Source organism: Larus michahellis, chromosome 4 (genome assembly GCF_964199755.1).
Source record: "Larus michahellis chromosome 4, bLarMic1.1, whole genome shotgun sequence".
NCBI classification, from domain to species: domain Eukaryota; kingdom Metazoa; phylum Chordata; class Aves; order Charadriiformes; family Laridae; genus Larus; species Larus michahellis.
In genome coordinates this window covers 91,716,254-92,004,611 of record NC_133899.1, presented here as the reverse complement: position 1 = coordinate 92,004,611, position 288,358 = coordinate 91,716,254, and the positions used below count along the sequence as shown (strand labels likewise).

The window sequence follows — 288,358 nt, the reverse complement described above, 5'->3', positions numbered from 1 at the left end:
CAGCAAGTTTTCCAAACACCACCCGGGAGGCAGCCGAGTTATTAGCCACTATGCTGGCCAAGACGCTACGGTAAGATGGAGGAGGGCAGTGGAGGAAGGTGGTTCCATTGTGAGGGCAGGATGGCTTGGTGGGACTCCAGTGGAGAGTGCTGGTGGTAGTCGGCACCGTGCTTGATCAGATAACGTGGTGGACATGTCTGTGCCATCTGTAACCCTTCTGGTTGCCTTCAGGGTCAGTTACCTGCTATGCAAAATGTAAAGCCGTGTTTTGGTTCCTCACACCCTGCTGTAAACAAAGCAATGCCCATGCAGGTTGTCTTGCCACCGGGCATGATCAGGCAAGCTGTCTTCCAGATGCCTGGAAAGTGTCTTTCTTGCCGCAGCGTGGAAGGGAAGAGGGTAGGAAGCAAAGTGCTCGGTGCGTGTTTTTACTTTAAAGGCTGCTCTTTCAGCGTAACGTGGATGTGATCCGTGATAAGCAATTGATAATGAAAGATAGAGCAAGGGTAGAGAGAGATGATAAAAAAGGAGGAGGTAATATTCAAGCATAAAGTGATTTTGTGAGCAGTGAAGCAAGAGAAAGGGGTACTTAAGGAAGTGACGCTATTTTGTACAGGCAAGTGGAGGAGAAGAGAGTCTTGAGCAAAAAGGCTGTTTCAAAGGAATGGGGAAAAGAAAAAAAATATAGGAAAAGATGGCTGAGAAAGCAGCAGAATGACATTTGGCTGCAGAAGAGGAGGAAAAAATCTGCAAATAATGACGATTTGAAAATAGATTTTCCAAAGGTTCCTGCAGAATTCTTTGGGTTAGGTGATTTCTCTGAAAGATATTCTTGCTCGTTGACAGAAATACTAATTCCACGCAGATCTTGCAGGCTATTTGCTGAAAGTAGATCCTGTGTTTCTGAATAGTCAGAAATATGCACATTAGAAACACGACCAGGATTAGGGCATTAGCTTGTGACGCGGTAGACCCAGATTTAATTCTTGTCACGACAAGGCTTTTTGACTTCAAGGAAGTTGCTTAGCCTAATTCCTCAGGTTTCGGTTTGTAAAATGGGATAGCGCTTCCAGACTGATAGTCCTCTGTCCTCTTCCAGGGATTTAATCCTGACCAGAGGTGCACAGAATTTTTTTGTGTCATAATCACCCACATTGATTTCCAGAGCCAAAACCAGCAAGTCCCTGGCTGCTCGGACACTGAGGATTTTGTTGTATCTGCCCTTTCTGGAAGACAAAAGAGTATGGTCAGCCTCTGTACTTTTTTTTCCCCCCCCCCCGGAAAATTCACCGAGGACATGAGCTAAAGGAAAGTTTTAGTTTATCTGGAATTTCATCCTTTATTCCGTAGTTTATAGTTGATTTCAAAAACTGGTATTTCAAATGGTTCTTGGACAGACCCATTTGTGTCACTAGTGTTACCCAATGCCCCAAAACATCAATATCAGTCTCAAAACTTACAGGGAATTGTAAGAGATACCCAGTTAGTCCTGCTGTGTATGGAGCTTCGGTTTATATTTCCTATAGCCCTGGTGTAATAAAGACAGGATTTTAAAAACATCGTCTAAGCATGGCAAAGACACACCTCATCCATTGACGTGTTTTCCTGCTCCTGGGTCCCATCCATAGGGCAGGGCTGCTGGCTGGAGCCTTCTAGGGAAGGACTGTGCTGAAACAAGCAGATGAAAGAGCATGTTTCCCTCTGCAAAGAGTTTTTCATCAAACACTTTCATGTTTATTACCAGCCTCGCCCAGGCACCTTTATGAAATCTACTTTCTTGAAACTCCTCCAGCTTCCTTGGGCCAAGCTCCAGCTGATGGCGAAGGACTACAGGAGCAACTGAATGGACAAAAATCCAAAAATCTCTGGACAAAGGAAACTGGATTATGTATTATATCAAAGACCTGGAAAAAGTAGAGGCTCAGCGCTTGGTGTTCACTCACATACCCTTTTCTTGTGTGTTTCTCAGGATGCCTTCGTAGCATTTCACAATGATAAGTCCCTGGTGAAAAAATACTTGAAATCTCTGCTGATTGGGGAGTTGGCACCGGATCAACCCAGCTTTGAGTCTAATAAAAAAGTGAGTGTCCTAGAATCCAGCTGTGGGAATGGCTTGGGGTTCTAGCACGGGAGGAGAAGGAAAGTAAAAGCAGGAATACTTTCTGAAGCAGCACGCCTGACACGGTGCCGTAGGCTGGGTGGTGGGGAGGCAGCTGACAGTAGTCACGCATGGAAACATGCGCTGTCCCAGAATCACTAAATCCACACCTGGGTGTAAGGAATGAGCCCCAGAGCCCCAAATTCTGCTCGGTTCTTCCCACTGTGATGTCTCAGTTAACAGGGCCTGTCAGCAATTTGTTTTCCCCTGTCAAAGCAAAGCCAAGATCTGTTGATCTCGTGCGCATTTTCGCACAGAGATCCCTCTGATAGAACATCTCCACCAACTTCCATGGCTGCTTTGGGATTCCTGGGTCTGCTATGTTACATTTTCCAAGTAGACAGTGCATTAATACTCGCTTTACCCACAGAAATCACTTTTAGAGGATTTTCGTGAGCTGCGCTGCACTATTGAGAAGATGGGACTTCTGAGGCCAAATTACACCTTTTTCTTCCTGATTTTCCTTCACCTCCTGGTACTGGATGCTGCATCCTGGCTCGTGGTCTGGTACTTTGGGATATCCTTAGTGCCTTTCCTGGTTGGCATGGCGTTCTTCACCATTGCTCAGGTAAGCCCCTGGCAGCTCTTCAACGCTGCGGATATGTTTGGTTCTTCCAGATGGAGAGGACTGATGAAATGTTCATATTCCAGTCGTTGCTTTACTGCCTCTTCTTAGGTGCTGTAATCTGGCTGAAGACAACAAGGACGTTCCACGTCACAATTTGTGTTGCCTCCAGCAGATCTCGTTCTGCTGATAAGCTGCTCACTGGGGTTGGTGGGGTGTTCTGGAACAGGCAGTTTCACAAGATGGGCTGAGCCGATCTAATCACTTACCCCAGCAAAAGAGGGAACATTTCATTCTCTCCCCCACTTTTGGCTCCTTGTTCCTTCTCTGTGCTGCCTGACGGCTCTGGTGTTTGTTGGGTCCTCTGTGAGCCAATTACACTCACTGGCCCCTCTGCTGGATTAGTAAACTGAACCATAGAAGGGCACAACACATGTCAGGGTTGGTGTAGGGAAGGAGGGAATAGGACTTTGTGGCCCTTAGATGGGAGAAACTGGAGGGTGAGTGGAGGAAAAAAAGCAAGATTTTCTTAGTAGCGCTGAAACCTTAGGTTTGCTCAGACAGCTGTGGAACAAGTGCAGAGTAACTCATTTTTTAAAATAATCCGTTCTATTTGCCTAATATCTGCCAAGGCAGATATTCCTCAAAGAGCGTTCTTGTATTTCCATGGGAATATGAAATGCAACAAAGCCGTGGATTTGGAAATTCCTACACTTTCTAGCTGGTTACTTGGAAGTTGTATATTTGCGATGGGAGCGGAAGACTCCCATGCTGTAACAGTCAAATTAATCGTAATGATGCTTCTCTGCTTTCGCTTTAGCTGCTACAATAAAATCAATATCTGGTATTGAGCAGCTTTAACGGACAGTAGCCTGGAAGGAAGTTCTCAGCACTGAGCGTGTAAGGCAGCAGGTAGAGTTTCTTCCCCAAACCAGAAGGACAATGCACTCACATCATGAAGTGACAGTCTCCCAAGGCAAATTAATGCAATGCCACCGTCGTTCTGTTTCCTCAGTTACCCTTTTGTCTTCCAGATCCAGATGGGCTGGTTCCAACACGATCTGGGGCACTGCTCTGTCTTCAGGAAGCCAAAATGGAATCGACTTCTGCAGATCGTTGTGATAAATGTTCTGAAGGTAATTGCCTTATTGTGGGAATATTCTCTGGGGCAAACCTGGACTGAGCGACGAATGGGAGTGTCCCTACATGCAGGCAATATCGCCTTTGAGAGAAGTGTAGTGCAGACGCCAATAATAGATCAATAAATAGGGATATAATTGTTGATTTGGTTCAAGTTTGAATCCCCAGTCTTTAACTTTTCCGGCAGGGGTTACCTGCCAGCTGGTGGAATCACCTGCACAACCAGCACCATGCCAAACCCAACTGCTTCCGCAAAGACCCCGACCTCAACATGCACCCTCTCCTGTTCAGCTTGGGAAAGACACTCTCCGTGGAGGTGAGCGTGGGGACGGCTGGAGAAGCAAAGATTTCAAAGACAGGAAGCTGTAGAGTGAGGTATAACCATAACCCAGGTTGTGCATTCCTCCAGAAACTCGTGATCATTTCCAAAGTGTTCCAAGGTTTGAGAGTCTTGTACCGACTGGTTATTATGATGCTCAGGCACCAGCTCCTGAGAAGCAAAGTCTTAAAATCAGTGTTTAAATTCGCTGTGTTGCTAGAAGAGCAGGGTAAGCACCTTGAAGGCAGGCCAAAGAATGAGTCAATCCGCTTGCATGAGTGTCAGATGCTCTTAGTGATCCTGTAGATACTGACTCAGATGTTCCCTCTGGGAACATCCCTCTCCTTTTGGCTGTGGGAGCTGTTTGGCAGCTAAATCCTTCGGGACCAGTATAGCTGCTATGCACAACACACAGGCACAGCAAATTATTTCTTAATCACAAATGTTATGGCTTTCATAAAAATAAAAAAAAAAGCCAACACCATGAACTGACCCTCCCTGCATTCTCATGATTTCTGATATCATCAGGATAGGCAAGGTCTATTTTGCTTTTTCTTTCCCTGGCAATTCTGTTTACTCGTGGGGTGATGAAACAGCCTCTTTGGTAGATAACCGGCCTCTTGAAATAACGTCTTGCTCTCCTTTAGCTCGTAATAAGCAAAGAAATTACAGCTTTCCAAGGCACATGGAAAATTCCAGCTCTGCTATCTCGGAAAGACTCCTGTAAAGAGCGTTTATGCAAAATACTTATTCATAGGAAACTGTTAGCTGCGCCCAGGAAGGATTTTGTCAGTGGTCTTCTGAAAGATCTCTCATGGCTATATATTAGCATGAGCATCTAGAGCGGGTTGGCTGCGCGAGATTGGGTTTGATGGAAGTAAAAAATGTAGAAAAAGAGCTCTCATGTCTTCCTGCTTTTTAACAGAAAATGTCAGGCACACTGTGGATGGGGAAAACGGATTTCAGAGATTTCATTTAGTCCAGTTCATTTGTTTTCTTTCAGTTTTGATCCAATGAAGAACTCTTTGAGGAATTAAATTTGTTTTTTCCTCTATAATAGGGGAGCTCTGGAAATAGTTTGCTTTTACTCCTTATCATTTTATACTTTGAAGAATCATAAGCACAAAATTTGCAGATGATGTTAAGAATCCTTTTGTGCCAATAGTGAAAAAATACACTGAGAAGCAATAAGCTTATGGTGCTTTTTGTAAGTATTTCGTCCCTTTGCTGTTTCATGTCCTTGAAGGCAAAGTATTTGACAAAACAAAAAGGCAGATGTCTTTATAGGGTATTTACGACTTTGATCTTGCAGAAATTATTTTACAGTCATTTTAGGATAGTATCCAAATGCTTATGTCATTTCTGACCACTGGCTCAGCTATTAATCAAAAATCTGGGATGTCTGCACCCTATCTCACCTGATACAGAAATTCAGATGTAGTTTTCACATCAAAGACATCCCGTATTCATCACCCCGCAAGTTTCCTGTCTTAGTTTTCACGTTAATGACCTGTTCCTCCCTGAGCACTGATGGTGGAATTGGTTAGATCAGACTTTCATTACCACCACTAGAAACTTTTCCTACAAAATTCAAATGACTTGTGAGCATTTTCGTGATTTTTGAGCATTTCTGCATGAGTTTTGGAACTCTCTTTAAAAAAGTCTCTGTTTCTGACACTGGCATAGCGTTGATATCCACATACAGAGGCTCAAGTGAAGTCTGTCTCTCTCCATTGCTTTGGAACTTCAGCACCTGCTTTTCAAGAAGCGGAGTCGAATTAGAGAGATTAAGAGGTAGTTCTCGATTTGTTCATTAGCCAGGAATAAGAACGACCTTATGAAGGGTCTCGTGTCTCCAACTGGCCCATTACAATGTCTTTTCATTTTTCAGCTCGGAAAAAAGAAGAAAAAGTTCATGCCTTACAATTACCAGCATAAGTATTTCATCTGTGAGTATCCCGGCTTCCTTGCAGTGCTGTAGGAACTTCACTTAAAAATCATGACCGCGCCTCCTCCCCAGAACAAAGGTTTTTAAAGGTACTCCCATTGAAGTCGCAGCGTCAGGAAGCTTCCGTCACATTAAAGAAGGTTCACCTGAGGAGCGATTGCCCCTTATGTCTCTGTGAGGATTATGTGATGTTAGGTACTAACTAGGGGTGCATCAAGTGTGAGGAAGAAAGGGATGGGGAAAGAAATGAAGAAGCGGTGGGATGAAAAGAGGAAGAGATTATGTGGACACATAGAAGTGTAAATGGAAGACGGCAATTTTTCTTCCACTGGAAAGAAGAGTCTTTCTTCTTACGGAGGAATATTCTCTAAGATTTATGACGCAGTTATGTTATAAATGTCTCTCTGTTTTCATTCTTCTCTTCAGTATTGGCCCCGCTTGCACTTGTACCCTTCTTCCAGCTGTCTATATTCTACTTTGCGATCAAGAGGAAAAAGTGGTTGGTAAGCACTCCTTGCACTGTCTAGAAGACTTTCAAAAAATGCCGCCACTCTGTGGCTGTGCTAACCCTCACCTCAGGTCATCGCGGGGTTTAACATAGAAAAGGCTGATTCTAGGCTTGCTGCGGTAGGAATGCAGTCAACGGGTTCAGGGAAAATTGTTTAGAAGAGGCTTTTAAGCCTCTTAGCAGCTGAGTAAAAGTTAACAGGAAACTGCCAGAGGTAGACAGAGTGTGATTACAGGGCTGTTTGCTGGTCTTTAGTTACTGGGTAAAGTAAGTGCCGTGGGAATATTCCAGGGATACACTCAACTTGGGGCAGAATGATGGTGTGGCGCTTACTCTCGGTAAATAAGAGATAAATAAGATCAATAAGCAACAACATCTTTTTACGCTGCAGTTCAAGTAAAGGGGAGAGGAGGGAGCGGAGGCAGTTCATCAACAAAGGCTTATTTACATCTTTTTTGTTGTTGTTCTGTTTTGTTTTGTTTACAGGACCTGTTACTGGTTGTGTCTTTCAACATCCGAGTCTGTCTCATGTATATTCCTTTAATGGGATTTAACAATTTCATGGTGTACTACTGGCTGTCCAGGTAACACACAGCACACCCAGAGTCCCCAGGACTAATATTTGTAAACAACATTGAGCTTCAATGGAAAGAAATTAAAACTAGTCATACTCACTACAATTTTCTCAGAAATAAATAATCAGACAAGAAGAAACAACATAACTTCAGGAGGGTGGTGGTGGCTGCTCAGGGACATCCGCAACTGCAAATTGAGTCGTTCTCAAAAGAAACTCCAGAAATTAGGAGGCAAAGGGATGGCATAGGAAATCCTGAACTACGTAAAAGTGCTCTTTTACTTAAAATGAGACTCAGGAAAGTGTCTCGGTGAGTTCGGATGGGATTAGAGATATGATAAGTGTTCCTGTGTTTATCTGCCCAGGTACCTGGAGAGCACCTGGTTCATTTGGGTGTCGCAGATGAATCACATTCCAATGGACATTGATTATGATAGGAACAAAGACTGGGTATCCACTCAGGTGAGAATCTCCTTTCTTCTGGAAGAGTGGGTCTGCAGTTCTGAATGACAATGACAACATTGTTCTTCTCTCAGCTTTATTTATTAATGTAAATAACTTATTTATTAATGCAAATAATTTGTTTATTAATGCTAATGAGGTTCGCCCTTGCTGTTTGTTTGTTAAATAGGCATGCATTTCTGTAGTAGTCAAAATATTTAAAACTTTAGTTGGAAAACAGGATATCTAAATTAAAAAAAAACCAAACAACTATTCTTTTACTGAAAGGTTTTAACACATTTTTTCACAACAATTTCCCTTCATATTATGAAAAAGTACTGATGGAATAACAGTTAGTCTCCTTTTTAGGCCAACTAAAGAGAAGCAAAGTGGGACTGGATACTTCTATTTTTTACCCTACAGGATTACTGCAGATAAGATAAAGCTGACAAAATTTAGGTCTGATAAAAATGAATATGTAAATACAACTTTACTCACATCTATACTGCCTCCAGCAATATAATCCCACCTACTGCGTTCTAAGCATTTTTCCTTATATTAAGGGGAAAAAAAAACCAGCCTGGTATTCACCTGACCAAATCTGGATGTCTACATCTGAACACCTGCTACATTCATTGGGGAGAAAGAGCCGTTTCTAGAGTGTGATTCACCTTACTCTAAAGTAGACATCTAAATCAGGTCAGATGAATGGCACCGTAAAAAATTCTGACTTTCTCCATTGTTTCTAAAGCGATGAGCTCAGATGCAGATTTCAAACTAAAGGTGTCAAAATTAGGTGAGACGAAGCACGTGTACACAAATGTTTGCTCTCCTACTTTTGCATCTGACGCCACTTGGACTAGTTGGAGCAAGCCAGAAGAATGTCTTTTTTTTCTTTATTGGGCATCTTTTCCTTCCATCCAAGTGCAAGATGTGACGAGAACCTCTTAAAAGAATCGCAGCTGGGGTTGTGTGCATGCCTGTGAAGAAGCTTTTCTTCCTGAGCGAAGAGGTAGCTAAATTAACCTATTTCAACAACCTATTTCAATCTAGACTTTGTTTAATTCTTCAGGGCAATGATGGCTATAATCCCTGACACTAACTTGCCTTTCATGCTAGATTAGTGTGGGTAATGACTGCTGGAGTTCAATTACCAGACTTGCAGAAAAATAAAAGCTAAATCATGTATTTCTTTGGTCTTTTTTCCTCCCAGCTCCACGCAACATGCAATGTGAACCAATCTCTGTTCAACGACTGGTTCACTGGGCACTTGAACTTCCAAATCGAGCACCAGTGAGTATGACTTTGGGGAGAAGAGTGGGAATCATATGGGTCACTGAGAGAAAGGCCATGTAGTCTCACATGAAACCATCTCAGGAGACCCTTTGCTCTCCTTTTGGGGAAGGGCAAGGAAATCTTTTGAATGGAGGGAAGAGAGAGTGGTGCAAGCGAAATCTTACAATAACTCTCTCTCGTTCAATCCTGCAGCCTTTTCCCCACCATGCCTCGACACAACTACTGGAAGGCAGCTCCTCTGGTGAAAGCCCTGTGTGATAAGCACGGCATTGAGTATAAAAGCAAGACTTTGCTGACAGCCTTTGTAGATATTTTGCAGTAAGTATCAATTAACAAGATAGCTTTGCATTGCAGTAGCATGCAAGGGAGGGGTACAGGCAACCATTTCAAATCAATATCCATGAAGAGATCAAACCTACAGTTTATTTAGGTTTTTCTAAAGGCACTGTCATTTTCAAAAATTTTCAAAGTTTCAAAGATTTTTTTTTCTCTTCCTTAAATCTTCTTAGTTCATTCCCAGTAGCCAGACTTTGCTATGATATGTCCATGCAGTTTTTAAATCATTTTTTTCCATTTACTTCTTTTTACAGCTGAACTACAGTTTGCTTCCCATGAAGTTGATTATTGTCTCCCCAATAAGCAATTTTTTACTTTCTGTTCCTGCAGTTCACTGAAGGATTCTGGGGAGCACTGGCTTGAAGCATATCTGCATGGATAGCAACTCTCAAAGGGAACCTCTTCACCAGAAAATGGCTGCAAAGAGTCAGCACAGACCATCAGTGTGTGTGTGTGTCTTCTGGTATAGAAACTTGGGAGCTGGTCAAAGCTAATTTCAGTAAGAAAGTGTGGGAAAGTGGGTTAAAGATACATTTTTTTCTTGTTCCCAGCCACGAACCTCTATTTTTCCTGCTCTCAAACTCAGCATTTAGAGCCATGAGGAACTGGGCCTTCAAACTTGGGAGAAGCAGCTCTTGAATCAGCTTGGTCAGATTACTTCATTGGAGGTGCCAGCTCATTGCTTATGGAAAAAGTTTGAAAGGAAATTCTTCATAGAGTCATAGAATCATAGAATTGTTTGGGTTGGAAGGGACCTTTGTGGATCATCTCATCCACCCCGCCCTGCCCCGGACAGGGACACCTCCCACCAGCCCAGGTTGCTCCAAGCCCCATCCAACCTGGCCTTGAACCCCTCCAGGGATGGGGCAGCCACAGCTTCTCTGGGCAACCTGGGCCAGGGGCTCACCACCCTCACAGCAAACAATTTCTTCCGAATATCTAATCTAAATCTGCTTTATTTCAGTTTAAAACTGTTACCCCTCATCCTATCGCTACAAGCCATTGTAAAAAGTCTCTCTCCATCTTTCTTACAAGCCCTCTTTCAGTATTGAAAGGCCACAATAAGGTCTCCTTCTTGTGGAGTGGTTTTTGGCGCAGTGGATCAGTGAAAATGGGATAGGACAGAGCAAACTGCAGGAAATCTGGACACATTAGGTCAAGGGATATCTTTAAGGGATTTTCTAGATAGTTTGTAATGGGAAATAAGTTGAAAATGTACGTGTAAGAGCGAAGACCATGTGGAAGAAAAGTGGTTCTTCTCCTCTGCTGCTTGCATCCAGAACTCCACGCCCCAGCTTTCAGTGGAAAAAACACCCAAAGAAGGAAAACATGAAAAATCTTAAAATGAGATACCACCAGGAACAACATGACCCATCCGCAACCCACTGACGAGCAACTTACATGTATTACAAGCTACAGACAACAGCCGCCTTCTAGGTAACAAATGACATCAAGCCCAACACACAAAAGCAGGAGGAGTTTGGACTATTCATTTTTTTGCCTTTGTTTTTAAGAACATCTCCACCTATCTTTTTATTTATATTTTTTGTGTGTATGTGCAGGTACTAATAACACTGTTCTGCTTATTTCCTAATAATAGCTGACAGACGTCATTGAAAAGGATTGTGATTAAAAAAGCAGTTATTCAAAAACTGCTTTGAATGTAATTTGAAAATCCCGTCTAACTAGTACCCAGACCAATTCTGTGTTCCCAAATCCAAGGTCGGTTAGAATGGTGAGATCCACAATTATATGTCACAGTAGTAACATTTTATAAGTGTTTAAGTGATAGTACTGTCATAAAATGAATGCAGGGATTTCACTCCATGCTCTATTTTTTAATACACGAAGACATTTTTAAATTGATGTCTTGGTGAAGGTAATATAAGTATTAAGGATTCCTATATTTTTTTACCGGTGAGACTTGAAAGCTGTGCTGACTGCATCCTGAGTCCCATGGAAATCCTTTAAATACAAGACTGACACAAAACGGTACTTTCTGGTATCAGTATCATGAACCAAACTGATTATTTGTTGCGCTTAGTTAGCCTTCTACTCATTTGAGCGTAGTAATTTATTGAGTCTGTCTTTTTGAAACCTCATTTTAATTAAAACGTTTCCGTCTCTTTAATCGATTCAACAGTCTGCTCTGTGTGAATATTAATTTGTTTCTTTATGTGTTTCATGAAGGTTATTAACAATTAAGCTGATTTACCTTTGTCAAACTTCAAGGGGTCAGGGTAACACCTGGGGAGAAGTTGGCACGCCACTTCGTTTCGCACTTGCACTAATGCTGAGGTCTCTAATAGTCTGATCTTAATGAGTATTAAGTGGAAATTGCCCCATCTGTAACACTGGTGGAGGAGGAGAATAAAATGTGCTCAGCGAAAGCTTGTCCAAAAGAAAGTGTACATGGTAGAGACTAAGACTGAAATACAGGTTTTGTGCTTCAACAGGCTTCTGGAGACTGTCATCGTATTCGTCGTGTTTTCCTGTAATGTTTCCTGAAAGACGGTATATGCAATCTGGAATATCTGGCAGAAACAAGGAAATTAGGGAGAATCCTTCTTGCTTCAGGACTTTATACTGAGATTCTGCTAGAAGAGTGTTTTCTCATACAGGTAGACCAAAAGAGCAAAAGCAACGTGGCGCAGCCACCGGCAGCGCTTAGGGATCGAATTCTGCTCCTGTAGATATAGTGTGTCCTGCAGGGTAACGTAGCATGTTTGTTATTATGCAGCAATCCTATGCCCAGCTTCTTGCAGTAATTCGGTGTTTAATTCTAATTGAAATAATGAGAACTAAACCCCTCGATGTTGTCCAGCTTGTACACCCAACCGTAGTTGCATCCTCAAAGTTCCTTTGCCTTAATTCAGGGATTTAATGTAACTTTAAGTTCGTGATTAGTCAGCCTGTCGAACAAAAATGATTGTGTCGAGGCATTGCCTTTCTGAATGGTCAAAAATTTCAAAGAAACCAGAGACTTTTGAGAAAAAATATAATCAAAAGCCCGACCTCTACTAAAATCCAGTTTTGAAGAGAAATCAAACCAAAACCAGTCTCCTGCGTCCGACATTTCAGTAACATCACAGATAAGAGGGAACGTAAGAATGTGCAAATAAGGTTGAAGATCTAGGTCATATGTCTGGAATTCTTTCTGGTTTTAAGTGACCGGAGTGAAATGCAATATTCCAGAGGATTCTTAGAACTGGTATGTAAAGAGAACTAAACCACTTATACTCCTTCTTTTCCTATTCCAAATGCCAAGTCACTTCCTCAAGCCACTGTTCCCTTCACCTCTTCTTCTAGCTGACTGCTTCTTCTTCTTCCGACTGCTCAGGGTCACTTCTCACAATAAGCTGCTCTCTCAAATTGGTAATGGACACTCTGAGTCCCTCCCTCTCCCTCCACCACCAATCACTTCACATTCTTGATGATGTTAAGGCTTTTTTAATAAGAAATATAGACCATCTTTTATAGTAAAAGGAGGAAGAATGTCATAAATCTGTTATTTCTTCTTCCACATACTTTCTTGTTCTCATATTACACAACTCTAGTATTTTCCTTTCACTTCTCAGCTCTTATAGAATCGTAGAATCACAGGGTTGGCAGGGCCCTCTGGAGATCATCCTCTCCAGCCCCCTGCCAGAGCAGGGTCACCCAGAGCAGGTGGCACAGGAACGCGTCCAAACGGGTTTGAATGTCTCCAGAGTTGGAGACTCCACCACCTCTCTGGGCAGCCTGTGCCAGGGCTCTGCCACCCTCAAAGGAGAGAAGTTCCTCCTCATGTTTAGGTGGAACTTCCTATGGTCAAGTTTGTGCCCATTACCTCTTCTCTCGCCCTCCTCTTGGATAATTTTATTCAATGCCTCTTTTAACTCATTTCCAAATGGGTTTCTATCAACCTTTTTCCCACCTTCAACCTGTGGATATTTCCTGTTCCCTCATGATTAGACAGACTCAAGGCTTTCTACCCTGTAGGTTCTCTGAACGATTGGAAGGACGCTGACTTGGTGGCAGTTTGTATGGATAAGTAATATCAATGAACCTGCAGCAAATATACTCACACAGATCAAAATAGAGTAGGAAGCTTTGGGGACAAGGATAAGCTTAGCTTAACAAAGCTTCTTTCATGATGAAGGGAGACATATGCGGTTACATCCCCCCTCCTAAATTTGTGTCTTTGCTTTTGTTCTTCACTCAGGCTCTAGATTTAGGGATGCAATTGGCTAAGATGGTTCGGGTGGAAGCTGACTGGAAGAATTTAGAAATGGAAAGAACAACTCCCTTTTCTACTGATGTCTTGCTCTGTGTGGCAGGACCTGGGCTTAGCCCCTGCCCCCTCTCCTCCCACCAAAGGATAAAATGATTCCCCTGTAAGACTTGCTCCCTGATTCCTCTTGCCACTCACCCCTGCAAAAAAGTTGCTAGAGCTCTTCAGCGTTATTGCATACGCTCTTAAATAAGCGATTGGCGGCCAACTCGTTTGTTGCTTGACGTGAAGGAATTTACAATGTGTGTATATGTATATAATGTATATCAATTAAGAGACGGTCAATCAAAAATAGAGACGATACCTACAATGAAGTCTGATGACATAGGTGACTATATTTCACCTAAAATGCCTTTTCTTCAGGTGTTGCCTACAGCTGGCTCAGTAGGTGTGTTCTGCTCTTGCTCTAAAGCTCTTTAAATGCTGAGCTGTGCTCCTGTGCATGTACAGAACTGCCTCGGTCTGAGCAATTTTCATCTTATCACCCACCTAAGGGTGGGGCATATTCGATTTTCCTGTCTGCCATATCCCCTGAAGGGTCCGATCCCATAGGCATGCTCGGAACACGCTTGACATATTGGCAGGACTGTGCTTTTCAGAGAACGTTTATGTTTGTTTTCTTTCTAAAATGGGGCTGGAAGAGGTGATCCTCCACTTTTTCATAGGAGGGTGGTTATGCAGTTGTTATGGCAGTGTAATCGCCTAGGTTCCGTTCTCTCCCTAGCAAAAGTGTTTCAAAGCCATAACACCCACCTCTCGCCCACGTACGGACCGGGTGGTGACACGTTCTCCTCTCCTTGGAAGGTGTACCAGAGTGCAATGAATAATTCAAGACTGGCAGAGCTGGCCTCTCACTTATGGCATTTCTTGTCTGGTTCCCAGAATATTTCTTGGGCAGGAACTCGAGCCCCATTTTAGATGCTTTCTACGCCCTCGATTCAATGGCTACTGCTACTTGCAAGAGCAATTTCCATCCTTTGTAACTGCATTGATAAGAGCAATAAGGTATCTTAGCCAGCCTGGGCCCTTAAGTTGTAGTACCAGGCCTATCCTTGCTCAAACTCCACAAGGGACTAGAAAATGCTGTGCCAGGACTGAGTCGGTTGTGCAAATGTTGTTTTTCGGTATCCTTTTTGACGAAATTGCTATCAAGGGACACGGCCCGTGCACACACCGCCGTCTGAGGAGCACCCTGATGGGTCTCTGGTAGCAGGAAGTAGTAATTTAAAATCAAGATAGTGCTTCTCCTGTCCCCCCTTCCGCACTCATTACTGCCACCTAGAATAAAAGAGCAACGTGCTTTGAACACTAGAGGATGAATAGTTGTGTGCAGAAGTCCAGGACAAACTCGGAGTGAGAACTGCAGAGATTACTGGAGAGCCTACAGAAGCTTGTGCAATATGAAGTGGTAACTTTTATAATGCTGTTGTAAGAGCTAGTTGGGAACATCTGTTATGGTATGTGATGTCTTCTGTTACACAAGTTAGACTTTGCAAGTACAAGTTGGAATCTGAATGGAGCCAACGTGCTAATTCCTTGGTTCTCAACGACGTGTTTAGTGTTGAACTTGCCAACTTTGCCTTGCAGCATCTTCAAGAGCCAGTAACAGGCCCTTTAATGAACTGTTGAGTTCAAGTGGCCACCTGGACATGGGGAAATAAAGTGGGGAAGAGGCCAGCGTGGTGAGTCTACATTAACATGATATGTCATGCGACGTAGGCATTGCTTTAGGACTGGCAGTGCTGCTGTATTGAAAATATATATTGGGGTGTTGCCAAATGCGTTTCCATGAGAATAGTGTAATCTCTGAGCTTAATGTATGTAACTACAATAAGAACTAAAGATAAAGTCAGATATGCTTTCTTTAAGAGCTGTAAGTGTGGGTAGCTTTTATTTCCTCAACACTTTAATGTGAACTTAGGAAATTATCTAAACAGCGATAAAATGTAAATAGCTTTTACAAATGAAAACCTACTTTCACCACTGGGATTTTGCACGTTGAAGAAAGCAAGAAATATTGCCAAAACGAAGGCAAAAAAAGAGGCATTACTTGCTTTTCAGAAGGTGCCAGTATGCTTGAATTCTCTATTTTTCATACCAAGAAACACTCAGCTTGCAAAACCCTGTTCGGGAGGGAGAAATAATCAGAGATGATCTTCCCTCATGACTGAACGGAAAAGGCTACTGACTTACAGCAGCATTTGGCTCTTTATAAAGTCCAACCCCAGCCGCCTCTGCTCCAGAGTGGTTTTATTTGAGAAACCAAGGAGTATTATTAAGAGGATAAGGTGATGGAAAGACACATTCTTTCATAATTCAGTCAGTAATCCTGTAATAACTACACTATAATAGAGTAATAACTACAACACAGGTAAAGGCGGGCAGCTTGATAAGAAATCATCAAGCAATTCCTAACAAGTAAGAGTTTGTTTTTAGCTTCAGGTTGATTAGCAGAACATCTCTAACTGGTAGCGAGCCTAATGAACTTCTGCTGCTTCTAGTTAGACACAGATCAATGTTTCTCAGTGTAATTATCTTCTCCTCCACGGACGGGAGGTTTCCATTGTGGCAGTTTTATATGAGAATCTGAATTATGTCACTATGCTTCAAGTATTCTTTATTGACGAGCTGTGAAGATGTTCCCCATTTGGACCCTTGGTCACTTAAGGGTACTTATAGCTTATCAGAAAGATGGTATGCTGGTTATGGCTGAGGATACATCAGGAAAAACAAGAATCAAGTGAAATAATCTTCACTGATTTTACTGGCCACTAAACTGGATCTGGTACATATGCTCTGAAAAAAGCATTCTCCCCTGAAGGACCCACATTGCTTCTTGGAAGTAACAATTAACACTTGAAACTACATATACGTGTATGCAAAAATACATATTTTTGGGATCATTTATGTTCCTAGGGGATAGAATCATAGAATCGCCTAGGTTGGAAGGGACCTTTCAGATCATCTAGTCCAACCATCACCCTAACTCTGACAAACCAACACTAAACCATATCTCTGAGCCCTGTGCCCACCCGATCTAGACATCTCCCTGTTGACTGCCCTATTCTTAAATATATTTACCACCGAAGTAATACTTACCCTATCTGTATATTTTATCGGGGGGGGGGGGTGGTTATACTTAGCATAAGCAAATATGCTTACATTTGAGGTTTTGTTTTTGTGATATGTTGAAACATTGGAAAATGTTTCCGATATGTTCGAAAAATTCTAGTGGAAACTAGCACGGTGATCCATACTATCTTTTTGTGCCAATTAATCAAGTTTGTTGATTCAAGGGTGTTGAAACAAGGGTGTCCACTAGAGCTCTTATTCTGGTCTAGGATGGGTTAGAAGCGATTCAGTCTATATGTATTATGGAAATCAAAATAAGGGCTATTTTTTAGAGCACTATTCCTTTCCTTTTTTTTAGGTTTTGGGGGGTTTTTTTGTGTGTGTTTTTTTATTGCATATAATACCTCTAGAGTCCACAGCATCAGACTGCAGTGGGAATTAATCTGAGATTTGCTTTATAAGCCTGGTTTCCTGTGGCGGCCATCCCTGTATGGTGACTGCTGGTCATTGGGTTCTCTCACACGTAGGGTCGTGTTTGCTGGTCTGTATCAAACTTGACAGGAGAACAGCAGCATCAGCAATTGCTGCCTTAAAAAACGTGCGAGAAGTGTCAATTGAGCACAAAAGAGATGTGTAAATCCTTGCGTAAGGAAGAGCAGCAATAGGAACTTTGTTTCGTACATCTTGTAGTATCAGAGAGTCGCTCAGATTGATTCCCTAAGTGCCCATCTGCAACAGCAACTTCACTCTGCTTTGGTTTAAGTGTCATCTCATGCAAAAAATGTTCTATATTTTAGAATTGCCTATTTATCACTGAACAATTCTTGTGCCAAAAAATATAGTGTGCTGATACAGTTTTATATCAGCATAGTATGGAGGACATTGAGTAAGAGCAAGCTAATTATGCAAATAAAGCCTATATGCTCTGCAAGAATTGCCGCATACAGAAATCTGCAGGACCTTAATTTTCACTCTGACTCATAATTCTGTTTTTGTGAGCGGACCTGTGCATGGCAGTTGCAAACCATTCGGTATGTAACTGGGGTTTGCTTACATGGGCATTTCTACCCCTTTGCAACCTCTTACATTCCCGTGTCACACAGACTGGTTAAAGCTTCAATTACCTGTGTCTCTGGGGCTACCTGGAACAACAAATAGGTGTGAGGTGCCATAAAAGAGACCATGTTAGATCAGAGCAATATTCCAGACAGCCCAGTGTCCAAAAGGGGGATGCCTGAAGAAGGATATAAAACCAGATTCAACAGGGATTAATTGCAATGTCTATTTTATTATCATATATGCACTGAATATGCAGTGACTTATCGAGGGTGGGAAGGAGAATAATAGCAGCTCTGGCCACTGAGACTGTTGCTGGCAGGGATTTAAAGGGCAGCTCTTCTCTGGAATTACTCATTCGATTCCCACTGACCTACTAGGAACCTTTGAGATCCCACCCTCGTGCTAGATGTCCCAAGTATTCGTCTAACCTCCTTCTGTCCCTCTTGAATTACGAAATCGCCTAAGAGACTTTGGCCTGTTGCAATAGAAGTGGATTTACCAGGCTGCGGCTCCTCGTGAAGCTGAAAAAGGATTCGACTTAATTTTTTTAATATTTGTTGAAGTGGGCAGTAGAGCTACACACCTTGAGAAACAAATGCACACTAATAATATATATGAAAAAATCATCACCGTTTTGTTTCCATGGGATTTTTCCTTCCCTTGTATTCGGAGAATGCACACTCTTAGCTATAACTCGCTGCAGGAGCTTATCTAGAACAGGTAGGAGCTTACCTACTAGGAGCTTTCCTAAAAATAGAGCGCTATGCCATTAAAAAAGTGATTTCGGACTAAGATTCCCTGTATTATTCCTGTTATGTCAGGGTGATCAGAGTCAACCCCTTTTGGAATGTTGTATCTTGCTTTCTATCAGGGCCTGCCGGGATTTCTGATGCACTGTTTCGACACACCATGATGAAGCTCCAATTTGCTGAATCAGAAACGCTTTTATACGTCGGCCATGTACATGAGCGAGCAAAGCAAAGCAGGCAAGTACTGCCTGTAAAAATACTCATTATATTAGCTTTAAATGTCAGCTGTGGGACATGAGCTAGAAGTTTGATATTGCAGCATACCAAATTTGCTCAATGTATGGGATGATGTTGTAAGCTGCTTAACCCTATGAATAAAGTTGCAAGTTGTGGGCGTGTGAAAATGAAAGAGAGGTTCTCAGGGTACTTTTTAATCCTATTTTATTAACTCACTTCTTCTTTAGACTGCCCTTACCAACATTTAAATAAAAAAATACCTCCGCTAAGAAGCTGTGATGTGCTGACAGCCAGTGAGATAAAACTCAGCCTTCCATCACCATGTATAATTGTGTAAAGAGTGTAAAACGTCGGCGTCAATCACACCACCCAGCTTGGTGTCATCTGCAAATTTGCCGAGAGCGCACTCGATCCCGCTGTCCACGTTGTTGGTGAAGATTTTGAACAGTGCCGGTCGCAGTACGGACCCCTGAGGGACACCACTCGTCGCTGATCTCCATCCAGACGTCGAGCTGTTGGCCACTACTCTCTGGATACGACCATCCAACCAATTCCTCATCCACTGAATAGTCCATCCATCAAATCCATCTCTCCCTGATTTAGGGAGAAGGACGTTGTGGGGAGCCATGTCAAAGGCCTTACAGAAGTCCAGAGAGATGACATCCGTCGCCCTTCCCTTGCTCACTGATATAGTCACTCCATCATGATTTACTCATTCCTCACTCGCCAGCCTTCTACATTACAAATTGTTTAATATTTTTTGTTTACCACTTAAGGCAAAAAGCTACTAGTGACACAGGCAAGACAAAAAACTTCAAACTGGCAGCCTGCATTGTTGTAAAAAAAAAATAAATTCACACGCATAACTTCTTTTCCAGCTTTCTTAACACCGGCTTGTTTTGGTGGTTTTGCAACAGCATGGGTTGTCCCCACTATTTGCCTGCTGGCAGGTTTAAACTCGCAGAAGTCATGTTCATTCTGCTTAATTAATTGTGCCCTACATTTTATTTAGATTTATAAAACGAAACACCTACATTTTATTTAGATTTACAAAATAAAATGAAACATCAAAAGCTTCCAACTGAAATTTGGTTTATGCCCCTGCTTTTTAATCCTTCGGAGCACGCGGCAAGCCTCCGCTCTCATTTCGTGGTCTCTAACACCCGTTGCGTGAAGGATGAAAGAGGAGGGGTAGGCATGTGGACCCAAAGCAAGTGCAGTGTTGAGCCTCACAGGCGCTGCATGAAGTTTGCATTTTACAGCAATATCTATAAGTTGTTAACCTAAGCCATGTACGTGAATTTTATTTACCATGCAGGAAGACTTGTAAGCAAGGCTTTATGCAAGTTAGTAGTCAGCAGGAACAATTTACTGTCTAATGCACACAGCAAATGGCTGGGATCAGCATGGCATTGGAAAAGGGATCTTCCATTGCCTCTCCTCGGTTGTAGCTAAAACTCCGCCGTATTTCCTGCCCAAGTTGTCCTTCTTCGCTAGATTTCACCTGCAACAAACCGCTTATGTCGAGAGGAAGGTCCAGCTGCTGTTTTCGGTTTGGGACAGACTTTGTGAGCAGGGAAGAAGGAGCGGTTGGAGTTTGAAGGTAGGCCACTTCTGATTAGAAGCAGTACGAGCTTTTTATCCAGAGGATGTGAAGGCAGACGGCTGGTAGCGCACCCCGACTTCTGTGCACTCTGGCATGAGGTGAAATTTAGCAGCGCGTAACAGCATAGTAGAAAAACTACTGAGGAAAATTCCCTCACTCAAGTAATATGTTCTTTGGACTGTGATTTACAGTTTGACCATCCCTCTAAAATGTGTCCTCTCCAATGAACCAAGGGACCTGTGTTTTGTGAAAAATCTTAACTCCTTTTTTCTTCCTTTAATCCTTTTAATTCCCTGCGCCATGGGCATGAGTTCCTCATTGTAAGTATTTACATTTAAAAATATTTGGTGACTAAAGGCACTGTGTTTTATTTTTAACTAATGTCCCCTTTTTTCCTGTATGGACTGTTAATTTGCACCGTTGCTACCTTTACCAGTTCAAAATCTGAATATCCCTAGATAGTTTCAGAGCTGTAAATCTGTGTAAGTTATCTTGCCACCTTCATCTCTTGCTAATAACAACTTGTGAAGGGATTTACCTCTGGGCTACTACCTGCAGTTTTGTTACTCCTGGTATTTTGCCAGTCTTTCTTCCCGCTGTAAGTTGATTTGATATAAATACTGGTGGGGTATCAAGTATGGTGCCTGGATTGAGGCAGTTGGACCGTTTCCGTGTGAGCCGTCTTTCTCTACAAAAGTCTGTTGTCGTTTCTTACCACGAGTATGCCCAGCGTCTTATGTGCAGCAGAGGAGAAGAGATCCCAGCTAATTTAGTGCAAATTTATTGAAAGTAAGCCAAAAGTAACAGAGATAAAGGCAACACATCTAAGTAGTTGGCTCTTCCAGGGGGCTGTACAAGAGCCCCGTTCCCTACCCTTGTATTATGATGCCTTTCAGGCCTTGACCAGCATCAATTGCAGCCCTTTTGTGCTGTCCTCTCCATTCTAGTGGTTCTTCTCCATTCGCCTGCTTGCTGCAGCAGGAGAGAGACACCCAGGGTTGGTTCTACATGCCAGGGTGGCTTCCTCCTGTCTCACCAGCATTCTCCTTGAGTGATTGTTTCCCTCAGTCATGCTCCCTAAATCTGTATTGTCATAACCTTTCTGTGTCCACCTCAGCAATCCCCTTGCCTCCTTTTCTCTCTGCACCTCTCCAACACCATTCTACCTGGTTCCCTCCAGCTCCAGTCCTCCTTCTACTCCTGCTAACAGGGCATGACCAGAGTGCACTTGACCCTGGCATGGCCTGGTTGCCCAGTGTCAGTGTGGCTGGGGTTGGGCATGGAAATAAAAGCTTGCCTTCCATTTTTTTCTTAGCGAAAGTGTGACTTCCGAAAAATCTGTGGAATATAATTTCCTTCCCTGCTGCTTCTTCAGAACGGCAGTTCTTGTGGAGCAGAAGATTCCAGGAAAAGGAATAAGCAAGTTTTGAAATACAACCTCAGATATTAAAAGGATGGTTGAGGCATTGGTGCCTTGCTTATACGGACTATTTTATTGTCTTCCATGAGTGTGTCGTCACTGTTTAGTTGCATGAACCAGGGTGTGGCTTGCGTTCTTCTTGCTGTGGTGTCTGAATCTGCTGACAGCAATACAATTCCTCGTCTCTACAAAAAAAACTCTTAACATGTTTCCCACTGGCAGAGCTACTCTGGAGACAGGGTAAGGTTGCATGGCTTTTAAATAAAATCTATGGGAAGGCAACCAGGGATTGTCTGTGATCATAGAATGGTTTGGGTTGGAAAGGACCTTAAAGATCATCTAGTTCAACCCCCCTGCCATGAGCAGCGACATCTTCCACTAGATCGGGTTGCTCAAAGCCCCGTCCAGCCTGACCTTGAACACTTCCAATGGTGGGGCATCCACAAGACTGTTACTCGTTTTTGTTCCCAGACTACAGGCTTTGGTTTGTTAATATGACGATTTGTTAATATGAGGGTGTTAATATGAGAGCTCTACAGATGCAAAGAAAAATTAATCAGTGATCAGAAGCTTCTGTAACTCCACAACAGCAGTATCTGATCATCCCACACGTCTTTTTCATGCATTGATCTTCATAATCCTTTTGGGAGCTGGGAAAATGCCATATCCATGATAGGGAGAGAAGCGTCAACATCTGCCTCTACATGGTTTGAGTGTGTGATGAGTAATCTATTTTTATAAGAAGACTGTGGTGGAGAAGGTAACTAAGTCCAAATTTCTTGCATCACTGGACCCTTAGTGAAAGCAAATGGCCAAATAGATGTGTCTATTAATACAAAGGGGAAAGATTCAGATGTACAAAAGATGAGAAAGAAATGCAAAATGACAAGCTTAAAAACAGGTTGGCGGCCTTTGAAGATGAATGTTTGCATTAGAAAGAGAAGTGGGCTCAATCTTTTCTTGGCTCTGTCTTTGTCACTCTGTTTTGTGTCTCAAGTTTACCATGCGGTACTTCTATCATCTGTTTTCTCTGTATTTCACCATCCTTTGACAAAATTTGATTGTGATATTAATGTTGATGAAAGAGTACACGAACTTTGTGCTAACTGGTGAGCTGGCACCTGATATGCCCAGTGCTGAGCCCGCAGAAATTCTACATTTGTATTAATGAGAGCTTGCATGGTGGGACCGCCAGGAGAGGCCGAGACGACCCCCTTCTATTTACTGGCAATTGGGACTTCCCATTTACATTGCCCTGTAGCTTGGGCTCACTCTCCACTGAACTCATCTCCAAGCTGAACTTGTCCTTGGGGTCATTGCATGGTAGTTTTAGCGTCATCCCCATCTGGAACTGGGAGCAAAACCTACCTGTTCCGGTTGCCGTCTCGCTCGTGTGCTCACCAAAGCCAAATAGCAGCCGTGGCAATGTGCTCCCCCCAGTGGCAAATACATCAAAATGAAAATGAAATGCATGCCAGGCTTCCACCTTACATTTTCTTAACCCAAAAAGACAACCCTTAGTTATAGAAAAAAGAGGTCAGGGTGCTTAATAATTTCAACACAGCTGTCCACGTGATCTCATTTTCTTTGTAGAGATAAGCGTTTAATGCGTGCCTGGGAGAACGACTGCACCTCTTACAGATTTTCAGGTGTAAATTCTCAGGCCCTTCTTTGAGGAGACTATTTCTAGACAATATGGAGACACAGTTTTCAATGTGAAATTACCTTATTTTGGAGTGCACTCCTCTGCTACTGAGTGCATTTTGCCTCAATTCCAGAGTCAGTTTATAATGGATTGATATTGGGACAAATAATGAAAGGAAAGCTGGAGCAGGGACATCTTCAACTAGATCAGGTTGCTCAGAGCCCCATCCAACCTGACCTTGAGTGTTTCCAGGGATGAGGCATCTACCACCTCATAACCTCGTAATTATAAATGTCATCTCTTTCTCTTTTCTTTTTCTAAGAAAATGTCAACTATGTCAGGGCCTTGAATACACTAACAGGTCTTAATGGCCCTGACCAGCCTCACCTGGGACCCACACCCTGACCAGGGTCCCCATGTAAGCTCAGCTCTGGGTCTTCTGTCCCTCCCTGAGCTCAGTTAGGCCTGGCGATGGACCCCATTGACCCCGACCCGTGGACCCGCTTCATCCCCACAAGCTTTTTCCTGGATTTTGGGACTTGGTTGAGCCTGGCTGCCATCCCAGCCCTGCCCTGCTCAACTCCCAGGTACTGCGAGACAGGCCCCGGCTGACACGGCCCTGCTGTCTGTGGCTGTCCCGCTCTCCATCTTGTGAGGAGCCGCCCGCCTTGGCTTCATCCTGACAGACTACTCCTGGTCTGCAGCTGTAGCTTGCACCTCAAGTGCCGTCTAGATCTTTCTGTGACTAGCCAAAGAAGCTTCCCAGAGCATTTGCAGACTTCTGAACAGACTTATGTCCGGCTCATTTCACCTAGAATAATAGAATATCTTGAGTTGGAAGGGTCCCATAAGGCTCATTGAGTCCCACTCCCTGCTCCTCACAGGACTACCTAAAACTAAAATACACAACTGTGTAGTTTGAGGAAGAGGAGGCTGAGGAGAGACCTCATCGCTCTCTACAACTACTTGAAAGGCCATTGTAGAGAGATTGGTGATGGTCTCTTCTCACAGGTAATTAGTGATAGAACAAGAGGGAATGGGCTCAAGCTGCAACAGGGGAGGTTTAGGCTGGACATGAGGAAAAAATTCTTCCCAGAAAGAGTGGTCAGACACTGGAATAGGCTGCCCAGGGAGGTGGTGGAGTCACCATCCCTGGAGGTGTTTAAGACTCGTTTAGATGTGGTGTTGGGGGATATGGTGTAGGGGAGAACTTTGTAGAGTGGGGTTGATGGTTGGACTTGATGATCCCAAGGGTCTTTTCTAACCTAAATGATTCTATGATTCTAACTAAGACCATCGTCCAGATGCTCCTTGAACTCTGATGGGCTTGGTGCCGTGCCCTTTTTACTTGTTGAAGTGTTAGAAGAGGTGGAAGATCCTGGCATGATTTCCACAGGAGGAAATTTATTTGCAATTCGAATAGTTCAGAGGTATAGCCTCTCTCAAGGAGAAAAATAAGAAAGGATTAGGAAAAATAATCCAAGTTTGCCTCCCTGTGGTACTGTCTCGCTGCTACACCTAGAAATGGACTGCTTTTTCCTTTTCTTTGTATGAATTTCTCCCTGTTTGCTGCTGAGAGGGGGACAGGTGCGTTCGTAAGAGATTGCTTAGAGCATCCCTAGCATTTCTGGACTTCAGTTGTGATTTTGGAGACCCTTAATGCCAGACGGAATTGTTCAGCCGGGACAAGGACAGAATGCAGTTTTGCCTGATAGTATCCAATGGTGCAATGCAGTGCTCCTGCATTGAAGTCCTGTGTGCATAACACAGAAATGTTATCCGAAGAAGTGTAACGGTAATATGAAAAACTTAATGTCTTTCTCCTGGATGGCTACTATTATCATTTTTATTAGGTGCGTTTGAAAATGAAAAGGTGATGTGACTGTAGCAGTTAATTTCTAGGACACAGTTAGGCAGCTGGACCTATCCAATCAAAGCACGGTTCTGTGGGTAAAAGAACCCAAATTGCCTTAGCAAGAGGGTCTGGTACTGTTTGAGAAAGAGCAGGAAGCCAAAAAAAAATTTAAAAATATAGCTGAAATATAAGGACTTGCATGGAATTATAAGGAATTAGAGGGAAAAGTTTAGGAAACAGTTAATGGCTTTTCTCCTTAAGCAGCCCCCTCCCGTGGACGGAAGGGAACCTCGTCCTCTGGCAGTTTTATGAAAAATCTTATGCTCAGAGAGGACTGAAACAACATTCTCGGAGGCTGGTGGACTTATTCACCAGCAAAGCTTCAGCTTGCTTAGCAGGCACCACTGATCTTTCGTATCCTTTCAGCAATAAGCAAAACTGTGCACAACCAAAAGTAAAAGCCACACCAGGCTACAGACTTTTAAAAATTATTTTTGAATTACACATTGTTATCACTCTTAGGAAGTGAGAAACTTTCCAGTCAATGGTTGTAATAAACTCTAGTAAATGAACAACAGAAAAATCTTGGACAGCCTCTGATTCCCAGACTAAGAAAGCGCACGTTACAGAAAGACAAATTCTCTATTTTTTGTTTAGGAAGCATGATTTTCTGAAAGCAATAAAAAAAACCCATTCTTTCAGAATTTTGCAAAAAGTCTTCAATTAAAAACACTGACAGATGTCTGTCCCCAGGGCGATGGAGACGTTACAAACCCCTCCGTGGTGAGTGGGCAGACCCCAGGCTGGGTACGGTGCCAGCTGTGGCCACTGGGAAATACCAGTTTGTAAGCAGCTCGTAGAAGGGAGAAAAGATGAAAGAAGAAAACACTAACATTGTTTGTGGCTTAGTTGGTAACAGCGGCATATTTGGGAGCCAGGACTACATGGGACTTAAAATTCGCAACTTTAAGCCAAAAACTTTATATTTAGAGCAGCCGTTCCAGCACCCGTACAAGAGCAATTGTTCACATGGAAATTCATGGTGTGAAGTTCATAATAGTTCCTTGCTGTGTTTTTTTGCCCCTCTCTGTGTTGTGACTGCTCTGCATCTTGTGCTTTGAATGAGTTTGACTCACATGTTTTTCCAACAAATTGCGAGGGCTTGTTCATAAACACTTGCCTGCATACCTTAGTTGCCTGCAAGCCCAAACAAGGCGGTTCAGGATTCTCACCTCACATGTAATTAGTGTTGCTCTTCAACATGGTGTGGAGAATGGGGGAAAGAAACAGACATGTTTCCCCAGCACCTTCTTTTTGACATAGCTTTGGATACTGTAAGGAGTTTGCCAGTGTCCTGGAGGACACACGTCAATTTTGGGGAAACTATTTTTGTAACCACAGAAGGTGTTCTTTGCGACCAGCTTATGGTGTCTCATCTTCTGAGTGGGAGAAACTCAGGGTCTGGATGACAGCTCAGAGTCCTTGAGCCGCCCTCTGCACGAGAGTCCCCCAAACACTCTTCTCCAAGAAATGGAGTATGGCAATAGCTACATGGCCTCTTATAGAGGTAGCCTCTTCTTTCAATCCACCTTGCAAAAACCGGAAGGGGATTTAGTCTGACGGTAAAATCTTGATCTAAAGCTGCAGTAGCTAGCAAGACACAGACAAAGAATCAGCCTAGCTAAGGTGGATATTTAGTTATTCTGCCCGTTTTCAAATTCAAATAAATCTACAATCAAGGATATTACTCCACTCCAACGTGTGAAGTAAGTTAACAGAAGTCTAAAGAGAGAGCATAGCGTTTGAGTCTAAATAACAGAGCCTAGTTTCTCATAACTTTATTTTCCTTAACTGCAATTTCCAGTTGAAAGGGTTCTCTCCTTTTAATTTTTTTTAACCATTGTTAGTTTCTCTCTGTCCAAAAATAGCTGAACCCTCAGTGGAGACACCTGAACAAGCTTTCAGAACCAGCTGTCAGTTTATATGAACTTGTAGGAACTTATTCTTGGCAAGTTTTAATCAAATTTGAAATGGCATGGAGGTCCCACTGAGTTTAAAAGTTGTTGGCTGGGAGGAAAAGTGGGCTGAGAAACAGGTAGGCACCCCATAAATCTAATTTTCTTGGAAAACCAAGATGTTTGTGACTTACAAACTGTGATTTATTTTTCAAATGAAACAGGAGAGAAAAGCACAAAGAAACCAGTCCTTTCCTTTCATGTCCAGCCAAGGCAGTGAGATCTGCTCCTTTTGGCCTGTTGTTTCCTCAGGACACTCCCCACTTGCTCTGTTTTAATGTCCCTTGGCAAAATTGCATTACCTTAATATCGGTGTCACAGCCTCCCTGAAGGCTCTGTCTGGATAATGAGTTAGTGCAGCAAATACAGAAGAAGCTCAGGGCATGAGCAAATAGCGTGAATTCTTGGGGGTCCATGATCATTTTCTAACCATTTTCCACAGCCGGTCGCTATGTGTAAGCTCTGCTCCTCCAGTGGAAAAAAAGAGGTGAATAGAAATAGAAATACAGAATAGAATCATAGAATCACAGAATGTGTTGGGTTGGAAGGGACCGCTAAAGGCCATCTAGTCCAACCCCCCTGCAGTGAGCAGGGACATCTTCAACTAGATCAGGTTGCTCAGAGCCTCATCCAGCCTGGCTTTGAATGTCTCCAGGGATGGGGCCTCCACCCCTTCTCTGGGCAGAACAGACTAGACTAGATTAGACAAGACGAGACTAGACTTAAATATAGAAATTCTGCACTTGGGTACTTAGATGAAGGTCCTGATTGAGGCAAGGAGAAAGGGGAATTAAAGGGTGAGGTGACATGGGGCTGGGTCATGTTTGGGTCCATAGATTCCCTAAGGTGTGACACTGGCAGGGCATCAAAGCCTGGTCCACTGCGGAAAACTATTGACAACATCTCGGTGACTGCAGTAGGTGTTTGCTTTCAGGGCTGGTGTGGTAAAACTGTAATTTCTTAACCTGTTTCAAGATGGCTTAAGACTGATTTGTAAACCCGGAGATGTTCTTGTCAAAAGTGACTCCCACTTCCTTATGCAGGATGAATGAACCTTTTCTAGAATACATCTAAAACCAGATTGTCAAACCCCAAAATTCAAGTTACAGACTTAAACTAAGAGTATAGGGCTTCTTAAAGCCTACAAATACCAACAGTATTTTAAAAATTAAAAGAACATTTTAAGAACTTAAAAGGAAATGCATTCTTTTACCCTCTCCTACCCCTGCCCCAGTAAAACCTTCTCCCAGCACTCACCAATTTCTGAGTTGCTCTTATGCACAGAGGTCAAAGTTTCAAGCTTTTCTGAGAAAGGATAAGGCACTTTTTTCCCCTCCACTCCATGAATATAGGATTTTTATTTTTTTTTTACTTTTGTAACTGGTGGGAACAGAACAGTTAAGAAAAACACCCAGAACTGTGGGGTTTATGATAGACTAGCAAGTGCTGATACCACCACTGAAAATGCTTCCCAAAAGCAAACACCGTAAGTCAGCATCTTGGGATAAATACCAAGGCATTAGAAAGAGCAGAAGTTTTTCAGCCCTCTCCTGGTTAGGTTATGTCTAGGGGCAGTTGATGGGGAGAAGGGATGTGGTGCCACGGCCTCGGATTAGTCTTGCATCTCTTTTGCTTGCTCCATGCAGTATCCCGTGACACACTAGCAGTGGTTGGGACCGACTCCAGCAGCCTAGGCTAATGAAGCTCGTTCCTTTGCCTCAATCTGCAGCTCACAAAGCCCTTGTATCCCTCCTACAGAAGGAAATGAAATTGCATTATGTCCCTGATATAATCCCTTTGGTTTCAAATTCATTTAACGACGTTGTTCATAGCCTTTTTGTCCCAGGAGATCCTGCTCTATAGAAGGTCGTATTTCAAGATCCGGATCTCCCAGGCATAATCCCAGCTGCTGTCAAGCTTTATGTTCTGTGCCCAAAAGACAACACTTGCAGCACTGGGCCAGCCAATATATTGTGGAACGGTTTGTTCCACCTATCCGCCTCCTTAGGTTTATAATCTGTGAGCAATTAATACATAAACAACTAGTAGCTACCCGGCGCTAAGATTAAACAATTAGTACTCCGCTTGGATTTTCAGAAGTATCCCACAGGCATAGTCCAAGGCCTCTGGTTGTCTAATGGAGGATTAGGAGCAATTAAGAGAAGTAAAATGCAAGACATGCATGGTATCCACTAATATCCATCATGCCGGGCTGGAGTAAAACACTTAGGAAATATGTTTTTAAAATGCAATCTATTTCCTCCCAAGGAAATCCTCCAGGCAGAACTCGGTACATCTAAAGAAAATACCATATAAGAACCTGGTGTTTATATTCCATTGAGTTAAGCTACGTAACGGTAATCCACAAATCCAGATAAAGATCTAGGGTCTGTGCCTCCATGAGCCAGTTTCAGCTGGGAGAGGAGAGCTCTGGATCCATCAATTCAAGGATGTAGAACTGAAAAGAAACAGGCTGCGGTGCCGTACCTGGAATGCACGGAGCTATTTGAGGTGTGATTGAAGGAGCTGGGACTGTTTAGTTTGAGGAAGAGGAGGCTGAGGGGAGACCTCATCGCTCTCTACAACTACTTGAAAGGCCATTGTAGAGAGGTTGGTGCTGGTCTCTTCTGACAGGTAATTAGCGGTAGAACAAGAGGGAATGGGCTCAAGCTGCAGCAGGGGAGGTTTAGGCTGGACATGAGGAAAAAATTCTTCCCAGAAAGAGTGGTCAGACACTGGAATAGGCTGCCCAGGGAGGTGGTGGAGTCACCATCCCTGGAGGTGTTTAAGACTCGTTTAGATGTGGTGTTGGGGGATGTGGTGTAAGGGGGAACTTTGTAGAGTGGGGTTGATGGTTGGACTTGATGATCCCAAGGGTCTTTTCCAACCTAAATGATTCTATGATTCTATGCAGTGAAGGACTCGCTGTAAACTCTGATTCACGTTACGTGGGACGTAACATCAGGTAGTCTGTGAGCCTCTGCTGACAACAGAGAAGGGACAGGCAGCAAGGGAATTTGTGAGGACAAACTGGATTCTTTTATGTATAAGTTGTTTCTCCACAAATATTTACAAAGTTCAGGGTGTCCCTTCTCTCTGTATGGCAGCTGTCCGGGGAATCTCGGGAACTGGGAAACGGGATACTTCAGATGCGTGTGAAAATTCACCTCAAGCCCACATTATTTACCTCTTCTTTGTGCTTATGGGGCATTATCATTTTCCCGGTTCCTTTGTTGAGCCTGGGCAATACTTTCGCTTATCTCAGTAGCTGCTTTGCCTGCTTCAGTTGTAACATCTTTATCTTTTAAGGATGCCTTTTTTGGCTTTTTACCAAAACCTTTTTCCCTTCTGTTTCGCTTAGATATTTTTAAATTATGCGTACTCTGAATTAAACTCCCATGAATGGTTTCTCTTTGTTACCCTTTGCTGACCATTAATTTGTAAAAGCTGAAGTAAAAATCAGCTGGGAATAGTTAATAGTTTTGGCAATAGTTTTGCCAATTTGTCTTTCAACAATACAGGTCAGCTTTAACAAAGAGGGTGCAATAGTCTCCTAACAAAAATGAGCGGGCATGAAATAATCTAGTAGGCATAAGTAATCATAAATGAGGTTCTTGGACTCGGAGCAACTGAGTATCTACATCAAATAATTAGATTCTTGAGCTAACTGATCTGACGACATAAGAAAAGAAAAGTGAAATACTGTGCAGTTGATCCACGGAAGCTATGCAGGGATTATGCAAACAAATACAAAAGTAATTGTCATAATTTATGAATATTTTTTCTATTGACTGTTCGAGACCTGCCCTAATATGAAGATGTTTCTAATATAATAACCCTCTTAAAGGAGGTACTGCAATGCAACATTCACTTAGCTATGCTAAACAACTTAACGCCGGTTATATTGATTTATTGACTCGTATTATCTGTTCTTTGTATGTTGGACAACTACACTTCTACTATAAAGGAATTATAATTATTTTTATGGTTCCTTATCAACCTGTAAGAAGCTTTCAACAGATCCTGTTTATTGTTATACATATTCAAAGGCACAGACGAGGGTCACTTGCCTGTGATTTACACGGCATTGATTGCTTGAATTGTAGCCTTGTTTTACAACACTCAATTTGTAGTTAATAAATCCATGTAATTCCAGAGCTAGCTGCGCATCTGGGCCTGGGGACGTGAAGTATGTTGGCGTGTATCCTGTACCTATGCCATCTATGCAAATTTACGTTTCCAAATGCAATTGCAAGCCAATGTCTCTGTTAACATGGCAAATTCTGTTTGGCAAGCAAGAATGATTTGCGCGGTTTGGCAAACATCGCATTAACTTCCCCATTCTGCTTCTTTCACCTTCGCGGGGAAGCAGAAGGAAGAAGATCTGAAAAGCCAGGATGAATTGTGATGAAATGTGGATCCAGCCACCTGAGGTGAAAGTAGACACCTGGGTAACCTCGTAGGTGCTAGGCACAGGTTGTGCAAGGAACCAGTCCAGCCACAAAATATAGATCCTCCCTTCTCATCTTGATAATGGTTCCTACCTGACAGAATGAATTATATGCTCTGCTCCCCCTCGTTTCCCTCAAATAAAAGGGACTAAATTGTTCTCACAGAGTGAGTGGGTGCCTAGGATTTTGTAAGACAATTCTAAGCGTGCAAGGTGCCAATTCTCGGTTGAGATTAGCTGAATAACTTGACTGTGATTTTAATATTCTCTCTCTCCCCTGGGGAGAATAAAGAAGAATCACGTCGACTTGCTACTAAAGGTGAGGGACGGTGACTGCGCCTTGGTAATTGTAAGAGATGATTGTAGAGAGTAATTCTGCAAAAGTTTATTTTAGTTGTTTGATTTTCTATTTATTTCAATTGTTTCTGAAGGCTTTTTCTGAAATTCGTTTCAATCGTTCAAAAAAAAAAAACCAACGAGAAAAGGTGGCGATAAGAGCTGAAAGTACAATTCCTTAAAGGACTCTGTTATTTCACTTAGGAAAGAGAAGATGGAGAGGTAAGTTCTTCACTGTCCATAACAAATGGAAGGAATACAAAGAAAATCTGAGTAGATCTCAAGTTTCTTCGGTTTTCTTTAAATCTTAAGCTTGTGCCGCCTCCAGCAGTGACTGTTTAGAAAAAGAACCTTATCAACCCTAACACTGAAGGGCTCATTAAATAGGATTCATCTTGCCTAGCTTTACAAAGTTAAGCATCTAGTCTAAGCTAGTGTCTAGGTTCTCTTGTCAAAGAAGCGAGATAGCTATCTCTAGATGTAAATTATGCTGTCCACTTTTCTCAAATTATTATAGAGCAAGAAAAAATAAATCATTTAGATGATGCCTTTTTAGACAGCTGAAGCAAAGCCAATGGATTAATTCGTTTTATCTGAACTATACTGACGCACACATCATCCTTTTTTGAGACAGAGAGATGGCATGGAGCACTTTCTATATCTGTACCACCATACAGCACAATCCTTTAAGCCGGTGATGACAAAAGAGGTTAGTTAGTTAAAGGAAATAATCTACTTGCAATATAGTGAAATAAAGAGGAGTTAAAAATACTTGTTTACCTACTACTACGTTTACGTCTTCCTTTTTTATTTATGATTTTGTAGTCACTTTTTCCATCCTTCATTTTCAGGTCATTCTATTTCTTTATTAGTCGGTCACAAACAGAGCAAAGGAAGCTGCTCAAATTAAAAGTACAGATTTATACAGTCTGCACATTCAGTATCCTGTATATATCGCCTGAGCACCCTTTAGTGTAAGCAAATATTAATATGACTTTTAAAAAAATATGTATTTGTAGTGTTGCCATATTGGGTATATTAGCCCAGGAAAATGTCACGTGGCTATACCGTTTCCAGTGCCTGAATTACCTGAAAGAGTTAAGTCTAGAGCAGTATGAGCTCAGCCTCACTCAATATAAGTCATTCTTGTTCATTTAGAGTGTCTAGAGTATGTATACATGGGCACTGAGTTTTCCTCTGTCAACACAGAGGAGCTGGACTCGATGGTCCTTATGGGTCCCTTCCAACTTGAGATACTCTATGATCTGGCTGGGATTACATGGGAACTCAAAGGCTGAGAAAGAATAAAATAAATTTCAAAATCCTGGAATAAAACCCTAAATGCTGTTTTCATTAATGATGTCTCGAGAGGGACAGTGCTACTGTCTGCTAGTCACCTACAAGCAACAAGGGGGGGGGAAAGCCGTGGGAGAGCAACGATGGCTACAAGCCAATGCTGTGGTGCACCTCTGAAAAAGAAAAAAACAAACTTGTATTAGTCAAGAAATTATCAATAGCGAGAGAAAAAAATTAGTGGGCTTTACAAGACTGGGAAAATCTCTTCTAGATGATTGTGCAAACTGTTGGTTGCCCATTCCACAGAAAGACTCATTCAAAACTAAAGAGGGAGGGCTACTTGGTAGATCAGAGGAATGCTGTGTTACCATATGATCATATCATATGATCGGAAGCTAAAAGAACCTAGCAAATTTTCAGGTGATGTTTCCAGTATTTTTCTCTAAATTAAAAGTCAAGAACCAACACAACTGTAATTCATATATATATGCATGTAAATTTTGTAGAACAGTATGATTTTTGGCTGTTCTTTGTGGGAGCCCAATAGGTGCAAAGAAATATTACATTTCCTCTCACTGATGTAATGCTTAAGGAAAGGAAGTACCTTTCATGAGATCTAGCGAAAGAAGCATGTTAAGCCCATATTGTTATAGAAACGACTCCTCAGGAAGATAATTTGTCATGTTGTGCAATGTGTTTTCACCTACTATTGGATGTGTCCGTACCTGTTGACATACCTCAGATGGGTGGATCTTTGTCTTATGAGGCAAGTTGTAATAACCAGTTTTCTCCAAATACGAACGCAGAGAAAGCTTTCTACAAATGGTACGTGTGAGCCCATGCTGAGTGTGGACACAGTCTATAAGCTCTATGTGCAGGAAATCATTGCTGGCTGCTTCATCTCTTGAAACGCACAGTTCATAGAATCATAGAATCATAGAAACATTTAGGTTGGAAAAGACCCTTGGGATCATCGAGTCCAACCATCAACTCGACTCTACAAAGTTCTCCCCTACACCATATCCCCCAACACCACATCTAAACAAGTCTTAAACACCTCCAGGGATGGTGACTCCACCACCTCCCTGGGCAGCCTATTCCAGTGTCTGACCACTCTTTCTGGGAAGAATTTTTTCCTAACGTCCATCCTAAACCTCCCCTGTTGCAGCTTGAACCCATTCCCTCTTGTTCTATCGCTAATTACCTGTCAGAAGAGACCAGCACCAACCTGTCCTTTGTAGGAAAAAGAGAGGGTGCAGTGGCATATACATAAAGAACACCCCTCTCTCTGTCTTCCTTTCCAGGAGAACATGTGCGGTTACTGTGGACACTGTCACAAGTTTCTCTCAAGATTTGCTTTAAGGATATGAAGGTGATTGCAAGTTTTCCTGCACTTCTCCATCCTTGCCACTGGTGTGATGGCAACATAATCACTACCCTTACAAAGTCTCTCTACTGACTTTCCATCACCAGTGTGTCATGGTTTCAGCTGGGATGGAGTTAACTTTCTTGACAGCAGCTGGTGTAGAGCTATGTTTTGGATTTGGGATGAGAAACAGTAATGAAAAAAAAAAAAAACCCTGACGTTTTTGGTTGTTGCTTGGCAGTCAAGGCCTTTTCTGCTCCTCACACCACCCCGCCAGCGAGCGTCCTGTCTTGTGCAGGCTGGGAGCGCACAAGAATTTGGGAGGGGACACGGCCAGGACAGCTGACCCCGACTGACCAAAGGGATATTCCATGCCATATGACATCATGCTTGGTATATAAAGCTGGGGGAAGAAGAAGGAAAGGGGGGACATTGGAGCTGTGGTGTTTGTCTTCCCAAGTGACCGTTACACGTGATGGAGCCCTCCTTCCCTGGAGATGGCTGAACACCTGCCTGCGATGGCAAGCAGTGAATGAATTCCTTGTTTGCTTTGCTTGTGTGTGCAGCTTTTGCTTTACTTATTAAACTGTCCTTATCTCAACCCACAAGTTTTTCCTCACTTTTATTCTGATTCTCTCCCCCATCCCGGGCAGGGGGAGTGAGTGAGCGAGCGGCTGTGTGGTCCTGGTTGCTGTCTGGGGTTAAACCAAGACACAATGAGAACCGTGTTTCACCTTCTATACTAGATCATTTGAAATTGGTTTTATTCCTTTCCTTTCATAATTCCAAAGTCTTTTGTTGCTTTTGCTAAAATATATTTAGAGTTGCTAAGCTGTTTCTCTGGCCCTCTCCAAATACTATCATCCTCAGAACATCACTCTGAAGATTAGGAAAGGAAGTAATTGTGGTTGTGGCGTATTTCTGAAAACCAAGGACTAAGAAATTAAGAAGTATGCAATATTAATCTCTCTCTCCCTCACAGATTGGCAAAGTAAAGCAGAAATCAGCCGAGAACATTCCAGATACACCTAATGTATGAGCAGTTAATGAACTGGATGGCGAGAGGTCAGTTCAGCAATGCTGTGATACAGGATTATCTGGAAGAGCCACGAATTTCGGAGGGATTTCTGCCTCTCTCTGACCCTTTTGGGCACAGAGGACAGTGTTACATGTATTCTTTCAAATACTTAGACGTAACTCATATCTGTGCTGGTTTGCATAGATTATATCAAGTAGCAGGAAATAGGGATTCTCTTGTTGTGGAGGTTACCCCGAGTAAAGCAGTCGTCGTTTGATCTGTGTGTTCGACGGTAGGGAGGTGAAAGTGTAGTGCCAGGATCCTGGCAAAGAGACTAAAAGGATCCAAATTTTGAGACAGCGTAATATAATCTGTATGAGGTAAGCTATGGCCACATAAAATTGAGTCATCCACTCGAAGTATATATGTCATTGCTCTGGCCGGGGAGACTCTAACTGGCCTTTTAATGTAGGCAATTAGCTGAAGTTAGACACTTAAAGGTAGGTATGATGAGTCTAGACCAAAATATTTGGGGCCTTGTAGGGAAAATGTAGGCAAATTCTGTTCACTGCAATTCTAAAACAAAGCAAGAGTGTCCGTGCATGCAGGGGGAGAGGGCAGAAGAGAGACTGGCAGATTAGGACGTCATTCAAATAACGTAGAGTTTGAAATAGTTTAGCTGGTTCCTGATTTTCAGGTGTTTGTGTTTGTAGAAGAGCTTCGCTCCTAAATGGAACGGGATAGCACAAAGGAAAGTTATGTAGGCTACTAAAGCTTTCATTTGCTGAATTTCCTACTTGGTGTTCTAATAAGAGAATAACATTTCCTGTGGGAGTAAGTGATCGTGCGCCTAATTTTATGTGTAGGTTTTATATAGAGGTGGTATGTGATTCCTTATTATGTCTTCCCTTTTGCAGCAAGGTAATTGCTGTCGTTGTAAAGACTGAGGTGTGAGAAACAAGGCTGATGAGAGAAATCACTTCCCCATTAACGTTACAAAATCTCTTCTATTATGCAGCAACTTTAAGCGTTGAGTACAGACATCGCTGTAACTTCTGTACCCAGCACCTTTCTCAAATTATCTTCCATTTATCCCGTTAACAGTACTAGAAGTCATTCCATGCTAACATACCCCAGGAAGCAGAGTGTTAGGTGAATGCCTTTTTCCTTTCCTTTGTTCCAGAGCTGTAGAGAAACTTGAAAAATTAAGTCAGACCATTTGGGCACTGAATGAGCTATCCTTCCCCACTTCCAACATGTAGTAATAGTTCCCACAAACTACCACGCCACCAAGAACATACATTCTTTGTCTATCCTGTTCCTGTTCTCTTCCCTGTTCTTGTGACATCGTATTCATAGCTTGGCTCAAATGACTTTCAAATATGTTTTGAGATTCCATGGCTCTCAGAAGCTTCTCCTTCATCTTGACATTCTTACCTGCCTTGTTCAGACCTGCAGAGCCACATATTTAGTGCCTCTTCAGCACTGGACTTGTGACAGGGAACGCTCTGCTCTCCCTTAGACAGAAGTACAGTCATCTGGTGCTTTGCAAAGCAAGTTGGAATGAGGTAAATGGGAATAATGCAAGGTCTTCTTAAGAGTTTAAGTTGTTAAAAGTTGGTGGGAGAACGCTTCCGTATGTTTCCATAATCTCTTCAAGGGGTTAAGGCATCCACCCCATGGCTGTGGGTGCAGCTATCACCAAAACAGGGCATAATAAGCTGTACTAGCCAAAAAGGGTGTAACGTGGTATGACAGAGAAGAGATTATATCACTCTTTCTATTCAGCAAGTCTGTGCTGCAAATCTTGAGTCATACCCTGGTGCTTTTTGGGGGGCAGAAGATAAGATCTGCTATTAAGAAAAAACACATTACATCATACGAAGACGCAAGGATACAGTTCTGTCAATGCCACCCTTCCATTCATACTGTAAAACCTTGCATCTGTGCTTCAGCATAGGTACCTCATGCAAACAGGGCAGCCGTAGCACAACTGTTTCTGTGACCGTCTTGAGTGGTGTGCAGCAGCATGTTACTAGACGTGAGCATAAGAAAACTTTTAGTCAGAAGACAGTGGGTTTTTCCCTCAGAACTTCCAGCTTTTTCACACATTCTTTGTCTCTTTACTGACCTCCGCTGGGCTACGTTATTTAACCTTTCTGAAATTTCTGCAAAGTAGCACAAAACAGAAACCAGCTTTGCTGTGTCGTTATCAAGAGGACCTCTCAACACAGGGCTAGTCAACTAGTGGAGCACGCCCAGATAATGGGGAACGTCTGGAAAGAATATGGTTAGCAGCAGCTCGGTGCCACATCAGTGGTTCCAATAAAACACTATTTATCAGAGCCTTGCTCACCTGAGTCTTTTCTAGACCAGTGTTCAGGACGATGAAGAAAGGGCAATGAAGAATTTATGAAGATTTACTACAGGTAATTGTTATTGCTCCAACAATGCAACTCTGGTGTGTGGCTCTAGTGGAAGTGTTCAGATTAAGCTACGTGCCACTGGTGATCTCTTCCCTAAAACACGATCTTCAGTTCATAGCAGAAAAGGGGGAGTCCCAGGAATCAACGACAGTTGCAATTTTTTGAACAACTGGAGGGGAATATTCAATTTTTTGAAGTGGGGAATATTCAGGCTGAAAGAGTTGGGGTCATTCAGCCTGGAGAAGAAAAGGCTCCGAGGAGACCTTATAGCGTCCTTCCAGTCCCTAAAGGGGGCCTACAGGAAGGATGGGGAGGGACTCTTTATCAGGGAGTGTTATGATGGGACACAGGGTAACAGCCTCAAACTGAAAGAGGGTAGATTTAGATTGGATATCAGGAAGAAATTCTTTACTGTAAGGGTGGTGAGGCGCTGGAACAAGTTGCCCAGGGAGGTTGTGGATGCCCCATCCCCGGAGGGGTTTAAGGCCAGGCTGGATGAGGCTTTGAGCAGCCTGGTCTGGTTGGAGGTGTCTCTGCCCAGGGCAGGGGGGTGGAACTGGATGATCTTTAAGGTCCCTTCCAACCCAAACCAGTCTGTGATTCTGTGATTCTGTAATATGGGTGAGCGTGCTTGGGATTCATTTTTTATGCACGTGGTGTGCCACCTCTAAGGATTTTTGCTGTGTTCTTCTAATTGACTTTCATGAAAGCTATAAAGAATTTAAGAGGTGTTCTATTTTACTTTTGCATGAGTCCATTCCTATTTACATTTGTCAACTTGATCCAACTAAGGAAAATCATAGAACCATAGGATCATAGAATTGTTAGGATTGGAAGGGACCTTAAAGATCCCTGGCTGAACAGTCCCACGTCAGAAGTCCACAGAGAAACATTAGGACCTTTCCAAGTCCCTACTATGGCAGTCTTTCCTGCTTGTTGCCATAAATTCCAAGAAGTAGCACCAATCCTACTTCTAGTTCCTCTAACATGTTGCACCACATGAGCAAGAAGAATCAGAAAAGAAAAAGGAACAGCAGTTATAGGTCGCAAATAATTACTTATGGATACAACTTGCATTCTCCTCCTATATATTGCATTTTTATAAATCATGATTTACAGAATCACAGAATCACAGAATCTTCAGAGTTGGAAGGGACCTCTAGAGATCATCTAGTCCAACTCCCCCGCTAGAGCAGGATTGCCTAAAGCACATCCCTCAGGGCTGCATCCAGGCGGGTCTTGAAAATCTCCAGAGAAGGGGACTCCACACCCACCCTGGGCAGCCTGTTCCAGTGCTCTGTCACCCTCACTGTAAAGAAGTTTTTCCATGTATTTGAACGGAACTTCCTATGTTCTAACCTGTGCCCATTGCCCCTCGTCCTGTCACTGGGAACCATTGAAAAGAGCCTGGCACCATCCTCCTTCAACCCACCCTTTAGATACTTGTATGCCATAATAAGGTCTCCCCTCAGCCTTCTCTTCTCCAGGCTAAAGAGTCCCAGCTCTTTCAGCCTTTCCTCATAAGGGAGATGCTCCAGTCCCTCAGTCATCTTAGTTGCCCTTCGCTGGACTCGCTCCAGCAGTTCCCTGTCCCTCTTGAACTGGGAAGCCCAAAACTGGATGCAGTATTCCAGGTGTGGCCTCACCAGTGCAGAGTAGAGGGGGAGAATGACCTCCCTCTACCTACTGGCCACAGTCTTCCCTATGCAGCCCAGGATTCCATTGGCCTTTTTGGCAACAAGGGCGCATTGTTGGCTCATGGATAATTTACTGTCTACCAGGACCCCCAGACCCTTCTCCTCAGAACTACTTCCCAGCAGGTCCACCCCTAACCTATACTGGTGCTTGGCATTCTTCCTCCCCAGGTGCAGGACCTTGCACTTGCTTTTGTTGAACCTCATTAGGTTCTTCTCTGCCCAGCTCTCCAGCCTGTCCAGGTCACGCTGGATGGCAGCACGGCCCTCCGGAGTGTCAGCCACCCCTCCCAGTTTGGTATCATCAGCGAACTTGCTGAGCATACACTCTGTCCCATCATCCAAGTCGTTAATGAATATACTGAACAAAATTGGACCGAGTATTGACCCCTGGGGGACACCACTGGTTACAGGCCTCCAACTGGACTCTGTGCCGCTGATCACAACCCTCTGGGTTCTGTCACTCAGCCAGCTCTCGATCCACCTCACTGTCACCTCGTCTAGCCCATACTTCCTCAGCTTCCTAATGAGGATGTTATGGGAGACAGTGTCAAAAGCCTTGCTAAGGTCAAGGTAGACGACATCTACGGCTCTCCCCTCATCCAGCCAACCAGCTATAACATCATAGAAAGCTATCAGATTGATCAGGCATGATTTGCCTTTGGTAAATCCATGCTGACCACTTCCAATAACTTCCTGTTCCTCTACGTGTTTGGAGATGACATCCAGAATGAGTCGCTCCATTACCTTCCCAGGGACGGAGGTGAGACTAACCGGTCTGTAGTTCCCTGGCTCCTCCTTCTTGCCTTTTTTGAAGATTGGAGTGATGTCAGCCTTCCTCCAGTCCTCAGGCACCTCTCCTGTTCCCCATGACCTTTCAAAGACGATGGAGAGTGGTCTAGCGATAACATCTGCCAGCTCTCTCAGCACTCGCGGGTGCATCTCGTCAGGGCCCATGGACTTATGAATGTCCAGATTGGCCAAGTGGTCTCTGACCCGGTCCTCCTCAACTGAGGGAAAATCTTCTTCTCTCCAGACCTGCCCCCTTGCCTCCAGGGTATGGGATTCGTGAGAGACAGCTTTAGTAGTGAAGACCGAAGAAAAGAAGGCATTCGATAACTCTGCCTTCTCTGTGTCTTCCACCACTAGGGCACCTGTCTCATTCATCAGTGGGCCTACATTTTCCCTAGTCTTCCTTTTTCTGTTGATATACTGAAAGAATCTCTTCTTATTGTCTTTAACTGCAGTGGCCAAGCTGAGTTCTGATTGAGCCTTGGCCCTTCTAATTTTCCCCCTACCCAGCTTCGTTATATCTTGATAATCCTCATCAGTTGCCAACCCCCTTTTCCAGAGAATGTAAGCTTTCCGTTTTTTCCTGAGGTCCAGCCAAAGCTCTCTATTTAGCCAGGCTGGTCTTCTTCCCCGTCGGCTCATTTTTCGAGACATGGGGATGGCCCTCTCCAGTGCATCTAAGAGCACCTGCTTGAAGTATGACCAGCTTTCCTGGACACCTTTGCTCTTCAAAACTGCCTCCCAAGGGACACTCTCGACCATGCTCCTAAACAGGCTAAAGTCTGCCCTTCGGAAATCCAAGGTGGCAGTTCTGCTGGCTCCCCGCCTTGCTTCACCAAGAATTGAAAATTCTACCATTTCATGGTCACTCTGCCCAAGACGACCTCCAACCTTTACATCCCCCACAAGACCTTCTCTGTTAACAAACAGTAGGTCCAGTAGGGCACTTCCCCTAGTTGGTTCCTTCACCAGCTGTGTTAGGAAGTTGTCTTCCACACACTCCAGGAACCTCCGGGACTGTTCCCTCTCTGCTGTGTTATATTTCCAGCAGACATCTGGGAAGTTGAAGTCCCCCACAAGAACAAGGGCAAATGCTCGTGAGACCTCTGCCAGCTGCTTATAGAATACTTCATCAGATGCTACATCCTGATTAGGGGGTCTATAACAAACTCCCATCACGATGTCTGCCTTGTTGGCCTTCCCCTTAATTCTTATCCATACGCACTCAACACTGTCATTCACACTGCTAAATTCTACACATTCAAAACTGCCCCTAACATAGAGGGCCACCCCGCCACCTCTCCTTCCTTGCCTATCCCTTCTGAAAAGTTGGTAGCCATCGATTACAGCACTCCACTTGTGTGTGTCTTCCCACCACGTTTCTGTGATGGCAACTATATCATAGTTTCCTTGCCGAACGATGGCCTCCAGCTCCTCCTGTTCATTCCCCATGCTGCGTGCATTAGTGTAGATGCACTTCAGCTGGGCTAACTGTCCTGCTACTTCCTTGGGGGGACAAGCCCTAATTCGCACCTGATCATGCTCGGACACTTCTGTAGTTCCCAAATTATCACTACCCCTCATGTCTTTGCTACCACACAAATCACCATCCCCCACCATCACTGAGACAGATTGCAAGACCTTGCTAACACTTTTACCCAGAAGCACTGGTATGCTGCTCCCAGGCACCACTTTTGTAATCCTGGTTTCATCCCCATCCCCTTTCAAACCTAGTTTAAAGCCCTATTTGTTTTGTTCATTTATATTTCGTTCTGGCTTACTCATCTTAATTAGCACTTTTTCTTTTTTTGTGTGTGCGCTGTTTTCAGAGGCCCCAGTTTATGGAGATCTGGGGGTATGTTTTGTGTCTGGCTGCTCTGATAATATCCTTTGGTGCTGTTGAAATTCATAGCGTCATCTATCACTGAAATTGTTGCTGCTGCCCACACAACTGTAATGAAAGAGGAACCCATTAAAAAGATTTTCTTGAGTTACAGTAACAAAGGAAGCAGCCTGTGCAAGCCACTGAATTGATTTTCTACCACTCCAAAATAGCAAACGGAGGAAGGCACATGGAGTCTGACACGCTGCTTATCGGCAAATCAATACCCTGCTTCCTTCCTTGCTATTCACCACAATTCAAAATATTTTTCAGAGGCAAAGTGTTGCAAATGTATTGGCAGCTGCCCCTTCTGCCAGGATAAAAGGACAAGCCTATGCCACAAAATAGTGTGTTAGCAGATAGGGACACACTGAGTCTAAAGCACGGCAGGAATGCAAGCACTAAACAACCCAAATCCCCTTGGATTACCTACTTGGACATTTCCCAAATGTGGGAACTGGTTATGGAGTCCATCAGTATTCAGGTTGTACTCCGTGTGGAAATATGAAACTCTAACTTTGCAGCAGTTGTGCAGGCTAAGGGAGGCGACAGTAAGACTACCTCATACGTTGGCACACCTAAGACTTTCTGAAACAAATTTGATCCTGCATTCTCTCTTCCAAATGCACATGGCACCCGTAATTGCATGTGGCCCCATCCCATCAAGTTTCCTAAATCATGGAAGATGGGGATAGGTAGCAATCCTTAAAACACAAAGGGTTCCTACGATTGGTTGATGATTCTACATCAATAAGGTCCCATCAACTGGAGCTACATCTGGGTGGTGACTGGTTGCCAGCGATGTTCCTCAGGACTCGATTCTAGGGCCGGTTCAGTTCAATATTTTTATCGATGATCTGGATGCAGAAGTTGAATGCACCATTAGAAAGTTTGCTGATGATACCAAACTGGGAGGTGCTGATGACTCTTTTGAGGGACAAGAGGCCTTGCAGAGGGACCTAGATAGGTTGGAACATTGGGCAACAATCAATGGCATGAAGTTTAACTTGAGTGCATTCAGAGGAGGGCAACAAAGCTGGTGAAAGGGCTGGAAGGCATGTCCTGTGAGGAGTGGCTGAGGACTTTGGGTTTGTCTAGTTTGGAGAAAAGGAGGCTGAGGGGCGACCTCATTGCTCTCCGCAGCTTCCTGAGGAGGGGACGTGGAGAGGTAGGTGCTGATCTCTTCTCCCTGGGATCCAGTGATAGGACGTGTGGGAATGGTTCAAAGCTGCATCAGGGGAGGTTTAGGCTGGACATTAGGAAACATTTCTTTACCAAGAGGGTGGTCAAACACTGGAACAGGCTTTCTATTGAGGTGGTCAACACCCCAAGCCTGTCAGTGTTTAAGAGGCATTCGGGCAATCACGGAATCACGGAATCTTCAGAGTTGGAAGGGACCTCTAGAGATCATCTAGTCCAACTCCCCTGCTAGAGCAGGATTGCCTAAAGCACATCCCTCAGGGCTGCATCCAGGCAGGTCTTGAAAATCTCCAGAGAAGGGGACTCCACAACCTCCCTGGGCAGCCTGTTCCAATGCTCTGTCACCCTCACCGTAAAGAAGTTTTTCCGTGTATTTGAACGGAACTTCCTGTGTTCTAGCTTGTGCCCATTGCCCAATGCTTTTAATAAAGTGATTTAACTTTTGGTCAGCCCTGAGGTGGTCAGGCAGTTGGACTAAGTGATAGTTGTAGGTCCCTTCCAGCTCAACTCAACTCAACTCAACTCAACTCATCTCTTCCAGTCTAGTCTAGTCCAGTCTAGTCTACCCTATCCTATCCTATCCTATCCTATCCTATCCTATCCTATCCTATCCTATCCTATCCTATCCTATCCTATCCTATCCTATCCTATCCTATCCTATCCTATCCTATCCTGTCCCGTCCCGTCCCGTCCTGTCCTGCCACCAGGGGAAAGTTCCTGCTTGTACAAATATCAAGGTGTTTGACCTCCCCATGTCTTTTGTGTCATTCATCTAGATAATGTTTCTCTGGTGTTCAAGAATCTGCCATGTCCACGATGTGCAGAAAGGGAACTAATAGAGTTCCTTTGAGAGTCAGCAAAAATCTTAATGTTCGGATTTTAACCTGCACACAAGATGCATTTAGCCCCACCCCAAGTCTTGTTGTTGTTGTTGTTGTTGTTTCTGTTAAGCTTGATGATGTATGTATTGACACAAGAGTTCCAGGAAGGACCATAATGCAGGTTTGCTCCAATTCACCCTGATGCAAGGAAAGGAAGAATGGATTACAGCACATAAAAATGTGGGATACGGGAGAGAACAAGTGGATATCAGGTAGCTACCAAGTCATAATTTGATGTTTATCTTTTTAGCAGCTGAGATCTTTTCTTGTGAAAAGAGACATTGCAAAACATCAAAGCAGAGAGCTGCAATACTGGAAAGGCCTAAGTTTAGCTTAATGTGGGGTTCCAGTAAAAAATTGAGTAGCTGGCAACTTGATGCAATAGCTGGGGTTTGGATTAATGAAGTGTTTGTTACCAAATGTATCGTTCCATTGTTAACACTGGCTGATACAATAGCAATTATTATTCCTATCAGCATTTCTATCAGAGTAATGTCTACAGGCTGATACAACCCCTGTGACAGACAGGTCCTTCTCTCAGCGGGTTATGTGGCTCCTTCTTGGGTAATTAAAGCTTCAGTTATCCAAGGGTTTGACATACATCCATGGAAGGACTTAAAATCCTGGCTACCATTTGAGGTGCTTGAGGGCAGTTGTTAAAATCGGAAGCTCCAGCTAAGCTGTTGCCTGTCTCCTGGAATAGCCAGGCTCTCAGTAATGTTCTCAAACACCAGTTTCTGAACCATGCAAAGAAGTCGTTTCTTGGTTTGGCTGTGGGCTTTTTCGGGTTTTTTTGTTTGGTTGTTGGTGGTTTTTTTAGTGTTTGTTTTGGGGTTTTTTGTGACCTCACCAGTGGCTGTCTAAGGGCACACACACCCTTCACCCGGTCAAGAAGCTTACCAGGGGCAGCTGAGCAGCCGGATGCTCAGTACACTGAAAACCACAGGGTGAAAAAGCTTCTCCCCACGTGGTTTACTGGTCCAGCAGTAGCTGCAGCTTTACCTCAAAGACAACAGGAAAAGAAGGTACTTTTCCATTTCATTCCGCAACCTGTGATTCACTGAAAAGGTAAAATATCAAGGGGATTCCAACTCATTTCTCCTGCGTGCTGCTAGATTGCCCTGGCCATCTGAACATCCTCGGAAAGGTGGGGAAAAAGATGAAACAGGAAACATCTCAGTCATATTGTTGAAGCTTTTTAACTTTGTGCAGGATTTTAGGGGCAGAAAAAGCAGCTGAGGAGGCGTGAACATAGGACAAGGGGGCTGAATTCTTCCTCCTTTTCTGCTGAATATTCAGTGTAAGAGGGAAGCTAAAAGGAACAAGACCTGCTGTACTGCCAAAGGTGTGTACTGGCGCACTAGAGATGGCTTATCTCAAATGTTATAAAAATATGACATTAAAAAGTAGCAGATTTGAACCTAAGGGATGGCAAAGCCCAGGAACATGAAGGAAAAGTTGCTTTCTGACTGCCTACTATGACAGGAGAGAAGCAAAGAAACAGAACGGTGACTTTGACAATTAAACTTCTTTTTAAGGCATCTTATTTCGTTGGCTGTCATTGGGAGCGGGGCTGAGAAATCAACTTTAGCCTTTTCACACCTTCTTATAAAGGGGAAGAGTCATAAACACTATTTAAATAACTTAACTGTGATAACTAGATGAGATTTCTCCTGGTTCTTTAGATCAGCATTTCTCACTGGAAGTACAGACTGCAGAATTATTATCAGGGTGAGAACTTTACCAGCCCAAGCAGCCTCAAAAGCAAATGAGCCCGGAGGAAAAAAAATGCAAGTAGGTGTGCGATTAAATGTTACAGATGTATAGTAATCCATACAAATTAAATACTGCAAACCATCAAAAGTTAGTAACTCAGAGAAATTCATTTCAGCTTTGACCGCACGCTTTGAAAACTAATTGTGAGCTTCTCCGCCTGGGTTGATGCTGATGTGGGCTTTAACATACGTTTTTCTATGGAATAAAGAAACCATTGCTGACATCCCGGAAGGCTGTGCCGCCATCCAGAGAGACCTGGCCAGGCTGGAGACTTGGCCAGAGAGGAACCTTATCAAATTCAACAGGGGCAAGTGCAGGGTGCTGCACCTGGGGAGGAATAACCCCCCGCACCAGGACAGGTTGGGGGTGACCTGCTGGGGAGCAGCTCGGTGGGAAGAGACCTGGGAGTCCTGGGGGACAACAGGATGACCATGAGCCAGCAATGGGCCCTTGCGGCCAAGAAGGCCAATGGCATCCTCGGGGGCATCAAGAAGAGTGTGGCCAGCAGGTGGAGGGAGGTCATCCTCCCACTCTGCTCTGCCCTGGGGAGGGCACAGCTGGAGTACTGTGTCCAGTTCTGGGCTCCCCGGTTCAAGAGGGACAGGGAACTGCTGGAGAGGGGACAGCAAAAGGCTACCAAGATGCTGAGGGGACGGGAACATCTCTCTGATGAAGAAAGGCTGAGGGATTTGGGTCTCCTCAGTCTGGAAAAAAGATGGCTGAGGGGGAACCTTATCAACACTTAGAATCATAGAATCTTCATGGTTGGAAAGGACCTTTGAGATCATCGAGTCCAACCATACACACACCAAAACAAACAAAGAAACAAAAAAAACAACAAAAAAACACCACCCCACAAACAAACAACCTACAATCTCTGCCACTAGAGCATGCCCTGAAGTGCCACATCTAGACGTTCCTTAAAAACCTCTAGGGATGGTGACTCAACCCCCTCCCTGGGCAGGCTGTCCCAGTGCCTGACCACTCTTTCAGTACAGTAATTCTTCCTAATATCTAACCTAAACCTCCCCTGCCGCAGCTTCAGACCATTTCCTCTGGTCCTGTCATTACTTACTTGGGAGAAGAGGCCAACACCCACCTCTCTCCAGCCTCCTTTCAGGTGGTTGTAGAGGGCAATGAGGTCTCCCCTCAGCCTCCTCTTCTCCAGGCTAAACATGCCCAGCTCCCTCAGCCTCTCCTCATATGCCCTGGTCTCCAGAGCCCTCACCAGCCTGGTAGCTCTCCTCTGGACATGCTCCAGCACTTCCATGTCCCTCTTGTACAGAGGGGCCCAGAACTGGACACAGCACTCGAGGTGAGGCCTCACCAGTGCCGAGTACAGAGGCACCATCACTCCCCTGCTCCTGCTGGCCACGCTATTCCTGATACAAGCCAGAATGCTGCTGGCCTTCTTGGCCACCTGGGCACACTGCTGGCTCATGTGAAGCTGGCCGTCCACCAGCACCCCCAGGTCCTTTTCTGCCGGGCAGCTTTCCAGCCACTCTTCCTCAAGCCTGTAGCGTTGCTGGGGGTTGTTGTGACTGAAATGCAGGACCCGGCACTTGGCCTTATTAAACCTCATACAGTTGGCCTTGGCCCATCGATCCGGCCTGTCCAGGTCCCTCTATAGTGCCTTCCTACCCTCAAGGAGACCAACGCTCCCACCGAGCTTGGTGTCATCTGCAAACTTACTGAGGGTGCACTCAATCCCCTCATCCAGCTCATTGATAAAGATATTAAACAAAACTGGCCCCAAAACTGAGCCCTGAGGGACACCACTGGTGACCGGCCGCCAAGAGGATTTCACCCCCTTGATCACAACTCTCTGGGCACGGCCATCCAGCCAGTTTTTAACCCAGCGAAGAGTACACTTGTCTATGCCATGAATCGCCAGCTTCTCCAGGAGGATGCTGTGGGGGACAGTGTCAAAGGCCTTACCAAAGTCCAGACAGACAACGTCCACAGCCTTCCCCGCATCCAGAAGGCGGGTGACATGGTCATAGAAAGAGATCAGGTTGGTTAAGCAGGACCTCCCCTTCCTAAACCCATGCTGGCTGGCCCTGATCCCTTGGCTGCCCTGCACTTGCCGTGAGAGCTCACTCAAGATGATCCTCTCCATGATCTTTCCTGGTACTGAGGTCAGGCTGACAGGCCTGTAGTTCCCTGGATCCTCCTTCCGACCCTTCTTGTAGATGGGCGTCACATTAGCCACCCTCCAGTCATCTGGCACCTGCCCCATTGACCAGGATTGTTGATCAATGATGGAGAGAGGCTTGGTGAGCTCTCCCACCACCAGCTCTCCCACCAGCTCCCTGAGTACTCTACTTGTAAATACTGAAAGGGGGGGTGTCAGGAGGATGGGGCCAGGCTCTTTTCAGTGGTGCCCAGAGACAGGACAAGAAGTGTAATGGGCACAAACTTGACCATAGGAAGTTCCATCTCAACATGAGGAGGAACTTCTTTGCTGTGAGGGTGGCAGAGCCCTGGCACAGGCTGCCCAGAGAGGTGGGGGAGTCTCCGTCTCTGGAGACATTCAAACCCGCCTGGACGCGTTCCTGTGCCACCTGCTCTGGGTGACCCTGCTCTGGCAGGGGGTTGGACTAGGTGATCTCCAGAGGGCCCTGCCAACCCTATGGTTCTATGATTCTATGATTGCCTTGGTTTTATAATGTTTTGAAATTTTTATGGTCTGTTTTGAAAAGAGAAAATGATGTGAATGCTACGACTGCTTTAGAAAGATAGGAAAAGCTGAACCAAGCGTTGTTTTGCAATTAACACTAATTTCCTGGAATCCACGAGTCGATAGTTTGCTTAGCAATTTTACAAACAAGAAGGGGGCAGGAGGGGGGCAAGAAAAAGCTGTTTCACAACCTGCCACCAGAACCTGGTATAACATTTTGTGTTGCCACCCCTGGCTCATCCCAGGGAACAGCAGCATCAAGCGCAGAGCTCTGAGGAGAGGACTATGGCTGTAAAGGGCACTGGGAAGCCTCCTCCACCCTGTCCCGTTCTTGCTGTGAGTGCTGGAGAACTGGAAATACAGAAATATGGAGTTTCATCAGGTTCTAAATATAATACTGATTTCTTAAGAGATTGGCTTGGTTTTGGTTGGGTGGGGTTTTTTTGTTTGGTTGGGTTTTTTGTTTGTTTTTTCTTTTTTTTTTTAACTGGGCATAAGAATGTGCATAACTTGTGTTTCTTCCAAAGGGTTTTGTGGACTGTAACATCTAAACCAAGCTGCAGAGTGATATTATTTTTCTGGTTAGCAGCAGGTTAATCAGGGGTGTATTTTCAATGTGATTTTCCCTGCGTGTCAGAGCCCAGTAAGTCCCTCTTGGGAACAGAATGAGCTACCCAAGGAAAAAAAACCCGAAGCGGCGAGATACTCCTTACCCGGAGTTACTTACAATGAGCACCTAAACAGGTAGACAACAACAAATCTGGACACGGACTTATTTTCTCGTGTCTTCTGTTTGTCCGTCAAGGGGAATTGTTACACCTTTTGGTGGCTGGAGGATTTTATCTCCCAGTGAGCAAAGTTTCTGTGTTGTACAATATCTGCGGCGTTCAGCCGGGAAGGAGGAGATGCTTCCATTCTAAAAAAAAATTAAATTGTTTTTATTTTGGAATGCACAGTGAGTATTGCCCTCATGTTTTAATGAGTGCTGGGCTGGCACTGCGGGGGACGGAGCGGGTTTTGGGGTGGAAACGCGGAGCGGCAGGAGCGATGCCGACGTGCCGGGGATGGGGAGAGGAGGAGAAGGGCGTGGTCTGGGCGTGGCCGGGGCGTGTCCCACCCGTATATCCCGGGGCGGGAGCGGGGCGCTGGGGCTGGCGAGGAAAGAAAGAAAGAGGGAAGGAAGGAAGAAAGAAAGAGGGAAGGAAGAAAGAAAGAAAGAAAGAAAGAAAGAGGGAAGGAGGGAGATGGCACCGCTGCGGGGGGCCGGGGAGGTGCGTGAAGAGCGGGCCGGGGCCCCCGCGGCCAGCCCGGGGCTGCGGCGCTTCACCTGGGAGGAGATCCGGGAGCGGAGCGGGCGGGGGTCGCCGCCGCAGGAGCGCTGGCTGGTGATCGAGAGGAAGGTGTACGACATCAGCCACTTCTACCGCCGGCATCCCGGGGGGGCCCGGCTCATCGGCAGCCACGCCGGGCAGGACGCCACGGTGAGCGGCGGGGAGGAGTTTGGTACCTGCTGGCTTGGAGATGCGGGGAGGAGGAGGCTGGTACCCGGCAAGCATCCTGCAGCGACAGCTCGGGAGGTGGCTTTGCTGGGCACTGGTGGGGCCGGGGGATATATAGTGTGGCAGGAGGTATATAGCACGGTGAGGAGCAGGACGTGGACCTGTTGGAGCGGTGCTAGAGGAGGCCGTGGAGATGCTCAGATGGCTGGAGCCCCTCTGCTGTGAGGACAGGAGAGAGACAACTGAGAGTTGGGGGTTTTCAGCCTGGAGAAGAGAAGGCTCTAGGGAGACCTTAGAGCCCCTTCCACTACCCAAAGGGGCTACAGGAAAGCTGGGGAGGGTCTTTTCACATGTAGTGATAGGACAAGGGGTAATGGCTTCAAGCTGAAAGAGGAGAGATTTAGATGAGATCTGAGGAAGAAATTTTTCACTCTGAGGGTGGTGAGCCCCTGGCCCAGGTCGCCCAGAGAAGCTGTGGCTGCCCCATCCCTGGAGGGGTTCAAGGCCAGGTTGGACGGGGCTTGGAGCAACCTGGGCTGGTGGGAGGTGTCCCTGCCCAGGGCAGGGGGTGGCACTGGGTGGGCTTTAATGTCCCTTCCAACCCAAACCATTCTATGTAGCCTGGTTGGGGATATGTGATGTCACTGCTACATGCAAGCTTTCCAACATCATGCAATGGAAACAGGCAAATACAGAGGCTTACTCAGTGGGGAACCACGTTGTCCCAAATCTGGGTTCTTCATCCAGCATGCAAAAACCAATTGATGCATAGAGTCAGGATATTTGCTCTATTCCGGTCCTGTGTGGGTAAAGGTGCTAGGTGATAATTCGCAAAGCTAGCGCACCTTTTGAGAAATACCAAAGGAGAAACTACAGTAAATGATTGGTCAGTCATTCTTCACTCCTAACTTTACATATAAAAGCAGAAATTTACCATTCTCTTATCTCGAGACTCCTGCCGTCTTCGGTTGAGGTCAGCTTGGTGCCACCAAGGTCTGATGCCCTGGGGCTGTCCCTTGCTGTCCCCCGCTCACCAGCTACACAAGCCGACCTGGATTTTTTGTGACTGATAACCCTTTTGACAACCACCAGACTGTAACCGTTTATCCAGCTAAAGTCTTTAGGAGTAGTCTTATCTCCTGATCTCGCTTCTGCAGCTACTGTGGACTGCAGTGATTTATTGCAGCCAGGGCAAGGTGGGGAAGCTGCCCCAAGCCCTGTGACAATGACAGCACCTGCTTCCAGAAATGTACCTTTAGGAAAGTTATCCCCCTGGTCATAACTTGGAAGGAGAGCAAAGACGGCTTTCCCAAGCAGTCTTCCAGAAGAGTTTCTGTAGTTACTGCATATGGTCCTTCTGACCCTTGAGATGAACACAATTGAAAGCATCAGCCATTAACAAGGGCCCAGTTGTGGGCAAAAAGACTTCTGCTCATCACGTTTCCTTGTCTGACTGCTATTTTAATGCCACAGAAAACTGTGGTAACGCACACCGGAACGTTCAGCAAATTCCCTGGAGTTCTTGCCTTCTGGTACATGCAGGAAGGGTGGAAAAGCGTGGTGAAGTAACACCTATGTGAAGATGTGGTAAATGTGATTGCTTCCTTGCTGTGTATTTTGGAAGAAAAAAACCCGAGGCGAGCATTTCCCTCATCTTCCATATATAAGGGATGCTTGAGGCTCATGGAAATAAAAACAAATGTCAATCCACAAAGTTTAAATTTCAAATTCTGTATTAGCTGCACTTTGCATTCTATATTTTCCATCATTAATTTCTCCAGTTAGTACTGTCCGTCTTCTTTCATTTTAGTATGCTGGAATACCCCAGACAATGGATGAACTTGGAAAATGCAGCTATTTTGTTTCTGGGATCTGAGCTGGTTCTTCTAGGTTGGTTCTGTGTCTGAGTCATTAAATTCTGCAAAACTTCAGCCGCTTTTGCGTGACACCAGCTCAACTGTCTTCACACGCAAGTGCGAAGCACGTCAAATAAGCTGTTCACTATAATGGAAAAATGCCAGGTTATTTCCCCCTCTCTCTTTTTAAGTATATATGATAACACTCCAGGTCAGGGGCTGTAAGTGAAATTAATAGGAAGGGGTTTTATTTTACTCCAGAGATGCTGAAGGAACACATAAATCTTCATCAACTCGGCGATTTTGGATAACAACAGCATCACCACTTCTGACGAGGCACGATACTCAGAATATATATTTATTCCAAGGCAAACTGATACACGTGATACTGGAGCATCTTGTCCTGTTTGAACTCTGCGCTCCTGCAAGCTGTGTATCCTGGCTTCGGCAAAACTTGTGGAAGGGAGTAAAAGGTGGAATATTTGCCGTAGGTTCGTGTAATCCAGCCCAGAGAAAGCCACGCTGGCACTGGTCGGCCTCTAACAGAAGCTGGCTAAAATAGCGTGTGTCGACTTCTGCGCTCTCCTGCGTAGCCTGGTTATGTGCGAACTGTCTGTTTTAGAGCAAACTTGGTTATATCCACATTGAGTTGCAGTGGGAATAGATCCAGGACGTTGTGGGTGAAGTAAGAAACTCCTCTTCGTTATTAAGAGTGGTTTCACTCTTAAGTCGCTGAATTCCCTGTGTGAATTCAACAGACTCTTCAGTTAGTCTGGGAGGCAGAGACAAAAACAAATCAAAGAAGCTTTTATTAAGAAAATCCATAAGACCTTAGTGAGGTCTTCGCATCTTGGAATAGGTCAATTGCCTAATCTTTTGAACATGTGTTATGAAAAATTTAGAAACGACCTTTGTTTGACTGGAAGATTTTACCAAGAGCATATAGCCAGCCTTGCAAGGTGCTAACATAGGAGAGGATGAAAAACACAGAAGGGTCTCAGTAAGAAAAGAAACCCGAGGAATGGAAAACTGAGTATAATTAATGCCACAATATTAGTAAGGGTGACACTGAAGAGGAGTCCTTTTATTGACGCTTTTTATTGCGGCGTTTTCTCACGAAAGGTGGAAGAGCAGGGTTAAGGAATGGGGTGACTTGGGAGACGGGAGCAACAATCTGGAACTTTTGGCTGAATTTGGCAAAACCTGATTGAATTTTGGAGACTGCAGAAACATCTGGTGTTGCAACAGCATGAAATAACCAGGTACTTGCAGTAGGTTATTTTGCAGAGAAACTGCTGATTTTTAGGTGCATCGGTGACAGTGATTATGTGCATGGCAATTAAACCCGCTGTATGTTACGTATGTGCCTCAGTGTTATGCAGTGGCCTGAACCTATGTCACTTTGGAGTAGAGGACAGGAATTCTGTAGCAATTTGCTCAAAGAGTTTAACTAAACAACTTCACTTCTTCGCACAACCATTCTTAATAAACATTTGCCCATTTGCTGGAATGTAGTAAAGTGCGGATTCTGGTCAGTTTAGGATGACTAAATTGAATTGGATGAAAGACGGCGCAAAAGCAGGCGTGCAAGCAGATCAATAAGTTGAAGACATGGATGTACAAAGGCAATTTTCCATGGCTGGAGAATCCTTTCTTTCCCCAGCCCTGCCTCGAGGCTGTCACACCATTGTTTTTCCATGCTCGTTATCTAGGAGATATCAATAACACCGGGCCTGTGCTTGTGAATCGTGTCCTTACATTCATTTCCTTCTGAATACTTCCAAGTACTAGAGAAAACCAGAAAGTTCTCTGGTATCACTTGGTCCTTGATGAAACGCTTCCTGTCTTAGTTAATTTGGGAGTGGAGTTCTCTACCCGGTGAATAATATGAACCACATTTTTCTTATAAGCGGTCGGATTTAAAGGGCGATTTTCTCTTTTGACAAATTGCACAACAAAAAAAGATTCTGGTCTGCTGATAAGAAAGGTTTTTTGGGCACCTGGGTGTCCAGGAATATGGAAAAGTCACTCATACTGGAGTTGAGAAGAAGGGGAAGAAGAAAGACAGGGGAACTAGCCTCTGCTTCAGGCATACGATGGAGATTCATTCAATTTTGTGTTATGGAGCTTGCACACCTGTAGTCATTGCAGTAGTGGAAGTCAGACCTCTTGTGTTTGCCACCTGAAATAAGATCTCGTTTAAGAGCATAGGACAAACACGAGAAGAAAGAGGTCAACAAAAGCTTGTGGAGATAGAAAGGTAAGCCAGGCAGCTTTGCTGTTGTGGATCCTCCACAGCGAATGTCTTGCTGTGCAGAGCAGATTGAGGTTACTAACATAGAATTTGTTTTTCTTACCTCTTCCTTTACTCTTGTGCATTTGCAGGACGCCTTTGTAGCATTCCATGTTGACAAGGTGCTGGTGAGCAAATACTTGAAGTCGCTGCAGATTGGGGAGCTGGCACCAGATCAACCCAGTATTGAGCCCACTAAAAATGTAAGTTTATCCTCATAAATCAGATCAAAGATAGAATAAAGGGAAGGATTCTGAGATTAGATTATGTTCTTGTATGAGCATAGCTCCTGGAACAATGGGATCCAGGTTCTTCATAATTTTTTATGCTACTATTTAGAAACAATACATGAATATTAGTCTAAATCCACATTACGTGGTTGAGAGATTCCTGGAGATGAATTTTTCTTATCACAGCAACTCCACATAAATAGCAGAGCCTTGTTTTGCTCTCATGAATATCACAGATCTCACCTTTTCTTCTTTCCCTTGCTTTGAGAAAGAGCTAACCAAAAATTAAGTAATTTTTTCCAGCTGATAGTAAATTTTCAGACTGTACTCCCTTCCGTGGTAGGTATCTGTAGGGAGAGGCTGCAGGTAGAGCGTTTTAGCCCTGAATTAAGTTTCACAGGGTGTATTGGCATTGCCCTTTTGGACAGCCTTCTTCTAGCAGTCTCAAGGTCCAATTGCATGATCATTCACAGAAGAGCTGTTGATGGCCCTGTTGCGAGTAGAGAGTCTGGTGTGTCAAAGAAAACCTCGTGGGAGAAACACAAAGAACAGAACAGGAATAGTCTTAGAGTACAAATATTCCCTGGGCTGTTTGGTCCTCATTGCTTCCCACTATCCCAGACTATCTGTTTTCCCCATTCCTCCCAGCCTGTCCCGACTTTTCCTTTGTGTAGTCCCACACTGCATGCTGAAGGGGGGAAAAATGATATATGGCCCATGTAACTCGGGCATTAGAAACACAATTCAGAGCAGTCTGGCTCTCCCAGAGTGGCATGGCCATGCTTCCTATGTAAGTGGGAACCCCATGAACCCTCTTACCCATCTGTGGCCATGCCTTGCCTTTTTCTCGATCCTGTGGTTGACCTGCACCAGAGCCTGCATGTGCCTTGCTCCATGCAAACTCCATTTCACCCCAAATGATTGGGAAAGTAGGCTGGCAAGCTCCTTTGTGGGTTGGGTTGCATGGAGACAGGAATCAGGCTTGGGAGGCACCTGCAGAGCTGGCAAAGCCAAAGGTGGTTGGTCTAGCTGTGATCGCTTCTTCCATCCTCCTTCCTCAGTGCCTGAGGCCAGCAGAGCTGTAGGTGCCATTTTCAGATAGGTATTTAACCCTCTCCTGTCAATCTTGGGAAGGGTAAAGTGAAAACACGTATTGGTCTATTGGAACCGGTCGCAGAAGAGGAATAAGTTCATTCCAAAGGCCTACCACAAGATGGCATGCTATGTTCATGTACCTACGGCACACCTGCTGCTGCACACAACTTCCACCTGAGCCCTGTGCTACCTGCCATAGAAGATGATGGAAGAAGCACCAAAGATACAGTCTTAGGGGTTGGGGGGTACAGGCATTGTGCTCTGCGGTGGCTGCTGCTTGCTCCTCTGCTCTACGTACCTTATCTGGGAAAGACACAAAGAAGCTGTAGGAGAGCGATGATGAAGTTTACCAGGGTACAAAGCCATCTCTTGCCTGTTTGGCCAGATCCTTTGCTCTTTCTTTCCTCCACTAAAGTGGTCCTTGGCTTTAGAGGCTGCCGCGCTACACTCTAGAAACAGGGAACATGTAACGCTGGTGATTCCCACAGAAAATGCTGGTGAAAGACTTCCGTGAATTGCGTGCTACTGTTGAGAAAATGGGACTTCTGGAGCCAAATCAACTCTTCTTCTTCCTGCACCTCGCTCACATCCTCCTGTTGGATACTGCCGCTTGGCTCATTCTCTTCTACTTTGGGACATCCTTAATGCCCTTTATTGTCTCTCTGGTGGTGCTGACCATTTCCCAGGTAAGCAACTAAGTCCACAGCACGTATGCATGGACTTGAATCAATTTTCATACACATAAATTGCAGTTTTCTGGTCCTCTGTTTCCTTACTTGGCATAGTTCTCCTTTGTCATAAGAAGACATCACTGTATGGCATGTGGTTACAGAAGATCTAGTAGATCTAGAAGATCTGATCTGGTTAAAGATGTCCCTGCTCACTTCAGGGGGGTTGGACTAGATGGCCTTTAAAGGTCCCTTCCAACCCAACACATTCTATGATTGGAAGATGTAAAGAAGGAATTCTGCATGTGGGGAGCTCCCACTAAACCCAGTCTGGGATTCTTTCAGTAAGATTTATTCTGGGGGAAACCTTAAGGGTATCAGGATTTCATAGTTCCTTTCTGAGAAGTCCCGTCTGAGAAATAAATCTTAATATTTCAAAGGAAAGGACAGGTGTGGCACCATCCTGATCTCAGTTCCTGCTTTTCTCCCCTCCTAATGTCTTTTTGCACTTCCAGGTCCAGGCTTCATGGTTACAACACGATTTAGGACATCTTTCAGTATTCAGGAAGACCAAATGGAACCACTTGCTGCATAAGTTTGTGATGTGCCATTTGATTGTAAGTACCCGATACTGGAAAAACTTCTTAGATTCGATGGCTTTCCTGTAAAAGTCTGTGTTCTGAAGGCTCTGTGGAGGATAGTGTGTTCAGCATTGGGCGAAGGAGGGGAATTATAGACAATCTATCTCTGGAAGCATTGTACTTTTCATACTTTGCTCTTCACTAAAACAGGGGGCATCAGCCAAATGGTGGACTCTCCTGCACTCCCGGCACCATGCCAAACCCAACTGCTTCCGGAAAGATCCTGACATTGATATGCACCCTTTCTTGTTTACTTTGGGGAAGAAATTCTCTGTGGAGGTGCGTGTGTGTGAATGCGTGCGCGGTCAGGTGCCAGGAACTGGGAAGAACACCCTAGTCAACAAAGAGCATGCTGTACCGTAAAGATCTAAAACTAAGACGTGATGGCAGTTTCTAAAAAAAGAAGGCTTTCACCTGTGTCTGCTTTCTTCAGCCTTTGTAAGCAGGTCACAGGGCACATTAAGTTCCTTTAAAAATTTCTAGAACCGTTGACAAGTAGTTCTAAATAAATTAGACATGATGTACGTGCACTGTATATAAGGTGGAAAAATCCATCAGGAAAAAGACTATTCATGGTTATAGCGACTTAGTGGCCTAGTAGGACAACTTGGTAATTAATGATTATTAGATAACTTGTAAACATTACTATAAAGCATGTCTGCAGTTGGCCTGGGATTACTACTTTGATATTCATGTCTGAGGCTCAGAGATACAGGTGGCTTTGGCATAGAATCGTAGAATTGCCTAGGCGGGAAGGGACCTTTCAGACCATCTAGTCCAACCATCAACCTAACTCTGACAAAAACCATCACTAAACCATATCTCTAAGCACTGTGTCTACCCAGCTTTTAAATACCTCCAGGCGTGGTGCCCCAACCACTTCCCTGGGGCAGGTCGATGCCTTCGAGGAGAAGGCAGAAGCCTTGCTGTGACAGGCAGCCAGCACGGCAGGACTGAATAACCAAGTCCTGTAGCTGTGTAGGACTGGCTGTCAGCAGACCCCTCCAGTGGGCAGAAGTCGCTTGACCACGCAGGATGTTCTCAGCTTGTGCTGCCAGGCCTCTTCCAGGAGCAACACCCTAAGGAAATGCTGAACCCCCTTTTGTTGTCCAGCTTCATCGGTTCTTGAGACCCTGTCAGAGTAGATACAGCAGGCAATTATTTTTCTCCTTGGAAGACCTTTGCTACCATGAAACTGTCACTTAAATGTACAGAATCAGAGAAGATAGTAGTCAGGGGAGAAAAAAAAAAAGAGAAAATACATATGACTATTTTTGACTGATAACTTAGCCTTGAAATACTAATATTTCACCAAATGAATTATGAATGTGGTAAGAACACAAACCCGAGGAAATTCACCAGTTAAAATTCAGCCCTATCCACCCTCAAAATAATTTTAATCATAACTTACAGATAACTTACACCATCTTTTAATGGATGAAATGTTCTGGCGTAGTTTCTACTACATCACTCCGTTTCAACCCAGACAGTGGTGGTATCTGGGACGGCGGTTTCCTTCCTACCAGATATCAACGTAGGTTTTTCTTGTGGGCTGTTACCTCTGTTTTGGCTTGTCATAAGCATATCTAGAACTGCTTTTCAGCAATCACTTATTTATTTTCCCCTGCCGGAGAAAAATCTCAAGCTTGCTTAACAGCTTATCTCTGAAGGACTTTACAAAGCTGTAAGTCATTTAAGCCTTATATTAATGGAATGAGTGTTTAGAGAAAAGGTGTATTATATATGTAAACTAACAGGATGCATACAAAAGAGGGAGACAGAAGGAAAACGGGTTGTGGGAAGAATGGAAGGAGAGTGTCTCTGGGGAAGAAAGAGGAAAACAGCAAGTTACCTGTGCGGGTTGCTTAGTTCCCACTCAGTGCTTTTTTTCTGCTGCCTCTGTTCACAGCTCGGGATCAAAAAGAAAAAATACATGCCATACAATCACCAACACAAATACTTCTTCATCAGTGAGTATCTCCATTCTCCTGCCATGAGGGACACCATGAGGGGTACTAATAGGGCTTGTAGGTCCTACTTTTTGACCTGTAGGACTTGAGCAGAACTAAGGTGCCTGCATCAAAGAACATAATAATCAGTTTGCATCAAATTTTTGGAAGAGCTGAAAAGCAGACTGGATAAAACCACAAGTAACCCGGTCTATCCTCATAGCTGCTACTGCTCTGAGATCCTGAGGTCCTTTCCGGCCTGAATTATCATACAGATCAGGTTTCTGTGCCCTTCTCGACTTGAAACACATTGATTTGCTTTGAGAATTTCTAGCCAAATGGGTTAAGTTTGTTCCAGGGTAGAAAAAGTAGGAGGGTATACATATCCCAGGTCATCTGAAAACCGTACAGCTTCGCAAAAACAAGTCTACATCTATTTGGGCAGAGAAAAGGAGAAAGACTCTTAACTTACTAATTAAGGAAGTTACTTGGGAGAGCGTGATGAGGGCTCTGGGAACTCTTTATGTGAGCTGTATAATGTATGGCTAATAGAGCGCGTAAACTGAGCGGATGAAAAAAAAATAATCAGAATTTCTCCACTGTCAGTGCCCTGATCTCTAGGCTCACTCCTGCCTCCGTCTTCCCACCATAGTACAGCTTTATTCCTTTTGTAAAGCAGCACAATTTCAACACGGGACAAGGAGATACCGCTTCTTGCGTCTCTCCGGAACAGTCTGTTCTGCTGCTCAGGACGCTTGCCTGAAAAAAGGACAGTATGAATTTGAACCCTAAAACCCAGCAGAAATGGGCACCTTCAAGGTGCGATTCATTTGACCTGTTTTTAACCCTGACCTCCGGAGATGGCAGGAACTGCAGTCCAGCAGCGGCCGTTCTCTCGGGTGGCTAGACACAGCCGGCAGGGTTGGTTCAGATGTGCCTATCCCAGGTACGCAACTCGGAGATGCCCAGCTAAGGAAGGTGATCCCATCTCCCAGGTCTTCCACATCCTCCACAGTGGCTCTGAGTTACAAGGTCATACCACATCTTTCAGTAGTATCCAAATTTAAAGAATAGTTTGTGGGGTATTTTTGTTTTGTTTAAGTACAAGTGAGGTGTCCATTTGGAAGGTTGAGCTCTTGCAACACAAAATTCCTGGTAGGCAAGAGATTTCGGATGTATTCCCGCTGTTCTCCTCCTTTGAGCAACTGAACGGGGAGGTACATAAGCTTTGGGGCCGTGGAAGCCGCTTCTGAAAATACTCCTCTGTGGCTCTTCCTCAGTTAAAAGCCTAAAATGAAATCTCGTGTTTGTAAGGACTATCAGATTAATGGGCAGACCTAAAAATGTTTAGAGGCAGCACTAGGAGAGCATCCTGACCAGTATCAGTCATCGGTTTCTTGCAAAGTGGTTACGGTGATGCTCAAAAGGATTATCAAGTTGCTGGGGTCTTGTCCTCCTTATTTTTCAGGATTCGACGCACCTCTTTTTGTTTTCACTCTTTTCTAAAAGAAGCTCTCCGTGAGGAAATGGTGGGCGATGCTACCTGTGTTGGCAGGTGCCGTAAGCAGTAGCAGGCTGTCGTGCTGAAGAGCAGGACCTGTCCTCAATCAAGCTCCAGAGAGCTTCTTGTCATACCTTCGTTTTGCCTCTTGAGGTCAGCAGGCTCCCAGATTGCTCACTGCTTGTCTGCGTTGATGCATACTGATATCATCCCGAAAATTCTGCACCCCTAAAGCTTCCCAGAATATTCTTCATGCTGAGCAGCTGTGCAGGGATCCTTTGCTTGAAGTTTGATTCCCTGTCATTCAGGCCATGACGTTACCGGTGATAATGAATTCTCCCTTACAGCTCTTCCTCCGCTCCTGTTTCCCACCTACTTCCACTGCCACACGTTTTATATTGCATACACCAAAAGGTACTGGGCGGTAAGTATTGCTACTTGTGCGGCCAAGAGGGGGGTCAGTTGTGGGCCTTCAAACTTTCTCCTGAATGTGAAGCCACCTTCTTTCCAGAGCTCAGTCCCTGCTGTGTGACACTGAATGCCATTCAGTTAGGTCTAACATGACGGTCGGTTTGTTGCAGTATTTGCAGTGGCTCTGCACGCTTTCTGCTAAACCCATTATGTTCTTTAGCTCGATGATAAAGGCCTGAAAACAAGCAACAGGCTGTTTGGCTTCTCCTTGCTCTGCCTCCTTTGCAGAACCACAAAGTGTACTGTCTTCTTTGGTTTGGGAAGCAAATTGGAAGGTCCGTAGTGGCCAGGAACAAGAGGATGTGGACTTATAGGAACTGCTGTTGGTTTGTTAGCAGTACACATGTACTTGGCATTACTTTCTATGCCAGGCGGCCGGAATTAATGCTTCATCCTTCCTCCGTTCGCGTGTGTTAAGCATACAGGAGGACAGAGCAACTTCCAGCCAAAACGCAATCGTTGGTCTAGCACTTAATTCACTGTGGGGTCCTGGGCAGTGACTTGATACAAGCCTCCAACTCATGTTTCTGAATGCGTAGTTATTTGCTAATATATTAGTCTACTTACAAGGTGTGAATGCTCAGATTCATCTCTATTGTAACAAGCCGTGAAAAGAAAGCGTTACTAGCTTATGTTAACTTGGATTGCTCCAGATGATTCAATTTGGCAAAAAAGCTACAGAAGTTGGAAGTAGATTGTTTTCTTGTACATATAACGTGAAGTTTAGAGAAAGATTTCTACAAATGTAATTTATAATTATTTTCTTTTCTTGTTGTCTCTGGCTTTGGTAGGACTTGGCCTGGATGCTGACCTTCTATATCAGATTCTTTTTTACTTATGGATCATTACTAGAAGTAAAGAGTCTCCTCGCGTATTACTTTATATTCAGGTGATACCTCTTTAGAAGGTTCTTCAGCCTTCCTCTACACATACTTTCCATCTATGCCTGCCTGCCTTTCTCTACCTTTGCTTATCTTTCCACGTTCTCCTTTATCATCTCATTTTTTTTGCTTAGATTTTTAATTCCATAAAGTTAAACTAAGACTCTTCTGCTCAATTGCTCAACTTGTTCAAGTTTTATGTTGCCTCATTGGCTCTGCCAGCAAAGAGACTTCACCGAGTGCTGGCCAAACTGAGGAATTGTCACCTTACACAACATTTAGGGCTTTGGGTGTTGGTTCTCTACTGGTTAGAGAAAGAGAACACTTAACAGAAACAGCTGAGCCTGGGCTTGCAAATGCGCAGGTGTTATCCAGCAGCATTGACTTGAATGGACAATAAACTCTCCGTTTGGATCATTTTACTGATTCTAATCAGTTTGGTCCTTGGATACAGATAAAACAAGATGAATATCAGGCTGCATCAGTTTCATCACAGAATCTATTAAATAATCATGAGTTTCATAAGGAAGTATGAAACTTCCAGGTGCCGGATCAGCAAGGCTGGTGTTCAGCCGTGTGTTTGTAAGTCTGGCTGTGCGGTTATTCCAATGGCTCAGCATCGATTTCCTTATTTGTTACTGAATTCTGGCCTCTTGTCTGATTGCACAGGATGCTCGAGAGCAGCTGGTTTGTCTGGGTTTCACAGATGAACCATATCCCTATGGATATTTACTACGACAACAATTTGGACTGGGTGTCTACTCAGGTAAAATGTTTTCCATTCTTAAGACTTGTGGCCATACAGGTTCAAATTCCAACCATAAGACAAGCAAGACCTCTATTGTGTTAAGGGTGAAAACCTGTTGGTAACTGGGAAATGAAGGTTAATAGGATAACAGGATTCAGTTACGGTTACAGTTGAGGACAGCAATGACAAGTTCATGAGCAATCTAAAATCAAAGCTAGGTCCCAGCTCTATTTCTGAAACATACCCACCTCCCCACTTAGAATCATAGAACGTGTTGGGTTGGAAAGGACCGCTAAAGGCCATCTAGTCCAACCCCCCTGCAGTAGCAGGGACATCTTCAACTAGACCAGGTTGCTCAGAGCCTCATCCAGCCTGGCCTTGAATGTCTCCAGGGATGGGGCCTCCACCCCCTCTCTGGGCAACCTGGGCCAGTGTCTCACCACCCTCAGTGTAAAGAACTTCTTCTAAATGTCTAATCTAAACCCGCCCTGCTCTAGTTTAAACCATTGCCCCTCGTCCTATCGCTACGTGCCCTTGCAAACAGCCCCTCCCCAGCTTCCTTGTAGGCTCCCTTTAGGGACTGGAAGGCTGCTATAAGGTCTCCCCGGAGCCTTCTCTTCTCCAGGCTGAACAACCCCAACTCTCTCAGCGGGTCACTTACTGCATTGTTCTGTCTTGGACCTTTTCCACTTAAGCGGAGACAGAAATTTGTGTCCTGCTCTTACTGAGCAATTTTGCACTAGTAGAACACCAGCGTGGTGTCCCCTCTTTGCAGAGAAACTTACTGGAGTCCAGCAGTAAAGTCTGACCACCACAGAAGTACCCTGCCATCTCTGCTTTTTCTGCAGACGTAGGTTTGAGAAGACCCAGGAGGAACTTTTGCCTGTCTGTTCGCACGCATTCACAGGAGCACAGATCCATGTTAGCCACTCTACGCACAGCTGCTGGTCCACAAAGCTGAAGGAGGGTTATGATCCCTGCCTTGAGGTAGCTCAGCTTAGGCTAACAGAAAACAATAGACCAGAGCAGCACGGCGTACTGTGCTTTTTAGACAAACGAGAAAGGCTGTAGTCACCACTCTGTACTGACTTTGCTTTCCTCTCGCCTCCTCTAGCTCCAGGCAACATGCAATGTTGAGCAGTCTCCGTTCAATGACTGGTTTACTGGGCATCTGAACTTCCAGATAGAACATCAGTGAGTACGCACCCTGAGAGAGAATTTTCATCCCTCTTTTTTTTTTTTAAAAAAAATATTTTTTCATGGCTCTTTTTTTCTTTTCCCTGTTCTTTGCTCTGAATTCTACAAATAGTTGTGAGGCACCAAAGGGTTTGTCTTTAAAAAGACTGAAAACCCTAGAGAATCATAATCAAAAACCTTCACCAGACACAGGAAGGTGAGAAGGACTAGTGAAAACTGAACGTGGGCAGGACCTATGAAACCAGGCAGACAGGAACAGGGTCTATCCAAAGTAGTAGCTTGTAAGCATTAGTGAAAATGTACGTGCTGAGGCATCCTGTTTATAGTCCGATACAGTATTTTAAGCCTGCCTGTACTAAGTACTTATGCTATTCCTGTAGAGACTGAGAGATGCAATGGCAGGATGGGCTCATCGCCTTTTCCCTGCTATGGAGATGGCTACTTCTGGAGAAAAGGGAGTGGGGGAAGTAGTTTCCTCCAGCTTACGGCATCACTTAATTTGGAGAAATGTCACTTCAGAGATGCTAGAGACAACAGTGGAAAATAACGGAGGGGGAAAGCAGGAAAGTCTTAAGAATTACCTGTGCTAAAAGCACACCAAAGGGAAGGCAGAGCCAGGAGCAGCTGGAGACGCTCCTTAATGTGAGCTGGGTGGTTCCTGGGAAGTAATAATGAATGTGAACATGTGAAAAGTGATATTCCTTATAGAGCACTGGAAGAGAATTTGTCTGTCTCCTGTTCACAGCCTATTCCCCACCATGCCAAGACACAACTACTGGAAGGTGGCTCCTCTGGTGAAGTCCTTGTGTGCCAAACACGGCCTGGAGTACCAGTGTAAGCCGTTGCTCACGGCTTTTGCAGACATTGTGCAGTAAGTAACAACGCACTGGCAAAAAATTGCAGAAGGACGTAGGGGAGACCGGAATCCTAAGAACAAGAGCTGGCTTTTTCTCCTCTTACAAATCACACACAAAACTCTCATTTCCCTTGTCCCCACCTACACTCCCTTAAGCAATCCTACATAACGTGGCCTCTTGCATTCTTTTTCTCTCTCTCAGCTCTCTGAAGAATTCAGGAGAGCTCTGGCTTGATGCCTACCTGCACAAATAAGAAGACAAGGCATTCCCAGCAAGCTGAGGAGCAGGGACCACAAGGGACTCCATGGCAGAAGAAAATGAATAAGAACTGAAGGATATGATTCCAATCGATATGAAGTAACCTGAGTTTTACTTCTGGTCTTTCCTGGTGTTTTGGTTCAGATATGTTAAGGGTGGATAAGGCAAGCAGGACATGACTGGTTGGAACAGAAGAAACTCTCTGAGAAAAGATGGCCAAGAGCATTTCTGAGCCTGAGTATGTGTTCAAGTCAGACTATGGGCTGCTGCAGCTGCACACACTTCATGTCAGAGTCCTCTGACGAGTTGTTTGGGGTTTTGTTGGTGTGTTTTTTTTTTTTTTGTACTCTTCATGTCAGGGGTTTAATGCTTGAAACAATGTTTACTTATTTGAAGTCATTCAAAATCGTACAGGATTTTGAATTAACAGGGTGTTCCAGCAATGTGCTGAAATCATAATAAATTATAATAAAGTACATATCACACTTAAGAGTAGAGCAATTGCAATCTGCAGTTGAATACCACTGCATTACTGTTCTCTACAGCATCCTCATCGTCACAGGGCCAGGCATCCCCTGTTGTCAGGAAGAAATACAGGGGCTGAAACCAGCTCAAGCCTGCTGCTCTCTTCTACGTTTCGCTATTTCTTGTTGGGTTTTTTTGCTGGTCTGGCTGAGTTATTTATAACCATGAGGTCTCCACTGTCACATCTGTAAAGCGCAGAGTATGCTGTCCTGTAACTTTGGGAGATCCAAATGGACCGTGACAGGCACTAACTCCAACCTGAAACTTAATAGGCCCAAAACCTAATGGCCCTGAACCTGGCCCTAACTTTAATGCTGATCATAACACTAATTCTAATAGGCCTTAACCCTAAAAACTCAAACTCTAATAGGCCCTAACCATAACACTAACCCTAAACCTAACCCTTACCTTAAGGGCCCAAACCCTAATATTAATAGGCCCCAACCAAAACACCAACAGGCCCCAACCAAAACACCAACAGGCCCCAAACCTTACCTTAACCCTAACTCTAATGTCCCTAACCATTATGCTAATAGGCTGTAACACTAAGCATAACTCTAACCCCAATGACCCTAACCTTCACCCTAATCCTAACGCTTATTAGCCTGAACCCTAATAGTCCCTAACCCTAATGGCTCTAGCACTAAACCTAACCCTAGGCCATTCAAAAGACAGATTCAAGGATTTTTTGACTGAAGTAACACACATGTTTAACTTCCTATGCCTTGATACATGGCGGGGGGGAGTTTATTTTACAATTTACAGAATCACAGAATCTTCATGGATGGAAAGGACCCTTAAGATCATCGAGTCCAACCAAACAACCTACAATTTCTGCCACTAGAGCATGCCCTGAAGTGCCACATCTAGACGTTTCTTAAACACCTCTAGGCATGGTGACTCAACCCCCTCCCTGGGCAGGCTGTTCCAGTGCCTGACCACTCTTTCAGTAAAGTAATTCTTCCTAATATCTAATCTAAACCTCCCCTCATTTTTTTGGAGCTCATTCTTATTGTGTAGTTACAGAAAGTCACATCATGTTTCCAAGCACCCTAGGAAGTTTTGGGGGGCAGTAAGCTTCCTTGCTTCCCAGTGAGGTTTACAGCTCTGGAAAGGAACCAGAGAGTTTGGACAACAAATAAAATCCAGTGAGGAAGGTGGGACAAGAAAGCAGGGAAAAGGGTAGAGTTGGGCAGTTGCTTGTGCAATTTTGGCTTGCAGGAACAGCAGCCACGTGAACCCATCATGATGCAAAGCTTCTCTTGCTCCAGAATAGATCCTGGCTACTTTTTAAATCCTCACCACACAAGGTTGAGTGCCAGCCATTTGGACTCAAGCCCTGGCTCTATACTGTAAGGGAACAAGAGTACAGGATCCAGCAAGGCTAATTATTAAGCTCAAGCTTATTAAGGCAGTTTTGAGAGTTCAAGAGTAAACTGAGTTACCTGAGTGGACGCAGATTTTGGCTCAATCAGGCACAAGGTGAGTGAGAGAAAGAAGCCAACCTAGGTATCTTGATTCATCCTTGAGAGGTGGCAAAATCTTGCCATTAGTCAGTAAGAGAGCACTTACTTTGTCTGGAGTGGGTACCATCACGAGTGCATACACAGACCCTGAAATAAGAGACTAACTTCAGGAAAGGGGACTTTGGCAACAAAAAAATTCATTTGACTCCATTTGATAAAATCAGCAGGTAAGAACGCTTTCTTACAATAATGAAAGCGATGAGGCTAATAAATCACCTGGTAAAAAGAAAGATATAAAAAAAGTCTCTGATTAGATAATGAATGGACTTTGTATTGTTTGTGCAATGATTGTCTGAATTATACATGCCATGCTTGGCACTGACTTTTACTTAAAAACCTTTAACCTGGTACAGCCATGCAGAAGATTTGTTATTAAGCCATTTTTGGCTTTGGAAAACATGCAATAATATTTAGAGGTTAACAGCACAAAGTACCATTCCCAAACCATGGGATTAAAAGAAGCGATTCCTGAAAAACTCTGTGGGAGAGGTAAGGAACAAAGCAGGACTCGGAACGCTCTCAGTTATTCACAAACACATTTCCACTATTTTAAAAAGCCTTTTAAAATTACCGTTAGTAGCCTTTGAAAATAATTTCCTTGGGTAGAAGAGAGGCCCGATTTTGAAGACCAGCATTTGATTTTTGGACCTTCGACATCATTGGGCTTCTAGTGTAATTTGCATTCAGGACCCCTGTGAGTAAAAATGGAATTAAAAAAAAAAAAAGCTGCAAATATTTTCATTAGTTGAGGACCCACCAGTGTGCAAATGAGGAAGGGTGCGCAAGAAGGTTGAGCAAGACTGAGACGAAGGGCTGCGCATAAACGTGGAATAAAGCCTAAGCGATATGGATGAACGCCAGAGCAAACAGGAGGAGTCACCAATTTTTCACCAGGTATCTTCGATCAATCTTAAGAGTATGGTAGGCAGTATTGGTTTAGATGAAAGGCTGCCTGTATTACCCCAGGAAAACGTTTAATAGCTTGGTGAGATTTTACAAAGAAGGTATCACTGAGAGGGCCAAAGAAGGAAACATTTACAAATTAGTTACACAACCCAACAGAAAGGCATAAAAAATAAGACTCTTATATAAAGAAGTTACGGTAGATGAAAACAGAGTGGAAATAAAACCAGCATCACCAACAGAGTATCTTCTCTAAATGTGAGGAATGATGGAAATAATACAAAATATTAACTGACTTATCCTAAAATACAGCCTTTATGCCTGCAACTCTGAAATGCAAATTCTATTCTTTTCCGATGATCGTATCTTGAAATCGGAGGTCCAGGGCAGACAGTTTCCACTGGAAATAACATTGGAAGTTTGAATTTAAAATGAAGTGGGCTTTTTTCTGATAAATTTGCTTTGGAGAAGGGTATGTTTTAAGAAATATCAGTGTGCGTGAAAAAGTTTTGGTTTATATACGGCACCTCATATTAATAGCTAGATATCAAGTAAACAAAATAAGCACATTCATTGTCTTCTGTTTTATAAAGCTGAATAGTAAATAATTTACAAAAAACCTTTAAACAAAAAGCTGTATCTGTTAAAAGGTTGACAGATCATAGACAAACTTTTTATAGTATAATCACACTGTTTATTTCATAGAAAACGGTTGAAACTATTCCTCATCCCGCAGTCTTCACAAACTCGTACATAGACATGTATCAGATGCACAACTTCACTGAATAAAGCTTGTAGCTTATTTGTTTGAAATCTAAAGAGCGAGCAGCCTTTAGGAAAAGTAATGAGCATCAAAAGCACCTCGGACTCTGCACGTACGCAATAAGTAAAGCAGGGAAAACGAGCAGAGGTTTCTTTACCTTTGCTTTTCCAACTTCCCCCCACAAAGCCAAGAGCACTGTCAAGACCCTACAGACAATCGGAGAGCTACAATTATGCAGAGCTACGTGCTTTCATCTCCTTCCTATATATTTTGATTTTCACCCTCATCTCAAGCTACACAAAGAGGAACCCCAGACTTCTTGCCTTATTTAACCAGGTTCAAGAGAAAGCTAGAGGAAAAAATGCAAACGAGGCAAAAGTATGTTGGAATTCTGTTAAAGATTGCACCTTTGGGCAGAGAAACCATTGCATAACGTAAAGCAGCACTGGCTTGGGCAGCTCGTGGCTTCAGCAGAGCCGGCTGGGAACAGGTTGCGCAGACCTCTGCTCGGTCACACGAAAGTGTTCAACGGAAGACGATGGTTGATCAAACAGGCAATTTACTCCGCGTGTTTTCCTTTGATCTATTATGTCAAGACAACGCTAATGTGAAGAAACAACTTGTTTAATTACACTGTTTTCTAAAAGTGAGGAGGAACCAAAAAGAAGGCTGGATGCCATCTATGAGGGTGAAGTAACTGCAGTGGACTAAATAAAGCAAGCTGAAGGGGAAGTGGGAGATGGGTGTTTGGACTCAGGTCTCCCTAGGGTCTCTGCCTCCTCGACACCCTCACCGTTTCACAGTCTTACAGACCAACACAGTCCAAGTAGACAAAAAGAGACTCCACCTTGCATAAGAACTCAGTTCCCTGCTTATTCACACATTTCCAAGGGCAACCCCGGCAGCACCCGTGAGTGAAAGCCAGACTTCAAGCTGAAAACCGGCCCGGCTGTCGCCCCAAGCACAGAGGCAGGGAAGGCTGCCTTAAGGCATTTTGTATTTTCATCCTGTTTGGGGAGTGTTGCAACTGCAGCTTAGTCTGTAAACTGTATCTCCCATCATCCTTATTCCTCAATAATTCTTACAACATATATGCACAAGGTCAAAGATAAATTCCTGAGACTTAAGCATAGAAAATAGGAAAAAGATGATTCTTCCTCAGCTATCTGTTCGTAAGAGAGTGTAGCCATTTGTATGTCAATGCTCTTGCTGTCAATCTTGAATCAACAATCACTGTGAGACAAGGATTTATTGCACTGGGGGGGGGGGGAATCAATAAAAAAAATAACAAAGTTCTCAATATGGGTCAAAGTTTTTAAATGGTGAAATCTGAGAGGAAGGAGCAAAAAATAAACACTGAAGTTAACAGACACAGCAAATCTATATAAAGCATTTTTGTGATTTATCACATGCTCTGAAACAGGGAATGAAGTTTTTCTTCTGACTTGTTCCCTTACAGCTTTCCACTATTTGAATGGGATCGTTGGTCCAACTCTGATTACAGCAACCAAGCGAAACGCCTTTTATAATCTTGTAACGATTTGAATGAGATGGATTAAGATCCAGGTGAACATTTCTGAGGTTTTCAAGAAGCTATCAAGACGTTGTCCGCAAGTTCTTCTGGAAAACAAAAGAAAAAAAAAAGGCAAAGCAACGGGTGTCTACTGTTTTGTTTTTTTCAAGGTAAAGAGCAATGTATCATCATTTAATGAAACAGGTCAGGTTGCAACTTATAGGCTGAAAAATGTCACAATTGATCATGTAACAGTACTAGACCTACTTGATCCAGCTACTTTGCTCTGGTAAACAGTAAAATTTTTTTTTTTTTTTTTACTTAAAAAAGTACAACTATCAGTTTACCAAGCTTTAGTGTGTGACCTGAAAATAAATTTCAGCACAGCTCCCGAGGGCCTGTTTACTCTCGGACGGCAATGCAGTGAGATTTCCAGCTGCACTGGGGTTGAAGTTTGACTTTGGGTGGAACCCCACCACGACAAAGTTCGAGCTTTTATCACGCAACTAAATCATACAGGCTCTACACAGCAATCCAGCCTGGAGAAGTGTCATCGTTAGCAGTGAACTGAGTATTAAGCTACTGCACTTATTATTTTTACACTGCTGCCTCGTTTTTTAGCCTTGATGAACTTTCCTAGACTACGGAAATACGCAACCCTTTACAACCTTTTGCAAACGTCGGGCTTTGTCAGGAATCTTTCTCATGATCCATCCCCACAACTGAAACCATCCTGAACTAGAGAAGTACCTCAGAACCTCTCACATGGAAGAAGTTTTCACAAGAACTGTACGTTGATATTTGCTTAATGGGACAGGAGAGAACGGGAACATGACAGATGCTTTGCAGGTATCTTAATCAGCTACTTGCGAGACGATGGCACAGCACAGAATCCCAGACTGGCAGGGGTTGGAAGGGCCCTCTGGAGACCATCCAAGTCCAACCCCCTGCCAGAGCAGGGTCACCCAGAGCAGGTGGCACAGGAACACGTCCAGGTGGGTTTGGAATGTCTCAAGAGATTATAAAGGTCTTTTAACTCTTTGTCTGGAATTCAAGAGCTAAGCAGGAATCTAGCAACTACTGACAGACAAATGACGAATCGGCAAAATTGCCTTTATTTCATTTACAATCAAACTAGAGCCTTAGTTCTTTCCCCAGTTCTGTCCAAAACAGCCTTATGCAACTGCTTAAGCTACATCCTCAGCGCCAGCTGAGTCAAGGCTATGCTCAAGTCCAGCTCTGCATGTCACGACCCACATGTCATGGTCCCACAGTTGTAAACCCAAACATCAGCTCAGATTAAGCTCTGCAATATTGCCCGGGAGGAAAGGTCAAGCTTTACCACGCACCGCATATCTTCATGTAATCTACTGTCAACGAGAGATAAGAACATACACCCTATCACTGCATCGATCCGCTTCTGCGGCACTGGTTTGAGGCCCTAAACCTCACAGCAAACAAAACTCAAAGCGCAGAAAGGATCATAGACTTGTTTGGGTTGGAAGGGACCTTTAAAGGCCGTCTGGTCCAATTTATTTAATGGATGCTAAAGTCATAGACACCAACACACTGCTTAGTAGACAATTTCCCTCAAAGCCTTTCACCAGGTAATGCACTTCAAGAGAGGAATTCAGGGATAACTTCTTCCAACATACTTAAAGCAGTAGCTATCTGATCCAAACCTACCTCACCCTTTTTCCCCTGGAGAAGATTTAGCAACTCCGTATACTCACTCATCTCCCGGCACAGCCCACTTCAACAAACATCCACTGAGATTCTGGAATCTGCTGCTGCTTTTGGCTACTCCAGTCCAAACATTTTGGAAAAGGGAAAGCAGCCAAGGAATAAAAGGGAAGGACCCATGAGAAGGAGAGGTGCTCCAGGAGAAGCTGTTGTTCCCGGAACATAAGTCTCAAATTCACCCCCAATTCCACAGTAACAGATGTGCATCTAAAATAAAACAGTAATAGGAAGATGTTGAGCAATTCTTTACGTATAACTGAAAATTGTATTGCAACAACCCGCCAAAGGAACATTTGATTTTACTTGAGCAGAACACAAAGTCAAAACACAAGTGAGGTCATGTCATGTCAACGGTCTTTTTATTCTCATGGTAAGTAGCCGTTAATGGATTTATCATCTTGTTTATTTGAAGAAACAGCATTATTGTTCTTCCGGCATTGCCTAACCCTCTCAGTGCCTTTTGAAAAAGCCAAGTTTTACTGTACAATACTTGTCATGGTCAGTTTAGCAGCACAGAACACGGGTCAGCCTTTTAAGCACTGAAATTGTGAGCTTTCAAAACAAAGGTAGCTGTAGAAAGTATGTACGACCTACCTAGCCCATTCTAGGTCTTCTCAACGTTATTGCACAAGTTTCCTCTCTCTTCTCCATTCCTTAGTGCTTGATTTTCTTCTCTGACTTGACACCAACCAAATTTCAGCCTAACATTTACTCTAAACTAGCGTAACTTACAGTAGAATTTCTTAGTGATAATCATGTATGGCTGCAGTCAGATAAAGGCCACCTGGACAAAGTTCAGAAAATAGCTGCTCCTGTTAAAGCTCTACTAAAGCCTCCACGAGTCCATGTCACAGTGCCCTTCCCAGCACACGCTCAGTTGCTGCACTTGGCCACTTCTGTAAAGGTTACCTTACACCGTACAATGGGGCACACGGTTCCTTACCTGTGAAACAAAGAGTAGGGATTTAGGAACAAAGTAACTGCAATAAGAAAAGCAGAACCCAACCCTTGGGTAATGCCGCATTTCAACTTCACAGCCTCTGGTAAACTATTAAGAACCACCCCCTTCACTAAAATTTGAATGAACCATGATGAAAAACTAGATACGCTTGTGACAATTCTCTAAATCGCCACCAAAGTTTTTGGATCAAAAATAACAAAAGGTTCTTCAGCAGAGGCTTAAGTACGGCATCATCAACAAAAGCCCTAGTAAAGCAGGACCGCAATTTTTCCCTGTTCATACGGTGCACATGACTGTAGGCAATGCTATACCACAGACGTGAGCAGCATTCCCTTCTCCGAAGGCTTAGGAAATTAAACAGAAGGTTCCTAACAAGTAATTTCACATACCAGACCTGAGCAGAATTTAGTGTTTGGCCCCTACACAGCAATTCCAAGCATCAGCCTTGAGTCCGAGTCTATTGTTGGCAGTCAGGGCCTGTGAAGGACACGTAACTAATTTCTGAAATAGATACCAGTTACCCAGAACTTCAACAGCTTCTGCACAATTTTAAAAAAAAAAAATCAGATGAAGGTATGAACTTCCTAGACTAAAATAAACTATTTGAAAGCATTTACACAGAGAACAGACAACACGTTGCCAGGAGATCTTTAATTTCAGTTTTATTTCAGAAATCAGAGAAAGACAATATAATTCATTTAGCAGACACAACCAAAATTAAAGATTAAGCCTTGGTTACTCTTTTTCCAAACTCTTTAGGATTCTGTGTTCCAGCAAGAAATATTCCCACCCATTCGTGTAGTTCCTTCAGCTCCCATCTGCCTGATCAGGTAAAAATCCAAACCGAATCCCAGAATAGAGCAGGCTATCGGTTCATATTATTTTATTGCATCTGTATCACAGCTGATTTTTCACAATAGGTTAGTAGATAAGTGAGTGGGAGAAGCAGTAGCTTTCTACAATTTAATGGAACAGCACTTAGCATCTACTCTTCTTTACCATTCCACTTCTTGGAATGCTAATTCACATTTAAATGCCAAATCAGAAAGTACTCCTATTCAAAATACAACTCAGGACAGACTGAGAAATGCTCTGAATATTAAAAACTGCTATGATTTGAAGTTTGCAAAACATTTGCTTGAGTTTAGAGATAGTGGTTGGGCTCTGAAATCCTTTATACCATAATCCATGCTTTTTCCAAATGCAAATGAGGCAGTATCATCAGGCAAACAAGGAAAGCAAATAATTCAAACAAGGGGCAACGCAGCACAACTAGGATCTGGACTAATTACACATATACACCGATCTTTCTCTTTGGCAAGAGAAGAGGAAGAAGTAACAGGCAGAGCAGTTATTAAAACTTGCCAGGACTTCAGACGCATGGGGAATTGCCTGATCCTACTGAGTGCACTTCTGAAACTCTTTTGGTCTGTTAGGACTAACTTCAATGTCCAACAGACAGGACAGATTTCTATTCTAAACTCCAACAGTCACCTTGGACGCTAATTACTCCATAACCGGGTAACACTTTCCAAATTAAGAAAAATTCCTAAGTGAGATTTTGGCCTTTATAAAACAATAATCTAAGTTTTGTATAGTAAAGTATTCAGATGCTGACAAGGTGCTTTCTTAGGTGATCACTACTCATAGTCAACCAAGGTAAGTTTTATACGTATATCTAGCTACAGATACCCACATTCATTCAAACTTGCCACTTGAATTCAAGTCGAACTCTGAGAACTAGCTCTGGCGTGATCAATATAGAGCATTATTAGATTATGGCAGTAAACCAGCAGAATTTCAGGAACCACTGAGAATAGTTCTGAAAGTGCTGGAGATAGAATTTGGCCAAGATAAGAATATTCACGCATTTGGAGGTTAATTTCTCAGACACTCAGAAAATTAATATTTTTCATTTTAAATTCTTACAGATTAGAAAGAACAATTTCCTCCCCACTAAAGACCTGTAAGATGTAATCAATTTAGTTGTAAAGTGTATGTAATAAGAAAATATCCTTTCTTATCTCCCTTAGGTCAGCTATATCCCAACCTAGCATTAGTAAGCAAAGATTATCTTAAAATATATATTGGGAATAAAATTTACATATGTTGAGATTAAACTTTCTAGTTAGCTTCATTTCAGTCATAATGAATACGACATAACCAACACTTTACTCAAACTACTACGTATCATTTTACCTTTTTATCATTTACCACATTTGGATAGCCAAAAGTGAAATTCAAAAGGAAGCGTCTACAAATGCATACAGATAACTATTTTATCAGAAATATCAAGCAACTTCAACTTCTTAACATGAACACATTTATCTGTAAGGATAATCACAGTGTCATTACAGAAGTTTTACTGCATGATTAGGCAGGGAAGTTTTACAATGAAAAAAAAAGTGAAAGGATTTTGATTAAACTTATGTTTACTTCTAGAAACAGAGACAATTTTTAATCATGAATTTCCTGAAAAACATCATGTGTTGTTAATAAGCAGCAAAGCACTAGTGTTGAAAGGCACTAGGATTGTTAGTTTGTGTTACCTAGTTTCCAATACAGATACAGGCACTTGAAAGCTTAATAAATCAAGCCTGTAAAACACTTCTATACTTGTGCGGAAGTCTGCTACACTCAACAGGTTGTCCTGCAGTTGTAAGGACGGAAAATTCATAGAGTAAATCTCTGCAGCACACTTTACAAGTTGGATCTTTCTTTGGCAGACACACGAGATGTGGACTGTGAATATGTCCTAATTACATCCTATAAATAACAAAAAAAGAAATAGTCAGAGCAAGTCCCATTGAAAGCAGAGAGGAAAGTTTCAGAAAAAAACCTAACAAACAAGTACTTGAAGCAACACTGTTATTCTACATAGCAAGCAGGGAGCCCAGGGAAGGCTTGTGGAAATGTTTCATTACTATTACAAAGAGCGGGTAATCATTTGGTCTGAAGAACCAGCCTGAACACACTGCATGTCATGTACACTTACCTTCCAGAAGCCTCACAAAAACCCAACTGAAACAACTGTACATCGTTGGCATGACTGGATGGATAGATGAGGGGAGGGCAGTGGATGTTGTCTACCTTGACTTAAGCAAGGCGTTTGACACGGTCTCCTACAGCATCCTCATAGGGAAGCTTAGGAAGAGTGGGTTTGACGAATGGACAGTGGGGTGGATTGAGAACTGGCTGAAAGACAGAGCTCAGAGTGTCGTGATTAGGGGCACAGAGTCTAGTTGGAGGTCAGTGACGAGTGGTGTTCCCCAGGGGTCTATGCTGGGTCCAGTCCCAGTCAATATACTCATCAATGACCTGGACGAGGGGATAGAGTGCACCCTCAGCAAGTTTGCTGATGACACAAAGTTGGGAAGGGTGGCTGACACACCGGAAGGCTGTGCTGCCATCCAGAGAGACCTGGCCAGGCTGGAGAGTTGGGCAGAGAGGAACCTTATCAAATTCAACAGGGGCAAGTGCAGGGTGCTGCACCTGGGGAGGAATAACCCCCCGCACCAGGACAGGTTGGGGGTAACCTGCTGGAGAGCAGCTCGGTGGGAAGAGACCTGGGAGTCCTGGGGGACAACAGGATGACCATGAGACGGCAGTGTGCCCTTGTGGCCAAGAAGGCCAACGGCATCCTGGGGGGCATCAAGAAGAGTGTGGCCAGCAGGTGGAGGGAGGTCATCCTCCCCCTCTGCTCTGCCCTGGGGAGGGCACAGCTGGAGCGCTGTGTCCAATTCTGGGCTCCCCGGGTCAAGAGGGACAGGGAACTGCTGGAGAGGGGACAGCAAAGGGCTACCAAGATGCTGAGGGGACTGGAACATCTCTCTGATGAAGAAAGGCTGAGGGATTTGGGTCTCTTCAGTCTGGAAAAAAAGACAGCTGAGGGGGGAATCTTATCAACACTTATAAATACTGAAAGGGTGGGTGTCAGGAGGATGGGGCCAGGCTCTTCTCAGTGGTGCCTGGCAACAGGACAAGGGGTAATGGGCACAAACTTGACCATGGGAAGTTCCATCTCAACATGAGGAGGAACTTCTTTGCTGTGAGGGTGGCAGAGCCCTGGCACAGGCTGCCCAGAGAGGTGGGGGAGTCTCCGTCTCTGGAGACATTCAAACCCGCCTGGACGCGTTCCTGTGCCACCTGCTCTGGGTGACCCTGCTCTGGCAGGGGGTTGGAGGGGATGATCTCCAGAGGGCCCTGCCAACCCTATGGTTCTATGATTGGTTAATCAACATTTAATCAAATGTAATTAGAGAGCTGTTTCCTCGTTTTGTGTTTTTACATGCACTGACTTCTGCCATTGCAGACGACACCAAGCTGAGTGGTACAGCTGACACGCTTGAGGGACGGCATGCCATCCAGAGGGACCTGGACAAGCTCAAAAACTGGGCCCATGTGAACCTCATGAGATTCAACAAGGCCAAGTGCAGGGTCCTGCACCTGGTTTGGGGCAACCCCCAGTATGAACACAGGCTGGGGGATGAAGGGATGGAGAGCCAAGAAGGACTTGGGGATACTGGTGGATGAGAAGCTCAAGAAAACCCAGCAAATGTGCACTGGCAGCCCAGCAGGCCAACCATATCCTGGGCTGCATCCCCAGCAGCGTGTCCAGCAGGGCAAGGGGGGGATTCTGCCCCTCTGCTCCCCTCTGGGGAGACCCGCCCCCTGCAGTGCTGCCCCCAGCACCAACAGCAGAAGGACACGGAGCTGTTGGAGCGGGGCAGAGGAGGCCCTGGAGATGCTGGGAGGGCTGGAGCCCCTCTGCTGGGAGGACAAGGCTGAGAGAGCTGGGGGGGTTCAGCCTGGAGAAGAGAAGGCTCCACGGAGACCTTCCAGCCCCTTCCAGTCCCTCAAGGGGCTCCAGGAAAGCTGGGGAGGGACTCTGGATCAGGGAGGGGAGCCATGGGACGAGGGGGAAGGGTTTTACACTGCAAGAGGGGAGATTTGGATGAGATATTGGGAAGAAATTCTTTGCTGTGAGGGTGGTGAGAGGTTGCCCAGAGAGGTGGTAGATACCTCATCCCTGGAAGCATTCAAGATGCAGTTGGATGGGGCTGTGAGCATTCTGATCTAGTTAAAGATGTCCCTGCTTACCTCAGGGCAGGTTGGACTAGATGACCTTTAAAGGTCCCTTCCCACCCAAACTATTCTATGGTTCTATGATTTAAATCAAATGGGAATCCAGACCAGTTTCCCATTTTTTGGGGGGTTTACAAAAGAAGCTAAGACAATTCACAGCCAGTCAAATTTCAAATACAGAAATCATTAGCTTACTTTTTTCCCACTGTCAGCATTGTATTTGTCCAGCAAAGCCTGAATACGGGCACCATAGTCAGGATGAACATCAGTGAAGTTTTTCACCTAAACAGGAAGACAGAACAGAAGAGTCAACAAATTTTTTTCCCTCCACTTGAAACATATTCCTTAACACATTTTCAGCTCTGTGGTCTACAAGCAGTACATACCATAAGAAAGAAAAGAAGGATGAAAACTCTTTTCTAAAAGTTTAATTCTGACCAACCAGAAAGGAGCTATGAACACCACCAAACACTATGCCTGTTGTCTCACACAGACCTCTTTCTTGATGTAAGCAAAGTTCCACTGTGAAGGATAAAGATCCAATCCCTCCCCAGCCCTCACTGTTTTTTCCTGGTTTAAAGCAAAACATTACACTGGCAGTCACCTGACTTTGAAACACCAAGCTAAACACATAGTGACATCCTTGACGTGTTACTTTAACATGTTATACATTATTTATGTTATATTATGTAAATACAAAAATATTTAAGTGTTCTGTACTGATAACTCCTGTGTAAGAAAAATCTAGAAGTTGCCTGCTCAAGAAGAATTTCTCATATTCCTTTCCACAAGCATATGGTCATTTTGACAAAGTCAGTAGACTGCAAGAAAATCTGGAATAAAGAGCAAAAGCTAAAAACCAAAACAGGCCACTTACAGCTCTCTTCTGAATGAAGAGTTGCGCATCTTTAAGATGATCAGCAATATTTTTACACAGCCTTTGACGTTCATCCTCCTTCAGCACTTTGGTATAGAATTCTCGTACCTTATGATTAGAGACCAAGTTTTATTTTGACATTTCCAAGAGCAAGTCATTCTACCCGTAGCAGCCAATAATACTTACTAGACTAAGAGGATTCATTATTACTAAAAAAAAAAAAAATAGTTTTCACTCTTAATAGTAAGGCAACACTTAATAAAATATTTAAGCTCAAAAGGCAACCAATTTGTGGGGGTCTTTTTGGCAAACATGCTAACAATTCTTTCTATGTCTAGCTTTAAAAAAACCCTGTTGCTTATTGAATTAAAGAAAATAAATATTGCTGTTGGGGTCCAGTTCAGGAGCTGATGATTATGACGTTACATGAATACTCTAGCCTGGTTATCTGCAGACAGCAATTGCAAGAAGACAGAAGTCACAGCCTCTAGATATCCGGGCCCAGAATATGGATGGCAAAAGTCTGTGAGAATTCATTAACTATCCTGTCAGCAAAAATTCAGTTATTCATGAAGTTAAGCTGTATGGAGATTTTCCAAGCTGAACTTCGTGTTAGCCCAGATGCTTCAGAGAGAAGTCACGCTTGACTGATTCTTATTAATATTCTCTAAACTCATCCTATAAACTCATCTTACGTAATAAGCAATATAATGCCTTTTCATACATCATACCTGAGTCACATTATCTTCATTTGCACTATTGAAGCGCTGCACATCTCCCGAAACAGACACGCGGCATTCCTTTACCATGGGCTGATCTTCCGGACCAGTAAAACTATTTGGATAATAGTTTGGGGCACCACCTGAAAACGAACAAAAAAGCCCCACAAAACCAAACCAGTCAGACTCCAGCTCTCTCAGATTAAGTCGTAAGACAGAAAGTGTTCTTTGCCTAAAAGAACCTAAAACAATTACCCAGTTATGATTCACTCTAATAAAAACAGTTGTCAGTATTTTTCTGTCAACATACAGCTCAACATCAGGAGCTGTGTCTTCAAGCCAGTACTTCACAGCACTTACTGCAAACAGAATTTCAATAGCTTTTTTGGGGAAAAATTGATCTGTTTCAGATATAAGGAGGTCTAGCCGCTCTCGCAGAAACATTGCTCAGAATTTTAATAGACAAAGTTATGAAAGTTATTAAAAGTTTTAGTCCAAGGCAGCATAAAAATACACTTTCATCTGCACATTTGAAGTATTACTAATCTTAATTATGGAGGGGCTTTATTTTAAACACATAATGTACTTACAGAACTGCATAAAAATAAACTTATTATCTCTTCTTGGACAGAAGCAGCTGTTTTCAAGTTCCCATTTTACAAATATTTCCCTCTCCTCCCTTCAAGTAAGTATTAGAATTCATAGCCCAGAGGAATACAGTGTTTTTGGCACGAGGCATAGCTTAAGCATATCCTTGTTCACTCCCAGGTGTAAAACAGTCACTATTGGGCAAACGTTGACAGAACGGAGACTGCTGAATAGAGGTGAAGTTAAAGCTTGGCATTCATACTCTTGCCTTGCACAATCTCTTGGAAATCAGACAGCAAAGCAGTTTAACAAAGTGGACCGAGTATAAGAAAGCCAGTCTTTAAATTTAGAAAAACGCGAATACAGATTTCTCAAAGACATTTACGCCATCTCTACTATTTTTAGATTACATTTTTGCATAGAAGTAGAAACACAGTAGTGGTAATTAACTCCTGTGAAATAATTTCTCTAGCATATTTCATTTTAAATAATTAACAATTTAGAACTTTTTCAATTAAATCCCTTTAACGAGCATGTTTCTAGAAGTCTTTAAAGGAACGTAAACTAGGGACATTACTGAATTCTTTGACCGTTGTCCTGCAAACCCCCTTTCTTTTAAAGGCCTATTTGTAAGTTATTAAACACACCTTAAGCTTCACTTGTTTTTTACACTTTTAAACAGAGTCCACATCCCCTGTCCAAACATCCAAACAAAGTTACACAGTGATGTACGAGCTGGGGGGAGGAGTCACAAGAGACACTGAACGGTAGGAAAGAGGAAAAAGTAGCATTTCTTACAGTATAATTGTTAGTAATAGCAAGACACCCACATCTGTTTAGCAAGTATCTTACACCTCCTCTGAACAGAGGAGAGTTTTGCAGTGCATGCATAGGTATCATTATATTTAAAGGTATTTCCATTACTACCTTGGTTGTCAGAAACACACATCGGCCCATCCCTCTGGTAATTGGCCACACGAGTTCTGAAGGGGCAGTTCACAGGAATTTGGAGATAGTTAGGTCCCAGCCGGTGTCTGTGAGTGTCAGGATACGAAAAGAGACGACCCTAAAACATTTAATCACAAACGTTAACTACTACTTGCTGAAAGAGATCACTTAAGTGGTATATACCAATTCAAAGCACTATACATTAGTTGTAAAAGGGAGAAGACCGTTTCCTTTCCATATAATTTAAAGCACATCAGGAACATATGTCCAGAGCAACACTCAAAACACAAACTCGCTTTGCTGGAATACCAGTGAAGAATGGCAGGCTGAGTTGCATTTATGCAGCTTGGGTATTTCCTACCAATTCCAGAATGCTAAACCTATTCTCAAGCAGGAAAATGGTCACACATGTAGAGATAAAAGTGACTATCACTGTGCTAAACGTTCTTAAGGAATAATATAGTGTTTTCCTACTTATTTCCAAACTTAGATTTAAAAGTTTATTACATCTGAAATACGGTAGTCCCTTATTTATGTGACAAACCGTATCTGAAGCAGTTCTAGTGACATCTGGGTGCCAAGAAGACAGGCTGATTCTGACCATGAAGTTTGTGGGAGCAAAGAGAGGCAAAACAGAACCACCACATGATGGTTCAAAAGTTTATCCAGTTAAAACTGTCAAAATACCTTCTTGTTTACATGGATATAATTTGAAACAACAACCTGGTTTTAATCTGAAAAAGCTTAATATGCCAACACCCATGACTCTGCAGACAGTATAGTCTGCTGCAGCCAGTCTTATTACGTATTTTGACCTGTAAGAAATCCAATACTGCTTCGAAAGAATAGTCTTGCAGTTTGTATCAGGGATTAGTTATACCTGTATTTTAGAGCATTTGAAGTCCACCTTATACTCATAAGAGTTTGTAATTTTAAGATATACTGTAAAAGCACAAGTAAATACGCATTGATGCTATGGTTTTATCCCATACCTTTTGCCAGACTGACAGAATTCCTCATCAGCTTTTATAGCTACTGCAGATGTCCTCTAAATTCTATGTTTTCTATTCCTTTAGTTCTTTCCCATTCTTTTTATATTTAATTTTTTAATGAGCACATCAAATGGTGATGATTAAGAAAACCAAACGCTAAAATAATTCAAAAAAACCCCAACACTAAAATTAAAAAAAAACAAACAAAAAATTAGTTGCTTTCCATTTGTCAGGTTTACTGTTTCTACACAAACAGGGACAGGAATGCTTTCATAAACAGCAAAGCAAACATAATGCTCTTCAGGTAAAACCTTCTGTGTGCTGTGGCTTACCTGCAGCATTTTATCAGGGCTAGGTTCAATACCAGGCGGCATGTTGCTGGGATCATAGGCCATCTGTTCTACCTCTGCAAAGTAATTGACAGGATTCCTGTTCAAGACAAGCTTTCCCACAGGGATGAGAGGGTAGTCACCGTGCGGCCAAATCTACAAGACATAACACATACATTAAAAGTCAACATTATTATAGGTTTGTGCAGCTTAAGTAATTACGAGGCAACATTTGCCTGATTTAAGTTTTGATTGAGAAAATACGTTACTGAAGAAATTTATTTTTTTTTGCTAACAAACATTTTGAGAAATGTCTTATTTTACACAGTCTTTTGCAATCAATACAGAGTACTAATGCAATTTATTTCATCATCCCAGCATAATCTCAGCACTTGGCTACTTAAATGAAATACCCACTGGCGCTTGAAAAACTGCTTAGGAATGCAATATTGTAGGCGGAACTGGTAGCATGATTGTTTTCAGCTACTTCAAAATGCAACCAGCTTAACTAGCCTTTTCTTTGTCATCTTAGCGTGTATGTTCAAGTTCAAGAGTCTTCAGCAATATGGGGAGAGCAATATTAGAGGAAAAAAAAGCAACACAAGTTTACATTAGTATCTTTCAACAAGCCATTGCTTGGAACAGCAATTGGAAGCCTGACAAAAATCAGATTAACAGTCAGAAGCCACATTATCAACAATACTTAAAACTAGCAAGCTCAGGGTGTGACTGTATGATCCGGGATCACACTTTGGAAATGCTGTTCAGTTGTAATCTTAAGGCCTGGAATCAAGCCCTATCCATATTTCACCGAGGAAGAGTAACATCAGATCTAACATCAGTGTAATTTTATTACCAGAATTTCTGACTCATCATGACCATATAATAAAAAGCACACTTAAAATATAGAAGGGAAGAATAACAGGACATTGACACGGACTAGTAACTACTAGTTACTAGCTGCTCCATGGAAATTGTTACACTTTATTGTGTAAAAAAAACCAACAACTCAGTTATGGCATTTGCTACATTCTGATGTCATGGCCTTTCTTAAACTAGCTGAAATTGAGTTTCACAACAGCATCAGAGATACCTTAGTTAAATCAAAAGGATTGAATGGAAATTGCTCTGCTTCTTCAAACGTCATAACTTGAATGTAGAAAGACCACGATGGATAGTCCCCTTTGGCAATGGCATTGTAAAGATCGCGTATTCCATAGTCAGGATCAGTAGAAGCCAATCTTTCTGCTTCTTCAACAGAAAGATTTTTGATGCCCTGGTCAGTCTAAAAGCAATAAAAGCAATTACGACACACAGAAAGTATTACAGAAACCATTAATAAGAATGTACTTTAACAAGACTTAGAATCAAAGAATATGACTGTCCATCTTCCAATCCCCAATAACTTGAGTTCAGAATAACAGTACATTCAATAACAGCCATCCAGATAAAAATTACTTCTCTGATAAAAGTGAAATAAATATGTAATGCTATACCACAAAACGCAAGGTATCAACCATGAATTATGATCCCTGCAGCACGTCAAGTAAAGCAGTTTGCCCTCTCCCCTTTGAGGATGCAGTGCTCCTTTACCAACCCATCATCCCACCTTTTCCTACAGACCACGTGCCAACACAAAGTGCTAAAATGGTTGCAGCCCTCTGGGCTGAAAGTTCTGGATTCTATATGAATCTCAGTCTCCCACCGCTATTTGTGACATCTTTAGCCCTAACTAAAAATCTCATTTTAACAAGCTTTTGACAACTCAAAGGCTAAAACCTGCTATACAGTCCCTCCTAGTTTAACATAATGGTTTACAAAGTCTTGCTTCAGAGGTAGATGTCCAAATAGGTAAGAAGTTGTATTGTCTTTAAAACCTTGAAAGGAAGCTGGTTTCACGTGAGATATGCTAGAGACTGCTTTCTCACAGAAGTGTGGAAGTTCTGTGAGCTTTAGCTGCAGAGCTCTTGTAAGCAGAGTTTTTATATTTTGACAAACAGTTGAGTCTTAAAAATACTAGATCAATGCAGCTCATATCCAGAAGATAAACAGAAACAAAAACCAGATCCAGACAGAGAACTTTTACCTGTAGAAGCACCTGCTGAATCTGAACTACTGCGTAGCCATGAACATGAAACAAGATACACGCTGAATAAAACACATTTCCAAAGGGCTACAGATTCTTGCATCTGCACTAAATGACAGCAAGGGAGTCTGAAATGCAATAAACTGACCAAGGTGCTCGGAGCTCGCCATACAAGTAGACCAAGTTCTCCACTAACAAGAGACAACTCCTCAAAGAAGAGTTTTTTATAGCATAGTAAATACCTACTGTGTCATAGCAGGAAAACTGATGTTCATCATGCTTGTTAAAGGCACGGAAATGATATAGGAAAAACCCACACATCTTTTTGATTGAGTCTATGCACTAACAAGTCTTTTCTGAATGAAACTTGAGAAGTGACAGACCTTTTTTACTCAATTTAATCTGGTTTTTATCCAATATGATATATGCTTCTAATTGAGAACTGTAAAAGGAATATCAATACCTTCACATGGAATTTGCAGTAAACTGCTCTTCCACTAGCATTAACTAGTTTAAAAGTATGTGATCCATATCCATTCATATGGCGATAGCCGTCAGGAATACCACGATCACTGAACAAGAAAGACACCTAAGAGAAGAATCAAACAATATTAATGGACTCACCAGTCCATAGATAAAGTGACCATTCAAGACAAAGTTCATTTACTGCAGTAATCTGCATCACTGGAAGTTATCTTAATGTTATGAATTCCTTGAGGAATTCCTAGTTTAAGAGTGTTAAAGACATAAGACTGCTTTGGTTTTGCATGAAGAACAACTGTGAATTAGACCTATGTGAAGTTCTACACCCACATGAAATATATGTTGAAATACAAGACATTAACCTAATGATAACGTTATGATTGTCGCTATAAGCACGGAGTAGTTATGCATGGATAATTGAAGTTACAAATATAAATCAGATTTTTTTTCCCCTCAAGTTAAAGACAAAAATCTGAAAACCAAAGTCCTTAACAACTAGTTCTTCAAAGTCTTCAAGCAGTAACATATAACATACCACCATGCATACACATTCAAAATGCTGCTTTTCTTAAGGCTTATGATCACAAACAATGCTTGTGATACTTCTTTTTCCAATTAGTCATTACTGGAAGGCTTCTGTATGAACCCCTTTTTTTAAAAAAAAAGTACAACTGCATTTTTAATTTTATATTAGCTTTTTTGCATAACATTCTTGGACACAAATACATTTCAGAATATTCAGAATGCACTGTGAATTCTAGTGATTTTTGGAGTTGTTCTAATGCGCTACACAATACACAGTTTTAAATAAACTTATATGCAATAGCATTACTTTCCCAGTATTTTACTGTTCTCTAACATTGTTTGCTGCTCACCAGTACCTCCAGTGCTTCAGCATTAGAAAACTTAGCAACTTCCCCTTCATCCCTATATAAAACATGATTGTGAAAACAGAAGAACCCCACCCATTTCACAGAGTCATTAAAAGAAAAAGCACTAGATACACATACTAATGGCCTTAAAAGTTATTGTAGGCCTTTCACCTTTACTGTTCCTAAAAGACGATGTAGGCTTGTAGACAAAACATGGAAGAGAGACAGTTAAAAATACATGCTGTCATAACATGATTTTCTTAATAATATAAAATAAAGTCAAAGGAGAACCTTACTTGATGCAAGGACTCAGGGCGAAGACTCCAGAAGTCCCACATCATGTCAGGATCCCTCAAATGAGTCTGAGGGTTCCTCTTTTGGCTATGGATGAAGGACGGAAACTAATTTGTCCAGAAGTGGAGGAGAGAAGAAGGAGGGGGAGAAAAAAAAAGTTCTGTAACATCTCCAAATTATTTGGGCTACATGGCATATACTAAGCAACTCCTGGTACAAAACAAAGACAAACAGTTTTTTCATTACCTTCAACTATGAAAGGAACAGCACACTGAAAAATGAGACAAAGATTTAACATCACTGAAAAAAAAATCTTCTATTGTCATACACCTCCTGCAACCAATTTCATTACCCCAATTTTATTGGTCTCTGAAAGTGAAACATTTACAATTAGGATAAACGGGCTGTTCAAAGCTAAAGAATGCTTTCCTTTTGTGATTGATAAAGTGAGGGAAAAATCTTTTCAAATTTCTATATCTGAACTTTACTGAATATCTGACTCCTAAATGAATACAGAGATACTATGAAGTACCTTTGCAGAACTCCTCCACTCAAGGAAAGCCTCTCCACTTACAAAGCACTGTTAAACTTAAATTTAAAGTAAAAAAAATTAAAAAAATCAGATTTAATAAAAAGAATTTACAAGAAGTTTTTAAGGTGAAAAGTCTTCCCCCCTCTCCCCCCAGTGGCCTCAAAATGAAAAAGCCATCTACAGAGTAAACCAGCAAATTTGAACACAACTAAGTGCGTGTGCTATTTGTGGCATGAAACCACATAAGTAATCAAGCATTAGTTCTTAATTTTCTTTCAAATAACACCTTTTCAAGTCAAAAATGTCTGGACCATCTAACAGACAAAAGGTGCACCAGAAGAACAGCTTTTGCTTCTCAGTGAAGCATGAACAAGACGTGAACAAGCTTCTGGACTCTTTCACAAAGTACCCTCACCTTTTGTGCTTACTCACCAACATCGCATCCCGAATGAAGAAGATAGGAGTATTATTTCCCACAAGATCCCAGTTACCCTCTTCTGTATAGAATTTCATTGCAAATCCTCGAGGATCACGAACTGTATCAGCTGACCCAGATTCTCCAGCTTGAAGAAACACATGAACATACAGAAGTGTTACGATAGGAAATGGATACAATCTATAAGCTTAAAAACAGAACTTAAGAATATGCCATAAAATCCTAAAAGGGTGGGGTTGATTAATTTAAGTCTTTTCTACACCAAGGAATTTTTGGCATATTTTCAACTATACTTCAGGCACTGAAAGTTTCCAAAGTGTGAACAGACACCCTCCCAAGCATTTAGGCCACAGTTATAAGAAAGAAAAAACAAGTATATCCACTTGAACCAATTAAGAGTGGAATTTGCATTACCACTAACAGAGACAACATCAGATTATAAGGCAGAATCGGGTGAAAAACACATTAATTCCTCTGCATCAAACGCCAGCGTGAAAGCTCTCATTTGGAAGGTAGCAATCTAAATAGCACGCCTAATAAAAAGGTAACTTATAGAAGAGTTGTAACCCTTTTAATTCCCCTTGTGCTTTATCCAAAACAGTCCTTTCAATGGGTAACTTTATAACAGAGCAGAAGTGCTCCAGAAGTATTCAGGAACAGCCAACACTGAACATCATGATGAAACAACAAGGACACTCTTTCTCTCATTGAAAAAGATGTGTACTACAGAACAGCTAGGAAGAAACATGTTCAAACAGAGCAGGGGAAAAAAAAGGCACCGTTGCAATAACCCACTTCAGCACACAATCTACAGATCACACTCAGCTGCACATCTTTCCCCCGTAAAACATTCCAGGACTCCTTAAGGTTTGGTGACAGGGAAAAGGCAGTAGGCCAAAACCAGCAGCTCTCCGAGCCCTGTTGGACTACTTTCTCTCCAATATTAACTTCTAGAACTGAATCCTCATTAGCACTTCTTTTCTTTTAAATACAGATAGAGTAGCAACACAAGTTTTGAAAGATCATTTTTCTATCAGACAAGATATTGATGCTAATGCATGTTTTAACTAACACCACTTAAGATTTTGCTAGTTTTATGCATTCAGCTCTTTAAGAAATAAGAGTTTATTTATGGAAGATTGTTTATTCTTCTTTGCCTAGCACATACTTTGCAGCATTGATCCCCAAAACATTCCTACAGCATAAAAGGTTATAGGTATTTAACTTTCAAGCGTTAAACCACAGCATGCAAGTGTTGATACAATCCACCCAGAAACAAAGCAAACTTTCTGTCAGAAAAAAAATAGCTCAGGCTATCCTTTCTCTCACATTCCAGAGGGAAAAGGGTCTACAGAGAGCTCTGGCAGAAAGATGCAGAAGCTGCTTAAGGTCTTGCAATTTAAATTAAATTCACAAAAGAGGAACTGGTTGGCAGAAAGCACTTCAAACTACCTTAAGCACATTTAAGTGTTCCACAACGCAAATGTTGCTATCAGTGTAACTATGGTACACATGTAAGAAGACACACAATAACTTTAAAGCCTTACCAACAGTGGAGAATCGTATAGCAATCGGAGTTCTTTTTCCAATGTGTTCAAACACTTTGGCCTTACAATACTGGGTAATATCATGCGTGACTTCAAAATAGCCAAAAGCTCCTGAAAAAGTCATTTCAAAATATCAGATCTAGATAACTTCCTTCCACTCACAGCGTATCTGTTATTCCACTATGGTCCAAACAGCTTTAAGTCAAAAGGAAACATGGAAATACACCAGTCTAAACAGAGTTTATATCTATGCACTAAAACACTCTATTTATTTTCACAGAATGAAATTTACTTAACAAAAACTACTATTTGCTTGGTGCTCCCTCTCCCCTCCTTAACACATTGCTAACAGTTCCCAGCAGCAATACAGACCTCATTTGTACTGTGCGGAATAACAAACAGAAGCTTTTTGGATGCTCTTCTGCCAAGATTTGCATATTTACCTCAGAGCAAGACAAGTGTTTCTTTAATCCTGATAAGCGTTGCAGAATTTTTGGTCCATCTGTAAGCTGGATGAAGCAACAAAGTTCTTCCCACCCCCACAGAGGATTTTTCCCATGTACATTCACATTATAATAGAATTCAGTCCCCTATTTTCTTCTTCTAGGGCAATAGGCAACAACAAAAAAGTCAGACCTGACAGTTCTACCCTACTAAGATCAATAACAAATTTTAAAATGAGTTGTTTTTTTCATTTTTAATTTAAATATTAGACCATTATCTTGCTTTGGCAGACAGATACATCAGATGACAAAGACAAGAATCTCTATCAAATAACATGCAAACAGACATTAAAATAGAGACAGGTAAGTCTTCCCTTCCAGAGGAACAGGGTGCTATGGTGTAACAGACAGAGGAAGCAGAAATTACAGCAAATACAATAAAGATTTAAGGGCTGTAACTACATTTTGTCTCAGTTCTTTTTTTTTTCCCCTTAAGAGTTTTTCAGTGCTTCAAATTTTGACATTGAGTTCTTTTAAACCAGGCCAGGCCACACCACTACTGTTGATACACAATCTACAATGCCAAATTATGGCTAACATGATGCAATTTATCTGTCACAATCTATGCATTAACTCAAAAGCTTTTTAAAATCTAATTCTACACAGAGAAAAAAAACACGTGTTTTTAAACATACCTGCCCCTTTTGCATGCACAACTCTTTCAGGAATCCTCTCTCTGTCAAAATGAGCCATCTCATCAGTGAAAACAACATCTTGAACAAGAAGAGGTCCACGCGGCCCCGCTGTCAGAACATTAAGCTTATCCCCTACTGGGTTCCCAGCACCAGTGGTCAAGACATCTGGTTTCTGAAAGCAATAGATAGATAATATCACACCACCAGAAATTAAAACCCTTCTATATTTAAGCCACATAATGTGCATGCCAGTTCAACCATTATGTGTCACAGAATGTATCAACAAGTATATAGCACAACAGCATGAGATTCTGAACTACTTACAGAAAATATAGATGTCTAACTACATCACAGTACCAGATTTGTGGCTATTTAAGAAGGGCAATTTAAGTCATGTATAATCCAAGAATGTTTTCCATGGTTCAGAAATTTTATTTGTTAAGCCTGTATATCTTGCTTCAAGAAAAATAGGGAGTGTCAGCCTTAAAACATGAGTTAAGGTTCAGTTTGCCCCCCACCTCAACAGGAGAAGATGCAAAGAGAGCACGCTACAAAAGGAGTAGCTGCTGGAAAGTAACAAGGGAGAAAGGAGAGGAGGAAGGTAAGGTCAGTACAGGGATGGAGGCATTAAGAAAGAGCTATAGTCACACAGCATAAAGACTAGCGGGAGGTACCCATGATTACCATTGGTCTGGAAGAGCTAGATGGAAAATATAATAAGTAAGAATACCTGAGGAATCATCATTCTAGACTCTTGAACCACGGAAGGGCTAAGATTAACAAAAGGCCTAAAGAATTCCTACTGTCAATACATGTTCTATCAAAAGGACAGCAAACCAGAACATTTTGTTTGTATATATATTTTTTTTTTTAATAACATCATTATTGTCTTTAAAGAAACTGCCCAGACAGCCCTACTCATCCTTTTCCCCTTCCTTTCATACTAAGTTAACCGTTTTCATAGGCTACTTAGAGCCGCAGCATCTTGTACAGTCGGAGTGACCCCGTACCTGAAAAAAAACAGCCACTCCAAGATAACTTCAAGAAACATCTGGGGGAACTCTGTAGCACTATAATTGAGTGTACTCCCACCTTCTTAAGAAAACACCCAGTAAAAAAGGCTTTATCTGCATCAGATATGGGGTCATATATTCTCTAAGGCAACAGTCCTATTTTACTGGGTATTGCAGAAAACAGCAAGAAAGGTACATCAGCTCCAGAGACCTGATGGCTGCAGGTGCCAGTTTTTCCTGGAGCACATTTATTAATTGTTACAAGCCAGGGCAATGTTTGTAAAGGACTCAGAAGAACAAAGGAAGAAACAAGAGAAAAAGAGTTTGCAACAGGGTCACAGATTATGACCAGTTAACACTAAATCCACAGTTACATGTTGCACTAAACTGACATACACCCAATATGGGCTCTCCGTCCATACCATCCTACCCTCTTCTGCCAGCAGCATCCACGCACCTGAACCACGGGAAATGCACCAGAATAAACTCACTCATCCCCTCCCAACTAGTTCTCCTTCTTTTAAAGTTCTATAAACGAAAAGAGATGGTGAAGAGAAGGAAAGAGTAACTCTCGATGAGAAGGCCTTCATTATTTTATCAGCAACTTTATGGTGTTCCAACTCCCATACTGACAATCTAAGTTTTGCTTTAAGTGCTTTAATTACTGTAAACAGGCAAAATTCCCAACTGTATCTCATGGATTAGTGTACTGAACTGGACTAGCCCCCAGGTTGTTGTTCCCCCCCCCCCCCCCCAAAAGGCAACCCACAAAGGCAGGGGAAATAGCAATTATTCAACATCTACACCCAGAGTTCTGGATGAGGGAGAGTTATATACACTCAGGCACATGAATAACCACATGAAAGACATCTGACAGGATAACTGCATCTCCAATGTGTTCTTACTAATATGCAACACACTACTCTAGCTGGCTTGAATTCCCAAAATATCTAGGTTCTTTATTCTTCATTCGCCACTTCATTAGCATAAAGCTATAAGCATAAATTCAACTCCTTAAGTATGATGAAATCCTAACCTATACTGAAATCTGTACAAACATTTAAAAAAAGACAATATATATCCTGTTACACACAGGAACACGATGTTCAGAAACTTAGAGGAAAGTTACCACTTTAGCTTTATTTAAAGTATTTTTAAGTCAAAGGAACATCTGTTTAAATCAAAACATTATCTATACTTTGTCAACCGAAATACACAAGAGCAGAAACTGTTCTCAGTATTCTTTCCACTGCTTACATAGCACATGCTTCCTACCTTATATTTCGCTCAGTTTTAAATAAGCCAAAGAAAATTATTTCGCTGCTCACCTTGAGAAATCGCCCAGTCAGACCGCACGGGAACCTCTCCCATCCTGAGTCAGTCTAAGAGTTCAACTTCTTAAAATTACATCCTAACATCCCATATAATTTAGCACCCTTAAATATGTATGCGGTATTATGTTTTTAGCTATCGTCTTAAACTAGAAGTTGTTTAAATTGCCATTACAAATGAACTTTTTGAATTAGGATTTAATTTCATACCTTAAAGTAGGTAGAAGGGCACTACCATATTCAAGGGACATTAAGAGAAAGCTCATTCATCCATTCCATGATTCAGCCTAGTAAGCGCAAAATATTCTACTTCAAGATATTCACCTAGCGTAAATTAATGCAATTATATTATCAGCTCATTATCCTGACATATTTTCTGTACTGAGGTATGAAAGCTACAAACCCATCTTGAAACCCATTCTAAGCCTCTGCTTTGAAGAGCCCTTTCTTAGAACACAGTAGAGTCTGCAGATGATGAGAATATAAAATGCTCACACATCACATTTTTGACTGAACATTTTGATCAATAATTTTTTTTCAGAGTTTGCTTAGGGAGATCTACTTCATTTTTTTTTTTTTCAATCCAGCTTCTAGCACTGCCAGTATTTTTATCTTCATTAGTTTTGCTGATTAAAAGTTTCAAGTTTCTCACAGCTAAACCCCAATGTACTGGTTTTCCTAATGATAAATTCATTGGGTTTTTTTGTATTGATCTGTCATATTCATTTAAGACAGGCAAGCTCACTGTAATGAAGAAAAAGAACAGATCCTACCAATGGAATCCTAAGCTTCTGCATTTTCCTCTCCAACCTTCTTGTATTATCATTTGTTACAGACATTTCCGTCCTTCTCACATGTTCTACGTATACACAGAGACTTCCACTTCATCCCCATTCTAAGGCAGCCTGTGACACTGTTATACAAAAATCCTGTGTATAACTTCAGCATCGTTTATCAATCTGACTACTGTAATTCTAAGAAGAGCAAACCTGGGGACTGTATCCTGGTAACTTTTTTTTTTTTTTTTTTAAAATGAGACATAGCTCTTAAGACCCCTCTAGTCTATATAGTGACCTTTTAAAGTCACTAATACTTATGTCATCTTGAAGAAGTGACCAAGTTTCACTCAGCCCATTGAGAAAAACAAAAGTTATGTTGAGTTAGAGCCCTGTTAATTCTGGAGTTCTTCATAAATTCTGAGAATCCCAGTAGGTTTAAGCATGCAGTGGTAGGACTATAATACATACACCTATACCTATGACCTTCTCCTCTACAAAGTCCTTGAGAACACTTGGTAAAAGACAGAAGAAAAAAAAACAGAGGAAAAAGAAAAAAGTGAAAGCTTAGTCTGAAGAAGACTTTTTGAGTCGTTTTGATTCACCTATGCATTTATAATACCTTCCATGTAATTACCTCAAGGGTAGAAGAAAACCTTGCATATTATTTGTAAACTATGCACACAACAAAGAATAAAGGTTTCTAGAGGTAATACAGCCCTTCTCAAACCAACAAGTTATTCTGTTGTCTGAAAACCACTTTTATAATGTTAATATTTAAGACTACTAGTAGTAGTAGATAAAACCGCATGTTTTTGAAACTAAACCTATAAAAAAAATTTTAAGACTTTGTGGTTGTACAGTCCCTTTTGTGTAGGCAGACTTTCTGAAAGGTTTTTTTTTTTGTAATGTTCACATTAGAAGTACAAACATTTATTTTAATTTTTTTTTAAATGGTAGAATATATTCACTTTAATTTCAAGATATTATGCAGGGCACACAAAACAAGTTCCATCAGTGTGAAGGGACAGAAAAACCCCACAGTTTTAAGAAGAAATATCACACTACTTTTGGACTTGAGTTTGTTTGATGCCTCTATTTTCATATGGTTGAGAGCTGCATACAGTCAAAACCTTAAAAGATAAGAACTTTCCAATCTGTATGCGTATTTCATTACAGCACTAACCCGCCATGACAGAAAGAAGGGAAACAAAGCCAGGAGAATTTTAGTCACAGCTGTTGTAAACACCATACATCAAAGCACATACTTGCAGGCATTACCGATACTTTGCACCTTATACAAGCCACTTTAAAATTCTAATAAGTCCTCCCTACTTTCTATCTTAAGGTCTCATGACTCCTTATGCAACACAGACTTTGCATTGCCTCCCAATCTTCAAATTAACCTTGGCTTGGATCAAGTACTGCTTTGTTTCAGAAAAGCCAAGATCCATACAAGAATTATTACTCACAGTACAAAAAGAAATTATTATGAAACACTCTAGGATATGATGAAGTCACAATTCATCACTGGAAGGTAGCTTTCATACAACACCTTTTAAAGCCAAGGGGAAAAAAAAAATAAAGTCAAGATGATTTAACATCTACAAACAGTGGGAACTGAGGCATCCACTCGTGTCTCATAAGGTGTCTGCTTCATATAACCAGCTGAAAAAGTATTTAATGTCAAATACACATTTCTGTCAAAAAATACACAGTAGAGACTGCCACAGGGATTTGAAGAAGGATGGAAATCAACTCTTGGAGCATTTATGTGTTTACCCAACTATTCTGGGGTATATCCTACACCTTCAGAAGATGGAGTGATTACACATTCTTACGATTTCAGTCAACCGCTTGCCCCAAACCACTTCAACCTGGTAAAGAAGCCTCCACACATTGCCGAATGTGCCTTAGCTTCTGTTTTATTCCTTCATTACATTTTCACTGGGCTCTACCCATGGGGTTGCAGAATTGAAAATGTAAGCATCCGATTTGAGATGAGGGGAAAAAAATAAATAAAATAATATCTCTGCCCAAGGAGCTGCCTGTTAGGGCGCAGAGAGGCCCCAGTCCTGCCTAACAGGGGAGGCTGTGACCAGGCCGTGCCCTTGTCCCTTGTCCCTCGGGCCCAGCTGGCAGCCACCGGCCCCTTCGTGCTCCAGTTTGCCCGGGCACGGCCCCAAGCCGAGCTCCGCAGTACGGGTCGGGGGCGCCCGGCCCTTCGGACAACGCGGGCACCCTCCGGCACCGGGGCTCACCCGCTCCCCTCAGGCCCCTAATGTGGGGACGACAACGACAAACAACCGTGCGCCGTCCGTCCCCCCCCGCAGCGGCGCGGACCGTTACCGGCCCAGCAGCGAGCTGGGTGCCGAGGGTCGCAGCCCCTCAGGCCTCACCGTCCGCCCCGCGAAGCCCCGGCGGGTACCTGCGAGCCCCGCTGGCTCCGCCAGTGCTTCAGCTGGTCCGAGGCGTCGTCCCGGCTGTCAGCCATTTTGCAAGCTCAAGCGACCCCCCCCCGCCTTCCCTCCTTTAAGGCAGGAAGGGCGGTGCGAAGAGAAACAAGCGCTGGGGCTACCCGGTGGGGCTGTGCTCGCTACCAGCGAGGAGGCAGCACCAGAGAGGTCACCCCGCGGGGACCCACCGCCACCGGAGCCGCAGCCGCCGCCGCACCCTGCAGCACCAGCAGGTAGCGGGAGCTCCCGCACCTACAGCTTCTACCCCAGCGCTGCGCCCGCCCACCGCTACCTCTTCGGCCAATCGCGCTGCGCCCAGCGGGCAGCGCGAGCTGTGAATGGCTGAGGGGAACGTCAATCAGTCACTGTAAAGGGGGGTGGCGGCGGCAGCCTCCCGCCGCCTCAGCCTGTGGGGCGGCGGCAGCAGGGTTGCATTGTTACTCGAGTTTGAGTAATTAGCTGAGTTGGAGGTGTGTAAGTAGCTTAATTTTTTGGTGTGCATTTTCAGATTTGAGACCTCGGAACTTTCTAAAGCTGCTGGTTGGGGGAGAAGTTATTCAGTGGCATAGGAAATGACATGACAAGGGCAGGGTGAAAACTGCAATTGTTTAGGGAGTTCCAGAGGCAGGGTTTGTTTCATCAGGGGGGACAAATGTTTTAAATTACGCAATCAAAGTGATGAAGGGTATGGCTAAAAGTTCGCTCTTGTATCTGTACCTCAAATGAGGCACAGGTGATGCATTAACTGGTCATGGTTCATGTGCCCCCATTTGTAAACAGTTTTTCTTTGGAGGCCCGAATTTGTTACCTTAAAAAAAACCCCAGTTCTGAATTAACAAGGGTTATACTTACAAATGATGAGGTAGATACAGCTGTCCCTTTGGGGAACTGTAGTTCAGCTCCTGAAAGTGCTGTCTTTGTGTGCTGAGTTTGCTGCACCACAGCCCTTAGGCCTATCCCTTGTCGGGGGACAGTCACAACACTGAGGGAGGTCCCCTGGCTTTGTGCCTAAAGAATGCACTGCAGGCGATAAAAGTGGTTAACGGGTGGTTATTTTTCCTATTTCTGAGGCAAAACCTTTCGGCAACACGAATAATCTGTCTTAAACTGTAAGGTTACGTGACATTGGGCACTTCGAAGATAGCTGAATATCTCTAGCTTACATTCTGTGGATGTGCGCTTCATGGCGTGTACTTCTGTATGGGGCTTCTGGACCCAGACAGGTGGATAAGAGTACCTGTACATGCTAGAAAACTGAAATATATATACCTTTCCCCTTATTAGCTCTTCCCTAATGGCAATGATTTGGGGTAATCATAGCAGACAGGAGACCTGTCTAAACAAACAGAAATTACCCAAATGTGTTTCGCAGGAGTACTGGTTTATAAAAGCAACTAAGCCAGCAAGTTTTGTGTGTGTGTGTTGGTACATTCCCTCCCATCGTGCTTGATAAGAATGCCAGTATGGTTCTTCACAGAATTCATATTACAACAATGAAGCAGAGCATCTCTGTTTACCCATAGCCTGTCAGAAAGAAAGGAAATGGGGAAAATGCTTATCTGCAAGATTACGTCTACATTTTATTCTCTTGACAGATACAAAGAATAGTCTAGCTCATTATTTCAATCGGAGAATTGCTTTATCTAGTATGTGTTATTACGTATTATAGGGCTAAGACTCCCAAATTCAGGTCTGTGCTACATAGGGAATATCACCAATGGTACTCTTTTTCCTCAGTGGTAAGAACAGCAAACTCCCTTCTCTCTGCTTCCGCCTTATTTGGGACATTTCTTTTATGTCTCCAGGTCTCATAATATTTTCTTTCTCAACATGATAGCCAACATGATAACCATAAAATGGATCAGCTGTGTTTCTAATACTTTTATACAAAAGATCTTAACCCAAAGAAAACTTGGTTTTCAGATGCTAGCTCCCATTCTGCAAACTAAATTTGTGGGCCTCACCATCAGCTGTTTCTGAGAACATTTAATGATCTTTTCAGATACTCATTCAGACTTATGTGGTGTTCTTCTGTACCGATTTTATTTTTTAAGGTGACTGTTTTGTAAAAAAATGGTCTTTTCATAAGAAAAGACTGATTGACAAGTCCTATAGACTTAATATTAGGAGTGCATACACATATTTTTTTCAAATCAAGTAATTGATATTTCAGTTTTCTTAACCAGCAAAATCAGGGAAATGTAGACATGTTCATGAAGAGTTATTGTTTGCTTTTCCTTTAAAGTTTAACACTTCCTGTCAACAAATGTGTGCAGATAAACTTGCTCGTCGCAAATCTGTTTCAAAGTAAGAGTAACTTGCAGAAACTGCTTCTCTTTCACTTCCCATAAACCCTTCTTATTATAACTGTAATGCTAGAGGAAAGGATGTATGTGTATATATGCGTGTATATATGCATGTATATGTGCATAAAAAAATCCAGAAGAGATTAAATATTGGTTAAGAAAATATGCAAAAAAAAACAACCAAGGGAGAGCAGGTGGCAACATGAATGGCATGTATTTTTCAAAATGCTTGCACTTTAGCTTTACTGAAACAAAGCAACTGTGTTTGATAAGAAAGGTCATATGCAAAGCTAAGTGTGAAAAAAATACAAAATTTTTCTCTCATCTCGCCTTACTCTTCTGTCTTTTCAGTGAAGAAAGCATTCACGCTGGTTTAAATTCCACAGGTAGCTTGCTGTGGGTATCTTTTTTTCCCTTTTTCCCCCTTCTGTTTTGATATTTGACTCCTGCGGCATCTTATTTACTTGCATAAGCCTCCTGTTATATATGCATTAAGCAAACAAACTTCAAACAATTCCAAATTAATCATCTTCATTTAGCTGGGGAGACTGGTTCTATGTTGCTGCGTGTCTTTCTGAGGCATAATCCAAACCACACTTCACCCTTAATTAAGATTTAGTGAGATTAAAAGTCATGATACTTAGCATTTGTATTTTGTTTTCTGTATTTAAAGTAAGTTTAAACACAAACTACAAGGTCAATTTTACTCACGCACACAATGGTGCTGTATATGAAGTTTACACATAGATTCGTGAATTACACCCACAGGAATGATCTAGAATTAGTAGAGTAGAAGGTCAATAGTGTCTGTTGCTTTGATAATTAAGTTACATAGGCACCTAAATCTTCATGATACATATGTCAGCCACTTCACCTGGCTGACTTGGTACCTACTTCCTGCTTATGATTAAATCCGATTCATAAATATTCCCATGTTCCCTACAACCTCTGTTGAGTTGGTATATTCAGAGTACACCTACTACATAGCCAAAGCATTTAACTTCAGCACAGAGCACGGGGCCCACAATGACTGTCATTCTAAAAGATCAGAAGACAGAAGCAAAAGACAGAGTGCTCATTTTTAATTAAACTAATTATTGGTGAGAACGCTTATCACAGGATTGGGACACTTAATTTTTTTCCCCTTCTACTAAAGATGTTCAAACTTGTATCTTTCAGAGTATCCAAATTATGTATCTAGACATGAGGCTTAGATATGTTTTCTACCTGTGCCACAAGGAATAAGATCAGAAAGAACAAAATAAAGGCTCTGTTTTAGGCTCACGTAATAAAAGTATGATTGATATTACTGAATGTATTTTCGGTCATGAAACAAATTCATCTACTGCATGTACTGCAACTATGAAGTAATATAATGAAACCATTCTCGAGACTTGAAACAATAATTGGCCTGGTTACAAATATCCAAACTTGGGATATTTACAGTACCTCAGGAACCACTACAAATGACTTTTCCACTGATCCATTTGCTGTCCCTTCTGGTGTAAGAACCAGGGCACAGAAAAAGCACTGAAAGAGGAACATATACTACTACTTAACTGTTCACATACATGACAGCGGATTGAGGGGTAGGTATGGCAAGTACAGTCAGAAAGTTGCTATTATATTTTAGAAAACAGAGAAATATCAATAAAACCAACAGATTAATGTCCATTGCAATACAGTAGACGGAACATATTGTCTGTCTTAATTCCAAAGTGGTAATACACTCCCAAAGCAATTTAATATGTCAAACTTGCAATCAGATAGACATGAAGTCCATGCTATTAAAGGCCAGCCAGCATCTGGGTGACAGGTGCTAGGATGTTAGACATAATATATGGTGAGAAGAAGAGATGGAATATGAGATAGGTAATAATTAACTGGAGATCTTGGTGTATGCTCTGTAAATTATGTCTGAAAACAGTTTACTGGTTAAGCTATCATGATAATAAATTTATCCTTCAGTAACTTGCATTACATGTAGTCTTTTTAATTTTGTATTGTCAGTCATCAGATCTAATGGAAAGCACTGAAAACACTGAAATATAACATCTTCAGAAACGGTGGACTTTAAGGGAGGACTGAGAGAATGATACTAGTGGAAAAGGTAAGCAGGCAGGAAGTAAAAACTGGCTTTTATGGGAAATAGCACATGTATATTGAGCTGTGAGTTGACAGAGTGAGAAACTGAGAGGCATAGCAGAGAGAAAACTTCAAAGAAAACACATGTAGAAGAAAACCAGGAAAAGGCAGATAGGAAACCTCTTTTTGTGTTTGTAATTTTCCACCATCCTCTGCTGTAGGTATGAGGGCAAGGTCTTAATTTAAACCACTAGAGAAAAAGACTAACCCCATAGATAGAAAACTGTTAGATCAAACTGCATGTTTTTCTTTTCCTCTGCTTCTTTCATTCTCCATAGACTTCAGTGGTTCTGGAGCAGACATCTTCAAACTTTAATAGTGTATGTCGTTAGTAAATGTCAACGGATACACCAGTCCTAGAGTCAAATATATTTTGCAATATTTTTATCAAAAAGGGAATTTCATTCATCTATATTCATGTTTTGCAATAATTTATTAATTTTCATAAACAGTAGTCCTGATCATCATAATCAAGACCTTGTGTTTCATATTTACTGCTGGAAAGGCAGCTGCAATATACTTCTTGAGATAACTGAAAGAAGAAGAATAGAATAAGAAATGCAACACTTTTCAGGTGGTAAGGTATTCAAACATGTACTTAGCATCCTCGATATCTCAAGTTTCCTAGAAACTACATTATTACAATTATTTCACATCATATAAATACAATTTTCTTTTGTTAATGCATTTTCTTTTATTTTATTTCGTCTTAGAGCACCAATAAGTAAGCTTATGAATGTTGTTCTGCATTCGTTCTCGGTATTATTAGCAGCATTGTCTGAAGCATTTACCTAACAGCAGTTAATAAAGCCTGTATTTTGAAACATGATTTTGCCCATTGATGCTTCATTCTGCATAAGAAAAGATTTAAAGCTAGGCACAGCAATATTTTTTTTTCTGTTGTTAGAATCAGAAGCTCTTAAGCTTTTAAATGGGTCGTCCATCCAGTATGACTTAGTCACATGTGCTTTAAATTAGTCAAGTGCTTAATTGGCTTGCTGGATGTTTGCATGTATAAATATAGATGCTTGATCCAAGAGATAGCTTGATACAATAGAGGTAATTTTATATGTTCTGATTTTGTAGAAAGAAGAGAATCCTAAATGAACTGGTTTTTCAAAGCAATTGAATTTTCAGAAACTTAAAGGCAATTAAAAACGTTGGCTGCCCAGCAGGACTTTCATTGCCAGTAAAAATTAGAGATATGCTTTTGAAAATTGTGGATATATGTCTGTAGCTAAATGCATCAGTATGGCTCTAGACTGATATAGAGATTATTCATAAAATTCATTAATATGCCAATAAAATGAACTAAAATGAAGCTGCTACTTGGCTGTATGAACAGAATTTGCCTGTTATATGTTTTCTATGATATGTAAGCAAAGAAAGGTTTGATGCTGTGCTGAAAAGTATCAGTGAAATATTTCAGATTAAAACGTAGAATTCCATGCTGCAAGTGAGAAGGTGTACCAGACACATGCTTTGTTAGAGGTCTACAGACTGTGAACAAAAGAGATCGCATATATGCCTGACATTTAGGTTGTGAGGTGAGTAACACCAGTAATGATGAATTTAGGCATGGTTCATACCTCGACTTTCAGTTAGTTTTGGTACTAAAACAATGTTAAAATTTGTGATCTGATCACACGTTGTTCTTTACAGTGATGATTTCTGAATTTTCCTATGAATATAGTATCACGCTTACGACTGGAAGAGACAATAATGTGATCATAGGAAACTTATGGGGGACAAAACCAAGCAAACCAGCCAGTGAAATGGCAACAAACAAGATGGATTTGCTGTAACCACAGCAAATGTGGATGCTGGGAAACAAGGAAAGTCAAAGAAGGTATGTTGCATTTGTAAGGTATGAAAAGAGAAAATGTCACTATCTTTGAATCCAAGAGGCACGTAGCTAGAAATTCTCCATACGTGATCTAGTCACTAAGTCAAAACTCCTTAACCTCAGGCATTTAAATTAGGCATCTAAGTAATGTTGAGGTATCTAAAGAAAGGCTGTATTGATTTTTTTCTATTTAATTAAGTTGTGAAAGATCTGACGCTCTTTAAGCAGAGATACATCAAAGACTATTACAATGCATGTGACAATCGTAATAGGTACACGTGATATTTGTATGCTAGAGTATCAGTAAGCATTTTACATATATAATAATCTAGTGTGCTGACTTGATGGGTCAGTTTCCCATGGAATCACCTGGAGGTAATTGTTGCAAATTCCCAGTGCAGAAATTGCCTGCCAGGATCCCATTAAGATAATAATATTTTCTAAGTTCAACATGCTTATAATCTACATGTAGTTTAATATGTTTTCTCTTTCACTTTTTTTTTGTCCTGAAAATACAAATACGCTTTAAAATATTTAATGGAAGCTAGCTCATCACTGATTCATTTTCATTGTCTTTAAACTAGCTGATTAATAGATGCTGAACATAACTCAGATTTTTAAAGATAATTTCAATGAATTGTGAAATAAATGCAGTTTAAAAAATCTGCTTTACTGTAGAAGAAATGTGTCTGTCTCTTTAGTTGCCCTGTTTAAGAGGGATAACAGCCAAAGACGTAAGACACAAGGTTTGTCCCTTGAGATGGTCACAAATAGAACCAAGGGAATAATTAATCCTAGGGTACTAGCACACTAATTAGTATTGTTTGAATTGAGATGAGTTGTAGGTTCTCAGTACCTTTGAAAATCTGTTTTTATTCTGGGGTGACTGTTTTAGCCTTTTTTTCCACTTTAAGTAGCTGTCATTCTCAGTATATTTTACATCATAATAGGAGGCATCTAAGGATGGAATACTGGCAAAAAGTCTGTATACCATCTGCTTACATATCTTAATTTTGACAATAAGAAAGAAAGACTACAAAAAATGCTGGGGTCTTAGGAGATTCAAAGAAGCCAGGGGCGCAGTCAGAGTGAAATACAGCACTGTTAGTAGCATATTAGATAAATATAAAAGAGCTTTTCTAGCCCAGAATAATTGGTCCACCACAGTGCCTGCCATATGGCTAGCAGCTTGCTGATGCCCTTTGCCCCAGCTGTCTTGTGTAATGGCAGCATTTGAGTTGCTGTTCCAGTCATTCTGATAAAAGCAGTTCTTCATACTGACTAGTTATATGTCATTATACGTTGCAAAGATGGCCGTTATTTTGTTTAAGACTTACACAATTGCCAGGGGCTACTTCTGATTTCTGCTGAAGTAGAATAAAAGGCCTGGATAAGCCCTTGACTGTTTTGACCACAGGTAGATGAGTGGAAAATGAACAGAGCAGATTTTTTTCTGTGTGTTTAGGTATGGCTATTCTTAAAGCCAAAGTTCTCTTCTGTGCATTTGACCTCATTTTTCTAAGGTTTTCTGTTCATAGAAAATTCATTGCGTCAAGTTGAAATTATGGAAGCATCTAATATACTAAAAAAAGCAAAATAATTCCACAACTACATTAGTCTTTACAGCATTTAGTTAGACATTTGGATCGGTTTTAGACATCCTGAAAATTCTGTTTTTTACACGTATGGAGAGCTATGTTTTTAAAATGTGCTCCTACTTTATAAAAGGTGCTAGGAGAAATAGTTGTTTTGATGTATCAGGACAGAACTTGGCTGTTTCCTGATAACCAAGAAGGGGTGAAACTTATCTGGAAACTGTAACAAATTATTAGTTTGTTGTTTGGTTGTTTTGTTTTGGGTTTTTTTTTTCTGGAGGTTGATAGTAAGTCACCAGGTTAATTATACTGCTACATGTCTTTCTAGCTACTAATTCTCCCTTGCACCCTGCCCGGCCATTTACAGGATATTTGCAAGAGGTTTACAAGCCATTTATTGGCAAGAAATTTACCACGAAGGGATAAAAATGAAATACAGATCATAACTTACAGACCATCAAATTTACAAACAGGCTGAAATCTTCTAAAAAGATCTACAGTGATCTATCTGCGTTACTGTCCAGCTTTGTTTGTGTGCATTTCCTATATTTGTTGGGTTAAGAGCAGTGTTTGTTCTGTGTTTGGACAGCACAGTTGGGTCTTGATCCCTAACGTGGGCTTCTAAACAATTTTAAGAGGAATACACGTTTTTCACTGAGTATGCTACTTTCATTTTTTTCAATACTTCTAGTCTAAAAATGTTTGATAAATGTTTACAGCTACAAGAAAGCAACGTGATAGCAACCATGCAAATTAGGCCAAGTTTTGACCACCAACTACTTTCAATTCACTGACAGTGAAAACAGCTATTTTTCAATAGTCCTCTGGTTATCATATTATTTGGCTGAAGAGGTTCATATTTCTTTTCTTATGTTGTTAGTATAGTAGGGGGTTTCTTAATTTGTTTTTACAGTGTGCTAATACCTCTTCTGTTTAGTATTATTATTCATACTTTTTCCTGAAATCTGAAAGTAGGTTTCAGGATACAGAAGGTTGAGATTCCTTGCTTTTCTGCCTGCATGCAGATTCCAGAGGCTCTTTGCCATCTTCTTCTATATTGATGTTTTTACTCCTTTTCCTGCTTACCTGTCACAGGGTTTGTAACCAATATATCCTATTCATAAAAGGCTCCATTGTACTTGAATGTTAACTGCCAAATATTTTCCTATGGATTGGGGATAGACCAAGGTTTTATTTTAATGCATTTGAACGAGAAGGTTCTTGTTGTGGTCCGGTTCTAATGACTTATCCTATGACATTCACCCACCCTTCTTCATTTAATTTAATTCTTTTGTCAACCTCTGATACATCTCTGATTCATCATTTTATTGAGCGCTGGTGGATCCCATACTTCGTAATCCTGGCACTAGCCCCACTTTTCCTGAATCATATAGACTATTCCTATATTTTTTTTAGGACCAGTTACTGAGATGTGCTACGCGTAGGACATTATATAGCACTGTGATACTTCCATTACAGATGATGTGTCACAGGTATGCCTTCCCAATGATGCAGGTGGAAAAAAAAGGAGTTGGTAATTATCTACCCATTGCTTACAGCATATGTTTCATCCTGAGCGTCAATAACAAATTGGCCTGTGCCAGTGGTCTCCTTGTAGGAAAAATATTCCTGGGTTATACGATAACAAGCAACCCTGTGTCATAACTGGAATAAGGTATATAAGAGGGTAGATGGTGTTACGTTTATTAAGACAATGCATTGACTAGGTAGTTCTTCAGCCAATACTGCTGATTAACAACTCGGCTACATGTGCCGACAATGTACTCAACTGACAATGAGTTTTGGAACCTTATTATGCCATTGTTTCTCTACTGTTTTTCACATGATTTTACTTTTTGGGTTGGAAGTACGCATGCTCTTCTGTTGTAGCAAAAACATGGTGGTATACACATTCAGCATCTTCACAAGAGTATGAGATGATAAAATGTGGTTAATTCACATGAAAAACTAGGAACAAGCATATTGAAAAGTATGAACAGTGCATTATGTAAGTTACTTTTTAACTGTCATATAAACTCAGAAAGTTTTCATTAATTAGTACACTCACTTGGGCAATAAGTGTCAAACTACAAATCCCTGCTCCAACACACTAAGATTAAATCTTCTCATCAAGAAGATTTCTTAAAGTTTTTAATATGGCCAGTATAATTTGGTGATGACTATTAGAATACTAGTTACTGTGCTGTTATGGTGTTATATAGAGTAAAAAGATCTTTTTGAGACTGTGTTACAGAATCTTTGAGAGAGAAACATGAAGATTTTACCTCTGTCTCAAACTTTCATGTTTCAGTGGCCTACTAGTGTTACAAAGCTTTGTTTTCTGTTTTGTTTTTCATAAAAAGGCCAATATTGATGGTCATGCCGGGTGAGTTATAACACTTTTTGCATATGCCTTATAAGTTTTAGATATAATTTTATTAAAATTTCAGCGTAATTTTGGTCAATCACTCATTTATTTACTAAATTACCATTATATGATATTGTCTCTGAGGTACCTAAATATGAAGTATACCTCAAACTGAAACATTTATAAGATTCTATTCTAGGTTTATGAGCACGTAGGCAAAGTTTTCTAGTGTATGGTGGAAATATCTAAAATCTCTTGAGTTTATCAGAGAAATCAAAGAAAAAAATGAGAGATTGCAAAGTAAAATGATAGTTCTCTGCAAATTAAGATGTTTTGTTGTGTGGTTTTGGTTTTTTTTCCTTATTCTAACAGGTTTGGCATTCTTTTGGTAATTAGTGGTTGTGCTGATCCATTGTACTTTTTCACACAAACGTGTGTGAACTTTTCTCTCCTACTTTCCAGATGAGTACGAGGGTGATAATACTGCAGCAATATGTCTATCTGGCTTGCTTGCCCTTTGCTACTGTGCTGGCTCTATGTGTTATTGATTTACTACCAAACCAAAACAGCAAATAGTTGGTGGCTAAAAGAGTTTCATAGAATACGGGAAGAATCAAGTTCAAATGTTAGATTTAGACAAGACTTAAAATGAGCCATGTGTGCCAGCTGCTAGGTCCTTTGTGGTGCTGAGGATTTCCTGGATATATCTACACTGTCCCTTTGCATAGCTCTCTCAATCCCTTGGCCTGGGCCTCCATGGCTTAAGTTGTATATTTAATTCACTCCTGAGGTCTTTCTGGATCAAATATACTAGGAGACTTGCTGATGAAGCCCTGGTGTGTCTGAAAGAATAGCTAAAAGACAATTGTAACAACAGCATGGAGGGCACAGCACAAAGACTGGCTTCCTCTGCTTGACTCTCCTCCAGTGCCATCCCAGAAGGCATCATACTCTCATATGCTTCATAATGCTGCCTTATTCCTTGCTAGAGTACACCACATCTAGCCTGAGAATATGGCTTTCTGGAGGGTGCAAAGCAACCTTGTCACTGCTCAGGATAACCTGAAAAACAACCCAGTAAGTCTGTGAACACAAAATCATCAGGCGTTTTAGCATTTTGGCTTGGGTTCATGAGAAGTCTTGGGCATAGCTCTGCTGTACCTGGAGATGGTCTAGACTGGAGGTGTCACTTCCAGCACCATCAGCTTAACACGCTGTTAGCAGGTCTTAGGACAGCTTCACACTCCTGAATTCCGTCAATAGTGGTGAGCAAGGCCATTTTAAATTTCAGAAAAGAAAGCAGAATGTATGTGAAGGAGAGCATGTGACTGCCTTAAACACAGTAGGATGCGTGCATCTCCTGGCAAGAAGTGGCTCTGACAAGCATCCATACATTCCCATGTGTGTATATGCCTCCTTGGAATCTTTTCTGCACAGATCAGGAAAAAGTAGTGGTCCCTGTGTACAAACCCCATTTGACCCATACTTCCTATGGAAACAACATCAACAGCATACTGGAATGCAGTTTATAGAAATTATATGACATCATCTTGGTGAAGGGCTAGTCATCACACCTCCTGTCTTTTCCTATTGATGCTTTCGTGTACACTTCCTATCCAACTCCATTCTGAGGTTCCTAATTGCAGAAGACATCTTCCCATGGGTCTGTCACCCAAGGCCACACATAGCATCCTAGTAAGGATGGGAGGGAGAACGCTCCAGGCATTAGAGTGTACAGTGTAAGACAGGGTAGACACTACTGACCTTTTGGTGTAGGACAGTCTCAAAAGACGGACAGAAAGAGGACAACTTAACACAAGCATGCCTTCTCTTGTTAGCCTTCAACCTAGGATTTCTGTTTCTGGCTGGAATACATGGACTGTACATGCTAACAGATGTGTTCACACAGCACAGGTTGGTTTACTCAGCTCAGTTTTTCACAGCTGGCTTACTCCTTTTACAGTAGGCATCCAAGGTAGCTGCACGCCCAAGAGTTAGCCAACAGTGAGCACAGGAGGCCTGGTGGGACACTTGCGGTAGAAACAATTCATTGACAGTGGGTGGCGTAGCGTGTACCAGCTCCACAGCAGACAGGAATGTACACTGCTGATCAGCTCAAAGGTGTGTTCCAATTCAAAGTGAGGCACCTGAAGCATCACAAAGTTTTTGATTCGCTCCTCACTGAGGGCAGGTTAGAAAAATACAGCAATGAGGTTCCACTACCACATTGCACTTCTCGTAATGTGTCAGCTTGACTCTTATCCTCACTTTGTTTTCCCATCCGTGTCTCACTTGCTTTTTCCTTCCTTTTTCTTCCAGTTGCATTTTGTTGATGAGGAACATGTTACTGCACAGAGAGATGCCTAGATTGGTAGGCATGACACCTTGTCATGACGGGCCATCTCGTCAGGTACTACTCTGGGAACACGATCTACAAATGAGTAAGTTTAAACCTCCTCCTCATGCAAAATTGCAGATTTTGTCTTCGTGAAGCAGGTGTTTGCAACAGTGCACTATGCAGTGTCTGTCTTGCCAATATATTGTGAACAGAAAGGGGTACTCCCTCTTCCAGAGGCTTCATGCTAGGGATAACGAAAGCAAGCAGATCTCTATTTCAAGTTTTTTAAATAGAAAGTCAGTGACTTCACTACCATGCAGTTCAGATGTTATGCTGGGCAATCCTGCAACTATTCTAAGCAGTTATGTATGTAAGGCGTTGCGCATTTGTTGATCACTCAGTGAGGCAAGACACCTTGTGGTGATAGTGCCACACCGTAGGATGTGATCTGTTTGAAGCTGTGCCGCATGTGCAGGGCCTCATCAGTGCTCACACGCACCCCCATTACCCGAGGTGTGTCAAACAGCAGTTGTTCACACAGCAATGGGAAAGCTGGTATTCGTCCTTCCCCTGAGCATTCTTCATCTTGCAGTGAATAGAAGGACTACATGTTTGATAAGACGTCCTGGAGCAGTTTAAGTACAGTGTTATCATGGTATTTCCATACAGCCAGCCTCAAGAGGGAGTCAGTGGGTTACTGTGTTACAGTGGAGCTGCCTAATCCTACAAAATTTGGTATTCCTTGGGAAAATAAAGCTCTCACTAAGCACAACCAGGGAGAAACAGAATTTGTGTATTAGCCTTTATAGACTGTGATGCAGTAGTAGCCCTTGTGAGAGCTGGTATGAACCTTGTGGAATGAGATCCTGCATCAGCTAGGAAACTATTGCTAGACTGGTGTATGTCAGTACCGCAATAAATACTGCAGCAGTTGTCCTAATGCTGTGAATGATTCTGGACACGGTAGAAGGCATTTTTAAGACTTGGGGTTTGCCCGTGCATTATCGCCTATCATTTGTCTTCAATTCTTTTCAGCATTGTTTGCCATTTTATATAAACACTGTTCTCAGCATGGACTGATGCACTAGGGCATACACTTTATAGCAGTGTTAGAAGATAATACTTTATTTGGTTTCCTGACAGTTTCCTGACTGTTAAGGATTATGAAAAATGCAATATTTAAACTATAAATGCCTGTCTCTATGGCTATTCTTTCCACTGACTCTGTGATCATAGTGGTTGACTCTTGATAATGTTATTGTCAATACTGTATTACTGGCTGATACGAGAGGGTTGAGGACATGAACATTACTTCGGTACGCACGTGCCAGGAAGCATGACACACATCCGTTGCGATCTATACATGTAATTTGCTCTATCAAGTGCCTCATGAGACAGGTTAATCTTGCAGCCAGTGAATGGGTATAGTAATAATTGTAATTTTGATGTGAAGTTCATCCAAATATGTGAGTATCTGGCACATGGGACTGCAGCACATTTCCACACATATGCGATACAGTAGTGGAAACATGATGTGTCACCAGATAACTGAGATTATTGCAAGTGTCTCCAAAGAATTATTTTAGACTGGTAGCTAATCATATATAGACTTGTCAGACCTGGTGTTATATCAGAGATAGATATCTAGGTGACTAGGGAAGTTTATCCTGCTGTAACTTTATAGCTGGATGTTATAAATTAATATCAATTAAATGCTGAAGAACAGCATCATTATTTGCAGCTATTTTGGTAATGCCTAATGACTGTAGGAACGTTTTAGTCATTTCATCCCTGCATAAGAAAGAAAATGCAGGCACTGTAAAATTTTAATTAACAGTAAGATCTAAAATGAGAAGAAAAGCCTTGGGAAAACAGGCCTCGGTAAGTTGCAGTACACCATTTGCCTTGAATAATGTCATGTGACGAAGCAAATACTTGTCTGTCTCCTTCATTTGATTTGATTCCCGATGATATAATATGATTCCCCCCACCAACCCTCACTGGTAAGACCTTGCTGCTAGTGATTGGGAAAATCTGGGATTGTACCAAGTTATCATCCAGGAATTTAATGCATTTTTCAGATGCTAGTCTTTCTTATTCTGACAGTTTTTCCCATCCTTTGTCATCACAGTCATTTTATTGTGTTATTCATACGACAAAAGGATCAAACATAGATCCATAATTTTTGTAGTTCCATAATCTTCCCAAATAAGGCCTACTATAATACTTGTTCAGTCGCCTGATGCATTTTAAAGTAAAAAGTATTTTTATATCACCTCTTCATACAGTCTGAATTTCTGGACAGAAATGTTTTTTCAGGATTACATTTTAAATTAGGTGAAACCTCATTGGTTATTTCTAATTAGCTTGCTTTTCCTATTTTAAAAATGTTTTCAAAGCAAACACGGAGTAAATGCATTACACATGAAACAGCTACTGAGGAGGGTGGCAATTTCCTACATCTAACAAGCATAGGAAGCATCTTGAATACTACTTTCAGTCTTAGAAAGTGTTTGATTTAAAGATATCTTCACCTACAAAATGTCTTATGATGCAAAATGTTTTCCAACTGGTCAGCCCCCAGCATGTAGCAATGCATGGGGTTATTCCTAGACACAGGACTCGGTGCTCACCTTGTTCATGAGGAACTTCATGAAATTCCTGTTTGACCATTTCTTCAGCCTGTTGAGGACCCTCTGAATGGCAGCACCTGCTGTATCAATCACTCCTCCCACTTTTGTCACCTGCAAACTTCCCGACTGGCTTCCAGCTCAACTTTGTGATGCTGATCACAAGCCTTTAAGCCCAGCAGCTCAGGCAGTTTCCAGTCTACCTCCCTGACTGCTTATCTAGGCTATAAGTCAGTGAGTGTTGAAAGTCCTGCTGAAGTGGAGATAAACAATATCAACTGCTCTTCCCTCATCCATCATGCTAGTGATTTCATCATAGAAGGCTGTCAGGTTAGTCAGGCATCATTTTCCTTTCATAAATCAATGCTGACTACTCTAAACAACTTTTTTGTCCTTAGCGTGTTTGCAAATGGTTTCCAGGATTATTTGTTCCATCCCTTTCCTGAGGATAATGATGAGGCTGACTGGTTTGTAGCTAGTTGCTTTGAATGACTTCTGGAGGAGCGCAGTACAGCCAAAGCTGGCCAGTTAAGCTGTCTGTACAGCAGCAGCAGGAAACTACTTTTTTATTCATCTCAGGAATTACACACGTGCACAGAGATTTCACTCCAAGTTCCTTATCTCTAACTATATCTACTACAAAAGGCAGCTTTTGAAAGTAGAGAGGATATTTTTAATGGATTCTCAATGTTTCTTATGCTTTTCATATCTGAACATGTGTGTCAGAAGCAGGTTGTTGTGGAAAATCTTCTTGTCAATCTTGTTCTTGAAATGGTCTTGCTTAACAGTCACTACCAGTCATGATAGACATGACCCCTTATTTCTTGACATTAGTAATAATTTTGAGAAGCAGTGCTTTATCTGTCACTGCAAATAACAGTAAAGCTAATCTGGGCTGATTTCCTATGCTAAGCAAACTTACTTTACCGAAAAAAAAAAGTGACCTTTTTAAAATAGAAATTCTGTTTTAATTGACAGTCTAAGGATATCAGTAGGGCACGTTATGTAAGGACAGGTAATGTCTTTCATTAGACTAATGAGTAGAGTAGAAAAAAATAGGCAGGATTTGTTAGGCAGGAGTGTTTCTGTGGAATTGTTAATGTAATTTAAGTCTATGCTAAATTACAGATAAAACCGAGACAGGGAGAAGATGTGATCACTATTTATTATCAACAAGCCTGAAGATTTTTTCAGTATATTCTCTGATTTCAATGAGTTCTAACTACTTGAAAAGTTTACACAAGGGATGGTATTATTTCTGAGGATTTTGAAGAACAAAGGCTTGGACTGAAATTGTACATTCATGAGATTCTGTGTTCTCTTTTTAAATTTTAATGAGTGCTCTCAAGTAAATTTACCTATGAATTACCAATTAACACATTCTGAAATGTAAGTGTTGTAACCTTTGAAAAGACCAATCCGCACAAAATGAATGGGGGAAGAAGCTGACTTATTACATACAGCAGGAAAAGTCTCTGCAGCTGGGAAGACACAGCTGGGACCTCTGTTATTGTTTGGTAACTGGTGAGGTCAGCAGTGAGTATTTGGTAACTGCTGAACTGGACCCTCAACTCCAGTTAGACATTAAATTGAGCACCTTTGCTGGATGGGGGTTTTGCTGTACTGTAGAAAACACACCAGATGTACATTATCTCTTCATCAGTATTGCTTTGAAAATATGCAAAATATATTTTCTTAAATGCAGCAAGCCTTTTTTTTTTTTTTTTTTGCATTTGATTTAGACCTGATGTGTGATTTACCTGCTCTAGTCACACTTCATCTCTGCTTTTACCCCACATCTTCTGGTGTATGGGCTCAGACTGATTTTGATTTTCAGTGATTGGGCAGTAACTGTTAACAATTACTAAAAAAAGGTAGTTCTGAATGTTGCAGGTAAAATGCAGTTAAATTAAGTAGCTATATAAGCAAAATGCCATCTTTTTACAGCGAGCAAACAGAATTAGTACTTGCTCAAAATAAAGGGAGCAGCTTGAGAGGAAATTTCTAGCAATAACCATTGAAGCAGTTTATGTCCCATGGAGGAGCCCTGCCAGTCGTTGAGCCTTTTGGCTAATTAACACTCCAGCCCGCAGCTGCAGTAAATAAGGCTTGGAAATGGCTAAATGGCTCCTCTGCCAGGTGCTCTGTAGGTACTACTTCAGGGGTTTGGTTGCAGCATTCAAACAGCTTTTTTTTGAGTGCTCTGATAAGGATAGTTGTGGTATTTAATTTTTTCTCTTGCCCGTTCCCCCTCCCCCTCCTTTTCCTGGTGGAAAAGCTTGAGCCTTCTTTACTTTACAAGTAAGTAAAATAAGTTCATGTGGGAGCTAGTGGTAAGGGATGTATATAGCGCTCAATAGCGTGTATGTGAACGTTATTTTCTAGGAATGCACTGAACTTTGTGGTTTGAAGAAGTAACAAATTAATCTAGCTATTGGTTACTCTAAAAAGTATTGATCTGGAGTCTTTGGTACAGATTAAATTTATGAGGGCTTACATTTGCTTTGGTATGTTTCCTTGAAAAACTAAAAGAAGTGATTATTTTGTAAACAGGTTTGATGCTGTTTGTCTAGTTGCTGTTTGTGTATTGGAGAACGCTGCTGCTTTTTAATTCTAATTAATTCTGATGTACTTGAAATTAGAGGTTTTAAAACTCCATCACTGTGTCAGAGCTGGAATAACACTTGTATCTGCACTCTTTACATGAAAGAAAATGGGGGTTCTAGAGTGCCATATTTTCATTTGTTATGGGACTTCAGTGTTACATCCTTCATCTGTTTTGTCTGTGTTCCTCAAAGTCTTCTGATACCTTCTACTTTCTTAACACTTTAATTTTAGAGACAAATGATTATGAGAAAACCTGTCTATAGAAAGTTGACTTTTGTTGTATGAAAATAATTTGTGATCCCTAATGGCTCCAGTTGAAACACATGCAAAAAGAGACCGATACTTGTTGTGCCTTGTAAATCCAGGAATGTTATGTTTTTCTTATCAGTGTTTTGATCTATGACTTGTAATCTTGATTGTTTGCGTTGGCAATTTTGTGTTAGCCCAGTATAGTAATGGCTTTCTGGAAATACACATTAGTTTTCATAACATAGTCTATAGTTTTGTTACAAATATATGTGTCTTGTCTGAAAGTGAACTATTTTCTTCTTTTTCGTATAAAGAAAATAATTTGATTATTACCTTCCATAGTTCATGTTTCTTTTAGTTGTTTTTAGAAATCTGCTACAAAATTGGCTATTTCTAGTTGTCTGATACAGTGCATTGACATTGAAGAGCACAGAGCACGTGATGAAATTGTTCTGTCACGGATAAATAATGCACATGAAATTGAGAAGTGCTAGTAGAGAACCCTTATTTGTTTGGTCCTCTTCCTCCCACCCCAGTTTTGTTTTTATTGTGTTGGCTGTCTTGGAGCTTGAGGTTTAAATCTTCAGTGAGAAATATCCTTTCTGTACTCAGGGGCTTCTGTTCCACGGTCGGTTTGCCTTTGGAGAAAGCTGGTGATACCTTTGCAGCAGAGGGAGAGAAGGATTTATCAGGCAAAGCGTTGTTGTTTAAGGAAATGCTACATGTGAGATTCTAAAAATGGAAAGTAGTGTAACTCCTAACACTGAGAAAACGTGGTATGAGGGAAGTAAGAAAGCAGACGCTGCTTGTTAAGCCAGATTATTCTTATATTGTTATGTTACTTGGAATGTTAGGAATAACAAACTGTGTGGGAGTATTGGAGAAGTGTGATAAAGGGAAAGAATAGAAACGATTTCTAGCAATGTGTCAAATACTTGCACAGCTGTGTTTTTCCCAAATAACGTCAAGTTCCCAGTGGCCAACCATGCAGTGATTCTCAGTGGCAATTTCTGCTTGCTTTTATGGTTGAAATTAATCTTACAAGGCAGACAGAACAGGATGACTTTTAGAGAAAGCTTTTGCAAAGGGGCATCACAAAACAAAGCACAAGGGCTTTTTAGTGAGAAAGAGGCGATAGAGATCGGTCTTCCTGCCTGTTTCCCATTTGTAAAGAGTTCAGCATGGAGACATGAGTCTTCTGTGTGACGTCTTAGGGATACGGACAAGCAACTAACACATAGTAGCCTTGTTTTGAGGAGGCAGCGGAGACGTGCAGGGACAGGAGGGACGGACACCTACCGAAAGTCATGGTTAAGAAGTCTAGAGTAGTCCACAGTAAGGTGTAAGAGTGGAAAGATAATATTTTAAAAAAGAAGTGTATTGACTGAATGCACAAGACTTAAAACTGTGTATTTTGAATCAGTAATGCCTTGTCTTACATCCAGGTACTTACTTACCATGTGTGCTCTCAGCTGTGGCGTCTTTGCTGGGCTTGAAACTCTTCAAAATAGTGCTTGAGTCTGAAAAAACATGACAAAATAGCAGAGTTAGCTTTGATCTGTAAAATAACAGCCAAGGTATTGGAATTGTGTAGTAAAAATACTTATTTCTAAACTGACAGTGGAGCACGAATGAAGTGCTGAGTTACGATTTCCAAATAAATTGGAATGACCAGTGGGAGGTGTCCCTGCCCAGGGCAGGGGCTTGGAACTAGATGATCTTTAAGGTCCCTTCCAATCCAAACCATTCTGTGATTCCATGACTGTGAGAGAATTATGTCTGGTTTTATTAAACAACTTACGCTTCATGTTCGTGCTTTCATGGGGAGAAGCTATGAATTATAGTGGGAGTTAGATCTAAGAAAGATAAAAGAAGATGTAATGTTAAAAAAAAAAAAAAAGAAAGGCAGTTTTGAGGGTCAACTAGTGGGAAGTTAATATGGCCTGTTAAATATTTTGTCTTTTAGTATAAATGGAAGCGGCTCGTTCCTGTGAGCAGAAGCGCCTAAGTAAAAGATGTGATTTTTCGAGTATTTTATCTAAATCTAATAGTTGTTCTGACATATTTTTTCACTGACACTAAGCAGTGTGTATACCGCAGTACAAAACAAGATCCTGTTTTTGAAGTAGGAGATCTCTTGTACCGCAGACAGGAGAAAAGTCTGTGGAACAGTGAATTCCCAGCTGTGCGAAGAGGTGGTCAATGGCAACCGCTGCCCGAAGGGTTTGTTAGCTCTGGCCTTCGCAGGAAAGCTGTGCCCTGGGTCCCGTTATGTGCAAAGGTGACCCTTCTGCTTCCTCTGCTGCAAGGCAAAGTGTCACAGGCTGAGAACAGGTTGCTGCTCCACGAGTGGAACTAGGAAATATCTACCTTCAGAGTTTTAAATGCACCTTCCTAACAAAAAAAAAAAAAAGGTGCAAAGTGTTTGATGCGTTCGTTATTGCCTTGTGAAGTGGGTGTCATTGCAGTCAGCCCACTGTTACAAATTTAGACAACTTCTAAGTGAAACCTTTTGCCTCGTACAGTCGAAAGACAAGAGGACGTGACGCTGGGTGGTTTTGATTGGAATCTGTTTAGTTTGAGGGATGAAGAAAACACAAATACTCTGCGAGAGAACGAGAAATGCCGGCCGGGCTGTCCCAAGCGAAGGCGGAGAGAACCGTTCCCCCCCAACCAAAACGATTCTATGATTCTTCGCGGTAATTAGCGGTTTAATGTTAATAAGGTCCCGCTCCCGGTGCGGCCGACAGGGGGCGCCCTCGGCCCGCGCTTCCCGCCCGGGCGGGCCCATGGGTGATGCGGAGGGAGGGGAGAGACAACACAGACCCCTCGGTTTCCTGCCCGGCTCCCGGTTCAAGGTCACGGCTGTGTAAACCGCCGCACAAAGGCTCCTTTCAGGAGCCGCCGCCCCGGCTTCGCCGCCGCCAGCACAATCCTCCATTCAGGCGCTGACCCCCGCGGGGACCAGGCGTGCGCGACCCTCGCCCCGGGGAGCCGTCACACCGCCCAGCCCGGTGGTGCGCCGTTCCCGAGGGCTGGGCAGGGCGGGAAGCCACCCTGAGCAAGCGGGGCCAGCGGCGGCCGAGCCCTCCTTGCCCCCCCCCCGCGGCCCCGCAAACCGGCGGAGCGGCCCGGCCGTCCTCGCCTCGCCCCGCCCCACGCTATTTGCATACGAGCCCGCCCCAAATCGCCTTTCATTGGCGGAGGCGCTCTGGGTCGGCGCCGCTGATTGGTGTTGCTCCCCGCAGCTCATTTGCATGCGGCGGGGGCGGGGCGGCCGGCAGACCTGCGGCGGAGAAGTTGAGTCGGAGCCGCCGCGAAGTGTCCCGCCGAGCGGCCCCGCGACCTGCCGGGGCTCGCCACCGCCAACCCGGGCTCGCCACCGCCAGCCGGCCCTCCCCAGGCACGCAGATGGCTGAGCGCAGCTTCCCCACGGGATGGAGGTAGCCGACCCTCGGCGGAGCCGGCGTGCGGGGAGGGCTCCTTCCCGCCGTGCTGCAAATCCTCCCGCGCCGCTGGTGGGGCAGGCGGCTCTGGCTCGGTAGGCGCAGGAGGGATCTGTGCCAGCTTCACCTTTCGTGCTCGTTGCGGTTGGCTTGACCCGTCTTTCCTATGGCTGGGATATACAGCTCTACTCTGAAGACCCTGGAGGATTTAACTTTGGACTCTGGTTATGGGGCAGGGGATTCCTGCAGGTCCCTTAGTCTCTCTTCTTCCAAGTCCAACTCCCAAGCCTTCACCTCTTCTCAGCACAGAGGCAACTGGTGGTACTACTCGGGCTCCATGAACAGTAGGAACAACAGCTGGGATACCGTGAACACTGTTCTGCCGGAAGACCCTGAGGTTGCAGATATCTTTTCCAAGTGTCCTAAGCTGCCGGATCTAGAGGAATACCCTTGGACTGATGAAGACATTGGAAAAATACTCAGAAAAGGGAAGGGAGATGGCAATACCAGAACCTTTTCTCAGGAAGCTGTCAGGCGGCTCTCGCAGTTGCTGAGGCGCGCCTTGATCAGGATCTCCAGGGAAGCTCAGCGTCTCAGCGTGATGCACTCCAAGTGCACCAGGTTTGAGGTGCAGAGCGCTATCAAGCTCATCCAGAGCTGGTCGTTGTCAGAAAGCTGTGTCTTGGCGACTGTCAAGGCGCTCTCTCTGTACAGCATGAGTGCTGGAGATGGACTGAGGAAAGGTAAATCAGCCAGATGCGGCCTCACCTTTTCAGTGGGGAGGTTTTTCAGGTGGATGGTGGACACTAGGATCTCAGTTAGGATCCATGAATACGCAGCCATCTCTTTAACTGCTTGCATGGAAAACCTCGTAGAAGAGATTAAGGCTAGGGTTTTGGCAAGTCAGAGCCCAGATGGTGGAGGAGGGGAGATCTCAGCTGAAATCCTGGAGATGGTTATCAACAATGATGCTGAACTTTGGGGAGTGTTGCAACCTTACGAGCACCTCATCTGTGGGAAAAACGCTAATGGTAAGATCTGTCTTTTATGATCGCTCATCTTCATACCAGCAAGCTTTACAGTAAAATTGCTGATTTTTGTGGACTGGGGTTTTTTTGGTTTTTCTTTTCATTTGAATTGCATCTTGGTCGTGGTTTGTGTGTGCGTAAAGCAGACGTGATGGTTTTACCAGGCAAGAATGATCCTGCTATATTCTTAAGATGTAACAATTTATAAAAGGTGCAATGGCTGTGGGAAACCAAGCCCTGTTGTCCTAACAAATGTCTCCTGACTTTCTACCAGCTGCTGTTTTGAGCATTTTTACTATAACTGGCGTGTAAATGTGCTTTTCTGTAACCATAAGATGAAATGTGCTTTACAAGCTGCTTTTCAGAAAAATACCACTATAGTTTTTAAACAAAATTTACATTATAGTGAGTATCTTGCAGTTTTATCTTAAGGATGCTATTCCCACATACAGCCTGGAGAGGGAAAACAACATTATTATTTTTTTTTTTTCCCTTTGCGGTAGTAAAATTCAGTTTCTGTGCAAAAACTTACAGCTGTGTGTTACTTAGACTTCCTTCTAGTTTAGCAGAAACCTGTGTTGTAATTGCATTCCTGCAATAAACAAGAGCTTGCGCTTGGCTTGCCAAAGCAAGTATGTAGGATGGTGCCTCAGTAATGAGAATAACATAGCATTAAGGTACTTACCTCTGTAATTTGGTTAGAAAGTAGACTTTTTGAATGGTTAAGCAAATAAGCAGATAGAGGAATGTTGGCGTCTTCCTGTGAGACTGAGGAGCAGCAGTTTGAAAAGCTTAAGTCATGACAGTTCTGTTAAGAAGCTGCACTGTTTATTTTGCATTGTCACACTGAGTACCACCATATTTTTCCATGGAAAACTTAGTTTTCTAAATTGAATGTTTCTCTATTCTGTGTACCACACTGTTTCTTGACTTTTGCTGGCCTCACCGTTACAGTCAGATATTCGATGCCTAATATCTTTCTGATTTAACTCTTTATAAAACCGAGTGGCTCCATCCTCTTCAAAAGGTAATCTCATAACGAGAGTCAAGTAAAGAAGCGGATTTTCTCTGTGGAAAAAATGTACCATAGGTGAATGTTAGTAATGAAACGCTTTGTCAGAGAAGGGCTGGCTCAATTTTTGCTCCTTGGGTGCATTGATTTCCTGCAGTTATCCTATACCAAAGCAATAATGTCATGATTCAGATCACCAGTAGATAGGTGCCGTGACTGTCCCCATTGGGTCATCCCCGTTCAAATTACAATGTACGAGGGTGCCTGCTGTTGCTGTGCTCACAAAACCTCTCCTGTGCACTCTGTCTGCCCTCTGTCCACCGACAGTGTTACTAAATGTATGTGAAATAAATGTGAGGAGCCCTTTGGGATGTGCTCTTGGCACTGGTACAAGACATAACTGTAACTTTAAAAGTCAAATGTAGATGCTGACCTTTTTAACTAAAGCTCTTAGATGGAAGACTATAAAGGTATGAGGATGTCTTGTCCTCTGCCAAAACACTTACCATAATTCTTGGTGTACCGTGGGAGCATTTGTCACTGGATCCAAAAAGAGGACTCTGTTTCCTCTCTTGTTCCTTATTTAGGGAAGCTGGAGTAAAATACTGTGGTTTGGTAAAGTCAAACATGTGCTTCAGCTGCTCTCTGCTCAGTGCTTCTGCCACACAGGTTCTGTGTGTAAAATGGAGAGGAAGAGTCAGTCCCTCACAGAGCTTTATTTTTTTTTTTCTTTTTCTTAAGAGAAATCTCCTCGGAAAATTTGCAATGAATGAATGGAAGCTGGTGTTCAATGGAAACATGAGTGACTGTGCAGGGAAATGCTTATAAATATTCAAAACACCAAATGGTCAGTTATGATAACGCTTGCATAGTGCAGTACCGACCAGTCGCTGGCCACAGAAGGATTGGCTTCTGTTGCCTCTTTTGTTGTTCGTGTCTTTCAGATCAATGCTGTCAATAATTGAATGCATTTTTTAAGTCTGAAAATTGAATAAAACTGCACATGAAGGTATCCTGCGATTTCCTGTGACAGTCTGTCACTGGTATTTTACCTGACACAAGTCAGTGAATCTTCTAAATGGCTTTTCTTGCAGTTGTAAGACCACAAATGGTTTTATACGGATGCAAAAAAGCTTGAAATAACTTCTTTATTCTTCTCCCTGTAGGAATTGTAAATTAGTAGCATTCAGATCATTCTCCGCAGTGCTTTCAAATGATCTTGTCTTTTACATTAATTTAAATGTGAGGTAGATCTAGTGGTAAAATAACTGGATTTATTCCAGTATAAAGAACAGGATAACTTGCTTTACTGTCATTTTTGTTTCTTTTCTAGTAAGAGCATTTTAATGGAGTACTTGTAAATTGTGAACTTGGTGTCTGTTTGTTGGGTTTTGTTTTATAGCACTGAGTTTGATGTTAGAGATAAAAAGCACTTAGAGGTTACGTTTTAGCTCCAGTCAAGCATTGCAATCTCTGGATGAAATCCACGGCAGCATACTATGCGGAAGATTGCACTGGATTATCATAATGGACCTTTCTGGCATTATGATCTATTGAATACCATTTTTGTTATTAGATCAGGATAGCATGCTTCTTTGGAGTCTAAGAAACAATAAGTAAATACATAAATCTTGGTAAATTCTCAAGAGACTGGGGTTTACACCAGTATTTCTTCAGTGAGTAATCTCCCATCAAAGACAGTAGTCCACTGTTCTTAAGGCTTTGGAATCTGAAACCTTAATATTCTGTATTGTAACAAACATGCTTTAGACAACACCTGGTGTGTGAAAGGTAAAGTTTAAAACTCCATAAATGCTTAAGGGGAATTTGAATATTATTTTAAAATAAATAATAATCTGTGGTTTATTTAGTTATTCACCCTTTCTGTGAAGCTGTTCTTTAATCAACTCTTTGCTGCTTCTATGAGGCATTTTCCACTGTTAGCGTGAGTTGTGACTTCATGCTTGGGACTCGGTCTCTCTGCTTGGGAAGGCAGAATGTCATCTGAGCTTGTGGCCATAAGGAGTTCTGTAAAACTCTCCAGGTGTGTTAATGTCTCCCAGGGCGAAGTCTTTTTAGACCAGGTCTAGGTGGGATGTTGCAAAAATAATGCAACGCAAGCTGGGAAGAAAATGAAACAGAAGCAGCAAAAATTATAAGCAGCTACTGAACAACATAGCTACTGGAAGGTAAAAAAAAAAAAAGAAATTGTGTAAATTGGAATATATGTTTTATTTTCTATTTTTAATTAGATGGAGATATACGATAATATTGGTTTGATACAGCTAAAGTAGAGAATGCATCTGGTAGTTTCACAGGGATTTTAAGACATGCCGATCTGGAATGTTAAGAGTCTATTAATTTAAAATGTTTGTTGCGAGATAAGGAGAAATATGAATTTACCTTGGAAATAGGAAATCTTTTACTTGATGTTCCTGTGTTTGACTTGTGCATGGTTCATTAGACTCTGAACTGTCAGCACTGCAAATACGTTTTGATATTATTGCCTTATTAACTACAGCCCTTATGTTGTACTTAACTATCTGGTTATTGCTGAACACTCCTGCGACAGCCAATACACCTGCTGTGCTATTTAATGCATCAGCACATCCTGGTGTTCTGTGGATATAAGTGTTGACAGATGTTTTTGCAAAAAAAAAAAAAAAAAAAAAGGAGGGGGGGAGATTTAGCTTGGTAGCACTGTTTCTTCACATATCTCTTGGCCTAAACACTTGAAGTTCTTTGTGGATGAACTAATGCACAAATTAGCCTGTTGATTTGCTCAGCTGATGAGTAGTTGAAACAGTCCGAAATAAGCTCTACTTGTGCCTTGAGATATTTTTCTTAGAAAAGGTTTGGGGGGGGAGGAAAATGCGTAACGTTTCCTCACAGGGGGAGGGAATGATTTGGACTCATCTGGATGAATTTTCTTCTCTCGGATACTAAACGCTGCAGCACACCCTACCAAACAGCAAGCATGGACTTTGGATTTAGTATTACCGCACTAATATAGGTTAAAAATTATAACTGATTTTAACATTGAGGGCTTTTAGTACTATGCCATTATAAAAATTCCTTTTTATAGTTATCAAAATGGTCTGAAATAACTTTTTTATTTCAATGAGTCCTGATATTGTAATGAAATCCAGTATGGACAAAAATATTTATACAACATTTAAATAAATAAAGTGCCCTTTTGTTGTCCGAACTGAACAAACTGGTGTGCTCATGAAGAGCCTCATCAATTTTAATAAGCGGTCAGCTTCACAGCAATTCAGGGGAAAAACTGCGTGTTGGAAGGGGTGCATTTTGGGGAAGAGAGTCGCAAATGAAATCAGTAAACTAAGGTGAGAAGGTACATAAGGCTAGTACAGCAGTATCACAGGTGGTTTGCAAATCATTAATAAAATAACACCTCTGTCTCCTGTGCTGTCGTACCTGACACAGGAGTTTGAAGCAGCGTTGCTTACTGGGGATTCCTGGGCAGGAATACGATAGACCAACACGCGCATTTCCGTGTTAGGTGAGTGGGTCATAGCTATGATCCTGTTCAAACTCTGGCTTCGTTCACCTCTGCACAAATGTACACCCTTTGTGCTTCTACTCCTACATGTTCAAGAACTTGGATTTATATCCATGAACCCGCAGGGACAAATTCTTTAAGCCTAAACGTTAGTGCTTGTATATACATGCTCACCTCTCCTACAAATGCAAACCACTGGATGCACAATTAAAAATACAAGCATCTGTAGATACATATCTTGCTTGTGTTAAAGGGCAGCTCAAGTAAAGCTAGAATGCCTGGTTTTTTTTCCCTTATAGTGGGCTTTATGTGTGTGTATATATATTTTATTTAGTGATAGTAAAGGAAAACTTCATTAATGATGTAATAGTGCTGTCTTAAATGAATCCTTCAAATTGCTGATATTCCACCACGGTAATAAAATTTGTGTCCTTTCAATTAAAGAGCACTCTCTCAGTGAATAACTACTAGCAGTAAATAGTGATATTTGGATTTCAAGTGGGATGGGTGTCGGTGACAGCATATCTGTGTGAAACTGAGGAGCTAGGCCTGTGAAGAAGGAACGTCTTGGAAAGAAAAGTCTGTGATCTGTTGTGTCGAGGCTGAAGTCTGTTGTTACTGCTAAAGCCAGGGGTTTGAACTGAGCAAACACTGTTGAGGTCAGGACAGAATTTTATCCTTGGTACGTAAAATCCTAAGTTTTTAGGGTAATAGGGTTTGGTTTTGTTTTCAATTTATTTTTCAGGTGAACAATCAAGCTGCTTTAGCTCAAAGTTTACCTGTGCAATATTTGGATATTTGGGGTGCTCTTGTTTTTTTTTTGTGTGTGTGTATGCAGAAAATGAGGAATGAGCTTTGTTCATTTTCTTAATCACAAAATACGATATGGTTGATGTACCTGTTTTCTGATATTGCAAAAATTGAAATTAAATTGTCTCATTTCCAGTTAGGAGATCTTGCAGCATACAGTCAGCTAATCTTTCTGAACTGAGCCACCAGAGTGGTTTTTTTCATGTATCCCATCTAATTTCTCATGTGATTTGAAACCTAAACTCATCTGATCTGGGGAGAATTGATGGTTGTCAGTGAATCTCCCTAACTGATTTCTAGCATTAAAAATTGCCTTCTCTTTCTTGAGATCAGCACTCGCCCAGTGCATGGATGTTGTATATATTCTGGCTGTTTTGAAGTCTTACTCCTCTGTAATTTCGGGCTATTCCAAAACTGATTGCAATAGTAACATAGGGTGGCAGTGAATTTTTGAATGAATTTTGTTTTGATAGTGCGGTGGAGATGAAAGATCTTTTTACACCGAAAAATCTTGCTTGGTTATTAATGTTATTATAATGTTTTCATGTTGTAATCATTTATTTCTGCTCCTGTACCTGGTATGATTCAGTTAGTCTAGTTAACTGTCCATTTAGAGCTTCCTTCCTTATCTGTTTGATTTTTTTCTGTCCCTTTCCCTAGCTTGGAGTTGTAACGCATGGGTATGCAACGCTGCAAGAGAAGTGTTTAAGCTTCTAAAGCCCTTTGTCATGTGAAATGTTAAGAAGTACATAGTTATTTACAACAGACTTTGTAAAATTCACTTATTACACAATTACCAAATTGCAAAGGGGCATGGGCTTAGGACTTGAGCACTTGAGTGACCTCAGAAAGAACTGAAGCTCAAGGTGCCCGTTTGGACTTGTGAGCTTAAACCCAAGATCTCAATATTGAACTAGAAGTGAGTTCATTTTTAAAGAGAACTCATCTTACAGCAACGCAAGAAAATGGAAAAAATAAGGCCAGCCAAAGGTAATATTAATCCTGTGACTTTCACTAAATTGATAGGTTGTCCTTTCTTAAAGTGAAATGAACAAGTGTTTATCTTGAGCAATTTGTCCATTGTGCCAGCAGAATTCAAAGGAAGAGAAACAGAGGCTTCTGAACACAACAAGACGACTATATACTTAGAAGTGTCCAGCAAATCCCTCAGCAATCTTTATTCTTCTGAATGTTTGGGAACAAGATCAAAATAATTCTTCGTTTACATTTTAGCTGTCATTTTGCATTTAGTCAATCCTAAGCTTTTCAAGTCAATATGTGTGGTCCTTACTGTAAACGTTTTCACATCGTTACATGCTTGGGAGTCCTTCTTTTGCACTCTTACACCCTGGACATGAAGAAAACCTCTCTCATTGACCAAATTCTACTCTACCAGTTACTCAACATAAGAAAATGTCCATTTGCTCACATTAAACTAAGAATTCAGGCTGATGGACAAAGGAATAACAGTGATCAGTTGTGATGCTCTTCTTGTTTTAATGGGATTAATTTACATGTTATTTTGAACAGAAGTGCCTAACGCAACATTTGGTTAAATCTAAGCAAGCCAGAGGCAGCGGTAAAACCAGTACCATGGTGGCATCTTAGAATCATAGGATGGTTAGAGTTGGAAGGGACCTTAAAGATCATCTCATCCAATGCCCTGCCAAGGGCAGGGACACCTCCCACTAGACCAGGTTGCTCCAAGCCCCGTCCAACCTGGCCTTGAAAACTACATTAAAAAAAAAATAAAATCGCTGGACCTTGTTGAGAGCATCTAAGTCAATTTAAGGATTCCAAGTTGTGCCTTTTTGAGGGGGGAGAGCCTTTTAAATGGAGTCTTCTTGTTGGCAGCGTGGGCCTTATCACAAGAAAGCAGTAACAGAAAGAGGAAAAGATGGACAAATGCTGAAAGGTTTGTTCCTTTCATGCAAACACATCCAGGCTTGCCTTCTGACTTAGGTCACCAACCAAGCTGGAAGGATGAGCGCGTTCTGGTCCTTAGGAAAAGGTTTGGCGGCAGCGGGTGTGACTTGGTATGCTTGGCTGGCAACTGGGGCGAGGAGAGGCCAGCGCTGGGAGAGGCCAGCGCTGGGCAGGGCACGGCGGAGGGCTGGTTGTCAACCTGTAATTAAAGTGTCTGCCTGCAGCCTGTAGGGTGGTGGCTGAGGCTTTTCTGAGCGTGGAAGATGTGGGAGAGAATTAATGGCGTGAAAGGAACTTGAGGGAAGGGTATGCCATAACTGCTAGGGAAACTGAGGATCAGTCCTTTCAATTCAAATTAAATGGAATTCTGAGCTATAAAATCCTTGTCTATTAAAACCTACTTGCTTATGTGTTACTTGCAGAATTGTAAACTTCCTCCTCATCTGCTCCAAACCTGTTACTTAATGATGTGATTTCATTAACTATAGTCTAGCTGATGTCCTTTGTGGTGGTCCTCTAGGAGGTAGTTGTTTAGATTGGTCTTTACTGTGATCTTAACACGAAACACTTCTTTGAAGTAGACATTCAAGGAAGCCGGGGTTGTGGACTGTGACCTGTGAGAATCATTAAATCGGGTCACAGGGATTGCTGTGAATATACTTGCCTTCTTCCTGTTGACCAAGCGAAAACTGTCCAATGTTCTTCGTATGGGTTTGACCCAGGCAACTCATAGATTAGTTGTAAGCCTGAACACTTGTCCGTCTTGTTCTGGTTGTTTAATTATAACACCTGGAACATTTCTTTCTGAAAACTTGTTTGATGTTCACCAGGCAACTTAACCTGCTTCGTGTCTGAATTGAGCAAAATAGCAGCTTCTGGAGGATGCTGCAAGGTTTCACTCAGTCATCTGTGGAAAGTGCTTTCAGGCTGTGGAGTGATTGGGATGGTAGAAGGCAAAGCATCTTCATCATCTTGGGTCAGTCTGCATCATTCATGTATTTGGTGTGAGGCTTTCTCTCTACGCTAACTGTGCCGTCTTCCACTGAGAATACGCGTCTCCATTTGTTTGCTTATCTTATGCACAAGTAGCAAGTCGGCTATTTGTCAGGCTGCTGGATTAGCGCAAGCGAAATTGAAGTCTAAACCCTGATTATTTTTTTTAATTTTTACTTTATTAAAAAAAAAAATTTAGAAGAAAGCTAGAGAAGTTTCCAAGTGACCAAAGCAATGCTTTTTTGTAGTGCTAGAGTGCCACAGCAGTCTATCAGGAGACTGCATTTGGCTCTCCCCGTCTGAAAAATGAAAACGTCTTGACATAAGCAAAAAAAAGGAAAACTGTGGAAAATGTGCTTAAGTAATTGCTGTAGGTTTTGTGTAGTCACACCAAAATGCTTGAGATGATTAAGGGTATTTGTGGATAATCGTGGGCTGGAGACTAATAAACATTTCGGACCAGCTTTTCAGTTCGTGCATGTAGATTTATAACAACTGATAAATTTGCAACGGGGCTATGCAAGATCAAAGTAAATGTTGTTTATGGTACTTCAGGGATGAGAGGAAAAGAACACTACAGAAGACATAATCTGCTTGTCCCTTTCTTTAGTGTTTATAACATTACAGTCCATGTTGGATACTTCAGTTACTTTCATTTCTAGCCCAATCTGCAGTCTGTTGCCGGGGACCTGGAGAATAAAGAAGAAAAGATGACTGCATGTTTACGCTGGGACTTACAGATTAAAAAAAAAATAAGCATGCAGAGGCGTAATTATCTATTATTTTCTTGATCCTATATAGCTCTGCTTTTTTTCCTGATTAATTCCAAGATCACAGTGAATAGCTTTTCTTCTAATATTTATGTTTTATTGCTTGTGAATAAAGCACGCTACCCTTTCTGCTGAAGGGCAAGAACTGAATATTGGCAAACAGCTAGGGAATTAGGCCAGTTTTGCCTCATTCTTTCTTCAAACCGTTTTGGATTTTTTTGATGTTTTAATAGAGTTTAGTAGAAATCAATTTCTTGTTTGCTTGTTTTATTTAAATGATTACCCAGTACTCCATGCAGCACAGACTGATGGCAAAGCTAGTAAGTTAAAGCAAAAAACCAATTTTCCAGTTGCTTTTAGACAGTTCACTCATCTGTAACTTTGATTCCACTTGGATGATCTGCTGGTGATGCTGCACCTTCTTTTAACCGGACATAGTGTGTGTCTCAGCCTTCCCTGGTGGGCGAGGAAGAGGCGTCATGATGCTGCTGTGGCTTGTGAGGAAGAGGGACGCGAGCAGGGGTAGTGTTCCTGTGGTAGGTATGCATGCACCCAGGCAGAGGACAACCCTCTGCCTACCATTACACTGGAGCGTTGCCTTGAGAGGTCGTTTTGGAGTGTTTTATTGTGTGCTGAGTTTGTGAAGAATCGGTAATGCGAGCCATGAGAAACCTTAATGGACTGGTGCACGCTGTAAATTTGCCCTCAGAAGTGCTCATCTGTTTCCGCATCGCCAATGGTTGAGAGGTTTCCCTTTTTATTTCTTTTTCAGATTTTGTGTAATTTCCTGAGGTAATACCACAGTTCTAACCAAAATGTTGGGAAGGGATGTATGTTGTAATAATACAAGAGATAATATGTAATGAAATGTACTTCCTCTGTGGGGGTGATTCAGTTTCTGGTTAATTGCACGTTGAATTTCTGCTCTTTGGTTTGAATGTTATCTTCCTTCCACCCCCCACCCTGTTTTGCGCTCAACTTGCGCTGGCAGTTTTGTTTAGTCTAGAGATCATAAAAATCGCTCCAGAGTTGAAATGATAGTTTTATTATTGTCTTAGTATGGTTTCTAGTACTTTTAAGCTGTTATATCAAATTTATAAGGTGCCTTTGGATATTTTCACTAAAGTGTTAGTTTAACTTAGAGTGGGGGTGAAGAAAATGGAAAACTACATAATAATAGGCAGCCAAAACACAATATCTTTATTAGTTGCTTTTAATAAACCATTTCATTCTATTGTCAATATACATAGACTTCTAAAGCTTGTCTGTGGGCTAATTTTTTTTTCCAAGATGTGTTACGAAAAGTTCTCTGATGCTTTGGCAGTATACGTGGAAATTTCAGCTTGAGTGAGTATCACTTTTGTTTGAGTTTATAAGATACTTGAGGGTAAGATCATCAAGTAGGAAATTTGTCACAGTTGTTGTCAATGAATGGCTACTGAAAGCAAGCTGGGAATCCATGGGAGAAGTGCTGCTTACCTTTAAAGTTTAATCTTGCTGAAGTCAAAGGAATCATTTCCATTAGCTTTAATGGGTTTTGACTGGTGTCCAGAATAGAGTTGTGAATCTCTCAGTTCTGAATAATGCTTCTGCGCGATGTGGTGTAGGCAGAGAAAGGCAGAAAGTCAAGAAAATGGATTAGAGTTGTGAACTTGAGGGTGGCTAAAGCACAGTGTGTTTATTTACCAGCGCTGAGAGACCAGCGTGCTCCCTTATGGAGTAAAGCAGTGGCTTATGGATTTAGTCCATGATTCCTTACAATAGCAAAGGAATGATTTTTGCTTGTCAGAAAAGACTGGCTTCTTTCCGAAGCAGTTGCCTGGGCTCTTTCGCTGAAATCACTTGGATTGAGGCCACGTGTTTGTCTCGAGTGGTTTTGTTTTAGTACTTTGTAATAAATTTCAGGGCTTTACGCCTCAAGGTGGGAGAAGCTTTGATGGTGACCATTCATTCCATGGAAAACCTGGATGCTCTGTCCTGTGTGCTGGGGACGGGAGATATAAAGCTTCTGTACGATGAGGCAGTTTTGTAGCTGTGCTGGTGAGTGTGATGCGGGTGACTGGTGTGTTCTTGGTAATGTTATTCTTTGGAAAATGCGTGTCCTCCCCCCCCCCCCCCCCCATTCTCTCAGGGCAATGCCAGATGCAGTCTCTTATTAAAGCCGCTCCAGGAAGATTCACGTTTAACACTACATTTCCCGATGGAAAGCAGCACTGGAATTGTTTCGGGCACCTTTTCCCAGTGTATATAATCTCGGGTCTCGTATTTTTGCTGCAGACATGTGGAACTGCAGCTTTCATCACAGGTTATTTTGTGGGATGATCTATGCGCCGCACATCAATAAATTTGGGGAGGGGACTGTTTTGCTTTGTTTTTTAAACAGTCACAGTGACCTGTGACCTGCTGGAATCGAGTGATAAAACTGTGTGAATTTTCTCCTACCTTGCTGGCAGTTCGGAATATCGTTTTCCTTTTATAGTCTGATGATGTATATGTGAGGCTGTGCGAGGCTGTGTGATTGTGGGTTTTTATGTTCACTGCAGAAGGCCAGAGCTTCCCTAAGGCAAGCACGATTTATAAATTGAAATGAATATAATTTCTTAGCACGAGGGTAACTCTTCCTATATAGCCAAGGCTTAGATAATACATACGTTATGGAAGAAGATAGTAAATTGGCAGAGGGCATTTGGCCTACCACCATCTGCAGAGCCTGCACTCCAATTTTCTGCTGTTGCCATGGGCTGCAGACTCAGACAGGAAATCATGGTAGGATGGGAAAGGGTCCAAGATATACACAGCTAGTATAAGGTTTGCAGTTAAAAGAGAGTCAGAGAACAGGCTATCTGTTCTACCGAACAGGCAGTGCAAAGTAAAACTGGCTTGTGTGTGTGCGTGCGCACACACTTTAAATGTCTTTTTATATTTTATATGCTCATTTTTTAAAAGCTTGAATTTTTTCCATGTAAAGTAACGTGTAAAACTTCAAATGATTCATTTATATATGAGGGGCCTGATTCAGCCCTCACTTAACTGGCGGTGCTGGTCTGAAAGAAGAGTGAAGCGGTGGAGAATCGGGCCCCTGACATGTGTGAAGTGCCCATGCAGAGTTTTGTATTGACACGTCAAACGAAAGAGCGGCCCCCTGCCTCCACTTCTACCCCTGGACTCACCACTGCTTTGGGATTGGGATTTGGTTTTGGGGAACAAGGCCTGGGTTTGGTGTACCAGTCAAATATCTAGAGTCCAGAGTTTAGCCATAGGAGGCTCTGTGTTTAGAAAGCAATGCAGCTCTGCTAACCAGCTCTGGGTAGAACACAGGGTCAGAGTTATCAACGTCTTTTCTTGGAAATATAGGTTGAAATGGGGAATACTGGGGTGACTTGCTTTGGAGAGCAAACGGTTTTCTTATCTGTCAGTGAAAGTAAGCATTATAATTGCACCATTTGCAAAGCTTCCAGCGTGTCTAAAGAGTACCGTGCAACTGGTCAACTTATGCTCCCTGGACAGGTGATGGGAGAGAATTAATTTCTCCATTAGCTGCTAATTTAATTTTTCTATAGAAGATGCTTCTTAACTAAAAAATAACAACAAAACATCACCGAGTGTCATGCTAGTGACATGTTCTGGACTGAAAGCTCAGCAAAATTCTTGTGGCAAAAACCTGAACTAAAAGTTTTTCTCACAGGCCCATCTGGGGGTTTTTGATTCTGACTGAAGGGAACCATACAAGAGGGTGGTTTGTTCTCCAGGTATTTTCCAACCATAGCTTTTATTTGGCGGTAAGAACTGCTTCCTGCTTGCCTTAGTTGTGTATGTAGTCCCTTTTCAGCTGCATGGAAGAGTGGAACTGCAAACAGGAATAAGGTGAGGTCTGTGTCTTACAGTGCCAAACACTGCTGCATGCAGTGGTGATGGATCTGCCGGAATAAGACTGAAGCTACCAATTAATCCAATTTAGAAATCAAGTAACTTAGGTAGCATTTAACCCTGGGGCTGGGACCAGTGAGTGAGGCAGTCTATTTCATGACTCTGTATCTTCCAGTTACTGCTGCTTTTTTGTGTGTAATATAATCTCAAAAAGACTTGCTGATTTTTTTTTTTTTATTTTAAATAAAATCTGACTGGAGACAATTTTCAAATTGTGAACGGTCTCAGCCAAGCCATCTGCCTGAGTCTTCAGCAGCGCATTGTATTTCTGAAAAGCGTTCTAGCGAAATATCATCATTCTGAAAAAGTTTGAGCTGGTTCCACATTAAAAGAAGTGATCCAAAAAGCTGCTGCTGATTTACATGTGAACGTTGCCAAGTATTTCTCTGATGAGAGTATATAACAAAGAAGTGCTCAAGTGATTCAGTAAGGCTGATTTGAACAATCTGTGGTGGATTATAGCTCTGTCTGATATTCCACAATTGTGAGAAGCTACTGTCACTTGTATTTTCAATCTGTGTTTTGCTTAGAGGTACACAATCTTTTCTTGTCAAGTCCCTTGAGCCAGTTGTGGGGGGATGTACCATATTTCTTGCTTAAAAATATTCATGAATCTTGCATGGGCTCGCTTCATTGGACTTTGTCACCCATAGGGATTTCTAGAAGATGACAGAAAAGTTGTATTTGATTTGTCTTAATTAGGGATTGATAGGCAAATTCTAGTTTGACTTTTGGGTCTGAATATGGATATAAATTCAGAATCAGTTGCATTCCTAACCTTGCTGTTTTCTTAGCTGTTACTAAGGAGTTTGCTCAGTGAATATCTGTAAAAATGTACTTATTGTATAGGACCAGTTCATCTGAGGACACTTTTCTGTTGTTCAGGGGCAACAGGTTACTTCGTGCTTGTTATGTGATGAACAACATGAGCTTTAAAAGTCTCGTGTGGGAGTGATTTCTCCTACTTTTTGTGATTTGCTGTTGAAGAGAAATGAAGCAGTTTATATAAAGCAGCTGCTTATTTTGGAACAAAGTCAGCATAACACATTAAAGAACCCATTAATCACTTAGTTTGACCTTAATTCATTATTTAAAAAAGCTTCTTGCATCTATTGTTCATTTCAGAATGCCAAGGATGCTAAGAAATATGGTATGTATTCAGATCTACAGGCTAAGATCATCAAATTAAGTTATAATAGGGAACAGAACCAAAATGGATTCCCGTTGAAGTATTGGCTCTCCTTTTACTCATGTTTAGGAGTAGAAGGCAGCCGTGTAAATACCTGCACCAATAAGGAACTGCTGTGAACACTCATCTTGTTCCATAGTTACCATGTGTAAATTTTTGTCCCAGGGTAGTGGCTTCTTACTCAGTTCAGTCCTTGCCAACATAAAAGCCCTCAACTCCTGCAAGTCTTTCAGGAGGGGGAGAAAAGAGAAATAAGGCAACTTCTCCATCTCCCCTCAAAAATCCCAACGCTTATTTTAGAACAGAGTTTATTCTGTATTTAGACTCTTAAGTTCTGTGGCTCAGTGTCTTATATGTCCCCTGTGTAGTCCTAATGGTATCAGAAGAGCTTACTATGTTATAAACATGTTGTTGCAGAGATTATTGAGTACCATGAGTAAATGGATTGACCATTAAAACCTAGATTTGTTTTGAGATGGAGGAAGGGGTCAGTAGATGAGTTTTCAAACAGATTGAATGATTTGGTGAGAAACCTGATCTATGATTGCATAGGAACATAATACAACTGTTTATTCCTGCAAACCAAAACGGAATCGTAACCACAGGATCAAGCTTTCCTTCAGCTTTTAAGGAAGGTACTCAACCAGTATTTTAATTTTATTGGGAAGGTACAGTCAGGTTTGTGGTGTTCTTTAATATATCGTAGTTCATAAAACTGGCAGCCTTAATTGGATGGAAACAGTTAGTAGAAGCGTATGAGGTGAACCAGAATGAGATCTCTTGGGGTCCGGATTATGTCTTGTCTTAACATACGCATGGCTTGGCGCACTGGGTAGCCGAGGTCGAGAGCAACCTAGTAATAATTTTGTTTGAATAATGGCATTCATGTAGCTATGCTAATGAGCTGTATTCTGCTGTCTGTCCCGCAGATTGTGGACTGGACTCTGAGCTTATTTTACATCTGTAATGGCTTCTGTCTGCAGTAGAGCTTGTCTCAACGCACGGTGATGTAATGGATCAGAATCTGACCTTATCGCACTGCGTTCCCACAACTGTTGTGCAGCAATCACACAGCTGTTCACTGATTTTATTTTTTTTTTTTTTCCAATTGGCTGCTTTGGGAGACATTATTCTTTGGCCTCAGCTTCCTAATGCAAATAATCAGCCAGTCTTTGGTAACAACATTCAGACAGGGCAGGCGCTGGTGTTGAAGGCATTAAGCATTGCTTAAGTATTTGGTTCTGCTCAAAATGTTCAGGCCTTTAAATGAATGTTAAGTTTATTTTTATGGGCAGTGAATTATGTGCTTCCTCCCTCCCTTTGCCCCTGTCTCGTCCTTAGCGTGTGACAAACTAGGACAAAAGCAGCACTTAGGAATTAAGTGTTCAATATAGATATAATCTTGTGGGCTTTTTTCATTCATGTCACAGATAAATGCTCTGTTACATTCAGCATCCCCACTGACATCAGGGAAGTTGTGTGGGCTAGCAGTTCTCTGCTTAGTGTTTTTTCAGATTTTTGGTGGTTTTTTTTAAGTATCTTTGATTCATTCATTGTGAAAGTACTGCAAGTTTATGAATCAGACCCAAGAAAGGGTGAGAGGAGAAATATAGGTGAATATTTTGGGAAATCTTGACTGCACTGCATAACTACTTGGTCACATTAAAATCGGTGAAATCCTGGTTAAGAGGAGCTCCTGGAGGTCATCTAGACAAATCTCCCACCCGTAGTTGTACTCCTACCAGAACTAGATCAGGTAAGCGATGGCTTTGCCTCTTCTAAATCTTGAAAACCTCCATGTGGTAGACCCCACAGCCTCTCTGAGCAACCTGCCCACTCTTTAGTGTAGAAATTTCTCCAAATGTCCAGCCTGAGGCCCCCGAGCCACAGTTTGAGGCCAGGGCCCTTGGTGCACCACCTGGCGCTCCTGAGAAGAATTTGACTCCATAATTTTTGTAGCTACCCCTTCTTTTAAATTGGCCCTTAATGTCCTCGTAATTAGACTATACAAGACCAGCTTCCTCACCCTCTCCTTGAAGGCTGTGCTCTGCAGGTCCCTCATGGCTTTCAGGAAGAGACCCTGTGCTGGTCTCTCTGCAGTTTATCTGCATCCCTCTTGAAGTGGGGATCCTAAAACAATGTTACCCACAAACTTGCTGAGGCTGTTTCTGAAAATATTAACCAGTATGGACCCCAGTATCAGCTCCTGCGTTCTCTGCTCATTATTGTTCTGCCAAATGTGTACTGTATATATAATATACTGTATACTATAGAATCATGGAATGGTTTAGGTTGGAAGGGATGTTAAATCTCAGCTAGTTCCACCCCCCTGCCCTGGGCAGGGACACCTCCCACCAGCCCAGGTTGCTCCAAGCCCCGTCCAACCTGGCCTTGAACCCCTCCAGGGATGGGGCAGCCACAGCTTCTCTGGGCAACCTGGGCCAGGGGCTCACCACCCTCATATGTGGTCTACCATCATCTCCGCCTCACCTTGACTGTGGAAGGGCCTTTCTGGTTAGAAACTGCTGTTGAATTCTGCCCAGGCAGAGTGCAAGGAAGCTCCGGAGATGAAAAGACAGAAGTGTCGCAAAGAGGAGGCAGCGATCAGGAGGCTCTCTCCAAAGCGGCCGTTAATCCCAGGTCTTCTGATCTTGTCTGCTTTCTGAAGACTTGGCATCTCTGTGATACTCAGCTCTTGTGTAACTTTTGGCCATGTGATTTTTCTCTCTCTCTTGTGTCTCTGTTTTTAATTCATGTGTTAAATGAAGCTAATGATGCCTCTAACCTTTTGGAGAGTAACTAAAGTTCAGTGAATGAAAGAGCTTCACAAACAAGTGCGCTACATCGCCTTGTGACCAGGCATTCATACTTAGCTGTCAGTGGCTGTCATGTCCCCTGTCACTTAAAGAATGCCTCGCATTGTACGCTAGCGTCACAAGATCTTTGATGATTTGGTGTGCTGTTGTACTGGAGAAACACCCATAAACCCTGTCTTTGGAGCATGCTTGCCCCGGCTTGGATGCTAACACTTGATTCGGCATTGTCTTTGGGCCAGAGAACTTGTGGTGCTGTCGAACAGAAATGTGCGTGGGAGGATGCAGTGTCATATGCCAACCCTGTGGCAAAAGCACGAATGAGCCCAGACTGATCGGGTCCAGGCTTACCACTTACAACCGCTGCTGGAGAGGGGCATGTCCTGGTGCTGCTGAAGTCTTAGGCTTGACAGACTGTAGTGAGCCAGATTGTGGTGAATGAGTATGGGAAAAGAGAGGCTTCGAGTGCAGAATTTTCTTTCTGCCAGAGCACGAAACTGAGACATCGTTTGCTCTAGGGAGTCTCCAAAGAGAAATGACTTCATCACTAGAGAGTGAGCTTCTTGCTACCACAAGCAGTGATTCTTGTGTTCCCTTGTAGCTGTTTGTAAAGTCAAAACTATTTCTGATGTTCTAAAATAAAACAAAAAAAAACCCCACAAAAAACCCCATAAAAACCAAACCAACAAAAAAATCCCTGAAGTCTTCTGTGTGGCAGTCGAATATTCCTACAGGCTTCTTGCAAACTCCTTTAGCTCTTTCAAATGAGTTAGAGCTATGGTGTCAATGTTATTGCAGCGTATGAGAATATCAGTATTTTCACTGTCCAGACACCTCTTCAAAAATCAAGAGTTTGAAGGCTGGTGTGAGGTCTACTTCTGCCTGGCATCTAGTTTCAGATTTCAGTAGTTTGTTTTTTTCTTGTTCCACCCCCTCCCCCGGCTCCTTTAATGTCCCCCACAACCAGTGTTGAAAGCACAACGTGCCTGATGGTTTTAAGCTTGGGAGATGGGAAGGTAGGATCTGTTGTTTATACCAGACGGCAGACTTCGATTTGTTGTCGTTCTTTATCACTGACTGCCCTTTTAAAAATTGCAGTCACTTACATGAATGCTGCCTATACGTGCTTGGAAAATCGAGTTGCTTTGCTCTATGCAAGTGGAGAACCGAGACGCAAATACTTTTCGTTTCTCTACCTACTGTGTTACGATGTGGAGCATTCCCAGACCAAAGACTCATTCAAGGTTTCTTTGGAAAATGTGGCTCTAAACACTAGCTGCCTGGGAAAACAGGTACAGGGTTATGCCTTAGCCTTACGTAGCCCTTAAAAACAGAACGTCACCTACAGAAATTAACAGACTAATAATATATAGGTGAGCAGTTGAAAAGAATTGTATACCAATTAAAATAACAACGGCGGTGACTGTGTAAGTTTTAGTGTACCCACTCTGCTTTTCTTCCCTTTTCTTTCATTTATTTTGCTTCTAGGTTATAAAACTTGAAGAGGGAGTGGGGTGGAGACCAGGAAACTGAAAGTTATTCTGTATTAACTTTGTTCAGCTCTTGAAGTACTCTTAAAGTAATTAGTAAAAATAACTGTTCAGACTTGTCACTTTCTCTTCTGTGAAAATGTTGAGATTATGCTGAAATGTTCCTCAAAGAGGCTGGATCCCATTAGCCAGCAGTATCGGTTCTGGTTGTGGAGTCCCCCCGGAGGCTGGCAGTACTGATGGAAAGAGAGGAGAGCCATCTTTTTGACATACTTAGAAACTCCAGAAATGAGGTGTGTAGGCTGCAAATATTGGTGTTGCCCTGTCTCGAGTGTAGTGTAACTAGATTGAGTTTGCTGGTAGCAAGAGGAAACTTGCTCCCTCCATACAAATTCATGTCTGTCTTTCTCTAATTGAAGTAAACCCTCTGTGAAATTGCTACCCAGAAATGACCTCACTAAGGTTGTTTGCTCAAGCTCTTGGCAATCAGTTTTGAATATTCAATGCGGTAGCCAGAAAGCAGCAAAAGCTCCTCTACGCTGGAGAATAAATGAAGTGGTGGTGTCTGTTATACCAAAATGCTCTCTAGTTCTTCACTGCTTTTAGTTAAAAAAATGATTAAAATAGTATTCTAAAGTTGCATTTATTAGTTATACCCTGCCATGTGAAATCCAAAGAAATGGCTCTATATAGAATGCTAAAACGCCAGAGGTTAACTGTGCTTCAGTATTTCATATTAAGCCCAGGAACCAGAGCGAGCTACTTAAATACAAACATTAGGGAAAAAAAACCCCTGCACTGTTCTAAGCCTGTTGCCAGAGAGTCTTTGAATTTAGGTAATTTCATGCATGCGGAGGTAGACTTTATTTTTCCTTCATCAGCTAAAATAACAATAAAGCTGAACTCGGTGTATTTATTTAATGAAACACAGGATCCCTGCCCTGATGGTTTTAATCAGGACCCTCGCTATGTGGTAATTAGGGGTTCTCTCCCATGGTTCTGTTTTTACTTAACTTTCAGAATGTGTAGCCAGTGTAAGTTTCCAGAGATACTTGCAACTAATGTTGCCTCATTTACATGCAGATTATCCAGAGGGGACTCTTAAACACACACTCACGTTACAGAAACGCGGACGTTTTCAGCACTTTCTTATCCAGTGAACAGTGTTCTTCAGTAAAATGTTGTCTTTTGTGAGTAAGTAGCTAATTCATTCCACTCTGCGGATGTGACCGGCTCTTTCATTTCTTGCACACAAGGATTCAGAAGCTGAAGAGGGCTGAGCGCCAGCATTGCCTGCTCTCCGGGTGTCGCTGGATGCAGCTCTGCTCATTTAGAATTACATATCTGAAATCAGGTTCAGGCTGTATATTTGCTACAGAGAAGCCCTATATGCGATATACGTCAAGAAATGGGCCATTGCTTTCTCTGGCTAGACAGTGGAAAAGAGGTTATAGCAGGCTTTTATCTTTATGCTTAATAGCTAACTCCCTAAAAGTGACCTGAGAAATGTTGATATTTGTGTCTCTAACTGTACAGCTGGGTACCATTTGTTCCTGGCAGTTACAGAATCGCTGGAGACGTGAGGAGGTAGAAAACATATATAGCACTTAAAGCTCTCTAAAACAGCTTCCCTGCATAATACGTGATATTAAAATACTAGGTGGCAGTTTGGTCCGACATAAAAGTTTTATTGGTATGAGTTTGGGTCAGCCACATTATTCAGGAAGCCACTACTGAGTTTTCAAGTCGTCTGAAATGTGTGCTAGTAAAACACTTTTATAAAGCACTACGACCTCATGCAGACTCCCTGTGTGACTAGTCATCTGTGCCCTGGGATTTAGCTAGTGGGATGTTTGTGATGTGAGAGTCTTGGCTGCTGGTTTGTACAGGTAGAATGCTCGTAAAACCGGACAGAGAGCGCGAGCTTCTCCCAGTCTCTCCTGGTCCCAGGCTTTAGCAAAGGGATTACAGAGAAACCACCTTCGCATTATGCTGAAACCTATTAATTAAACCTTTCTCATTGCAGAACTGAGTCTTGCTGCTAATTCTTTTCCCTTCACGAGCATTAAAGTTAAGAGGGAACTTGTCAGGTTTTATCCAGCACACTGTGTACTTACAACTACTGTACAACCAGAAGAATGCCTTGTGGGTGTCTGGTGCCTCTCTTCTGTGAGCAGAACAGGCAAAGCCTTCCCCCAAAACATGACCATTGGAGTGATGAAGCTGAGACAGTGGGGCTTGAGTTTTGGATTGCGAAGGAAAAAAAGTTCTCTGTTATTGTGTGCTGTGCAGGTCTTGGAATAAATCAATCTGAGTGATTGAAAAGTTTTGGTTGCAAATACAAGTCAGTAGCTGGAGTGCTTTGGGGTCAGGGCAGGAGGTGGCTAGCCCGGGCAGCTGGCGTAGGACCATTGCTTCCTAAATGTGGGTGTGCACCCAACTGTTTGTAAAGGTCACCCAGACCATGACTGTGGCTGGAATAATCTCTCCCCTCCCATTCTTTAGGAATACCGGTAATTGTGAAAAAATGCCCTCATAGTAGAAATGCAGTGTTAGGATGAAAGCATGTTGCATTCTGATTGCGGTGGGATCTCTTATTATTTGCCTGAGAAGCTGGGCAGATTCCTAGCTAACTAGGTCTTTCCAGGCTTGTTCACCCACTTCTTTGATCTGGTTTGGCACTTTCCTCTTTTATTCTGTTGTAATTTTTTTCTTTGCGGCTCAGCTGCTCTTAATCATAACAGCTTATGAATTGGGGTACGTACTTTAGCTCTGACTTTGAAAACGAGGGGTTTCATCTTTACAGGTTTATCGTAAAGAACAAAATCGAGAAATTGGTAATAGAATGTGCTTTAAATAGTTTCAGTAGGAAAGCATATTACAATGCGTTGTGAGGAACCTGTTTAACTGGTAGGAGTAACAGTCTACTAACAGCAGCTTAACTTTAAACCTATGCTTACTAAACACAAGACCCTCATGCACTTATAATAAATTTAATTTTCTTTTGTGAATAAAATACGGATACGTAAGTTCTTTTAAAAATAAGGTTTGCTCTTACATGTTGTGGAAAAACTGATGCGTGAACACAGACTGCAGTTTGGAAACCCATAAGGAGGGTAAAAATTGCAAAAAAAAAAAAAAAAAAAATTGCTCAAAATCCTTCCCCTTCTTCGTAATCCTTGCCCAAAAAAAGGGAAGGATGACTGAGAATGAGAATTATGAGCAAACAGCAGGGAACCCAGCACTGAAAGGATTTACTGTTCCGGTGTAGCGCTACACCAGTAGCATACTGTACTCACCGGAGTGAGTTCTGTGGCAGCATCCCGTGAAAAGCACAGAACTGAGAGCGGGGACTAGGAGCGGATATTATTCCCGCTTTTACGGTGTCTGAATGGCCAGTTGGTAATACATAATTGTTGAATGCTATGCAAATATTTGCAGATCTCTCCAGGTTTGGCCACATTGTTCCTACATGAATGTAATAGTATGTGGAAGGCTATTGGTGAATAAATGTGACAAACTATAGCCAAGGCTTGAAAACACAGGGCCTGCATTCACTGCTAGGGCTGTTCTGTTGGAAAACGGATCCCTTTGGGGGGGAAAAAAAGAAGAAAAAAGGAAAGCAGATCCCTTTATGAAAATAAAAACACGTTATGGTATAGCTTTGCTTGTACTGGAGTCACCTTTTCTTTTGCTAGTGAGGCTTGGTTTCGTTTAACTTAAATATTGCTGCTAATAGCACAGCACCATACCCGCTGTATTGATGTGGCACAGGAAATTCAACTGAACTGTCCAAGGCCACCTTCCAAGTCAGTGTTAGAGTTGATATTGAATTCTGTATGTTCTGGCTGTTTTAAGCTTCGAGCTTTTCTGCTCCCCCTGCGTCCTCCACTGTCCAGCTGTAATTTTAGAGCTTGTGATTACGGCGGGCAAGTTGCTCTCAGCACAGCGGCAGTCAGCGATGAGATTCTTCAGCAGTGATTTTTATACCATGAGCATCAAGCCCTCAATGAAAATAACAAAACCTGCAAGACCTTACTGCAGGAAGAATCACTGGTGTTTGGAGTACTTCCCACAGCTTCTTTTAACAGCTTGCTTGTTTGGTATTTTCTCTCTAGCCTTGCAGGCTGGGACAGCCGTGAAGGAGAACAGTGAAAATTTAAGTATCCAGTTAACTGGAAGGATTTACATTCTGCTCTGCTGTGGCGTTCTGTCAGAAATAAATTTAGTGTATCACGATGAAATATTTTAAGGAATACTTCTCACTGCACACCCACCCACGTTTGTGTAAGATTTCCATGTTGTAGCAAAGCGAGCCACTGTGCGTGCTCATTACAGAAACGTGTTTGTGCAGCTCACCAGCGATCGCATCCAGCAACAACCTACACGTACCCGTCTGGTGACAAATGCTTGCTCAGCCCAGCAGCGATCTGAACTTCTGTTTTATGATAAGCTCAGGTGGTTTCCTTATTGCAAATTATGGGAAGGTCTCCTTCTCTTTCTTTCTGAAGCACGTAGTCATCTATTTTTGGATTCGGTTTGTATCGCATTCATGATGACTCTTGCCGGGTACGTCAGAAAGCTTGTCATCATTCTTTTTTTAAATATTGTACAGCTGAGTAGAATTAGAGCATACCATACACATGAGGAAACCCTCTCTCTTTTTCCCTTTCAGCTATGCTGAAAAGCTGTATACGGTCACTATGTGTTTGTACAGATCACTAAGCACTGTAGGCAGTGTAATAAGAGGTGGAGAAGCTCTTGAGAAGAAGATGACACACAAGAGTTTCGGTATGCTGCTTCTGCTTCACACCCTGCTTCCAAAATATCGCAAGGACTCAAGCCAGGAGCTGTGAAGCTTATTGTTATCATCATAAATAACTTGCGATTTTTATGAAGTACCTTTTGTTAGTGCTTTACAAATACTAAAGAGGCCTTGTAGCACCTTATTAAGGCAGAAAAATATTGCAAATTCAAAATAAAAAAAAAAAAGAAAATTTGAAACGTATGCAGGAGAAGTGATTTGTTTAAAGTCACACACAGAACAAAGTGGCAAAACTGGAAAGAAAATCCCAAAACATGTCTCAGTTGATACTCTGGTGCGGCCCAACGGATAGGTGGGCTGTTAGTTTAGGGCTTCTGCCAGCTCATTGAGAATTGAAATAGAAACGTCCTGAATGTGCCGTACTCTGCGCGCTCTGGCCAGCACAGCAGCCGGTATGGAATTGTACCAAAATAAGAGAAGTTTTTAGAGCAGCCCCAGGACTGCATGAATTTACAGCCCACAAACAGTGGAGGGGGGACACGACACAGTAAAGCATCTTCAGCATTTCGGTTTCTCTCCAGACAAGAAATGGGATGCTGTCTTCCTGAAATTCCTTCTGATATTAAGTAGCTATTAGAGGCTGGTCTGCCTGAGACTTAGGGACAAAAGGTTATGCTAGGCTTAGAGTGTTAACCATTTATTTTAAGTGTTAACTCATTTATTTATAGACTTAGAGCGTTAACCATTTATTTTAAGAAATTGTTATGATTAGAGGTCTTGCAGTGAATTTTGCTGGAGAGTTATGCTCCTGCAGCTGAGTGAGTCGAGAATCAGGGCTGCCGTCTCAGATTGATCGGATTCTCAGTGCATCACACTTGAATTTGTTACAACACTCATTACAAAACTCCTTTCCATGTTGAAAGTGAAATCTCACTCTGTTTCCATGTAGTTCTTCCCAGAAGAAGAGAATTTTCATTTACTGCCCTATGGTAGATGCTGAAGATGAAGAGGGGTTGCATCTGCTACTGCAGTTTTCTCTTTTTATGCCTGCTGCATAAAGGGTGCACTATTGTTTATTTTATAAAAACTTTACCCAAAAAAAGAAGGAAAAAAACCCCATGACAGCCACCACCCCAGTGTATGAAACCGTGTTTATGGCTCCTTTTAGGACTGGAATGCAATTTAGTGATACGTTAAATAAGAACCGTTTTAGCTTGGGTAACAACAGGTTCTGTCATTAATCAGTTATGAATCATATTTGTTGTTTTAATTACAAATATAAAAGTCCAAAGGCCTGAGGAAGTTCACGAGCAGAACTGAAATATAAAACAAAAAGTTGTGATTTATTACTTTCAAATTAGGCTCTGAGTTCGTAAAATGGGTCTGATGTTTATCTTAGTTACAGCAGAGTATCCGAAATGAGCGTCTGCACTCCTATCTGCAGTGAAGCCTGTTTTAAGCAATGGCTCTTCAGACCAATTAAAATTAGTTGCTGAGTAAACTTGGTTCTTTATGGTAAAAATAAAGTGCTGCATGGAAATTTAGGCTCGTTCTGTAAATGTGTGTGACCGTACATTTACCTGGTTTAGTAAACTTGTTACAGCAGTCTTAAACGTTTTAAAGAACAGATTTTACATAAGATGCGCTAAACGCCTGGAAATGTTATTGATTTATGAGTGACTGAACTTCCTTATTGCTATATTTGTTCCAAGATATCTCTTCCTCTGGAGAAAAATTATTCCATGTCACTTCGAATTGTTGGTTTTGCTGGTTACGCGTAAGCTGTGGGGTGGATTTACTCTCCGGTGTGCCTTGCAGATCTGGTCTGACACCTTCCCGATGTTCCTACCACAGGGCAGGACAGGACTTGAGTATTCATCTCCACCTCCTCCCGGGTTGCCCGGGCACCTAGGTTTTCTTCTAAGGAAAACAGGAGTTTCCAGTAGACCTACAGCCGCATAGTTGGGAAATAAGACTACAGGGAGTCCCCGGAGTGGTCGTGTTTTGTAGGTTAGGCATGGTTGTTGATGAGGACCAAATGTGGCCATGCCACAATAGGGTAGTGGTTACACCAGAGATGTGCAAAACTTTCCATCTCTTTGGGTAGGTACAGCGTTTTGACATTTAGATTCATAGTTTCGTAGAATGGTTTGGGTTGGAGGGGGCCTTAAAGATCATCTTGTTCCAGCCCCCTGCCATGGGCAGGGACACCTTCCACTAGACCAGGTTGCTCTTCAAGTTCATCTTATTTCCGCAAGGAAATGCGACAATTGTTCATAAAAGAGGTATTTTTCAAGCAGATGCCAAGAAATAATAGGAGGAGCTTAATGAAAGGTAATTGTCTCCTATGGGGGAAAAAAGTTTCATTTTCATCACCGCAAAAGTGAAACCACGTTGTAGGTGGCTGCTTGCAACAGAGTCCAAGCTCGGATCTGTATCTTGGCTCTGAGAACTCAGCTGGGATCATGCTTTCCCAAGAAAGGTTCTGGAGTGTAAATTATGCCCTTCCAACGTGGGTGGCAACTGCATCGTGTTGTGCTTGCGCTGCTGCTGCTGGGTTGGTATCCCAAAGCAAGCAGCACCTGTGTTTAGGTGCAGTAGGGTAGAACTTAGTAAATACTGTCTCATCCTTCTCATACACCTATGATCCAGACTGTTGCGGTCTTTTTCTTTGTGACTTATGGTCTGTATCTGGTGGAATATTTTTCCTAGTGAAAATTTCAGGTGTGGGTTGGGGTTTGTTTTGTTTTTTTTTTTCCACTGGATATAAGCTTAAAACTTAAACTCCATCAAGTCAAAGTAATGAGACAGAGTGACTTCCACAGGTACTACCATTCCTTTTCCATGTTGGATGCGTTATTCTAAGGTAACATACTGTGATGTCAGTGTGCAAGGACTTATATTGTCTGTCAGCATAGTTAAAATACAACGATTACCATGAACACATTCTCCTTTGCATTGATTCTTGAGCTGCTGGCGGAACAGAAAAGCAAGCCAAGCTTGATCTGTGCCTTAAGAACCAGTGATCTGGCTCTGTACGCTGCATGAGAAGGAACAAAACTGTTGAGTAAGAGGTTATCATTGCTTGGTAGTAATTTTGCAAAGTGGAAGCACTCTTGAAACTTGAAGAGTCAGGTGCTAGTTGGAACCAAAACCGAATAGAACACTTGCAATAAAACAAGTTAACTGCGCCATCCGGTTGAACCTTGCTCTGAAATGAATGAGCACCGAGTGTTGTTCTTGTAACTTGAATTGCGTTTTATTTTTGGAGGAATAGTTACTAAAATGTGCATTGTTGTTTCGAGCTTTTCTATGTGGGGATTTCAATGCTCAGTAAATGGTGGGAAAAGTTTAGTGAGTCTGTCTTAGAACTGTGTAAGTGGAGCTGCCCTGCGTTCGTTAGGGCTGTCCCCAGGAAGAGGAGAGCATACAGACAGTTGTCTACGTTTGTGCCATCACTTGCTGATGAATGCTAATGCTTACACAGTGTAAGCCCTGAAATATAGCTGAACTCTGCAGTTGAGGAAAAAAAGATTATCTTCACAATATTCTTAATACCACTGAACAAAGAGAAAAGATCAAAGCCAACCAATCAGCCCCATTTTTTTGTTTTACTCAATTGATTTCCAAAGGCCCCTGTTACTATAGTAACTTCAGTAGGTCCTTTAATTACAAAATTTGTAAAAACGCATCAATTATTCAGAACTGCTGGGGGGGAAAACAGTGGCGCAAATGCTTTACAAAGAAAATAGAAAATTTGCAAACAAACTATTACAAACAAAGCTCGCCAGACTTCCCATTAAGCATGACAGGGAGTAATACACCATCAGCATAAACACATCGGGTTCAAGTTCTCGGAAAGCAATCCCCTGTTAGAGAGTTCCCCCTTTGGCTAAAGAGAAAAAAAATCCCCGTCGTTGTCCAAATAAAGCACTCTCCTCTCCACAGATACAGATGGTAGAGCTTATTCTTTATAGACCCTAAATTTAATTACAGTGTATCTGAGCGGAGCAGTTGTGTTATCACATTAATTAGCAGTTTAGAGAACTGTTCCCTACTGGAAGTGTTGAATACCAGTGTGTGTTGCAGGTACTAGCTCTATCAAAGAGGAATCATTTAGCAATAATGAGCACCTTTCAAATAATAATTGCATTTAAAATAGATGCTGTCATCTTTTATCATGAGGTACGTTTCCAAAATGGATTTATACTCCAAACAGAGTTATATTGACAGCACCAGAGTAGAAGAATTTGAGGCGTTATCATGTGAGCAATTTCTAAATGCCATCTCTTGACTTGAGCGCGCGCTGAGTTGATGTATTTGGCAGACCTGATGCAGCTGTGGGGGAGGCATTGCGTTCTCTGACACCACAGGGGAACGCGGTAGTGAAATTTTGGTTGTGAATCTTTCACTTTTTAAAAATAGGACACTTTTAATGACTGACATCTGGAAAATCTCTATTTTTTCCCTCTGCAAGGAAGTACATCTCTCTTCTGTCTGTTGTCTTTTTACTCCAGTTTGTCACACATCCCAAACTTTATTTCATCTTCTGACCAAGATTTTAATTGTATGTCCAAGTAGTAAGTTTACCTCCGGGTCTAACTTGAGTTTTAGCCCAAACATAACTGGCTATGCTTGTACTAAACTACTACGCTCTGCACACTGACCCCACTTGCTTGCTTGGCTCTGTTGGGAGCTTGGCTCTGCCTTTGGAAGCTCTGGCTTTCCAGACTTCCATTTTTTTAATTTTTCTGTTTATATGCTCCCTATTTATGCCCCCTTTATGTCAAAACTTGCTTGCTTATATGGCGTGGGCAGGGCTGAATCCTTCATTTCACACTGCCTATTCCGTTTCTGCAGGACTTGGATCCTCTCAATGATGGGAAATGTAGCAATGGGGTCTGAGGAGTCTAGATTCTGCTTAACCTCATTTGCAAGTGCAAGAAAAAAAGGTGACTTTAAATAAGCATCAAAAAGCTTGTTTTTTGAAGAAAACAAGTTAGTGTCCAGTGTTAGAAGTTATAGTAATAAGGAACTGGCAATGCTGTATAAAATAATAATGGGTGTGGATGCCATTCTGACCATGCTAATTAGCTCTTATCTCTCATATCAGTGGGAGACGGAGTTGAATTCTTCCTTGGTCGTACAACACGCACCCTGAAGGTCTCAGAGCAGTCTCCCTCACACTGTCTTCCTTCAGCCAATTATACTAATGAAAATCAAATAATTTGTGGGTCTTCCAGAATCTCAGTTACATTAAATTTGTCAGATTGATCCTTGCTTCGTAAACAAGCAAAACTAAGTTATTAACTACTGTGGGAATACTACTGGTTTTATTCCTTTCCTACTAGTGTAGTTCCTATTGCTAGAAAGAACATTCTATTCCTGGTATTAATGAACGTGTTTTTATATAAAATAGAACAATAAGGGATGTTTCTCTTAACCCCCCAGAATGTTTTGCTGTGTGCTATGTTACTTGGCCAGAGTGAAAATGCACCAACAGTTTTTGAAAAAAACCCAACCGTAAGACTGGTGTGTTTACACAATGTCAGCAGGTTACAAAATTGTTCCTTTGAGAGACTTTCACAAACATCACCCTGGTCTGTATGTGCTTTTTCACATTTTTCAAACTCTGGGACTATGTAAAGCCAAGGAGCTGTGGTTAACAAAGCTTCAGTGTTGGTGATTCCTGGGAAGGAATTTGTCCTTCCTTAAACATCTTGTATTTTAGTATAAGCTGTGAATGGATTCTGTAAGTGCTGAGCAGATGATAACTTTTTTCACCTGATGCATAATCCATGCCAATGGAAAAGGAATCATAAATAGTCCAGCTGATCTGTTACAGTGCATGGTAACGTGAGTTTCATGAATATATCTTGGTTTCCAGGATGGTGGTCTCCAGTGTAAATGTGTTGAGAACATTAACGGATCTGTCCTTGTAAATGACTTTGCAGTCTTCAACCCCACGTGCAAATTTTAATTGTGCAGACCTGAACCACAGAGAGGCCAGCAAAAAATACCACCTTGCAGTAATGCTGCTCATCTGTAGTGATCACAGACGATCAAAACCTGGGTTGGACGCTTCATTTGAGAACCTTTTGCTGTCATTGGGGTGGGTCTGTTGGGGTCTCCCTAGTGGTGAGCTTTACAGCTGTAGAAATACTGTTCTGAGAACAGAAACCTTCAGTGGCAGAGCCACTCTAGCCCAGAGGCTAACAAGCCATAGCCAGCATGGAAATGTTTGCTTGCGAACCTCTACCTTCGTGTCCGGGAGGCCACCTGGCCCTGGCTGCCTGCAGAGGTTTCACAACACAGTCCAATTCCTCCCGTCACAAGGAGAAATTTAACCATTAATCCTTCCAGTGGAAGGATAGAGTTGTAACCTGACGGACTGAAAAGAAAGTAGAGTAAAATTCATATTGCTATTGAGTACTTTTTTTTTTTAAGAACGGAAGATATACCATGTCTTTAAAGTTTTGAACGCGTGCAGAGAGAAAAGAATCGCTGTCTAAATTGTCTTACATCATTAGCTGCCCAAGATCCTGTTGCACTGAATATGTGTGGAAAAATTAGTGTCCGCTTTCCAAAGGCATGTGGAGCACGTGGATGCAGCGAGGCTCCCCTAGTTCAACACGGGGTAGGAATTAAGGCATGTGTTAGCAGCTGATTCAAAGTAAAAAGTAATTTTTTTTTGTTTAGTAGGCAACATTTCTTAATGGATAGACAACATTGACCTGGGGCTTTTAAAAGTAATATTCACAAAGGTTAATCTTAACTCGGAGAGGTATTTTCCCGTCAGCTCCATGCTTTGAACCAGCCCCTAGAGAACCTTCCATTTTAGATTTAGTTCTCTATTGGTTTGCAGATCGGTTCAGCGTGTGATACTGTTTCGGGACCCAGAACTGTGAAAAGCCCTTGTTTTTCCTTTGTCTTTAAAAAATGAGGGGTTTTTTTCACTTAAAAGTTTTTTGAATGAGGACTCTAATTTGGTTGTTCTTGTGATGAAAGTTGCATGCAAGAAAAGAGCAAATGTCATACATGACATTGCAGCTTATCAAGAACAGTGGAAACAAGTGTTTGAATCGTTACTTGCCACAGTTAGAAGTGGCGTGTCTGTGGTGTCTAACAGCACAACCTCCCGAGGTTCAAAACTGCCACAGATGACGAAGTTTCCATTAAAGGATAATAAACTCTATATGTCAATGTGACAAAAGAACTCTCTTATCTCTTTGGAATAAGAATGCTCTTTGAAGAGCTTCAGAAAAGACTGCAGTATGAAAAATAAGTCTAGCGGATGGTTATTTTGAATTTCTATAAAGTATGTCAACCCGAAGGCTAAAGGGATTATCTGTGAAGTAACAACACGTGAACGACGAATGCTTTCCTTCTATGTAGTGAATGACATCCCTTTAGAAAGGACAGGTATAAACTGTTGTTCCCCAGCAGTGGTTCAAATCGGGAATGACTCCTTGAAATTAGTGGGGCCTTTCAGATCCAAGGGATCGATCTATAGTTGAAGGCTGATTCAGTTTTAGGTTGAATGTAGGTCTCGAGTGTAAATAAGTAATCGTAATCCTGATTGGGCGTATGGTTGTCTACCTCTGGAATTGGAACACCATCTTTCTTTAAGCTTCGCTTATATTTTTAGGTGAATTAAAGTGACCAGGAACAAAGATTAACTAGAATAGGCATTTCCACGCATGAATTTACTTAAGAATTGCTCTCCCTGAACTAACTAAAGGTTTGCAAGCCTGACATCAGAGGTAGGTTGGATCTGAATATTCAGATTAGTCATAGGCATATTTAATGTTTATGGATTACTTTTTATTACTTTTTCTATTCATGAACTAGCTGAATACTAAGCTGTTACTGAAAGGCAGAGATCCAGTGGCAGGGGGGCTGAGGAGAGAGTGCTGTTTTGCTCATTATCAGCCATATACACAAACCGAGTGCGTATCTAAGCAAAAAAGAGAAATTATTGTACTGCTTTCAAGATCTAGTGCGTTAACCATTTGATAACTAGGTACATATTGGTTTTTTGTCTTTTTTCCAGGATTAATTCTAGAGCATTACTTCTTGAATTGAGAAACTGAAAATTAAAGAGTAGATTTCTTTTTTTTTTAAACTAGCAAGGGAGAAACTGTTTCCATTTTGTAATATTCCTCGTGTGCCAAAAGTGTAGAAGTCCTCTTAAGAATGAACAATTTTGTCCCGATATTAAATAACTCTGACAAATGGTGAAGTTGTGTGCCAGTTAGGAACCGGCCGACAGTAAATAACTCTTTATCTGAGGACTGGTGTATTCTACATCATGAAGATGATGAGAGGAGAATTTCTACCCTGCTCACAGAAAGGCGATAGAAACAAAAAACACCAAGCTTTGGAAATAAAAGCAGAGTGCTGTGGCAATTATGAAGTATATAGGCAGGAATCAGAAGGAATGTAAAATATTCCTGGGGCTAAATGGCCTCTGGTGATGGCTCCAGGGCTCCCGAATCTTCTCACCACCTTGCAAAGAGCAGGCTTGGTTCTGAGGGTGAGGGGCTTCAGCACACGCAATAATGTGGCCTCTGGAGATGGGCAAAAGGGGAACAGAGATGGATGGCACTGGTGGACAGCCAAAATTCAAGTTATTAAAACGTTCAGATGCTTTTGGTGCCATTTCATTCATTAAATGCCAGGATTATGGGGAGAAAAAATAAAAGGGGATGTGGGCAAAAGCTACTGGAACTCAGGTTTACAAGCCCCTATCGTTCCCAATTATCTTTGGCAAATGGCAGAATAAAATTAATGATGCCAAATTATCCTTCTATGCAGTGTGTGATAGCTTAACTATTTTAGCTATTTCAGTGTTGTAAATGATGAAACTGATAGCACACTAATGTGATCCTTTCAGGCTTCTCGTTTATATTAATGAGTTTTAGTCATCTAAGGCAAACTGATAACTACTGATTAATAGCTCCGCAACTTTCAAACTGGCATCAAAGGCTGATCTCTCCCTTTTTTTCTTTCCTTTTTTTTTTTTTTAACTCCTTGATGGGTTAGGAGTTAAGACAGTTAACAATTAACTCTAAGCTTAATTGAAATCCAGATGTTAAACTCTTGATGGCAGTTAATTTAATTCTGATCATGGCTGTAGCTGATTTCAGTCTGATTTCTTTTTTTTTTTTTTTTAAGTGGCTTTGAACTTGCAAAACAAGAGTGTGATTTGTTTCACAATTTTATTTTTTTTAGCGTTTGCAGTCTGTCGAAGAGGGCTTGTTAAACTAATATTGAACAAAGATAAATTATCATAGGAGCATCAAATAGCTACTAGCAAAAGCAATTAAACCCCTTAAAAAAACTCAAAATTATCAAGAAAAGGCAAACGGCTTTTCTTAAATCTTTAAGCTGTTTTTAATTCCCATATGTTTGTATGAAGAACAGATACCACATTTTCTGGACAGTGTGTAATGGTAGAGAGCAGACTAAGAGTTGCAGGTATGTGCTTGCGGGAAGTCAAATAACCATTACTTGGGTAAGAAAATGAATGGGAGGTTTTGGAAGAAAAACTGAGTGTGAAATAACAAAAGCAAAGTCAGTCTCTGAAGAAGTCGGGGGATTTTCTATGCAGGCAGCTGCTTACAGGTGAAATCTTGGAAAGTTTGATGGTGCGGTATTCGGTCTCTACAGTGAATACAGGATTGTCCAAAACTGTTAGAATAGTCAGTACAAGTAAGACATATTAATATGGGCTATCCTACGCTAATACCTACGTTAGGCTTCAAAACATTCCACTTCTGAAGCAGCGATTTTTTCAAAAGCCAAACAGACAACAATGTACTAGAGTGTTTGTGCGGTTATTATTATTATAAGTAACTCTGCATTTTTCCTGGACTGTTTACTAATAATTACATCAAGCAGCTGAAGTTCTCGCCCTGAGACTCAGATAATCCAGGTCAGCTTCTGCTTTTCAAACAACTGCCTTTATTGTTTTCCAGGAGGAATATCGCTACCGTTTTCTAAATAAGCCATTCCTCCAAATGAGGAAACCTGATATGCTGAGAAATCTAGGCCTAGAGATGAGAAATGCCGTTCACTAATCAGTATAACTTTAGAATATACAGGGATGTTGATGCTTCCTCTTGGTGTTTGAGCTTTAAGGCTGCCCTACAAATGGCTTCACACATTTGATTTGCACAATGATAGGAACTAGATTTGCAAAAAAACCACTCTTGCTGCAGAAAGAGAGGGGGGGAAAAAGGGTATTGGAACGCGTTTAGTCCTCACTTTAGATCAAGACATTTTACAGTCACTAGATTTTCCAAACAGCATCTGCTAGAAAGATAAATCCATTGTAGTGGAAATGAAATGCATATTTTAAATTCAGACAGTTTTGTATTGTATTGTCAGTGATGTAGAGGAAAAATAAATGCGAAAGCCATTTAAAAAGCTTGTGTAAAACCTGCATGTGTGCTAAAGAATGTTGTCCTTTAGAATTAGATCCCAAATCAGACTTCCTTGTCGGATTGACTGGTTTGTTTTTCATCTTAAGAGTTCTTTTCATCTTTAGAAACTTGGGTTTAAAGAAGATCTTTAATATTCTGCAACAGAATTACCCATCTGAACAATGAGCATCTGCTGCAGTTTGAGGTTCCCTCTTCACTTGTAAGAGGGCTCAGCGTGTGCTGAAGCTGGAGAGATTGACAAGAGGTGGCTCCGGCTGCAGCCATCGGACTGGCCATTAGGGATTTGGAACTCTCCCTACGGCATCCGCACTGAATTTCTAGACCAGCTTTCCAAAACTGCACAAAGCTACTATTTTTACCAACTCACCTTTTGCTCGATTTTGAAGAGGCCAACCCGAGTTTTAGAGTATCGCTGAACTCCAGCTGGGCAGGTTTTGTTTGACCAGAAGCCAGGTTTGGTAAGTGAAGATCTGCCTGGCAGAAATAAGATAACTACAAAGTGAATTCTTAAATTCCCAATATTCTTCTCAGAACTAGCATAAGATATGTATACCAAAATAAAGAATTAAAATAAGAAATGAATAGATGATAGTATAAAATAGTTTTAATGCTTACGAAAGGAGCACCAATATCAGGAACTTAATATAAATTACTGAAGCCTTTCAAATCCAACTAACCTAGAAGGGCCCTTCTAGCAGAAAATACATTATATATTGTTTAGGTATGGAAGGTAATCCTGGAATACTGAAGAGTTCTAATCTGTAGAAGCAAGGACTCCCTTTTTTTTTTTCTTTTTTTTTTTTCCCCCTAGCACTTAGAATCTTTCAAAATCCTAACGTGGCTATCTGAAGTTAAGAGCCTGTTTTTAAAAGCAGAACATAATAAAACAAAAAAAACCCACATTTGGTTAGGTTTGTTTTCTGGTTTTTAGCTTGCAGTGTTTAAGTTCTTCTCATCTGTGAAGAATGGAAGGAAGGATGTTTTGTTTGCCTCTTTGTTTTAAGGAACATTCTTCTGCTTGTTTAATACTAACACTCTGTGAGATGTGCTTGAGAATCACAAAAACGCCTTGATTTGCAATGGAGTGGCAAGTATTGACAAAACTAATGTACTGGAGTCTTGACTTCATATTGAAGGCTGTTAAGAGCTTCCGTAGCCCTAATAATAATTAATAATTTGGGTAAATCATTCTTTTACTTAGTTTTATATGAGAAGGTAAGACTCTCGATGATCTGAAGGGTCCTTTCCAACCATGAAGATTCTGTGATTCTATTTTTACAGTATCTGGACCAGGTTTCATCAAGAATGTCTCATGATTGCGTTCTGAGTAGATTTTTCCTCTCTTTCTCCACTGTGAGCTGTGTGCCAACCTCCGTAACCGCTTACACACAAAAACTGTTCTAGCAAAACACTTCATATAAATTTAGCTTTTTCAAATGGGAAGAAGAGGAAATCAGCCCCATACGAACAGCTACTTCTTCACGGTTGTCCAGAGATATCACTCAGTACTCCGTGAGTCGCAGAACACGGCAAGGAAACAGCATTGGAGAAGACTGAGGGTGCAGTTTTATGTTACGCTGAGTTCAGTCTAAGTTTAGGCTGCCAGTGAAATGGGATCCTGTTCTCCCCGGGCCAGCCATGTGCTTCCACTGTTTGTGTTTGCTCTGGCAACCCTGCGACTGTGGGCAAGTTGGATCGGTTTGCTGACTTAATGGAAAACTTGCTTTCAAAACTAAAAGCAAGTTTTCCATTGGATTGGACTGGTGACCCGAGACAGAAAACTATATAATCCTGTGCAAGATTGAGGGAGAGAATATGTACCTTAGGGAAAAAGAAAATAGGACTTCACCTTTCAACAGCAGCCAGCGTCATGTAAAACTGTGACCTTAGGTTACAAACTCTGATTCCATCTAGTTTAAAAACACAGAATACTTAGAATCTTTTTAAAACATCAGTTGGCACCTACAGGGTGAGAACCTGATTCTTTATTATGGGATGTGAACTACCCTGCGTGGTTGTAGCACTGTGTGTCGAAACACTGAAATGGGTGGAATTTGAATAGGGAAATAGAACACCCTTGGTATCACCGGCTCACTCCTCGCCAATGCATTACCTGCAGTACTGAGCATCTCTTACATCATGGGTATTTCCTAGAGAAAAAGGAGATGAACATGAAACTGTTTATCTGCAGTGTAACCTGTTATCAGAGGGTGTGGAACAAGTCTTTAAACACCTTTAGTTGCCTCAGACAAGCAGGAAGAACCCTGCTGCGGCCCAGGTTGATGTTCTGGGTCAATGGTTCTCGTTTCAAGTTGGTGACTGACTTAACCAGCAGGAAACTGTGATTTCCAGGGTGAAAACAAATTCTTTATCCTCTCAACTCCCGTGGACTAATCTAACCTTTTCTGATTCATAATACATGAAGTAGCTTTATGCAAGATCTTGTCTCATTCTGATCCACTTTGTTTCCATTCACTTTGATATAGATCAGGAGTAACGCTGTTTGAAGTCAAGGTATTTATAGAGCATAATATTATCCTTTAGCTCTATTCATGGAAGTAGTCCCTACAGGTAACCTGATGGGATACGCAGTGCGGAATCAAGCCTTAAGGCAGTGAAAGTTATGGTTTGTTGGACCGAGTTGTATTTATAGTGGGAACAGATACGGCAAAAATAGTATGCAGTAACAAACATGTTATAGTACTTAAACTTGGGGACTGTCATAAATACTCTCTGTATCACTCTCTTGCCCCTTGGCAGTGGAAAGTAGAATAAAGAACTTAATTTTCCGCATTGAGAAGAGCAATAGCCCTACTAGGTCTATCACGGAGCCGGTCTGGTGCGGCTCCCCAGAGGAATTCTTATCGCTGGGAGGAGTAAAGCGGCGCTTAACAGACCTTTGTACGTTTTTAGGGGGACTGTTGTAGAAAATTCACTCTGCTTTGTGCATTCAAGAGCCAGGGCTCTGCGGATCAATGTTCTTTATTACAGTAGCTAATAAAAAGAGCTTTATCAGGTTACCTGGCTTTGCAGCTGGTTCTTAGATCTGTCTCTGTTAAGCATTTCCCCATTCACTGCAAGGGCAGCCCAGCGCGAGGGCAGCTGTGCAGCAAGAGGAGGCAGAGGTGTCGCGCATGCAGGAGTTTGTATTAAACAATCTAGCAAGAGATCGCCGGTAAATTCACTCTTCTCAGCTATTCAAATCAGGCTGCAAATTTCCCGTGCCAGAGCGCTGACTTGAACTGGCCTGAGCACATACATTGTGATAAAAATTGTTTAAAAATGTCAAAATCCTCCTGTCAAATATGAGCTGACTGTCAATTGGAAATCAGAATGTACAAGCCTAGCTTGCGGTCTAAAGCATGTCTTTGCAAAAATATTTGATGGCTATACTAAAAATCCTTGCGTCTACCTGCTTGCTTTTGTTCAGTTACAGCATCGGGGGATAACAATAATAAACTGCCTCTCGTGGCTTCATTATGTGCACAAGCCCATTTTTTTGAAGCTGCATATTAGTGTTAGTATACATCATTATTAATACACACGGAACAAATACAAATATGAACTCCAGTCTTTTTTATGAAAGTTGTAGATGGAGAGAAATCAAAGTCACAAGAGAGTAGGCAAGAACAGAGTCTGCGCTTTGACTCTTGAAAGAGAATAGGAAGTTCAAATGGATAATTCTTTTTGGTCCTTTACATACTCCAGAAGATTTGGGAATATTGCTAACCAGTACTGAATTTTACTGCGACATTCAGAAAATCTTGTTAATTATTGTATAAAACTCTAATTTTCCCTAGCATGTCTGTTTCCTAAGCCTTTCCCCTTGTAATTACTAGATTTCTTAATTTCCCGTTTTCAGGTCTGATCAATGAAAAGGATAGAATGTGTACAATTTGTTTTAATTTCTTGCAGTATAACCTCTAGCCAGAAATACATGATATTGCAAAACAGGAAGAAAAAAAATGAGAGAAATGTGAAAGCTATTGGTGTTCGGAGTGGAAGCCCTGCTCCCTGAAGGATAGAGCTATTTCATGTTCCCCTTTTCAAATGGAGCATTACGGCATATAATGCAGCAATTATTTTGTTGGGTAGGTGTTTCATTACCAACCTGGGCCTTGGAGGTGATGGGAGAAAATTTGTCTTGACCTTCCAGGGAAGCCGTAAAAGAGAAATGATGTCTAAATAATAAATGTCTAGGAGAAATGTGAAATGCCTAACGGTGTTGCACTTAGCTTTCGTGACATGTGTGCATTGTAGTATAAAGAGCTGGTATATGGATCATTTCAAAAGCAGGAATATTTTCTATTGTTCCTTTGCATTTTTGACCTTCCTTCTCCTCCTGCTTCAATCCCTCCCAAATACGGTTCAATTGTTTTTTCTGCAGGATGCGTGTTTTCCTGGTTTTCCCTTAGGACTGCAGCAAACCACAAAAAGCAGATTTGGGAAAAAAAAAACTTTGATTCTGAAGTGAGGCTGATGGAATGAGGTTTTTATTTACTATATTTTGCCGTATATGCAGCATTTGGTAGCCACGGGAGAACAAATCTTGCCTTCTCCCTTTGATGATCCTATGACAGCAGGACCATAATAGCGTGGAGAGAAGATGCAGGAGGAGTAGCTGCGGTGACGTGTGGCCCTGCTTTGCATCGCCGCTCGGGGGTAGGAGTGCTGGTCGTTCTTGGGTTTGGGTGTTGTGGAGTATTTTTCATCCTTCATTTTCCAAATTTAGAGTTTAGTAATTTTCAGGGCCAGCAGTTGAGGTTGTTGTCATTCCTAAGTTCCGAAACTTAGAATTCTATAGTTACGTTGTTTAGTCCCCTGTTGAATAACCATAATGCTTTCTGTGCTTCTGCTCTTTCCAATTGCTTTGGGAAAGGCTGACTTCCTCTCTGATCTGCAATAAAAGTTATTTTAATGGAAAAATAAATCACTCTAGAATAAATAGTCCATTAAATGATCTCATTTTTAAATCTTTCCTTTTAAACAAGCATGAGTGTTGCCAGGTGTTGTTGTTCTTCTTATTTTATATTCCTCTAGAGCTAATGGAGACAGAGATTCTCTTTTGCCAAGCAATTGTGGTGCCCCCAAAGAACTGCTGATCTGGACGGATAAATGATCGTTATGTTGAGCTTTATTAATGTTCCTAGGAACCCTTGTGTAACATTATCCATCATGCCAGAGCATAGGAGTAACTTCTGATTGTATCTGGCTCAAGTGATCTGCCTCATTCTCTGTGAAGTTTTAAATCCTCAATGATCTCACATACCAGTCGATCAGCTGTTTTTCTGTGGCTGCTTGACAGTCTTTGTTTTACTCCTAACTCTGAAGTGTTCCTGTTCTTGGCTCAGGTGCTTGGGTCGAGGCGATCCTTTAGAGAAATAAATGCCAAACAACTTACCCACTGCTTTATTGTGTCCTTATTTGTGTCAGCTAGGTCTCTCGGACTCTGTAAGATTTGGAGTAACGTTTCTGGACACAAAAGGTTTGCAGTGATTTGAAGAGGCTCAAAGGAGAGCGTTTAGGTAGGTCTTCAATGCATAAAGCAGAACTCAACAGCCAGGAACTTAAGCTGTAGCATCCGAAGCACGTTATCTGCGAGAGGCAGGAGCTCTCAGCTGCTGAGCTCCGAATGCAGCTCCGCTGGAGAGCCGCTCCCTCTTGCAATGATAAGAAATTACTGATAAGGAAATAAGCAGATTCTTGCCTCTTTTTGAAGTCGGTTTTTAGCTTTATGTTCCCTTTGGGAAAGAAAAATCTAATCTGATCTGTTGGTCTCAAAATGTTGCCTGCGCTAAATCTCGCTTGGAGTCTAAGGAAGCACAAATGATGCCAAGCACCGTCCAAAAGACTCTCCTTGACATGGAAGCCACTAACCCTTTACACCGTGCTGCTTGTGTTTCTGAGGCTTGCCTTCTCCAACCACAGCTGTACTTCTCCCCTCTTCCCTTACATTTTCAACCTCACTTTTCCTTAATTGGGAGTCTTTGGTGGCTTCCCTCTCAGCACAATTCCAAACCCATTGCATTTGTGCCAACTGAGTGCCCTTCGTCTGAATCGACCTCAGGGACCTTCCCTAAACCCTCTTCCCATTCTTAAGACTTGCTCAGACGCTATTCTCCTTCCTTCTAGGCTCTCTTTCTTCACAGACTTCTTTTCTACCGTTTCATAGCTCCTTTCCGCCTACTTGCCGATACTTGCTGCCTTTATTTTGTTCTTTGTCTCTTCCCTGATAAGGCCTTTTGCCCATAAGGAGCCCTTGGTAAATGTTTATGTGAAACATGCCTGTTATAAAACGACTTCTGGTAGCTGTCGTGTCTCTCTAGGCGTACGTGGACAGTGATGATGTGCTTCTGGGATTTCAGCCAGAGTTGGCACTGCTCGGTTTTGGACCTTTTATTAAGGTCCTTTTATTAAGGACCTTTTATTAAGGAAATGGTTATCTAAAGTGATGTGATGAGTATTGGTTTGTTGGAGGCTTCATGTGACTCTGTGTAATATACAGGTCTGGAGGGAGTGGGAGTGCGTTATATTATTCGTAATAGCAGAAACTTGATGAGTTGAGAGGACACAAAGCATGATTTATCTCTGAGTTTTTGTTACTATTACAAACCTAGAAAAATACCCAAGGAGTGGCTGTAGCTTTAACTCATCTCAGCTGCGAGCTGGTTTTGATCATAGGGAAATGTACCAGTTCTTCTCAGGGCTTCTGGAGAGCCTTGATACCATTTTGACATCATGATGACTAGATATAAGAGTGCTTAACAAGACTGTCAGTACAGTGTCAAATATATATATATACATATATGTATAGATACAAAAAAGATTTTAAACTTTTCTTGTGATCCTTTATCTCACGACAGATATATCTTGCTTTACTGTGTCTCAGGGGAACAGCATCACCACTGGAATGTTTTCTCTGCTCTTTTTTACTGCCTATCAGACCCTTAGTTTTGCCATAAAGAGGTGGTTTCAAAAAAAAAAAAAAAAAAATCTACCAATGTCTGTGTTTAGATGATGACATTTATGCATGTTTCCTGTTGGCGGATAGTTGAGATAAGCAAAAGCATGTTCCAAATTGTAAGCTGGAAAGAGCAATCATTGTTGCCCTTCAGCACTGCAATGGCAGTACGGATCATTGCAGCAGTCCATTATGCAGGTTTTTTGTTTGGTTGTTGTTATTTTTTTCTTCAATCAAACTGACAATGACAATATCATAGAACGGTTTGGGTTGGAAGGGACCTTGAAGCCCATCCAGCGCCACCCCCTGCCCTGGGCAGGGACACCTCCCACCAGCCCAGGTTGCTCCAAGCCCCGTCTAACCTGGCCTTGAACCCCTCCAGGGATGGGGCAGCCACAGCTTCTCTGGGCAACCTGGGCCAGGGGCTCACCACCCTCACAGCCAAGAATTTCTTCCTAATATCTCAACTAAATCTCCCCTCTTCCAGTTTAAAACCATTCCTCCTCGTCCTCTCACTATGCCCCTTATCAAGAGTCCCTCCCTCCTCCATGGCAAGTGCCTTCCCGTAACTTTTTGCCTGAAGCTCGCAGAAGATTCAATCTGTTCATATATGTACTTTATTAACAACAAATCCTGATAACCAAGCCGTGTGGTTTTCTTAATTTCTTAAAATGTAAGTCCCCATTTTATGAGGCTACTCAGTATAGCGTCTATGTCATGTATGCACTGTGAACATGAAGGTGTTGCTCAAGGTTAATACTGATTTGCAGAGAGCTTAAGAAGAATTAGTTAAACAGTCAGTTCCCCCTGAATTGCAGATAGTAGGAAGAAATGTCATAATACCTGTGAACGTGCTTTCTCTGAAGCCCTCTAAGGAGGTAATGTGGAAGTTAATATTGGAAGCCAGACAGTTAAATACACTGTAAATAGTTAAAAGCTGTCTCTATCTCATGATGAAGTGGGCTGACAGCCTTATTACGTTGAACTGCTGAAAGAAATTGAAACTGTCTTGGTGTATGTTTTCAGTCCTATTTGTCCAAACGCGTTACTGCTGAGGCTCAATGTTAGGGAGCTGTCTTGTCTTTCTCTTCACTGTTGGTCGTGGACTCAGGTGCTGAGCCCATTTCGTTCTATTTAGGTGAGTGTCCTGGAGTGTGCAGGCGTTGTAGTCTCTGTTTTGAACAAGAATTGCAGAGTTTCACCCAGGAAGAGGGAACGTATGGAGCTCATCCATCCATACCTGAGAGGGATGCAGGAAGCCAGTGGGGGCAAAAATGCAATTGCGGGAAGCAGGGAGTGCAGCTGACACCTCCCGGTCTCACCTCTGGGATCTGGCTACACTCACCAGTAAAATTTCAGATTTGCATGAATTTCCTGAGTTCATCTCAGTAGCGCTTGCAAAGCCCCCATGTAATTCTGAGGAAAGAATTCTCCCTCTTGCCCCCTACAGAGACCTACAAATGCCATCTTGACGCAGACTCTGATCCAAGATTTTTTTCTTAACAGATAAAAGTAAGCGCTGGTCATGTGCAGGATTGCTCTTATGAGTTTGTCTCACCTGTAAGTCTAATCAGCGTTGTACTGGATTTAGGCATCTGTTATGAATTAAGCTGTTTCACGCAGACAAGCCCCCTGACTTTGACTTCTATTGTTACTGGTTTTCTGGGTTCCGTGTGCGTCTCTGTTTGTTGGTGGTAAGTGCCCTCCACAGCATATGGCTGCTGAAGCGTGGTGTCAGCACAAAAGCCACCCTGGAGGATAAGATAAAAAAGATTCTGTGTGGGCAACTACGTAGGAAGAATCTTCAAAGGAGCGATATGAAGAGCATCCCTTGAGACTTAACTCCCCTGATCGGCTAAACAAACATGGGACCGGTTCATCTTTCTGGCCCACTGGCGAGTTCACAGTGTCCTTCGGAAGTTTCTGGCTGAATGCAAGTAAGAATCCTGGACAGAAGCGTTAGATGTATCCTACCTCGTGTGCTTGCTGGTGTTAAAACTTTACTTGATGCTACAACAGCAAGTATTGCTGCCTCAGACAGGAAGCTCTCAGTAGTTGAAGCGTGGCTTCTGTTTATAGGAACCTGGTGGCCTGGTAAGGGCCAGTTAATCTCTGGGATGCCAGCCAACAGAATTTTTGGGTTTATGTCATTTTGCCTCTAGCAGGCTTGTCTGTTGGGGCTGGTGCTTCCCCTTCAGAGGGGTTAATTTTGTCTCACTCTCTGAACACAGGGGAATAAAACTTCGCCTCTTTATTCTTTTGTTCCCCCTCCATTGCCCATGTTAATTTAATTTGACAGCCTGGAGAATAGGATTTGTCAAATACTGTAACCTTAAGCAACAGAGATATTGAAAACTGTGCTTTAAATTTATCTAATCCAGATGTGAGAACCAATAAAACGCTCAGATGAAATGAAATGTCAGGCTTTGTGGGGAGAGAAAGGGAGAAATACTATTTGCCACTCATTTTTCCGCATGGCATGAAGTGCAGAGCTGGGTTCAATCAATTATATTAGTCTCCAAGAATAGAAGGAGTTTTTGCCATTTCAGTGCTGGTAGCTAATAGTAAATATGATTGATATCAAAACGCTGCGTCTCACAAGACTTGCTAAGCAAAAACAATTTAGTGTTTGGGCAGTGAAAAGGCTCGTCTTGGTAAGTATTTATGGCTAAGTTGCTGAGATGATCTTCAGCTCAGAATAGTAACGGCTAATTAAGCAAATCCTGTAGTATCATGCATGAAACTGATTACCTCTCTTCCCAACAAAACAAGGCGCCACTCAAAGAGATAACATTTCTCTCTCTTAGTAGTACTAACAAAAAAGCCACCAATGGAATGATTTTCGGTCTGCAGGAATTAGCCAGTTGGAACCAGTCAAAGACCTCCAAAACTCCAGTGGGTGGAAGAAAGCTTGGAAGCTGTTTGCTGCATGTGTGCTGAATACGTGAGCTATAATGTCCAATTTGGAAATTTCATTTGTTCTACAAAATATATTCTCAAATACTGTGTATAAACCAACTTCAGTTTCTGCAGTATTTGTTTTTCTGTATGTAGGAAAAACCTGAAAGTTGTATAATAGTTATCTTAAACTAATTTTCAGCTAAATCGCTTCCCCTGGCGACCTTTCTTTGGCAGAAGGGAAGAAATGCTGAGTACCTCTAGGCAATAGTTATCAAACAGTTCATTCCCCCAAAGTGCAATTTAGTTTTAGCTAAAAATGGGTATTCATCAAATTCAGAGCGTAGGCCTAATAAGTAGGATTCAAATTTGAAAAAGTTCCATTTGATATTTAAAAGGCAAAGATTTTAATGTCAATATGAATTGCCATTTTAAATTTGCCTGCATTTAATGTAAAAGCTGAAGAAATTTTCAATCAAAACAAAACAATTTTTCACATTTAAAAAATAACTTTATAGTGAGCCGCAGGTTGTATGCGTAGCTCAAACAGTAAGTAAATGCTGGCGTTGAGAACACTAACTGGATTTGTCCGTACTGTGTTGTTGTGGTATGATAAAATAAAGTTGGACTGCTCTTAGACTTGTTTCCGTTCTCCACCATATGAATTAGGTGCCCAGGAATAGGTTAGAAATTGAACTGTATTTAAACTACCACCCTCAAGTCCATTCTCAGAAAAAACACCTTTCATATTTGAATAAAGTTTGATGCGAATCGAGGCCAGCTGTGCTTTTGATCACTCAAAACCAAAACATGTATGATAAGATTTTTGCAAATCTAACCCAACTACTGGCATTGTGTGTCTATAAATGACGATTTGCTTAAGTCAAAACCTGTAGAAAAAACCTCAAAGGTTTACTGGAGAAAAAAGAACGCTGAGAAAATGCACGTCTTAGAATTTTTCTTCTTCCTAAGACACCAAATTAGAACAGCGAGGTGCCTAATGTCAGCACAATTAATAGAATTAACTGCTCGTGTTGGAGCCTTGGATTTTGTAAACTGAGTCGTGTGAGGTTAGTGCATTAATTAAGAGAGTGGGACACAGCAGACCTTAATTGAATTACTCAGTTTTTCAAAGACTGTCTGCATTGTCTTAGCACAGAATTACCTCTTACTCCAGATCTGTAATACAAGGCTACTACTGCTGCTGACGTCTGAAGGGAGGTTTTTATTTTCTTTTATTTTTTTACGATTGCGAGCCTAATAGGCTATGATGTTGAAAGAGCTTCTTCAGGCTGATGTAAAGGCAGAGCTTTTGTCAAAGATAGTTGTTGGGATGCGAGTTTGGGGCAAAGTCTGGGGTTTCTGCTGGAGTCTCCAGGTCTCCCACCCTTCCCAGACCACGCTTAGGGTACATTTTTTTATGCAGCCAGCTTACAAGTTCAGGCTGATATTACTACTAAAAGGGCAAATTTGAGCAGATAAAATTTCATAGCCCTGGGTGCTTTCCAAGAGAAGTATCCTGGTAGAAATGCCAAGTGCCATAGCTATATTTGAGAGAGAGAATGCTCCCTAAGTTGTTCTGTCCAGAGCTTTGGATTTGCTGTCATAGAGGAGTTTCTGCATCAATCGCAGGTAATTCAGATGGAGACGGCGCTGTCGAAAGATGCCAGTGAAGGCAGATCCATGCTGAAAAATTCCATGGTTTCTAAACAATGCAGTATCTGTCTGGATTCTGGCTCTTTGAAACCTTAGTATAACCTAAGAAGTAGAAGTGCCACTTAAAAAACTCAGCCCATTCAGCTGATCATACGCTCTGGTCTCTTGGGTTTGTTTGATTCGTTCATTAGCTGTGTAATCCATTCGTTTCTGCTGGGGTTCCATAAATCACATGCTTGCCAGAGTGGAGAGAGTTGTTTGAAAGGATGGAGGAACCATTAAGTAGAAATGAGAGTATGTGTAAAATGTTTGCCCTACATAGCTGGGGGGGGGAATGAGCACTGGCCTCTCTACAGCGTGGAGCGGAAAGACCAACAAAACCTCAGCCGTTTCCCCTGTTTCTGGCTAACGTAATAAACATGGGCCTGGGCTATTCCCAGCAGGGAATTCTGCAGCTTCCAAAGCTGGGGATCGCTTTCTTCTGTCATGCTCAGCCGTGGCTTTGTATGTTTTTCCTCCAAATTACAACATGGTTTTAATCTAAACAGACATCAGTTCTGTACGCCAAGCACATCAAATATATATCGCAAGGATAACAGAATGGAGGAAAGGAACGCGGCTCACAAAGTGACCGCGTGATAGTACAGGCAAGAGGAGGGGGAACTGGAGGAAAGGGCCGAGCAGGGAATAGACCCCCTAACTCAAAGCAACTTACGGAAAAAGCGGTTGATGAATAGAGGTATTGTATGCGACTTTGTGAAGGAGATTCCCTGGGGAAAGGTTAAGTTCCAGGATAAATGAAATCTCCCCTTAGATGGCGTTCTTCCCTGTCCAGATACAGGCATGACCATTACCTGTTACGAAACAGAATGGAGAGTTTTTATCACTTCTCTTCTAATTTACACGATTCTGTAAGTGTCTTATTTTTGTCTTGATTGGAAGGGCTGTGTCATCAGGAGATTCTGATTTTCTGGATGATATTTCCTTCTAGGATCTCTCAAGAACCTCCTCCAACTTAATACTTCATGTCAGTGGAAGGTCCAAGCTTTTTCCACAGTCACTGCAAAATTCTAGATAGAGAAGGGTCAACACTGTGTAAGTCTCCGTAGTTTGGTGTCTCTCCAGCTTCTAGGGGTACCGGATAAATTTTGGGAAGAGGGTGTGAATGGAGAAGTTCTGGCTTGGGAAGCCTTAGGGTTATTAGTCCCGGGTGAGCTCACAGATTAGCACAGACAGGGGATATACAAATGCTTAATAAGGCGGCTGTCGTGAGGAGTATGTGGGACTGAGGAGGGAAGAAACAGATGGGGTGCCTCTTGCAACCTGCTCCGAGGCCAGAAAGCTGTATGATGTCGTGGTGTCATTGTTGTGACATAGTGCTCAGCTCTGCTTCTTCGACAGTCGCGTTTGGGGTCGTTTGTTTGCTTAAGTGATTGCTGCTGCAATTAGAAAGTTACAGGACAACTTCAGTGTTAACTCCGAAAGAAGTTGGTTTTAGAACTAAAACTTTGAAGAAGTTTTAAAAACATGGAGTGTAGTCTAAAAATGTAGAAACCTGAAACCTCCTGAATCTTAGTTAGAATAATATCCCAAGGTTAATTTTTTTCAAGTTATGTTCTGCTCATGCTTTTTCAGCTCCTGAATGCGACGCGTATTTGCAGGAAATAGAAATACGTCAGCCTGAGCATGGTGTGTCGGGCTCTGATTGTAGCTGCGTTTAGTTCAGCGTTTGGGGTTTACATTGTCATCGTTCTTTGGAAACTCGTGCAAGTACTAGACGAAGTGCACTCGTGCCTTATGGGCTGCGCCAGGTTGTTCAGTCCTATTTCGTTATCAAGCATAGAGATACGGTCGTCTCCTTAGTAGATCAAAGGTACTAAACCAGATTTGTCTGCAGTTGTCACTAATACGGTGATATAAGAAGGACTGTGATATTTATATTGTTTTTAGAGAATTCTGCTGAACTATTTTGGAAAAAGGCGAATTACGGAAATAGTCTTGCAGGGAAACAGATACAAAAAAGGAGTCGTTCTCAGCGTGAGTGAGAGTGCAAAGGAAGCAAACTACATGTAGAAGGTATAGAAATTGCTTTAAAAAAAAAAAAAAAAGAATCAAGCTGAAACATGTTCTCTTTAATATATGGTCTCACTCTCCAGCTGCTGCTTCTCCAGCCAGGCATGCAGCAGTTTCACTGCGGCACTCCCTGCGGACTTGGCATTGCTCAGGCTGTCACGACCAACACCAGCACCGTGCTGCCGAAACAGATGAAGCACGAGTTGAGTGGTGCCAACACTTTATAATGTTACAGAGTTTTTACCCAAATAGAAGGATCCAGCACTGAAACTGCTTTATGTTCCGTTCTTTTTACAAATCTACACCTCTGACTTCTAGTTTTTGAGAGACGTGTTTCTCTCTGTGGCTTTTCAGAGATGTTGCACGTTCTCAGTCTTAGGCTTTGATGTGCTGTATTTTGACAGTTGCTTCAAAGCTTAAGTGGATTGGGCTCCAGAGAGTTGTAGATTCAGTCTACAACTTCAGACGGATGGGAATGAGGGAGGGAAGTCAAGTATCATAACGGTGTCTGAACCCTGGGAAGCAAAATGGTACTTGGTAGCAGAGCCAGTGTGATAAGAGCAGGGTGCTAGAAGCAGAATTACAGGACAGCTGGGACTAAGTCACTTCTTTCTGGAAATTTTCTCTCTGGAGCTCCTTGGGTTTGTTTTATAGAGCAACGGAAACGATCTAAACTGAAGACGAAGGGGAAAATGTAGAACTTCAGTCATTGTTCTCACCATGACTCGCCCCTTGTGGCCACAGGTAAAATGTTGTGTTTCCAATCTGTAAAACAGGTCAGACACTTACTTCCCCTCCTCGGAGAGATGGTGTGGGAATTAGTTTCCATTTACAAAGTATTTTAACGTGCTGTCATTCTTTATGGTTCAGAATGGACTTTAACCATAGAGATTTTTCTGGGTGGCTCAGAAAAGACCACGCCTGCCATATTGCGCTCAGCTTTATTCGAGTTTGCCAGAAAAAAAAAAAGCTAACAAATTGGCATGAGCTCAGAGGAAAGCAACCCAAACAACTTGGGGACTGGCTGGAGGGGCTAAATTAATAACACAAGATTAAGAGAGATAAATAGATGTAGTTTGGTGAAAGCTGTTCCCCTGGAGTTAATTATGCCATATTATTTTAAAGATGTAAATGTTGAAGGATTTGCTTAGCGTGCTCCAGAGAGGTAATTGGCAGAGAAAAGAGGAAGCAAAAAGGAACTTCAAGTTGAATACCAAGGGAAAAGAATTTCCTGACAGTGGATTGTTGCTCTGTCAACCAGACTTGCAGGGAAGTGCTCAAAGCCCCACTGTTTGAAACATGAAAGTCTCCTAAAGCCCTGAACTGAGATGAAGATGAAACTCAGCAAGCCTTGTCTGCCTCAATTACTGTAATTCGAGAGACTCAGATGCCATTATTGATGCAGCAGTAATGCCCAGGAGCTCCAGTCAGAGATGCGTGCTGGAGAAACACACGAACAAGCTTTCCCTATCTGTTACAAGATCTGTAGAGCAGCCTGGATCTAGACCAATTCAGAAGTTAGTCTTGAAGGGCCGCAGCCAGCGCTGGTGTCGATTCTCTGCCCTTTCCTCTCCCAGCAGAGGCACAAGGGCAGCCTGCGCTGGCAAGACCAGTGTGTCCAGCACAGCAGAGCTGCCCTCGGCGTACCCGAGAGGGCAGTGGCAAACAGCTCCCGTTGACTCAACCTCCGTGCGCCTTTTCAGTTCACAAACACAAAAATACTTTCCCAGGCTTCCAAGCTCCTCCTGATCAGGAATTACAAGAACAACTATAGGAAGGTTCACAAACTACAATGAAAACCCAAGCAAGAAAACTCACGAAACATTAGTTTAACTTCCCAGTTAATGATGAACATCTTTTCCCTTAGATATTTTTGTTTCTCTCGGATTCCAGGTGTTCCTATGCTGCAGCGTATACCAGAGCTGACCTGAATATTTGAGGAAGGATAGCTGTGGTGCCCTGGAGTTCCCTTGCAGGCAAATTTATCCTGGTAGTCTGAGCAGGGTGTATTAACCCCTGTTTAGCGCTGTGCTATTGCAGTTATGGTGCTTCCAGTGATTTGGCTAACTTGTTTAGACTTAGCACAAGCCATCTCTGCAGTCAGCTCAGCAGTCAGCTAAGCATTTTTGCTAGAAAACAGCATCAGCAAAAATCAGCATTTCTGCCAGTTGAACGAGATGCAGACCTAAAATCAAACCGCTCTGATTGTGCAGTTTATTTAGATCAGGCAAATCCCGAACTCTGGTCTGTAGAGTTAGGGAAGAAGTCAACCTTGATCACAGCTTTTAACTTGCTAGGCACTGGGTTTGATCAGAGAACTGGATTGAATGTCCTGTGTAAACAAAACAGTACATTCGAAACCACGTGTGAGAAATTGTAGCTGTGAAGCCTTAATCATATTGCATGGGAAATACTGAAGTTAGTCGTTTAGCTAGCAGCATTTAAATTTCTGGAAAAAAGAAGTCTGAAGCTAGTACTTCAACGCAAAATCCTGTATTCTTTTTACATCTGTGATTACAAGCATACACGAGGGCTCATAAATAATGCTTCTGCCAAGCTTCGTTACCTGTGCTGATGAACCCTGCAGGTTTTTATTCTCAAGCTGTAATACAGTGATAGTCCGGGAATGGAAGTCCAGTTCCATTCCCTTCCCTTGTGGCATTTCATTCCTTATCTACAGCTTTCTGCCATACCAAGCCTCAGCCCGAGCAGAACTCTGAACATCTTGGTCCGTGATTTAAGTTTAGCAGCACGTTGTATTTATGGCAGTGCGTGACGCGTTAGGGCATCTCAGATGGAAAGATGCAGGTGTGGAATTTCAGCCTTTTTGTGTCATCTTTTTTTAGAGTGCTTCTGTTTTGGGGTGTTAACTTCAAGATAAGTAGGTTTTAGAAAGCAATGTCAGTGGAATGAAAACAGTGAAATTGTTAGTGTTGCTGAAACTCCAAGAATCCCCTCCTGTTCCTGCACTGGGTAACTCCAATACATGAACACGTACAGGCAGCGTTTTTATCAGGACATGTGCTGCCAAGCAAGCAACTAAATGGGAAAAAAAAAAGATGTGATCTAGAGTTGAGTGTATTTGCTCTACTCTTTAAAAAAAAAAAAAAAAAAAGCATGCCATATAAAAGCTTCCAGAATACTGTTGTCAATGTTCTGGCTAATTAACTGATTAACAATTTGGGAAGCTGTAGTATTTCTGGTTTTGTTGAACTCTTCACTTCAGACTCACTGCTTAATGGGGGAAAGTCTGGTGTAGGCCCTATGCATGTTAAAGCCAAGGTGACAATTCTATTCCTGGGACCAATCCTGGAAGTCAGGGCAGAGGGGCTGATTTGTCCGGGCCGTTTTAGCTTTCCTTATCCGCTCCCTGCCATCTGGACATCAGAACGTGCTCTCTGCATCCCATCACTAACACTCTTCCAAAGAGAAATGCTGTGATAATGAGTAGTAACTTGGCTGTCCCATTCATTAGATATATTGTGACTTAATGATAACATTAATTGAATTGGCTGAATAAGTGCTCTTTGGGCGGGATGCCAGCGTTTCTGGGAGTTTGTGTAACAGCCGTGCTTCTGAGGAAGTGAATGAGATATGAATCCGTCTTACAGTAGGCACCAGTTTGGTGTCTGTTCCCGTGGTTCCCATCATGTTACGGCTCTGGAATGATACGTATACAAGTATATGGCTGGCTCTACTTTGATGCTCGTGAGCACTGGGGGGATTTGTCACAGTGATGATGATTGGAATTAGCACTTCACAGATGGTGTTCCCTGCCCTGGTGGCATGTTCACCACCAACCGCACTCTTTCTTCTCGTTTGGCTCCTGATGGCTGTATGTTCCTGGCCTTGGCCCAGAGAGGTCGGTGGCTCTTTCCTTTACCTCTTTCTTTACCTTCTGCCCTCTTCAGGTCTCTGGCATAAGGAAAATCAGAAGGTGGGATAACATTTTTGTTGTCCGGGATTCCTAGCAGCAGGTTTGCCAGTCTTCCTTTCCATTTACTAGTCCTGCGTGTTGTTCCCTGCTCCTCCTGAGAGCTTTTGTCAGGGAGTACCGCACCGCTTCGGGGTCGGGGCTCGGCCTTCCTCTCAGACTCCCACCGCATCCATAAAGGCGGGATAAAGTACAGTAGTGACTGTGCTGATGTTGGCATTGTTAAAGCTAAGGGATAACTCCTTCTCATCCGAGCTAATGCACAGTGTGTGTATGTTACCAAAATCTGAGTTCTTTCATTATTTAATCATTGTTTTCATTCAAGGACAGGTATATATAATTGATGCCATTTTAATTCTTACTGCTTCAGTTAGTTAGATGCTCCTCGGCCTTAATTAAAACAAGAGGCAACAAGTGTGTGTGTATGTAGCCAGAGAGCCAAGGGCGGTCTTTTTAGGTATTCTGTTGTGTTCTGAACACGGATATTTTTTTTTCCCCCTTCTTTTTCCCCCTCCTGTCAAACTTTGAGCTTCAGCAAGCTGCTTCTAACTGCTAACATATGTCTGGGGGTGGGGAAAGAGATGCGGGAAGGAATACTCCAAGGAGTACAGTAGCATTTCGGCATTCAGTAAGTTAGTCGTCAGCTACTTCAGTTGTAACACAAAAAATAAAATGAATGATCTGCAAAGGGGCTGTAAATCCGAGAGCGCAAGCTTGTGCTGTTCGTATAGTGATTACACAGAAGACCATCACTGTAGTTTTTACCTAGTCTTTTCTTTATGACGATCTCAAAGCACTTCAGCACTTTGAAGTATCGAGATGTTTATTGCCTCTCCTTTACAAAAGAGAACATGAAGAGCCAGACAGAGCTAGATCTTGAATTTTTTGATTCACAACAGCCATTTACTGTTTTCAGTGTGAGATGCTGTATGGAAGGAGTTTTGAAAATTCAGCAAGTAGTGATTGAGGGGGAGATAAAACCATGTCTGAGGTGGAGGAGAAGAGCAAGATCTCTTGTGTCTTAATTTGTTCTTTGAAACCCAATATCAACTTAACTTTTGTCTTCAAAGTCAAACTCCGGTCTGTCCACCATCAGCACTTGCCTGCTCTACCCAGACAGGGGCTGTTCTCACTTGAACTTTTTGAAATCTCTCCATCTCACCCCGACAGTGATCCCAGTCGGCTCTCGGAGTTTTTGTTTTAGTACTTTGGTCTTTTACTGTACAAACCACAACCTGGGGGCCGCTTTGTCACCTCATTTTCCCACCTCTGCCTTGGAACTCTTGAGAACATTCTTTCTATCTCTACCCCTTCCAAAATTAGTACTTTTTTCCCCCCTGTTTTAAATATGACAGATATATGCCTATTTACTTTAAGTCCTTACGGAGCACAAAGTTGTGATTTAATTGCTGTCTCCTGAGTATTTCTCGGGAAGGCAGGTAGCTGTACAAATAAGAGCACTAACAGTTGTCTTTTTAAATCAAATTGCTGTAGCGTATGGCATGCGTGCGGTGAGTATCTCCATTCATTTTTGGTCTCGTCTTCTATTTGAGTTTGCCCATAAAACCTCTATGAGCATTGCTGGGAGTGAGCCAAGTGTAACAATGGCTGTAAGGAGTGGGAGCGCATCTTCCACATAATTGCAATCAGGTTTGAGGTCCACTTGTACTGCAGACTGTAGCTTTCTGCTTCTGTGCATTCCTTCATTGCTATCACCCGGGTTTCAGCGCTGCAGGAGCTGTGCTGGGCTGAGGCTTTGGTTCAAGTCTCATCTTGAACATATGCTCCGTCTTGTTTTCTTTTTTTTTTTTTTTTTTTTTTTTTTTTCCTTTCTCCTTTGTGTTTGCTCAGACTAAAAACTTTGGTTACAAATCTCAGCGAACAAGTCCTTTGAGCTACGCCAATTGTTTGTGGAAGCTAATTATTGTGTGTTAGTAAATGAACTGGGGAGAAAGAATGTTAAATTTATCAGACTTGCAGCAACAAGTCTCCTGTCAAAAGGAAAAATCCTAACCTCTCCCTAAACTGATGCGGTATCAGCAGTTACAGCCTGTAAGGTGAGAAACAGAGTAAACCAGGAACAGAGTTGTAAGTATTATACAATGAGCTTCTTCATGTAAAAGAAAGTTTCTGAAAAGCAGAGACCAAGGCTGTTTCCCGTCCCACGCACGTGGTTCTGTGCTGCTGGTACTGTAAGGAAAGTAAGGAAAGCCTCTTGTCTTTTTTTTTTTTTTTTTTTTTTTTCCTTTCCCCTCGCCCCTTCCAGACTTGGTGAATGCTGGAGTGGAAGAGGAATTCGAATGCTGACTCAGAGGCATCAGCACGTATTCTGTCCTGGTTGGTTTGATTCCTGCTTTTCCAGCTACAGCAGGATTTCTGCAAGTGAAGTTTCAGGCTCTCAAATGCATCCACTTGCCCAGAGGGGAATAATGAAATCCAGAACGTAGCGATTCAAAACATTCCTGATTCCAAACCAATCCCCTGAGTCACTCAGTGCAAGGGACGCAATTTAAGAGTGAGCTCAGATCAAAACAAACCTGGAGCTCATTATCAATTTGGGCCGATTTAATCTCACAGCCTTTTTTATTATTCCTTTCTGGGGCTCACTGAGGTGAAAGTTGTTGGATCTTCCGCTGCAGAGAGAAAGTGCCCCAGGCCAGAGACGTGTGGCGAAGGCGACTTGTGTTTGTCTGACAAACTCCAGGACTTTGCAATCCAAAAAGGAAGCTCAGCCTAAAAGTGGGGCATGGTCTAACGCTTTGCCACGAGTCAGTCAGCTCCCTGTGCCTCACTGTATTTATCCATAAAATGGATGTCATAAGCGAAGTGCGTATTTTTAAATTAAATACACCCTGTCCCCCCTTTTTTTTCCCCTGTATCCGTTAAGCAGATACGGTGCAAGGTAACAGATGCTGAGGCAATATCAGGTGTCTGCAAAGTTCTCACCGAGTCTGGCCTTGTAAGAGTAGAGCCAATAGTGAGTCGATCTCGGGTGTCAAGGGCTGCACTGCATAATTAATTATAACTTTATATGGCAGAGAGAGAAACAGAGTAATGCTGTCCCTGTGTGTTAACGGTAATAAATGGATCTGTTTACTAAGGATCTATGTTACAGTTCAATTTTCCCCCCGCCCCCCCAATCTTTCCACTGGTTTATCATTTCATCCAGACTTTTCCATTAATTAATTATGTGGTAATTAATCCTTCTTGCTGTTCATATATCTGTTCCGTCTGAGTAAATTTGTCTTACCTAGGTGACCAAGAACAAAGGCATTTATGAACTCCGGTCTGTGCAAAACATGACCCAAACTAAACTGTACTTTTCATCCTGTGGGTATCGGTCGCTTCTGCTACTGTGAAGTACATTGACCTCTGTTTCCCAATAATATGTCTTTTCCTTTACACATATGCCGTGAATTTATTTTCAGAGCATGCCTTGCCCAGCCTGGCTGGGGTGTTCTCGGTGTCGGGGAGAGGTGGATGTTGTGGAGGTGGGACGGCGCCTGCCCCGTGGCTGGAGTGACGGGGGGAGGCAGGAGTTCAGGGGGCAAAGCTCTCATTCTGCCTGTCCTGGGTGTTCTCTGCTTGGAGTTTGGGCCAGACTCCCATGCCTGTGGTTGCTGGTGAGATGTGGTCTGCTGATACAGCATGGTTCTTGCACATGAGCAGCAAGTGACGGACTTCGTTATGGGAGCTTTGTCCCTGAACTCTGGGCCTATGAATTTGGAGGCTGGGAGCCATCGTGGTGTTTGGATTAGGTTGGCTCTCAAGGACTTGCCCTCTCTTTGCTAAGTCCTCTTCCTCCGTGGACAGTGAACGTCTTTGAGATGCACTCCATGCTCATGCTTTTCATGAGTTGGGACAACGACTAAAGTACAAGTGTGTTTCACTTCAAGCTACAAAACTGTCCATGTTTTCCAGCTGTAACCTAAGGATGTCATTTAATCCTGAGACTCCAGCTGCACGGTAACCGTGAAAGCTCAAGTGAGAGTTTTATTTTCAGTGCAGCGGGGAGGTGGATGTATTAAAATGTAACGCGGTAAGCAGGTATTTGTGTTTTCATTCAGGTCAGTTATTTGCCTCTCAAAAAAACCTAGCAAGTAATAGGTTGGGGTTTTCCCCCCTCTGCTGATTACACTTTATCCTCTTTCCTCATACCCTTCTTATCTGTTCTTAATTCTCTATAGAAATGCTTCACTGAACATGTCAGATGTTTAGTATTCTGCTGTTCTCTGCATGGGCTCAGACATTTTAAGCAGTTGCTTTAGAAGTCCTATAAATTGATTTACTAAATATGAATAATCTTATCTTAAACTATTCTGCTTTGTCAAAATAAAGACACGGGTATTGTAAAGAAAAGTTCTCTGGTAAAATTGAAGCACGAATCATGAATTGTTTCTAAGGCTATCTGAGTTTTGATTGTTTCTAGTGCAAATGCTGCATAGTTACATTTTGATCTGATGTAAAACCCTGGCGAGACTTTGATGTGGGTGAGGTTGGGCAAGGCTGGCTTTGCGAGCTTCTCGCCCTTTCCTCCTACGAACGCAACCCAGACTCTCCGTCTCTTCAAGGCGAGCAAATGGTTTACTGGGAAATTCGCTTGGTTTCACCAAGGTTTTTCCCTGGTTGTGATGTGTAAGTAAGGCAGAAATGAATATCGGGCACCAAAAGCAAGTGGGAGGTGTTAACCTGCCCTGGGGGCGTAGCGCTGGCTCAGTGCCCAGGCCGTGAAAGATGGAGATGTTGCAGGGATACTTTTGTTTCCCTGTTGAACAGTGAGGTAGGGGGATTCTCCCAGTTTCAAGAGGACAGAAAAGCGCGAGCTTAACTTACCCTTATTTTGTCTGGCCAGTGACAATTACCAAACTGCGCTGCACGTTATTGCTGTTGTTTCTTTAAGGTAAGAGATGCGGAGGCTGCTGGAGCTTTAATAAGCACGTCTGGAGATAATGGCATGTACTGCATAGCCCAACTATTGCCTGCGCTTTTTTGCAAAGCCTTTCATCTGCCAGAACAGAGTCTGAGTCTCACTCTCTTTTAGCTCATACTCAACTTGGTACATAAGTTGCATAAGTCAGTGGCGTCGCAGCATCCTGGTGTACGCAAGAGCAGAAAAAGGTCTTTTATTCCTTTTTTACGTACAAGAGTCTTCTCAGCACTGCTGCCTGGTAGTCCTGTTGGTCGCAGTGGGCTGTCGTCAGTATGGTGATTCAGTGCAATTAATAGCGGTACTTAAATATGCCCCTGGTTCCATTTGGGATAATTTAGGCAGAATGTTTAAGAGTCCGGTATGCTCTGTCGTTACAGGGGAGAAAGGACCATTGGTAGTTTAGCTACATATGGCAGCAGCTGTTTAAAAGATGAGCTGTTACGTGCTGTATGCAGGACCAGCACATCATACACCTTCTAGCGAATCCCAAGCTCACTCTGGGCACTGTTTCTATACATCAAGACCCACGGTGGAAGGTGTTTTCTGTCTGAAAGAGCTTTCAGTCCAAGATAAGCTCTGACAAGCAGCCATGATGACGACCATGGAAGAAGAAATAAGTAAAAAAGGCAGATGGAGATGGCCTAAGGAGAAGAGAAGAGGGGCTGCATCTACAGGCAAATGGAATTATGGCTGCTCAGTTTGGCAGAACCACTCAGGTAACTGTTGTCAATAGGAATTGCTCCTGCCTTTTTCCTGGCTGTGCCTCCGGCAGGTGTATATCCCTTGACTTACCAGTGCTCATACTGACGATGTGTGGTCAGTACCACGAATCCACCTCCAGCTTGTGCCACAACCCCTCCTAGGGAACAGGAGGACTGCTGTAAAGAGCATAACAATTCGGGATTTGTTTGCTCTTGTAGCTTCTGGACATGGCCTTTCCTGTAGGTCTCCCGTGACTCTTGAATGCTCCGATAAGAGAGCCCCAAGGCCCCGGGGCTGCCGATCACACTAGCCTTATAGTAGGGGCTGACAGGGCTAGAGTGTGTATGTGGTTTTGCTTGTAAAAAGAAGTGGGTCACGTTTTTAAAGAATGTATTTCCTTTCGGCCTCCCCTCAGTGTATACAGATGGTATTTTGGAGAAAACTGCAACTACACTGGTTTGTAGAAATCGTAGACTCCGCTGTTTCCTAAAAACCCGCTTCTCGGTCTCATACATCTCTGCATATATACAGTCTTGTAACTCACAAGGGCTGTTCTTAGAGGTTCCACAGTGAGATTTATTTTCTGGGACTTACTGGAAACATTATCAGAGAAAACTTATAGCTAGTGACCCAGCTACGTTGTGTTTTTCTGTCTGTTTTTTATTATGCTTGTGGTTTTCACTAGATTTGCTTCAGCTGTGATTTATTTTCATCTTCTGCTTTGGCATTTACTGTTCAAGCTTGCATATTCCTTGCATTTTGTTGAGTGTCACTTCTTCTCTCTTCTCTGAGGTGTGGGATTATTTTGAGATGACATCCAGGCCTTTGTCTTTCCCGAGTGCATGGCACTGGTTGTCCAGATCTCTGTCAGAGCCAGATTCCAAGTCGGCTCAGCATGTCCCGCTTGACTCGGAGTTTTTGCTGCCTTTTTCTGTTACTGTTATTTTTCTGAACCAGAAAAAGTACTAAAATCCAGGGCCGTTTGGCTTTGAATAATGTTTCGTATATTGACCACACACTGATTTTCGCATTTAATGATTGAAAGCTAAAGAGAAATTGGGCCAGAGGACGCCTTTTGAGGCTGTTGAAAGGATTAGCCAGAGCAAAGGCTGAAAACAAGAAGTACTTTAGGCTAAAGCTGCCAAAGCTGCCTCAGAAATGCCAAATGACACGAGTGATGTATCTGTCTTAATTCTAACGTCTGGGTCCTTTACCTGAGCGCCCACCGTGGAATCTGTACGCTCTGCAGGTTGTGGGAGTGGGGCTTTTACAGGTTTCGGCTGAAAGGTCGACCCACACTGAGGAGGGTGGAAACAGCTCAAGCTTCTGAAGAAGAGCAAAGGGCTGAGCCAGTTGGGTTGGCAAAATACGCTGCTCTTCCAGGGAGCTGGAAGTCCTGCTTTGAAGGTGACTTTTAGGCAGGAAATATGAAGACAAATCCTCAGACCTGTCTTCTCCGGGGACTTTTGGTTGGTTGGTCGGTTGGTGAAAAATAGGTAGAAAATGCATAATTTTAGTAATTTAGAGTGTTTGGGGGGGTTGCTTAATGTAGTAAATAAGAGTTTGGTGGCATTCAAAGGCATCTGAGAAGATCTTTAAATCTTTTTTTATTTAATTCATTACGTACAAGTTCTGGGGCGAGTTCTCAGCAGAGAGACTGTGGGGTGAAGTAGGAGCCAAAATTTTCTCTGTAAATTTGAGGTGGTTCTGTGGTCCAAGAGAGATGAAATGTGGCTGTTAAAGAGCCCACAATGTGTTTCATTTTTTCTCTCTTCAGTATATTTGTTAGGGGCTTCCATTTTGTCAGCACCGTGGGCTTTTCCTAGCTCTCAGTCGGTGAGCTCAGTGCTGTTGCCTACAAGACCTGCAGTCCAACACCGTGAGTGTTGTTTGGGCAGGAGCTTCTCGTTTGATTACCATATGATTCACAGTCTTGCTGTGATACCAGCTTATGTCATACGTGTCCTGCTCCCACGCCCACAGAGCTCACGTAAATCCTCTGCTTTGCTTATATTTGTTTTATTTCTTTTGTAGTAAAAAGGGTGTCTGGAAGCCTCAGTTGTGGAAACCGAGTGTGGTCAACTATGACAAGGTTTTCTGGCTTTCCTTCCTCTCTCCCTCCATGTATGTCTTTCCTTCCTAAGCTGGATCCGATTACGCTATATCCCTGCCCTCTTCTCTGGCTACTAACGCAAACCCGGTTATTAATACAAGGCTCGTGTGTTCTGTACCTTCCTGCAGTCTCCTCTACAGAACTTGCGCAAAAGACACGGTCCCTTCTGCCAGCGCTTCAAAAGCAGCCGGGCTGGTGCGGCCGTGCTAAGTCACCATAGTGACTTGGTCTGTTTGTTTAAACAGCCCATGCCACTCTTGGACCCAAGCTTAGCAGTTTCATCCTCAGTCTCTCCTGTGCAGCAGAGAAGGGCTAGTGTCTCACGGAAATTAAACATTAAGGTTGTCTGCTGTGGCCTCTTGGGGCCTGAGCTTGTGCGTGTTGCCTGCTTATACAATCACAGAATCGTTTTGGTTGGAAGAGACTTTTAAGATCATTGAGTCCAGCCATTAACCTAACACTGTCAAAACCACCACTAACCCATGTCCCTCGGCACCACACCTACACATCTTTTAAATACCTCCAGGGATGGTGACTCAACCGCTTCCCTGGGCAGCCTGTTCCAATGCTTGATAACCCTTTGAGCAAAGAAATTTTTCCTAATATCCGTCCTAAACCTCCCCTGCTTGTCGGATAGGATCCTGCTTCTTATCTTCAGTGAGCCAGCCGGCTGTCATTTAGGGCAGCTTTGAACCAAAACTGTAGCCCTGGGGGTGGTATTTGTGCAACTGGCCCAAGCCACTTGGCCAGGGACTGTGAGGCCATTACTGGACGTGCTCTGGATACGTCAAAGGTCCAAGGGGAGACTAACCTCCCTGTCCGATTGCTGGTTTTCAGCTGAGTGTCAAATGTAAAGAAACTAAGCCAAACCCTTGGTGAACAGCAGGATGCCATGTCAGTAGTGAGCGGTGTGCCCAGCATGGGCTACACTCTGCTTCGTCAACTGGAGAGCTGGTACCCATAAGGAGATCCAGATTTAGACATCTGGTAATAGACTTCAGGATAGTACAGATACACCGATGGCCCACTGTGAATTCCCACTGAAATCTGGTGGTTTTGTTATTTCAAATGAAACTGTGTAATCATTTAAACTATTTTATTGTTTGCAAGGCTCTGTCCCTAAGCAGAAGAGCAGAGAAGCAAAGTGTTAGGCTGAAGAATGTGACTGGTAAACCACAAAAACTGGAAAAAGAATTCAGGGTGTGAATAACCCTTTCCCTCCCCTTTCCATGAGACTTCAGTTTGATGCAAATGAGCAAATGGCAAAATAGAGAAAGCAGTTTTTTTTAGTAGGAGGTTTTTTCCTCCGATTCTTTGGTAGCCGTAATACTTTATTGTGGCCCTCTAATTTGGTACTACCAAACAGGCTCCCAGGGAGGCTTTTGTTGCCTTAAGAAACTTGAAGGGAACCACTCTCACCCTGGAGTTAATTTTTCAGAAGATGTGGAGAGATGTTCAAGAAACTGTTTCACTTCTAGTTGCTGCCTTAATAGTTCTGAGCCACGCCATCCTGTACGGTGTAGTTGGTGAGAGGCTGTATGAGAACGTGATTTGGATTTCCTTGGCCAATACGAAGCAGGAGACAGTCCAGTGAAGCTGATGTAAAACCGCTTTGAGTTGCGGGTGGTAGCGAGTGGAACGAACGTAGTGCTGTGCCACTTGCACCGCTTGCGGCTGACATCTTGGGAAAGCAACAGGTTAAAAGCAAAGCCCCCGAAATAAAGCATCGGGAGAGACTGGCATCCCTTGTGCCAGGCAGAGCAAGTCTGACGTCTCCTCTCCTAAATGCTTGCTGTGACAGAGACACCAGTAATGCTGTGAAGCTGCAGGACGTCAGCGTTACTGTTTTGTAAGTAGCTCTGATTTTTCCTGATTTCACATAAAATTGATCTCTTTCTGCTATAGGATGGCAAACGATCTTTAAAATAATATTTTTGAGCACTGCAAATGCCGAGATGACAGCAAAGGCTGCCTCCTTGCCACTCCCTCAGCCCCGGCTCCCCGTGGTGTCAGCTACAGCGTGTGCCTTGGGTCTTCTGTTGTTTGGGTTTGGTTTTTAAACAGAGAGCTATCCAGGCTTTAGACGTGGCAGGATAAGCTGGTTGCAATGATAAACTGTAAAACAAATTAATAATAATAATAAAAAAGTTATTTCAGGCTAGTTTATGTGGTGTGATTTATGGGCGTTCCAAAATCACTCTGCTTCCATCGCGCAGGATCAGACAGATGATGTTGAATAATAAAATGAACAGGGAATGTTTATTTAAAAAAAAAAATAAAAATAGACTGTGCAGCAGCAATTGCGTTCTGGTTGGTTGGGAGTGTGTATGAATGTTGAAAAGAGATTAAAGAGGCATTAGGGTGAGCCAAGATGTTATGCTTTTTAAAAGAGCAGGGAGGGGAAATTCGTCGGTTTCGGAGTCTGGCTGTGAGCCTGCCAGCCCTTAGTCATGGCCTTGTGAAAGGGAGCGGAGAACCTCAACTGACCATTTACTTGCCTTTTATTTTTGGAAGGAGTTGGTTTGGAATTTAAAAAAAAATAAAAAATAATCGGTCTCTTTTACGTGACGAAATAAGGCATTCTTCTTTGGCTAGTATTTGAGAAAGGACGGTTCTGCCTGCCCCAGGCTTGGATGCAGTTCAGGCTCGCTGTGCCAGAGCCCCCCAAGGGGACGGAGCGATGGTCCCAACGGGGGCGATGGCATTAACATCAGCTGACGTTGAAGCTGCTCAGAACCAGGCAGGGAAAGTGGGAAGAAATAACTTCCATTTAAAGATGACAACTTAAGTCACGCACAAGGTAATGGAGAGGATGAGTGCAGTTTCGGTAGGGGTTGCTTCTGTGCAAGAGGCGTCGGTGGAGCACGTGAGCGTAGCTCAGTTGTCCAAATAGCTGTTGGTACATCCCAGTCAGGCGGCGGTGGGGAAAGGCTTTTTCCTCCCCTAAGAAGTTAAATGGATCACATGCTCTGGCTGGAAGCCGTGTGGATTCATTACTCATTGCGGAATTCTGGTAAACTGTCCTCTCCGGAGCCTCTCCTCTCCGCGCACCCGCAGGAACCTGTTCTCCTGTGGGACACACTCTGACTCGTTCCTCATCCACCTGAGGCCCTTCTTCCAGGACACTCCTTTTCCCTCTTTTGCCTGGCTCATCTGGTGTTTGAAACCAGTATAAATACAAAACAGAAAAAGTCTTCGGTCAGAGAGAAGCTGTGCTGCAGAAATGAGCCTTACGTATGAAGAATATATTCTCCCATATTGAAAATGCAAATTTGTAATAAAAACGCCTATAATATCTGCCCAGTTCCTAGGTGTGGAAAAGGGGGCATGGATTAAAATGTCCCAAAGACCCTGAAAAAAAGATACGATCTGAGAAATATAATGCCCTGTTTCTGTGTCTGGAAAAACACCCTTTTGTAGCCTACTGTGTGTCAGACCAAGCCTTGCGCTCGCCTCTCGCCGCGAGACTCGGCGTTTCAAACAGAGCGAAGCTTTGTACAAAACACAAAGTGAAGACGGCTGGTGAAGCTGTGTGTCTCGTAGTCGAACCACAACAGATGGATTTTTTTTATTTTTTATCCTCCCTAGTCAGATACTGGCAATAAAGAGAATTTCCTGTGTGTGTAACTGGTGATATTAGAAGTCATTCGCCTGCTGCCACTGGCGTGCCCGGGCTTGCCTTTCATCTCCGTTCAGCCTTTTGAAGGCCCAGGAGAGTGCAGATAGACTTTTAACCTTATCTCGTAATTTGTTGTAAAAGAGCTTTTTGGCTGAATTAATAGGTTATGAAAATGTTTTCTATCTGTATAAAAAAGTGGCATTTTCATCAGGACACAGCTATTGCCACAAATGCAGCGACAGCGCTCAGCCCCTGAGGTTACCTGGTGGGTCTGGACAACGTTTCTGGGCTTTTCCCTTGCAGAGGTTGAGAATTTAATTGTGAATACCAGAAATCTTTAATTGTAGCAACACCTGCCTTGTCGTAGACCACAAACTGCTTGCTTTTCGGGTTAATTGTATTGAAAATGCTGCTAACTTTGTCATGGCTGTATCTGTTTGCCGAGGGTGATCTTGCTGTTTGGGTTTTTTCCCCTCAAAGAGTGCTCTGGAGGAAAACCAGAATTGTGAAGTAGCCTTGCTTTGAGGCTGATATGTTATGTTTTATACAGAGCATTATGTTTTATATAAAGCGGCAAACGAGTGCTTGGCCTTTCGTCTCGGTGGATCATGGATTTAGTGTTCACAACGGTAGGATCTAGTGAAGACTGAGAGCTTTTGTGTGCCGTACTGCTTCCTTCCTCCGCATCTCGGAGCGTTTTCCAAGCATCTCTGAGGCATCGTAAGTGGGAAGCCGTATTGTTAACTGTTTAACAGATGAGAAAACTGAGGGAAATGCCTTAGTCACATGATTTAGTGGCAGACTGGAATAAATTCAATATTTCTGCTGCTGGGTCCCATGAGCGATGTACTAAACCTTCTGTTGCCTTTACAGCCTACTAAGTCTTTTCCCACCATAACCTCCGTTTCGGCACAGTCTTACGGTTTGTGATGCTGCCTCAAAATAGTTTTCCTTCTGAGAATAGAGAAGTTTTTCTTCAAAATACCTACCCTCCCCCAGATTTTTATTTTTAATCATCCCCTGCTGCAAAACTCCACATCAATCTGATCTCAGCTTGTCCTTCCAGCAGGAGAGAGGGGTTTGCATCGGCCCCATCCAGAGCAGGGAATGTCAGCGCCTCTCTGGGTTATTTAAGATACATCCACGATGTAATAAATCTGATGTTGTCATTCTAATGGTACAATAACTTGGAAATGAAAGAAGTCAGCTGGGGGAATATGTGTGCGCTGGAAAAATCATCCAGAATACTGTGCTGGAACAGGGCTTTGGATATTGTTGTGGAAAAATCTTGGAAGCTGTTAGTCTGGTGCACAGAAGCATGAAGCAAAACAGTGAGGCTTGTTTAACGAAGGGAGAGAATATGAGAGGTGGCAGACTTAACGCATCCGTTACTTCTGGACTCTTTTTTTTTTTTTTTTTAAATTCTTTTTTGTGGTGGTGCAGGTCTTGTTGGCATTATTCCTTAGGAGAAAGTGACCGTAAGGAAAGCAAGGCAGAGAGCAACCAAAACAATACTGAAGTCGACTCTAGCATTGAAATGATTTATTTTTTTGTTGTACCTCCCAGCTGAAGACACTGGATAAACTATATCCATGTGGAAATGCCTTGAGCTTTTAGGCTGCCAACCAGGTCCCGTGTCCTGTGTTGCATAAAACTGCTCGGTGGAGATGTATTTCCCCAGGAGACTGCGCGGATGCCCTGTGTTCACCAGTAACTACGCAAACAGGAGAAGAACTATTGATAACCACTTCTCTTCTCCCACCCTTTTCTCTGGAGCGTGTCTGACTTCCAGAGCCCTGGGCTTCCAGCTCCAGCACAGCACTGGGGAACGATGCTGGGCAAGGGCTTTGATGCCCCTGCCTTCATTTCTGCAGCTGAAAAACAAAGATAGTGATATCGATCTTTCCTTTGTGCAGGAGCTGGGGTGGCCGAAGAAAGGGTTCTGTAGGTATTGTTTAAAGCTTCCACTTTAAGGAAGGGCTAAGTTGATTGAAATACATAAATCTGTTCCTGCAAAGAGTGGTTTAGGTCTATTCATTACATCCCAGAAGAAAGGGTAGGAGGAATTCTTGGTTTGGTTTTTTCTCAGTCTGTTACACAAGACCTCTTCCTTCTGACCTAAGTATTGCAGAGTGGGAAGCAGTCCCCAAAGGCCCCGGTTAGACCTGAACCTCAGAACTTCAGCCACGTTTGAAAAAGGACTTGATGATGCTGTCTTCAATGAAGCCTAAATCTGAACCAAAATTTGACAAATAACTGTCTGTATAGTGGGCCCACATGCTCTGGCACAGACTTTCATGAGAGTTTGAAATCCCATCCTCAGGTTTCAGGCAGCGTACAGGTCTAGGTAAAAAACCATTTTCCTTCTTGGTGCTTGGTGGTGAGAAGAGAAATGCTAATATGGGTAAAGTGCACTTCCTTTCGTTATAAAATACAAAAGACAAAATTGGGATTAAAGCCTGATGCAACAAATGCGCTTAATTTTTATTTGTGGAGAAGACATTCGGCAGCAGAAATCAAAAAGGCAACGTAGCCTCTTTGAGATCGGTGACCTTGGTTTGCCCTGTAAAATGCTCTGCGTTCTGCTTTGCATTAGCTGTTTGCTTATGAGGTTGATATGCTCTATAGGCAAAAAAAAATAAAACATGGACTCTGGTACGATTTAGACTTAACACAGACCTTAGGGATGATGTGATCAAGCTTGTAAGAGCTGGGCTCTTTGTGGTTTGATGCAACATAGTTCTTACTCAAGTCAATGCATGAGATCATGAGATCGCTTCACTGAAATCAGTGAAGGCACAAGAGCTTCTGTAATTACGGCTGAAATCCTCTGTCGCGCATACTTAGGAGTCGTATTTTTCCACCTGGGGATGCGCTTGGTATCGATGGAGGTTTCTGATAGGGAGGAAACTTGCTGATGACTTGGAGGGAGCCGCTTCATCCTGGGCAGATACTTGATGATTTAATGAAAACTTTAACTGAGGTACTAAATGCTTTTGGTTCAGTGTTGGATCCTGGAGCTTCCCCCAGCCCAAAAGGATTAAGAGATGATTGTGTTTCTTCCCAGAATGTTAGCTCTGGTGGGAGATTAATGGGAGATTACTGGAGCTGTTTAAGAGGATTCAGCATTGTAAAAACTAAATATTCAGAAACCAGAACCTCATTTCAGGTCTTCTTTCATCAGAATGCTCCAGTGTGTATGGGGCGGGGGGAGATGGAGAAGGTAGAAAAAGTCCTTCCAAAAAATCGCTTTTACATTTGCCTAAAGATACTCTTTATGAAGAGGTAACAAATTACCAAGTAGAATTTCTGTATAGACAGAAACAAATCTCCAAGGAAAAGATCTTGCACGGAAGATGTCAAGAAGTTTCATGGAATCCTGTGTCCCCATGTCCTGACATTTGCGCTATATTAGGGAGCAAAAGCTGCATGTATGTAAGCGAAGAATTTCCTGCTTTCTTTTCCTCAGTTGCTGAAGTTTTTTTCTTTTTCTGTAATCTAACAGTAATGTTTGTACTTCCGCAGCACTTACCCGGAATTGCAACACATTTTAAGATGACCAATTAGTCAGTGCATCTGCGTGAGTAATGGCAAGGATACTCCGAGATCCCATTTTCCCTAACAGCAGCCTTCAGGGCTGAATGTGGCAGCTGTTAAAGAGCACACAGCAGCAACTTTGCACAACAGGTTAGGCCAGGAAATGAAGAAAATCTTAAACTACACGTGTCACGAGCGAGTTAAAGCAGTTGTGAAGATACTGTTCACGTTAAACTGTATCAGGGTGTTTCTTTAAAATTTCAGCTTTCGGAAAACAAGTGGCGTGAGCTTGAACAGTTGTACCTCTAAGAAGGCAGTATGTAAATTCACCACATTAGTAAATAAAGTAATAGTTCAAAGTTGGGAAAAAGCAGCCTGTGGGTTACATCCGATTCTGTAGCATTTGTCTCCTCAGCAGGCATGGCCAGAGTCACGAGAATGAAAGCTCCCTTGTGAATCCTGTGTCTGCACTCTTACATGGAAGTTTTGACTTTCACTTGAAAAGTGATGGTACGAGAATAAGCTTCATATTGTGTCCTCGGGGACTGAAACACTATAGGAACATCTGCCCGGCTGAAGAGAGTCTGAAATGATTGCTCTCTCCTAAGGTTTTTAGGCCAACGCTGAGACCCTCAGAGCATCGTCCAGGCTGGAGACCTGGGGCTGCCAAGACCGGGTTGGACCGGGGCTTTGAGCAACCTGGTCTACTGGGGGGTGTCCCTGCCCATGGCAGGGGCTTGGAACTAGATGATGTTTCAGGTCCCTTCTAAAGCGAACCATTCTATGATTGTCAACACGCTTTGGTGGTGGGGATGGACCACACGTGGCAGCCCAGCCTCTGGTCTTGTCAGTAGATGCGCTGGCTGGCCCAGCACAAGCACTGTGGTAATTAGCATAGAATTGCCTAGGTTGGAAGGGACCTTTCAGATCATCAAGTCCAACCATCACTAGACTCTAGAGCATAGACTCTTCCCTGCTTCCCACCTCTCTGTGAGCATTTTTGTGGGGAAGGAGAGAGGAGGGACCCTGAGCAGGCCAGGGCTGTAACGAGCTGTGGCGCTGTGAAGTGCTTTGGACCTGCCAAATGCACAAATCCAGCTCCGACTTCGCAGCATTCCCCAGACTGGTTCATTACAACAGCCGAACACTTTGTATGTCTGCGGGACAGTAGTTTTCCTTTCTTGACTGGTAGGACAGCATTGCTGTGTGTGGGCAGCTACTGGATTTTGGTTTCCTTGCACCCCAGCAATGACTGTATTTCCTTTTTCCAGGAAGCACCGCCTAGGAACTACCCTCTTTAATGTCTAAGAAAGCTCTTTTAGGTGCTTCAAGATAAAAGGCATCCATAACACTGCTTCAGAATTAATGATGTCGTGCTGGCTCCATCAGAGAGTTTATGAGTCTTGGCTTCTCAGACTCTCATAAAATAGGTAATTTATCAGTTGTGCTAAATGAGAGAAATCACCCTCCAGGTGGAGTCAGGAACAGGCGTGCTTTGATTGCAGTGGTAGAGGAGGAGAACGTTGTTAGACGAGCTGTCATATTGTAACTAGGTCAGTGCTGTGTTTTATTTTGGAGTGAAATTGTCTAAATATTGAAAAAGTGTTCTCTAATATGACCTTTAAAATACTGAAACATCAACTGACCTGTTTGCATGTGTTGTGTTTTCCTCTTTTAAACACAGCACCACACATAGAATCCCTCGGCAGGCTGGTGCTGTGCTTAAGTCTGACTCGTCACGAGCAATAGTGGCTCTGTGGCTTTTGGGCTGGAGCTACTTCGCATTCATCCATCTGTAAGCAGGAACCGAGAAAGCTCATGGCTGAGAAAGGCAAATTCTGGAAGATGCTCACTGTCCCAAGAATCTGAAGATTTTTTAAAAAACAAACAAACAACATTCTCCTCCCCCTCCCCCCCCCCAACAAAACCAAACCAACCAGTAAAGAGGAGGAGAAATGTCTTTATTTCTGCTTACAGGTAGGAAGTTTAAAGGCAGAGTCCCGCTGTCCCTAGCAGAGCTAGGGAGAGAACCCAGACCTCCTGCAAAACCGTTTCTCCCTGCCTGTTGTACCAAGCAACTTGCTAATTTGAGGGTAATATTGTTCCAGTTCTCAGGCTATCTGGGCTGATGTAATATTTTGGCTGCAATCAGGTGGATCATAATAAATTTTCTGGAACTATTTCCAGTTCTCTGTTTCTTTTCTTATAAACAACTTCTTGCACTTGGCAAATTCAATTTGTCTCAGAATGCCAAAACTGCGAATGAGTTTTCTACTAATTTCTAACTGTAAGTCTTTTACTATTTTCTCTAAAAGCAGAAGAGATAAATTTAAGGGATTTTACTTCATTTATGATTTTTGGTATTTCAGCAGTTTCTATTATTTCTACAAGATGCGGTGGCAATGTAAGGGTGTGATTTTGTGGCAGCTTAGGCTGAACTGAATTGGAGTTGCTGCAGTCTTATCCGTCCCCTTTTGCCCCCAAACACGTTCCCGCTGCCTATTTCATGCCTGCACTCGCATTTATGTGTTTATGCAGTGCTTATGCTGAGACAAGGAGTTGATGTGACCAAAGCTAAGCCTGCCAAGAGAGAGGGGAGAACAAAAAAGAGACGTCCCTCTGTTTCCTGAAGCATCTTATGATACAACTGCACAAGTGCCAATTCTGACAAAAGCCGACGGCAGGAACACAAAGCTCAGTGTCAGAGCAGAGGGGCAGGAGCTCGGCTGCTCTAATATTGGAGGTAGTTCAGTGGAAGTTTAAAACAATGCAGGCGGTTTAATGAGAGTACGAAGCCTTCAGCTCATTTTTAAAGCCTTAGGTCTCTTTGAGACACTACCTCTTATCTGTGTCAGTCTGCCTGGAATGGGTAATGTGGAGACAGAGGGGTGCGATCTGGCCTGAAGCACCTTATAAGGATGATCTTTCGTCAGGTCGGCTCTTTAGAGAGGGTGAGAGGTGATTCAGTCTCCAGACAAAGATAACAGGTTAGACAAGTGCCAGTCACCTCCCCTGTGGGTAGGCTGGTGCGGAGCTGTGGTTTGGGTGTCCCATGCGGTTTGCACGGCAGATCCAGAGCGAGCTGTGAGCACCGCCGAGGGATTAAAAACCTTGTCTTTACCGACTCAAGTGTCCAGGCACCTCATCTAAGATGTAACCCAGAGGCTCATGTTGCAAACAAAAAACACAGGGGAAACATTGCTCTTTTCTTTCTTTTGTGGATTTTGGACAAGTAATAGACTACTCCTCTGCATCTGGGAAACGAGAGCAGTAGAGGCTACAATAGCTGCAACCCTTTGATGTATTTCCTGCTCTCAAAAGCTGCAGCTTTTGCCACCTGTCCGTTGACACCGTGGATTTTTAACACTATATAACACAGCTTTAGCTACCGCGTATGTCCAAAACTGAGAGGTTTGGGCTTGACTCCCTCTGAAGTTTTCTCTGTGCGTAACAATTTTTTTGCTGTCTTCTGTGTTTGGTAAAACTGCAGTTGCCAGTTTTGTTCCAAACTTCTGCTTTATGCTGCTTTGTATGGTTTTATACTCCAGCAACATCCCCAGGTACTGCGAAAGCTTTTCCATCCGGTCCTTGGCTAGGTGGGTGCTGCCTGTGACCTGCTGGTTTACTGGTAAAAATGGGATTATGGGAGAAACTCAAAGAGAAGATTGGGGAAAAAAAAACCCTCTCTCCTGGAGATAGTTTGATGGACACCGCAGTGATATTTCTCAAGGTGACATGAAGGAGAACAGATTGCTTACACCTGGGGGAGACACCCAGCAAAATACAAATAGAGTAATAGAGCGGCTGGAGAGCAGGGTTCCCCCTGGCTTTACACAGCACAGAGATTTCCACATTAATTGCTGTCAGCATGGAGACCCCTTGACATTATTAGGTCAAAGAAAGGTGCTAATCCATCACAGAAAATGGCTCGGCGCTTGATTTGTATTCATTTATCTTTGCTCTGCACAAATGCTTTGTTCCTTATCCTTCTTTGAATCGGGCCAGTCTAATATATTGGCATCTCAATCATCATTTGGCTCCTACTGAGATGAAGAAGCGGTGGCCGGGCCTTCAGGGCCGTAACAGTAAATCAATGATTTATTAGCAGGACTAGGGCAGGAAGGTGAAGAGGATCTTGAAGAAAATAGGGAGTTTGGAGACTGTAGCATTTTTCTGTTCGTGTTTGATTATTCATCCCTGAAGAATTGTAAAAGAGCAAAACCAAAATGAAACCAAGCATCTTCAGGTTTCAAAGCATGGTGGTGAAAAATTGATGCCTTTATCTTTGTGTCTTATGATGGTGATCTTGCAATTAGCCCGTGAAGGTACATGCGGAAACCGAATGGCTCTGCCCAGATAGCTACAGTGGATATCAGGTTCCATCGGGATTAGGAAGAGCGTGTCCAGCTCTGCTGGGGCGCCCTTTGCTTATTGTGCCATTTGCAGGGAACGAGGTGAGGGGGAGGGAGACAAATGATGTCGGGGGTTAAAGGAGACAGAGCGTTATGAGTTCATCAAGACCCTGAACACTTTTAGGAAAAATAAAATATTTCCAAGATAAGAAGCAGAAGTGTATCTTATTCGACTGTTTTCCAGCACTCTCCCGTTCTTTCACTAATTCCTTCATCGGAGAATGTTTGGGGATTTTTAGCTGTTCCTTTCCCACCATCTTCTTCCATGTATCTGTTTCCAGCCTCTCTGAGTCTCCTCTGTGCTCCCTTCCCTTCCCTGTTACTGTGGTATTTCTTTTGGGGAAAAAGATGGGTCTAGAGTAAAATTTCAACTCCAAATAAGTCTACGTTGTGGAGCACCTGGGTTTCAGATCCGAGTGATGAGTCCTGTCTCCTATTCCAGTCTTTACTCCGATCTGCACTTTGAAATTCCCTAAGTGGAGCTGCAGTGCAGTCGCGTTTTAGCCGTTACCAACTTGTCCCTGTTTTCACAGAATGGTCTCTTATTCAAAGAGACTGTTGCATCAATAATTTGGTGAAAGAAACGGAGTGCCATTTGAGGAAAAAGTGTTCTTAGATAGTTGGGCCTCCCCCAGCCTGCATCTACCACGGCTCTAGCTTTTGCTTTCCTCCATGACAAATTTAAAAAGCCTTCTAAGACATTTTTTTTTCTTGGCAATAGTCAAAGCTATTAATGTTACTAGGATATAGTGGTTGCATACAAACAGCTGGATCCAAAAAGTGATTACTGATGTGGTGTGGGATTATTTATGTGGTATGGATCCTTGCTTTTCAAGTACTTCCATGCTGTGCGACTCTGCTATGCAGCAGTAGAGATGCTGCACGTTGCCATCAGAGAGAAAATCGCAACGTAGAGCAGCGTGGTCTGGGTTCAGCAGAGAACCAACAACATACAAAACAGGAGCATTATCTTACAGCCTAATGAATCTTATGAGGAGCGATTGAAGGAGCTGGGACTGTTTAGTTTGAGGAAGAGGAGGCTGAGGGGAGACCTCATCGCTCTCTACAACTACTTGAAAGGCCATTGTAGAGAGATTGGTGCTGGTCTCTTCTGACAGGTAATTAGTGATAGAACAAGAGGGAATGGGCTCAAGCTGCAGCAGGGGAGGTTTAGGCTGGACATGAGGAAAAAATTCTTCCCAGAAAGAGTGGTCAGACACTGGAATAGGCTGCCCAGGGAGTGGTGGAGTCACCATCCCTGGAGGTGTTTAAGACTCGTTTAGATGTGGTGTTGGGGGATATGGTGTAAGGGGGAACTTTGTAGAGTGGAGATGATGGTTGGACTCGATGATCCCAAGGGTCTTTTCCAACCTAAATGGTTCTATGATTCTATGAATATGGAAGTTTAATAGACAGAGGTAATACTATGATCATTTATTAAAAAAAATAAAAAGTTTTTCCAGCTATGTTATTTTTTGGTCAATGGAAGGATCTTCTTCTGAGAGCCAGTTTTCCATTGTTTTCCGAAGAAATGCAGGAAGGTTCCCTGTAATCTTAATCTTCGCCACCAGTGTGAGAGATGCATATGTATTTTATTTTATATTTTATGCATATATATTTTATATTTTTATGCCTGCTTTTTTGTTTGTCCTTCCTCGGGTCATCTTCTCTAGGAAATGGGTTGCCGTAGTCCTGCTGTTTGACTAGCCCCTGACTGTGACCATGGGCAAGTTATTTTAGCGCAGTATAATTCAAGATCCCTCGAAAGATAACTGCCCTCTTGATTTTGAAAGGGATTTAGAAGAGCGGGACACAGTCTGGTGGATAAGCAGGTGGGCACCCCCCCAGTTTGTGTCCTACCCCTCGGGTCCCGCAGAGTTTGCCGGCAGTGATGGGGACGGGGCTGAGCTGCTCTTCTGGCTGAAGTGCAAGAAACGCCACTTTATTTTGCGGTTAGCAGCGAGGGTTCCGTAGCATTTAAAGGAAATGATTTTGGTTCTCTCTCTGGTAGAGATTTGTGGGCACAAAATCACGACGTTATTTTTGCTTATTGTCTGTGAGAAGAAGCACTTCTGTATTTGGAGCTCTTCTGGCACGTGTGTGTTCCCGCTCTGAGCTCCGCGGTGTTATTCCTTCTGGGGACACTGCCAGCGTCCCTGTGTTTACAGTTTTGTAAAGTAACAAGAACCTGTCCCGCTTCAAAAAGTACTTTCCTTTTTAGTTCTGCTGTAAGGTAATTTTTGCCTTTTTTTAAGCGTCTCACCTGAAGGAGGTCACCTCTACAAATAGCTATGTTCCAAGTGTCAAGAAAATAATTGCGTGCCCTGAAATGCTGTAATTGACTCTCGCGTGGAAGAAAGCTTTAAGAAGATAGCACGCTGGCAAAATCAGTTGGGTTGAATGGTTGAATCCATTACAGATAAGGCACGCAGGTGTAATAAAGATAGCAAATTGTATTTTCCCTGTTTAAAAAAAAATACGAAATTGAGATTCTAACTTTCATCCGTGTTAAAAATGTGAAACCCGTGGAAGTGTTTCCAGATTCTTCAAAGAACCGTGCCCATGCAGTCTGAACACTATAAACATTGCTGCCTTTTATGCTTATGCAAAAAAGATGCCGTTCTAGAATAAAAATATGGGCGACCTGTTTTTTCTTCCGAGCTATTTAGACTTCTAAAACAATGCTGGGGATCCGTTAATCTGAGTGGTTTCCTGACTAAGTATTTAGATCTTAATGTAAATGTCTATAAATAATATAGCGGCAGCGGCATTCTTTTGAAAACAAAATTCAAAGGGGTACTGTTTGAGAAGTGAATACTTGCTTAGGGCAGTTATATTTAGGGCTCTAATGGAAGTGTACAAGTTATGCTTTTTATACAAACTATAAATGGCTGCAACCAAGAGACTTAGACTTTGAAATGCCTTTGGCATTTATGCGATGAGAGAGACGGGCCAGAGCCTTGTAGTGGAGTTGTTGGGGGTGTTTTTTTCTGCTAGTTTTACAAATATTGCCAAATTCTTACGGAGTTGCTACCCCTAGAGGGTACATTCAAAATAGATATTGTATCTGCTTTTGTTTGTGACTCGTGTTGAGCCTTGAAAGGCTGAATCCTGGAAAGAGCACAAGGATGATGATGATGGGGGGGATAAGGAAGAAGAATGCAGATGTGAAAATAGAGAGTAAAAAAGGAGCTAGAAGCCAGAGCAAGAGGCATACAACATGGAAAAAAATCCAAGCATGAATTCAGATGGTATGGGATGGTCCTTTGGAACCACACATAATGTGAGAAACAGGCTACGGTGTTGCAAAGATCGAGGGCGAAATTCAGCAGTTGGTGAGTAAGTGGAATTCCTCAGCTCCGCTTCTGAGTCTTTAAACAAATTGCTGATTGTTGAAAAGCTCTCCGGGATGCTTTGATGTGAGGAAACAGAAAGTTGCAAAATGCTGTCATTCGTAAGAGAGTGATTTGTTGTATTATGGGGGGGGGGGGTGGGTGGGAAACTGCCAAATACTTCAAGTGTTTGTTTGAGGAAAGAAAAATTAAAAGAGGAATAGCTTCTGTTCTGAGATAGAATTGTTCCTAGTCTTTAGCGCTGTCAAAATACTCGTAGAGAGTAAACCCTGTCTAAGGGCACATGTCAAACAGAAACGTCGTTATCTGTATGGTGGAAGTTTGTGTTTATCCCTGTCCCAAAAACTTGCGCTCCCTAAAGCGAATATTGGGCTCCGGGCAGTTTTGGGGTAAGAATGACAGAGCTTGTGACTCATGAACTACTCATGCAACACAAATGTTGGCGTGAGCAATTTACTTTAGCTACACTGATAACAACATTGGAGATTAAACTCTAGGTATCAAATCTACAATATACTGTGTGTCGTCTGGCCGGTGACTCAGGACCTGAACGATGTGCGTCTGCAGGCGTGGTCTGCACGGGCTCAGCCCCGCGAGGCTCCAGGCATTGCCCTCTCGAGGTCAGACTTTATGGTCCCCAGGCCGGGCTGTGTTTCTCTTAGACAAAATTGCAATTTTATATTAAGTGACAGATGCGTATTTTACCCTGACAAAACCGCAACGGCGCAGCTGTGCATCAGAGGGCTGGTGTTGCCGACAGCTAATAGAGACAATCTTGAGTCCTCTAAAAAAGACCAGTCCTTTGGGTGCAGCAGTTGGGTTACTGTTGAGTTCCTATTTCCTCATGGCTCTTTAAAATAACCATAGCTCTTATGATTCTCTAATGTTTTAGGTCATTAACTGATGTAACTCCAGTGTTGATGGTTATTACTAAGTGACCACGCTTTCTAAAATTTTACTTTAATGACATGTTAACTGCAGCTGGGAGAGTCTAACCAGCGTAGATTTTATCAGACCAAGGGCTCCCTTGTATAAAGAAGTTGATGGGCAGGGGTCATGTAGAGTAAGCTCTTTCCAAAGATGACTCTGGAATAGCTGAGAGGGGATTGCATGAGATTATTCTGGAGTAATGTCCTGCTCAGATTCTCCATCTAGATGTTCCCTAAGAAAAGGAACTGGGAGTGACAGAGGGTATAAATTTACTCTCCTCTCTTTGTGTTTGGCAAGCGTACAGATCATGGGATGTATAAATAGAAGAATTGAACGCAAGTAAAGAGAGGTCATTATGGCATGTACAAAGAGCTTACTCAGACCACATCTGGAGAACTGGGCATGATTCAAAGACCATATTTCAGGAAGGACAGTGAACAATAAGGAAAGGATTAGAAGAGGGTATTGTAGAGGGTACGAGGGCTCTAGCTGGTGCCTGCAGTTGCTGCAGTCCAACTGGTTACTCCAAATGAAGCTATTTTTACTGTAAAACCACCTTAATTGGAGACTTCTAAAGAATTCCAAGGGAATGGAGAAAGCGATATAAACCTCTTCTCCCTAAGCTTTCTAATCCCCACAGTAATGCCACTAAAGGACTTGGTGTTTCTGGAGTTGCCGTTGTTTACCTGTCATCTCTCTCTCTTTTTTTTTTAATAAGGTTCGTTTCTTAGCTTTCGTATATTGTTTCTTGTGTGTACATATATTGTTTCTTCTTTATCGTTTCTCATGGTATTTTTGCTATATTCTATCCACATCAGAATCTCTATTAGGCTTAAACCCATTTTGCAGTTCTTAAGCCTCTCAGTTGTGTAAAACTTCTTTTCTTGTATCATAAGCTTCATTGAGGTGGAATTCTACATTGTGACAATATTGTGTCCTTTCATCTGGGAAGTAGCTGTGTCTTGGAGAGCTTTGGGATTGGTGAAGGTAAAAAGGGCTACGTAAATGGAAGATGGACTGTTGTAAAGGGACGAAAAATGTGCTATTGACACATAGGGGAAATGGGGACACTGCTGAAATGTTGGGTAGCATGAAGGAGTAAGAAGAGAATGAGACATGAAGCAAGAACACTGCTTCTGTCATACCATCCTTTGCAGGAATGAAACAACGTCCCCGTTTTCCAGGTAAGTGAACTGGGACGCTGAGTCAACTGGTCAGGGTTTACACAACTAGTTAATGCCAAGTCTTCTGCCTGTTGGACCACAGTCATTTTTTGGCACAGGATTCTGGTTTTGTATTTCTTTCACAGTGTTCATAAACTGTTTATACCATGCCTCCTAAAACTTTCTCTCTGTTTTTTCATTGATATTTATAGCCCAATATGGGGTTTTCTCTTTAATGCGCCTTACTGGATCCAGACAATAAGAGTCCTAGAAACACAGACCGTTTCATCTCTCAGTGTAACGTTAGAGTCTGGTGCGGGTCTTCGCCTGCTCTCAGACCTTGCGTTGAAGATCCGATGCCTGGAAAACCACGCGTGCAAAATTGTAATGGATCAGCCTAGTTTTAGGGATGTCCTCATTCACGTGCTGGCACACACGCTCCTTTTCGAAAGCAGTTGTAGTCACGGTACTAGGAAGCATTTACGGTTTATATTTACAGATCGTATTCTCAGAGGTCTTCTACTCTGACGTATAAAAGGTAGCATGGTTCTGCAAACCTAGACTACAGCCCCGCAGTCATGCCATACATTTCAAATCTCTGGATCCAGGTTGTGAGAACAAGGGCTCTGTGTTGGCCAGTTTCATACAGGTAAGGTCCAATGGCACCGGGATTCTGAACTGGGAGATGTGGACTTTGCAAAGAGCTGGTTCTGAGCAGAGATGCTTCTTTTGTCTCTTTCTCCATCTAAGAAATGGAAACAAGGACGATCACCATCTCATAAAAGCACCGATGCCTTTTATCTTGCTGCTGCTGCTGCTGCTAAAGATAAAATTTGCTAGGTTTTGGCAGTCATTAAAATATAAGCCAAGGATATGTTCCCTTGAGCTTATGTTCAATTAAGCACTTGGGGCCAAGCCAGGTTAGCGGTTGTCCAGAAGACCACAGGGATATGGAAGTGGATTAATGACTCAATAAATACTGACTTGGTACTAAACCAAGGCCTTTCTCCTACGTTTATAGTCATTTGCAATCCTGTATATCATAGTTGGATTCAAATATAATAATTCTTATAGAAGAACTCCGCTGCTTTCATGGCTTTTGGACCACAAGGTGCTGCAGTGACCCCGAAAAAGGGTAGTGGATTTTGAAAGTGCTTTAAAACTCTGTTTTAGGGTATTTTCATACTTCAGTCAAACGGTGCCTGTTGACACTGAGCTACGTGAAGGACCAGACTGCATGCTTGAAGACACCACATCTCTGATAACATTCCTGAAGTCCAGGTGAAATGCATTTTGTTCATTTGAAGGTGACGTTGTCTCTGTGAGCAGTTAGACCGAGACCGGGGAGCCCACGGAGGGCCTGGTGAATCCGACAGATCTGTCCAGAAGTCTCCGATTAGGACAGCAGCTCAATGGAGAGGTTCAGTTGAGCACTTGCAGAAGATTTAAAGATCTCTCTCTTCTTGAAGCTCCTCCCTCTTCTGCTTTTCCTCCTGCTTTCAATTACAGTATTACTGTTTAATGTGGACGCAGATACAAGCAACTGCGTTTGATTTTTCTTACTGCTGACAGAGACAAACTGAAAGAGATGCCTGCCCGCTTTATAGCAGAAGCCACGTTATTTTCCTATATGTTAGCAATTATGTGCATTGTCTCCTGATCACAAGTCTTTCTCACAATCCGTAGCATGACTGTAGTTGATTATAGAGCCTGATGTGTTTAGATTTGAGTCGGTTATATCAGGAAGACTTTGGTTGCTTGGTTTTTTGGGGGAGTGGGGAGCCTTTGTTTATATTCTGTCAGAATGATTCTGTCTCATTTCATAAATAACGGAGAGTTGAGCTTTTTTCTAGCGGTGGTAGTTCGGCAAGAAGAAAACAGAGCTTCAGGAACTGGCAGTAATTCTCGGTGGTGTCCTGTCCTCTGAATTCATTGGCAAGAGGGAACTGGAGGGCATTGTGTTGCTCGGTAGAATGGGAAACAAAGATCAAGGAAAACCTTGAATGCTCCTTGCCATGAAGAATTACAGGACTTTGTGCAAGGTGACAGCCATCCTGATGTCCTGGCCAAATTCCGATGTGGGAACTGCAGTTGCAATTGGACGAGGTTTTTACCGGGTCCGTTGACATCAGTGGGATTTGGCTCTTCACTTCAGCGGAGTCAGGTCATCGCTATCTGCCGTCCAAATGTTGGCCTTCCAAATCACAGCTCGGTGCAGTGGCATCAGCTCTTGTTCTCACCTCCCAGAAGGTCTCTTATGGAATTTATCACAAACCAAACCTTGCAAAAGTACACCGATGCTGGAGACCGAGACCATTTTTTCTTACTCTACATTTCTGGAGCGTATTCACAGCAGTTGTGATTTCACATATGTGGCTTTTTGCGGTACTAGGGGCTTTTGGAAACAATTTCTAACATATAAAGATGATCCTGACTTTTCAGAGGGCTTTTGTTTCTGGTTGGTTTGGCCAAATAGATACTTGTTTCCTGTCATTCTAATTTGTATTATGGTAGTGTTCAGTAACGGTTGCCACTGGTTTAGGTGCTGTGCAAACAGAACGCACAGAGAGAATCCTTGCCTAGGAAACCTGTTTTTTATTCTGGCCAAAGGGAGAAATCAATACACATTGTATTGTCTCATAGATTTTACTAGGTTTATCAAAAAAAAAAAAAAAAGACATTTTTGCTGTGTCAGTAGCTTATAGTGTGTGCCCCTGTCCTAATTATATTCCTGATTCTTTGCCTAACCTGTCATTAATACAGGCAGAGCGTTTCTGAAATAAGGGAGTTAGTATCCTGCACAATTTTCATGAGGAATCCCAGACAGCAGAATTCGAGTGCTTTCCAGACAAGTCCGCTTGGCCCTTTGCCATGTGTCAGTGGCCCCATCGTAACCTCCAGACACCATGCAAGTGTTGGAAAGTCGTCAAATGGCTGATGAGTTAATCACTAGGAAGTTGTCTCCCAACGTGAAGGATTTAGATTAGAGAAAGCACAGAGAAAATCATTACAGCGACGTAAAAATGGTGGCTAGTCCTTTTTCATGAATGAAACCTGCAAAGAGCATAACGTGTGAAGAAGGAAAGCTGGAGAGGGACTTTTTACAAGGGCATGTAGTGATAGGATGAGGGGGAACGGTTTTAAACTGGAAGAGGGGAGATTTAGATGAGATCTGAGGAAGAAATTCTTTGCTGTGAGGGGGGTGAGCCCCTGGCCCAGGTTGCCCAGAGAAGCTGTGGCTGCCCCATCCCTGGAGGGGTTCAAGGCCAGGTTGGACGGGGCTTGGAGCAACCTGGGCTGGTGGGAGGTGTCTCTGCCCAGGGCAGGGGGTGGCACTGGATGGGCTTTAAGGTCCCTTTCAACCGAAGCCATTCCATGATAACATGGTTACTTTAAAAAATACTTGAAATAAGATTTTAAAACATTCAAGTCTTTAAAAAGAATTCAGCTGAAGGCCTGCATTTGCTTGTGTCACGATACTAAAAGAGCAGAACTTGATACCGGCCTCTGAATTATCACGGGACATTAGGATTCCTTACAGAACTTGCCTTGCTTGAGGACCTGACTGATTGTGCAGCTGGAGGGAACCACGCGGGGCCCTGCAGAGCCCTGCTGCCCCTGGGAGCGGTCGCGATGTAGCCAAAGCTCTCAGCAGAGCGGCTGCACCTCTCACAGCAGAAAGATGTCCAAGAGTGTGAACAGACTTTTCCCTGGACCTAGCTCAGGTTGTGGAAACCTTTTCAGTCGGTGTTCAAAAGCATCAAATTACAGACAACAATTTCAAAATCTTCAGGTAACCAGAATAATTTGAGTTTAAGGAACTGCTTAACTGGAATTTCACCCAGTCGTGACTGCCTTTTAAGATCGTTGGCAGCCAGTGCCCACAAACAGGTTTCATATATTAACTGAGGTAGAATAAATATGCCTTTATTTCCAGCTGCTATTTCAAAGGCTGTGGAAATCTCAGAAACAAATTGTTACCCAGCCGTGCCTTAATGGCAGCGCTACAAACGTGCTTTCAATTGGGCTGCTGCAGGGTGTTGCCTCACGCCATTCTAGAGAGGCGACTTCTTCACTCCTCCTGCTCGTGAGGTTTGATCCAAGCCGCGCTCAAATTAATAGGCTCTCACTAACTTCACCTGGGCTTGGATCCTGTACTTAAAATCCTGGTTAATTAAAAAAAAAAAAAGGGGGGGGGGACCAGAACGCCAGGATACAGCCAGGGATGTGTAGGAAACACAGCGTAGACCACATCAGAGAAAATACTGTAAGAAGAGCGGTGTGCATGCTGGAATGGTTCGTTCCTGCACGGTAATTACGTGCTGTTTCACATTGTTGTTTTGTGGGGAAAACACGTTCTTGAACGTCAGGAAATAAATCGGCAGTTTTAACGTTGATTTCAAACAGAGAGAGTGTTTTGACATGAATTGATTTACTTCAGTTGCAGTTTTGCTTATTTAGCTAGCCATGATTAAAACCAGCGTTGCCACAAATATAAAAATAGAGAAATGTGAGTGCCAGATAGAAACAGACATTGCCCTTATGGTTTATACCATTCTAACACATTTTGACTGCAGGCTTCTCGATTTGGGTGGGAGGAGAGCAGGTACCACCATTTGGGGCACAAGTAGTCATCACAATGCAGTTGTCTCTGTTATCAAACAATGTGCTTTTAATTGGTATTAAGTCCTGTTCCTAATTATAGTATCAGTGGGCAGAGCTTGACTGCAGATGTCCTTCCGCCCGAGTTTCTGATCTGAAGAGCAAAGATGATGCTTTTCCAACTCTTCCTCCCCGTATGGAAGAGGAAATCCCGATTAGCGTGCTGCAAGGCGCAGTAACTGTCGGGTACGTTCTACTTTGCTGCCCGCTTGGCTGCTGCTCTCTGTCTGTCTCAAAAGCAGCGTCGAGAAGGGTGTTCTCTCATTCCCAGGCCTGTTCATACCTAATCGAGACCTGCCAGACGTGGGGAGCCTTTGTGAAATCGCACATGTAGGTAATGAGGGCCTGAGTCATACCCCGCTGCCAGCCCAGGGAAAATCCCCAGTGGCATCATCGGGCTTTGGCGCGTGGCCAGAGTCTCGGAAACTTCCTTATTTCTCTCTCCTACATCGGGGATATTCCTCAGCTGTACCAAGGCAGATGAGAACATAAATCTCGCCCACAACTATCTGGTATGAGTAATTTTTCCAAAAGTAAATAAATCATCCCAGTTTCCTCTTACCCGCAGCACCTGGCGAAGAGTTAACTGAAAAACTGAGGAAACGTTGTCTCATTTGTGAGTCGACTTAAATCATGCTACAAATCTTTATTTTTAATGCCTTGTTAGAAAACAGAACCAACTGAAACTGGCTGGCAGAGGAAATGTCCCCCTTTCGCCCTGCCCCCACCTCTGCCTGGCTTCGTAATGTAACTGCCAGTTTCTGTTTTCGCCTCTGTAGAATTATATGCCCCTATTTGAAACTCGTGACAAATCAGTCTATTTTCATTCTCCCTCTGCCATAAATTCAATCCATATGTCTTAAAACATCCTTTCATAGCTTTAACATGGAAAAGGAAGTGGCTTAGGCTCTGTACAGTGTATTTAAAGCAAGCTCTCCTCGTTTGCATGCATCGCTTCTGTTAGCTCTTAAAGCCTCCACTTCCTAATTATTCAGGTTACGGAGGGCATTGGCAGAGTTTTCTCCATTAACTAACAGTGATGTACAGTGAAGAAGCACAACGGCATAAATCATTCCCTTATTCTCAAAAATATCCAGGAAGTTTTTGATGCAGCCCTTGGCGTTACCACCAAGCAGGATGCAAAGCGGATGTGAAAAGGGTAGGAGAGATCAATTCGGCATAAAATTTCAAAAGAAAACCTCAAGACAAAGAAACAAAGCTCTTGCACAATGCGCTGCCCTTCAGCCGGCGGGGTTTTGTTTGACAAGAATACGCGGCACCTACGTGACAGGAGGTCGCCGCAATAGGAGTAAAGTATCTCCACATCTGAGGCTGAACCGGGGTCAGAAGGTGAGGGTGGGAAGGAAACGTGGGTCTAAGCTGAAAGATACTGGTCTGGCCGTGCATGGATCAAAGTTGAAAAATCAAAAATACAGGATGCAGCAGGGTAAGAGCACGGGCAGTCGTGGCTGTAAGCGTCCTCGTGGGAAATCATGGAAAATTTGGGCCGGGGGATGCTTCTGGAATTATCCATAATTAAAAATATGGTAGCAACAGGGGTGCGGGAACCCTGGCTGAGTGGACTGCAAAAGGCTTTTCAGAGTCCTCCTACACTACGTTTCCTCAGGTCCGCTCTCCCAGCCCAGCCTCAGGCATGTATCCACGCTCCCCACCTCGCGTTCCCACCCTTCCCTCTGTGCCGCACGGAGCAATCGCGTGGCCAAAGGGTGACAAAATTCACTTCGCTAATTTGAAGACAAACTATTCTCTACCTGAAAGGAGGCTGTAGCGAGGTGGGGCTTGGTCTCTTCTCCCAAGTAAGAAGTGATAGGACAAGAGGAAGTGGCCTCAAGTTGCACCAGGGGAGGTTTAGGATGGATATTAGGAAAGATTTCTTCACTGAAAGGGTTGTCAAGCATTGAAACAGGCTGCCCAGGGAAGTGGTGGAGTCGCCATCCCTGGAGATATTTAAAAGCCGGGTAGACGTGGTGCTGAGGGACATGGTTTAGTGGTGGAGTTGGCAGTGTTGGGTTGATGGTTGGACTCAACAATCTGAAAGGTCCCTTCCAAGCCAGGCGATTCTGTGATTCTATTCAACTAATGGATTTCTGGGAGAAAGCAGGGGGGGCTATATATTTTTGGATCTCTGTGTTGCACTGACTTGCATCGTGGCTGCAGATCTGCCATGCTCAACCAAAGATAACGGGTGAAAAGGATGACGGGGGGTGGGACACGGTGAATGCCCCTTTTAGGGACTGCCTGCACCTTAATGTGAAACGGTATGTCGAGTTTTTTGTAGCATCCCTGGTCTTCGCGGCCATTCCCATCAAATTCACCCAAATGGTGTCTAATTTGCCAACAATGCAAATGAGTTGTCAGGATATGCAGAAAGTAGGATGGGGTCCCAACAACAACTCCCCGACACTGCTCGCAAATCCGTCGTTCTGCTCAGTTACTGCCCGTTAATGCTCCTGTGCGCGAGAAGATAAAATGGAAGGAGTGTGTGTGTGTGGTAAATGCGTGTGCGCGATGTAATTATCTTTCTAATCTCTCTCTCTTGCAGAGGGGTGATTTATGGAGATGAAAATATTGCCAACCTTAGGACGTGTGGGCGTAGTTTGGCGTATCCTAAAGTTCGCACATGTAGAAACCAACGTCTGTGCGTGCAGGTTCAAAGACCTGGCAGAGCCCGTGGTTTTGTTTTCAGGGTTGCAAAGATTTGCAGCTCCCGTTTGCCTTAGATGGACTCGAGGTTATCTCCCACACCTCTAAACATCAGGCCTTTATAGCGAGCAATCTGCATACAGCTGTTCCAAACCAAGCTGTCTGTGCACAGCTGCGCTGTTGTATAAACAATATTAGAGACTTCACTAAAGCTTTTCATGTAGTTTTATCTCAACTGCAATTTGTTTCTAGTTTTTAAAGGCTGTGGAAACATCCAGCCTTACCCCCTGGAGCCTAGTTTCACCGTTTCAACCATTCCAATGGTATTTACAGCGCTGTTTGATTTTACTTGAACTGTTCAAAAGACCTCAAATCCCCGGAGAAAGGTGCAAAGGTGTTCAAATTCGCTGTCGCTCCTATCAGTAGAGACTTGCTTTTCGGCTCCAGTGACTTCGTGTGTAAGAGGTCTGTTCCTTGCTCTCGTCCCCAGGTGTGCTCTCCCTGCCCGCCTACTTCAGCCCCTACAACGACGGCTCCGTGTGCAGCGATGGACGGGCCGATGCTTACGCCCAGCTGGAACTCCGAACCTTAGAGCAATCTCTGTTGGCAACTTGCGTTGGAAGCATCTCCGAACTGAGTAAGTTTTGGATGTGAGCGACCGTGGGTTTCTTTCAGGGAAGCAGGAGAGCCAGTCCCTCCGCTCTTGAGGTCAGTGGGAGCGTTGCCATTGTTGACAGTGTGAGCGGCTTTTGGCTAACGTTGTGTAAGATTTAATTGTCTCGTGGTGCTGTTTATGAAATTGGGGTTGTTTCATTAGACTACTTTATATTGAATTCACCTTGGAGATGTATTAGATGTGGCTTTTCTCGAGCCTTTTGGTAGTTAGTGGTGTTAGTGCCAGCAGAAGATAGATGCTTTTGCCTGGATGCCTCTGGAGGTTTTCTCCTACATTTGTGGAACAGAGCAGTGGCACCTTCCTCAGATGGCGAAGAGGGTTCTCTTTGTTAGTGTGTGTGCGGTGGAAATGTCAAGGGCGCAGGATAGTCAAGGAAAAGCTTTTTGGTTACTTAAAAAACAAAAAACGGAGGAAAAAAAAATCTGAGAGCACTTTGGTAACAAAAACTTGTTCAAAACCTTCTTTTTTAATGCTAACCAAATGAAATGTTCCATTCCTAGACTACTCAAAAGCCCCTTTAAAGTAAACAAACATGATTTGTGTTTTCCCGGACTACTTTTCCCTTGCAACATTTCTGCTGGCATCACTCTCGTAGTCTCCACCATCCGAATGCTAATGAATGTCAGGGCCGGCAAGGAGTTCGCGGGTTTCACCATTTATTTTGCAACCTGCCTTAATTTGAGGTTTTCAAATTCCTTTAACACACCTCTATTTATCCTGGAACACAAGAGAGCATTTGTAGCATGGGCCTAAGATTGAATACGGCTCCCTCTCTCTCTCTTCCCCCTTCCCTGCTTTGGCCAAGTTGGTCATTACATCTAGTGAATAGATCTCCTGATACAGTTGCCTACTTTTTTTTTTTTTTTTTAAAAACGTTGCTGCACATTGCCAGAAAAATAAAGAGGGTGAGTGTGCAAAGGAGAAGGAACGTTATTCTGAGCTGAAAATTTGAATTCCAGATGCCTTTCTGCTATAACTGCGCAGGCTTCTATGTTAGTACCAACGCTGGAGGATTCGTGACGCTCTCGTAAAACATTTGGATCCTGGAGAGTCGGGAGCTACTGAAGTGGCAAGGCAGAGATGTTAGAAGGTTTTTCCATTCTGAAGTGGGTCCCTAAATTGAACATACTATGAACGACCAAACAAGTGGCACAGCGTTGCATTGCAAACCGAGGTTTTTAATCCTCTATCGATCTGAATTATTAATAATACTGTTGTGTTTGGACATAGAGTAGCTTTGTCGGGGTTTCTCCCTGACCTGTTAGATATAAATGAATAAATAATAACTCCTAAGAATTTCAAAGGGAGGTGCGACTAATTCACATGTGGCACGCCGAAGTTCGGGTCGCCTTCTCAGGAACCAGCTTTGTGATGGCACGACCATTTCAGTTCCGTCCTTTCCCAGTATTGTAACTGTAGGACACAATGGAGTAGCGTTTCCTGTGAGAGTTTTAGGGGACTGTAAAAAAATAAAGCAACAGAAGATTCTCCCAAGGAAAAAATAGATCCTAGCCACGTGTACTAACCTATAGTAATCGTTCAGCTCACGGGTATAGCAGTCCCACTACTCAAAGATGTAGTGGCTGAAATCTTTACTGCAAAGCTCTTGAGAGTTTGCAATGCACCACAATAAAAGGAGCGTAAACAGGGTGTGCCCAAAGCAAGCTTACTGCACAAAGACCAGCTTTATGTGCCTGCAGAGCTGCTGTCCTGGGGTCATTGCTCTGCGAACTTTTTAAAAATGTGCAGTCTTAAAATCCTTTCCGAGTAGAAGCTATGTAATACAGGTTGCCTCCTTCCAGGCCTCGAGTCCACCAGTACTCTGACGTAGAGGCAGGTTGGCTCCAGTTCAAAGACCAAGAGCAGCCCCGAAAGCTCCTGGATTGAGCGTCTTACAAGGCTCAGGGGCACATTTCTGGCAAGCTTCTGCCAGTCGGCATGATAAAGATTGGCTTTTTAATAAGAGAGTCAGGTCTTGTTATTCTGGAGAAACCTGCAGCAGACCCCTAAAAGAAGGGATTTCTCTATGGAACGGAACATCATTAATTTGTCACAAGTGCCTGGGTGGGAGGGTAGAAAGTTATAACCCAGCTGAAAGAAATGGGAACAATCTCATAACATAAAATGGCGATGCTGGCGATGAAAGTATTTGTACTGGTGTTACTGACCTTGCCGTGTGAAAGCTGTACTCCCAGCTTGGGCAGAGGACGTTTTACAAAGATACCAGTAGTTTTTGTAGGCGGGCAAGAAACTGGTACGCGTGACTGGAAAGAGGAGAAAACCAGCATTAAAACAGGACAGAAAAATCCCTGTAAAGCTGTTGCTCGGAATGTATGGTGACTGAGAGAAGTTTCATTCTGTACTGTCAAGCTAAAACTTGTTATTGGAAAGAAAGTTAAATTTCCTATACAGCAACCTCCAAAGTGGCAGCTTGAGGACAGCTTATGCCTTTGTGGAGGAAAAAGAATACGTGGCACACAAAAGACATTTCTTTTCTTCGCCGCGAGAGATTTTATTTAGGTCAAAAGGTATACTTAAGAGGACTGTGGATGAATAATAAAGAGATGCTTTTTGCGTTCTTTCTCTTGGTGCAGGTGATTTGGTATCACGAGCAATGCACCACATGCAGTGCTTGAACACCATCCGCCCAGGAATGAGCCCCATTCGGCAAACCAGGCAGCAGCAACCCATCTCCTGGTCCCCTGATGCTCTCCACACCCTCTACTACTTCCTACGCTGTCCTCAGATGGAGTCCATGGAGAACCCCAACCTTGACCCTCCAAGAATGACCCTGAACAACGAACGGTATGTGGGTTGGCCAACTGTTAGTAGTCAGGGAGTTGGGCTAAGAAGGTCTCCTTTTGTAGAGTGACTGCGTCTGCACGGGCAGCTCAGGCCGCTTTGTGGGATGCTGCCTATCAGGCATCAGTTATTCCTGCAGTCAGGCCAGGTTATGTTGTCAGCCTTGCCAAGTTTACGAAGCCTTGGAATCGGAACTGGAAAGTGAGCTGTTTTTTCATGCAGTCTTTCCGAGCGAGGCATATACTCTATGCTGCCAACGAGGCTTGTCTAGAGACGCTGCCAAAAGTACATGTGGTTGCCTAAAGCAGTAAAGACCTTACCAAAGAAAATGTTACCTTCTGAATAGTGCCAATTAACAATTGTCATCATTCTCGGGAAAAGCAGTGTCATTTGCCCTGGAGAGGCTTGAAGGGATTTATGAACATCCTTTTTAAGGATTACTTCAGTTGATGCTGCGTGTCTGGTATAGAAAGAAATTTATATAGGAAGCCAAGAACTAAACAGAAAATGCAGTGGGTCTCCCTACCTTCTGCCAGCATCATAACTGACTCTGAAAATAGGCCCATTATTAGAGTGGGTCAGAAATTTTCCAGTGGGATGTTTTTTTCTGTTAGAAACCTCCCTGGTTTCCTTCCTGCCCAGCTCCTTGGCAGTCTGCCTGACAGGCTGGTGGCAGCGGAGAGCTGAGGAGCCCTCGGAGCTCTGGCGGCCACGAGTTGAGCTCCTTGACAGGTCAGGCAGCTCCCGCTCCTCAGCCCAAAGGTAGACCGATAGCTGCCTGCCTTGCAGTTGCATCCTGCGGGGAGGCCCAGGCCTCACTGGACTTGTTAGGTTTCCCCAGTTTGACATGCATATCCAACTGTGTAATTATTTCAGAAATCTTACCTACCTGGGAAATGTTGTGTTCTGATTAATTCTATCCACTATTTATGCTTCCTCTTTGGATGTCTTTAAGGCTGCTGGACATCAGGCCAATGGCTCTGTCTTGGCCCTTTCCAAAAGCAGCCCGTGGTTGGGAAGTTCTGTGGTGTAGTGAGGTGTTGAAGCCTGGGGTGGAGACCACATTCACAAAATAAAAAAAGCAAGGTGTTTGTTGGGCAGGTGAGCAGGGAAAGGAGAACATCTCTGCAGCTTTGTAAACAGCGTGGTTTCTTCTTCCCACCTTGGGCTTTACTGTACTGAGCCCCAGCTTCTAAAGTTGGTATGAAATCATGATAACATACCAATAATTATTTGACGTACAAATAATTATCTCTTAAAATTGATTCTAAAACCACCCTAAATGTTAGCCCTCTCTCTCTTCCTCCTGTCCTCTTCTGCACGTGTGGGGATTATGGTGCCTTTTCCTCTGCTCCATGCTGGGGAGCCTGGTGTTTGGTTTGGTTTGTTTTTTTTATTGAGACGCTTCCTGATTGCTCTCAGACTGCAGTGTCTTCAGTCTGCACGTTTCTGATGCTGCAGATCAACCCCACCTCATGTAGACCTACGTTGGCCCGCACCAAGCCCGTGGCTGATTTCAGCAGACCTAAAGGCTTCTTGTAGCTGCATTCACCGCCATTGGAGCTGTGGCCGACGGCTTCATGGCCAGAGCTTGGCTGGTCAGGTGTGAGAAGACATCTTGATAGGTTGAACTGTCTCCTAAAGCTCTGAATTTTCAGGCCAGGGTGCGCAGAAAATACATATTTGACAGAAGGCAGCCTCTATAAAAGCAGTGCTGGTGAGTTACTCTAGGTTAAGGGAAATGTCAAATATGGAGAAAAAGTTGTCTCTCCTAAGCCACCTGTTCTGCCGTAATATTTTACGTGTGACAGGTCCGTGTAGCTTCCTGCACCCGTCACTTTCTCTTGCATTTTCTCATGGTTGCTGAGCCATCTTTCTGCACTTTACTGTAGTTTGTACTGGACCAACTTTTTGGAGGTTTCAGCCTGGCAGGAGCTCTACTGTTTTACAAAGTAAAAAAGGTTGTCTTTCTCTTTGTCTGATCCTTCCCCAAAATCCTTTCAAAAAGAGCAATCTGTGAGCAGAAGTGCAGCATCAGCGAGAGGGAACCCATGTACACGCGTGAAGAACCAAGAGGAATTAAGTGAAGTTAAGTAGGAATAGGAAGAGGCACGGCTGCGCAACTCGGAGCCCGTTGGTAGCTCTGTTTTTTGGGCTCACTAATCTTAATCGAATGCCCTACTTAGCGCAAGATGATTTATTTTGCATTTCGTGTTTGCACACTGTGCAAAAAAATGGGGTTTTATGGGGCCAGCTTCTGTAAAGTCGTACCGCTAGTTCTCACAGTTGTACAGCCGAAGCTGCTGAACAGCTTGCGTCAGAACTGTGGATTAAGCTATTTTGCGTTGTGTTCTTTTCAGTACTCTCACTGTAATGGTGTTACTGCAGCTACTTGTTTTGTACACTGAGGATAATAAATGAGTTAAATCAGGAGTGCGGTTATCTCTCCAGTTGCTCCTGAACAATGCTCTTCACATGGTTCGCTGGAGTTTTTTTGGAATGCAGGCTGCAACTCTATTCTGTTTTAAAATCCGCACTAGATCCTATAACAGCTGGTGTAAGGGAAATTTCTGCCATTTTTTTCTGACCAGTACTTAGCTGTAAAGGAAATTAAAGAGGATACATTAAAATGGATCAAAAACTGACGTTGGGGGGAAAAAAAACCAGAACCGGGGGACTATCAGTTTAAACAATTGGCTTTGAAAAGTTTATAAAACCTGGAAATAAAATTAATACTGCCCGGTATACCAGAAATGAACGTCCAATCCTGCCTGTCATTTGTTCTGAGATGTGTTTGCACGTGTCTTACTGTACCGACCTGTGCACACATTGTTTAGCATAGCCAGTGGGATAAATATTGCTAGCAGTGCTTTATAGAGGAGACAGTTTACTCTTTCCTAGCTTAAGAAGAAAGATGGTTGAGCGTGTGCGATGCCGGACTCATGGCACGGTAGATGAGGGCACTGATTCACCTAATGCGACTTGGCAAAGCTGTGCAGCCCAGGGTTTTGTTTTTTGTTGGTTTTTTTTTTTTTATTCTTTCCTGAGCTGTGCTAAATCAGCTGCAAACTCTGCATTGCTCTTTTGTACAATTATGCTGTCTCTCTGGAATATACTTGTTACGTGCACTGCAATCCCAGTTTGTTTTCCACTGAAAAAAAAAAATCTCGGTCACAAACAAGGACAATAATGCTGACCTGTTCTGCATTTGCTTGGGCTTTAGTTTCTAGGCTGCGCTATAAACGTATCGGTGTTGAACATCAATCTGAAAATTAGCAAAGAGGGGCCGTTAGAGCTGCAGATTTGCTAAAACCTGATCTTGGGAAGATTGGTGAGCCACGTCGATTCAGTGGAAGGAACTGCGGCTGTTTAGTACATCTGGAGACCTGACAGCCTACTGTCTGTCTTGCTTGGCTTTCTGTTGGCTGTGAGCTTTCTGTGTGTCACACTGCGATGCAAAGTGCTCTGACAAGCACTTTGGAAGGTCTTCACTGTACTTCACTTCAACATGGAGGCAAGCGTAGAATTCAGGTTCTGAAACCGTGCCTAATGGAGGGTGTCGTATGCCATAAAGGGCTTTAAAAAACACTAGCTGAGCTTCTGGACGCATCCTGCAGCAAGCTGTGCAAGGTATGGAAACATACACGCTTGCAGTTAAGTTTGCGAGGCACTGCGATGAACAGAGCCAGTTTAAACTCCTACGAGCTGTGTGCCTTACCCACGCTAAACACCTTGGCAACTAAAGAACTGGGGTGGCTAAACTGTGGAGTCCTGCAGGAATGGGGTGGATGTAGGTGTCTCTCTAGAGCTTGGCAGGGAGAGGAGCTTTCTCATCTGGCGTGCGGCACATGAATGATTTGGGATACCAATAGATTGAAACTCTGGAAAGTTTGTGGGTTGGTTATATCTGGTTCTGATACTTGCCTCCAGGTAAAGAAAGCAGCCAGGTATCATAAGCAAAACATTTGAAACGTTTCCACAGTGAATGCAGCTTCTTGCTGTATGACCAAGCCATGACCCACTCGGAACCCCAAAATGATGGTATTTGCTACATGGACAGTAAGCCATCTGCTGTTTGGTGTCAAAATAGGCCACCTGAGGAAGTGTTTTGCAAATACAGAGTGCCACTTGTGCAATACTTTGGCAAACAAATTAAACCCTGAGGTGAGAACAAGCTGCTTTACTCAGTAACGATACGCCTGACTGCCCGAAGGCTAAGAGCCTGGCAGTGTCATCAGAGAGCACGTCTACCTGCGTTACTGCAAAAAAAGTACCTCTGCTGGGCAGTAAGATTTTTAGCGCTTCTCAGAGATCATAGCCTGTGTTGTGTCAGAGGTGAGACAACGTGGTTTTGGCCCGTGAAGGGTGAGCAGATGCGTGGCACTCGCTCTCCCTCTGCTCTGTTTCTGCTCTGGGCTTTTTCCCATTGCTTATGTCAGGCTGGCTGAGCTCGGGAGCGCTCCGCAGTGTGAGATCATGTCCCAGAGCAGCACAGCATGTTTGCTGGGATTGTTTGGGATACTGTGACTTGAGAAGGGCCATCCAAAGGTAAACGAAGATTCTTTCTCCCTTCTTCGCTTTTTCCCAAGTGGAATATAAAGCTTTTGTCTTATTTTATAGTGGTGTGTCAAGGCAAGAATGCTCTCTGTGATACTTATCTCAGGGAGTATTTATCTGCTCCCCGTAGAGCGCAAATCAAGGTCAATATTATAGTCTCATTTTACAGCTGGGTGGACTAGTCTATCCTAGGTTAACTGACTTGGCCAGGGTAGTGATCTAGCCTTCAAGCTAGGAGTAGACTATTGACTGTTCTCCTATCTCTTTGGTTATCATGGGCGTACAGCATTTGCTGTAGGAATGTTAGCATGATCTAATACCTAAAAATAGGCAAAAGAGTTGGATCCTGACTGTGTCTTTGGTGGGCTGAGCTTCTTCCTCTTCCAGCTACCCTATTAAAAAAAAAAAAGCCCTATAATTTATGTTTGCCTATTGTTGATCTTGTTGGCCTGTAGACCGTTCTAAAAGTAATTCTGGGCTTGTCCACCAGTACCCGTGGATCCAGCCATGTCAGACCTTTCTGAGCTATCCATGTTGCAGACCTGCCAAGTTTTACACATTGTCTGAGTTTGCTGGTGCAGTATTTTATTCCAAATGTCAATGAGTAGAAAGCAATTTACATCAGCAGAAGCACACAGACTGTGCCCATCTGACTCTGTCGGTGAAAATCCAGTAAAAACGCTAGTGAAATTCCAGAGCTGATGTAGGATTTGTCAGCTGCCAACAGTAAAATTTGGGGCTTGCCAATTTGATGGAAATTCACAGCTCTTCAGCTGCAAAAGCTGTGGACACCGCAAGAAGCCAACTGCAATCACACAGCAGGCCACCTTATAAGAAAATAGAGAGCTTCATTCTGTTTTCCACGTGCAGGCATTGCCTGAGATTTGCTCCTTCTCCAGAGGAGTTTTGTGATGTTGATTGTAAACCTGGAGTCACTCGGTTTCTCCCTCATCGCATGAAATCCTTCAGAAAGGCCACAGCTCCTTCTGCTTTCAGCTGGATGGTGGCTTTTATCTACGAGGCTCAAAAGGGATCTAACATTTTTTTTCTTCTTCCAACTGGGGTCCTCCCGTTACACCTATTACCTCCCGTGATCCGGGGCCCATGGATAAGCATGCAAATCATATTTTTCAATAGGATCAAGCAGGAGAAAGAGACTAATGCCTACCCTCCTGTGCCACGTTAGCTGGGCAGAGGAAGGAGCTGAGCTATCTCCTTGGGGTTTCTCTCTGCCGAGTGTTGCCAGCAGTGCCTGCTCTGAAACATTATTTATTGGGAAAGGATGAGAAATCGGGCCATGAAGATGATCAGAGGGCTGGAGCACCTATGCTGTGAGGACAGACAGAGAGAGTTGGGGTTGTTCAGCCTGGAGAAGGCTCTGAGCAGACCTTATAGCGGCCTTCCAGTCCCTAAAGGGGGTCTACAGGAAGGATGGGGAGGGACTATTGATCAGGGGGTGTAATGATAGGACATGGGGTAACGGCTTCAAACTGAAAGAGGGTAGATTTAGATGGGATATCAGGAAGAAATTCTTTGCTGTGAGGGCAGTGAGCCCCTGGCCCAGGTTGCCCAGAGAAGCTGTGGCTGCCCCATCCCTGGAGGGGTTCAAGGCCAGGTTGGACGGGGCTTGGAGCAACCTGGGCTGGTGGGAGGTGTCCCTGCCCAGGGCAGGGGGTGGCACTGGGTGATCTTTTAAGGTCAATTCTAACCCAAACCGTTCTGTGATTCTGTGAAACGCGTCTGATGCTGCCAGAAGAAAAGATTGTAGCCCTTTCATGCTATTTTTGAGTGCTGTTTGCTCAAATCCTATATTCTTCCAATATCTGAGCTATTGATTCAAATCGTCATTAGCTAGAACAAGTGATTATTATTTTTATTGTCTTGTGGCGTACAATCCAAATTTACTCTGGCTAGCGTGGAAACCACAGATGGGTCTAAATTAATACTCCCTGATACAGCATCAAAATCCTGTCCAAGCGTCCCTTGATTCAATGGTGATCAAGTTGGCGTCTCAGCCCTTAGATTTAAATACTCGTGCTCAGACCAGACTGAGCAGAGTGGTGGCCTTCTGACCTTACTTTATCTTTCATGCTTCGTAAAATTCAGTCTGTCCTCAGGTACATCAGAGACATGCCAGGGACTTCTGCTGAGAGAAAAAGCATCTCCGAGTAGTGTGAGCATCTGCTTTCCTACGGTGCTGCTTCCGAGAGCCTTCTGGCGTAGTTTCCCTTTCGGAGTCTCGCAGTGGTTGATGCACGCAGAGCCCCCTGTGCTACGGCTATTTCTAAATCCCCGGGGACCAGCTGATGGAGATGGGGCCTCCTCATCACGTTTTCTAAATTTCGTGTTTTGAAAAAAAGCATTACTTTGATCTTACTTAGTGCCTTTTTACTTGATGATCTCTAGGGTGCATCGTTAGAAATAATTGGAGCCTCCAGCTTCTTTCCCTCACGGTTAGTTGCTTTCTTCCCCTGTGTTCAAAAAACGCCCGGCACAACGGAATGTTCATTCTGAAATTGCTTGAGACAGGAGTGACTTGGTCACATGGATCAAATTTATACAACAGTATCAATTAATATTAAAGAGAATACTAACATTGCAGTTATTAGTGTGAATTGTCTGCGGAAAGTCTTGCCCTGTGCCACATGGGCACCCAAATGGCAGAAAGGGAAGGAAAACCAGGAATAACCTGCAGAGCCTGCTGCTGAGAGCTGCGTTTGCTCGAGGTGCATCCTCAGCATCACTGAGAAATATCGCTGCTTTCAGAGCTGGTTAAGGCTTTTTGGAACAAATCTTTTCTGCAGATGGATGTTTCCAGACTCTCACTGATCTGTCATGAGGCTTTTTTCCCCTCTGCTCTTTTTAACTGCACGTTCATGGAATTTTATGAAGTGCGATAGCTACATCATTGTCTGTCTTTTAGATTTATCTGTGGCCTAGCCTTTCCTAATTCCAGTTTAATATATTTATGTCTGAATTCCTTTATTTTACAGCCATATCCCATTGTTACCATGCTGCATCAGGAACAGAACTCAATACACTTAGTTCAGTGAGCTGTGCCTTTGGAAAGGTCTGCAATAAAATAAGTTCTGGGATCTCTTGTCTGAGGGATCTTAATATCTTTCTCTTCTGCCTACAGCTGCCTCGCCAGTCAGGAATAGGTACATAGGGATAATAAAAGTAGACCCCGATTCATTTGCTTGAGAGAGAATAATGCTCTAATTGTACATTCATGTTTAACAGTACTCAGATCCACTCGGAGTACCCCTGAAGCCAAGGGGGTGATCACAGAAAGATGTGTCAGCGAGCATATTCCAGTCCCACCCCCATGCAATAGCCCCCATGATTTTTATATATCTTTTTTTCCCCCCCAGAGCTATTTTGATATAAATATACTGATTAAATATAGGGAAACGGAAGCCTTACAGTGAACCGTGCCATTACGGCATCGCTTGTTCGGAGTGGACACAGAAATCTGCCCCTCTTTGTTTTAAAGAAGGAAAAGCTATTTGCTATTGATGAAAGATTAGTTTGGTAGATTTAGTAGAAGAATAAGGCAGCTACAAACAGGTAAGATCAGCTTCCTTCACCAACACTAAGGAGAGAAGCTGTTACTGTGGATTTTTGCCTGTTTCAGACTTTGACCAGTTAATGTCGGACTTAATTGTGATTCTGAGATACTCATTCAGGAGGAAAATGGAGCGAATGGCCAATAAGCTACAATCAACCCGTACCTCTTGACTAAAATTAACTGTTCGTGGGCAGTGCTGTTCCTGACCTTAGGCAGCATTCTGTATTTGTTGAGCCCGTACTAAATAGTTGCAGTACACTGAATATCTTCTGCAGTTTTGAGAATTGAGAATGTGTATTATTTAACAGGAGGAGTCAGTAGCTCTATCACACTTGCGGTGAGCAACCTTCGCCTTCCTGCTCTTTATGGTGACACCTCAGCACGTGTGACAGCAGTAACATCTAGTCAGAAAAAAACAGAAGCGCTTAGGAACTACTGACTTTTTAACAGAGTCAGGTCCCTGCTAGTGGGACTCCTTCCACATAGCGCCCCTGGTATCCTCACTGAAAGACTCAGGAGAGATCCGGGATGAAATGCTTGTTTATTACCCGGTGTCTGTGTGTCTGTGCATGCTCTGCACACCGTAGCGTTGGCTATGGGAAGTCAATTAAAAACAAGTCACCTTAAAGTCAATAGGTGACAGACAGTAGTTACGTTTGGGTTCCTGGAAATAACCCTGCCTTTGCCTGGCATCATCTACTGAGGTATTTTTAAGTCTCATAATTTTTTTAATTGTTCATTTCTTTCCAGTTCAAAGATTGCAGAATTGGAATGTGAGGGGCGACCTTGGCAGTAGCGAAGGGAATTAATTGCAAACCCTGAGGATCGAATTCATCCAAGTGTAACTGCTGAAACTGGCAATGCCGACTACTCTGAATTAGATTCCCCCCTCCCATCTTTTATGTTGTTTGTATAAACAAACACGACTCAATTTTTATTTTTTTTTTTAACTCCGTGTATCTCGCACCTGGGACAGACTAGCCTTTCTCCCACGTTACTGGCTGTCAGCAATTTGTAGTCGTTGGAGTGTTTCCAAGGCGGCCTGTATCTGATCTTTCTGCATTGGGGCAAGGGTGCGGTACAAACAGAGATTATTTCAATTCTCTGCAAAACTGCAAGGAGGAGAATCTCACTGTATACGAGATGGAACAGCACCGAGCAGACTTCATGGAGAGTAAAGAGACTGCTTTCCTATGCCAACCTTGGCAGGCGGGGAAAGCATTACAGGTAAAAAAGAGCATACACGGTGAAACAAAAATTTGTTACTAATGGCTGTATGTGAAGCCACGTGCCAAAACGTCCGGTTCTTAGGCTACCTTGAAACTTCGCTGCTGCTTCTGCACTGGTTTCCATGGACAACAGTCTGAGTAGTCTCCGATGTCACAGACAGAAGCATGCAGAGGGACAAGTCACCTGAAAAACGACCAGTTTCACCTGGTCCTGGGCAACCTGCCCCGGTTCACCCTGGTTTGGATGAAACGATCTCCAGGAGGGCCCTCCAACCTCAGCGCTTCTGTGCTTCCGTGGTTCTAATTACAGCGTTTGTGCCTTAAAGTTGTTGTTCGCGTGTCAGGGTGGTAACTTCCCAATCATCGACAGCTATCAATACCTTGTTTCCTGGAACTGGCTATTCGGGCAGCCAGCAGGCAGCAGCTGATCCTACCTAGAGAAGTAGTAAGGCATTTGACGGTCTTCGTCCTATCAGTTACAAAACAGTCGTGTGAAAAACACTATTTTCTGTTTTCATGGGCATTTTACAGTAGACCTCTGGGCTTGCTGGAAATCCCCGGAAAGACTGTCTTCGACCTAAGCTGTTTCTGGCGAACGTCCCCAATTTGTAAAAAATATTTGAAAATGAGATAGATGATTTTTGGCTCTCTTGTTTAGCGATGAAGAGATGACAGCCCGTGTGTGTGTGTGTGTGTGCTGCCACCCTGCAATTACTGTAACTACAGCTACAGTAATTACTGTAACTACTGTAAAGATGTCCATGTTGAGTTCTTGGCTTCTGCTCTTGAGTTTCCATCTGTTCAGATAAAAAAGAAGGTGCAAGAAAATGAGAGCCTGGCAGCTTTGCCGCCTGGATTCTCGGGGCTGGAACGAACAGCGATCGTGGGTGCCTGTAGGCACCCTGTGTGGTGTATTGTTTATTGTTTGCTGTTTCAGGATGAGAAGACTAAGCAGCAAGCTGGCATCAAAAATGAAGGAAAAATAAGCCAGGGAAACTGAAAACAAAACTGTTACAGCGTGTGTTACTAAAAAGGCATTCTAGAAACGCAGAAAGGGATAAGACAAGATCTCCTGGCGTCTTTTTTCCACCTTTCAGACAGTCAGTAGAGGACTGACTGAAAGTCTGAATTTCTCTACTTGACTCTGGCTGGTTTGCTGTCACTTAATATCAGCCCATCTCCGTTTTTCCTAGCCAGAGATCCTTAAAGACAGTGTCGTGATACCAACGTAGTGCTCTTCTAACTAATACAAGTAAAAAGCAGTAACTCTGTGGATGAAAGCTTTTGAGCATATCGCGAAGAACGATGATGGTAACAAGCCAAGAAAGTTTATTCTTTTTCAGTAATTGCTGTTTCCAATTGAAGTTAATATTATTTCCTATTGGACTACGTTACAGGCCTTCACTGGCAGAACCTGCCTGTTTCCTGAGGAAGGAGTTAGCCCGTGCTTGAACAAAGGCCACCCTAAATAAAGACACAATTCTGAGCTTTTGCTGTGCAGCAGCCAGGGCTGGCTGGCTGCTGGGGGTTTCGCTCTGATTGCTCCTAACATCTTTGTACCAGGGAGCTAAGAGCTAAGCTCTTCTGAAGAGTAAATGTTTCTGCGTATAATTTATGATAATAGCAACAATCATTCTTTCTCTTTGACCTTGTGGAGATTAGGAATTAAGCTTTCCCTGGGGTGATCCTAGATTGCTCTCTGCTTTGTTTCCTTTTGGAAGGAGACCCTGGCGGTTTGCGCTTCCTCCTCCTCTACCTACGTGTGCACGTACTGCCATGACCTGGTGGTCACTCACGAAGCTAAACTCTACTGCTTTCATCACATGTTTTTACAGTAAATGCTGAACTTACTGTTTTTAAAAAGCATGTCTGCTCTGCAAGACAAATCCCATTCAAATGAGTTACGTGTCTGAGCTGATTCAGCTCTGGTTCGTGGATTCTTCTGGGCTAAACAACCTTGTGTTGATACAACGCCTGCTGGTCTAACGCGTTTGCTTAGAGAAGGAGGAGAGCGAGCTGGGTTTTCTCTTACGGCTTATCAGTGTGAATCTGGAGTGATGCTGCTGAAAAGGGGTAGCTTCAGTCTGGAGTCAAACTGCTGGGAACTCCAGTGCCACTTGAAGCGTGGCCAGTGGGGCGAGGGAGGGGATTCTACCCCTCTGCTGCACTCTCGTGAGACCTCACCTGAAGTACTGTGTCCAGCTTTGGAGTCCTCAGTACAGGAATGACGTGGACCTGTTGGAGCGGGGCCAGAGGAGGCCGTGAAGATGCTCTGAAGGCTGGAGCCCCTCTGCTGTGAGGACAGGCTGAGAGAGCTGGGGTTGTTCAGCCTGGAGAAGAGAAGGCTCCGGGGAGACTTTATAGCAGCCTTCCAGTAATTAAAGGGGGCCTACAGGAGAGATGGGGAGGGATTCTTTATGAGGGAATGTAGCAGTAGGACGAGGGGGAACGGTTTTAAGCTGAAAGAGGGAAAATTTAGATTAGATATTAGGAAGAAATTCTTGGCTGTGAGGGTGGTGAGCCCCTGGCCCAGGTTGCCCAGAGAAGCTGTGGCTGCCCCATCCCTGGAGGGGTTCAAGGCCAGGTTGGATGGGGCTTGGAGCAACCTGGGCTGGTGGGAGGTGTCCCTGCTCAGGGCAGGGGGGTGGACTAGCTGATGTTTAAGGTCCCTTCCAACTCTAACCATTCTATGATTCTTTCTTCCATGGATTAGAAAGTGTATCATAATGACTAGAGAAGAAAGAGGGGGGGGCAGGGACAGAAGCTGTAAGGTTTTATTCCTAGGCTTGCTGGAAGACTCTCTGCTCCTGTGAGGAATTCACTTAGCCGTTCCTCACCTCTTTGGCTTCCTTCAGAAATGCAGAAGATCCTTCCAGAGAAACATGGGATCCTTCTGAGACAGGTGCTTCAGAATGGGTAGGCTTTTTCAGCAGGAAAGGATGAGTTGTCCATGATGCAGTTCTAGGAGAAGATAATTAAGCTATCTGAGAGGAATATAAGCACATTAGCGTGAAATTACAACAGGTCTAATATAACCTGCTCAGAATGTATCTTCTTGTAATTATGTTGCTTCCAGCATCCAGACTGTGTGATTACGAGCTGCCCCTGCAGCGCTGCGCTGTGCCAGGTCGTCAGTGCTCACTTCCCTGCTGTGGCTGCCAAGTTCTCCAGCAAAGATCTCTCTGAAGACTTGATGTGTTAGAACATCACAGAAACATATGTTCCTTAAATGACTTTCCATCTGGGCATCCCATTCTTCCTTGTACGAGTTACCAGAGTTTAATTAACTCACTTTGGAACCTCTTTTAGTCTGCTAAACTCTCGGTGTTGAGACACTCAACAAGATTAAGGCGAAGTGGCCAAATTAACTTATCCTGACCCTACGTGTAGAAAGAGCGTGTGGAAAGAGCCCCGCTGTAGTGATATGTTACCGTTTTGGCTGTGTACAGCTTTATTCACATAGTTAGGGCTCAAGGGTACCTGCTGTGAAGAAAGGTAAATGAAAATTAGTTTATTTCTCAAGGAATTTAGTTTCTTCGGTTTTCCTTGGGGTAAAAACGCTGGGAAGAGAGATACCTGTTTCCCATGTTTCGTATTCATTTTAGTGATTGCTCTTCCTTTGGGTTTGGAATGCAGAGCACTGGGTGTTGGTAGAAAAGTTTATTCAAGCAACAGGTAATGAAGTGTAGAGCAGATTAGGATTTTGAATGCTATGTGTTTTCTCAACAAGCTGAAAAAAAATAATTGCGCACATTGCACTTGGTGTTAGAATTGATGCGTGTTTAACTTTGTCGTTTTTAACACATCATTCACCGATGCCTACGTGGTTTTAGATCTGCATTCTGGCAGCAGAATTTTAACTGCGCTGAAAAGAGAAAAATATCCTTGTAATTTGGTGTTAGAAACAAAAATTATCATTTTGTCATGCTAGGCATTAGCTGAGTGGGGAGCTGGAGCTTGACATTCCTCCGCGTTCCTGCGGTAACGCAGCGCTGCTCCCTCGGCGATGGTCAAAGTGAAGCAGGTTGGACCTGTTGCAAGAACAGGTTTTAACTGCGTGTAAGAAAACTCTATTCTCTTACCCCCCATTAGAATGTTTATCTAATCTATTAATATGAGACTATTGAAGTGTGCCTATTTAGAGAGAGAGATGGGGGAACAGATAACCTTGATATGGAGGGTTGTACGACAGCTGGGTTTTCAGTCTGCCTCCTCGCCTGTACTGCAGATGGCCTGGGTATAAACAAACGTTGCTGGTGTCTTACTCAGTCGTTTGCAAACTCAGCATAAAATCTGCACCTCCGCGGTTCAGGGTTACACGAGATGTAAAACTTTTGACAAGTTGCTTTGTAGGAAAGTACTGCTTGTGCTGCTGGCCTCCTCTTTGTGCAAGTCGTCGTGGCGACTGCGTGCGTGATGGTGTCGAGGTTTGAAAGGGAGTGCCTGTGCATCTCTCGTTTGCAGGACGGTCGTTTTGCGAGGATTCCCCCCAATTCTGGTGTAGAAGGACACATGTCTTGAGGAATGGCTGACGTTACCTGCGAGCTTCTGCGGTGTTTATATGGATGACATTGTCCTTCTGGAGAAGCTGGGAGAGCAGTTATGTGAGTTAGTTTTACGGGCTGACAGCGTTTGAAAGACTTGAGAGCAGACTTGCCAAAGCTCGTGATATTTTGTCAACTATGGCTATTATCTGCGGCACATAAATTCATTATTGTAGCAACTCTACAGCTCTGACCTTAGATCTATAGACCTTTTTCTAAGACAAAGCAACAAAATTTTTATAATTCAGTAGAGATGTCAGGAGGCTACTAACACTCAAGGTGGCAAAATCTTCTTAGTTCAACTTTACATGTGTTCCATCTGCATTGGTTTTGGCTAGACCAAACTGTTATCTGCTGGAAAATCTCCTGCAGGCATATATTTGAGGTACTGAAACGTAATATTAGTATTTGAAAGTTCATACGCTGCAACAGTCAAAGCGAGAGACTGTTCAGCAGCAGTGGGCAGATCTAAATAACCGTGCTGAAAGCAGACATAATAGCTGGAATTTGTGGCATCTGCTGAGAAGCACTACAGCTCCAAATGTTGGCATTTAATGCGTGCATACTCTAAATTTAGGATATTTGGAAACCGAAAGAATTTGAGCTTTATCAATTAGGTCCACCTATTGGAATCCCACAGTTAAGCAGTTTTGTCTCCCGTTTGTAGTGCTGCTTAGCTTCATCGATATCCATTGATACGACTGTAAAAATCATGGTGATAGAAGCATAAAAAGAGTTCGGAATTGGGAGAGTTTGCGATATTGAACACAAAATGGAAGAGCTGAGGGGATTTCTCGTAGAAATTTCTAGTCCTTCTTTCATAGAAGGACTGACTTCATCGCAGTGGTTGTTTTCTCTGGATTCAGGACCCTTCTGTTGTTTATATGTCTCGTATCTATACACTTACACGACACTATTTATTTAATTACCTAAGGCAAAATGCAAACATATAACTGATCATGCTTTCCAGTGAAAAACAGAAACCCATTCGTTCACCACTGGTAGCAGACACCTGTGGATGAAACAGAACTCTCTCTCTCTTCACTTCTGCACAGCAACTCTTCAATATTTTAAGACAAGAACGGAGGAACAAAACAGAAAAGCTCCTTGAAGATGTAGGTGAAATGTGTTCATTGAGCAGCTTGCCATTAGAACAGGCTGATGTTCTCTTGCAAAATAGTAATTAAAAAAATGCCATGCTGGCGTCTATTTCATCCAGCAGTGGTGTTGCTCCTCCTTCTAATCTTACATTCATGCAGATCATACATGTCTTACCTGGCGCTGACTTAGAGAGGAGACTCCTGCCTATTCATTCACAAATGCTACAACCTGGGGGCTCGATCGCCTTTTATTCATGAAAAGAATCTTAAATTTTGGCTGTTTTGTGAGACCTTTTGTGACTGTACTACAGCAGCCAGAACCTGGGTTGTATAATTACGCTGTTGGGTGGAGTTGGGTACCTGATTTGAGTGCGCACATTACATTATTGTACCAAAGAAGGCTCCAAAATCGGATCTTTTCATCCGCGTGTGTTGGTGTGTTCCTCATGCCTTCATGCCAAGTTAGTTTCTGGAACTTCTCAGATTCCAGGAATGTGGAAAGCCAAAAGATTACTTAGCTTTTCATTAAGAAAACACTGACGTCAGCATCAGGTGAGACTGACGTTATAAGAAGGCCACGGTCACAGCAGCGTGACATGGCACAGAACTGTGACATTGCTCAAGCCATTAGAAAAATAGAAGTTTCATCAACTTTTTCTTAGTCCTGAAAATGAAAGACTCATCTTTTAGCCTTGAAATGTTTAGCCTCTAGATACCATTATTTTGTGTTTGAAAATTTCTCTTTTGAGATATTACTTAGGTTTTGGCTTGTGCTGTAAGGTACGTGGGAAACGTTTCCTTATTTATTGTGAAAACCCTTTGCTTTGCTGAGGACCGTCTTTGTTTAGCTGAACAAACTTTTGCAGTTATAATTAATTAAACAGTTTTCAGGGTTCCAGAACTGCACAAAAATATTTATCTTTCTGGCTCTTTGTTCACACAGTTGTAGCTCGGGAGCTTCAGGCAGTTTTCGTAAGCGCGGCAACGCTCTGCCTTCGGGATTTTACAACTGGGCCCTGAAAATTAGTTCTGTGATTGAACCTGGCAGATTGGTTTTGGCTTGAGAATCAGCGTATGTTTTTAACATATGCATGTTGGCAAATCAGACTGAAATCGTAACTAAGAGGCCTGTTATCTCGATCCTACTAGTGCTTTTGGGAATTAAGTATAATGGGCAAAAAAATGATGGAGGAGGAGTCGCAGCACCGGATAATGAAGAACCGCACTGACCCCAGATAAATCTGCTTGCAGATAGCAATGTTTTCTTAAGTTTGCTGGAATGAACCACAGGAGTTACCTCTCGGTTTTTCTGCCCACAGGATCAAGGCTAATCCAAGAGCAGCCGGCAGCCCGTCCTGGCTCTCTGCCCGTGTTTTTCTCTGCCTATCACACAGCATGCTGTTACAGGCTCATTTCTTTAATGCGCGTAGTTTGTATTCGTGTCCTGCTCCAAAATCATAGATCATAGACGGGTTTGAGTTGGAAGGGACCTTAAAGGCCACCCAGTGCCACCCCCTGCCCTGGGCAGGGACACCTCCCACCAGCCCAGGTTGCTCCAAGCCCCATCCAACCTGGCCTTGAACCCCTCCAGGGATGGGGCAGCCACAGCTTCTCTGGGCAACCTGGGCCAGGGGCTCACCGCCCTCACAGCCAAGAATTTCTTCCAAAATGTACCAGCGTTGTCCTTTCCAGCAGAAATTGTCACACGTGGTGAGGTTTCCTCGGTCAGTCTCCTTGGGGTGGGTCCTGGGTGCCTCCATGTGTCAGACTGGTTCAGGGGGCAGCAAGACACGCCAGCCATTTCTGGTCCTCCCGCAAAGTCTCCTGCGCCCTTTGCACTGACCAACCCAGGAAATCCACAAGAATGGCCTTTCTCTTGTCTTATTTTTCTCTTAGGCAATTATGCTAATTAAAAAAAAAGGGAAAAAAAAGAAAAAAAATAGTATTATTTGAAACAAGAACACAAAAGGACTTTTTAAGATTTTCTGTGGGAGTTGATTTTGAAGTTTGAGGCAGTTTGTGACCTGCCATGTAATTCAGCACAGGCGCATTTGGGCTTTTAGAAACTGAAACTGTAAAAGCCAAAATGACAGGCAGCGGTGGCCGAGGGACATGCCAGAAGCCAAGTGTCCTTCTGTGGGTCTGGGCAGGCCAGTGAGGTGCATTCCCACCTCACCTGCCCAGCAGCCACAAGCACTGCATCCTTCAAAGTAGCTCCTGTGGAAGACCTGGGCCATGGTTAGACCTCGTCTAGAAAGTGTTTTGTGTACAAAATGGCAGGCTTGCAAACCAGGGTAGTCACCTGTTGATAAGAGCTGGGAAAGGCGTAACAGATCTGATGCAAATCATAGAATCGTTTTGGTTGGAAGTGACCTTTAAGATCATCAAGTCCAACCATTCCTCCAACACTGCCAAAACCACCACTAACCCATGTCCCGCAGCACCACAGCTATGCGTCTTTTAAATACCTCCAGGGATGGTGACTCCACCACTTCCCTGGGCAGCCTGTTCCAATGCTTGATAACCCTTGCTGGGAAGAAATTTTTCCTAATATCCATCCTAAACCTCCCCTGGAGCAACTTGAGGCCATTTCCTCTTGTCCTGTCTCTTGTAACTTGGGAGTAGAGACCAACCCCCACTTCTCTACCCCCTCCTTTCAGGGGGCTGTAGAGAGCGAGAAGGTCTCCCCTCAGCCTCCTCTTCTCCAGGCTGAACACCCCCAGCTCCCTCAGCCGCTCCTCACAAGACTCCTGCTCCAGACCCCTCACCAGCTCCTCTGCCCTTCTCTAGACACGCTCCAGCCCCTCAATGTCTGTCTCGTAGTGAGAGACACAAAGGGGCCCAGAACTGGACGTAGTAGGCAGAGACATTGCTCTGTGGTGGGAAGAGCCTGAGTCTCAGTGACGATACGAGGATACAGCTGGTCAGAGACAGGATTTGAGACAGGTCCTTTGGAGGAGACCTGTAGGGTTGACCTCTGCAAGTCTGGTGGTACAAGCTGATGGGCACAGGTCACTGGCAAGAGGTGTTTTCTGTATCTGAGTCAGCAAGTCACTCCTCGTGGCTGCATCTGGTCTTGCAAGTGACTTAAACATCCAGCTGCCTGTTAATTGAGGTCAGGAGGTTAGGTCCGGAGTCACGCCAGAACAGTTCATCTCCCGGATTGTTTGCAGTAGTTTTCAGCTGATGGGGAGTTTTAGAGGGTTGAGGAGCACGATCGGTGGTTTCCCTTCCTCGGCGTTCCCTCTGTTGAGGTGGGTGCTGGCGGTGCCCGTCAGGGATCAAACAGCTCTCCCTGCGCCGGGGGGAGGCAGATGGAAGTCACTCGCATCCTTGACCGCGTAGCTATGGCCATATTGTTGTAGTTAAAACTATCGTGTATATCTATCTGACTCTTATCATCAACTATACACAATTTAAGTTGGTTTTAATTATTTTCTGTCTGTCTGGAAACCAAGAGCTCCTTCTGCCACAGCATACAGATGTTACAAATATGTTTTTCTAATGAGACACATGGCACATTCCAGAGCAGCACAACTACTTGTTTTCAGCCTGAAAATGGAATCTTTTCCTTGTTGTTAAAAAAAAGTTTGTAAAATGTGATTATAATAAATAAACCACAGACTCGAGGATCTTTTTTAAGCTTCACAGTGAGTTCCTAATGATTACTTCATGGGTTTTTTTTTTAGTGACCTTGGATTTAGTTTTTACTTTGATTTGCAGTTCAAGTGAAGTAAAAGCTGTCTGATGCCGCACCTTATTTCTCAGTGCGGTTTGCAGGCAAGGGTGGAAAAGGTGGTGTTTCTGTCTGTGGTTACTAGGATTGCCACGAAAGATCAGAGCTGCCAGTTCTAGATTTAAACTGTTCTTGTACCATTTTGTATTCTATAAGCAGAGGAAACTGTGAAGGCAGATTTAGTGGAGAAAGAATCCCAATAAATATAATATTATCCACATGTTGTTCGTTCTGTTAGTGTCTGACTGAAGGATAACTCTCTAAACTCTGGAAGTTCGTGTCATGGCACATCCGAGCCAAGACCTTAGTAACTTGATAATGACCCACTAAAATTTGAGAACTCTTATCTTCTGAGATGTGAGCCAGTCACTGTTTCAAGGGAATTCAGAAGAAAACTTTCTTCTTGGGCCAGTTGGCTGTGGTTAAATTTCTTCTTCCTTTTCTGTGAAGATCTGGGACTTTTCTGCTTTGAAAGACATGGTGTTTGTTGAGATGATCCTTGAATCAGATCCAGCCTGGTGATTCCTATCTTTTCTCTGTGAATTCGGCAGGCTTTTGCAAATTCAGTAAAATATTTTGAATCTGAAAGGAATGGCTCCTGACTTAAGCTGGTTGTGTTTTGAAGCAAAGATTTTGTGTTTTTCCTAAATCATCGTTTCAGTTGTTATTTTATTCACGTATAATTACATACTCAGAGATTTATTTATTTATTTTTCGCTGCAGCTTGGAAGGGGTTTAGCGTTTGAGAATCCAAACGGTAAATACGCCACTGTTTTCCGCATGGCCATGACACGGTTTAGGTTTTGGGTACTCCGTCTTGCCTACGAGTCTTTTCCCTTCTCCACTTACTGAGCCTTCACTCTGTTCTCTTTTTGACTCTGTTGCCATCCTTGGGGTTTTTCCATCTTGGTGCAAAGTTTAAACAACGCATCTTCTCCTAGGCACCCTCCTATGTGAGTATTCACCATTTCGTTGCGGATTAGTCTTATTCCCACTGGTCTTCCCCTGTGTAGTTCTGCTCCTTGCCACATGGGTCTCCCGGGACCCCTGACGAGGAGCGTTGAAAAGCTCTGAAGAAGCCTGTGTGGCTTCCTCAGGGAGAGTGACTACCAGATGGCTATCTCTGCTAGTCGCATTACTCCCTTCTCTGTGTGCACACGCGCAATGTGACTTTTAAGCTTATTCCTTTAAAAAAAAAAAAAAACAACAAACCAAAGCGAACAGCTGAGGCTGAGTTGTAGCTTTTTATTGCTGTTCTTAACTCCGTGTTAGTGACTTTGAGCTCTGTCATTTTAGGGTAAAATGGGACAGAACCAAAGAGTTTGGTTCCAGCATTAAACCCAAACATCAGCTCGCTGCACTGAAAGCCTTTCTTCTTTTTGCAGTCCCTTGCAAAAACACACAACGATCTTTAAAGATGTGGGATTCTCCTCCCTATCCTTTCAGTAAATCAAATATGGGGAGTTATCCTGGCCTATTCTACTCTGACCACAAGCATTCTGATATTTACAGGTGTTTTGTGATGCTAAACTTTACATGCATTTAACACGTTAGCAGATGAAGGGAAGAGAAAGCTTGTTCAGTCCAACCATTGAGAAGAAAGTGGGAGAGGCTGGAGACTGTCCCTTGATGAGTGTCTCAGGACCAGCTCAGGCTGCCAAGAGGGAGACAGATGTTGCCATTCTCAGCTGCTTCCATTAGGACAGTATTTTCTTTCTGGCTTTAGAAGGAGGAGGTTCTTGTTTAGAAGAACAAGGTTTTTCTTTCTTGATGTTGCTGTCACTGTTGGCTCCCTCTTTGTTTTGCTGTCGCAAAACGGGAGGTGACCAAAAATAGCGCAGGAGGAGAAGAGAAGTGGCTGCAGGGAAAATGTCTCCTCCTCCCTTTTCTCCTCCTTTCTCCAGCAATCTTGTCACTGCGAGGGAGGAATTTGATACCATGGCTGTTTCTTCTGGGAAGACCTACTGTTTCCATGGGAGATAGCAGGTCTTCCTCACCTCTGGAAGTCAAGCACCAAGTGAATTGTCCTAGTATTGAATGCAGAGGAGGGATGACAATTTTTCTAACTCCTCTGGAGCTCTTTCCTTTTTGCATACAATTAATTTCCTTCCGCCAAAAACGTCTTGGCCCCAGGGCTCTTAAAAATGCTCAGAAGAGCCCACTTTGGGGACTAGTTTCTTTGTGATGCACGAGTTAACACTGAAAGCCTGTGATCCCACAGCACATCCTTGAGGACTGAGCACATGATCTCCACGTGCTGGTGATGTCCTAGGCCGTTCTAATCAAATGAGTGGAGAACATTTTCCAGGAAAAAGTTACAACTTCCTATAAATTCTCTGCCAAGTGCTGCTGCCTCCATCCTTCTCGGCTATGTCTAAAAAAACCCAACATGTTTTAGTTCAAATGAGGGGAAAAAGCCCACAACAGAGTCCATTCTTTCTCAGAGCACATCTCGCCCAGCTCCAGCCTGATCCCCTTGGGAACGGAGTGGTTGTGTAATTCTAAATGGAGAAAATTTCAAAGAACCTATGGATAAAATATTGACGGCACATGACCGTCATAGACATTACTGCCATTCTTTACAAGGAGTACAGTAGATGGGCAGTGTCCGTGTTACTTTCCACTGCTGTGTACTTCCCCACTTTACATGTGGAATCGCTTGAAGACAACTTCATGGCAAGAAACTAAACAAAGCAATGGTGGCATCCTTCTTCATGGACACCAGAGATTGTGTCTCCCTAGTGAACTCCTGTGGCGAGTATGACGGTTTCCCAGGGCTGGATCACATCATCTGCAGAATTTAATGAGCTGCCAAATGCTTCTGAATGTCAGAAAGTCCAATGAAAAATGCGCGGTACAGAACATGGCGCAGACAGAAATGCAGAGACAGAAATCAATTCTTTAGCTTGCAGCATCTCCCAGTTAATTTTCCATGAAGGTTTCTCCCCTTCCCCTCCTCCGGTGTTTTGCAGACTGTGAAATGATCAGTGTTCCCTGGAGGCAGATAGACACCCAGGTTAAGGGCCACAGGGGTGATAATTGCATTTATTGTCTGGAAAACAAATAATTGCATTTATTTTCTTAGTGCAATGCAACCCAGCATTGGCATTTCATTCAGTTGAACCGAATCTCTTTCTTTTCGCTCAGATCATGCGGTAATACCGCTTATCTGATGTAGTGTCGGTGAGCAAAGTAACACAGAGCTGTTCCTGCAAGCGTGGCCGTGTGGAAGTAGTCGGGTACAAGAGGATTGTGCGTGTGTCGGGGGAGAGCTAGTAATTTTCAAGAGAAATAAAGCTTCTACAGCAAAATAGAAATTGAAGTCATTATTGTCACTCCTGATAGAATACTGGTTTATCCAGCTTGCCCAGTGATGCGAGTGGTGGGGTTGGGACAGCTGAGGATGGCAGTAAGAGGAAAACATCCTTCTTGACGCTTCTTTTTGCGAGCCGAAGTCTGCTCTCCTTTGGGCACAGGGTAAGTAGGCAGTCTGTTGAGCTGTGGGTTTTCAAGCCTTTGGAAAAAATCTGTTGAGACTAAAGAAATAAACAAACAAAAGAAATCTTTCTGCTTCCCATTGCCTCCCAAACCAGGTTTTCCACATTCAAGGTCTGTTTGGGCGTGCAAGCCATTTATAACCCTGGCACATGTGAATTTTTAACAGAATGGAAATTTCTTCACTATGCCTGTTATTTCTGGTGCAGTCTCCATGGTATTTGCTGTTGGCTGACCACAGCCTCTTGCTGCCCGGTGCCCTGTGTAACAGTCACCAAGGTTTGGCTCGTTACCTGGTAAGACAATCAGGACTGTGCTGGATTGACGTGGCTTTCTGTCCAGCAGCGTTGCCACCGTGAAAGCACCAGAGAAGCTGTGACATGGCCTAAATAGCTTATCTACCGTAAAAGGTGGTAGATATGAACACTTGTAAGATGAGTTTTCTAATTGCTCCTGATGTGTTCACTGCATCTGATTTTGAGTGTATAATTCTGGTGCTTTAACCTACCTAGCCTACCGCTCTGTCCTCACCACCTCTCAGGAGCTTTGAATCCTATACTGGAGGTTCTGCTGAGTAATTAGAAAATCTAGATAATGAATTTAGGCTCCTCCCTTAAATGCCTGAATTTAAAGGGTGTAAATGTCTCTTTTGTAGGCCAGATAAGGGTTGAAGTTCTCTAGAACAGACTGTTGAAAGGCATCTCCCAAATGCCTGGTGTGATTGCTGCCCTTCCCTTAGGGGAGTCAGTCATAGAATGAATCACAGGAGGGTTTGGGTTGGAAAGGACCTTAAAGCCCACCCAATGCCACCCCCTGCCCTGGGCAGGGACACCTCCCACCAGCCCAGGTTGCTCCAAGCCCCATCCAACCTGGCCTTGAACCCCTCCAGGGATGGGGCAGCCACAGCTTCTCTGGGCAACCTGGGCCAGGGGCTCACCCCCCTCACAGCAAACAATTTCTCCCTCTGATCTCATCCAAATCTCCCCTCTTTCAGTAGAAAACCCTTCCCCCTCGTCCCATGGCTCCCCTCCCTGATCCAGAGTCCCTCCCCAGCTTTCCTGGAGCCCCTTGAGGGTCTGGAAGGGACTGGAAGGTCTCCGCGGAGCCTTCTCTTCCCCAGGCTGAACCCCCCCAGCTCTCTCAGCCTGTCCTCCCAGCAGAGGGGCTCCAGCCCTCCCAGCATCTCCGGGGCCTCCTCTGGCCCTGCTCTGACAGGTCTGCGTCCTTCTTACCTTATGTCAAATCCGAATTGGCTGTGCTGGAGGGATTCATCCCATTCCATGGGTCTGGGACAAGTTAGAAAGCCTGAATGGCTTGAGGGATTCAACCTGGAATTCCAGAAAAAGTCTTTCAACTAATGAGCTACTGGGTGATTTTCAACGTATCAGCCCTGATATTTTGATTGTTTAACTTAGAAGTACACTGGTAAAAGCCGTAAGTAGATGTTTGGTTAAAACCAGCCTTGCATTGGCAATCCAGGATTGATCAGATGCTTAAAATTACCTCTGATTCTGTAGACGCTGCTTTGCTGCTTAGAAGAAGAGAAGGAGCAGAGGGAAAAATAGAGCACTTCTTTGTAAAGAGATAATGGCAGCGTTTTAGAGCGCACCTTGCAACTGGCAAAATGGAAACAGATGGCACATATTTTAGAGAGTGGAGTTATTCCACCCTGAAGGATGTTCAAAGTCATACAAAGGGAGTTCTGCTGGGAAATCCCGTTATTGATTAACGGTTTCTAATGGGATTGGTGCTGCTTACTCTTACCGCACTCGCACATATACGTGCACCGCTTTGAAAATGCTTTTCATGGGTTCAGCTCCTTTCGTAAATGCCAAAATCATTTTATATTTTCTGGTATGTATCTTTTTTTTTCTCTGAACTTTGTAAAGGAATTGATACCTTCTCCCCTCGGTTATTTTCTTTTCATTGCTTAAATGAAAATGGCTTTTTTCCCAGCGTTAATAAATTTGTTACTGGAAATGGGAAAGGTGTTTTCAATTACAGCTGGCGCTTCTGAGCCTTCCACCAGGGTGGCAGGTATCCTTGGGGAAAAAAATCAAGCAAATAATTGATCAGTCTGGCTGTATATTGAGAGGATGGATGAGATATGTGGTGTATGAGAGTGTTATAGTACCCATATGTTAATGCGTAATCTCAGTATTGTGTTCATTCCTATTGCAGGAGTAAAGGGGGGGGCCTCTTCATAAGCTAGTCCAAAATGTCTGCTGTTGCTATTGTTATTACCTTATTTATATTCCTTTATTGCCTTGCAACCCTTCGTAGCGAGTAAAACCTCACCGTGTTGGATGTTCTGTAAAAATTAGGAACAGGTAGATTGCTTTTCCACAAATTGCTTCTGATTTAAGTAACGGTGTACGTTAATTCTTGCACGGAGATGTCTCTGTGTTAGTTGTTATCTTTTTGATTCTGCTTATTCCTCCTTAGCAAAACAGTTCAGATTAAAACACAGCTGCATCGGTTCTGCTGCGGTCTAGAGGGTCGCTTGTGCAAGAATGAAGGCCTGAGCTCTGCACGTGAGAAATGTAGGATGTGAAAAGCCATCGGAGAGGGATGGTGTAATGTAAAGATCAGTGGAGACAGTATTGAATTAGCCTGGTTTAATTGAAGTTTCAAACAGTCAAGAATATTTTCAGTGTTACTAAGGGAGCTGTGGAACAGTCTGTATATATGGATTATTTAGAAGAAAAGGCTCAATTATGATATAAACTGCACCCCTGAGACGAAGAGCCGTTCGGATCCAAAGCATTGGCCGCTTAAGCTAGGGAGGGCCTGACCTAGAGCTAATAATAGTAGAGTCATAGAATCACAGGATGGTTTGGGTTGGAAGGACTTTAAAGCCCACCCAATGCCACCCCCTGCCCTGGGCAGGGACACCTCCCACCAGCCCAGGTTGCTCCAAGCCCCATCCAACCTGGCCTTGAACCCCTCCAGGGATGGGGCAGCCACAGCTTCTCTGGGCAACCTGGGCCGGGGGCTCACCACCCTCACAGCAAACAATTTCTCCCTCAGATCTCATCCAAATCTCCCCTCTTTCAGTGGAAAACCCTTCCCCCTCGTCCCACGGCTCCTCTCCCTGATCCAGAGTCCCTCCACAGCTTTCCTGGAGCCCCTTGAGGGACTGGAAGGGGCTGGAAGGTCTCCCCGGAGCCTTCTCTTCTCCAGGCTGAACCCCCCCAGCTCTCTCAGCCTGTCCTCCCAGCAGAGGGGCTCCAGCCCTCCCAGCATCTCCGGGGCCTCCTCTGGCCCCGCTCCAACAGCTCCGTGTCCTTCTGCTGTTGGTGTCCCAGCGCTGGAGGCAGCACTGCAGGGGGGTCTCCCAGAGCGGAGCAGAGGGGCAGAATCCCCCCCTCGCCCTGCTGCCCACGCTGCTGGGGATGCAGCCCAGGCTGCGGGGGGTTTCTGGGCTGGGAGCGCCCATCCCTGGCTCAGACCTACATAGTAGAAGGTCACTTACATTCAGTCTGGCCCTATTTCCCACAGGGTAGAATGTATTGCACGGAAGCAGCATGTCCCGGCATGACCCCGTTTTGGGTAAGAATCAGTTCAGATAACTAAGGCTGAGCAGTTCCAGTTCCTTCCACCTGCTGTGACCTGCCAGCCTTGCCGAGCACAGGGACGGAGTTTGCCTCTGCAGGGGGGTTTTATCTGTGCCAGCCCCCCACAAGCACGCCCACAAAGTGACGAAATGTGCTTTTGCATTGCCGTACAAGACAGCGGGCCAGCCTTAACTGTGGTGGATTTTTTTCCCTTGTTTGCACAGACCCTTCATGCTTCTTCCGCCGCTGATGGAGTGGATGCGAGTGGCGATCACCTACGCTGAGCACCGGCGCAGTCTAACTGTGGACAGTGACGATATCAGGCAGACAGCCAGACTGCTCTTACCCGGACTGGATTGCGAGCCCCGGCAGCTAAAGTACGTGAACTAAGCTTTATAAGCAGCTAAAGCAGTCGTAACTTCTCACAATATTCTTCTTACTACATTTCACAGAAGCCAGATCTCAAAATACTATACAGGCGGTACGTGTTTAACCTTGTAGTATTCCAAGAGATGAAGAAGTGTTTGGGCAAACACTGCAGCTGGGGTAGAAAAATTTTTGTCTTGCCAAAAGTTCTGTAGGAGGAATGAGACCGAGAAGGATTGAGATACAAGTACCTGGGGTTTTTTTATGCCTCAGTCTTAATTACAAGATTATTCTTTGCTTTTTGAGATACCTTGATGAAAAGTATCAGTGCCTTTTAAAATCTTCCCCTCACGTATATATTGAACGGGGATTTATAATTAGCTTGGTTCATTAGCACATCATAGGCATTTTATTCGGGTTTGTAGACCTTTAAGTTGCTGTCATTAGCACTGGTTTTGATATCGGGGTCACGTCTTGAAGTTTAGTACAAGATAAATTCTTCAGTGAATTTTATCCCCCATATACCTTTGGGTTAAATGAGTGGGCGGAACATGTTATTAATAATAAATAATACTTTTATCATGCTCTTAAGTGATGAAATGATCACCTGAAAAGATAAAAATATACCTTTAGTCTTAGAATTCTTTTTCACGAACAATAAAAGCAACAAGAGGCTTTTAATCGGGAGTTTTGGATCTGGTTTTGTTGCTTTTTACCTTTTCCTTCTGCAGCCCAAAAGGCTCTTGCTTTTTTGCTACATCTCTTACTCCCTGTTTGTGAACCGAAGGGTAGTGATTATTACCCACAAAACATGACGCGAAGCTTAATTAGTTGGCGAGTTTGGTGGTGCAATTAGATGAGTGAATGTTTTGCCAGCTGCAGCCGACTCCTGGTCTTGTTCGGAGCTCTGGGCTCCTGCCGCTCCCGCGAGCCGGGGTACCTGCCCGAGTGCTTCCTAAAAGTGGAGTTAACCAGGTGATCCTCAGCAGTTACTTAAATTCCTCGGCTTCACGCTGGCAGGGAGCAGTGGAACTTGGCGTCCACAAAGCAGGAGTTGTACGTTTATTCCAGGAAGGCTTTTCTTCTCCCTTTTCTCTGCCAGTCTACGTGTGCTCTGGGTCAACTAAAGCAGGCGCTGCTCTGGCTTGCGCGTGGATGGTGGGTGCTAGTGTAGGCGACCTAATATGGGCTAAACTCATTTTACGTTTGTGCCTAATGCTTGTCAAAATCTTTTAAATTCTTTGATGAACCGTACTGCAGAAGACCAACCTAATCACAAATACTTCCAGTCAGTTTCGTGGTTTTTCTTTCAGTCTCTCCTTTAGAAAGACTTTTGATTTCAAAACCGAATCCAAACTTCCATTTCAAAGGCATCCAGCTCCATCTCTGCACTGGTTTTTCATGCACATTCACATACAAAGTACAGGTAGTCCCGTCCTTTGTAGATCATATTCCTTAAAAAACCAACCAAAAGAGGGCAGGGATTTTGGTGTTTGATTTTGCTGCTGCTCTGAGCTACAAGGAAACACTTAGAGACAGCCTTTGTGAAAATGGGCTTCATCTCACTCATTTCAAACTGAAGGCGTAACGATACAGGTATGAATTGAAGGTCTCGACAGAAACCCAGGGAGTCCAAAATAATGTAGGCAATAAATAAAAACGAGAAGCAGGTCTAAAGGGCCTGAGCCACACTATGTGGGATCCTCGGGCACAAGATAATTGAGCTGCTGGGTTGTTAAGGGTTAGTAGGACTGGCCTGGGGAAGGAGTATGGTAGAGGGTTCTGTCCAGTTTGTTGTTATGACAGGAAGAATGGCAATTCTGTAAGGAAACTGAGATCCTTTCACACCTTTTGCCCCACCAGACAGTTCCTCCCTAGGGACGTATGCAGCGTGCATTCCCTGCAGGTGCATCAACCTCTGCTTTGAAGCAACGCACGTCATCTTTGTAGGAGAGGTCCAAAATCAAAGTTAAGCTTGATCAGGTCTTTGTTCTGAACTGTCTCGCCTGAGTTTTATTTTCAGAGGTCTAAGGATGTCCTGTGATGTGTGGTATGAGAGAAAGAGCATTCATTGTCTTTTTGCTGCATGAAAGATTTAAACTAACAGAAAAAGAAACAGGAGGAGAGAGCAGTGCCTTGTTTCCAGTGTCCATTATATCATCCTTTGAAGCTGCTGTTTGTATCTAGCCATTACAGCACGTTTAGGGGGAAAGGAAATCTTGGAATCATAGAACCATAGAGTTGGCAGGGCCCTCTGGAGATCATCCCCTCCAACCCCCTGCCAGAGCAGGGTCACCCAGAGCAGGTGGCACAGGAACGCCTCCGGGCGGGTTTGAATGTCTCCAGAGACGGAGACTCCCCCACCTCTCTGGGCAGCCTGTGCCAGGGCTCTGCCACCCTCACAGGAAAGAAGTTCCTCTGAAGCCAGATTCCCCCCTGGTTTGCTGTGGGACTACAGGCAAATCGCGACTGGCTTTTCCTCATGATGCACAGGGTAAAAGTCATCTAATGATAGTTCCTTGCAGCGGTGATGCATCAGGTAGGGTATGTTGAAATCCCTGAAAGAGAAGTTGCGCAGAAGAACAACATATAATTAGTATAACCTGAAATTCAGACCTAATATCTGTTCTTTGACACCGACTGCTTGGGCAGTACAGTCCTCCACAACAACTGGTTTTGTCTTAGCGGATGAAGCCTTCCGATAGGATGCTCTCAGTTTACGTCTGCCAGACAATTTATAAATATCTTCAGTACTCACCTGTTGCTGGTTAAATGACAATATCAGGGGGAAACGCTAAGTTGCAGAGAACTGTGTTGCTTTTCCACCTACTTAAATATAAATGTTGGGATTTTAAGTTATTATCACACACTGCTTTTTTTATTATTATTTTTGATTCACTGCAGGCCAAATTTAAATCGTTCACTACCAGTAGTTATACTTCTAGTAGTCGTTACTGCTTATGAAACCCAAAGAGCGCGCCAGGCTCCTGCTCCCTCTTCAAGCTGTCCTGTCCCAAATGAGGACCTCAGCCCTGTCCTGGGGCTCTGCCCTCCCCCGTGTCTCTCAGGCCACCTTCGGTTCTTCAGTCTCTCCTGGGGCTCAGCTGGGCCTGCGTGGGAGCAGCTCTCCGGGCAAGTGCAGGAGCACGGGCTTTGCTCTACGAAGCGTGCCAGAGTTTGCGGCTCTTCTCCACAGGGTAACAACTCACACATGGAAAACCTGCTGCGGTTACAGCTGCTGCACAGCAGTTGTGCATACGTGGGCTCTCCCCCCACCCCGGCTCTCGTAGGATGCTCGAACTTTTATCACACTCTGAAAGAAAAAGCTCCTTTGCATCTATGGCAGAAGAGGGTGCTGTCAAGCTCCTGCTACAGAGTCAGCGTGGGCTGAGCCTGCAGGTCCCCCAGGAGTAAAGCTCCCAAATTAGAACTTCAAATTCTGGCCTCCTGGCAGCTCTGCACCAAGACCTACAGTCCGCCTTCTCGCTGGGTCTCCCTGACTGCTCCATGCAACTGGTTTGTTTTGCTCTTGGCTCTGCAGAGCTCGTCAGTGACCTGTCCCCCCACCACCCTTGCTCCACCAGCGCCTGTAAACACCACTGGTGGGGACCATGCCCGTTAGCAACACAGAAACAGTGTGCAAAGACAGGTACCATCCCTTCAAAAACTTTTGTTTTCTGAGGTTCGCTGGATTTCAAGTGATGTCATTTCAGGTTTTTTTGCATAGGGTTCTTCTTCTCCTTATTAGTATACAAAGACATTGCATCATGGTGACCCTGCTCTGGCAGGGGAGTTGGACTAGATGATCTCCGGAGATGTCTTCCAGCCCCTATCGTTCTGTGATTTTCTAGATAACGTTGTAGCATCATGGTACTGTACCAGTTACCTCAGTAGAACAAGGTTATTAATTGACTATCCTAGCTCCAGGACTTACGTCTAGTCTCTTACCTCACTGTCCTCTCTGTAGTGTGTGTGTCCCCATCTAGTATCTGGGTGCTTCAGAGATCTTCTCATCAAATAGTTGTACTCAGCTGCCTCGGGGACACATTTCGTTTGTAGATGTACCTCCAAAGAGCTAAGGGTTCTGAGACCATCACTTTGGTTCCCTGCAGATTGTTCCCCGAATCGTACCCTGCCGTAGTTCCTTTCTGAAAGCAGCTGCGGCGAGATACAGGTTTCCCCTCTACAGTGTGACCGGTCACCAGGCTGGGTGGGGGGGGATCTTTGTCAACTCAGCATATTGCTCATAGCATCTGCTCACCATTTGTCATCCACCATCAATGCAAGTTGAGAAGCATTAAAAAACGACAAGCTGAATTGAAACGTGAATAAGATTCATCTTGAATGTTGTACGCGAAGTGATGTAGTGGTGTACTTACCCGCCAGGCCGTACAGAGTTTCCAGAAGAGGTTAACCTTGGTGAAAGAATCTCATTTTTCAAAGGAACTTGGCAGGCTGGTATCTCGCTCACTGAGGGTTTGCACAAGAGCCTGTGCTGAAAACCAGACAAGTGGTAGAGAGGGCATTTGCCCCGAAATAACATCAAAGGGCTGACCGTATCGGTGCCCAGCTCAGATAGGAAACTCCTCCGATTTGGCAATGCTTCTTCAGTGAAGGAGATGCACTTCCAGCTTTGGAATTCAGAAGCCTCTGAGCAGATAACCAGAGGATTTACAGTAATCCCTGGGCTCCTTCCAGATGAGATAAAGGTCGTTTGATAGTCATCTAAAGGATAAGGATTTCATAGAGCCTCACAGATACATTAACACACTTCCTTTTATTGAGGCGTCGGAAAAGAGTTGAGAATGTTTCACTATCTAAATTTGATGTCTTTTTTTTTTTTTTTTTAATTTTGATTTTCTTTTCCAGAAAAGAATAAGGATCATTATCTTCTTTCAGAAATGGCTTTTATTTCAAAATAACAGCTATTCTGGTAGACAGACAGCATAATTGTTTCAACCTAGACCTACACTGGTATTTTATTAGATACACTTTCTCTCCACCTCTTTCTCCTCCGTGCAATCTGTTTTTCTCTATGTTTGATAGACTGTCCTATAACAAGCAGGAAACTACAAATATGACATCCAAAATATATACAGCTAATTATTGAAAGCAACTGGCTTTTGGTGGTGTTTTTTTTTGTGAGAAGCGGATCTAAGGAGACTTGGTCGCTGGAGGTTTGCAGCCTGTGACACCGCTCCCACGGCAATAACCCCGGCTGCTCGGTGCCTGTTCTGGTACGGGCGTATCCCGGCATCCCCTTCCCTTTTGCTGGGTAAGATGTGGCAGAAGCGGTCCCTGGTCCAGGGCTACCCAGGGAGTTGAGGGACTGGGTGGTAACTACCACTCTTGAGCAGGAATAAGGATTTCTTCCTGCCTTTCCCTGGGAGAAGGGCACTGATGAGGTTTCTCTACTTGGAAACCGTTTTTTAATTTTTTTTTTTTTTTTGCAGTGTTTACATGACCTTACTGTCTTTCTCTAAAAACTACAACTTCTATCTCCAGTGTGAGTGAGGTTAGCCAGATTTTTCAGAAATGATTAAGCAGTGGGGAAGGTGTTCGATAGGTAAAATCACGAAAATTCATGAGCCCGATTTCTAAGGAGATGGGGCTAAAAAAAAAACCAGGAAACAAAAAATCCAGAAATTATGTTGTTCTTCACAGACCTGAATGCTGCTTTAGTTCCTTCCGGAGACTGGATGCTAAGGCTGCTACTGAAAAATTCCAGCAGGATCTGGGTTTCCGAATGCTAAACTGTGGAAGGACAGATCTGATCAACCAAGCAATCGATGCACTGGGACCTGACGGGGTTAACACCATGGATGATCAGGTAAGCTGCTGTATAACCACACACGCAAAAACAAATTGCATCTTCCTTTCCGTGTGGCGAATCAATAGACGAGGTCCGTAAATGTTAGTTTGCCTCTCCAGGGCCTTTCTAATTCTAGCTTCTGTTTTAGTCTGAAAATGTATCCCTTAAAAAACAAAAAAAATACACCTCTGGGTCAAAGCCTCGAGTGAATTGTTTCTTTATCAGCCGGAATGTAGGTCTGTTCCTTGGACGGCTGGTGTCGGACACTGATGGAAGACAGGTCAGCGCGCGGCTGCAAAGGGAAAGTCTGATGTTGGCTTAATGCTAAGACAATGTCAGAACAAAGCGGCTTTTTGCCAGTGACACTCTCTTCTGGTTCAACGGCCCAAATGCAGACTGGGTCAGCGAGGAGCGACCAAAAGGTGTTGCTGTCTGATGGCTTTCAGGCGCAAAGTGAGTTACATGTTCTCAGCACGGTCTGGCATAGAAGAAACAGCCCCAACAACCCCAGTGGCACCGGTATCAGTCAGTGTTAGCGTTGTTGAAAGTCCATCATGCTCCTGTGTCTATTTTTTTTTCATTTTTACCGGTTCCCTGCTCAGCAACATTGAACCATAAGGATTCGGTAGTCTGGGGAATCTTCAGCTGCTTCTGCTGGTGCTGTCAGTCCTATCAAGTAACGGCAGTCTGTTCTCTGGGGCATCATTCAGTGCATTGAATTAGCTTTTAATTTAAAAAAAAAAAAACCAACAAAACTCCTCTAAATAAACACTCATTATAGCTGTCACAGCAATGAGAACGAGCTGTCGCGTCTCGGAAACAATGGGATATTTATCAGTAGGAAGGGTTTACGTTCAAGTAGAGCGGTTTTCTCATAGACAGTATTTCACCGCAGTAGCATTTCAAACCAAATTCTGAAACACGGTACTTTCCACCGTCCTGCAATTTTAAAGGAAGTGTGAATGTGCACACAAATACGAGCGGAGACTGCGCCTGCACAAGCGTCTGTCTAGGTATGGAGTTGCCTTATTTACATACCCAGTACCAGGAGCTTTGTGGTCCCAGAGCTGGGGTATCACAGCATAAGTCCCCTTGACATTGACTTTATTAAAGTGACAAAGGCGGCAGATTTATATTACAAGGATCTGCCACTTACTTCCTGTGTTGATTTTTTTTTTTCATAGGATTTTGCAGTTCTTGTTTATGTAGCCCTGAGGCCTTTTGTTCTCTCAAAGCAGATGATTTTGCGTTGTGAACTTTGCTGTCCTAACACCAAAGACGCTGGTGCCAAGACCGGCACTTCTCGCTGCGCGATGGTTTTTACCTCTCTTCTTCAGCCAGACAGCAAACTGGGAGCTCTTTGCCTTTTTTATGCATAAAGACCCCGCGTTCTGCAGGCAACTCGTTGGGAAGTTTGAGGAGCTTCTGCTGTCACTTATTTATGGTCTCATTGTCATCCTGTTGATGTCACCCTCCAGCCAGTCCCGCTGTGAACAGAGGGATTGCAGCGTGCTGGCGGCTCTGTCGTCTTTGCAGAATGCTGCTCCCACGTCTCCAGGCGGTGTTTTGGCAGAGGAGGGCAAGCCAGGCTCCCTCTGGAGATGTTGCTGCTCTGGAATTCTCCGCTTTAGTGGTTCTGCAGCAACTCGTCATCTCTGCAGCTGAGCAAGTGTCCTCCACTGCGCTCCCAGTCACAGGCGAAGTTACATCCAGACTCCAGCAGTGAGTCTGCCAGAGCTGGAGTATGCACACTGAGGAACAAGCAGGGAATGCCAAACTCATACCAAAAATAAAATAATAATAATAATAATAGGTAAGGTAAGCCAGTACAAAGCTGCTAGTTTTAGAAGCCTGATGGTGGCAGTAAATACGGACTTGTCCCTGCAGACCCGAGTTCTGAATTCTCAGTTCAGTTTATTTATCTATAATGAGTTGATCCTCCCAAGCCCCCCAAAAGCCAAACCCATCCATCCCCCCCACCACCCGAAACATCTTTGCAAATGTCACTGCCTCAGAGGCAGGAAGATGTGAATTGTGGCTGGTTTGAAAGGACGCCTTTGCAGGTACAAGGTCAGCGCTCCTCAGTGTGAGACGTAATTCTGGTTTATGATACGCGTCCGTCTCTAAAGATGAAGCTGTATTATTACACAATGAGCAAGGAGATGCCGCCTGTGAAAAATTCAAACATTCACAATAATTAAGGAGTGGGGGGGAAGCCATAGGACGTGAGCAGGAAGGGATTTTAGTAGGCCGTTTCCTTTCTGTCCTTGGCTACTTCTGGGGTGGACTCCGTAAGTATGGCTCATTTCTCTCATAATTCATCTCTGAGCCGTCACGGTTTGCTGGCTAAGTAGAGAGAGCGAGATTTATGGGATTGAAATGCTGAAATATTGTGGCAAATAGGATTTTAGCAGTGGGGATGAGTTGCCAAATAAATTCATCTTGTGTATTTTTGTGTTGTTTTCCGCTTTTGGTTCATCTGGCTACAAATGATCCAAGAAATGGTATTTCTTTTTTGGCAGCCTTGGGAAAGCTCAAGAATTGTGGACGATACACAGCTGGGATTTTCAGTGATCCCTTTTGTATTCTCGCAGTCTTGTCCCCTGATGTTTGATCCACGTCGCTTTCTGATATTAACACGTTGTGTGCCCACTCTGCAGGGAAACCAAAGTTGTTTTGAACATACATGTACACACATGCGTGCCTGCACACACACGCTCTTCTGTACGTTAAGGTTCAAACTCACTGTGTCCGTGCAGCTTCACTGTTGATAGGTATAGAAAGATAACTTTATTTTCTTCCTTCTTCCTGAAGGGTATGACCCCACTAATGTACGCCTGCGCTGCTGGAGATGAAGCCATGGTCCAAATGCTTATAGATGCTGGAGCAAATTTAGATATACCAGTGAGTAACAGAGGACCCTCTCTCCGTAATTATTCATCTGTAAACTAACAAGAGCATTATGAAATCTCTCCTAGCAACTGGAGGCTTCATTTCTGGAAGCTTCTGAGCAAGCCACTTCTTTCAGAAATCATTGCTTCAGGGATTTGGGAGGGGGAAGAAAACCTGCAAAACCTCTCGGAGCACTCAGTGGCTCCAATTATGATTGGCATTGGCAAGTCTAATTGGCATGGCGGGGGTAAAGGGGCCTCCAGCCTGAAAGAGCTGCCACTAGGAGAAACCAATAAGCCCATTAAAAAGGCCCAGGGGACGGGACAGAGTGACTAGCGCTGGCGGTGCGCTCTAAATGGCGTAAGTTACCGTTCCCTGGGGTTGTCACTTACAAAGGAAAAAGCCAGTTATGTACAAGTGTGAAGACGCCGGCAGACAGATACTGCAATGGTTAATGACTACCTGGTTCCTCTCCCCCAGGTCCCCAGCACCTCTCCACGGTACCCTTCAGTCCACCCCGACAGCCGACACTGGACCGCTCTTACCTTCGCTGTCTTACATGGGCACATCTCTGTTGTTCAGGTAAGCGGAGAAAATGCCCCGTTGGGGAATCTTTACAGGAGAGACGGAGGGAGCGGAGAGCAGCCCCCTCGCTGTCAGCCTTCCTGAGCACGAGTCCCTCACGGGCTCCAGGTGCCGTTTGGTGGAAGCCTTCTAAAAACCAGCGTGTTTTGAAAAGGAGGAGAACTCAACCGATGCTTTTCTTGCGGAACTGTGAATTGCTGACATAATTCCTAGCAAGGCCTTGATAACAAAACACATATGTTTCCTTATTTTTCTTTGGTTTCAGTATTGGTCCATGGCTTACCACATCCAGAACGATGCTGCGCGATCGTTTCTTTGGTATTAGAGAAACTAGTGCTTCGTGTGGAGTGGTTACAGGCAGACTGCTTGATCAGGATGCTCTCTGACATTAGACGTTAATTGGTTTCTACATTTACATGTGTAAAAATTAAGCGTATGCTGATTTCTGCTCTAATGGCAGCAAATCATCTGTAACTTCCTTTATAATCCTTGAGAATTGCATGAACGAGACTTCAGGTGTCATGGGAGTTGAGCCTCTCGCATCCTCCCTGCTCCCTTTTTTTGGGAATTAACGCAGAACTGGGTAGAGTCCCGGAAACTGGACCTGAACTTCAAGAGGAATTCAGAACTGATCACAGCAGATAGTCAATTGCCGGTGAATTTAATTACCCTTCTGCTCAAAGGGAGAAAAAAAAAAAAGGTGTAAGCAAATGGAGGCTGCACACACTCATTTTTTGTTTGTGTACGTTTGTAAATAATTACAGAGATTAGATCCCACCTGGCAAATTGCCAGGGCAGCCTTTGCTATTACAAAGGTTGGTCAGCCTTAATTTACGTGGGAGATAAGAGCGTGATTCTCCCAGGAGAATGCAGCCAAGGATATCAAAGCTCCTGTTGGACTGTGTTATCCCCCACGTTCATTTCTTTTATTTTGGTTAGAACTTCTGAAGTTTTCATACATTTTTTTTCATTTGGCAACTATTATTTTAAAAGGGTGGATGTCAGCTTTTGCTGAAATGGGTGTATAAACTCGCCTTTCCAGCCAAGGTCCACCGTGCAATCCTTGCGTGGAAGAGCTGGCATCCCAAGGGAGAAACAAACCAGCCGAGGACCCAGCAGGTCGTGCTCTGCGAGAAGTTTTATATATAAAAATGTGAATGTTTATGTACTTCGTGCCAAGGTCAGCGCTAATTGGGGACGGCTGAAAGTGTTAAATTGCGAGAGTGTTCTAGGACAGCACCAGCTGGGCTCCTGCGCCCAGTGGAGGAACCTCTGCTGGTGATGGGGCAGGGCTCGTCCTCGCTGCCATGGGAGAGGGGTGGCACCCGTCGCTCTGCGCCCGCGAGCGCTGCTCTGGGTGCCCTGATGCTGCCTGCCAGCCAGCCCTGCCCATAAAAGTTCCCTATCATCTTGGGAGGGGGGTAATTTCCCTTGCGAGCAGCTCGGGGCGTGCCGTGAAAGCAGGTTCTGCGTGTGGCAAACGCCTGCGGCTGCCGGGGCCTCCTTGCGCAGCTCCATAGGGCTGAGAGACCGAATCGTGTTTGGCCTCCAGGGCTAATTCCCTGGAGGAACCTTGTTTCCTGCTCACAGCGTGAAACTAAGTAAGATGGACTTCCTGCGCTGAAGAGAAGCTCTGACTGCAGAGCTCTTTGGAGTTGGGAAATTACAATTGCAAAACCATCTTCGTAAAGGAGATTTTAAAAAAGGAAAAAAAAAAAAAAGTAGGCGATGTTCTCCAAGCTGCCAGCTGAGCACCTTCCCAGCACAAACTCACTACTGAAAGCACAGTAAAGCAAAAGAAAATAAGAAAACTCTAAAGTGACATTCATGTGGAGACTTTAGCCCTAGGCTGAGGGAGGAAACGCATGAGAAATTTGCCTCGTAATAGGTATTTTGCTTTAACCTTTGAGATGGTCCCTTTGTGTGCGTGCACTCTCCACTACGAGTCTACGGGTTTTCCTTTCTAACACACAGCCCCTTCTGTTCCGTCCTGAATGGCTCTTTTCTCAACTCCTTGTCTTTCACGTGTCTGTTGCAGCTGCTCTTGGACGCTGGTGCCCACGTAGAGGGCTCTGCAGTTAACAGCGGAGAGGACAACTACGCTGAGACTCCACTCCAGCTGGCTTCAGCCGCAGGTGAGCTCGGTGCAGCCTCAGCACACTCCGTCTCTTGCTACCACCGAACAACCACAACAAATTCACGCCTGGGTCCCACGTCTCTAAAATGCCTTAGGAGTCACTTTGCACTGAGTTCTAAGGGACTGTAAAGATACCAAATGACCAGCACAGTGAGCGGGCTACTCTGCATTTTTTTTAATTTCTTGTGAGACCCCCCTGCAGTGCTGCCTCCAGCCCTGCAGCACCAACATCAGAAGAACGCGGAGCTGTTGGAGTGGGGCCAGAGGAGGCCCCGGAGATGCTGGGAGGGCTGGAGCCCCTCTGCTGGGAGGACAGGCTGAGAGAGCTGGGGGGGTTCAGCCTGGAGAAGAGAAGGCTCCGGGGAGACATGAAAGAGCCTTCCAGTATCTGAAGGGGGCCTACAAGAAAGCTGGAGGTGGACTTTTTACAAGGGCATGTAGTGATAGGACGAGGGGGATGGCTTCAAACCAGAAGAGGGGAGACTTAGATGAGATCTGAGGAAGAAATTCTTGGCTGTGAGGGTGGTGAGCCCCTGGCCCAGGTTGCCCAGAGAAGCTGTGGCTGCCCCATCCCTGGAGGGGTTCAAGGCCAGGTTGGACGGGGCTTGGAGCAGCCTGGGCTGGTGGGAGGTGTCCCTGCCCAGGGCAGGGGGTGGCACTGGGTGAGCTTTAAGGTCCTTCCAACCCAAACCATCCTGTGATTCTATGACTCTACTATTATTAGCTCTAGGTCAGGCCCTCCCTAGCTCAAGGGGCCAATGCTTTGGATCAGAACGACGGGCGCCAAAGGAGTCTCTGCATTTGCAGCTAGTCCCAACGCTCACCTCCTGCCAGCGGCCTCCAGCGCAACGGTGACTGAAACAGCTCCTTTGCGCAGGGCACTGTCGAGAAACATAAACCAGCTACTGTCTAGTCTAGGCGCGTCTTGGATCTAAATAACTTCCAGATGCAGAAATTAACAAGTTTAAATTCAGCCTGGGGAAAAATAACTGCTATATAAAGAAATTTGTTTTATTAATTTAGTAAATACAGGTAAAATTCTGCAATTCTTCTGCCTAACTGTGAGGAGAAGAGTTTAGCGTTCTGTGAACAAGTCTGTGCTAGCCTAAAAGTACCTGTTGTTTTTCAACGCTTTTCATCTCTAACGCTTTTTACTTTTTTTCTCCTTTATTTCGTTGTGCTTCATTTTTGTGCTTTTATGAAGATGAGTCTCTGTCTTGCCCCGGGCCAAGCTTTATTGAAGGGATAAAGAAACGGTCCCCTCCCTTCCCAGTGACGGCCCCTCACGGTGCTGGCTCTGCTGCCCCCCCCCCCCGTGCTACATCTAGTGCGAGTGGTGGCAAGGAGGCCTGGCTGAACGTGGGCTGCTCCCATAGACTGCTCTGCTTAAACTGGTGGCGTACATCTCCGCTGGTGTGCATTGAGAGCGCCAGACCAGTTTAATTCTCTTTCATTCTACCTCTAGATGCTAGTTGGGTAATTTAAGTGCTTTGTGACTCAGTTTCTCTCTCTGAGATGTTACAAAGTCTAACGTGTGCCTGCAGGACCTTATTTGGTAGCACAAATGTTGCTGGTACGGTGTCTGTTACCAATCCTGTGTTATATGCTTTCAAAGAGGTAATGGACATGGAATCATGGTTGTTTCTGTCAATTTTTTTCCTAGGGAACTACGAGTTGGTCAGCTTATTGCTAAGTAGGGGTGCTGATCCGCTCCTCAGCATGTTGGAAGTCAATGGTATGTCCTCATCCCTCCATGAAGATATGAACTGCTTCAGTCACTCAGCTGCACATGGGCACAGGTACAGCGCCGTTCGTGTTCTGAACAGGGTATTTTTCCTAAGGAATTCCCGTGTGACTTCTTACACCCAAAGCGCCGGGGCTGCAGTTCAGAAGATCTTCAGGCTCTCCTGATAGCAACCATTTTTCAAACTCTCCTGATAGCAACCATTTCTAGTGCAGCGCAGTTTCTCAGACGCTTTGGACGTAGGTATTGCCTTTTGAGCGTTTTGGGGAGCTGAAGGATTCTTTGCACTGGTAGTTGCTCTGTTACAGCCCTTCGAGAAAAAATTATGCAAGGCTTACCTTATTCAGCAACTAGAGCTTTGATAAAAAAAAGGGATTCTATTTTAGTCAAAAGCACAAAATACAACAGAAGGGTCTTTGTTTGCTTTTTTTGCTTATTCTCTCACGTGCTGGTCTAGCTCTGCAGCACTAAGAGCGAGCAGGAGCTGGTTCTAGGCCATGGGCGAGCAGGCTAAGCTCGGCCTACGGGTAGGTTATGAGACAGTGGTTCACGTTCTGAGACAGAATCTAATCACATTAAGGTGGCAAAAATAATCTGCGGCAGAATTTGATTGATGCATCTCTGATTTTTGGATGGTTGATCAAGACATCAGTCATTAAAACACTGAAAAGCCAGACCGGGCTGTTTCCAGCGTTTTTATTTAGAAATAAGACATTACTGATAAACTCATCCATAAATCCTTCTGCTCCCAGACAAAAATGTCAGCGTAACCAGCCAATTAAAACAGCCCTGAAACCGCCCGAGTGGCAGGGCTGTGCGATAGCCACGGGGGCTTACGGCTGGCCCATCTAGGAGCACGGTAAATAGCAGCTACCTTGCTTGAGCACAGCTGGGCTTCAGAGCGGTGCCAAAACTCCACCTCCAGGTACATGGCACATCTGGATACACCGGGGAAAACGGCCCAAGCTCAAATGAAGCCCAGCCTCTGCAAAGCTGGAACGGCCTCATGCAGTTATTTACAGTGTAAAACTACACGGACGCTGGTCTGTTCCCAATTCTCTTCCCCTCCCACAATCTTCTGCAACATCTGACCAGGCAGACTGTGAAATTCAAGGCTTGTTCTCCAATCGGATCGGGCAGGGTGATCCTAAAGCGCAAAATTAACTGGGTTTAGTCACACCGAGTGGTGTGGGTGCAAAGAGAGCACCAGCTAGTGGCAATTCGGCGTCAGAGCTGGGCGCTGGGCTGGACTCGCTGGGGTGGACAAGGGCTGCTGCAGATGGCCCCAGCTGGCCGCGGGGACAGCAGTGATGCAAGCTTCCGAAAGCGGCCGGACACAAACAAGAAAGCCTCTTGCTTGCAACTGCTGTGTGAAATTCCAACCCCCCCAAAAGTTCTCCCTGGGTTTAGTGATGCAGAACCATGGGCTTTATGGTTTCTACCTGCTGATGCAGGAAGCGGGTCTGACTGAACGTAGCAGTGCTTGAAGATGGTCGTTTGGGAAAACAGCAAGGTTCTAACAGACACTCTTTGGTAAATCTTACTTCAGAGCTTAAGACGTTACCACACTCGGGGCTGGCAGAAGGCAGCGCGCTTCTATGCCAAAGTATAGACTGAAATAAAACCCAGTTTTTGCATTAACGCTCTGAAAAAGGCCCTGGTACCACTAAGGAACAGGAGCATATTCTGCGCTTTTGCCCTTGCCACCGGAGCATCGATTTCTAGCATGTGGGATAGGGAAGGAGAAGTGGTTTAAAAGATCCAGATGATCTTTAAGGTCCCTTCCAACCTAAACCATTCTGTGATTCTATGAAACGCTGCTCCGCGTCTGCCAGCTGACTGTCTTTAGGAAAGAAATTATTGACTAAGCCAGACTCCTGCACCAAATCACCATAGTCCGGGCTGAATTGTTGTTATTTCATTTGTTAATAAGGGATCTCTTCTACCTCTTCAGGAATGTTCTGCGTAAGCTCCTGACGCAGCCCCAGCAGCTGAAGGGGGACGTCCTCTCCCTGGAGGAGATTTTAGCTGAGGGCGTGGAGAGCGACACCTCCAGCCAGGGCAGCTCCAGCGAGGGGCAGGTCAGGCTGTGCAAAACAAGAATGAAGGCTCTGCAGGAGGCCATGTATTACAGCGCCGAGCACGGCTACGTAGACATCACCATGGAGCTCAGGGCACTGGGTGAGGTTTTCACTTTAAGCAATCTGCACATTTAAGGCATGAAAAGCTTTTTCCTCTGCCCCTTTCACTTGAAGAAGAATCTGTAACCCTCACTGCAAAGCCATGCCAAGCTTAGGGACGCTAGCTGTCAAATTTCATAAAAAAAGTGTTTAAGGCTCCTCACAATTATTTTCCACATTCCCGCTGATCTACGATGTCTCTTACTTTTGGCTGGATCCTCTGTTCCCAAGTATCAAAGGCACGTCTCTTCGTCAGATACCCTGACGCCTAAAATTCAGTGTTAAAGAGGCCAGTCTCAAAAACAAAGATAACATCAGAGATTAAATGGTTTAAGGTGAAAGAAGAGACTTGATCTAAAGGTAGGAAGGAGAAGCTTTGAAGCTTGTGTGTCTAGACTGTTACAGGTAACCAGGAGAAGAGACCTCACACCACGTTTGTGTAGGGTTAGGGATTCTTGCAAGTTTGGCGCAAATTTATTTTGTATTTCCAACTAATCATGAAGCTAAATACACAACAGGGAGTCTCTGGTTCTTAATCAGCAGAAAGTTCCAGCTTATGGTCCTGGTACCTTTGCTGCTGTAGATAAATCACTTAATCTGTCAACGACCCAGTTCAGTCGTCTTTAATCTCAAGCCAAAAATGTATCTGCTGTTTGGATGTCCATAAATATCTGCTTGAGGGCTGCTAAGTGTTAGTCAGTGGCAGGAGGATCTACTCACAGGTACTTCAGCAAGTCACCATCTCTCACTGTCCTTTCTGCTGTGGCTACAGGAGTCCCGTGGAAACTCCACGTGTGGATCGAGTCACTGCGGACAACCTTCTACCAGTCTCGTTACTCGGTCGTACAGACCCTCTTACGGGAATTTGTCACCATTAAAGAAGAGGACTACAATGAAGAACTGGTTAGCGAAGGGTTGCAGCTCATGTTTGAGATCCTCAAAACCAGCAAAGTAATTATTAATTTTGTAATAGTATCAAAATCAATGTTGGGGTTTTTGCTGTTGAACAAGTTAGTGCACAACAAGAGCAAGCGAGTGCCCATGGAAAGTCCCCAGTGAGTGACGGTATGAAAGCGACCCTGATATAATTTAGATAAATGCTATGCACCCACAAAAGCCGACCTCACAGTAAAGACATTAATTGCAATAGAAGTGAAAGTTATTCTGTTAAAGTCTTGTTCGGCAACTGGCTTTTGAAGCCGTGTGACTGTAAGAGGAAGAGTCACCAACACAGCACTGGGCAGTTCAGGTGGTTCTTCTGATGGTTCTTCAGGTGGTTCAGGTGGCATCTTCTCGGAGTTTTCTGAACAATGCTTTTGTTTGGCAACATTTGCCTTCTACTTTTTCCTTCTATTTAAAGGGTGCCTACGACTGGTTTTTCCTTGCTTTCCAAGGCACGTCTAGAAGAGATTTGATCCATGGTATCTAGTTTACCTGTCTCGTTTTGCAGATAAGTTCACCCAGTCTCTATCACGTTCTCTTCAAGAGGCCGTTGCCTACAACGTTCACTGTAACTGACCTTTAAATGAAAAGCACGGATATAACTGGCTAACTAAAACCGGCCGCAAACCAGGAGCCGGAGCTTGGTATCTGGCAGTGAGCTAATGCCATTAATCAAATCCTGCTGAGAACAGGCTCGTGGGCTTAACCTGTTACAGAGAAAGGGACGACGAGCTTTTGCTGATGGACTCTCTTTCCCTTGGCGGAGGTCGGCCCGTGAACTGTTGCTGAGAGAATTCAGTCAGAGCGTATTTGCTCAGACCGTGCTCTTGACGCTCTGTTTGGAGGTCGTTCTTGTAGAGCGCCGTTGCTGTAAGCCTCAAGTGAACTGTTAGAGCATGTCTGAGACCTGCTGACTACAAAGTGCCGATTGATGATACCTGTTCGATCCTCCTTACAGAATGACTCCATCAATCAGCAGCTTGCATCCATCTTCACCCACTGCTACGGCAGCAGTCCCATACCCAGCATTCCCGAAATCCGAAAGACGCTGCCAGCTCGGCTAGGTAAGATGCTCACCTCAACAGTGAACTTCCTGTGATTTTTTTATTACCTTTTTTTTTTTTTAAAGGATCCACAGTTTCAAAAAGTATTCACTTTTTTTTTTTTTTTCTTTCTTACCCTAACAGATCCTCACTTTCTGAACAATAAAGAAATGTCTGATGTAACTTTCTTAGTAGAAGGAAAGCTATTTTATGCACACAAAGTCCTGCTGGTTACTGCATCTAACAGGTGAGTGGCTTTCCACAGCTAAGGACAGGTTGTTGAAGGAAGGTCTGGCCCTTACTCTCTCATTTGTGTGACGAGCTCTCGGTCACCCACCGCAGTAAGGCAGCTGCTCAGGACACGGGCTACAGACCGTAATTCAGACCTGATGCACTTGTGGTTATTAGTTTCTTTCTCTGTTATTGGCACAGTAACAGGTTTTTGCAACTATTACAGGGCGGGATTGGATCCGAGCCAAGCAATTTACAGGTTACGTTGTCGCTGAAGCTCTAAACTAATTGTCATTAAACTGAAAGGAATGTTTCCACTTTCGCCTCGCAAACAAGAGCAAGGAAGGATCTTTCTCTTCCCCTTGCCTAGGCTGCTTGTCAGTAGGTCAATGAGGATGCGAAGCACTAATACCGAAATCTATTAAAACCATTCTCAGGTTTAAGACGCTAATGACCAATAAAACAGACCACGACAGCCACGGCAGCAAGACTGTTGAAATCAGCGATATGAAATACAATATTTTCAAGGTACGTTACTCATTCCACCCGTTCTTTATTCTTTTCATCTTTTCACATACTTGGAAGCTGAGAAGGCCAAGGCTTAATATCGCAGGTAATTTACAAGCGGAGCTGGCGTTCATTTCAACACCCCCCTGTTTCAGGAGCGTTCTGATCTTGTCAAAACTTTCCAGCTAGGACCAACCTTAAAACAGAGACCTCCGGCCTAAATCCTTATTTTGTTACCAGGCAGCTGACTCCTCCATACGGCAGCAGAAACTGGTTTGCTACTGAAAGTAGTTTTATACTTTTAAGACACCATTTTCATGCTTTTTAAGGCACCATTTTTGTGCTGCGCTAAGCAAAAAGTAAACTTATTTACAGCAGGTGGACTGCCAGGCTTTGTATTAATTCAAATCAGGGGATCAGAAACCAATGGTGTCCCTTTCAAGGAAGGCTCAAAATTGAGAATTGCACTTTGCTTTTATGACATTTCTGTAATGGGCTTACGGGAGGTTCATTCACGATGGAGAGAAAGTAAGTTACTTACACACACCCAAGGAAGAAAAACCAAGTCAGTGAAATGCGATCGTTCACTTACTCCAGCTTTCCAGGTCTGTGTTTCAAATTTGGAAGAAAGGAAGAGAAGAGGGAAATCTGAAGTGCAGAATAGGGTGTGTAACTGTTTCACTACAGGGTTCAGGCTTCTCCTTTTTTTTTTTTTTCTCCTCTTCATAAGCAAACAAAACAGCAAAGCTGCTGGTCAGCAGTACTGTCACCTCACGAAGGGGGAACTCAGTTGACCATAAGAACATCTTTGTTCTACGTGAAAGGGGCCGTACAAGTTTTGTGTCGGCCAGATGACATGCAAAGTTTGCAGAGATGTGACATGACAGAAGGAGTATATTGAAACAAACCTCCTTAACAGCATTTTCACATCAAAAGGTTTCCAAAGATAAACTTCTGCTTCACTGGAGAGAGAGCAACAAATCAAAAAGAAATAAAAAGGTGAAATACTTCACAGAATGAAACAATTTGATGGTAGATAAAATGAGATGAGTTAAGGAGCTGATGGCATTCTACGGCAGCCGCAGTTACGGCGCATGGAGGATGCCGAGCCACCGGAGATCCGTGTTGTGCTCGGGGCTCTGCGGGACAGCAGATCTGCTCCCCTGCAACTCCCTTCTACAAATAAGGCAATTTTAAAAGTAGCAGCTTGGTTTTAGTTACCGCTACCGTTAGAAATGGTAAGCGCAGGACGCAATCCCCACCCCTGCTAGCACAGCACCCAGGACGCTGGAACGACTTCTCTTCCCATCACCAAATCCGTCGTTCCCTAGATAAGGCTGTGCTGGTTTAGCTGGGGGTGTGCACGTGCAGATCAAAGAGCAGATGCTGCCTCCTCCTCTCCCTGCAAACAATTAGGCCTTTTCCTCTGGCCCTGACGGGGGGCTAGAAGCTGATTAGAAGCACAGCAGGGGGGGCAAGTGGCTGGGAGGTCCCCGAGACACACACGCTCCTGGCGCGGCAGTTTCGGCGCTGGGGCGAGCTGGCAGCTCTGCGTGTGACCAGCCTGCAGGGCTTCGCAAAACCGGATCCAAGGAGCCGTTCTACAAGGACGCTGGTGTTGCTTGGAGACACGCTGTCACCCTCGGCCTAAAATCCTCAACAGGGCCCTTTTCAGAGCCTGAGGAAGAAAAGTAGAAAGCAGCAGATTTGCAACACTAGACACAAAAAAAAACCCCCCAGAACCCAGAGTGGAGGTGAGAGGCAGCCCCCCCGCGCAGCTCCCGTCTGCTCAGGAAGGGGAGTGCAGCCATTCACAGCCCCCTGCCACCGCAGCGATAACAGCCTCGGGCCCGGCCTTCTTCCCATTGCAGATGCTGATGCAGTATTTGTACTACGGAGGAACCGAATCCATGGAAATTCCCACCACTGATATCTTAGAGGTGAGTGTGCGTTTTCTTCTAAGCCTTGCCAAGCGCACCGGGGCATAAACAGAGCTTCAAAGGCCAAATCCAGGAGCTGACAGCGAGCTTCCAATCCAGGAACATGCTTAACACTTTGAAACGAGCTTCAAGTTTCAAAACGCTATTGCTTGGAAATAAGAACTGCCAGTTATGTTTTATTACGTCCATGAGACGCTGCGGGGGAGAAGGCGGGGTGGCAGCAGGGAGGGAAATCACGACAGTGCTCTTGGTACCCCCGGCTGGGTGGAAGCCTCCTTTGCGCATCCCCTCTGTCCTGGGAGAAGGGGCCGGGGGGGCGGTCTGGAGCTCACCCAGCACGGTGACAGACGGTGGCACAAATAGACTTCCAGAAGCAAGCCTTTGCTCAGAGGGGAGATCTGTGTGTCGCTTGAGCTAGGCATCGAGTGGCCTTTCTGCTCCTTCATGAGGACTCGGCCATTAAAACGGGGCGCGGGAGATGGCTCAGAGAGGAAATCATCCGTTCCATCCGTTTGCCTTCCCTCAGCCTTATCAAGGCTCACGATCTGAAATAGCTTCTCTCTTGTCCCCATAGCTGCTGTCGGCTGCCAGCCTCTTTCAACTGGACGGCCTCCAGAGACACTGTGAAATCCTCTGTGCCCAGACGATCAGCTTGGAGAACTCTGTTAACATCTATAAATATGCAAAGGTAGATGCCAAACCGCCTTATTTAAGAACCACAATGAAACGGCACGCCTGCTTTCTGCGGGCTCCTGTGGTAACGAAATACAGCGGGCAGCGCGCGGGCACCAGCTACGCCGGTAACTCTACCCCAACCCCAAGTGAGATGTTGGAGTCAAGTCCCAAGTCCTGCACTGCCCTAGTACGTTTTCTTGTCTAAAGCAATCGCGGATGACATTGATGCGAGATCCCTCCAGAGCCGGGGAGAGGTGTGTAACAGGCTGATACAGCAGCAGCGGCAAAGCCCAGGAGATCTAAATCCTGGGAGCAGCAGGGACAACTGATCGTAGTGCAGCAACCGAGACGTAAACCCTTTCCTAGCGCTCCTGCTGCTAAAATATATTGGTTACAGCTCCAGAACTAGCACAGACAGACAGAGATATTCAACTCTATAGCAAATAGCCCACGTTACCAATCAAATCATAGAGAAATACTCGGCCATTTCTGCAAGTTTGCAGGGTCAGATTCCTTAAAGACAAGCAGAAGGAATACACAGAGGGCTGATAATGATGCACGTTTTCATTTTGTCTGGTGTCACACTGATCCTGTTCCATTCCTGACTCTCACACTGGGCCGTTTTTTTGCAGCAAAGGGAACCAGATCACAGCCAGAAATCCACCGGGCATGTTTTACAAGTGTAACAGCCCTATTTCCCAGCTCCTTCTTCTAGGAGTTCGGCTCGCATCCTACGAACCGTATTCGTATTGCTGCGAGCTGTGCGTGCCATCTGGCAGCGCAGCGTTTTTGTGTTGGGGCACACGCGCTCCCCGCTTGCGGAGCTGAACAGGTACCGCGGGCGCTGCATCGGCCAGCTGCTCGGATCCTTTAAGGGGAAGAGCCCGGAGCACGGGCCAGTGGCTCTGCCAACAGCAGGCCAACAGGGCAAGGAATTCAAAAAAGCTTGAATGCCTCCCCGCTCACATCTGTGCCTGCAAAAAGCGCCAAAAGAAATTATTAGCCATCACCAGTTCTACTTCTAGTGCTTTTTCCACTCTTATTACCCACCTTTTTCTGTCTTAGAAGACATTGAAGGGAAAAGCATTAGAACTGAGGAGACCCTCAGGCATGTCCTTAGGTGTGTGGCACACAGAAAAAGCTAATTAATCTTCCTGTCTTCCGCAGATTCACAACGCGCCTGAACTAGCCTCTTTTTGTGAGGGCTTCTTCCTCAAACACATGAGCTCTCTTCTAGAGCAGGACTCGTTCAAACAGCTCATCTACAGCAGGAACAGCAAAGTGCAAGGCCTGGACCCTCTGCGGGACCTGCAGACAGCGCTGGCCGCCCGCCTGCACTCCGTGTACGTCACCTCCAGGGTGTGAAGCAGGACGAAGGCGGTGGCAGGAGCACTGGTTCAAACTGCAGGGGGACGCGCCGGCAGGCAAAGCTGTGGCTTTTCCTCTTTGCCTTCTGGATCTTGCGGAAGGTCCCCTACAAGAGACACCCCCCAGGCAGGGGTGCTGTGCCCCGTCCCGCGGACGGGCTTGGGGGGGGGGAGCTGGCTTCTCTGGGCTACTACTGTCACAGAAACACTGCCACAGCGCAAACCAGAACTGAGGATCCAAGTGAAGAACCGGAACGGAAGAGAAGATCAATGCTGCCGTTTAACCAAGCACGATGCCGGGCTGCAGAGAAGTGAGGCAACTGACCCACACCCAACACCTAATACGTCGTCTGAAGTGTCTGTCTACACGCCGTAATGGCCACCTAGTTCATGCGCGTAAATGTTTTACTTGTAAAAAGGCTGCATAGAAGGAGTTTTCTAATCCTATGGATCACTGCCCATTCCATGAATCATCCGTCTGAACACAAAGGCTGGAGCACACAAACCACTCCGCTACAGTAATAAACACCAGCGTCTCCACGTGTCAAAAGACTCCGACGTCAGTTTTCCCCCAGACTGTTTGCACCTTGAGAGAGAGAGATTTCGTAGATGTTCAAAGCTGAGTAGGAACTAATACTAACTCTGAAGTTACTCACTCCTTAAGCCTAATATGAAGAACCGAGCTGGGGCAGGGAGAATTGTGGGGTTTTGTATTTTTTTTTTTTTAACACGGTTTCACTGTGCTAGTTGTTATCTGGATCCATTTTGAGGGGGGAAAAGATGACTGTCTGCCCTTTCACCATCGAGGTTTGACAGTCCTGTCACTGTCACCTTAAAAACCTGTTTCTGAACATCATCTGTGAGACCTGACGCCATAAAAGATGGTTTCTAAAAGACTCAGGTATAGTAGGAGCTGGCACTACGCTGAAAACTGTCCGATAGGATAAATAGCAATAAAAGTCTCCCTGAGACCTTGAGGAACACACGGCTCGAATGTTTGTTCTCTCTCTGGAGCACGTTGGAATTAGAAGCTCGAACCTGCAGCCTCCGCTTCCCCAGCCTCATCCATGGAACGTTCTTCCCACCAACACGCTACCTCAGGGGGTACTGGGCCCGGCGCACCCCTGACCGGTTGCTAGAGGTAGGCTGAGGGCTGGCGTTCAGGCGGCAGCACTTAAACAAGGCGCCTCAGCTCAAAGGCTCCGAGAGTCACGTTTTTTCGCAGCAGGCAGATTTTTCCGGTCCAAAAGGACCCATTCTCGGCCGCCTTCCAGCTGACTTAGGAGAACTAAAAGGAGACAATTCAATCTATGGTTTTGAGTCTGAAGCAGTGGTTTTGTGTGTGTTTTTTTTTTTTTATTCTAAATAATCCCAACTGTAGAAAGGCAATTAGTTGTGTAAAAACACAGACCTTGCTCTTACCGATAGCTTTAAGGAACAACCTGCAGATATTCCCGCTGATCTTTGTTGGCACCCACCAGAAGCGTTTTTTGAGGTGCTTTCATTCGTTATGGGCGGGTGAAGGAGAAGAGGAAGCCGAGTTCTCAGTGGAGAACTGCTGCTGCTTAGAAATTCAACAATTAATATGGTAACGGAACACACTGGAAGAAGGAGGCTCAGCTGGGCCCAAGCTCCAAAGCAGGACAGAGCCATGGTTTAGGTGGATGCAGGGAATGAGAACGAACTACAGCGTCTCCCACCAAATCCGTCAAAATCTGACATCGCCTCGTTCCTAAAGGATTTACACGAGAGGCTAATTGCACGCAAGGGTGAGCACGGTGAGTCTACGGCTGCCAGCCAGGTTGGTGAGGGCCCGCTCCCGCGTGTGCGTTAGGCACACAGCCACCTCTGAAGAGCACCAGCTTCAATAACCCTATTTATTGCCAGAAAGCCACACAGGGGTTTCAAAATTATCACTGGTCTGCCTGAAAAATACCACAAAAGGCTTTATCTCGGGAAGTATTTTCAAGTAGCTGCTCCAGCTATCTGTACAAATATGTAGGTCCTCTTTTGTTGCTGTAATATTACAATGCTTTGTTAATTGTACATTACTGTTGTCATTTATGTAAATGTACCGGGATTTTATTAACAACGTAATTTTAAAATACACGTAATTTTAAAATAGCTGCTGTTATTTATTCTGTTCTTCCAACAACGAGAAAAAACTCATTTAAAGACACTTCGGTGGAAAAGGCCGTTGCAGGTTTAGCATCTTAAAATTTGTTTTGGTATAGATACCGAATTTTATGCTTTAAAACAAGGGATAGAGAGGCATTCATTTCCCCTTCCTAGGCTCAAACATTTATGAAGCACTGTATGAAGTACTGAATTTTCCCCAGCTGAAGTAAATTTACCTGTTTTCCATCAAAAAGCAGCGGATGGTAGCGTCTAAGAAAAATGCTACTTTTAGGCTGCTTCTCTGCAGCAGAAGAGACCCTGAGGGTTGAAACAACTGCTAACGGGGGTATTTGAGCAGCCCTCAGAAGTTCAACATCTGATTCACTCCCTCCCAAACACTAACAAAAACCGAAAAAGCAGGTAGTGCTTCCAGAACCCCAAAGGCTACAGCAGCCCTGGCTGGTGCAGTGGCTGCGGCAGCAGCAAAGAGCGTTTGAGAACAGCCCGAGAGCCGCGCGGGGTCAGGTGGGCAGCAGCATAGGAAGGAAAGCAGGGAAAAAAAAAAAAAAAAAAAAAAAAGGCAAAAAATTTAGGTAGGAGGTAAGAAGTCTACAGCTTTAAGAGCAAGAATTTGACCCAGAACTATTTTGGTTTTTCCTCCCCTAAGTCTACCCCGTAAATCTTGCAGAGCCCTACGGAGTTGGGGGATGACGGCCGCGCTGTAACTCTGAACTTGGTGAATTTGGTCCTCTCCAGGACACAAACCTTCCTTCGGACGCCGTTGCAGGGGAAGCCCTTAACACAGCCAGAGCCCGTACTTCGCTGCCGAGAATCTAATTGTTTCTGTCCTCGAATTTCCCACCACACAGCGCATCCCTCTGGCGCAGCGAGAGTTGAAGTACAGTTCTACACTAAGTTCCCGTCGCAAGCATTTCTTAGCATTTCATTTCCATCCCGCGAGAGAAGGCTGCTGGGAAGGATACAGGAGGGGCGCCGTCCCTCGCACTGTGCCCTTACACCAGCACGCTTTGGAAACCCACCAACACAAACACCAGCTTGTTCTCGAGAATCACGGAATACAAACACCTGAGATTCCCTTTGGAGCACTTTAACAAGTAGATTAAATAGAAATTTCTTATCAAAGCAGTTGCAAACCACCTCTGTTTTACACAGTGCTGCCCTCGGCGTCCTACAAAGTAACACGGCAGAGGTTGCCCAGCTTTGGGGAAGCACAAAACTTTGCTGGCCATAATTATATTATTTCAGGGAGCAGAGGAAATAAATGGAGCTCACACATCTGCCTGAACACACTCGATGCGTCTCAGACTAAAATAAAACCTTTTTTGCTTTCCTATAAGCCTTTCCACAGCCAGCAAGCGCTGGCTAATGTGGCACCGATACGAACTGGCCCTTTGCCCTCGCCAAACGCTGCCCGAGCAACCAGACATCGCTTCCTGCACCTGCCCTAACGGAGACAGCCAAGGGGATGCGAAAGGGGGGGGAAAAAAAAGAGGAGATGGCGACTCCCTCGAGGGACAGGGGCAGGGAGCTGCTGTCGCCGCTGCCTCTGGCAGGGAAGGGGACTCAAAAGCCAGATTTGCCTCCCCAAAGGGCAGACTTTGAGTATAAGGGATCCATTAATCCACAGCAAAATAAACAGAGTATTGCACCCCGCGCTATTTGCCCATGCAAAAGAGGGGCAGGAAAAAAAAAAAAAAAGTTTCTGTCATATGATGACAAATGCCAGCACAGCAGGGAGAAAGGCCGTGGCAGCAGCAACACAGATCGGCGCAGCCCCGGAGCCGGAGCCGTTTCACTGCTGGCTGTTTCCCTACTGTCTGTAAGTGGAAAAGGGTCTGGGCGGCTCACGCGGCCGGGCTGCAGCACAGCCCTCCTGCACGGGGCCGTCAAAGCTCCCTGTGCTTCACGCACCCACCGCACGGGCAGCTCGCTAGACCAGGCACAGGATCTCACCCAACGCTCCCGTCCCCACGTTTAGCTCGGGCAGGAGAAGGCCACCCGTGTCCCTCAGCCCCTCTTCTCTGCCCGCAGCCTCCGCACGCCTGCTAAGGGAAAGCAGCTGCCAGAAAACACACCCCACGAGGTGCGCGTAGTTTTAGGGCCCTTACCAAGAGACAGGCTCCCCATTCTGAGACTACGTCGGGAAGAAGTAGTGACAAAGCCAAACAAAAATCCAGCTGTGGAAGCAAAAAAACCCTCCCAAGACAACATCACAATGGCCAAACGGAAGAGACGTAACTTCCTCCTGCCCCTTCTAGGCCTTGCCCTTATCCGCTACCCCAACCTCTGCTTCCCAGGCAGCTCGCTTCACCCTCACGCAGCTGCAGGAGGCAAGACCCCTCCTGCAAGCGCAGCCGGCTCCCAGCAGCGGGGACCATCCTCGGCTCCACTGGTTTTACTTCCTCCCAGATACCTCACGGAGCTCAGCTGGCTCCAGCTGTCAAAACAGCTCAGGGGGCTCCAAGCAAGCAGGAGGATTCCTCTGACAACCAGGTCACATCTCCCCACCACCTGCAGGGAGCTGCTCAGCTATACGTGGCTTCCCCGTTTTCCTCCAATTAGCCACAGCGCTCCGTTGCTGCGGGCAAACAAGCTCAGCTTAGGCACAGGAGAGAGGGAACCTAGAGCAAGGTGACACATCAGCGATCCAGGGAGCGCTGAGACAAGGCCGTAAGCTGACCTCGAGGGTTTAAAACAAGGCCCGAGACACTAATGCACGTGGTTACTGGGTTGCGCAAAGACCTGTTCCCCGACTGGGAGAGGGACGGCCGGGCCACCTGCGGTTAAGCGCCTGCGCTGCCATCAGCGCTACACCAGGCTCCTCCGAGCATTCGCAGCCTGCAGGGGATCCGGGTCTGGAAAGACCAGGAACCTGCTCAAGTCAGAGGGAAACCCAGGCTCAAATCCAACCAAACCAACCCTAAAACCCAAAGATACAGAACTCACTTCTCAGCTGCTGTCGCGTGGCATTTTCAGTGCGCTTCTGGCTACAGAAGAGACAGGCATCCGTGCTCCGTTGTTGGATGGGGTTCAACCAGCCCTTACTCGAGCTGGAATTTTCACCCAGCTTGACTGATGGAAAGCACAGGCAGAGGAAAATGTGGTTTGACTAGACTTGTTAAAAAAATAAAATAAAAAAAAATAATCCACATCTCTCACTTATTTTAGTATCTGAGGGCTTTTTTCCACTTTGCTGTTCAAAGAGCAATAGACGGGCAGAGGAATCCAAAAAGCTGCCAGAAATCATAAAATGTACACGGAAAACCTGAAAACGAGCGGTTCAACTGAATACACACGTTTTCTGTAGAAATGGCAAAATTCTCCTTAAATACAACTCCCGCTCAGAAACGGAGGGGCACACGCGCAGCTCAAATCCTCTGAGTCTTTTACAGCAACTACAGCACACCGAATTCCCAGAAAACAGGGCAAGAACGAGTACAGCCTATGGAAAGCAGCGGAGGCAGCTCTAGAAAGATGTCAGATAAATAATAAAATCCTGGTTTCCTTGAAGAATCCAGTTGAATTTCGCCTACTATCTGCCACCTTGATTTCCAGACAATTTACAAGAAGTCTTGGCTGGACTTTAGATATTTTTATAGGTCAGCTCCTACCTCGCCTGTCACGGTGAATGCCTCCAAGGTACTTTCCCCAAGACGGTGCCAGTAAGTCAGGCGTCAAAAGTTTTTACGGCTGCTGCTGACTCGCATGAGGCCGTAGTTCCTGAAACAACCAGAAATCTCAGTCTGGCTTCGGGCTCACACAGAAACAGCTTCATCACGGCCACGTGCGGGTCACGGCTTGGGCTCAGTCCCAGCAGAAGCAGCGGACAGTCGAATTCATACACCCTTTCACAGCTATTTAGCACGGCCTTATAAATAAACAGAAATTCTGACATATTTTTCATGCAAACATGAACTTTCTTTGAACTTCTTGGCCATTTCATCCTCACCTTCGCCATTAAAACACAGAAACGAACTTCAGAGCCCTAACAGCACATGGGCGTTCTATAATAAAACTTCTCTTAAACCTTAGTTTTGAACCTATTAGTAGGACAAGAGTTTAACAGCCCTCCCGAGACATGCATCGTGATTTGCACCACTTCTACATTTTAAGGAAGTTCAATCAGCATTTTCTAAGCACAAGTAGTAATGTGCAATAAAAAAAAAGGCTTCCGATACTGTCGCCCATTAGACAGTAAGACCAGTAAGACCCAGAGCAAGTAAAACACCAACACCTGGGTGAACAAATCCAGCAACGCGCACAGGCTAGAGAATCTGAAATAATTACTGCTGCTTTATTAGTACAAAATTTCACCACGCTTTTAAAGGACTCTGAAAGTGTTTAAAGCTTTGACTTGCAGCCTGTTAAATCCCAGCTGAACCTCGCCGAGCAGAGCACACGAAGTGGGACGGCCAAGGATAGTCAGTCAGTAGCCATTTGATACCAGTTCCTTCCCTGACCACTACTGCAAGCACATCTTTGTTATCGCCCTTCCCCAAACGGCTAAAGGATGTGACCGGCTCAGGACAATCCGTAAAAGAAAAGCTTTTTACTACAATAACCATCCCTCAGACAAATGTGACCAACTCGAAATGTTTCTGCATTGAGCTAAGCAAGACACTGGAAAACCACCGTCACAGAATCACAGACTGGTTCGGGTTGGAAGGACCTTAAAGCCACCCCCTGCCCTGGGCAGGGACACCTCCCACCAGCCCAGGTTGCTCCAAGCCCCGTCCAACCTGGCCTTGAACCCCTCCAGGGATGGGGCAGCCACAGCTTCTCTGGGCACCCTGGGCCAGGGGCTCACCCCCCTCACAGCAAAGAATTTCTTCCTAGTATCTAATCTAAGTCTCCCCTCTTTCAGTGGAAAACCGATCCCCCTCGTCCCATGGCTCCCCTCCCTGATCCAGAGTCCCTCCCCAGCTTTCCTGGAGCCCCTTGAGGGACTGGAAGGGGCTGGAAGGTCTCCCCGGAGCCTTCTCTTCTCCAGGCTGAACCCCCCCAGCTCTCTCAGCCTGTCTTCATAGGTGAGGCGCTCCAGCCCTCGGATCATCCTACAGGTATCCATAAGAAATGCGTTTTTGTTGCTGCAGCGCCCCTGGGCCAGAGAACAGCCTCCAGGCTCAGCCACGCTACTCCCGTTTGTCGGAGCCGCTCTCCTCTCACCCGGCCGGGGAGCAAACCCCGACAGGGCTCCAGCCCCTCCTGCCCCAGCTGCTGTAACATCCCCCGCGGAACAACTTGTTCTGTGTCTCTCAGGACCAAGTGAAGGAAAAGACGGCATCCAGAGAGCACCACATCCAGCAGACTCCATCCCCCAAAGCAAGGGGTTGTAGCTCTTCACCCCTGTCCCAGCAGGGCCACCACCTACCCCATTTTTTAAGAATAACAACAGCAAAACCAGAGGGAATTCACACTCACCTTTCCTTCTGCGGGCTCCCCAGGCAGCTGTGAAGAGCCTCACGCTTCTTGCCTTCCACGTCTGCTCCTTTTACAACTTCTTTAGAGCTGGTTCAGGACAGCCGCCACCACCACCTCATCCCTACAGGCTGCCAGCACTGCTTTTTCACACAGCCAGGTGATAACGGGGCCCCTCGTCAAGCCTTTAATGGCCGCAGCTGCAAATCTCCCTTCTCAGGGCTCAGCTGCCCCTCGCAACGTGGGGGATGTGCCCTTGCCACTGACTCTCACACAGCGGCTTGCGAACCAAAGGCATACGTGGGCTGTGCTGTATGTATTAAGGCAATGCCCGTACTTAACATAGACGCTTCATAAAACAGCCTCCTAGAGAAGAAATGCTGTCTTTACCTAGGAACAAACTCCTTCTTCAAGGATTTGCTGAAAAAAGGAGCTGTAAGATCTATAAGTGAAGAGGGTGCAGCTGTGTATCAGCTGTAGGCAAGTCTCTCTGTTCCAAACCTCTAGGGCACAAAGCTGGGACATCAAGACAATGCGTCAGGGCACTCCTGGTTTGGGACAGGGACGTTCTGTGTCAAAGGTCTGCTCTGGTTTTGAAGCCCCTGGAGTCTGACAGGCATCGGAGCTGGAGTGCTGCAGTCACAGAAAGCCCCAGCTCCAGACTGGTACGTACTTATTGCCAAGCAGGGACCAGCGAGCAGCAGAGCTGGGAGTTCAGTGGCTCGTCTGCTCAACTGGCCTCCGAGCTCAAAGAGGAAACGGCTAACACCAGGCGTCGGTACGATAGTGCTGATTTCCTGGCAACCTTAACACAAAACTTTCCAGTGAAGCCCAGCAGCAGCTCTAGGTCAGCAGAGAGCAGGGAGACGGAACAGCCTCAGCAGCTTCCCCAGCACCTGCTGATGGTGCTACCCTGCTTGAGAAGTAGGAAATGTAAATTGCTGAGCGATGGGAATGCTGAGACCTTGTAAGCAAGGGTGAATGCAAGAGAGCAGCCTCTATTACAGCTGCTTGAGGAGCACAGAAAGTAGGAACTATAGACTGCCTTCCAAAAGAGAAGCGTTCATTGTATACCCTGAACTCCTGCGCGCAAGGACCAACCCCATCATGAGTCTGAACTGACGACACAGTCAGTGCTCGCTGAATAGCCGGCCCCAAATAAAAAGTCAGTTGCCATTCACACCGAAAACTCCCTCAAGCTACAAAGGAGTGGTAGGACTACGGAGCCAGCGCTGCAGATATCAAGATGTGCTGCAATGCTAAAAGGTAGAGTCACATACCAAAGTCTAACGCGTTTCTATCCTTCGTTGTCCAAACTCTTTTTTAATAAAGATACCAACCATTAAGATGAGGGAAAGTTTACAGATCGATCTGCCCTCTTTGAATGGCAACTCTGTAGCTGCTGACGCACCCTCATAATATGCCAGTGTGTTGCTCAGTGCCTCGCTCAAGCTCTGCAGTCACACTTCATAAAAAAATCTTCATAGACTGTCTCCTGGCAGTGTCACTGCAATTCCCGTCATACAAACACTTTAAAAACGCCTCTAAGGCTTTTCCTTCCCTCCAGCTCTCACCCCCCCAAAAGAAAAGTCTTTTGATTTAAAGGAGAATAGTACTTCTTAAGCACAGACCCGTCACTTGTTAATTCAAGTTCACTGATTGGCTTTAAAGTCATTTCTTCCACTTCTGCTTTATATCTTTAGTCTTCTTAAATTTCTTCTGTTGCTTGGGTCCTCTTGCTGTTTCTAATTTTCTCTTCTTCTCACTGGGAAACAGGAACAAAATATCTGTTAAAAATACACTAGATTCCCATCCAGCTGGGAAATTTTTGCTGCAAAAGGGGGGCGAGCGTCTACACAGAAATGTGGTTGGGAGAAAATACTTCCTATTTCTTGGGTTATTTAAACTGGTGCTAGAGAAAGCACAAACAAGAATATGACCTAGATTTTCTGGCGTCTTCAGATTCTCTAACCCAATTTGAATCCCGTAAGATCTTGATTTTTAGCTCTTGTCATTTCTTTTCAAGACAGGGCACCTGGAATTTAGAGTGCCCGGGAAAAATATTACCACTGACAGTTTTAAGTATACAATTTTGTTCCTGCACTAGATTCTGACTAGAGCAAACATGACAGAGCTCCGATCTTCATAAGCACTGACAAGACTCTCTCATCCCTGTAAGGCTTCTGGAAACTCACAGCTTCCAGCATTTACAAAAAAACCCCACGAATATACAAAAGGTGGAACAGAAATCACGTAGTTACTTCAGCTGTCAGGCACCCCAGGAAGGGAAATAAGCAAGCAGGCAAGTCTCAACTACGAACCCCCAAGGGAAAAATGAGGAAAGACTCCATGCTGGGCAAGGTCGAAGAAAGAAGATGGATGAAAAGGAAGGAATTACAGAAAAGCAGACTCAGTATTTTGCAGGCTTACGCTCACACTTGAAAGAACTCTCCTTCCCCCAATCTGCATTTTCTCCAATGCGAATATCATCGGCTCCCACCCACTGTTAGCTCCCAAAGCAAATGGGACAGTTACGTGGAATGAGTCTGTTCTTTAGAAGTGGCCCAAGGGAGAATTAGTACCAACTTTTCTGTACGATTAGGATCAAGGCTTAACCATGTCAACAGAAAAAAGTTACAATAAGCAACCAAGTGACGCGAAGACCGGATTATACCCCAGAGCAACACAGAACTCACAGCACCAGTCTCGCCATCAGAGGAACCGCTGAGTGCCCAGTAGAGCTCTCAGGTGCTCACATCCTGACTCCTCCAGGAAAATAGAGAATCTATCAAGGATGCTAAGTTCATTTTATCTGCATTTAACTCTTCAGCTTCACTCTTTTTGAAAAACGTTATAATAAAGCCAGCAGGAAAGACCAGAGAGATCTCTGTGGAGTATTTCAACTTCCTTAACCTTTTCAAACTGACGACGGAAGCGTTCTGTCCTGCTTTGCTCAGCACCTCATTCCATTCTTCATCGTCACCCCGGATAATGTATCTAAGTGAAAAAGGTAAAGGAAAATCCAAGTAAAATTGCTATCACAAAGTGAAAAAAAAAAGGTTGATTATATTGTCAGACACACACTATTCTACGATCTGGCGTCAGCACCCAGCGAAATCAGTATTTGGAAATACAGGGAAAACTAGACTGGCAAAGGGATACAATGGCTTGTCACAACTCTGTCAGCAGACTCAGTCCCAACTAGGTCAATAGCAACCAACAATTGTCCCCGTCCAAAGCTGGTCAGTGTCCAATGAAGTTCTCTCAGGAGCCCCTATAGTAAACATCACAAAACCGTTCTATGAAAGCCTCTCATCAGAAAAGCGGAGTGCTGACTAGAGTACATCTGTTACGAAAGCAAAAAATTAGGCCACAAAGGTCCATAGCAGTAGTGCGTTCCTCTACTAGATTTCTTAAAAGACAGACCTTCAATCACTATAGCTTTAAGCCTGACAACCACAATCAGATCTATATTCACGATATAGATTTCTTCAGAAAAGTTTGAGGGCTTTTTTTAATTTTCCGCCTCCAAAAAAGAGGAGGAGGATGGTTGTGGGGGTAAAAGAAGAGGACGCAAAAAGCAACGGCTTCTAACAGAAAGTTAGCTAAATTAGCAGCTGGTCTGAGACCAGCAGTAAGCTTGAACGGTACAGTTTTTCTGCATCAGCCCAGGAAAAACCGAAGACACGCAGCTTTCTTTTGAAAAGAGAAATTAAGGCAACAATTGCTATTCAAATAAGTTCACGTTCTGTGCCCCATGTCTGGTTGTTCAAGTACCCTGGAAATTACATACAAATTTAACTAGGCAAAGCAATCATGTAGCAAAATTGAGTGGTTGCTCTCCATCTCAAGTTCTTAGAGATTTAGAATAGCCCAGCCTTTGTTCATGCAAGGCTGAACAATACTGGACAAAGCCTTTTCAGATCAAACAGCTCTCTCTCTTCTATTATTTTTCTATAACCTGTATTGAAAAGTGTTCAAAATAGATTTTTGTCTCTCTTTCCTCACGGAGGAGAATAGAAATCTATTTCTGGGTGGAAAAAAAAAAAAAAGGAACATGGTCCAAAATGTCAAACAGGCATGTAACACTATAAACTCTAAAAAAATGAATTAAAACTTTAAAAAAATTCTGGTGTTATTGTTTCCCTAGTTGCAAGTCACTTCAAATCCATTTTTGTCCTTCCTTCAAACAAGACAACCAAAGATACAAGGAAGCTTTTATTCCTTTTCTCAGATTTAACAGAGATTAATCTAGAGCCAAACCAGACAACTTTTCTGGGATGTCAATATAGTAAACAGGATTTATGAGACAAAAAGTGGGAGGAGAGAGAAGGGAGAGAATCAGTGGCATGCTCAACTCCTCTTGGTCCAGAAAAAGAGACATCTGCTGACACTTCAAGTAAATTGCTGGTTCAGCAACTCAGTATCCTACAAATTGTCCAGCTCCACAGCAGTTAAAAGGCAGCCGCGCTCACTGTGGTTAGTAAAAGACGCTCTGGTTGGTTGTTCTTTTCCTGTTGGTTTGGGGTTTTTTTGCTAAAGAAGAGAATATTAAAATTAGCCAGGCGCTATTTTCACTGGACTGCAGACTGCTGGACAGCAGGCAACAGGACCCGGGTATCCTGGTTTGAGGAAACTAATGACTATTCCTAGAAGCATGGGAAACTCTAAAATTAGAAACAGTCCACAGCCAGGCAGCTTGTTTTATTACTCCATATTATAGAACCATATAACTTATATATATATAATATAGATACTGTACACAGCCAGGATCAAGACTGACACATAGATACATAGTAGGAGCTACTGCCATGAATAATTTACCATTTAAGTGACAAAAGAGAACAGAGGTGAAAGAAGAATGTGCTCAAGCTGATGCCAGCGGCACTGGGGCAGAGCTGAGAACCGATCCAGCATTCCCATTCACAGTGCATCTTCTGCTCGCAGTGCCGTAACCATGAGCCAGCCCCAACTCTAACAAGTCAGTCCTGCAGTTCCACAGACAGACAGATCTCAGTGCTGACCTGCTGTGATCTGCTAACTCACAACCTTTTGCTTTTTGTTCAAAATACCAGCAGAGAAAGGGAAGTCAGTAAGTTCACGCCTGGGAGTATGACACGCTTCTCAGGCAATGCATTCAGGTACTGAGGTAAACAGGTGAACGGCCTTGATCAGCAGTTGTTACCGAATTTAATTTATACTGGAAAGAATGTTTTGAGCGTGAAACAAAGCAGCTGCTAACAGGGCCGACAAAGACTAAGTTATTGGCTGTCAGGCACACAATACCCAAAGTCTTCATTAGCGCAGCAGCATATGCTTATCTTACCTGCACACTGCGGAAAACACCCGCTGCTACCTCTCATTTACCGATGGTTTGAGACTGCGATACTGCAACTGCAGCCTGGTGCACAAGTCTCAGCAAGATGCACTAGTGACCTGGCATTTAAATAGATATCAGGGCAAACTGGATTTGAGACTCATACGGATAAATTCTTACTGTGTAAGGTCCATTTCCTTCAGCTTCCCCACTTCTTGCTTGTGTTTTTCTTGGAATTCCTTTGCGGCTTCTTCCTACAACAGGAGAGCACAACAGATGCATTAAGCTCTAAGTGCAATAGTGACCATGCAATGCAAGGAAAATGCCTTTCCCCCTGAAAGAGTAGTACATCCCCTAAAACAAATGCCAGATGGTCCTGAAAAGCTTCTCTCTTTTATATAATTACATTTGTGTGCTATTTGTATACATATACTTGTAATATATAACTCCAAGAACATCTTAGTAAGCTCTGCAAAAAATCTATATTGCAGATTAACAAAGCATGACTAGAAGCACGGACCACAAAGCTGTCAGGTTTTAACTACCATCAAGTGACAGACCTGATGTGGAATTCTTTCCATCCAAGAAAATTAAGATTACAAGGCTTCTACACCCAAGGGAACTCCATGAAGTGTTTACATATGTATGAAGAAGAAAGTTCATAATTACCAAATCGTCATTTAAAGATTTCAGCGTTGGCTCCATTACAATATCCTTTGTTGCCACCATCTGCTCCTCCACAGCTTTTTCCTGGACTGTGTTGAACAACTGTAAATGAAGTAAGCCAACACATGTAAGACTTGATGATATTTCTTCTAAGTTACTGCTTTAAAATAAATAAGAAATGCTGTCTGTCCCCATGGAACTCTTCTAACCTTGCAAATATTATCGGGCAGTTGTTTATTTCTGATGCATACTTTCCATCACACTGAAATAAAAAGCTCAAGGCTGCTTCCCGAAGGCAGAATTATATACAGCTTTTATAGAAAGTATAAAACCGAAATCAGTCAGCACTCAACCTCACTCACGTAAATGTAGAGAACTCGTAGTTTACAACATGCTTCATTAATAAAGCATCATCTGATAACACTGGCAGCTAAAAGCTGCATTTATTTCGGTTAAGTTATTTTTTTCAATATAATTACAAAGGTGTTATGCTGAGCGAATCATCTCTCCAGTGAACAACCTACACCAGACTGCAGAAGCTTTGGTACCGTACCCTGATCCTTGAGAACCAGAGGCCCCAGACTCGGCAAGCAATGGCAAGCAGTTGGCAAGTATTCTGTCCGTCCCACCATCTGATAACTCATCACATTACTCACTTTAACACAGACATCAGAGAGAAAAGAAGCCAGATCCAAAACTTTCCCATTATTTCACTGGACTTCAAGTCGACCTCTAAATGACACCGGGAAAGTTTTTTTCCAAGACAAGTTGAGATGCCACCAATGCGATGAACAATCATAAACAAACGGCTCAGGCTCAGCTGGCAACATAGGCTGTACGCTCAGCATTTTGGTCGGGACATTTCAATATTTAAACGCATATGATAAGCACTATTATTGGGGAAACCACTATATAAATCAATGCCGTAAATATCTGCTTTTTCCACTGGGATTTTCGCATCTTACAAAGAAGTTTACACTGGGGACATGTTCAAGACACACAGTTCTGATTCAGCTTTCTACTAGTGCTGGGCTCAGTACTGGAATCACACTTTGGTCCAATACAACCCAGACAAAGCTCGTCATGACACTATTACCTGAACTACTTTGCGGATGATTCTGTTGAAGAGGCCCATCAACTGACTGCTGGGCAGTTCTACCTCCTTTTCCAGTTGGTCCAGAGATTTATGCTGTAGGCCAATGCCTAGAAAAAGGGCCTGAGGAAATGACATGTATTTCAGTTTACTTTTAGAGCAAACACAAACACATAATACCCTCTACATTCCCTACACAAGGCTGGTACAAGCTGAAGCTTTGCTCGGATGCATGGGAACACCCCTAAATTATTCTGTAGACAGCAAGCGCCATTCCATACTTAGTACAGATGAATACCTTTCTCATGAAGTACAGTTCAAGAGCCAGAAGATCTTGAGGGCATTTTAAGCCACAGTTCACACCATGTTATAAATGCATGGAGCACTCCAAACACAACAGAGTATGATCCCTACAAATTTTATTCAAAGGAAACACTAAAGGTGGAAGAACACTACAAGCAGCTTCCTCCAGCTGCCTAGAGGTATTTAAGAAATGTGTAGATTTGGCACTTCAGGGCATGCTCTAGTGACCGAGATTGTAGGGCTTTTTTGTGTGTGTGTATGGTTGGACTCGATGATCTCAAAGGTCCCTTCCAACCATGAAGATTCTATGATTCTATGAAGTCATGAAGAAGACTACAAAAGAAGCAATTAAGTGAAGCAAAGTCTGTTTTTAAAGATGATATGAAACAGGAAACTATTCCAAATATATATACCAAGAGAGGTGAAGAATGGCTTGTTCTCACAGTGATACATACCGACTGCGCAGCAGAGAGAGAGATATCACCCATCTGGTTGAGAAAAAACATCCTGGCAATGGTAGGTACCATATCCATGATGAGATGGTAGTCCACCATGTTGCGAGAGTACATCTCTAATCTCTTCAGGTCATACGGGATGAAAACTGATTCTAATTCAGCACGACTGATGGCTGATGGGTTCAATAAAAAGACAACGTCAAGCCTGGTCTTCAAAGCTGCCCTGGGTCTCAGTATTTAACAAGTTCCTTTTCATATCAGTGAGTAAAGGCCAACTGCTGCCCCTTAGGTTCACTTCCCAACACACTTCAGAATTCAACACACTAGGTGTAACACTGCTATTCAGACTGGTGTGGTTATTCAAAGTCTTTTCAGACAGACATACATCCATATGAAAAACATTACAACTGTCAAAACAGACCAGTATATCAAACTAAAGATGCCAGAGAGACTTAAAACAGCGAGTGTTGAGAAACACAGGTTGCCCAGTCTTTAATTACGTTACACCGGTTTTGCTGTTAAAGAGCTTTGTTCGCTTGTAGCAGCCACCAAAACACTTTCACCAAGACAGGTGCTTAAAACCCACAAGAACAGATTACCAAGTTCTCTCAAGAGGACTCCCCTCGGTTAAGACGCACTGAGAAAACAGCAATTTGCTTTTAAGCCAGAAGTGACTGTTAGAATTGTCTTGTCTGGCCTTTTTTTATATACTTTTTTTTTAATGCTTTTTTTATACTGCCTGTGTGTTTCCCCCAACAAGTGCTGCACTGAGCCCAATAACACGCAGTTGAACTAAAGCCTCTCTCTTAGAAAGACATCACATTCCAGTTTCCAAATTCCTGATGACAGTGTTCTTCCCAAGATCCTAAGCAACCTGCTCTGACTACTGACCCTTGCTATTCAAGGTTTCCCTTTTAATTCCATACTGGATGTGGCAGATGTCAGTATCCATCCATGTTTTTTGATGCGTTTCGCTGTTACAGTCAAGAGCTCTCTAATTTTGGGTTACTTGAATCATCAATCAAAAAAGCAGGAAAAAAAACCCTACACCAAAAAAACCCCCACTACCCATTTTCAGTGGCAGAAAATGCCCACTTAGCTTTTACTTAGAAATACAAGCATTTTTCTGGATAACAGGGACAAAACACAGTAACTGACCAAGAGCAATTGTGGCAATTCACAAGAGAGATCGTATAATGAATGGATTTGAGAACTCTGATAAACATATACATAGACTTTAAACTGCAACCTAACTGAACATTGCGAACCAGGGTACTCACGTGGTTGCTGCTGCTGTTTGATATTTTTGTTCTGTAGAATATTCAATGCCAATGAGGGAGAGAATGTGCTGAACTGGTAGGAAAGCAGAGAAAGGAACCGCCTCCTAAAATCTATAGGACAAGATGATAAAATAAATTATTGCTGTGGACAAAACATCCCAGAAGATTCCCCTAACATTAGCAAAATCAAAGTTACCTTTCCAGAAGGCAGTAAGCCAAGGCTCCTGTTCAGTGTCCTCTTCATTCAGCATCTTCAGCATGATGCACGAATGCTCACCGGTCAGGTCATTCTAATAAATAAGATATATCTCCCATCACCCCCATGAACCTTTTGCACCCTATGCTCAACTGAAGAAGGCAAAGGTCTTCTAAATCAACAAGAATTCATGTATCAACTGCTACTGATCACCACTACCTAATGTAAAACCTATGAACGTCTAGAATTTGGTAAATCCCAGTACTGAGGGATTTTGGCTTCTCAAGGTAACGAGTAGTCACCAGTATTGTAAATTCCAGGTACAGTCCAAGAGCCAGAAAAACAACAAAAAAAATACGCAGTGGCATGGGACAAATTATTCTCTCCAAAAGTACTGTAACTGCTCATGCTATTTTTTGTAAACACCTTGAAAAATGAGAGCGGTCAAGTTCAAGGGCCACTTGCATATTTTACCAATGACCACATTAATAACCCTCAACAGCTGCACCTGCACTCTAATTTTTAAGTGCAAACTAATTAGAAGACCACATTCACAAACCTAATACTTTACTTCTTTAGCTAACTATAGGCCCAAAGAACAAAAATGAATATAAAACAACCCCCAAATGTAGTCTCAGAAAACTTTCCTGCCCAAATTACATCTCACAGAAGCTAATGGAAAGATGCCCAGTGATTTCAATAGGGCTGGATTTCGTTCAGAAACAATATGCGACTTACTGGTGTCTGCCTTAGATAAACTGGCACAAATCCAGCACGTTTCCAAAACCTGGGGAAAGGGAAAAGAGAAAACGCACTGAGAATTATGGAGCTGTTGATTCTACAATAATACCTGTGGTCAAATGCAATCTATCTACCGTACAAGAACAACTGTTGAAAACTAGGCAAAAGTCTGTAAGACACTCCACCAACTAACAAAAATGAACACTGACAGCAACGGGAATCAAACCGACTGAGGTTCTAACTTAGAGGAGTGAAAAACGATGACTGTGATACCAAAAAATGAACAAACTTTGAAAGACAGAGACGTGATACAAGAGTTATTGTATTTGACATGCTTCCAGGACCTCCTTTAAAAACAGGCAAACAGGTCTTGACCAATATCACAGACTCCTAAGAGATACCCTGGGGAGGGGCTGAGGATTTACAGTTTACTTCAGAGATTCAGCTCTTCTTCAACAAATGATGATTTTCCCTGGCAACTCCCACGTTTCAAATAATCACTTGTGTACCAGAGAGAACCCCAGACTGGTCAGCAAAATCCTGTTGACATCCCTTTCCATTCTCATGTTCCTTCTCACGTCTTAGTTACAAACTGACCCTACGATTCAGTTTGCCCAGTAAAAGGAGGACTTAGTACAAAAAGACCTGCTGAGACCAAACATATGGCATCCCAGACAAAAGAGAGAAGCCAGGCCCCAGAGCAACTGTCCCTGGCAACCTACCTCCCCAGGCTGTGGGGTGACTACTCATCAGCTGCGCAGGATGTTGCACAATTTCAGCAGGAAGCCCCACATGTGCACCCCGGCGTCTCCCTATCCCACTATTCATCCTTTTTTTTTTTAATCTATCTCACTACAGCTAACAGTCAAATAATTAAAAAAGTAGTAGCGGAACACTTTATTCTCCTCCTTTGCCCTGAGAGGGATCATTCAAATAAAGTAAGAAATCTGAATCATCTGCTTTATAATTTGCCATGATTAAGAGTATTTCACGATAACCATTCAGTTCTGCTGCCCTCCTGCACAGCTAAACAATTCACCATCCCATTTTGGCATGAACTTTGCAGCATGCTTGCCGTGGAACAAAACAGGCTGCTATCTTTGTGTCTGAAATGCTGAAGCGTACATAGTTGTGTTACCACGGTTCTGACTGGGTCAGTCACAAATTGGCCTCCACTGCTCTTACTTCTCTTGAATTCAGCCTCATCTCATGTGCTTGTACAGCACCCGAGGTCCTCTCTAAGTGGGGGTAAGCCAGCAAGGAACCAAGGCTTTAGGTGATAAATGACTGTTTTGCTTTTTGCCTAGCAATGGGAAGAATTCTGCATTATTTTGAATCTGTCTCCCAAACTACAGATTCACCACTTCCCACACTATGGCTAAGAAAGTCTCAGGAATCTAGGTATTTTATAGAATTTGATAATATTAAAAAAGTTAGCATTTGTTACAAAATAATTGAATTGGTCCCTGAATTGGTCATGCAGTTGGACTAGATATCATTGTAGGTCCCCTCCTACTGAAACTATTCTGTTCTATTCTAAAATGGTATGCTTTCATGTAAAACTATGTTGTAAAGTAGATATAAAATGTAAGAAAAATTGATAAATATTTTACTGCTGGAGTAACTCAGTTCCTCCATGGTAAGAAAAGCAAGAAGCAGCTGCAGTTGCTGGTGAAAAGCATTTACATTAGTCAGGAAACTAACAACTGGCCTTGAAGTCAGCAGCAGCTCAAGCTTCTACAGGTCACAGGAAGCAGTATTTAACTCCTCCCTACTTATTACAGGCTGTTCTTATTTTTCTAGCCTGGAAAAACGTAGCAATTAAAATTAGTTAACTGTTTAGAAGGATCGCAGAGACAACCAAGAAGGGAATGGGTTTTCCCTCAGAAAGAGTCTGAGGAAAAACTACCCCGAAGGTAGGATCTCAAAGATTACACTTAGGATCAACCCTACTGCACATCAAGAAAAGGTCTTGCAGGAGAAATGGGCTCAGACCTTCCCAGTTTTACAAACCAAGAGAAGCATGCAGAGATAAAGGGAATGTCCAAGGGCTAAAATAACATCATCTGCACCTCTATATATTATATTATTTATATATACTATAAAAAAATCTATTCTTTTAATATAATTTATACAGTTATATTTTTGCACTGGATGTAACTAGAAAACAGAATAATGTCTTACTTGAGTAATCTTGGTGTTAGGCCATAAGATACCCCTAAATAGTCCAGGTTTTCAGCTTGTCTCTCGCTCAGTTTGAGAAGTAAAGGAGGCAAGTCTTTCCGAGGTGTCACAACCTCTTCTAATAAACTAACAGTCTGAAAGAGAAAGTGGAAATGGGTTAGCAGCAATCCTCAAAGAAATCTGCAAATTAAATCTCTTATTCTGTATAAAAAATAAATATGAGTATTTCCTTATTACCCAGAGAAATCATTAATTATTGAGACTTACAGTGAAAAACAAACAGCTTAGCACAACAGAAAAGACAAGAAATGCACTGAGCTCCATACCTCACTGCTTACAGTTGCAATTTCTTTTGGCTTTTGAACTGTTTTTTCGTCCAAACATGGAAACTTGCCTTCATAGTACATCTGCAGTAAAGTCAGAGCTCTGCTGCCATAGCCCATCTGTGAAGTAGGTACAATACACTATAAGCAAAAAGACATACCTAGTTTTTAAGACAGGGCAACAACATTCTCCTCTTACAAACCCATTAACAATCATCAGTGCAGAGATCACTCAGTCACTGCAAAAATGCATTTTCTTTGCTACATAGCACTCCATAAAGGACACTACAGAACCCAAACGTCCAAAACCACAACGAGAGCCCAGTTGCTAGTTCAGGACTGTGTAATAATTCTCGGTGCTTAACTCTGGCACTCAGAAAATGCCAAACACCAGCATGAACATTTGTTAACCTCCCAATAAATATCACTGGATCTTGATTGTAGACTGCCGCTTGGGATGCTGGTACGCTACAAACCTGCCTAGTAATGATAGAAGCACAGGTTTGCTACCCACCCAGAGGAAAGCAATGTCCCCCAGCCTGTTGTGGCATACGACCATTGCTGCATGTCTGTCTTCACTGTTACTGCCGCTGGCTCAGTCCCCAAGCTTAAAATGGGGCAACCGGAGCAATTGAAGTGTTTGCCCTGTTCTTGAATTCTGCCTGTAGAGCCATTCTCATGGTACCACTGCTGACTATTCACAATAATTGGGTGCCAAAGTACTTTACCCCCTGATAATCCGGATGAACTGCAATACGAACAACACGCCCACCAGAGAGGCCCCCAAAGTCCGGATCTTGGAACTGCATAGGAGACAAAAGTCAATTTAAAGAACACGGATGGGCACTCTGGAAATAAGAAACAGCGCTGAAACGTACGTTGGGTGTGAATACACAGCAAAATTATTCACCTGCTCTGAAATGGTCCAGGGAATAAGATCACCAGAAGCTTTCTTTCCCCTGGAAAGGCTGTTCATGATAGACTGGCGAGAGATCTCTCCCTCCATGCACACCTGCCAGAAAAGGTGAAAGACCATTGTTGGAGAAAAAAGTGTTTACTCCTACAGCCACTCCACTACAGCAGAATTAAAATTTATACTCAGTTGCCGAGTATATTGTGCAGTATTGACATTTCATGTGATCCCTGCTCTGCAACACGATGAGTAAACATGTATGTGCCAACAGACAGGCTCTGCCCCTAAAATCCCTGTCTCAAAAAGCACACCAGTGGGCCAGCCAAGTACAGCTGACGCAGCAGGCGTTACATTATGGTGCAACAGCAGCCTGAAGAGATTAACAGCATAGAAACTGGTCTATGCATTTTCTGTAGTCCATCAACAGCAAGATAAAAGCCTGCCCCACCAATATTTCTCTTTAAATGTTATATATTTTTCATGTAACTGGGTTTTTTCTTTTAAGAAACAGTAGATTTAAGTAGGTGCATTGAACACGTAATTAAGAATCTGTGTTCTTAAGGAAGGAAGCATATAGTCAGATACCCAACAGTCAATGGCTGAAATATTTCTACACCTCTAAGCACGTACATCTGAGGAGTTTGTATTTTTGCAGTTCTACTGCAAATAAAAGGGATGCCAGAAACATGGGACAGGCAGAGTGAACCAATGAACCAACTCTCCTCGCAGGAAGTTGAAATGGGAGGACAAAGTCATCTCTTGAAGCAGTAGTTCAGCTCCTTAGAAGGCTTCTCAGCACAAACACATTGTGGAGACTGGGAGGTCTATGTGAAAGGATCAGCAATTTATATTTATAAAGCAATATATTTATAAAGCAATTAGTGTTAACTAAAGAAAGTGTGTGTGTGGGGAAACACACTTAATACACGATTATAACACGCACAAAACCACAGCTGTATGCTACCGTCTACTCCTAGATAGTACACTGCCGTCGAAGTACGCTGACAGTATACCGTCTCACAGCAGCGCACTGCTTCGTTACTGAACGGCACACTTTATAGACACACGCTGCTTTCTTACCTGAACAACAGCAAGTACTTCTGGTAATGAATTCTGGGTAGGTGGAACAGGGGGCAAAAGGCAAAAAAGATGATGGGCAGGTGCATCGGACAGCATTTGGAGGTCATTGGGTGAGTTCTGGAGGGTAAAGACATATCAGAAAGTTGAATTATTCTATGAGAAGAGTTTCAAAGGCCGGTGTAATGTCAGTAGCTGACTTTTAAAGAATCCTCCATTTTCTGAATTTAGGGCTATTAAGAAACTTGGAGCAAGGACAATACCAATGGATGAAGAAGCTCACAAGCCAGTTCACGGCTGTTACACTACCAGACAGCATCTGTTTTTCCCAAGTAAAACCTCTTGCTCTAATATGTATGGAACTGAACTTTCTATTTTTATATAGCTACTTATCTCTTTATGAAATCTTAAATATTTTTTTGAAAGGACAGATTTTTAGTACTCAGTACTTCAGTACTCATGGACTTCACCACTCACATTTACTAGTCACCCCGGTCTCGAAACCTTGAGATGAATTATTACTACTCTTTTCAGTAGTACAACGGTATGAGTCCTTTGGTTAACTTGAGGCTGCCAAAATATGGTAAAGAGAACTGCAAAAGAGGAACTGACACTATTCTGACAAGCTTGTAGGCTCATCTAGAATTTAGTCTCCAGAATTCTCAAGACAAAAATATTCCAGATATCTGTAAATCCAGTATATTCAGCCAAGACCAAGGCAGAGATCTTCTCAGAGAAAGGAGAATATGGAACTGTATACAACAAGAAGCAACTGAAGCTGTCTGGAAACCTCAGTTAGGCCAATTCAACTAGACTGTCATAACAAGCACTGCTCCCTCCACAGAATTGCTAGCTGAAATTTTGATAGACGTAGCACAAGCGTTACCTTGTAGTGTGAAGCCACATAGAGGGCCATCAGTCTCTGCAGAAAAACTTCTGATGCTCTGTGGTAACAAAAAAGCGTGTCTCTATTTACATAGTATCTTAACACAGGGATTAAGGAAAAAACCTCCTTGGAAACAAGGAAAGAGCTCCTTGTTGGTTTAGGAGTAATTTTTTCAATAAAGCCGTGGGCTACATGCTGCCTTGTGCTTTTAGACCCTACAGCTCTGTCTACAAGAATGAATGACTTTGGGCAGTGTTCATAGCTTTCACACTCTTAATCTGTAAAGCTAAACTTTTTATAACTCCAACAAGGACTTCCCTTCATTCAACCCTTCCTTAGGATTGTCTCTGCAATAAAACTGGAGTTTGGTAATGTCCTGGTAACACACACCACTGGTCTTATAAGGCAGCAGTAAGAGCTTAACTCCGGAAGCGTGGTCTTTAATAGACTTCTGCCAAAAGATCATGTGCTGAGGTTATCAAGTTAAACTGGAGAACCCACTACTAATCAGCTTGAAAAAGCCTCTTTCACCGGAAAGCAATATATTTTGATCAGAACATAACATTTGAGTAAGGATACAGGTCACAAGTTTCGGGCAGCGGGCAGCCAGAGATAATTCTGGTGATGTTGAGACAGTCCAAACACAGCAGATCATTTAGCCACTTTTCAACTGGGTCACCAGGGGCATATCTGATCGACTCATGGAGGGAGACTTCATGCAACGTACGAGCTGCAAACAGATTTCAAAGAAGAACATTTAGTGTTGGAAGTTACAGCTAACAAAGAATGCAATAGGATCAGTGTCCTTTGAAGGGCTTCCAGGAGATCAGAAAGTCATTACTCGTATAGCTTTCATCCTTTAAAAGCCTTTATATCTGAAAATCATGAGAAGAGTTCCTTCATTTTCCCATATCACTACCTTCCTACAGCTAAAAAGGATATGGACACATGCGATACCCAGAGGGCTTGCCAGTCAGCAGCACCGGAGATCATGGTTATACACCACAGTCCAGAACGCAATGGAGTACCTGAGGCGAGTTTAGCTGTAGCTGTAGATTTGTTCTCTGCTGTCATGGTGACTTGGGTTTGTGCACTCTGCTGACGGAGCTGCTGAATGAGCTTCAGAGATAGTGATCGACCAGTACCCTCATACCTGAAAAGCAGAAGACAAAAGTCTGAAGCAAATAACCCAACAGCAATCCTGAGCCCTGGTGAAGCTCCAGCACAGAAGTAGGCTGTCATCTAGAGCTATGTGCCACTCTGAGGCCTGTGAGGGCCCCAACCATCTGTGAGAATCGCTGCCTTTTGATGTTCTTGAGCATGTAGGACAGGGCAGCCTACCCTGTCGCTTTCTTAGTCTCACCATATTAGAAGGAAGATGTCATTCTTCCCTCTCTCTTAACAGAATCCTGTTTATATATTTGCTGCTTGTAGCAGAACAAATGAGGCGCAAGTCAAACACTTAACGAATCCACGGTGGAACAAAAGAAAGCAGCAAGTTCAGGTACTGACTCTCGGTTATTTTAAGGAACAGTTCCAGGACAGATCAAGAATTAGCATGACCTGATGTAATAGCGTGTAATAAAAAAAGCACTGTAGATAAGAAATAGTCTACTGGCACTTGCACAACTGCTTTTCCAGGTAGACAGTTGCTGCTCAAGCCTCACCCGTTGATTGTAGAAGCCATGAAAACAAGGTAAGGGCCTAGCAGGTTTTTCACCAGGGGCAGAGGAATGGCAGCAGCTTCATCAATCACAACAAGTTCAGCTTGACCCAGTTTCACAGAATCCGCAGGGTGTATGTACTGCAAGGAATGAGAGGACACCGTCATCATCAACAACAGCTTGTCTGGGAATTAGGGAAATGTCAGAGTTGGCAAAGCTGGAGCCCTGAAAAGCTGTTTGTTGTCCCTGTTCTCCACAACCATCAAGCCAGGGACTGAGACATGAAAACAAATAGTTGGGAAAGGGTTCATGTTACCCTAACAAGAACTGGATCGCACATCTTTTTTTGCACATTTCCACACAAATTTAGCCGCAGAGATCATGAAAATGAAGGAAATCTAATCACTAGAAACATATGCTCTTCCTTCACTGTTTCCTTCACCTTCCTTTGCTTTTGTTTCAAGAAGAAATCCACCAGCGATTACCAAGGGAACTTTGTAACCTACAAGGTTACTCACAGAAAGGAGATATTTTGTGAAAGTCACTCACCAGAATAAAAAGGTCTGCCTTAAAGCAAAATCAATCAGGACAAGCCAACTGTTATGAAGAAAAAGTAGAAAGGGAAGACTGCAAAAGAGGCCAGTTACCTGAATGGTCTGTCTGTGCTCCTTGAACACGTTCACCCTGACAACAGCCTTGTTAAACTCTGGATTTAAAGACTGAACAATCTCATAATCCAGATGTTCCTGAAAGAAAACATTGTTAAACAGTGTGAACAAGACAAGATTTAAGAAAAACATCATTTACCATTATCATCAAAATAAGTTCACTAGGAGCACACTGTTGTTTCAGATTCTAGTTAAAAACTTTTATAACAGAAGTTTCATAGGCCTGAGAACTGAGAAATTATTTACTTATCTTAAAAACTATTTCACAAAGAAACTGATTTTCGCAACTTAAAAACAGAAAAGGAAACATTACTGTACTACGATTCACTTTTGCAGAACATTATTAAAAGGGCTGGTAGGGGCAAAAGCTGATAGCTAATATACGTAAAAAATCACAGATGAGATGCAAAACCCCTCCTAAACAGGAACACTGTGAAAGTACTGTAAAAGAGTCTGCTCTCCTTACCTGATACTGCAGTGCATCAAAGCCTTTAAATATGAACTCAAAGAGAGTGTGAAGGTTATCAGGGCTTGGAGATGTGACAAAGATATTGGAGTAACTGCACAGAAAAATAAAACAAGAGTTTAGCTCTTTCTACATACACATGCTAAGAGGGGTTGATTTTACCTAATAACCAAAACACAGCAGATTACTTTAGACACTTATCTCACTTTATGTGAGATTATTTTGATTTTTAAAGACTGAGGTTTTCTTATTACTATAAAATAGAAAAACTTGAATATCAGTGTATGCAGCAATCAAAAGATACAAGAGTAATAAAAAGGAAGGATGAAGGACCGGAAATTACAAGTATACAAGTATATTCAGATCCTGTCTTTTTTTTTTTTAACTCATGGATACAAATAAAGCCTGGAAGATGGAGGGGATCACTCACCCAAAAGCTACTGCTCCAGCAATGGCCAGTCCTAAAGCAGCAGATTTACCACGTCCTCTGGCTGCTGTTAAAGCCACAGTGCTCCGTAGAGTCTTCTCAGAAATGGCTTCAATGAATTTTAGAACTGCTTTTGCCTGATGATCAGAGAACAACAGAAGACAAAAATCAGCTGCGTTCAAATTGCTTTCAGCATTACTTAGACTTACCACTAGTACACGTTTCTTCCTGTTCTATGAATGAAGACAAGAGAAAGACAAGACAGGAGAGCTGAACATTAAAACCCAGACAAACAATGTGCAAGAAGTGGTAGTCTTGACCCACTGAGTTCTTGAAATTATTCAGGTCAAAACACAGATCAAAAATCAGTACAGCAATTGTCCATTACTACCTCCATGCCACTGACCACTGAGTACATTCAGCAAGACGGGAAGAGACACATTGTCCTCAGAGGTGGAAGATGAACATATCTTGGCAGTGAGAAGGCTTACTACAAAAAGGGCTTAAGCAGTGCACAGCTCTGGGAGCCACGAGGCTGAACTGCAACTTCTCAGTGGATACTCTGAAGCAGGAAAGACAATTGCAATCGGGCCTTCATTTACACTAGTCAGTGATTCTCAAACTGGAAAAAAAGTGCAAGGGAGGCAGGAATAAGGGTGTATTAAAACACGATATGGATTTTCAACTTCTATTCAGAACTAAACTGAGCAGAAACTTCAGGTTAGACCACAGCCGTCAATGTTCACGCTCAAATTTGATTACATGCGAGGTAAGACACAAACATGAGTACCTAAGGTTACCTGTCAAGCACAGAGTATCCCAAATTCAAACACCACACCAACCTGATCCAGGGTTTTACAGCCATCCACCAAAACTCCTACAGGCTGTGTATCCTGCAAGCTCTCCTTCAGTTCTTTCAGCTCCAAGTCCTGCGGCTGAAGGCTATCTTCCTATAAGCACAGGATTTACCATAACAGGATTAGTAAAGGACGCTTCGACACAGTTATACCTTTGTCATGTCTTCTGGTATCTTTTATTAGGCAGAGAAAGATATCTGAAATGAAATGTTACCACACTTTGAACATACTCCCTAGAAACAGAAAAATTTAAATGGACGACAGATATTTAGCACTTAAATTTTAACACATCTTCAGGAGAACGGTTACATGAGAAGTGGGTATCCTGGCTTCCCCAAGCTTAGAGAAAAAAAAGAAAGGATTTTTCAGTACGTAGTAACCATAGAATAACATTGCTAGGAAAAAGAGACCATTGACAAATTTTCTGAAGAATCTAATTCATTTTTCAGTCTTCAGACTATTCCAAAATTTTATGATCTTTGTTACACCTGTCACACGAGGTGTACATACTGCCATGAAGGGGGAAAAACTACTCCAGCAGCAATATATCAGTTTTCAAACCAATATCAAGATTTTCAAAGTCAAACAAACTTGGACACAAAAGGAATCAATTTTCAATAGGAATGAATTCTGATTTTCCTAATTGTCACTTAAAATTCCAAAGGCATCGGTCTATCGATTCAACGGATAAGCATTAGTGCTGCTGCCAATACTGTTATAATGCTAAGGGGGATTTGGTTTGTTTTGTTTTTTTAAAATCAATGCTCTGTTAAAATGTTTTTACCATCTCTGACATAACCTATGTCGGTATTTCTTAGGCAAAACAAAACAGTTCAAGAGTGTAAAGATTTCTGTTTAAAACTGTTTCCATTTTACTTTAGTCTACAATGGAAAGTGATAAAAGTATACATTTCTAACAGTGCAAGCTATACGTCTGGCTTATATTCAGTGAATGTCTCCCGAGATGTGGCATGCGAATTCAGAAACTGAAACAACTACCACAGCTTCTAGCTATCAGGTGTCTCTTGAGCTCATAATAGACCTTTTTCCAAAGCAGCTTCCCACCCTCCAACCCTCGAAAGACTTTTTTATTTCTCTCGTTCCAACTGTCCATCAGCCTTAAGTCTCTCTATGTACTTCTCAAGCAGCAACCACAGCAATTAAGCTCCACCTCGCTAGGTTAAACAATGATACAGCAAAATCAATTAAGACAGGCAAGCACACAAAAAAAAGCTTTGACAAAAAAAAAACAAACAAGGAGGAAAGGCACAACAGCTTCCCATGCTTCACCCACACCAGGTATAATTTTTGCAGAACATTCTACTCCCTGTCTGCAAGACAATTATTTGATATAAATCAGGGTGAAACAAAAGTTTCCTCTTTTAAATCTTAAACACCCCGCGGTAAACTCAGACCAATTTCTCCCAAGGAAAAGCAACTGGCGTCGCTCACTGACCTGCGACTGTGGTGGAACAGGTGTGATGTTTGCAACATGACTGGAGATGGGCAAGATATTCAGCTGATCATCAATCACAATGCAATTCTTGCATGAAGCCAGAGAGAGAATGAACCTGAGCAGTAAAGCAAAGACAACTCAGTAAAAACACTAGCAACACAACTGCAATTAGGTAGTTAATTTAAACTCTTCTCTAAAGCCAGACATAGTATTTACAGCTACTTACAGATGAACTACAACAAGTTCACGTAACTGGCAGTGTGACTCTTACCATGAAATCAGTATCATCTACACAAAAGAGGTATCCACTTACCAGGATGTCTCCAAAGAAGAATGATAACTAAAGATGATCTACCAGGAGAGCATTTAAGTGGGAAGTAGCTGCATAAAAGTCTAAGACATGAGACAACTGTGACAAGTGCTGATCACCCAAAGACTGCAGTCAGCACTGGCTTATTCATCCTTCTAATTTCTGACATGACAAAACCACCCGCATGCTAAAGAACAAATGCTGCAATTTTACTATGGCTAGAGCTAGGGCTCGCTCAGTCAGTAAGAGATGCTTATTCTATACAACAGAGAAAATACCTTTACAAGGCACTTCTAAACCCACAAAGAATATTCCACACTAAGCAGTTTTAAAGTAGTGCAATAAGTATCTGAACTTCTGTGCATCTAGAGCATACATTTCCACAGAATGTTTCAAGAAAGAGACTCAGAAAAGTTTACAAATCTGGCCCTATTTGCATATCCCTTGTAACTTTTGCCAAAATTTTGTATACAATTCCTCCAACAATAAATGTATTCATTTCCACAACAGTGCATGAAAACTTCACTGAAGCAGCCAGGAAGCCCTGTTCCAATGCAAACCCCTAGGATGCTTTCCTAATATGAATACATGATGTTCCAGATGCTTTTCCTGGGCATACAGCCTAGATCCTTTACACTCTTAATAACTTACCTCTCATTAAACCGTCCTACCACGTCCTGGTGTGCTTCTGTTCTATATCGAGAGTGTACATCCTGAAACAAAAAGAAAAAGTCAATCTGGAAAACAAAGACCAGTAACAGTGACACTTACAAGATTGCTACTCATGGGACGATCCAACTTCTTTTCCACTCCTGTGGATTACAGCCTCCCTTTCCATCAACACTGCATCCCAGACAGTATTCTGATTTTCTACTTGTTGCAAAACATCCACATTTTCCAAATACTTGTTAAAAATGTACTTTTCCACCAACAGTTTTCACAATGGTCTTTCTTATTTTTGCCTGACTTAAAGGTCAATTCTGCCAGGTACAGAATGCTTCAAGCACCTCAGGGATGCTAAGAAAAAATAGTCTATCACTTTAATGTGCCTACTGGCATTATTACTAATGGAAACAGTTCTTGCTTTAGGGGTAAGTTTACTCAACGTGAATAGGTCATATATAGAAATATACAGTAGCAGTGAAGCTGATCTCACCTAGAAACTGGTCACAAAATACTCAAAAGGCCTATTTTTTTACTTAAATTTTCTGTTACATGGGCAGATAGCATAAACATTTTGCAAAACTATTGCGGAACAAAAGAATACGGTTACGTTTGTGAATGACGGGTGTTTCTTCCTTGTAACCTAGCAGGATTTCAAGACACACAGGTTGTCAGAATTGCCTAAGCATAAGACACATTCAATCACAGATGAATGAAGGAGCAGGAAAGATGACAGAAGGAAGACTACAGCCCATAACAAAAGCAAAACTTAGCATCACCATGATGTACCTACTTATATAAAACAGACGCATTATGTTGAACATACCATGGTCATTGTATACAGCTGCTTCAGTGAGTTCATAGTTCTCAGGAGAATCACCACAATTCCACCACCTTCTACTGTTTCAACAGTTCTAGCTAGCAGGTTTGGAGTCAAGGCTTCAAAATCCTAGGAAATAAAGAAAAATTCAAACTTGCCTGGAGTTCATCAGTGCAACTAGGACCCTGTAAAAGGAACAGAAAGCCTAAAAATATTATTTCTCAAAGTTTAATTCACACTTAACATTTGCATTAACCAATATCCCATTAAAATTCTACCAACAAGGCTATCTCACCCTCGCAAAACTTGTAACAGATACATAAGGCCATCATAATTGAAATAACAGAAGCAACAAACAGTATTCCTGCAGCATTTAAACCAAAGCAACCAATACTAGAGCAACGTCCTTTTTAAGTCAAAAGTTTAACTCCTTACCTGAAGTACACACATGCCAAAAGTGTTACCAAGAATCTTATGAGTTTCATTGTAATAGCAGTAGCGAATGTTTGTGGCTGCTATGAATAACTCAAAAGGATCATCGTCCTTGATGTTTAAAGTTCCGCTTTTAATCTTTTTCTGTAGTTGTCTCATCCTCTTCTTCCGGTGGCTGGAGAACAAGATTATACAGAAGTTTTCTTGAAAAACGGTTTGAGAAAAGCGCATTCAGGCCTATGTTCAAGCCTAATTGGAAGTCAGAGCTCAGCCTCCAAGGAAAAAAGCCTTGAATCACAATTGCTCTTTTCGCGTTACGTTCCCATGTGTTGCAGCCCAAAGTAGTGGATATCACACAGAACCAGCTGTTTTTGCAAGAAACCCCTTGGTTGGAATCATGCAGTTTCAGGTAACGCTTCCTCCCTGACTTTGTGTGCAGACTGTAAGTACGCACACAAATCTAAGAATCAAAGTTTTAAACACTTTTTCAAAAGCAAGGAATTCTAATGCTTAATCCACATACAGTCCTAAACATGACTGAGGCTGAAAAGCTGGGGAATTAAAGTTTTAACCTTTGAGGTTAAAAAGGTGAGGGAGAGATTGGCCCAGGATAACAGAGTGAGCGTTAGAGCTACACAAAGAAATCAGAATTACCTAGTGCTAGTGTCAACTGTATTAGTGAAGGCAATTTTAGTTATGGAAGATCAAACTTCCTGTAGCTCCTCTAAGAACTAATATCGTTTCTCCTTACAACTAAATCGTGCAACCCACGCCCAGCAAACCAGTCACAGAGCTTTTGCTTCACACAGAGTAGCGACCGCAGCATGAGACACAAGAAGCATCTTACCTGCTAAAGCCTAGCTCCTTTTTGTAACACCATAGCACAGAGGGTCTGGCCTTTACCGTTGCTTTAGACAACATGTGATGAAGTATAACCACCTGCCAAAACACAGAAACATTCGTGAACAACTGTACTCACAAGCTAACATCAAAGAGCAAAATATTTCTCTATACTTGATGTTACAGCTATGTTTTCTACTGAGCAATCATGTGCAAAACAGAAGGATCCCTTGACATGTTGTGAAGGTTACATTCCTTCTTACACAGACCTGTGTGTCTGTGCCTTCTCCAGGGCTACGTGACATCGAACACACTGAATTATTCCTACCGTTTCCTTAGCACTCTTCTTTGGCAGAACTGCTAACAACTGCACAAACAGAAGGCGATTACTCCAGGCTAAATACAGTTCCTGGTATTGGTCTCTTAGTAGATTTCACACAACGTATGTCAGGCGTGTACAATTTACCAGGATTTCATTTTGAGTTTTCATCCTCTAGTGGGTTTGGCAACCCACCTCAGGGATATGTAGCCAGCACATCCAGTAAGCATGCTTGCTGCTTTAGAATCCAGCTCATCCGTGAAAATACTGAACACAACCAGACTCAGGATATGTCCCACCAGAACTCACCCGTCCGCTTTAGCAGCAAATCAATGACAACTTTCTTCTACTGCTGCCTGATCAACTCGTTATTTTCTAAGTTTTTTTATAACTAGTTTATTGTACTTTTCCCAGGAACTGGAGCAAACTGAACTGACTTATCTTAAAATACTACAGTTTTGCCATGCTGTTCTTCCCCTTTCCACTCCAAAAACACAAGTCTGGAGTCTCTGAAGCGTTAGTGGTTAATTTCTTCCATACTACGTTACCAGTTGTATGGTATGGACCTATCAGGTAGGTCCAGGCCAAATTCTGGCGTGGTGACATTTGCAAGATGACTCAGTACATAAACCGGCTTGAGAGCAAAACCGTAACATCTTACATCAGAACTGCGACAGGAAAGAAGCCCCTGGTAGGCAGAAAATTGGATATCTTTTGCCCCAGCTTACAAAAAAAGATTCTGATTTGCCTGAACTCGCTTTTTTTTAACGGTCATGAGCTTCTCAAACAGTAGATGTTTAAGAAGTCTCCTAAGCCATTTCTAACACCCTTTTTCGTTTCTGCAGCGCGGCGAGTCACCTCACACACCCTGAGGCACGCCACTGCTCTGCCTCATTCTGTGCGGGTTTTAACGCTTTACAGAGGAAAAAGCCGGTACCGGGGGATTCCAGATCAGCCGTTCTTCAAAGGCGCGGTTCAAAATCAGCACACACACACACACACAGACCCCCGCCCGGAGGCAGGGCGAGTCCCTCTGCCCTCCGGGAGAGCGTTACCTGGTCCTTGCCGCGGTCGCCGACCACCACGAAGAGGGCCCGCTGCCGCTCCGCCACCCCATTCTCGATCAGCACCCGAATGCGGTTGTCCACCTTCCGGCGCTGCATGGCTGCGGGGCGCTCGGACCTTCCCCCGAGCCCCGAGTGCCGCCCTGAGGAGACGCGAGGCGAGGCGAGGCGAGGCGAGGGGAGCCGAGCCGCCCCCTCAGGCGGCAGCGAGGGACCCGGCGGCTCGCGGCCACACCACGTGGGAGCGGCGCGGGCCAGGGCGCGCGCGCCGCGCACCGCAGCAGGACCCCGAGGCTGCCCCCGCCGTTCGCCTGCGCGCCGTAAAACACAGTTTTATTTATTTCTTTATTTAAAAGCAGAATTTAAGCCAGTTTTCCGCACGGGAAAGTCGCGGTGGAGTTGAGGAAACACGCATTGGTCAGAGCCTCGACGCCCTCGGCCTGCAGAGACACGGAGTGCAGGTACCTGCGCCCCACCTGAGGAGAAGGTGGACGGCAGCCATGTTACAGGCCTGGCACCAGCAGCACCAAGGACTAAAGAGGAAGTAATTGCTTTAATAACGAGGATTCTTCATCTGGGGAAAAATACAGGAGTTGTGGAAGCTATTTTTTAAATTAGCTATGTATCCTTAATTACAATTTAGCACCTGGAGATAACCCCAACTCTCAAAATCAAGCAAAGGCCCAGTCCGGTGCCAGGGGCCAGGAACTGCCACATCAATTCTGGGTTTACCTCAGTGACTTTGGTGTAACTGACTGTAAAAAGGGGATAAACACAATTGCGATGGCAACACTAGTTTTATTTTTTTAAAATCCTTCATTCTAAATAAGTCTTGCTTGCAAACCCCAGCCCTACTGTAGTCAACGCCATGCCTCTAATGACTTTATAAAGATACTCCATTTCCACCTACTGCCGTTCTACGATACACTTGGTGTCACTGGGTATCCTCGGGTGCTGTTAAGAGCAAAAAGAAAAAAAAAAAGGGCATTTGGATACACCGTATTGAGCACATGTACAGAAAAGTAACAAATCTTTACGCTACATCAGTATCAGATACTAAATTATGAAATCCCAAGAAACGTTAATGCTTCTCAATAAAAGCTTACGTAGCTTGTAACATTTAAGCTCCACTGTTTAATAAAACCACAGCTGTTTGAAAGTCTTCTATACAAAATCCCAAATTGCATAACTGTGGAGCTGCAACAGGAAAACAATTTATCAATCTGACTTTGTTTAAGTTCTAGTAATTCTGAAACACAAAATTTATTCTCAAACTGACAGCAAAACTATTCCTAATAACCTAAAATCTATAACATTAACCTTCCAATACCAAAGTTGAGCCAAGCTATTTGCATAGATATATTTATTCTTAGCTTTTAATACTGCCAAAAAAAAAAAAGTTTTGAACTTGAACATTTGAACAATGAAATATTTAAGCCAGGTAACATCGTAGGAAATATGTGTTTAATACCACTGGATGTATTTGAGGACAAAATATTTAAGTTTTAAAATATAGCAAAAATATGATAAAACTACTGAATTAATAATCATAAAGGCTGTAGAACAGTATTTTTTGAGGTGAACCCAGGTAAACCCAAATTACTGAAACCAAACCACCGATGCAACAGAAGTGTAGCAAGACAATTCCCTAAGGTATAGCTATGAAATATTTGCTTAAAAGGGAAGGACATAAAACAATTACATAGATTTATTTTTCAAATGTTTACATAAGCCATGGACCAATTTGTTTTAAATGTTGAGTTAAAGAACTGCAAAGACATATATACAGGTATGTTTAAGGCCATCAGAAAATTTAAATCTGACAATTAAGTAAAACGTAATTCTGAAGACTTATTTTATATGGTAGATGCACTACTAAAAATTTGTTCTAAAATTGAATAGCTTTAAAAAAGGAAACACATTTCCACTTAATAAAAGTCTAATGCATAATTACTAAAATTTATCTTGATACCAAAATTTCAGGTGGACTCTTGATCCACTATTGGGTATTTGAGCACATTTCATAGAAAGGAGAAACTGGCCACTGTAGCTGGAACTGAGCTAGTTACACCCGATTATTTTATGAACATTAAAAAGTGGGGAGGGAACAGAATGTAGCTTTTCAAATTAATGTGTTAGTAACTGCAGCAAGAGCTAACAATAAATTTAATTCAAAACAAAATGTCAAGTTAGGCTGATGTTTCCTAACGCTGTTCTCTTAAGCGCCGCTCGAAGTGGCTTTAGGATGTGGATTCTGGAAAACAGATTT

The 288,358-nt window shown here is 43.3% G+C and overlaps 5 protein-coding genes across 7 annotated transcripts in view; 3 read left to right on the top strand and 2 right to left on the bottom strand.

Annotated features, from left to right (window-relative positions):
• LOC141741633 (acyl-CoA (8-3)-desaturase-like) overlaps nt 1–11,419 on the top strand; it is an 11,685-nt gene extending 266 nt beyond the window's left edge. The window contains exons 1-12 of the mRNA XM_074582481.1: nt 1–70; nt 1,970–2,080; nt 2,529–2,726; nt 3,758–3,859; nt 4,051–4,179; nt 6,074–6,131; nt 6,557–6,633; nt 7,125–7,222; nt 7,578–7,674; nt 8,867–8,946; nt 9,142–9,267; nt 9,616–11,419. The exon at nt 1–70 is cut by the window's left edge and continues 266 nt beyond it. Of these exons, the coding sequence (XP_074438582.1) occupies nt 1–70; nt 1,970–2,080; nt 2,529–2,726; nt 3,758–3,859; nt 4,051–4,179; nt 6,074–6,131; nt 6,557–6,633; nt 7,125–7,222; nt 7,578–7,674; nt 8,867–8,946; nt 9,142–9,267; nt 9,616–9,667 (1,198 nt within the window). The 3' untranslated portion in view covers nt 9,668–11,419. The remainder of the gene's footprint in view (nt 71–1,969; nt 2,081–2,528; nt 2,727–3,757; nt 3,860–4,050; nt 4,180–6,073; nt 6,132–6,556; nt 6,634–7,124; nt 7,223–7,577; nt 7,675–8,866; nt 8,947–9,141; nt 9,268–9,615) is intronic.
• Nucleotides 11,420–50,257: 38,838 nt separating this feature from the next.
• LOC141741632 (acyl-CoA (8-3)-desaturase-like) lies at nt 50,258–65,152 on the top strand. The gene is made up of 12 exons (XM_074582480.1): nt 50,258–50,494; nt 54,754–54,864; nt 56,475–56,672; nt 57,170–57,271; nt 57,446–57,574; nt 59,205–59,265; nt 61,093–61,169; nt 62,008–62,105; nt 62,767–62,863; nt 63,960–64,039; nt 64,788–64,913; nt 65,101–65,152. The coding sequence occupies exons 1-12, from the start codon at nt 50,258–50,260 to the stop codon at nt 65,150–65,152; spliced, it is 1,368 nt and encodes a 455-aa protein (XP_074438581.1).
• An 8,575-nt stretch (nt 65,153–73,727) lies between these two features.
• Nucleotides 73,728–95,888, bottom strand: CAT (catalase). Its single transcript, XM_074586393.1, has 13 exons — nt 95,566–95,888; nt 90,018–90,189; nt 88,880–88,990; nt 87,329–87,459; nt 86,367–86,471; nt 85,179–85,304; nt 83,723–83,914; nt 82,633–82,785; nt 81,288–81,426; nt 79,785–79,915; nt 79,054–79,161; nt 78,372–78,458; nt 73,728–75,857 (listed from the first exon to the last, which is right to left on the bottom strand). Exons 1-13 carry the CDS (start codon nt 95,629–95,631, stop codon nt 75,792–75,794), a joined length of 1,587 nt encoding a protein of 528 aa, XP_074442494.1. The 5' UTR covers nt 95,632–95,888; the 3' UTR covers nt 73,728–75,791.
• Nucleotides 95,889–101,706: 5,818 nt separating this feature from the next.
• ABTB2 (ankyrin repeat and BTB domain containing 2) lies at nt 101,707–255,230 on the top strand. Of its 2 annotated transcripts, XM_074586392.1 has the most exons (18): nt 101,707–101,893; nt 108,173–108,294; nt 201,915–202,061; nt 204,695–204,905; nt 230,916–231,068; nt 236,722–236,887; nt 239,684–239,773; nt 240,242–240,343; nt 242,385–242,481; nt 244,147–244,282; nt 246,182–246,408; nt 247,180–247,358; nt 248,308–248,413; nt 248,537–248,639; nt 249,061–249,151; nt 251,002–251,070; nt 251,645–251,758; nt 252,913–255,230. In XM_074586392.1, exons 1-18 carry the CDS (start codon nt 101,859–101,861, stop codon nt 253,108–253,110), a joined length of 2,346 nt encoding a protein of 781 aa, XP_074442493.1. In that variant the 5' UTR covers nt 101,707–101,858; the 3' UTR covers nt 253,111–255,230. The 2 variants fall into 2 exon arrangements, with proteins under 2 accessions (XP_074442493.1, XP_074442491.1); XM_074586390.1 differs by lacking the exons at nt 101,707–101,893; nt 108,173–108,294 and adding an exon at nt 116,949–118,154.
• A 6,733-nt stretch (nt 255,231–261,963) lies between these two features.
• On the bottom strand, nt 261,964–286,332 carry NAT10 (N-acetyltransferase 10). 2 transcript variants are annotated; one of them, XM_074586388.1, is made up of 28 exons: nt 286,081–286,332; nt 284,714–284,805; nt 283,870–284,041; nt 283,441–283,563; nt 282,603–282,664; nt 281,642–281,756; nt 280,171–280,278; nt 279,332–279,465; nt 278,902–278,995; nt 278,415–278,513; nt 277,771–277,907; nt 277,132–277,256; nt 276,683–276,833; nt 276,104–276,200; nt 275,221–275,337; nt 274,138–274,239; nt 273,956–274,030; nt 273,231–273,347; nt 272,905–273,038; nt 270,718–270,766; nt 269,980–270,073; nt 269,784–269,894; nt 268,504–268,676; nt 267,749–267,868; nt 266,656–266,754; nt 266,167–266,240; nt 263,366–263,666; nt 261,964–262,434 (listed from the first exon to the last, which is right to left on the bottom strand). In XM_074586388.1, the coding sequence occupies exons 1-27, from the start codon at nt 286,186–286,188 to the stop codon at nt 263,414–263,416; spliced, it is 3,135 nt and encodes a 1,044-aa protein (XP_074442489.1). In that variant the 5' UTR covers nt 286,189–286,332; the 3' UTR covers nt 261,964–262,434; nt 263,366–263,413. The 2 variants fall into 2 exon arrangements, with proteins under 2 accessions (XP_074442489.1, XP_074442490.1); XM_074586389.1 differs by having other exon boundaries at nt 263,583–263,666.
• Between the last annotated feature and the right edge of the window lie 2,026 nt (nt 286,333–288,358).

Bases quoted from the DNA above. Each gene is read 5' to 3' on its own strand.
- NAT10 (XM_074586388.1), bottom strand. From the start codon at position 286,188: ATGCAGCGCCGGAAGGTGGACAACCGCATTCGGGTGCTGATCGAGAAT. The intron at 277,908-278,414 runs GTAACTGGCCTC...CATTCCTTGCAG, and splicing joins AGCACAGACAGACCATTCAG to TACATACACCCTGCGGATTC. The intron at 269,895-269,979 runs GTAACTTTGATT...CTTGTCCTATAG, and splicing joins GCTTACTGCCTTCTGGAAAG to ATTTTAGGAGGCGGTTCCTT.
- LOC141741632 (XM_074582480.1), top strand. From the start codon at position 50,258: ATGGCACCGCTGCGGGGGGCCGGGGAGGTGCGTGAAGAGCGGGCCGGG. The intron at 57,272-57,445 runs GTAAGTACCCGA...TCACTAAAACAG, and splicing joins TTGTGATGTGCCATTTGATT to GGGGCATCAGCCAAATGGTG. The intron at 64,914-65,100 runs GTAAGTAACAAC...TCTCTCTCTCAG, and splicing joins GCTTTTGCAGACATTGTGCA to CTCTCTGAAGAATTCAGGAG.
- CAT (XM_074586393.1), bottom strand. From the start codon at position 95,631: ATGGCTGACAGCCGGGACGACGCCTCGGACCAGCTGAAGCACTGGCGG. The intron at 79,916-81,287 runs GTAGTAATGGAA...GTTCGTTTTCAG, and splicing joins GTGTGTTTCTGACAACCAAG to GTGGTGCCCCAAACTATTAT. The intron at 79,162-79,784 runs GTATGATGTATG...TCTAATCATAAG, and splicing joins ATGAAGATAATGTGACTCAG to GTACGAGAATTCTATACCAA.
- ABTB2 (XM_074586390.1), top strand. From the start codon at position 117,290: ATGGCTGGGATATACAGCTCTACTCTGAAGACCCTGGAGGATTTAACT. The intron at 244,283-246,181 runs GTACAGCGCCGT...CTACCTCTTCAG, and splicing joins TCAGCTGCACATGGGCACAG to GAATGTTCTGCGTAAGCTCC. The intron at 251,759-252,912 runs GTAGATGCCAAA...TGTCTTCCGCAG, and splicing joins ACATCTATAAATATGCAAAG to ATTCACAACGCGCCTGAACT.